The sequence below is a fragment of the Hemicordylus capensis genome, chromosome 16, assembly GCF_027244095.1.
Source record: "Hemicordylus capensis ecotype Gifberg chromosome 16, rHemCap1.1.pri, whole genome shotgun sequence".
Classification (NCBI taxonomy): domain Eukaryota; kingdom Metazoa; phylum Chordata; class Lepidosauria; order Squamata; family Cordylidae; genus Hemicordylus; species Hemicordylus capensis.
Genome location: NC_069672.1, coordinates 1,566,438 through 1,806,995, shown reverse-complemented (window position 1 = coordinate 1,806,995; position 240,558 = coordinate 1,566,438). Strand labels below are relative to the sequence as shown.

Here is a 240,558-nt window from a genome sequence, read left to right as displayed (position 1 = left end):
TGTACTGGGACCGGTGCCTTTTAATTTATTCATAAATGATCTAGAAGCAGGGGTAAGCGGCGATGTGGCCAGATTTGCAGATGATACCAAACTCTTCCAGGTAGTGAAATCCAAAACGGATTGTGAGGAGCTCCAAAAGGATCTCTCCAAACTGGGGGAGTGGGCGACAAAGTGGCAAATGCGGTTCAGTGTTAGCAAGTGTAAAGTGATGCACATTGGGATGAAAAACCCCAACTTCAAGTATATGCTGATGGGAACCGAGCTGTCGGTGACGGACCAGGAGAAGGATTTTGGGTTTGTGGTGGACAACTCGTTGAAAGTGTCCACTCAATGTGCGGCAGCTGTGAAAAAGGCCAATTCCATGCTAGGGATCATTAGAAAGGGGATTGAAAATAAAACGGCTAACATTATAATGCCCCTATACAAAACTATGGTGCAGCCACACTTGGAGTACTGCATACAATTCTGGTCACCACATCTTAAGAAGGACATTGTAGAACTGGAAAAGGTGCAGAAGAGGGCAACCAAGATGATCAGGGGCCTGGAGCACCTTCCTTATGATTCAAGAATACACCATCTGGGGCTTTTTAGTTTGGAAAAGAGGCAAATATGGGGAGACATGGTGTATAACATCATGCATGGAGTGGAGAGGGTGGACAGAGAGAATTTTTTCTCCCTCTCTCACAACACTAGACCCAGGGGTCACTCCATGAAATTGATTGCCAGGAGGTCTAGGACCAACAAACGGAAGTACTTTTTCACACAACGCATGATCCACTTGTGGAACTCTCTGCCACAGGATGTGGTGACAGCCAACAACCTGGATGGCTTTAAGAGGGATTTGGATCACTTCATGGAGGAGAGGTCTATCAATGGCTACTAGTCGGAGGGCTGTGGGCCACCTCCAGCCTCAAAGGCAGGATGCCTCTGAGTACCAGTTGCAGGGGGTAACATGCTGGAAAGGGGGCACGCCCTCAACTCCTGCCTGTGGCTTCCTGCGGCATCTGGTGGGCTGCTGTGCGAAACAGGATGCTGGACTAGATGGGCCTCCTTGGGCCTGATCCAGCTGGGCTGTGCTTATGTTCTTACTGGGCTGCAAGGTTGGGCCAGCTGAGGAGAGAGGACAGGTGTTGTCTGGGGGGGTCAGGATTTAGGAGACTTCTGAGCAGGGGCTTGTGTATCACTCTTCTTCCCCCCACTTCTGCTTCCTCCACTTTGGAAGAGGAAGAGCTGGGAAATGAGATACGAACCCTGAGGAGGGAACAGTCACTCCAGCCGCAGGGGCACCAAGAAAGCTGGCCTGGCTGGGCTGAGAATGCAGGATGCTCATGGGACAAAGGAGGTTCGCAAGCTCCTTTGGGACAGAGGAAGCGGCCATATACCGAGTCTGGTCATTGCCCCATCTAGCTCAATACTGTCAACCCAGACTGGCAGCGGCTTCTCCAGGGTTACAGGCAGGAGTCTCTCTCAGACCGATCCTGGAGATGCTGCCAGGGAGGGAACTGGGAACCTTCTGCAGTCAAGCAGGCAGATGCTCTTCCTCTGAGCTATGGCCCCACGCCCTCAGGGGAGTCTCTTGCAGTGCTCACACATAGCCTCCCATCCAAATGCAAACCAGGACAGACTCTGTTTAGCAAAGAGGACAATTCATGCTTGCTACTGAGCCACCTAATGGCGCAGCGGGGAAATGACTTGACTAGCAAGCCAGAGGTTGCCAGTTCGAATCCCCACTGGTATGTTTCCCAGACTATGGGAAACACCGATATCGGGCAGCAGCCCTAGGAAGATGCTGAAAGGCATCATCGTCTCATACTGCACGGGAGGAGGCAATGGTCAACCCTTCCTGTATTCTACCAAAGACAACCACAGGGCCCTGTGAGTGCCAGGAGTCGACACCGACTCGACGGCACTCTTTACCTTGACCCCAAGACCGGCTTTGCTCCTGGAACAGGGATCTCCTGTGTGGGATGCTGCATTCTCCGTTCCTCAGAGAGCGCCAGGAGAGAGCTACGGACACCAGGGACCCGGCCATCTTCCCCACCCTTCCTGGATCTCCAGCAGCCCCTGGGGCACTGGTGGGGTGGGGGTGGGCAGAAGAGGAGGGAGGAACTGAGTGCGAAAAGAGCTCTCTTAGGAATGTGGCTGCTCCCTGCAAATGGAGCCCACTCAGGGTCTGGCTATTTATATCCTGCCTAATTGCCAGCTCCTTAATGATAGTCTAGCTCTGAGCAGAGCGGGTGGGTCAGCCACCCACGCAGCACTTGAGAAAACAGCAAGTGGCTTGAAAGACGCTCAGTTGCCGCAACAGGTAGGAAGGCCGACACTTTCAGCCCCAGGAAAGGAAGGCAGGCTCAGGCCTTGGGGGATAGGCAGAAAAACTGAGGGGGCTGTTGAGCATGTGCAGAGAGCCTTCCCACCAACATTCAGGGATACAATCAGCCACCTGGGATGAGAGGAAGGCCTTAGGATGGGGCCAGAGCTCATTGGTAGGGCATCTGCTAGCATGCAGAAGGTCCCAGGCTCCATCCCCGACAGCATCTCCAGAGAGGGTTGGGAGAGTCTTCTGCCTGGAACCCGGGAGAACTGCTGCCAGCCAGAGTAGACAATACTGAGCTCAATGGACCAACGGTCTGACTCGGTAGAAGGCAGCTTCCTACGTTCCTTCCGAAATTGTCCGAGCTCCAGAGGAGCGTTTCTCAAACATCTGAGGCACTTTCTCTGAACTAAAGGTCCAAGCAGACACGCCCCTCTTCCTCCGGGAAAGGGAGACTTTTAGAGCAGGCAGCAGCATTGCCCAACCCTCCGAGAAGAAGCCCACTGCCGGCAACTCATCCAGAGACACACACACACAACTGGCAACCCCTTTCCAGGGGGGCTGATTCTTCCGAGTCTCTGCAGCAGGAGTCCAGCAAAACCCACTGCAGAGAGGCGGCGGCAGCAGATGTTCCCCGGGAGAGGCTGAGCAGGGGGCAGCCAGGACAGGCGGGCTCCTTGGGCGACTGCAGGCTCGGAGGGACCCTTGCTTGAGTGCTGGGCTGTTCCTCAGGCAACTCACGGGCCGCTTGCTCCTTCCTCGGCCTGCCCCAGGGCTGTCAAAACGTGCCCCCACCCCACCCGCCGCTGTTTCCTACAGCTGAGGCAGCACAGCCGAATCAAGCACCCGGCCAGCATAAACAACATTTCCCTCCTCTCCGTCCTATTGTACTTTCTGTTCCCAGCCCACTCAAGGATGCTTGCAGAGCCTTCCACGGCCTACCCTGCATTTCTCAGATGACAAACCGTTTAACTGCAAGGGCCTGGCTATTAACCTCTTCCTCCCTGCATACACACAGCTGCCAAAGCAGCTTTCCTGGAAGCCTCTCGGCCCATCCGCAAGTTGGGTTCAAATTCTAGCAAAAGAAACCCAACTCTCGTGTGGCTCTCACCCACCGCCGTGAGGCTCCTTCCGCTGATCTGGGCTGCTTCACTTGCAAACCTCTCCCCTCGGCTCCTGTGCTCTGCACAGCTTCTCGTAGGCTCGGTGAAATGTTGGAGCGGGAAGAGAAGCCACCCATCACCCCAGTGGCGAGGAGGAGACGGGAAAAGCTCAGCCCTGACACCCCAGGGACAGAGTTGATCTGGGAAAAGCCAACGGCTCAAATCCGCTTCAGTTGGGTTTGGTTGCAATGTGCTAATCCAGGAGTGGCCAACCTGGGGTCTCCAAGTGGTGTTGAACGACAACTTCCATCATCCCCAGCCACACTGTGGCTGGGGATGATGGGAGTTGTAGTCCACCATCTGGTGACCCAAGGTTGGCCGCCACTTTAATACACCACCTCAAATGCTTTTTAGACCTTTTTTTTTTTTTAAAATAAAGAAAATATGGTTCTCTCTCTTGTGAGTGGATTCCTGGTTTTATGTTCTTTATGGTTTTAACTTTTGTAAACAGCCCTGGGCAGAATTGAAAAGTGGTACAGAAATACCAAAAAGTAGGGTCAGGGAACATTCGATGCTTACGGAAAATCTTGTTGCTTGTGCCAAAGTGATATTTTGGAAGCAGCATAATGGCCTTGGGGTGAGGGGTGGTCTTGGGTTCAGATCCTGTCTCAGCCATGGACTCACCTGGACATGAGAGGGAGAGACCACCATCCACAGGTAGGTTCCAAGGATCATCATTTTTTCTATATAGCACAATGATTTCAGTGCAGGCCACAGTCCAGCCTGGCCTGGTCAGCTGCGTGGATTTGGCTGGTTAGCAGAGTTGTTGCCTAATCTGGGAGGCATTTCACATCTGCCAGGGCTTGCTATTTTGTGCAGCCACTGATCTCCCTAATCCCCCTAGAAAAGGTGACAGGGTATTGTTTACACAGGAGCTCTGCTCATGATGCTTGGATTTGCCTTCCTAAGCAGCTCAGGCTCAAATCCTGGCTTAAGGGAGGAGGAGGAGGAGGAGGAGGAGGAGGAGGAGGAAACACACGGGAGGAGCGATCAGCCGAAGAAGCACCAGGGTCTGCTCTGGGGTTGGCTCACACCGGCCAGATGTGCTCCCAGCTCTGCACGCGCCTCTGCTCCGCCAGCCCTTTGGCTTAGCCCAATCATTGCTGAAAGTGGAAAAAAGGAATGGACATACACTCGGGTCCCATTCAAAGGCAAACACGGGCCTTTATTCACAATATTCCTTAAATAAATTAGACATATCTATATTTATATTTCAAGAAAGGTGGAATGGAACGAAGAGGGACCCGCCTGACAGAAGACCAAGCAGCACTGGCGGCGTGGGGCTAGCATGACGAAGCTTTTGGTGCTCACGGGCAGCATGGAACGGGAATGAAAGAACGGCACGGCCCGGACAGGCGGGGCCCTGGATGATCCGCACGAACGGCACCTCCAGCTCTGCAGAGAACTCGGGTACGGAGCGGGGAGATGCTGAGAGGTCAAGCCAAATTGGAACAGCCATCGCGAGGACCCCCGTGGTCTTCGTTTAGGCTTGCAGGGCTGCAGAACTTCAGCCCGCCGGCGGCTTGGGGACTACAACTCCCACCATTCCCAGCCAGTGTGGCCAAGAGCCAGGGATGCTGGGAGTTGTAGGCCCACACTTGCAGCACAAGGGGCCCAAGTTGTGAAGGCAACAAGCTTTTCAAAGTGGAGGACAGACGGAGGCAGCGCTTACCGAGGCCCTGGGAGGAATCCACGACTCCTCGGGCGCGCAACGCTCCCCACGCTCTGCCCCAAGCCCAAGAGACCTCCCAGCTGCCGGGGTGGGTGGAGCGGGGGCTCCTAACCAGTGACGGGGGACCAGTCCTCTGAAGAGTTGGGGGGCATCCAAGGCCGCCTCCGGGCCGGCCATCCCTTTGCCCCAAGTGGAGATGTTTCGGGAGGTGTGCAGAGCACGGCGCTCGGCTGGAAGCGGGCCGGGCGTCATTGCTGAGTCAGCGGCTGCAGCTGTGCCTGGCGCTTGGCTTTGGTCTGGAGGTAGCGGCCCTTCCCTTCCTCAAAGCGCCGCCGCTCTTCTTCCGTCTCCACCTGTGGATGCAAGACAGACAGACACTGACGGAGGAGAGCCCAGGGCGAGCGAGCCGGCAAGCAAGTCTCCCCGTCTGAAGCGGGCCTTGGCCACCCAGGCCTCCCCGCCGGGGAAGAGCCGGGGGACCAGGCTGGGGACCAGCCATGCAGAGTAACCCCCTCTGCATTGCGATCCTCCAAGGACGACTTCTCATTCTGCCCCCCCCCCGCCACAACTGCCCTGTGAGGTGGGTTAGGCGGAAAGATGGCAACTTGCCCATGGCCCGTCAGAGAGCTAAGGCCATCAGCATCCACACACACACACACACAGGCCGACTCAGCCCACAGACAACCCAGATGCAACCCAAGGTTGTGAGGATTTCTGTTGAGACAGAGACACCAGGAAGGGGTTCCCCAACCCCATTCACTGGGGCCCCACCTCTCTCTTTAAGGCCCTTGCCTTCCCTTGCCTAAGAACAGTCTTGCTCAAACGGGCCCACCCAGTCCCAGGTTCACTCCCTGGCAGCATCTCCAGATAGGAGAACCTTGGAGAAGCTGCTGCCAGTCAGGGTAGACAACGCTGACCTAGATGGACCGAGGGTCTGACTCGGTGCAAAGCAGCTTCCTGTGTTCTCATCTTACAGCCCTGCCGAGGCCTCTGGGAAGCCCCCAAGCAGGGGAGGAAGGCATGCCCCCTCTCCGGCTAATGCTGCCGCCCCCTGGCAACCATTCTTCCAAGGCATCCAAGGCTGAGTTCGCCCCATCTCCTTTCGGTTCTCCTCAACACTCTAGTGGCGAGGAGGAGGGCTGCTCCTGCAGCTGTGAGCACGGATGGTCCCCTTTGCTAAGCAAGGTCTACCATGGTTTGCATGTGTGAGCCCTGGAAGGTCTTCCCCGTAGGGGAGGGGGCCGCTCGGGGAAGAGCACCTACATGCCTGCCTGCAGAAGCTTCCGAGTCCCCTCCCTGGCGGCATCTCCAGAAAGAGCCAGCAGAGACTCCTGCCTGGAACCATGGAGAGCCGCTGCCAGTCTGGGTAGACAATATTGAGCTCGACGGACCAAGGGTCTGACTCCACAGAAGGCAGCTCCCTATGTTCCAAGCAGTGTTCCCTGCAGCAGGGATTCCCACATGTTGTTGACCACAACTCCCATCAGCCTCAGCTGAAATTGATGCGAGCTGTCGTCAACACCCCCAGGGGATGATGGGAGTTGTAGTCAACGCCACCCGGGAATCCCTGCTCCAGGGGGAACACTGCCGGAATCCCCCTCTTCTGCACGGCCTGGCGATTCCGACACCCCCGCAGAGGCTCTGCAGCCCAGGCAAGGGCAATACGCTGAACGTTCTGTGGTTTTCCCAACCCCAAACACAGGGACGTGTTTCGCACCCGGAACGTGCCACAGCCCAGCCATCGGTCACGTGCACAGATTCAGACCGGCCAGCCGGCCGCTCGGGGGGGCCCAATTGCCGAACAGGCAGGGAGCCCGCTCGGATCATGACCGGCTGATTATGCAACCGCCTGCCGGGCGGAGTCCCCCCCCCCCGGGGAGGACGGCGGCAGTAATGGATAGCGACCTTCCAGGGGGCCTGTATCGATCTGTTGTCAGGGAAGGAAGATCCCGCACCCGGGACAGCAAAACACCGCCCTGGGGGAGGCAACGAAGGTTGCCTGGCTATTCCCAGAACGGAAGAGGAGAGGGGGGGCTGGCTGCGAGCAAAGCAAGGAGGGTTCGAGACACATCCGTCGCCTGCGCCTGAATTCTGCATACTGCCCACAGAAATCGTGAGGTCAGAAGGAGAGAGACGGCGGCCCATCTTCCAAAGCACGAGCTGGACATTTGGCTTGTCTCCAGCCAGTGGAGAAACAGCCTGCAGCCTTCTCTCCCTTCCCCATCCCTTAGGCCAGGGACGTTCTCAACGTTGGGGCCCCAGACGTTCTTGGACTTCAGCTCCCAGAATCCCCAGCCCAGGGGCCTTTGGTTGGGGATTATGGGAGCTGAAGTCCAAGAACATCTAGGGGCCCAACGCTGAGAATCCCTGCCTTAGGCCACTGTGGCAGGGGATGATGGAAGTTGTAGTCCAGCAACATCTGGGGGCCCAAGTTTGAGAACCTTTTGCACTAGATAGACGCAAGAACCGGAGAACGGCCCCGCTGGATCAGGCCCAAGGAAGCTTCTCTAGTCCAGCCTCCTGTTTCACACAGATGCCTCTGAGAAGTCGCACAGCCAGGAGATGAAGGCATGCCCCCTCTCCTGCAACCGGTGTTTGGAGGCCTCTTGCCTCAGAGGCGGCCTATCGCCATCAGGACTAGTAGCCATCGACTTCTGCTTGGACTTGACAAAACAGTTCTCTCCAAGATCAGAGGGAGGTGGCGAAGGCTTGTCCAAGGGAGACCCAACAGTGGAGGCAGGATTTGAACGGGGGGCCTTCACAGATCAGCCTCGGAGCCACCACTCTAGAGCAGCCGCTGCACCCTGCTGAAGAGCTCAGAGTCCAGTCCCTTGGCCCACCAAGGCTCCCTGGTTGGGACTCTAAAATCCTGGGACTCAAACATTTAACTTGCTTCTCAGCAATGATGGCTCAGCGAGGCTTTCCTGTTGCCTGGGAGCACGGCAGGCCACGAAGAGAGCAGAGTGTGCAATGAACAGGGCAAGAGGAATAGCAGGAGAGGGCTGGGCACTGGGCGGGGGGAGGACAGGATCCGGCCCAAGCCAGGCACTTCTCGCATGATCGAGAGCAGCTCTGCTTTGCCAGAGGACTGGGCGGCAAATGGGACGGGCGGCGTTTGCTTTGGCGTCCCCTAGAAGCCAGCCCAGCGAGCAGGGGGTTGACCCTTCCAGAGCGGCGGCCCCCAAGAGAGACACTCCTTCTGGCAGCCGGCCACTCCAAGCATCTGGGCACCCCTCCGCAGGGGGGCCGGGAGGGCAAGACCTGCCAGGGATGCAAGATCCTGCCTCGGTGTGATCCGGAGGCTTGAAGGAGAGGCAGGAAGAGAACTGCCACCAATGCTCGAAGCTCCCTTCGGGCACGTCAGCGGACCCCGGGGTTGTCGATGCCGCTGCCGCGGCTCTCACAGGTCCTTTCAACGGGATTCATCTGGCGACTTGAGGCATGCTCCACTCACTAGGCCTGCCGGAGCTTCCTGGGAACGGACCAGAAGGCAATTCTGAAGTGCTGCTGTCCCTGACAGTCCAAGGCTGACACACCACCACTGCCTCCAGGGCCACCATTCCTGAGCCCCCACTTGCTCCTTGCTCGCCTGCTGCTCCCAGACGCTTTGCTCCGACGCTTCCATGCTGCAGAGACCCAGGGGTCAGGCTCCTTTCACCTGAAGGAGAGACAGCCTATCCCGCAGGCCTCACAGCTGGTCCACCCAAACGGCCATTCTTTCCCAGGAACCTAGGAAGCGGCCTTCTACTGAGTCAGACCCTCGGTCCATCTAGCTCAGCTTTGCCCTACACTGACTGGCAGCAGCTCTCCAAGGTTCCAGGCAGGAGTCTGTCCCGGTTCTACTGGCCAGGGGTTGAACCTGGGACCTTCTGCATGCAAGCAGAGGCTAATTCCACTGAGCGATGGCCCCATCCCCTCGGGGGAATACCTCACAGTGCTCACAGGCTCCCATCCAAGAGCCGACTAAGGCAGGCCCTGCTTAGCAAAGGGAAGAACTCACGCTTGCTGCCACGAGACCAGCTGTCCTCCCCTTTCACCGTTCCATTGAATACAGCTTCCTTTATAGTAAAAATAAAAAGCCCCAAGCTGTACTGACACTGATCTAAAGCAGCACAAATGGCAGCTTCAATGCACGGTCGTGCGGCGGGATTAGCGCCGGTGCCCTTTGAACCAAAGCCTGGGGGCGCAGAATGTGGGCCATGGGTGGGCATGGATCAGCCTGGCGAACCAGCTCTTCAGAAGCCAAACGGTTATTATATTTAGCCCTTTGGAGAGCATCAAAGTGTGCTCCAGATACCTCACAATAAACCGAGAAGCTGCCGCTGGATTGCAAAGAGGGAAGAAACCGGAGCAGCCGAGAGAGAGAGCGCACAAGACAGCTGCAGGTTGCCGTGTTTCCATCGAGCCCGGTGCAGCCGCTGAATCCCCGTGAACACTCACTTTTCCTTAAAGAGGCTTAAAGTCAAAATAAGGAAGCGGGAGGGAGGGGGGAGGGGGTCACATGGTGTTGCAATGCAGGAAAGCAAATGATGTATTGGAAAACGGCGTTCCCTTGCCAAGCAAAACTCTTTCCTCTGGAATCACTTAAGGCAGGGCTTGCTGTCTTGGCTCTCCAGATGGTGCTAGACCACAACTCCCATCATTCCACAGGCCACCGGGGCTCGAGCTGATGAGCGGTGGAGTCCAACAGCACCTGGAGAGAGACCCATAGGAAGCTGCCATATACTGAGTCAGACTCTCGGTCCATCTCGCTCAGTATTGTCTTCACAGACTGGCAGCGGCTTCTCCAAGGTTGCAGGCAGGAGTCTCTCTCAGCCCTCTCTTGGAGATGCTGCCAGGGAGGGAACTTGGGACCCAGATACTCTTCCCCGAGCGGCTCCATCTCCTAAGGGGAATACCTTCCAGTGCTCACGCTCCTAGTCTCCCATTCATATGTAACCAGGGCGGACCCTGCTTAGCTCAGGGGACAAGGCATGCTTGGGACCACAAGATCAGACCTTTGGTCCACCTGGCTCAGCATTGTCTACCTTGACTGGCAGCGGCTTCTCCCAGGTTCCAGGCAGGGGTCCTTCCCAGCCCTACCTGGAGATGCTGCCAGGGATTCAACCTGGGACCTCCTGCATGCAAAACAGATGCTTGTCCACTGAGCTACAGCCTCCTCCTAAAACCAGGACAGGAAAAGCCCACGGAAATGGAGGGGTTCCCAATGGCCATCGGAATGCAGGGGACTTCCGGGCATCCCACGGCTCCTGCTAACTGGGCAAAGAGGCACCTTTTACCGTGGTGATTCTCTTTATTTAGCAGGGGGAGAGTAACTGGCCCTATCCGTCCCCAGCACAGTACTTCCAGTGACTGTTGCTGGTGTGTGTCTTATGTTTCTTTTTAGAATGTGAGCCCTTTGGGGACAGGGAGCCATCTGATTTGTTTGTTATTTCTCCGTGTAAACCACCCTGAGCCATTTTTGGAAGGGCGGTATAGAAATCGAATAAATAAATAAATAAATAAATAAATAAATAAACAAACAAATAAATAAATAATAATAATAATGCCACACAATACACCAGATATCACTGTAGTTGAGAAGAAAGAAAAACAAGTCAAAATAATCGACATAGCAATACCAGGGGATAGCAGAATAGAAGAAAAAGAAATAGAAACAAATCACCAAATACAAAGATCTACCAATTGAAATTGAAAGGCTGTGGCAGAAGAAGACCCAAATAATCCCAGTGGTCATTGGCGCCCTGGGTGCAGTCCCAAAAGACCTTGAAGAGCACCTCAACACCAGAGGGGCCACAGAAATCACCATCAGCCAATTACAAAAAGCAGCTTTACTGGGAACAGCCTATATTCTGCAACGAGATCTATAACAACTGACAATAAAATTCAGCCATCCCAGGTCCTTGGGAAGGACTCGATGTCTGGATAAAACAAACCAGTCAATAACACCTGTCTGACGGTGTAAACAATAAATAATAATAATAATAATAATTTGGTCCCTCTAGCTCCGGATTGTCTCCGCTGCCTGGCTAGGCCTCTCCAAGGCTTCAGGCCGGTGTCTCTCCCAGCCCGACCAGGGCATAAGCCCGGGGCCTTGTGCAGGGGAAGCAGAGGTGTGGGCCACCCAGCTTTCCCTGCCGCCGCCGCCCGGCCTAATTAGCTCTCTCGAACACATTTCCCGAGCTTGCCCAGCGCTCTGCAGGAGTCAAGAGCTCTCTTGTGTGCGAAGAGGCTCAACGCAGCTTCTCCCCCACCAAGGTAATGCGGTGCAGGTGCCAGCATTGCTATGGAAATGGCCAGACAGCTGCAGAGGCTCCGAGAGGCGGCAGAGAGCCAGCCCCGGCGACAAAGGGCCCGCCTGCCGGAGGCTGGCCACGGAACAGGTCCCCGCTGGGAGTCTTTTGTGCGTAGCAGAGCAAAGCGCAGCCCCCAGTCTTAGAAGGACGGCCCTGCTCAGAAGGTTCCCGTGCGTGACCTCTTCCCTCACTCCAGAACAAAAAAGGATCTCATTCGCAAAGCCCTCCCTCCCTGTGTTAAGGCAGCACATTCACTTTTAGGTCAATAGCCCCCTCCGGCTAGGTGGCCTACGGAAAGGTAGCATTTTCTGATCCAGCAGAGGCCGGGGTCCCGACTCCTGGCTTTAGCAGGAGGAATGGGAGCAGATATTGGACGCCCATGGGCAGCGCCTTCAGGAGGAGAGCTGGTCTGGTGGTAGCAAGCTTGAATGGTCCCCTTTGCTAAGCAGGGCCCACCCTGGTTTGCATTTGAATGGGAGACTGTGTGTGCGAGCACTGTAAGATATCCCCCTTAGGATTAGATGGGGCCGCTCTGGGAAGAGCACCTGCCGGCTTGCATGCAGAAGGCTCCAAGTTCCCTCCCTGGCAGCATCTGCGAGATAGGGCTGAGAGAGATTCCTGCCCGCCACCTTGGAGAAGCCGCTGCCAGCCTGGGTAGACAAGACTGAACTAGATGGACCAAGGGTCTGACTCGGTTCCTATATGCCACGGTCTACCTGCCTCCTTTCCTTTCCTCTTTTCTGAGCATGGGACCAATTTTAAATTCAGGGGGGAAAGTAGACCTTGCCTAGCAGAGAGGAAACATCAGGCTAGCCGTCTCCGACTCGGGTGGGGGTCTCTGCAGCCGGACAGAAAACTGCACGTCTCCGAATGCTTTGGCAGAATTTCCCTCCCACGTTCTTTGACAGGTCTGAATGGATCACGCCAATGGCTTTGCTTCCAGGTCAAATCCAAGCTGCTGGTCCTGGGTCCGACGCCTCTCAGGAACCCTCCTAGCTGTATCCCTCCCTGCGTACATTAAGCCAAGCCCGGCTCCAAACCAGGGCAGACCCTGCTCAGCAAAGGGGACAAGAGGGGCCGTCCCACTGGCCCGCTGATTTAAATGTCCAGTGATCTGCATAGTTCTCTGTTTTAGTTCATTGCTTTCATTTCTTTTGTTGTGGCAAGCAGTGTTTTGGAAGAGACACACAAGAGGAGAATAAATAAAAACAAAATACGTGTGAGTCCTGCTGAGGCTGCCACCCCCTTGGAAGAGGAAGGGAGGGAGATGGAAGCCGACTGGATGGAAGCGTCAAGGAACCATCCATGAGCTCGAAGCACATTTGTGTGGGGGGGGGGGGTGGGGGGTGAGAAGAAAAGGAGAGAGAGAGGAGAAAGAACTCCATCATGCCATAGATAGATCTGCTGATACCAGGGAAGAGAAGCGAATGGTTTGTTTAAAAAAAAAAAAAGTGTAAGACCGACAAATGATATAAATAGCATTCTGATGGCAAAATCAAACCAAGCTGACTGAACGCTGTGAAATGCCGGCGCAGAGGAGTGCCCAGGGACCGAGCCAAGCCTAACGTGTATTAATCGAGGAAGGAGGCTCCCACAATGCCCCCCCCTCTCTGGGTGAAGGCAGCTAAAAATAGACCAGGAAGGGGAAGCAGAATTGACAAGCACAGGTAGGAAGAGCCGGGCCCAGCCAGGAAGGGGGTGGGGAGGGTGGGGGGGTGGTGGTGTGGTGGGGGGGGAGGCCCCGCCAGAGCAGCCAGGAGACCTGCTGTCATCCCGACTTTGCCCACGTCTAGCATTTAAAAGGCTGACACGGTGAAGAGGACGGACCGCCTGGCAACCTTTAGAATCCCGGTTCAGGATTGGTCGCGCGCAAGGCAGCCTCGGGGGCAGAGCTCTGCCTTGCCAAGATGAAAGGGGGGGGGTCCCAATCCTGCATACATTGAGCACTCACACTTGCTGGGTCCGCCAAGGCGTGGTGGTGCCTGGAGCTGCCCGCGGCCCCCCCCACCGCCGTCTCCCTGAAAGTCAGCCCTTGAAAGCTTCAAAAGTGCGGGGGGGGGGGAGACTCCTCTTATCTCTTGGTGCTTCCTTCAGGCTTTGCAAGGAGAATAAGGAGAGGCAAAGCTGGGCTTTGGTGCTGCCGGCGGGGGGGCTCATCTCCCTGCTAGGGCCCCAGTGATTTTCTGCCTGGGGTGCCCCCCTCAACTGGCCTCACGAAAGGGCCGCCCCAACACTCACCGATGGCAGGGAGGAGGGGGGTTCAAGCCTGCAGTTGCTGATTCCCCCCCCCCCCCGCACACACACCCATCACCAAACCATTGCGAACTGGTTCTCCCTCCCTCCCACACTGGGCTCTGAACACAGAAGCACCTCCCATGGAAAGCAGCCCTCTGGGGTTCGGGGGGCTGACATTTGCAGGGGAGGACATGTGTGGGTGGGAGGGGTGGGCTAGCCCCCGTTCCCGCCAGTTCGGCCCCAGAAACGCTGCTCGGTTGCGCGTTTGTGGCAGCTTGGCACAAGCGGGTGCGGAAGTCTCCTTGGCCAGGGAAATGGGTTACCAGCGGCGAGAGGCACACAGGAGTCTTTTTGAAAGAGATGGACTCCGTTTAAGAGGCATATTATTTTCCACGAGAGAGAGAAAACACACACACACACACACACACACACCCTTTTGTTCCACTCTTTGCTCTGGCCAAACAGGTACGGCAGGTTTTAAGCACAACCGACCGAACCTGTTTGACCAGAGGTGGAAGAACGGAAGTGCGGGCACACCACGAGCAGCAGCGCTCTCTCTTTCCAATCACCTCCAGCAATCTGGAAAGAGAAAACAAAGCCATCATCTGCCTTCAGCCTAATTTAAACTGCTGCTTCCCCCCCCCGCTGAATTAAGAGGGTAGGATTTTGCCGGACCGAATGCAAAAACAAAACCCAGGGGCGTTGCATAAAAAGCCGAACTGCGTAAGACACACCATCTCTCCTAAGCAAGAGACTCGATTCACGTGGCCTTTTCCGCCCTGGAAGCCGAGAGGGAAAACACAGCCCCGGAGGGCGTCCACGGATGTTTTGTTTAAACCAGGCATTGAGAAGCAGCTGGAAGTCGGAGGCAGGGATCTTGCCTCTGCTGAAATAACACTCCTCACCCACAGCGCAGCCTCTCCCAGGACGCCTCTTAACCTCTGGAGCCACCTAGGAATGCATGCCGAAGGGGAGGGGGGGGGACGACACCCACCAGAACCCTGGAAGCCCCCCCAGATGGAAAGAGCGGCCAGGGCTTACTCACCACCAGCTGCGGGACCGGGAGTGGCCTGCCCTCCTTGCTCAGAGAGACGTAAGTGAAGAAGGCACTGACCGCGCGGTATCGCTCCTGCGACTCGTCCACAAAGGGGTCGGCATCCACAAACACCTCGATCTCCATGGACTTGTTGCTGGTGAAGGTCATGCGGCCAGAAATGGTGATCACGCTGCCTGCAAGACAGGAGGAGGAGGAGCCGCTGAGGAGGGAGGGAGCCTAGAGGGCGCACGGCACGTGGGGTACAGGAGACACGGGGCGGGGGGCGGGCGTGTCTCACTCCTGGGGCCCTGGCCGCTGCGGCAGGGGGTGATGGGAGCGGTGGTCCAACAACAGCGGGGGTGATTGACTGTGGCTGAGATTGACGATGACCCTACTGCCTGGAACATCACCACCACCACCACCACCATCGTCATTATTTATTACATTGATAAACTGCCCCATCCAGAGGCTCTGGGCAGTGTACAACAGCTTTTAAAAGCCATAAAAACACACCACTGGGGGAAAAACAGAGCTAAAAACAATATAAAAACAATTCAAAAACAATTCAAACCATTTAAAATACTTCTAGAAAACAACACGTCCCATTCTGTAAGCTAAGCAAGGCCAGGCCTGGTTAGTACTTAGATGGGAGACCGCCTGGGAATACTGGGTGTTGTAGGCTTGGGGGTGGCGCCGTAGCTGAGTGGCAGAGCCTCGGCTTCCCTTGCAGACGGTCCCAGGTTCACTCCCTGGCAGCATCCACAGGGAGGCCTGGGAGAGACCCCTGAGCCTGGAAGAGAGCTGGTCTGCTGGTAGCCAGCATCACTTGTCCCCTTAGCTAAGCAGGGTCTGCCCTGGTTTGCATCTGGATGGGAGGCTAGAAGTGTGAGCACTGGAAGAGATTCCCCCCCTCAGGGGATGGAGCCGCTCTGGGAAGAGCATCTGAGGTTCCCAGTTCCCTCCCTGGCGGCATCTCCAACGAGATAGGGCTGAGAGAGAGACTCCTGCCTGCAGCCTTGGAGAAGGTGCTGCCAGTCTGGGTAGACAATACTGAGCTAGATGGACCAAGGGTCTGACTCAGTATATGGCAGCTTCATGTCCTGCTTTTGGGGGACAGGGACAGAGTTCCGTGGCAGGATCCCTGCCTGGCATGCGGAAGGTCCAAACATCCCTCCCTGGCAGCATCTCCAGGTGGGGCTGGGAGAGACCCCTGCCTGGACCCTCACAGAGGCACTGCCAGTCAGGGGAGACAGTACTGAGCTCACTGGGCCAAGGGTCTAAGAGCGTCCGACGAGAGCGCCTGAGCTCTCTTTTAGGGCACCTTCCAAGACAAAAGCACTGTGAGCGCTGGAGAAACTCTCTCCCACGACTCGGGTCCTGCTGAGGAATTCCAGGCTGCTGGCTTGCCGGGCTCTGGGGGTCCGCAGCGACCTTAGCCCAGGGCTCCATCACTGCTCCAGAAGGACCGCAGCTCCGCCAGGTCCCAGCCTTGCTGCCCAAGGCTCACTTTAAATCCTAGAGGAGCCAGGCCTTGAACCTGGGCCCTGCCAGGACGTGCAGAGCAAGGGCTCCAGCCCCGTGCTGGGGCAAGATGCGGAAGAAGCCAGAGCGCTGGCAGTCAGCAGACGAAGGAGTTCTCAGAGACTGCGGCTTGCAGCGACTCCAGCCTCGTTGCTGACGCTGCCCTCCCCCCCCCCCCGGCTTCGTCGCATTTGTCTGATTAAGTGAGCCAAGCCGTGGTTTTTCTGCAGTGCTCTGATGTGACACCCCCTTCATTTCTTTAAGTGCACTAGCAAGAGGATCCAGAGCTGGCTCCAAGAGGCCACCAACAGATGCAACGGGAGCACGCCGACGTGAAGTTTGCAGATGCAGAAATGGCTCGCAAGAGAGCATCAGAGGGGGGCTTCTGGGCTGGACCCAGGCGGGCAGCTGCCCACCGACTCTCATTGACACCGTCGCAAGAGGTATTCGGCGGCACTCGGGTGCGCTGCCGATAGCCGCCAAGACCTCACCCCCTCTTCTGCGCCTTTGTCTAACCTTCTAAAGCTATCAAAACCAGTGGCTACCACCAGGAGCAGCTCATTCCATGCCCGGGGGGGGGGGGTTGTTGTTCAGGGAGGAGAGCTGGCCTTGTGGGAGCAAGCGTGACTTGTCCCCTTAGCTAAGCAGGGTCCGCCCTGGTTGCATTTGACTGGGAGACGACATGTGTGAGCACTGTATGGGGCCGCTCTGGAAAGGCCACCGGCCTACGTGCATGCAGGAGGAGCCAAGTTCCCTCCCTGGCAGCATCTCCGAGAGAGGGCTGAGAGAGCCTCCTGCCTTGGAGAAGCCGCTGCCAATCTGGTAGACAAGACTGAGCTAGACAGACCAAGCGTCTGACTCTGTATAAGGCAGCTTCCTACGTTCGTCACCCTTGGGTCCCCAGAGGACGTTGGACCACAACTCCCACCATCCCCAGGGAATGATGGGAATGGTGGTCCAACGCCCTCTGGGGACCCAAGGGTGTGTAGTTTTAAAAACCTCCCCAGACGTCCCAATACCAGCCAGCTGTGAACCTCAGAAGTACACACACACACACGTACGTACATGCTGTTCTCATGACTGGGTAGGACCCAACTGGGGGAGCTGGACGCACTCTCAGTGTTTGGCCACGTGTGTCAAAAGCTAGGTCAGAGGAGGGGGAGGTGGCCATGTGGGGTGGACACAGGCCCGGGTGGACGGATGGCAGCCCCAGCCCCAGCACTTTCCCCCAGGATAGGACCAAGGTAGGAGGAAACGCCTTTGGAATCCCCGCCCGCCTCCCACACAGCCTTTCCTCCCTCCTCCTCCGACCGAGCTTTCGACTCTCACGCGAGCAAAGGGCGGGACGGCACACAGCTCCCCAAACTGAGCAGGACACAGGGACGTGGGTGGGGAGCTGCTATACACAAAGTCAGACCCTTGGCCCATCGAGCCCAGGGCTGTCTACACTGACCGGCAGCAGCTCGTCAGGGTTCCGAGCGGGAGTCTCGCCCAGCCCGACCTGGAGATGTTGCCAGGGACTGAACCGGGGACCTCCGACAGGCAAAACAGATGCCGTGCCCCCGGAGCGACAGGAAAGCCACGCTCTCCGCCCAGACGAGGCTCACCACCGTCACTTGCGCTCAGCCTAAACCAGGCCAGCTGAAGAGGCGAGACACGGCGACGCGCCACACCCAGCCACCCGTGTGCGGAGTGGAAAACCTGCTCCTCGCAAAGGGTCTCGCCCCAGCCCGGTCCGCACCTCCAGGCCCTGCACGTACGCCGGGACCCTGGCCCGAAGCCTCTCACGAGGCAGGGCCGCTTTGCACGGCCCCGTCCGCTGCGCAAGCCCGACACGCGCCCCGCTGCCAAGATCTTGGCAGGCGCTGGCCTTTCCTCGCTGGAGCACCTGTTCCGCCGCTACGCCTCGCCTCCCTTCCCGCCTCCGCCTGGCAGGCTGCAGATGGAGTGCATGTTTCTAAATTATTCAGTCCGGGCCGGGGATTCGTGCTCCTCTTCCCCCTTTCTAGGCGAAGCAGCTTGAAGCTGTGCTGGCTTCACCGCAGACACAACTTAAAGTGCGGTTGTTGTTGGGGGGGGGGGGGCGCGGGGAGGACCAACACAGAGCGGCAGGACCAGCACATGGCGATCAATTAAAACCCAGGCTGGGGGAGGGATGGCAAAGCCAGACGGTTTCTTCCCCACATCTCCGCAGCCGAATAAGAGCACCTAATCAGTTTTGACATTTGGAAGAGAAACAGCAGGTTCTGTCGGCTCAAGTGACACGATTATCTGTAATTTTCAAGCCTCTTTTGTGATGAGAAGGAAGGGAAGCGGATCCCGAAGCCGGGAAAGCAAACACGGCTCAGCCCCCCCCCCCGCCCCGCAATGAAGGTCAACCCCCCACCCCACCCCACCCTCGGTTCTCTGGCATCGGGTTCGAAGGAGAAAGGCAGCTCACACCAGATTCCCCACCCCACAAACGCCCAATTCCGGCTGTTCAGAGGGATCCCTGAGCAGGGCCATCGCAAAGGAGCAGATCCCAACCAGAGGGGGCTGGGGCCATGATGGGCCACAGCAGCCCCATTGCTCCGACTGGGAAGCAGCCCATGTCTCTATGTGAAACAGCCCCGCTTCGAATCGGGGGGGGGGCATTTGGGCACTTCAGGGGGTGCCCAATCCAATTCAGGGCTTCAAGCAGGAGGGTGGGTGGGTGGGGCGCTTTGCTTCAGGCCCCCTCGCTGCCCCTCCAACCCTTACTGGGTAGTTAACCAACTGATTCGGATTTGGCCCAAATGGGACCACAGGCCGAATCGAAGCGGATCCAGCCCATTCAGGTCGCTAAAGCTTCGCTTCGACCCGTCCACTCCCTTCACCGCCCCCCAATCTTACCAGGTGCCTGATGGACCAGACCGGAGGCAGGAGATGGGCTGCAGGCCGCTAATCTTGTTTCGTGCAGCGAGGGAGCCGAGGAGGCTGGAGACTTTAAACAGCTTCCGGCCAGGTTTCCCCTGCACCCCTGGGGCCGCCGTCCGTGCTCCTGAGACTCTCAAAGAGGTTTAAATCTCAAGCTGCTGCTGCTCTCTGGGAGCAAAAGTAAACCTGCTCCTCTCCTGCCCGGTCTGACCAGTAGCGTTGGGGGAGTGGCAGAGGGGAGGCGACGACAGGTCAAAGCAATACCGTCAACGGACCTGAATCGGCCCGATCCACTTTGAATCGGCCCAAGCTGGAAGGCGGGTCAGTTCAGGCCAAATCCGAACGGCTACGGAAGCTTCACAGAGCTGTGATGCGTCTCACTGGATGACCGGCAGCTAAGGGTGGGAATTGACGCCGGAGAGCAGTGCAGGAAGCTGAAGCAGGATGCCAGGCCTCTCTGTGAATCCCACCTGCAAACCATCCGTTCACAACCCTTGGCTCAGCCTGTCACTGACGTGTGGCCTAAAGAGGAGGAAACCCGGCTTTTTAAGGACTTCCCTTGCCTCATCACCCAGAGGTGATGCTTCACAAGAACATAAGGAGAGCCGGCCTTGTGGTAGCAAGCATGGATCGCCCCCTTTGCTAAGCAGGGTCCACCCTGGACTGCATTTGAATGGGAGACTACATGTGTGAGGACTGTGAGAGGTTCCCCTCAGGGGATGGGGCCGTAGCTCAGTGGAAGAGCACCTGCCCGCTTGCATGCAGAAGGTCCCAAGCTCCCTAGAAGGACCATGGGTCTGACTTGGTACAGGGCAGCTTCCTATGTTCCTACAAGAAGAACCCGGCTGGATCAGGCCAAAGCCCATCTAGTCCAGCTTCCTGTTTCTCACAGTGACCCACAAGGTGCCTCTAGGAAGCCCACTGGACCAGGACATGACGGCACGCCCTCTCTCCCCCCTGCATCTGGGATTCGGAGGCATCCTGCCTCTGAGCCTGGAGGTGGCTTACAGCCATCAAGACTAGCAGCCACTGCTTCACTGATGCAGGTGGCCAGACGGCTGGCTATTTTCCAGCATGAGGGGGTTTTCCACTTTCATCCACCCTCTGCAAGGTAGGCGAGGCTGAAAGCCTAAATTTCCATTCAGATTTGTTTAATCCCCCCCCCCCGCCCACACACACTTAATATTTTAATTGTGTCTTTTTCCCATCTTGTGTTTAAATTTTTTGCTGTAAACCGCCTTGGGATTGCTTTAATGGAAGGTGGTATATAAATCTAACAATAAATAAATAAATAAATAAATAAATCAAGGCCAGCAGTGGGACGCAGTAGGGCCACCCAGTGAGGCTGAGAGGGACTTTGGGAGCACAGGAAGCTACCTTCGAGCTCAGTATTGTCTACGCAGACTGGCAGCAGCTCTCCAAAGACTCAGGCAGGCGTCTCTCCCAGCTATACCTGGAGATGCTGCCAGGGAGTGAGCCTGGGTCCTTCTGCATGCCAAGTGGATGCTCTGCCACTACGAGATAGCGATGCACCTGATGAACATATGCAGCTGCCTGTTGAGTCAGACCCTTGATCTTTCTAGCTCAGGACTGTCTACACTGACTGGCAGCAGCTCTCCAAGACTGCAGGCAGGAACCTTTCCCAGCCCTACCGGGAGATGCTGTCAGGGACTGAACCTGGGACCTTCTGCCTGCAAAGCAGATGCTGTCCACCACTGAGCTACAGCCTCATCTGCTTTAAGCTCTGGCCTTCCCAGCCCAAGTCTTTGCCACACTACGCCAGTCCTCAAAAGCTAGATTCGTAGGTTTTCCTCCCTAAAAGTTAGGAAGGTAAAGGTGTACATTGGGTGGTCCATTAACTGAAAGGTGCCCGGAGAAAATGCCAAGGAAGGGACGGACTCTCTCGGCATCCTGATCCTCCCACGGCACGAAGCACTTCACGCTGCCAAAGAGGAGGGAAAACTGGGCTTGCACAAGGAGAGAATCTTTCACATTCTTCCTCTTCTACTTCAGAATCCAGGCAGGTGGGAAGCAAGATCGTGCTGGATGTTTGCCCGGCTGGATGGCTGCTCCTCCCCACCCCTCGGCCCACCCAAGTGCCCGAGACAGAGGAACTCATTACAGTGAAAAACCTGACAGGGAAGGAGGCAAGTCTCAGGGTGCATGTAATTTTAAACTCGGCTGCTGCGAAAGCCGTCCACCCCAGCGAACTGCAGCTGGTGAGCTGTCACTTCGGGTACCAACTCGCCTCCGGAAAAGGACAGACAAGCCGCAATTAGGGCTTACTGTGTGTGGGTGGAGCAAGAGGAGGGGTTTCTTCCCCAAATCCGCCCCCAAGGAAGGCAGGCGCTTTGCACCACTGGGCCAGGGAAACAGCCCCTCTCTGCTCAGGCAGCAGGACAATCAGAAGAGGCTGTCTGCAAAGCTCAGGGAAGCAGTCAGAGGAAACCTCTTTGGGCAGGGCGGATGAAAACAGGATGCTTTAAAACAAAAGAAGATGGGTCTGAAAAGGTTAATCCGTCCCCCACCCCCACCAATGTGTGTCAAACATGGCCTGGCTTAAAATGCAACCTGACCTTCAGAAAGCCACAGGGTAGGACCATTGCTCAAAGGCGGTTGAATCGCCAACATCTCCAAGTAGGGCAGGGAGAGACCTTTGAGCCTGAAATCTTGGAGATCCGCTGCCAGTCAGTGCAGGCAATCTTGAGCTAGATGGACCAAGGGTCCAACTTGGGTGTGGGCAGGTCCTTTCAGGATGGGGCTGTCACATGCATCTTCTTTGCACGCAGAAGGTCCCAGGTTCACTCCTGGGCAGCATCTCCAGGCTGGGAGAGGCTCCTCCCTGAAGCCTTGGAGAGCCGCTGCCAGTCAGGGTCGACAATCCTGCACTAGATGGACCAAGGGCCTGACTCGGTATTGGGCAGCCTCCCATGTTCCTCTTCAAATTGAGCGTAGGACCTTCTCAGGAAAGTGTGGGTGGCTGCTTTTCTTTGCAAAGCAAGAATGGCAAGGAGAAGAGCTTCGTCGGTCACCGAACCGCACGACAGATGCACTCGCATTATGGCTGGATACTAGGGGCCAGTCAGGGGCTGGTCCCACCGGGTCATGGCTCACCCCAAGCACCGCCTTCAACTGAGTCCGGTCCGGGTCCTTTGGCATGCAGAGCACGTGATGGGCCCCTCCTCTCCGGCCTCCTCCCAGGACAGCTCTGTGGTCTACCATCTAGCCCAGCCTTCTCAACCTTGACTGGCAGCAGCTCTCTGGCTGGGCTCTTTCCCAAGGCCGCTACAGGAGATTCTTCTAATACCACTGGTGACCCGCAGAAGACGGCCCCAGGCTCAAGGGCGTGTGCATTCAGTGGAATTTATGACACACATCTCAATCCAAGTCAGGAAAAAATGAAGAGCAGTAGCACCACCACCAAGGAAACCAGAAGTCAGAGAGGCAAAGCCTCAAAGTGACCCTTCTGTGGAGAGAGAGAAAGGAAGCAAGCATACCCCCAAGGGACGGTTGCGTTTCACCTTCTTCAGGAGCAAACAAAATGCTCAACTGATGACCACAACACATAGTCTTTTTGCCCCTAAAGCAGGGGTTGGAACGTCAGAAGAGCTCTGGGATCTGGGGCACCCAGCGACTTCTCCACTTTGGGTCTCCAGATGTTGTGGGGGCTACAGTTCCCACCGTCCCCAGCCGCCCAAGGCAAGGCTGGGAAAGGTCTCCTTGCCTGAAAGCCTGGAGGGCTGGCCACGCTCCGACTCCGTCTAAGAGCAGCAGCTCCGCCTGCTCTTTCCCCCGCAGCTGAGCATTGGCCCTCTCTCTAGTCAAGGCCTTCAGGCTCTTGGCCCGGAAACCAACCTCATGTGATGCACCAAGAGTGCTGCCCAAACTCTGCCCTTTCATGCTTGGGCCAACGACCTGCCTCTCCCTGATCAGGCTTCTTTCCTGAAGGCCTTTTCCCCACGGCTCACCTCATCGAAATTCAGATGGGGGTAGTTCCCAATTTGCAATTGCCTAGTGCAAGCAACAAGCAACTGAAGACCTCCCCCTTAGAAATTAAGATTCCTGCCCCGGGGCGGGAGGCTATAAAAGTCTGGACCCTGGAGCTGAGGGTTGTCATCACATCGCGTTTCCCGTTCAGGGTGGGACCTCCCAAGACTGGTCATTGCTTTTGGGCATTGCTGGACTCTGATCTACAGGTGACTTGGAAACTTTGATCCCTTGAACGTGTGCTTCCTTTTCTAAGCAGCAGGCAAACAGCTGGAGACAAACCTGAGCCACGTAGCTGAGCTCTGGCCGAGCAGGGCTAATGAGCCAGCGTGGTGTTGTGGTTAGAGTGCCGGACTAAGACCGGGGAGACCTGAGTTCAAATCCCCCTTCAGCCATGAGACTAGCTGGGTGACTCTGGGCCAGTCACTTCTCTCTCAGACTAACCTACTTCGCAGGGTTGTTGTCAGGAGAAACTTAAGTATGGAGTACTCCGCTCTGGGCTCCTTGGAGGAAGAGCGGGATGTAAAATGTAAATGTAAATGGGAAATATTGGGAATAAATAATCCCAACATTTTACCCTCATGGCTTGAGGCCAGCCATGATATGGGCAACATGGGCTTGTGTCTTCCAGATATTGCCTCAGTGCAAAAGAAAAAAAGAAAAAAGAGGAGGTTGGCCTAGATGTCCTCGAGGTCATCTCCATAGCTACTTATTCTCCTGAGAAAGAGAGTGTGATAGTGGTTTTTTAAAAATGATGTACAGCTGCAAGACTAGGTCAGGGGAATTTGTAACAGGCCTCTGGTTAGCCTAAACATTGCCAGGAAAAAGCAGACGGCTTGAGCACAAAGAAAGGGGTTTCTAAAAGCACCAGACTCAGGACCTCACTGAACTGCTCCTGACATGCATGGGATTTTTCCACTGCAGTCAGAAACTGTGCACTGAGCTGGAAAAAAAGTCAGTTTCTTGGGAGACCGTTCCTCTCCACTCGGGGGTGAGCAGCTCTGACCCACATTGGCTCCCGTAAAGCCTGGAAAAGCTCACTTAACCCCACCCAGCTTTTAGAAGGAGAGCAGCATGCTCAGAAGACAACGTGATGGCCGGCATGGCCAGGACCGCCGAGATGGCTTTGCACTTTGGTGCGGAACTGCAGCAGACACAGGACCACACCCCCGGGGGTGGGCAGTGTTCTTCCATTCATTCCACTGGAAGGGTCCCAACATAACACGATGCACATTTTTGCCAAGAGTCCCCCAGGAGTCCGTGAACTTCCTGCCCAACTGGTTGGATAAGTGCCACTTCCCCATTCTGAGATGAGTCTTAGGATCCTGTCCCAGTGGCAGCCCCTGAGGTCTGTATTGGGGCCACCTTATTCCAGGGGTTCTTAAACAGGGGTCCCCTTGGGAGAGTTGTAGCCAGGGGCGATGGACGCTGCCGTCCAACCACAGCGGAGGACCCGTGTTGTAGAGCCTCTGCCTTTTCCTGCTGCATTTCAGGGCAAGAGAAGCGCCTGCAAAGCAGCCAGGAGAAACCAAACTGGCCCAGAAGGGCATCCACTCCAAGGGTGCCCAGGCCCCAGGGCAAGCACACACAGCCCTGCCGAGAACAGCCTTGGCCCTTTGAGCCGCGGACGGGCAAATTGACACACAAGCAAGTCAAGCGAGAGAGTCAACGTGGCGCAGACGGAGCGTGGCCCCGACTCCCAGGGCCAGCTCTTTACCTTTCTTAATCTTCTCGTGGAAATTGATGGCATCCACGGATGCCGTGACTATGTTGGTCTTGCAGTGGCGAGCGGCAACAATCCCAGCGACCTCGTCCATCAGCTTCATGGTGACACCTGCAAGACACAAACACGGGGCCGTTATGGGTGGGTGTGTGTGTGTGTGGCTGCCAGACCGCTCTCTGGGGCAAGCGGGCCTAGAGCGGTCAAGGAGGAAGGTCAGAATGAATGGTGCCTTCTCCCACTTCCATCCTCCTCCCCTTCCTTGGGTTGTCTCTTCTCTGTCCAATTTTAGTGCGAGGTCCTCAGTGCAGGGACCGCCTTCTTGCAATGTGCAAAGCAGGGTGGTCCAAATTGGGGGTCCACAGATAATGTTGGGCTTCCCATTCCCACCACCCCAACCCACAGGCCACTGTGGCTGAGGCTGATGGGAGCTGTAGTCCCAACAACAGCTGGAGAACCAAAGTTGGAAACTCCGGGTGTGAAGTGGCTTGCACACTGTGGGTGCTCCATGAATTGATGTCATTTGTTCTTTCAATTTATACACCGCCCTCCCCGAAGAGGCTCAGGGCAGTTTACCCTCAAATAAAAAATGCATAACAATTAAAATCAAACACCATTTAAAAGCAGGTTAAAACTAAAACCAGAGGTTATTAAAAGCCAGGCAAAAAAGATGGGTCTTTAAGGCTCTCCTGAAGACCTCCAAGGAAGATAATCCTCTCTTATCGGGGTGGGGGAGCATGTTCCACAACCTAGGAGCAACAACCCAGAAGGCCCGATCCCAGGTCAAGGAGATGAACTGGTGGCACCCAAAGACAGACCCTTCCTGATGATCTCAATGAGCAGTGGGGATTTTGTAGAGAAAGGCAAACCTCAGGTAACCCTGCCCTAAGCCATTCAGGGCTTTGAAAGTAATCCTCAGCACTTTGTTATTTGCCTGGAAACATTCTCTGCCACAAGATGTGGTGACAGCCAACCACCTGGATGGCTTGAAGAGGGGTTTGGATCACTTCCTGGAGGAGAGGTCTATCATTGGCTACTAGTCGGAGGGCTGTGGGCCACCTCCAGCCTCAAAGGCAGGATGCCTCTGAGTCCCAGTTGCATGGGAGTAAGAGCAGGAGAGAGGGCAGGCCCCTTTCAACTCCTGCCTGTAGGCTTCCAGCGGCATCTGGTGGGCCACTGTGTGAGACAGGATGCTGGACTCTTGGGCCAGATCCAGCAGGGCTGTTCTGATGTTCTTATATTGGCAGCCAGTACAACTCTTTAAGAACAGGCATAATGTGGTCTCTTTGGGACACCCCCATTCAAACTAACAAGTTTTCAAACTACATACAAGGGCAGCCCTACATAGAGTGCATTACGGTAGTCCAACCTGGAGGCTACCAGCTGCTGTACCACTGTTTTCAGTGGTCTGACTCAGTGTACGGCAGCTTCCTATGTTGCTGGTAAAAAGCATTCCTGGCCACAGCCTCCAACAGAGGCACCAGGGTGAGACCCGGTTACAAGAAAACTCCCAGGCTACGAACCTGTTCTCTCTGGAGGAATGTAACCTCACCCAGGGAGTTCTATCCTGTCCTGCAGACTACGGCCCCCAACAATGAGCACCTAGATGCTCTTCTCCATCCCCTGAGGGGAAGAGCTTCCAGTACTGCTCACACATCAAGCCTCCCAGTCAAATGCAAACCAGGGCAGACCCTGCTTAGCTAAGGGGAGACGTCATGCTTGCTAGCCAAGAGGGACCGCAGGGAGAAGCAGGCGCTTGCAAGCAGCCCCCCTCTGGCTCCACCCCGTCCTCACTTCAAACAGTTGGACAAGACAGCTTCACCGAGCCACAAATCCTTCAAAGGAAGTGCAGCCGCTTGTAAAAGGTGCATTAAACGCAATGGAATATTAAGGGCTGGGGGGGGGGTTCTTTTCTCCACCCCTCCCCTCCACCTGGCTTTTTTGCATGGTCTCTGATCAAAGGAAGCCTGCATTCTTCCTCGAGAGGCTTCAACTCCCGCTTTCGGCAAGAGATGAAGGGAGGGAGCCCCCCTCCCCACCACCACCCCTGGCCCCATCCCGGCTGCCAACTGCGGGACCAGACCCACGCTTGAGCAGAGCCAGGGACAGAGGCAAGGAGAGCCTGCATCACTGCAGGGGGGAGGAGACGGCTGGGGAAAGTGGAGGGTCTCTGCCCCAGAGATACTCCACACAAGTCAACAAGGCCTTTTCATCGTTGTCAACAGACTTTCAAGCAGGTGACACGGCCGCCCGGGAAAAGAAACAAGACAAATGGGGGTAGGGAGTACACTTGTTGATTCTGCACTAGAGCTTGGAGCTTGGAACTAGAGGACGGAGAAAGCGAAATGGCAGGAGCTTTCCTTGGACTGCAAGGAGCCAGCTCTCCCCAGCCACCTTTGCATTCTGCCTTGGAGGGAGAGACAACGCAGACGCACGCACGGGAACAAAAATTATATAGGAAGCTGCTTTGTACCGAGTCAGACCCTTGGTCCATCTAGCTCAGTATTGTCTACCCGGACTGGCAGCGGCTTCTTCAAGATTGTAGGCCAGAGTCTTTCCCAGGCCTATCTGGAGATGGTGCCAAGGCATCTTCTGCAGGCAAACATGCAGGTGCTCTTCCCAGAGCGGCCCCATCTAGTCCTAAGGGGAATATCTTCCAGTGCTACACCTGCAGCCTCCCATTCAAATGCAAACTAGGGTGGAGCCTGCTTAGCAAAGGGGACCATTCATGCCTGCTGCCACAAGGCCAGCTCTCTTCACGCTTGCTACAAGGCCAGCTCTCCTCCCTTACTCTTGCACTGCGCTTACACACTCGTGAGTGAGTGCCGGGCTGAATTCAACAGGCCTCGTTTCATTCACAGCATGTCTCGTCAGATTGACAAACCGTGGTCTGAACTATTCCTTCCGATTGCGAACCAGGACCAAAAGGCGGCTTGCAATCTGGGTGTGCAGGGTTCACTCCAGCCCATTGGCCGGCATGCATGCTGCACGAACGGAGGGAGCACGGCCTGGAACGCAGTGCGTGGGGAATGCACAAGCCCAGCACGTGCTTTCCCAAACCAGGGTGCGGAGAAATACTTCCAAAATGGCTAGAGCAGCTTTAGCAGATGACCTTGGAGGAAACAGAAGGGACATAAGCCCTATTAACCCCTGCAGCTCACTTGGCCAAGAGGCACCTTTTTAACACAGTGGGTGATGCTCTTGCTTGAGCAGGGGGAGAGTCACTGGCCCTCTCCACCCCCAGCACAGCATCCCTCCCGTGGCTGTTGCTGGGGTCTTGTGTTTCTTTTTGAGATTGTGAGCCCTTTGGGGACAGAAAGCCGTTTCATTTATTTATAGTTTCTCTGTGTAAACCGCCTGGAGCCATTTTTGGAAGTGTGGTACAGAAATTGAAGGAAGGAGGGAAGACTAGCGAGGAGACAAGGCGAGCAAGAGTCAGGATGAGGCACGGGAGTTGGGTGCTAGTCCTCTTGCCCCATAGTCCCGATGGTTATCAGCTGCCTCCAGCCTCAGAGGCAGGATGCTGGAGAATCCCAGTTGCAGGGGGGCCCCAGCAGGAGAGGGGGCCTGCCCTCATCTCCCGCCTGGGTGGCTTCCCAGAGGCATCTGGTGGGCCACTGGGGGAAAGAGGGTGCTGGGCTAGATGGGCTTCCTTGGGAGGCCTGATCCAGCAGGGCTGTCCTTAGGTTCTTGTCATGCAGCAGAGCAGGTGCTGAAGCCTGGCCTAGACAGGATGGTGGGAGGTCACACGTGTGTGTGTGTGTGTGTGTGTGTGTTTTCCAAAACAAAGCAACTCCTCCCTGCAGTCAGGATGCTGGGAGGAAGCAATGCGCTCAGAGTTTCCATTGCAGGGAGATTAGAAAACAACAAGGTTGGTCATTCAAGAGGACCTGCAAGCCTGGAGTGCAACAGCCCCTTCTTCCTTTTGCTGCCTGCGTAAGCCGGCCTTTCAAAGTAGGACGACAGAATTATTGGGGGGGGGGCTGCCTGCTGCCGCCCCCTCCCCAACACAGCTGCTGGCACCAGGCCCTTCTCCCTGCGTCCGGTGCACATTTGCGGAGCAGCAAACCATCGGCAGGTCCGGCTACCAGCAAGAGGAGATGTCTGCCGAGTGCAGTTTATTATCCAAGACTGCTCTCGGCGTATTCCGTAGAGATCCTCTCCCGCCGCCCCCCTCGCTTGGCCTGAAGCGGGCCACGTTGCCTCCACTGACAGAATAGCTAACTGATACTAAAAATATCCTGGCAAGAACACACTCCCGTGAGCCGAGACTTCCTCCCTAGTTCCTTTGATGCTTTTAAAGCTACGGCGGGGGGGACGGGACAGGACTGGTGCCACCTCCCCCAGGGCAGGGAAGATCGCTTGCCTGTGACATCATAACAGGGGAGGAGAGCTGGCCCTCTTTGCTAAGCAGGGTCTGCCCTGGTTTGCATATAAAAGGGAGACTCCATGTGTGAGCACAGGAAGAGATTCCCCGGAGGGGATGGGGCCACAGCTCAGGGAAGAACACCTGCCTGCTCGCCTGCAGAAGGTGCCGCGCTCCCTCCCTGGCAGCATCTCCAAGACAGGGCTGGGAGAGACTTCTGTATGCAACTTTGGAGACGCCGCTGCCAGTCTGGGTAGGCAATACTGAGCAGGGTGGACCAAGGGCCTGACTCGGTAAAAGGCAGCCTCCCCGGTCACCATGTAGGGGATGGGGCTGTAGCTCAGGGGCAGAGCATCTGCTTGGCATGCAGGAGGTCCCAGTTTTAATCCCTGGCAGCATCTCCAGGGAGGGCTGGGAAAGACTCCTGCCTGAAACCCTGGAGAAGCCGCTGCCGGTCAGTGTGGACAGTCCTGAGCTGGAGGGACCAACCGTCAGCAGAAGGCAGGCTCCCCTGTAACCTACGGCTGGGTGGACTTTTGCCGGGTGCCAGGAGCCCTCATGGGCAGCAAAGGGAGGCATGTCGTCGTCCTCCTCCTAGGATCCCTCCCAAGGGGCAAACTCACCCCCTACGTGCCACTTGACAGGATAGCAATCAGCAGCCCGAAGCAAGCTTTGGGGCAGGGCAGATCCAGGTTGGCTCTCCGCCGGCCCCCTCTATCCCATTATCTCTCACTTCTCTCAAGGTTTACATCCCCTCTGTCTGGGAGACAATTCAAGCTGTCACCCAAAAGAGAAAGGATAATTAGCCAGGCATTTCTTGGTAATTTTGTGTTCCGTATCAGAAGATGAGGTTTGTCATGTTCACGGATGACAACCAAATTGCAGGATATCCATTTGCCAGGCAAGCCGCGCTAGGTTGCTTTAAAAAAAAACAAAAACCGAGAACATGCACGCCACAGGCACGCCGCTCTCTTCCGTTGTTTGTAAAGGGACGCAGGACGACTGCCCCGAGTTCTTTGGTGCTTTGAAACGGAACCCTGAAATAGCAACAGGTTCGGGAGAGCTGGTCTTGTGGTAGCGAGCATGAATTGCCCTCTGCTAAGCAGGGTCCCCTCTGGTTTGCATTTGGATGGGAGACTCCATGTGTGAGCACTGTAAGACGTTCCCCTTAGGGGGATGGGGCCACAGCTCAGGGAAGAGCACCTGCTTGCTCGCCTGCAGAAGGTTCCCAGTTCCCTCCCTGGCAGCATCTCCAAGATAGGGCTGAGAGAGAGACTCCTGCCTGCAACCTTGGAGCAGCCGCTGCCAGTCTGTGTAGCCAATAGTGAGTGAGACTTGTTTGTTTTTTAAAAAAAATTATTTATATTTTAATTGTATTGTTTTCCCCCCCTTGTTGTGCTGGTCATAGACCGTAATAAACTTTGTTGTTGTTGACTAATGGTCTGACTCGGTAGAAGGCAGCTTCCTTTGTTTTGAAGTCACACTCTGGACTTGTTACGGCCAGCAATTCCCGTATTTGCACCAGCACGAGATAATGGAACCCCCGCGAATAATGAGGGCTAGCTGCATTGTTATAAATCATTTCCCCTTCTGTCGGGAGGGGCACCTTTTGGGCTGGAAGGGGCAGATAAATTTTATAAACATCCATCCATCACAAAGTCAGTCAAGATTAAGGCTCTGCTAATGTGGGCTAGCCCAACACACGCGACACAAAAAAGAACCCGGAACAGACAGACATGCCAACCGCCGACCCTTCAGAGACAGCTGGCTCCGGCTGCCCACTCTGCCCACCGGGACCCCTCTGCCTCCAGGACCTTACTGCTGTCGGATTTGTGTAAGAATATGTAACAGGACTGGGCGCTCCTTGTGCGCTCCCTGCATATTCCCACTGCATATTGTTGACTACAACTCCCATATTCCCCAGCAACAGCCACTGCAGCTGGCCACTACACCAGGCAGAATGAGTCACTGTCCAATGGCTCTCCCAGCTAGGGAATTCCGGCTGATGTCTAGCCTGAAACTGCTTCTTCGTCATTTCGCCGCAGGAACAACAGAGGACAAACCCACTTCGGTCCGGCCACCATATCTCCCCTTAGCCTTCTCTTCTCCGGTCTAAGCATCGCCAGCTACTCCCATTGTTGCGCGGGCAACTTGGTTTCTAGGCCACCTCACTAGCCTGGTTGCCCTCCTCTGACCTCATTCCAGTTCATCAACATCCTTCTACAAGGGCCCAGAGCTGGACACAGGGAAAGTCAAGTAGGTTCCCCTTAATGCAGCCGAGGACTGCGTTGGCCTTTTCAGCAGCTGCATCACAATGCTGGCTCATGTTCCACTGGTGGTCCACTAAGACACCAATTAATGGGCTAAAACCGAATTTAATAAACGCACATAAAGGTAAAGTTGCGCCGTCGAGTCAGTGTCAACTCCTGGCGCCCACAGAGCCCTGTGGTTGTCTTGGGTAGAATACAGGAGGGGTTGACCATGGCCTCCTCCTGTGTAGTCTGAGATGATGCCTCTCGGCATCTTCCTACATCGCTGCTGCCCAATATAGGTGCTTCCCATAGTCTGGGAAACATATCAGCAGGGATTTGAACCGGCAAACCTCCGGCTCGCTAGGCAAGTTATTTCCCCTCTGTGTCATTAGGTGGCTCTAATTAACTCACATATCCAAATATTATATTTCTATTGCACTAGGGTGATAACCTTAATATAAACCCATTGTGTAGTTCTCAGAGCTCCCCGCCGCCTCCCGCTTCTTAAAAGGTGTTGGGGCAGGGGAAGACAGCAGCCCAGGAATTACTGCCCAGCTCAACGCTTTGTGCAGCTGCAAAGCAGCCCAGCCCAGCCCGTGATTTCCCAGTTCTGAATCGGTCCCACTCTGCACCACCACCCTAGTCCATACCTAGATGGGCCAATGTTCTGACTGGGTATAAGGCCGTTTCCTACATCCCTAATCAGTGGGGAGCTCTTTTCGGACTGGAGGTATCTGAATGGCTGAAGGGGGCCGAAATCTGAACCCACATCCAATTCTGAATTTAATGTTACTTCTTTACTTATAATACCACTTTGCTCACAAGAATCAAAAGCAGTTCCGACAGTGCGGGCAATGGAGACACTGGGGGGGGGGGAGGGAAGAGCAGAGCAGATCTGCCCTCACCTGCCCCAGAGCTGGTTATGTGGTCGCAAGCATGAATTGTCCCCGTTGCTAGGCAGGGGCTGCCCTGGTTCGCACTTGGATAGGAGACTCTATGCAAGGTATTCCCCCTACAGCTGCCTACTTGCAGGCAGAAGGTCCCAGATTCCCTCCCTGGCAGCATCTCCAAGATCGGGCTGAGTGAGACTCCTGCCTGCAACCTTGGAGGAGCTGCTGCCAGTCCGGGTAGACGATGCTGAGCTAGAGGGACCCGGGCAGCTTCCTATGCTCCGCTCCCAATCCCGGGCCCGGGCTGGAAGGGCTCTTCCACCCGCCTGCCAAGAGGAGCTGTGTCCAAAGGCCTCGAGCGCAAGAGGCCGATCTGCTCCCGGCTCTCCGGGAAGGAGACGTCTCCAAGCGCTCCTTCCCTCTCGCCCAGTGCCCCATTATTGCTAGCCTGTCAGAGACAAATGGAATCCCATTAACCCCGATTTACAGCGGGGGCCCTTAAAAGGCAGCTGCTGCTTCTTCTTTGCCTGCCTGCGATGGCCAATTAATCACACCACTCTGGGGATCGCCGGCCGGCCGGCCGGGCATGCATCACAAGAGCAACGGGGAACTGGTTAGTAACGGCAGGCCCGCCCCGCTCCTGGGGGGAGACCAATGAGATGGAGGCAGACGCAGCACTCCTGCGGTGAGGCTCGTTAATTTAACTAGGATTTCAGCGTCGTCTTCACAGACGGGCAGCGGCTTCTCCCAGGTTGCAGGCAGCAGAGGCGTCTCTAGGGGAAATAGCGCCTAGGGCAAGCACTGAAATTGCGCCCCTGCCCAAACTTCTGACACCCATCTTTCAGATAACTTTGCCATAATATCAGCTGAAAACTACAAGTCTGAAGGTCACATACAAGTCACATATCTGAATATGTGTACAGCGACTTATATTATTATTTTTTTAAAATTACCTGTAGCCCCTTCAGGGGGCTTCCTAAAAGCCAGGGGGGGTCCTACAAAGGTCCCCCCACCGCTGGCCTCTACAGCCTCACAGGGACCATTTGAGCATGTGCAGTGGCAATTTCTTAAAATAATTTTTTTTAAAAAAATGGCCACTGAAAACAAAATGGCTACCGCGCATGCTCAAATGGCCTCTGTGAGGCCTGGCATGGCCTAGGGCCTCACAGAGGCCATTTGAGCATGCATGGTGACCATTTTGTTTTTGGCAGCCATTTTTTTTTTTTTTTAAATTAATTTTGAAAAATGGCACCCCCTTCAAGTGGCGCCCAGGGCACGTGCCCTGCCTGCCCTACCCTAGATACGCCCCTGGCAGGCAGGAGTCTCTCTCAGCTGGATCTTGGAGATGCTGCCAGGGAGGGACCTGGGAACCTTCTCTACACAAGCAGGCAGCTGCTCTTCTGCACAAGCAGGCAGAGGTCTTTTCTCAGCCCTCCCTGAAGATGCTGCCAGGGAAGGAACCCGAGACTTTCTAAATGGAAAGCAGGTGTTCTGCCACTGAACGTAGGAGGCTTCCGATGTGCATTTGCAGGTGCCTTCTGAATCCCTCTAGCTCAGCACTGCCTACCCAGACTGGCAGCAGCGCTTCAGGGCTTCTGGCGTGAGTCTTCCACAGCCCTACCTGGGAATGCTGCCAGGGAGGACAGCTGGTCTTGCATCCTTCTGCATGCAGGCATGAACTGTCCCCTTTGCTAAGCAGGGCCTGCCCTGGTTTGCATTTGAATGGGAGACTCCATGTGTGAGCACTGTGAGATATTTCCCTTTAAGGGATGGGGCTGCTCTGGGAAGAGCGCCTGCCTGCTTGCATGCAGAAGGCCCCAGGTTCCCTCGCTGGAAGCATCTCCAAGATAGGGCTGAGACTCCTGCCTGCAACCTTGGAGAAGCCGCTGCCAGTCTGTGTAGACAATATTGAGCTAGATGGGCCAAAGGTCGGACTCCGTATATGGCAGCTTCCTCTGTTCCTATGAAGAAGCCCTTTCAGTGAGCAGGATGCTACCTGCTGTTGCAAACAAAGCATCTAAGGTGGCACAAGCAGGTTCTTAGCAGGACCATCCCGGCTCCAGCCCTCGCCCCATCCATCAGCAAAGGGCTTCTACTCCATTTCCCCGGCTTGCTTTAAGTGAAGGGCCCTCTCCTCCTCTATCCCTCAAAGAGCATTTTTAATTACACAGGTTTAGATTAACAAGGAGTTTCTTGGTAATGAAGAGTTGCTATAGCAACCAGTGCTTTTCATTAGCGCCGCTGGAGACACCGGCTCACCTGCGTACAAGTGGAGACTTTTACTTTCCGATTACAGAAAACCCTCTTGGGGGCACAGCTGGCTTCACACCTAGCCAGGCTGCCCCGCTGAGAACCTGCTGCCATTGATGGGGCAGAGCTCCCGACGGCAAGGAGATTTGAACCCAGGGCCCAAGCGTCTCTCAGCTGTCCTTCCCTTGTCCCACCTTCTCTGCACCACGGGTCCCAATTCAGCCTCTGCTCCCCAGAGGAGAGCTGGTCCTGTGGGAGCAGGCATGACTTGTCCCCTTAGCTAAGCAGGGTCTGCCCTGGTTTGCATTTGAATGGGAGACTAGAAATGTGAGCACTGCAAGATATTCCCCTCTTAGGGGATGGAGCTGCTCTGGGAAGAGCATCTCGGTTCCAAGTCCCCTCCCTGGCAGCATCTCCAAGAAAGGAATGAGAGAGATTCCTGCCTGCAACCGTGGAGAAGATGCTGCCAGTCTGGGTAGTCAATACTGAGCTAGATGGACCAAGGGTCGGACTCGGTAGAAGGCCGCTTCCTCTGTTCCTGTTTTTGAGGAGAAGAGTTGGTCTTGTGGAAGCCACTGCCAGTCTGGGTAGACAAGACTGAGCTAGATGGACCAAGGGTCTGACTCCGTGTACGGCAGCTTCCTATGGCTTCAAATGCAGAAGCAGGGTGGACCCTGCTTCGCAAAGGGGACAATTTGTACTTGCTACCAGAGCAGCTCTCCAAACCCAAACCAGGCAGGCGGCAGGCCTCCAAGCAGCCCTCCGGCGGTCCAGGGAGAGAGCTCTCCAGCCCTGGTTGACGGAGGGCCTGATGGGGCGGCGGTCGCTCTATTTCCTACTTGGCTGAGGACGGACGGACTCACAGCGGTGGCAGAATCTAGGCCCACTCAGTAAGCCATTTAGGCTCACTCCCTGCCTCTAATGGCTCCTCACACATCTGGGGACCCCGGTGGGATCTTCCCCACATCTTGCGACTCGCGTGCGCTCTTAAAGTCAGAGCAGGGCGGCAGGGCCTCCTTCCAAACAAGCCTCCGGGCTGCTAATCCCTCCGCCCTTGGTGCCGATACGCCTGAGGGGGCTTTGTTTCGCGGGGGCCAGACGGATCCGTGCGCTGCCAAATGCTCCCCGACCGAAGCGACAGGTGCTGGAGATGGTGCAGCTGGGCTGAGAGCGAGGCCCCCGCCGGGCCGCTTCCCTCCTCTGGGAAAGCCACCCACTGCCGCCAACAGCCACGTGGGCGGCAGAGAACTTCGTGGCACGGAGCAAGCGCCCTGTCACTCCGCTGGAACCGAAGCCCAAGGGCTGCCTCTAACTAGCGCCGTATTCAAACGTGCTGACTAGGGAAAGACAGGGGTGTGTGTGTGTGTGTGTTTAGATCGGGGCTGCCACGCTTGGGCCTCCAATGTTGCTGGACCACGATTCCTTTCACCGCCAGCCCCAATGGCCTTCTAGAGGATGGAGTCCAACTGATCACTCCTAGGCAGACATAACCGGCATACTGCGGGGGTTCTCAAACTTGGGTCCCCAGGTGTTGGACTACAACTCCCATCAACCCCGGCTCCTTCAGCTGTTCCTGCTTACTGTGTTCACTGGGCAAAGAGACACTTTTTAAGACTAGAGATTCTTTTTATTGAGCAGGGGGAGAGCAGCCGACCCTGTCCGTCTCCAGCACAGCATCCCTCCAGTGGCTGTTGCTAGTACCTGCCTTCTGCTTCATTTTGGATCGTGAGCCCCACTATGGGGCCAGGGAGCCATTTTATTTTATGTATTTCTATCTATGTAAACCGCTTTGGGAACTTTTGTTGAAAAGCAGTATATCAATACTAGCAGCATAGCAGCAGTAATTGCCAACTTTATTTCTCTGCCAGTTAGGGAATTAGCCCTCCCCCTCCCCCAGCATGCTTGAGTTTGTCCTCACAACAACCCTGCAAGGTAGGCTAAGCAGAAGGAGAGCGAGAGCGCGCTTGCACGCGCCCCTGGACCAGAATCACCCAGCAAGTTTTGTGGCTGAATGGGGATCTGAACTCTGGTTTCCCTGGTGCGAGTCCAACCGTCTAATTACAACAGCACGCTGCACCCCAAGTAAGCCCCCCGGCTTCCGTGCCTAGACCCACTGCCCCTAGATCTGAAACGTGCCCCACCACGAGAAGGCCAAGACCGCTCTGAACCTGCAATCCCCGACACAGAGAGAGGGCTGAGCAAGAGGCAGCCTTGTGGCTGAACAGCCCGATGTGCAGCAGATCTGGGCCGGCGTGGAGGAGGAACAGCATCCAAAGCACCTGGCAGCCACTGAACTGCTCACCCCGTCCAAGAGCGATCCGTTTCCGGCCCAATGCAGCTGGCGCTCTTCCTGTAGCTCAGTGAGAAGACGGACGGCATCCACCGTCTTGGGCTCTTGCTCGGCCCGTCTCTCCCTTCCAGACCCCTCCCAGGCCCTTTCTCTCTGCAACGGCCGACAGCTCTGCCTAGTGGTGCCAGCCACCACTTTGCGAGGACACGAAGGGAGCTCGGCCCTGTCACTGCAGCTGCCAACGAGATGCTCAACTGCCGCTGAAAAAGGCGCCAGTGCCGTTGGAGGCTTTCCGCATCCGTCGACAGATGTTGCCTCTTGCTGGGAAACGGGGGCCATTTGTGCTCTAGTGACAGATCTGCCTAGGCTGGAGGGCGATGGTGAATGCGGACCGGCAGGAATGCCACCACTCCCGCGCAGGGAATGCAGCTGGGAGAACCGCAAGGCAGAAGCATTTGGGGATTTAAAGGGGTTTCCCTTGGCTGCCCGGGGGCCAGCAGCAGCAGCACTGCAATCCAGACCAGGGGAGAGGGGCTGGGGATTCCCGAGATCAGTGGCCTGAACTGGGGAAAGGTGGTGGCTGAAGCAGGACACCGAGAAAGTAGTGCTTTGGTTCACCAGGCTCCGTTAGATCTACGGAACATACAACTGCCGGTTTAGTGATGCCCTTATACAAATCAAGGGTGCAATCACCACACCTGGAATGCCATGTACAGTTCTGGTGGCTGTACCTTAAGGAGGATATTGCAGAGTTGGAAAAGGGCCCCCCAATGATCAGGGGGCTGGAGCGACTCCCCCAGGAGGAAGGACTACAATCTCTGGGCCTTTTTAGTTTAGCCAGGAAGCAGGTAAGGTGGGGGACAGGATAGAGGAGTATTGAGCTCATCAGGAGAGGTTCGTCTGCAGTTGCCACCGGCTCGTCTGGTGGCTACTCAGGGAGAGGCCTTCTCCGCTGTTGCCCCGAGGCTTTGGAACGCGCTCCCCTGCTGAAATCAGAGCCTCCCCATCTCTGGCAACTTTTTCAAAAAGGCAGTCAAGACACATTTGTTCACCCAGGCTTTTAATCAGAAACTGCTTTAATTGTGTTTTTCATATTTTAAGTTTTAAACTGTAATGTTTTAAGCTTTTTATTTGTTGTTCTTATTGTTTTGTTGTAAGCCGCCCCGAGACTTGTGTTCTGGGCGGTATACAAATGTGTTAAATAAAGAAAGGTGTGCGTGGAGAGGATAAAGACGTTTCTCTCTCTCTCCCTCATATAATATTAGAACCCAGGGTCATCTGTTGAAGCTGAATGCTGGGAGATTCTGGAGAGACAAATGTTCTGCCTTATTGACACAACATGTGGTTAAGCTATGGAATTTGCTGTTGCCAGATGTGGTGATGGCCACCCCTCTAGATGGGTTTAAGAGGGGATTAGACACATTCGTGGAGGACCAAGCGCCAAGAACCTAAGAACAGCCCTGCTGTAGGATCAGGCCCAAGGAAGCCCATCTTGTCCAGCCTCCTGATTTGCACAGTGGCCCACCAGATGCCTCTGGGGAGCCCACAAGCAGGAGGTGATGGAGGCAGGCCCTCTCTCCCGCTGTGGCTCCCCTGCAACTGGGATTCAGAGGCATCCACTGATAGACCTGCACTCCATGAATTTATCTAAACCCCTCTTAAAAGGGCAATGGATAAATTCCACAGGGCTATCAACAGCTTTTAGCCTGGACAGAGATATACTTCCATCAGGATCAGTCCCTGGACATCGGGTGCTAAGAAGCACCAAGGGAGGGGGCGGTTTCCCTCCTCCCCCCCCCCGCCCCGGGCAGGCTTCTCAAATGTGCCTGGTTGGCTCCTGTGTGTGGCAGGACGCCAGACTGGACAAGCCTTGGACTGATCCTGCAGGGCTTTTCTTATGTTCTTTAGGTTAAGAAGCCCTGGACTCGTACACAGACTTGACTGACCCAGAGGCTTCACGGCCTTATTTAACGAGGCAAAGAGGTCCCTTTTCAAGGGGCGGCTCCCTTGTCTGTTGCAGGGGAAAAGCAACTGGCCTAGTTCGCCCCGTCAAGCACCACCACCACCCTATGGCTGCCTGTGGCTGGTGCCTTCTTTGTGCTTCTTTTTAAATGGTGAACCCCTTGGGCATAGGGGTCCTGACTGCAGGCCCTCCGGTGGCAAACTCTTGGTGGGGGGGAATCATCCCTGCTAACTGGAGAGGCACCTTTTCAAGAGGCGGTTTCCTTAGAGATTCTGCAGGACAGCAACTGTCCCCATTCAGCCCCAAATAGCACCTCGGGGGGGGGCAGCTCGTGGTGTCTCTCTAGATTGCGACAGGCAACGGGTTCTGCGTTCCTTGTGTTAAATGGACATTCTTGTTGAAAAGCAGCAGATCGGGTTTTTCCAACCACCACCACCAGCACCACCAATAGCAGCAGCTTGCTTGTTGCAGGGGATGAAACTCCAAGGCCCAAGCACGCACATCTAAGGGAATTTGCCAGAGCAGGTCCCAGGCCTTGACCCCAAGGTTTCCAAGTTCAAGTCCTGGAATCCCAGAGATCTCGGGTACTACTGCGAATAGGAACATAGGAAGCTGCCATAACCTGAGTCAGACCTTTGGTGCGCCTAGATCACTATCGTCCACCCAGACTGGCAGCGGCTTCCCCAGAGTTGCAGGCAGGCAGGCAGGCGTCTCTCTCAGCCCTATCCGGAGATGCTGTCAGGGAGGGAACCTGGGACTTCCCACATGCAAACATGCAGATGCTCTTCCCAGAGTGGCTCCACCCACTGAGGGGAATATCTTACAGTACTCACACATCTAGTCTCCCATTCAGATGCAAACCAAGGCAGACCCTGCTTAGCAAAGGGGACAATTCGTGCTTGCTACCACAAGAAACTGCCTTCCAAAACGAGAGCTCCAAACTGTTTACACAGAAAAATAATACATAATATAGAATAAGATGGCTCCCTGTCCCCCAAAGGCCTCACAGTCGGAAAAAACAACAAGAAGGAAGACACTAGCAACAGCCACTGGAGGGGTGCTGTGCCAGGGCTGGAGACGGCCAGTTGCTCTCCCCCCGCATCTTTGCTCCAGTAGCAGGAGATATGGTGGGCATGCAGGACACACAAGACAGAAGTGCAATCTCTGCCCAGCGAGCTCACAGTTCGAGAGCAACAGAACAAGCTTTTAAAAAGAGAGATGCCGGGAGAGGTGGTCTGGTGGTCGCCAGCACGACTTGCCCCCATTGCTAAGCAGGGTCTGCCCTGGTTTGCACATCTGATGGGAGACGGCATGTGTGAGCACATTCCCCTTAGGAGTTGTGGACCTAGCTCCGGGGAAGAACGCCTGCCTGATTGCCCGCAGAAGGTTCCAAGCTCCCTCTCTGGCTTCTCCAGGTGGGGCGGAGAGAGACTCCCGACTGCAGCCTTGGAGAAGACGCTGCCAGTCTGTGAAGACAATACTGAGCCAGAGAGACCAAGGGTCTGACTCAGTATATGGCAGCTTCCTACGGTAAACTGTTGGTGTTGTTTTTAGGGAAGGGTCACATGACAACTTTCAGAATCCAACACTGCAGACATTTTTGGAGGAATATCCAAGGGAGGCGAAACCAAATAGCAAAGAGTGGAGAAAACGGGAGAGCATCCGAACACGACCCCAAAGCCCAATAGGACAGATACAAGACTCACCTCCGTGGACGAATCCATGCATGGTGCAATCAGACGGTCCCACCAGGTGGATCAAGCTGGACTGGCTGAAGCCCACCGTGTAGGGCTCTAGAATGGGGGAAGAAAAGACATACTCTGTAATGGGGGAGGGAGGCTTTACTCCAGGACTGCGCCCCACAACTTGCAGCATTTTGTGGGCCTAAGGCAGCACAGACATCTGTCCTGAAAAGCAGTCACTTTCAAATGGTGTTTTTAAGAATCCTGGGGGTCTACAAGAAGATAAACAGCTGTCGATAAACTCCCCCCGAATAAGGCTTGCTCACTTTTCCCAATCTTTTCCTGAATCAGAGGGCAGAGGAACCAACAAATCCCAGGGCTCTTGGCAGGAAACGGCCACCCTCCTGTGTATGTCCAGGTGGGGGCTGTCAAGAAGTGGGGCAGATCCCACTACGAACCAGACCCAGAGGGATCCTATGTCCAGCTCACAGTGCTGCAAGGGTTTTGGACTGGGGGAGTTCACATCTCAAGCTCGCCGGACCCCAAGTACACCCTGACCACCGATTCTATTAACCCAGCCAACCCGCTCAGAGAACTGGGAAATATCAGGATTTCATCGGCAGGCACTGAACTGCAAGACTTGGACAGAGGCGGTGGGCAGGATGGGGAAGAGCACAGCTCTCAGAGAGAAGCCAAGTGGGCCCAGGTCTGTGCATTGCAGCTCTTCTGCCTGTTCCCCTGTCCATCTTGCTCTCCCCAACCAGCAGAGGTGCACTGGAAAGCTTTAAGTAGGAAGCATCACACGGCTTTGGAATCTGGGCCTTTCCCCAAGACGGGCCCCCATCTGAAGCAGAATGACTGCCTACAGTCCCGAGACAGAAGACCGTCTTATCGCCGCTCCCTGGGTCTTCCTTCCTCCATCCCACACCAACTGTTCAACTCCAATCGGCTCCCTATCAAATGAAGGGCTTCTTCGTCTCCGACTGCTTCTAAAGAGGCCCTTGACACACCTGTTTGCTCAGGGTTTTAATTGAAACTAATTCTAAACGGCGGGATTGTTTTACTCTGGGAAATGGTTTTGATTGCTCCAATTCCACGAACGTGTTCCCGTGGTTTTTATTCTGTCTCTATGTTGGCTTTGGGACTATGTACACCACCAAGAGACACACAGAGCAGGCAGCATATAAATATGACCAACAAACTGTTGATGGGAGGGAACAGCCGCCTTTCAGTTGCCCCCAGAGTTTGGCTCGGTGCCTGCACCTGGTTAGCAGAATGGATCCCTTGCACTTCCAGCCATGTCTCGGAGGCTGGGTGCTGGGCCCCCCTTCCTGGCCCAGGGCCACAACGGACTATAATGAACCATCCCTCTTTGGCCTGACACACACCCACCCAGCGAGTTCCTCCAACGCTTAAGATTTTTTTAAAAACCAAAAAAACCAAGCAGAACTTTTCATATTCTGCCTTCTCTAACCTGGATCCAACCCAACCAGCGTGCCAGGCACGTCTCCACAGTAAGGAGCTTAAACCACTTATTCAGCTTCAACTATTTAAATATTTAGACACAACTTCCCTCCCCTGAGCTCCTGGGATAGGGCGGCCTACAAAATAAATGGCTTTGTGCCAATGCTACCCAGCTGAGCAAAGGGGTACCATCAGGGCCGTAACCCTTAACGCACCTGTCGTGGGCTCTCCAGCTGCCGTTGAACTACAGCTCCCATCATCCCCTGTCTCAATTTCCTATGGCTGGGGATGATGCGAGCTGTAGGTCAGCAACAGCTGGAGGGCCAAGGTTGCCTCCTCTTGAATTAACCTATGGGTCAGTAAGAGACTAAGAACCTTTGAAAGGCAACTCAAAAGGCATTCCTGATTAACTGGGCAACACATTTTTAAAAACGTTAATTATTTTTAATATCGGCACTTGTGGAAACGGCAGATAGCAAGCGCCATTGAGCAGACATGTCCTTCCTTTGCTCCCGCCCAGAAGAGGCATTAACTCCCGAGATGGCAACACACACACCCCATCTAAAAACCACAGCATGCCTTCCCCCCCGTCAAAACAGTATAACCGTATGCCAACACATGCAGATTTCGTCCATTTATTTAGCCGATTTGAACTCACTGGATTCATTGACTATGACGTGGTCAAGGGGGTGGGGCCTGCTTGCCTGCAGAAGGTCTTCTGCCTCACTCCCTGCCAGCGTCTCCAGGTAGGGCTGCAAGAGACGCCTGCCTGGAACCCGGGAGAGCTGCTGCCAATATCGAGGGTGGACAGGAGTAAGCTACAAGGACTCACTGTTCCCTCTAAGGCGCGTGTGTGTGCACATGCTCACACACATTTCCTGAGGTCCGCTCAGTTAATTTTAGCTCCCACTTGGGTTGAATCGGGAAGGCCCCATTCTGAACGCACATGCTGCGCGCACACACTGCCTTGATCCTGCCACCCAGGACAAAACTCATTCCGCACACAGATGAACAAAAGGAGAGAGAACCCTGGAAGGACTGGTGGTCTGGCTGCATATAAAGCTTCGGTACCTAGACCGTCTCTAAACTGAGGATCCTGTACACTGGTGCAAGGCCCCCACCCACCCACCCAACAGCGTTGGTTAGAGAGAAGTCTTACCTTTTCTTTGCCTATCTGTGAAGCGAGGAGAGCAGGAGAGAGAGATAGATAAGCAGAGTGCATTTGTTAGAGCATGACAAAGAGCATCCAAAGAGACAAAGGTCATCTGGACAACCCCACACCCCCAACGGTCAAGGCAACATCTCCCACTAAACTACCACTACCACCACCCTGTGTGCATAGGCGCAGATTTGCGTGCGTGAACACAGACACACAGACACACGACAGCGTGCCTCAGACAGAAGCAAGCAGCAAGGACAGCAGCCCCTAGCTAGGCAAGGAGTTGCTTTGTAAGACTGACTGAAGATCTGGTGTGACCCCTTCAGAAACCTCATTGTTTCTCCTCATTTACTTATGTGCATTTGGACACCACTTGCCTGCCGATAGAACTGCAACATACAATTTAAAGGAGCGGCTTCCAGTTTAACAGACACCATGCAAAGCTGAGAAGGGACAGGAAGGAAAATAAGGAAGCTGGGCACGTGAAGGACCCCTGGGCCAAATATCTGAAGTCAAGGCCTGCATCCCATGAACACACACAAGATTAGATGGCCAGTGCTAGTGAGGCTTTTAATACACACGCAGGGGATTCTGCCAGGCAGGATCAGGCCAGGCTGTGGGTGGCCATGTGCCCCCAAATCCAGTCTTGTGGATGGGTTCCTCATAGGGGCGGCCCTCCCATGAGGCAAGGGGCTGCAGATGCTCCAGGCAGCAAGTTCTTGGTGGGGGGGAGATGCCCCCCTGCCTCTAGTTTATCATATTTACCTGCATCTAAGGCAATTTCCACACACACACACACACACACACACACACACACACCACCACCACCACCACCACCACCACCACCACCACCAGTTCTTTCCTGTTAAATATGGGGGTGGTGGTATCTCAGTTTCAGATTCCTCTTTCTTTTGGGTAAGAAAGAAAAAATAAGAAAAAGAATCACTGGCAGAGTATACAGGTATAAACCTACCTTTTAAGGCATCCTCTTACATGAAGAGTTGCCTTCGATTTGGGTAAATACAGTTAAAAGGCCGGGGGGCGGGGGGAGGAAAAGGAGGGAGTGCCCAGCTGGGGGTGGCAGCATTTGGTCCCTTGCTCAGGTGCACCCAGATCTTGAGCTGCCACGGCTGGGCCTGGAAGGGAGGCCTGGCGCCTGAAACCAGGAGCTGGATGGGAACAGGAGCCGGGGGCTGCTCTGCCTGCCAGCCGGAAGCACAGGGCCAGCGCGGCATCCAGAAGGCCTGGCCAGTCCATAGGCTGGCGACTGCCTGCCAGTGGGTGCCGTGGCAGCCTCACGGCACCAGTGAAGAGCTCAGGGGTCTGAACACACCCCAGGCAAAGCAGCCCCCACTGGCCCCGGCCGTGGAGTTCCTGAAACACCTTTGGCTGCAATGTGTCAATACTGCGAACATGGAGAAGACCACAGCCACTTGGAAAGGGGGCACTGAAATCTCTCGGATGGCTCCTGTGCTATTTACAGACAGGGGAAAGAAAGAGCCACTTGTGCAAAAACCATCAGCCCGGACCCATCCTAAATCCTCTGGCAAAGAACAGCGGCAGCCGTTCTCCAGGAATCTCTTTTTTTGTCAGGTTCTCCGTGAATCCTTATTTTCCGACTCCACAGAGAGACCACAGGAATGAATGGCATTCACACCCACCAGGATTCTCCCGCTTTGGTCCCCAGATGCTGTTGGGCTACAGCTCCTGCCACTGTGGGGGACTGATGGGAGTTGTAGTCCAACCACAGCTGGGCACCCCAGTTTGAGATCCCCGGCAGATGCACAGAGATGTGGTGATGGCCACCAGCTGAAATAGTTTAAAAGGGAGAGATTGCACCAATTCAGAGGACAAACCCATCGGTGGCAACTGGTTGTGGCAACTACAGATGGCCCCCAAGTTCAGAGGAAGGGTGCTGATGAATCCCAGTTGCAGGGGAGCATTAAGAGGAGAGGGGCACACCTTCCTCTCTCAAGGTGTATCAATGGCTACTGGTCTGGGGCTATAGGCCACCTCCAGCCTCAGAGGCAAGATGCCTCCGAATACCAGTTGCAAGGGAGCAACAGCAGGAGAGAAGGCAGGCCCTCCCCTCTTGCCGGTGGGCTTCTCAGAGGCATCTGGTGGGCCACTGTGGGAAACAGGATGCTGGACTAGATGGGCCTGCTTGGGCCTGATCCAGCAGGGCTGTTTCTTAGGCCTGTGGCATAAGAAGCAGCCCTGCTGTTTTATTGTGTGTTATTATCAGTTACTATTTGTGTATATATTTGCTATTTGGATTTCTCTCTCTTAGCTGGCCAATGGCTGTAATAAAAATTGACTGATTGATTTGATGCCTGTGGCCTTCCCAGAGGCATCTAGTCCGCTACTGTGGGAAATGGGATGCTGGCCCCGATACGCCCGCTTTGCTCCGATCCAGCGTGGCTTTTCGGATGCTCCAAGCTCCCTCGCCCTTTGTGGCGAGTCGCCAGGCAACTGCTGCACCAAGTCCATCTGCTCTTCCGTGCTCTGAAAAGGGAGCTAAAATTAAAACGGGGCGGGGTGGGGGGAGGGGAGGGGAGGGAGGCGCTTCCACTCGGAGCGTCAAAAATAGCCGGCAGGTCACCTCTTCCGTGACTCCACCTCGGCGAGACGGCAGGTTCATTGGGTCACCCGCCCTGGCAGTACTCTCGGCTGTAAACACGTTCCTGCCGCACACTGGCGGCCGGCTGTGGAAAGGAAGCCGCCCAGAAGCCTCTCGCCACACTGGGGGAGGGAGGCACGTTCTCGGGCTGCTTGTGCACGGCTGCAGGTGGGCTATAAATACCAGCCTGTGCACAAAAATAGCTGGCTTTGAACCCAACCGCCTTCCCGGTGGTGGGAGGGAAGCATCTCTGGAGGCAGAAGACGGCTCTCGCTGCAGGCAAGTTGTACCGTTCTGGTCTCACCGTTCCCCCCCCCCAAGGCAGACCCTGCGTGTTGCTTGGAACACAGCGAGGCGGCTGACCAAGAGCAGGGAATGGTGGGGAATGGAGCAGAAGCCGCCGCAGGTTTCTCAGCCAGCAATTCCCAGCCAAGGAGGCGAGTGGAACCTTCTCCAGCTCTCAGTGGGCGCCAAGAGCCCCCAGCTTCATGCCCAAGTTGGCACAGTCGCCAGGCAAGCTCTGCGGCCACTGGCACCAACGGCAACGTGGACCCGGCCCCCGCAGTGGCTATCCAAGAACACGGCAGTCATCGCCAGGAGACTCGAGGAGCAGCCAACGCAACATCACAGAGCACAACCGCATCACCTTTTTGGTGATGGAGCCTCCTGGATTCCTGCCTTGGACCTTCGGGTGCTCTTTGGAGCCTGTGTCAACAGAAGAGTGTGATGGGTGGTCAGAGGGAAACCCGGGGAGAAGGGACCGACAGGCCCCTGCGGGAGCGACGCCAGGGAAGCAGGCCTGAAGGAAGGTGCTCAGCCTCCGGTCCCCGACATGATGCATCAACAGATTGCCCGAGGAGAGGCAGGGAGGGAAGGGGGCAGAGAGGAGGCTCGGAGGAGCCACCTTGAGTCACAAGCTTCCACACAGAACCCAGCTCTAACGTTGCCCCCCATTTATGTCCACTTGCCCCTTTGTCCTCACTCTCTTGAGAAAACCACAACAAGGAAATCACGGCGGCCCGCTTGGCGCAGCTGCAGAGGCACAGAGCTTGGGTCGGAGGGCAGCCCACCAGCTCCAAAGCAGACGGAATCGGAGGAGGAGGGAAGCACCACCACCACAGAACGGAAATGCAGGAGCTGTGCAAGGTTGATTTACTGGGCAGGAGGATGAAGTCCCAGTGCGTTTCGGGGTTGGCTACTACTTCTTCAGGAGAAGATCTTCATAGAACAAAATGCAAAGCTTCTCACAGACTGCTCATAAAGTGCTGGCACTTCTATGAAGATTTTCCCCTGGGGAAGAGGGATTTAAGTGCAAGATGTGTTGGGACTGAGTCCGCCCCCCACCTCCAAATAAACCATCCTTGTGCTGTTTCTGCTTTTCCTTTCCGTTCAACGCTGTTGAACTGAAACTCCCATCCTATTACTCTATAAAGACCTAAACAGCTGAGGCCTGGGTATTTGAGAAAATATCTTCTTCGCCATGAGCCCCACCACCCATTGAGATCATCCGGAGGGGTCCGTCTGCATTTGCCACCGGCTCGTCTGGTGCCTACACAGGGACGGGCCTTCTCTGCTGCTTACCCGAGACTCTGGAACGCGCTCCCTGCTGAAATAAGAGCCTCCCCATCTCTGACCACTTTTTAAAAGCCCCGAAAGACACATTAATCCACCTAAGGCTTTTTTTAACTGGACGTGGTTCTAAATTGCTTCAAGGTTTTAATTTGTTTTGTGTTGCTATTTTAATTTGTTTTATGTTGCTGTAAAACTGCCCAGAGACGGAAGTTTGGGGTGGTGTAGAAATATAATAAATAACATTAAAATAAAATCGTCCCCAGCCACAGTAGCTTTTGGGAGTTGGAGGCCAACAGCAGCAACATCTGGGGAGCATTTATCAGCCAGAGCAGAACAGGACTCTACAGATCTGCGAGGGGGGAAGACACACCCAGCCCTCCACTCCCCCAGCGCCTGCCTGTGCTTCCTCCTCACGATTCAAGAAGCCCAAGGCAAATGAGCAGTCAAGTGCGCAGGAACTGTAGGGAGAGCTCCTCACTCTCCCTCGAAACCCACACGATGACAACAGAGAGACTCCCACCCTCTGAGGCCCAGCTGCATGGCTCCTCAGATGGCCCAACACCCCTTTCCCAGTCCAGATCCAGTTGGAAAGAAGGAACGTACTCCTCAGTCCTAAGGACAACCTCCTCAAGGCTCTCCTCTCTGGCGTCCAAAAGCCAACCGAGCCGTGTGACCCACGTTTACTCAGAAGAAAGCCCAGCCGTGCTCAGCAGGGCTTGCTCCCAGATAAGCATGCACAGGATCGAGCCCCAGCCCCTCAGGCGGCCTGCGGTACCTGGGTTGATCACCGGCAGGATGACATCCCCGTTCCTCTCCTTGGTCTCCAGGCGCTCCAGCTTCTGCTCCTCGTAGCGTCTCCGGCCTTCCTCTTCCTGCTCCTTCTGCAGATACTGCCAGGAAACAGAAGGCCAAGCTGCTTAAGACAAGGGCCACAGGCGGCTACCTCGCCAGCTCCATTCGCCCTGGCCCCGTTGCCCTGGAGCGCCTCCAGAGACAAGAGGGCTTTCCTGGACATACTGATGGAGCACAAGCGGGTGTTGCTTTGTGCTAAGAGACTGAGCCACGAATCAGGAATCAAATCTCACTTCTGCCATAACTCATGAGGTGTCCTTGGGCAATCCAATCTCTCTAGGCCTCATCTTTCCCATCAGTAACACGAGCACAGTAATACTCATGTCCTTTACAGCCAGGGTAGGCCACCTTAGATCTCCACCTATGACTGAACTACAAATCCCATCATCCCCAGACGCAAGTGACTGTGACTGGGGTTGATGGGAGCTGCAGTTCGACAACAGCTGGAGAGTCAAGGTGGCCCACCTCTGCCGTACCGGGTGTCAGGATTACCTCAGATTAATACATGTGAAGGACTCCGATCCCTCAAAAAAGGTCAACGCAAACGCTAAGCACGATTGCCTCTTCTCAGGCAAGAGTGGGGAGGCCAAGTCGAGGCTCTCCAGCTGCTGCTGGACTACAACTCCCATCATCCCCAGCCACAAGGGCCTCCCTATGTGCTTTGGGCCACTGAGGCCAAGGATGGTGGGAGTTGCAGCCCCAACAACATCTGGAGACCCCCAAGGCTGAGGAGCTCTTTGTTCAGATGATGATGACCCAGATGATGATGGTCCATGATGACCCAGCTCTTGGCAGAGAGGGAGAACCCAGAGAACTAATTTTTTCTAGGAAAAAGGTAAAGGCATGGCTCTTCACCCAGCCTTCTGAATGAAAGTATTGTTTTTACTGCGGCTGCTTTGTGTTTTCTGTATTATTTTTAAATGGGTTATTAACCACCCCGAGACTTTGGTTTGTGGTGGTATAAAAATCCATTGAACAAACAAACAAACAAACATTTTTAACTAGAGATTATTTTTATATTTATATTATCTGCCCTTTTGTATTTCAATTATGCATTGTTTTAATTATACTGTAAACCGCTTTGAGATTATTTTAATGAAAAGCGGTATATAAATCGAACAAACAAACCCACCCATCCAGTTCCCGGGACAGGAAGAACCATTCATTCTAAAGCAACCAAAGGTGATCAACACACTTCTTCTCCACAACCCCTTTGCTCACAAAAAAACACCCAGCCTTGACCATTTGAAAATGTGAACCATGGAAGCAAAACAAGGGAGTTATGCACAAAATAAGAACAGGTATGCAAGGATGTAAATGGAATAATGTTTTTTGTTGGCAGGATTTTGACTGGCTCCCCCCAAAACAGGAACAGCCCTGCTTTCTGCATGGGCCACACAAGCCATCTGTGTGATCTGGTGCAACTTACCTGAATCGGAGGCACTTCCAACACTTTGTGCACGTTATGGAGAGCGAGAGGCACGTACCACAGAGTAGCCTTGTTGGTCACCCTCTTGACCCCTGTTGGGAGGGAGGGAAAGCCACATTGACAAATGGAAAGGGCCCAGAGATTCCCATCACTGATGAAGCAATAATGCAAGCATCTTCTTTGGAGCATGGTAATAAACAAGGCATCTCAAAGCACGGGGGGGGGGGGGGGGAGCAGCCCACCATGGGAGAAGCCTAGAGATATGAAGGAGCAAAAGAAAGCAAGTCAGGAAAAACCAAAACACAAAACGCTGCCCAATATGGAGAACCTGGAGATTTGGAGGAAAATGGGGGAAAAAGACTCCTCCAGTCACGTGTTCTTTTCCAGGATGAGATATGAAAACATTTGTTCTCAACTCTGGGTCCCCAGATGTTCCCGGAGGACAGCTCCCACTATTTAATCTAAATTTAATTTACTTACTTGATTTGTATCAAAATGGCTCAGGGCGGTTTACAATTAAAACAAACCACTAAAACAGTAAACATTAAACAATTGCAGTAATTAAAACCCCCAAACCGGGTTAAAATTAAAACCGATTTTAAAACCCTGGAAAGCCAGGCCAAACAAATACGTTTTAAGGTATCCCAGCCACAGCGGCAAAACAACATCTGGGGACCCATGTCTGAGAACGCCTGCTCTGTTGAAAAAGGAGAGGAGAAGCAGGAGGAGGAGAGTCTGGCAGGGACTGTTCTGGACACATCCAGGCGGGCTCCTCGTCACCGACCAGGAAGCTTTTCACATTGACTCACAGCTCCTCTGGAATGGAAGGGATGCATTCACATATCGGCTAGATTTACCCCAAAGTCCTTGCGGGGCATCGGGGAGCAGTTCACACACAATTCGGGTTTTTCACTGAGCATTAGAGTGTAGCCTCATTTATATCCGGGGTAAAAAAATCCACTATTTGTGGTGGGTTTTTTGGACTACGGGTTTGAAGCAAAGCCTCCCCGCAAACTCGCGGTGAAACCTGCTGTGTGCAAAAGTCCCAGGAGGCACGTTCCAGAGTGTTGATTCTCTTTATATTTAGCAGAGGAGAACAAGTGGCCCTATCCTGCCTCAGCACGGCATCCCTCCAGGGGCCGTGGTTGGCTTCTACCTTGTGTTTCCTTGGGAGCCCTTCGGCAACAGGGAATCATCTCCTCAAAGTGGTTTACATACAAAAAGGAGGAGGAGATTCTGAGTTTGTACTGAGAAGCTTTGAATTAGTACAAGGGTTAGTAGTACGGATCACCACGTTCTAGACAGATTGCTTAATATGTAATTTGTTCTAGGATCGTGCCAAGTGTCAACATCAAGCTGACAGGTCTGCAGTCATCATTCACATTTTCTTTTTTAGACCAAGACAGCTGCAGAACCGATCTGGGGATAGTGGTGAGGGAGGAACAAGAGATGTGTTGGTGGTGCCACTGGCACTAGCCAATAGGCAACCCCACAGACAGCTTGCAGTAGTTCAGCCTGGACTGCACTGTAATACATGCCGAGTCCATTTTTCTGACCTTGGCCCAGGAAAGAAATTGGTACTTTTGTGTTCAGTGCGGCAAAGACTCCTGCTAACTGGGCAAAGAGACACCCTTTAAAGTGATGATTCTCTTATATTTAGCAGGGGGAGAGCAACTGGCCCTATCCAGCCCCAGCACAGCATCCCTCCAGTGGCTGTTGCTGGTGTCTACCTTCTGTTTCTTTTTAGACTGTGAGCCCTTTGGGGACAGGGAGAGACCATCTTCATTCATGTCTTTTTCTATACAGCCACTTTGAGAACTTTGGTTGGAGAGTGGTATATAAATATCCTTAGTAGCAGATGCCTTCAAAACAGACCCGCATCTTTTGCAGCATTATGTTGGGTCTCATCCTACAAGGCAGAGGGGGCAAGGCTCCCAGTTGCCAGGGGATGGAGTCCCATTGCTCTAACTCTTCCACCCCATTACAAACGGAAGCAGCAAAAGTTATGAAAAATACACAACAGCTGTTTACTTAGGCAAGGAAAGAGTTCCTTTAGCACAGCGTTTGACAAATCCCAGGCACCAGGGAGCCATGGTGCCTAGAAATTTAACCATGGCACCTTGACTAGGATATTCAGAGCTAGAGTGTTTAATACGATCTCTCTTTGTCCCGGGCAGCTCTGTTTCTGTTCAAAGCATGTTACTTGCAAAGGGGGATCAAAGCAAGCTCATTCCCCTCCCCTCCCCATAATGTGCGCCACTACACACAGCAATTGTGTCAAGGGTCCATTCTCTGGCTGCCAGATCCAAAGGGAACTGGCCAAGGCCTGCTTTCGCATCCACAGCTGTGCCGACGACCCTCCTCCAATCACCAAGAGAACGGCAATGTTGTGCGACAATCCTGTCTGATTCCTCCGCTTCAGGGAAAACGTTGCCGGGCTTTGACTCCGACTGGATGTGACAGCCTGCTTTCGGGAATAAGCTCCCCTGCCTTCACCCAGCGGAAAAAGCCGTCCTGACAATCTGGTTGCTGCAGCAACCCCCACGCAAAGGAGAGGGCTCCGGTGCTCCGGCCCAAACGACACACGGCTGGCTAACGGCACGTTTCCCCGGATCAGACCCAGACCGGAAGGCCTAGAGCCCGCTCCCCCAGGCTGCCGCTTCCAGGAGTGCTTAGGGCCACCCTGACTGCAGCCGAGTAGAGTTAACATGGAGGCACTTGGTGTGTGCCAAGTGAACAGCGGCAGCCGCCAAGCGCGGCTGAGGCTGCGTCTGCTGGGAGCCAACAAGCACGGAGGGGGACCAAGGTTGCGGGCGGCAGCAGCCTGGTGACTTTCAAAGGGGGGGGGAGCCAAGGGCAGGGGCGAGGCGGTTTCAGGGAAAGTTGCCCGAGGTGGTCCCAAGAGAGCAGACCGCCTCCTCCCACGTGGAGGCGAAGACTTCCGGGCACGGTGGCCACCGGCTACAGCAGCAGCAGCAGGCCTGCCCACCAGACAGGTAGGAGCTTTTGCGGGATGGATGCTGCAGCCACACTGTGCCTCCCCCCGCCCCACACATGATTGCAGCAGAGGGATCACAAGGAAATCCTGTGTAGCACAGCTCGGGGCATCCTACCCCATCTCCCCTCCAGCACCCCCACCCCAGGGGAAACTGACCGGCTTCCCGTGCCTCTCTGGGCAGGATGCAAAGTGCGAAAGCAAGAAAGCCTCTCGTGGATTGCGGCCAAGGACCCCCTGCTCATGCCCGAGATACTCGAGGGGGCCCTTGCTCAGGAGATCCCTGCCTGCTGAGGTTAGGCAGGCGGTGACCAGCAATTATGCCTTCTCCAGAGGGGGAAGCCAGCCCCCGGCCCCACACATCCACTCTCAGGGCTTCCTGGCACCCAAGAAGAGCCCGGGAGTTTATTTGCTCAAGCCTTTCCATTCCGCTTATCATCACGACTGGCTGGCTGGCTGCATGTTCTCTCGGTGGATTCTGCTTTCTTAGCCTCTCAGTGATCTTTTTGACATTTGCTTGCACAGGGCTTATTCTCTTGGTTCGCTGTCTATTGTACATTCTGCTCTAGAAGGGGCCTCCAGCAAGTTTGATCAAGGTGGGATATAAGGGATTAAACGAAGCATTTCACACGTACACACAAAGCTGTGGGCACACATGTAAGGCATGAACTTAAAACTGGGGACAGTACCTAGGGGAGTTCCCTCTCAGGCCCCCTAGTTTTCCGCAAGGCTCCTCATCATCAGCTTCTAATCCTGACTAAGCAGCACCCCGGCTTTGTTCTGTCTCTCGTCACCCACTTCAACCACTGCCACCCAAGCACGGCTGCTTCCATTTTTCAGTCGGGTTATGATGCCACAAGACGTGTCATCCAGAGGGGCATGCGATTTTCAAGGCAGCCAAGGAAGATGCAAGCTGGTCTTGTGGTAGCAAGCATGACTTGTCCCCTTAGCTAAGCAGGGTCCACCCTGGTTGCATTTGAATGGGAGACTAGAAGTGTGAGCACTGCAATATATTCCCCTGAGGGGATGGAGCCACCGCTCTGGGAAGAGCGTCTAGGTTCCAAGTTCCCTCCCTGGCAGCATCTCCAAGATAGGGCTGAGAGAGACTCCTGCCTGCAACCTTGGAGAAGCTGCTGCCAGTCTGTGAAGACAAGACTGAGCTAGATGGACCAAGGGTCTGACTCAGTATATGGCAGCTCCCTATGTTCACACTGTAAAGGGATCTCTCTCCCAGGATCTCTCCACCTGGTATGCACATTTACGATCGAATTCTACAACAAATGCAGCCAAGCCAGCTCAACTCCAGAACTGGTTTTCAAGGAACACTTTCAGCGCTACTAGATCAAAGGCCCAGCTAAGCCAGCATCTCGTTTCCCCCCACAGTGGCCAACCAGACACCTCCACAACCTGAAGCAACCCTCCCCCATGCCGTGCTGCTGAACCAACTGGCCTTCAGGGGTATACTGCCTGTGAACACGGGAGGATTCACAAAGTCGCCAACAGACCTCTCTTCCTTCTCCACGAAGTGGCCCAACGTAAGCTAGTGAATCGTCACCCCTCCTTGTACCCATGACTAGGACTAACTGGCATCAGAACCACCAGCAGCCAGGTTGCAGGGAAGGTGCAGGACCAAGCAACTCTGCCACTTCTGCAGCATCCCTGGACTGGGTTGGGGTGGGGGGAGAGACTCCCTGGACAGGGGACTCCCCCAATGTCTACCCTGCTGCTCCTGGCACCTGCCTGGCATAGATCTCGCCCTGAAATCTGCGTGCAACCAAAGTGGTGAAAAGGCTAGCTGTGGATCTTAATTCCAGTTTGGGGAAGAGAGAGAGAGAACTGGTCTTGGGACAGCGAGCATGAATTGTCCCCCTTTGTTAAGCAGGGTCCACCTTGCTTTGCAATGGGATGGGAGAGCCCAGGTGAGCCCTGTAAGGTCTGTGCAGGATCTGTGAGCATTGCACATGTGAGCACCCCTTAGGGGATGGGGGCTGCAGCTCAGGGGCAGAACTTCTGCTTCCCAGGCAGAGTCTCCCAGTTGCCCCTGCCTCGGGAGAGCTGTTGCCGGTCAGCGATGCAAGGAAGCCGCCTCGGCATAAAGCCACTTCCTGGGTGGCAAGCCTCTCATCCCAAGAGCCCCATTTCCTTTGGACCGCTCATCCCTGAGCTGCCCACCCCCTTCTGGCCCTGTTGGGGGCTCTTTCCTTGCCTGCCGTCCCTCTACAGCAGTGCAGGCCTGGATTAATCTTTCAAACCAGCTTCAGCGATACCAGGGCCAAGCTTTTCTTCCTTGTTTGGGGGAAAAAAGAAATCCCAGGCAGGGATCCGCAACCAGTGGTGTCTATCACCGAGTGGGATGAACTTTTGGCTCCCTGGGTGATCTGCATATTCGCTTTCAAGGCGGGGTTGCCATGGCAACCCATCTTCATCTTCCCACACACATGGGCAGAGAGCAGGGGACCAGACATCTGGTTTGTCTTGCACCTGCTGCTGCTGGGGGGGGGGGGGGCTTTGTCTTCCAACGGAAAGCTGGCGTTTGCACTGACAGCGTCACAACATCCCGGCGGGGCCCACACGGACAGACCCGGCCCCATCGAGCGGGGAGAGGCTTCCAGGAGGGGCTCGACACAGTGTGGGGTCCTCGGTGCAGGGCAGGGAGCAGGGAAAGGGGCTGCCCCACAGCACCACAAGTGGAGGGTGCCAGGGCCAAGCTGGTAGGCACCAGATCTCCAAGGGCCCTTCTTTCTCCATGGCAGTGAGAGAGATTCCGTGAGCACATCAGCAAGTCCTGTAGGAAGCGGCCTTCTACCGCGTCAGACCCTTGGTCCATCTAGCTCAGTACTGTCTGCCCAGTCCGGCAGCAGCTTCTCCGAGCTAGAACCCGGGAGAAGGCAGCTTCCTATGTCCCCACGACTGTTTTACATGCCTCCCACTTTTCTTTTTCCATTGGAATCCTTTGCAAATACGACTAATATTTATATAAAGCTTTTCGACAGAAGTTCCCAAAGCGGTTTACATAGATAGAAATTTAAAAAAATAATAATAAGATGGCTCCCTGTCCCCAAAGGGCTCACAATCTAAAAAAGAAACATCAGAGAAACACCAGCAACAGCCACTGGAGGGATGCTGTGCTGGGGACGGAGAGGGCCAGTTGCTCTCCCCCTGATCAATAAAGAGAGTCACCACTTTAAAAAGGGGCCTCTTGGCTCTGTTAGCAGGGGACCATAACTAGGGGTTAGGGTCCCCAATAGCCAGCAGTTGTTGTGACTGTGGCTTGAGTAACTCCCCTATTCATTTCACTAGCCAAGGAATCCAACCTAGAGTTTGCTAAAATCACCTTTCTGGTCCGGGTTTGACTCTGCTTACCGTGATCCTTCCTTAAGATCAAGAAACGCATGAGAACCTCTGTTAGAGCAGCTGAGCAATGGAAGCAGCAGGCAAGGTAGATTGTGGCTGAACCTTAAGAGAAGCTTCTTGATGGCTAAAGCAACATCCCTCCCTGGAGGTCTTCAAGCAGAGGCTGGGTGCGCACCCTGTGGAGGATGTGCCAGCTCTGGATTTCTCACATCGAGCAGAGGGTTGGACTAGAGAGTTGGTCTTGTGGTAGCCAGCATGACTTGTCCCCTTAGCTAAGCAGGGTCTGCCCTGGTTGCATATGAATGGGAGACTTGATGTGTGAGCACTGGGAGAGATTCCCCCTCAGGGGATGGAGCCGCTCTGGGAAGAGCGGAAGGTTCCAAGTTCCCTCCCTGGCAGCATCTCCAAGATAGGGCTGGGAGAGATTGTCCTGCCTGCAACCTTGGAGAGGCTGCTGCCAGTCTGTGTAGACAATCCTGAGCTAGATGGACCAAGGGTCTGACTCCGTAGAAGGCAGCTTCTATGAATTCTATGAAATTATGAGATTTCATTTCCTTGAAGAGAAGCCTGGGCAGGAATCTCCCAGCAACAATGAAGGATGGGACTATTGTTGTGTTTGGGACAGAGGGGATGGATCAGATCTGCTGGATCCTGCCAATTTCCATGATGCTGAGCGCACAAATGTTTCTTGCAGACACATTTATTTTACATTTATATCCTGCTCTTCTCTCCGAGGAGCTCAGTGCGGCGTACATGCTTATTTTTATCCTCACAACAACCCTGCAAGGTAGGTTAGGCACATCACACCAAGGTGAGGCCACAACAGCCTACAGCATCTCACATGCTCCTGAAACACGGGTTGAATGCGCCTTAGGGAGCAAGAGGGAGAGAGAAAAGATCTCAGGAAGAAATGGTTAAGCAATGCAGTCACTCTGGGCACATCTTCGCCACCAGCGGAGGTCTCCAGATGGAGCATATTAAGCCACGGAGCATCTTGAGCTGGCTAGCCAGACTGACATCATGCGGATTCCGGCAGCGCTTCCTGCTGGACACACCCCAAGACGTTGACGCAACTATTCGGCAAGGCAAGCCTGTGCTGGGACATCTTAATGGTGAAATGCTCGCTCGTAGCCACTGGCTGGCTACTTTGGGAAGGAAGAAGAGCCCTTTTGGGTCAGACCAAGAGGCCATGTAGGCAACCTCCTATATCCTTAAAGAGGCCACATGAGGGCTGGTGGACAAGGCAGTGGCAGCATTCAAGTCTGCAAGGGAGTCAGCTCTGATAAAGGGATTGGCGTCCTGGCAGCGGGCATGGATTGCCCCTTTGCTAAGTAGGGTCCTCTTTGGTGTGCATTTGGATGGGAGACTACATGTGAGCGCTATCAGACATCCCCCTTTAGGAGACGGGGCCATCGCTCAGTGGCAGAGCCCCTGCTTGGCACGCAGAAGGCCCCACGTTCAACCCTTGACAGAATCTCCAAGACAGGGCGGGGACGGACTCCTGCCTGAAGCCCCGGAGACCCGCTGGCAGTCAGCAGAAGAGTCAATACCGAGCTAGACGGGCCCAGGGTCTGACACGGCAGAAGGCAGCTCCCTCCTGGGGATGGGACCACAGGTCAGTGGTAGAGCATTTACTTGCATGCAGAAGATCTGAGGTTCACTCCCTGGCGGCGTCTCCAAGCAGGGCTGGGAAAGAAGATCCCCAGCTAGTCGACACTGGCCACATGAAACTAGATGGACTGATGGTCTCACTCGGTATCGGGCAGCTTCATCCGCGGCATCCACAGCTCAACAGTGGAGCCCGTGCTTGGGATGCAGGAGGTGTCCTGGAAGGACTGGAAACAGCTCCTGCCTGGAAGCCTAGAGAGCCAGACAGGGCTGACGATCGGCTCAAAGGACCAAAGGCCTGATTCTGCAGAAAGCCGCTTCCTCTGCTGCAGCCCTACAACATCTGGAGACATCAGGTTAGGAGCCCCTTGTTTATTGCATGCCCCAAACCCAGAATCTTTGGAGAGGTACTGCGAGCAGACTGGATCACGTGGGTGATGAAGTAATGGCCTGATGGCGCATCTGCTGAGAATATCACTCCAGCCAGGCCTGAAATGCAGCGTCTAGGCAGCAACTGCTTCCAAACAAACAAACAAAAAAGACACAAGACAGACTTCCTAAGCCAAGGAGTGAGGCTTAAAGCAAGCTGAAAGATGCAGGAGCGGGAGAGGCTTTTGGAGGCAGAGCTGTGAGTGTGGTTAAATCCGCCCCCCCCGCCCCCGGAAACCTTCATTCTGCACAAAATGAGCCAAGCATGTTCTTTATCCACTTCACAGAACATCAGCTTTGGGAAAGAGTTCTGTGTGTGTGTTTAAAAAAAATCGACTTTTTGGCAAGGTCTAGGGAGATGGAGTGCAAAGAAGGGGGGGGAGAGGATAAAGGAAGCAAATAATATTTGAAGAACAGGGAGCTCTGGAAATGAGAAAGAGAGAGGGAGGGAGAGGGAGAGCACACACAAACCAAAGAAAGCTTCTCAACGGCCTTTTTCTTCCCAAGGAAAAGACAGAGATATTGAGATACAGACACCCGCTTCTGTACAATACTTTGCAGCAGTGCTTTGAAAGTGGTCCAAGAAAGCAGCAAGTCGCTTGGAACAAGGAATCCGAGAATATCCTCGCCTCCTCCTCCTCCCTCCAAGGATTCAAGGCTGTCTGTTTGCAAAGGACCCTGCGGCAGCAGCACAATGGCTCCCTGGGGAAGAGTGTCCCACTTTCCTCCTGACCCCAGAGCCAGCAGTTATCCAGAGCCCGAGGACGAGGCAAAACCCACCCCGTCAGGGAAGTACAGTTCCCGCAAGCCGCCGAAAGCTCCCGTTTGGCACAAGTGGCAGGCGGCAGCCATTGTGGGGGAGCTTGGATGCCGCTTCCAAACCACGGGCTCATCCCTTGCAGCGGTGAGATGGGACTATTCCTGCAATGAGGGAAGGGGTTGGGCGTGGAGACCCCCAAGGACCCCCACAACTCTAGCATTCCATGGAAGACTCTACAAGGAGAGCGCAGGGAGGGAGCCAACCCTGCAGTCCTCAAGCATCTCCTGGGGCTGAACGGTCTGTTCATCAGTGTCAGGAGCCACCAGCTCTGCCTAGGCGAGTCAGCAGCTCCAAGGGCTGGGCCCACTGTTCCCTCTAACAGGGATTCCCAGAGGTTGTTGACTACAACCCCCATAATCCCCAGCCAAAGGCCACTGCAGGTCCTGCTCAGGTTGAATCAGGAAGGCCCCATTCTGAACGCACATCGTGCACACACACCCTGCCCTGATACTGCTGCCCAGAACAAAACTCTTTCTGCACAGAGATGGGGGGCGGGGTTTAGAGGGACCACTGAATCACCTCCCTGGGCAGTAAAGGGCTTCCTGGCACTGGAGTGATCCCACCCACCAAGGCCAGCCACTGGCTCTCCTCAACAGGAAGGGCAATCAGGCCTCCCTGTTCAGCTGGAACCCTGACTGGTCCTTGACATGAGCATTGCCTCTTCCTGCTCCCCGCTGAGAAAGGCCTACCGCTCAGCCCTGTCCGTGAACCATCACCCGGCCCTGTTATGCACACATGTCAAGTCTAGAGAGCAAAGCACAACCAAACCGAGGAAGCTGCCTTCGCCTGGGCCAGGCCCTTGGTCCGTCTGGCTCAGTGTTGTCTGCACAGACTGGCAGAGGCTTCTCTAAAGTTCCAGGCAGGAGTCTCTCTCCCAGCCCTACCTGGAGATGCTGCCAGGGGCTGAACCTGGGACCTTCTGCATGCCAAGCAGGGGATCTACGGCCCCATCCCCCAAGAGTCTTAACGCGCTCCCACATATAGTCTCCCATCCAAATGCAAACCCAGGTGGACCCTGCTTAGCAGAAGGAACAATGCATGCTCACTGCCACAGGTCCAGCGCTCCTCCCTACAGACAAGTGGCTGCAGCCATCCACGCCAGACAGGAAGAGTCGACAGAGCCTTTACTGATGCTCCCCCTTCAGTAAAATGCCAGGAAACCAGGCATGCCGGCTCAACGGCTTCACCGGGCAGGGGCTGCGCTGGAGGTGACGGAGAAGAGGTACCTGTAAGGATGTTTTCGGACTCCACGTTGACTTGGACCTCTACGGAGTGCTTGGAGGTGTAGGTGATTTCTGCACTGACGTGGGCTACCTCCCCGATGCACATTGGGGAAAGGAAGTCGGTGCGTTCCACACGAGCCAGCGCACACACACAGTGCTCCTGGGGGGAGGAGGAGGAGGAGAGCCACTGTTAGCCCATGCGACACCCACAGACACCCACACAGACCCCAATGCCTTTGACAGTGCAAGACCCAGGGAACTCAGAACTCAGTACTCTCGACACTGACTGGCAAAACATTACAAACGTGTATATACCGCTGAACCAAAGTTCTCAAGAGTGGTTTACATAGAAAGAAGATGATTTCCTGTCCCAAAATCTGATGACTAACTGGGACTGGATGTTTTGATCACATCACGCCAATGCTTCGTCAGCTGCACTGGCGCCCAGTCCGTTTCTGGGCCCAGTTCAAAGTGCTGCTCTAACCTTGAAAGCCCTAAATGGCTGGGGACCGGGTTACCTGAAAGAGCACCTTGCTCCATATGTCCCAACCCAAACCGTAAGACCTTCTTTGGAGGCCCTCCTCTGGGTGCCCCTGCCAAATGAGGTGAGGTGGGTGGCTACCAAGGAGAGGGCTTTTTCGGTGGTGGCACCCTGTTTATGGAATAGCCTCCCCAGTGAGGTTTGCCTGGCTTCCTAACTTTGTTCTTTTAGACGCCAGGCAAAGACCTTTTTGTTCACCCAGGCCTTTTAAATTTCTGCTTTCAGATTTGACATGATTGTTAACTAATTTTAAGAAGAGTTTTTAAGCTGCTTTGTATTGTATTTTGTATTCTTTTCTTCTTTTTTTGTCTGTTATGATTTAATGTGTTATGTGTTTTTATTGTATGTTTTAATACAATAAAAATCTAATGGCCCACAGACGTACACAGGTACCCGAGGGGAAAAGCTGCCACGGTGAGCAGAGGAAGACAGCCAAGGCATTCACACCACAGGGAGTTTCCCCGTCAACTAGGAAAGCAGCTTTTGGGCAGACCAGACCTCTTTCAACTTCTTCCAAGGACACACCTCACAGGGGAGCAGAGGGAACTTGGCTTTTTCTTCCTAGGTCTCCCCAAATTATCCACCACTGCCACCTACCGGCCATTGAGAAAAATGTGCTTCGGGATGTGGGCACTGGTTCTCCTCTTTCCTGAGTGCGTATTTTTTGCTGGGTGTGTTTTGGATGTGTGCATTTCTGGTTCGGTTTTTTAAAGACCAATTCTGGCCATTCACAGATCTGGGGAAAGGTAGGAGGCACCCACCAAGCGTCTCTCCAGCCAGGGAGGCAAAATCAAAATCTAGAACTCAGCTTGGGGCCCCCACCCTGCCCCCCGCTTCTCTGGACTAACTTCACCAAAACCATGCTTAGACTCTGATTCTCAGTTAAGCAATTTGACCAAGCCCTGGATCATATCCCACTTATCTCGTCAGCAGGATGTTTAAGAAGGGTGGGGAAAATCCACACTTGCTGACTGCAGTGTATGACTGGGCAAAGCATAACAGTGCTTGTACCAGAATACTATTTCCTCCTTTCCTTCCTAAAATGGTCAAGGTTTTAGACGGCCTAATTGCCGATTCAGACATGAAGTATTTCCGGCACTGCTTTGCACGCAGAAGGTCCCAGGTTCAATCTCTGCAGGTCAGCAGGAGAGGTATCTCTGCAGGAGAGGTATCTCTGCAGGAGAGGTATCTCCCTGAAACCTTGGAGAGCTGCTGCCAGTCAGGGTATGCAGAACTGCACAAGAGTGACCAATGGTCTGACTACGGCAGCTTACATAGGGCAGCTTCCAATTCCGTAAACTGGGGGCCAGAGGTTAGGGAGTGCAAACAAATTTCTTATGAAAGCCTCAGCCCTGCTCAGCTGAAAAAATCATAGAAGATTATTTATTTAATTTTATTTATTATTATTTATTATTAAAACTTTTATACCACCCTTCCAAAAAGCTCAGGGAGGTTTACATTATTGATTAGAAGTGGAAGGGACCTTGGAGATTTTCTAGTCCACTCCCTGCTCAGTGCAGGAATCTGCTAGAGCAGGTGACAGCTGCTGGGGGCAGGAGCACAGGAAGCCAGGGTTTCCCAGATGTTGTTGGACTATAACTCCCATCATCCCTAGCCACACCGGCAGAGGTGACTGCAGCTGGGGAAGATGGGAGTTGTAGCCCAACATTATGTGCGGACTCAAGGATGGGAGACCCTGGTCTAAACTGTGGCCACAGGAGGGAGAAGAGCTGGTCTTGAGGTAGCAAGTACAACTTGTTCCCTTTGCTAAAAAGGGTCCACCCTGGTTTGCATTTGGATGGGAGACTACATATGTGAGCACTCTAAGATATTCCCCTTAGGGGATGCAGCCATAGCTCAGGGGAAGAGCGCCTGTCTGCTTGCATGCAGAAGGTTCCAAGTTCCCTCCCCAGCATCTGCTGATACGGGGTGAGAGAGACCCCTGCCTGCAACCTTGGAGAAGCCGCTGCCAGTCTGTGAAGACAATACTGAGCTAGACAGACCAAAGGTCTGACTCAGTATATGGCAGCTTCCTATGTTCCTGTGACACAATCCCGTTTTTTCCTCAGGGGGGTTGCTCAGTTGGACCCTTCTGGAGAAAAGGAGAACATGCATTCCCAGTGGAGGAAAGAGCATCCGCTCTTTCAGGACAAAATAGCACCACACACACACACAGTCAGCACACTGGAAGCTGGGCATTTTGTTGTGGTGTTGACAGTGGGGGAGGAAAAGAGACCCAGCGCCTGCTGGGCTGCTGCTGCCGCCACCCTGCTGCCAGCCAGTGAATCTCTGAAAATGTCTTGGCAGAGTTCTCGGGCTTATGCAAAGTGCCCTGCTGGATGGAGGGCGAGGCACGTACCCCAGACTGAGAGTTGCAGTGGCGGGTACTAATGATTGCGCCCGCCTCCTCGATCATTTTCAGGATGGTGCCCCCGTGGACGTTCCCAGCAATGTTGGCATCATCTGGGCGCATGATCCTAGAGAGAGAGAGAGAGAGAGAGGAAAAGGGGGAAAGGAAGCAGTCAGATCTAGGCCTGGCTAAAGGGAGGAGAGGTGAAGTTTCCACTCCTTGAAGCAGCTCGTTCCTTCAAAGCATGGCCAGCTTTCCCAATGGCTCGTCCCTTCTCCACTAAAAGGTGTTCCAAGCAGGCAGCCAAAGCCAGCACCTGCCTGGCTCTTCTCTCCTCCTCGCTCACTGGGGGCCCTGAGTTGCGTCCTCCCTCCTGAACGATCCGAGGGGGAACATTCCAGGTCCCACCAACAACACAACCAACACCGTTTGTGGACGCATCATCAGGACCAGTCCTTGGTCTTCAGCAACGCTTAGAAGCCGGAGGTTCCAGCGTGCAGCACCTGCCAGATGCCTTTTACATGGATAAGGACCGGAAGAGTTGTTCATCCATGCAGAATGTTGTTTCCAGGATAACCTCACAAAGTCCCATGACCAGCTGCTAAATGTGCTGTTTGTTTTTTCCAACCGTTAGACAACCCTTAACTAGATTTGTCTAATGTCTTGTCCATTTACTGGCTGGAAACCTGAGATATTTGTTTGTTTATTATTATTCATTATTAAACATTTTATACCGCTCTTCCAAGAGGCTCAGATATTGCCTGTCCTTCACGCAGAATGTATGTTAAATGTGTGTTTGTTAAGAAATGGGTAAGGTGAGAGGAGTCCCGTAAGAGATCCTCCCATTCTGTCTGGCTCCTGCCGTGACATTCAAGGAAAGTGTTTGGTAGTAAATATCTGAATGATATTTAGGACTGTGGCAGGGATTTAGTTGGATCAAGCACATTCTTCAGGTCTCTGCGACACCATATTGTTATTACTATACAACAGGGCTACACAATTGTGCGTCTTCCGCAGATGTTGAACTACAACTCCCATCACCCCCGACTACGGGCCACTGTGGCTGGGGATGATGGGAGTTGTAGTCCTACAAGAGCTGGAGAGCCAAAGCTGTGCAGCCCCGCTACAAGGTATTTCCGCCCTGCTTTTCGACCCCATACAATCAGGCCCACAAATCAGCTTGCAAAGAGAACACACAAAAACAAAAAACCCACAATGAAGTAAGTTCAGAATAGAAAGACAGAAGAAAGCAACACCAGCGGCTAAAGACAAATTAAACTGGCATCCCAACGCCCTCTTAAATTTAAAAAAAATAAATGTTGTCACACAACGGCTAAAGGCTAACAAGCAAAGGGCCAAGAGAGCCTCCTAGCGGGGTGGGGGAGGCATTGCACAACCTCGGGGCCACCCTGAAGAAGGCTCCATCCCATGCCACTATCCTCTACACCAGGGATTCTCAACGTTGGGTCCCCAGATGTTATTGGACTTCAACTCCCATAATTCCCAAACAAAGGCCACTGGGGCAGGGGATTATGGGAATTGAAGTCCAATAACATCTGGAGACCCAACGTTGAGAACCCCTGCTCTACACTCCCAGTGGAGGACCATGGACCATGGACTCCAGAGAGGACCTGAGTGCACCGGCAGGTTCATACACGAGATGGTGACCCACGAGGCATTCCAGTCACTGTAAGACGCCTGCCGCAGGGATCATCGAAACAGGGGGTTCCCGACCTTGGGTGCCCAGATGTTGCTGGACTACAACTCCCATCATCCCCAGCTGCCATTGCACACTCTATAGAGGGCACACTCTATAATCCTCTAATGCCTAATTGTGGTTTAGCTTGTTGTCAAAGAGGAAAGGGGATTAGGCCAAGGCAGGCCCAGACAAAGCAGCTGCTCTTCCTCCATTTGGGTCACGGGCTAACCACTTTGCTTGCCCTTGAATTCCCAAGAGCGAGACGGGGAGCAAGAGAGAAGAGAACCCAAGTGGCCAGAGCTGCATATTGGAGAACAGAGCCAGCGTGGTGTACTGGCGAGAGTGCTGTACTAGGACCGGGGAGACCCGAGTTCAGATCCCCCTTCAGCCATGAGACTAGCTGGGTGACTCTGGGCCACTTCTCTTAGCCTAACCTACTTCACAGGGTTGTTGTGAGGAGAAACCTAAGCAGTACACCACTCTGGGCACCTTGGAGGAAGAGCGGGATATAAAATGGAATTAATTAATTATTAATTAAAAAAGAACTGGATGGTGGGTGGGCGGGCGGGGGGGGGAGGATGCCCTGGTTAAAGGATCTCGGGTAACAGGACTGGAGAAGAAGAGGAATCCCTAAGAGCTTGCAGAGCAAGTCAGGGCAGCAAACCCCAAACCAGATGGGCCAGGATTCCAGCTCAGAAATGCGGGGTTGAACATTCTCCACAATGGAAAAAAATAAAAGTATGGAAACTGGGAAACCATCCTGGAAAATGCTACTAATGGATTTTATGGAATGAATTTTTTTTTTAAGAAACGGAATATTGTTCCACGGCACAATAAAGCATGAGGACATTTTCTGGAAAGCGCTCCCGTGCTTTTCATGCCATGGCAACACATTCTGCTCCTAACTAGGCATTGTTCCAATGCATCACCGCAGCACCAATGACAGATGCCAATGCAGCCGAGGCAAAGGTTTAGGCCAGGAGGCAATCTTAGCAATCGTATTAGGCAATCTTGGTCATCTCAAAGTCATAATCAACGTTTTACAAGTTAATTATTGCGCTAGGTTAAGAGTGCTAGGAAGTGCAAGAGAAAGTAAGTGGAGGTACTTTTTCACACAACACATCATCAACTTGTGGAATTCTCTGCCACAAGATGTGATGATGGCCAACAACCTGGGTGGCTTGAAGAGGGGTTTGGATCACTTCCTGGAGGAGAGGTCTATCATCGGCTACTAGTCGGAGGGCTACAGGCCACCTCCAGCCTCAGAGGCAGGATGCCTCTGAGTCCCAGTTGCAAGGGAGTCACAGCAGGAGAGAGGGCAGCACCCTTTCAACTCCTGCCTGTGGCTTCCAGCGGCATCTGGTGGGCCACTGTGTGAAACAGGATGCTGGACTAGATGGGCATTCTTGGGCCTGATCCAGCAGGGCTGTTCTTTAAGGACATAAGAACAGCCCTACTGGATCAGGCCCAAGGCCCATATATGTTCTATACCCAGAGTCTTTGGGCGGTATATTAAACGTTTCAAATAAACAAACAAACAAACAGTAAACAGGAGGGTAATATGGCAATTTACTTTTTCAACTAAATATATAGGTCAAACAACATGCCAGATCAGATCACAATCTATTTAGGGCATCAGGAAAACATGCACAGTGCCATTTTCTGAGAATGTTTTGTGCAAGTGAGAAAAAACTGCATTCCGAAAAATGTTTCCAGTTCAAGCTTTTCTGGGAAACCCACATCTCTGGATTTAACATAAGGCACTTTCTTATGTTCCTAGGATCTGAGCCAGGAGAATATTCTAGATCAGGGATTCTCAACGTTGGGTCCCCAGATGGTATTGGACTTCAACTCCCATAATCCCCAGCCCTAGTGGTCTTTGGTTGGGCATTATGGGAGTTGAAGTCCAATAACATCTGGAGACCCAACATTGAGAATCCCTGTTCTAGTTTACAGCACACCTGCCACCAGTCACAGGAGGACATGAAGACCAGTCACTGTCAAAAATGGCAGAGAGAGTACCAACAGCACTGAAACTTTCCTAGCACCCCCAAAGAAAAGTCAGGCAAACTAGAAAATGCACACAGACTCTTGTGGCTAAAGGTTTCCGTTTTCATCATTCGTTCCAACCTGCGGCAACAGGTCACAAGATTTGGCAGGCCAGGTAGGGACAACCACAGCATGCTGTTAAACCAAGGGCAGCCTGCGTGACCCACAAACATCCTTTCCAGCCCCACCACCAGATCAGATGTTTGGCTAACGTTTGGTGCAGGAAGCCTTTGACAGCAACAGTCTGCCTCTGCATTGGGTCTGCGAACCTTACAACTAAATTCAGTGATAAACACAAACAAGGTTTTAATTCCATGGGATATTGCTCACTTGTGTCTGTTTGTTTGGCATACATACATAAATAAGATGGTGTTCTGGCCCCAAAGGGCTCACGATCTAATCCGTCTCCTGGTTTCAGGACCGCCACCCCTGAAACTCACCCTCCTTACATGCAGGCTTAAAGAGGAATTCTCTCCAGCTAGGGCATATAGCCACCTAACGGCGCAGCGGGAAAATGACTTGACTAGCAAGCCAGAGGTTGCCGGTTCAAATCCCCACTGGTATGTTTCCCAGACTATGGTGGGGAACACATATATCAGGCAGTAGCGATAGAGGAAGATGCTGAAAGGCATCATCTCATACTGTGCAGGAGACGGCAATGGTAAACCCCTCCTGTATTCTACCCAAGATAACCACAGGGCTCTGTGGTCGCCACGAGTCGAAACCGACTCGACGGCACACCTTTACTTTATGGTGTAAGCCAGGGGTGCTCACCCTTGGGTCCCCAGATGATGTTGGACCTTTGGCCACTGCGGCTGGGGATGATGGAAGTTGCGGCCCCAAAACATCTGGGGACGCAAGGGTGAGGACCCCAGGTTTGAGCCACGGATTGGCTACCCGCATCGTTCGTATCTCCCCTTCTAAAACACCCTCTGTGCCACGTTCCTGCATTCACCCGCCTGCATTGACATCCCAGCCCTGTTAATTTCCAATTCACCTGCTCAGAACGGAGGGAAGCAGCAGAGCAGCAAGAGTAGCCGTCCCTAGCACTAGTCCCCCATCACCCAGGAATAAAGTTTGAGGGTTGCCATACTGGAGGAGAAGAGGGGCCATCCGGGTGAGAGAGAGAGAAGAGCGTCCTCGTTCGTGCTGGTGAGCCTCCAATCAATGCAAACTGGTCTTTCCACTTCATCGCTTGCATCGTCATGGCTGACGCCACCCCTCTGGCTTCCCTCGGATGATTTCCTGCCTAGCCCCCATCAAAGAGTCATGCCTGCCACCCGGCCGGCCTCTCTCTCGGATGACTTCCTGTCTGTCAAGATCGGGAGGAGGCGCCCTGGCCAGACAAGGAAGTTCGCGCGGCAGAGAGAGCTTCTGTAGAAACCCCGTTGCCCAACAGAGAGGAGGAAGAGGAAGAGGATAGTCTACGGGTAGAGAAGATGAGCAAGGGCCACTCCAGGACGAAGGATCTCTCTCTCTCAGGTCTGACTCCGTACGACGCAGCTGCCTATATTCCTCGGCCTCGCCACGGAACCAGAGACAAGAGGACAAAAGCACTCCCAACTTGCGTACTATCTGGACATTGCATCCTGGCACTTGGATGTCCATAGCATGGAGAGAGAGAACGTGTGTGTGTGTGTGTGTGTGTGTGTGTGTGTGTGTGTGTGTGAGAGAGAGAGAGAGAGAGAGAGAGAGATAGAGAGAGTGTGTGTGTGTGTGTGTGTGTGTGTGTGTGTGTGTGTGTGTGTAAGGGGGAGAGAGAGAGAGAAAGACAGTCCAGTGTAAAAGTGAGCCTGGGTACAGGGAGCCCTCAAATGCAGGACTGCTCTAAGTGCATGGAACGTAATGAGTTAATAGGGTTTTACAGTACAAGATAAAGGAGGACCAAGTGGGTCTTGTATGCAAAGTTTGCTACTACCAAAAATACAAATTGGCCTTATTAAGAACATAAGAACAGCCCTGCTGGATCAGGCCCAAGGCAGCCCATCTAGCCCAGCCTCCTGCTCCCCACAGTGGCCCACCAGATGCCTCTGGGGAGCAGCCCACAGGCAAGAGGTGTGTGCCTGCCCTCTCTCCTGCTGCTGTGGCTCCCCTGCAACTGGGATTGAGAGGCTTCATGCCTCTGTTATTAAACAATGTCTGAGTGTCCGGCCAGGATCGAGGAGACCCAGGTTCAAATCTCCCCTCCGTCCTGAAACCCACAAGTAGGTGGCCTTGGGCAGGCCACTTGGTCTCACTCTAATCTGAGTGCGCAGAGCTCCCGAACTTGGGTAGGACGTCTCTCTTCTGGTCTTGTGGTGGCAAGCATGAATTGTCCCCTTTGCTAAGCAGGGTCCACCCTGGTTGCATTTGAATGGGAGACTACATGTGGGAGCACTGAGAGATATTCCCCTTTAGAGGATGGGGCTGCTCTGGGAAGAGCACCTGCAGGTTGCATGCAGAACGTTCCAGTTTCCCTCCCTGACATTTCCAAGGTAGGGTTGAGTGAGGTAACCTTGCAGAAGCCGCTGCCAGCCTGTGTAGACAATACTGAGCAACATGGACCAAGGGTCTGACTCAGTATAAGGCAGCTTCCTACATTACAGTACGATCCAGCTTACTATGTACATACACACATATACTCTATTGATTTTATAAACAGGGGAATAAAACGCCACCAAGATGTACACAATAATCCAGACCAAAAATTAAATTATGATGTCCAAAGATCACACAGGCGTTCACTCCCCTGCTATGCGATCAGTAAATCAGAGGGTTCTCGGGGCCAAACACTCACCGGCGGAGACCTGCATTCACCTGCAAGAGTCCCGCTCCTCTCCAGAAGCCGCCCAGATGCCGCCAGAACTTGAACATCCCTGCCTTAAGCACCGCGACTGCTCAGACACAGAAGCTGGTGTCGAAATGAGGCCTGCCCCCCTCACTCAGGGCTACATCACCTCTTAAATGATACCGCTGTCTAGAAATTTAGAAATGCTCCTCACAAACACTAGCACGAGCTCGTATTTAGGGACGAATATTTCTCATGCTATTGACAGAAGACGACGCAGAGGGGGGAAATTCCTCCGAATCCAGACAACAGACTCCGAAAGCAACCCTTAGAGAGACTCAGCCTCACTCTGGGGGGGGAAAGGGAGGGCCGAGGATGTCGAGGCACGGTTCAGGAAAGTGTTTTAACACCCAACTAGCACTTTGCGTGCTGTTCAGTGAAATTAATCTCCTACAACCAACTGTTGAGCAAGGTTACTCGCTTAGAGAGCTGGAGCCACCAACCAATTAAAAATAATAATCACATAATCAGTAGCTTTTTTAGTAGTTCTAGCCAGAAGGTCACTGGTAGCTTCTGCAGTATGTTGGCTCCTGCAAGACCACAACACAAAGAGAGGAAAGTGATGAAGTCCTTTTCCAGAGCAAGGCAACGGGTTCGGTTCAGACACCAAACCATTGCTTTGCCTCCTTAACTGCAGTGCAACCCTGAACGTGAGCCGGTCGTGTGATGCAGCAGCTAAAGAGGCGAATGCAATCTTGGACCCCATTAACAGAAGCATCATGTCCAGATCAAGAGCTGCCATTCCAATCTATTCTGTGCTGGTCAGACCTGCATCCAGATCTGAGCCCCAGCTTCAAAGAGCATAACCCTAGCTTCTTCCATGGCCGCTTCTCCTTCTCTTCACTTCAAAAACCTAGACAACCATTCCTCTCCAAACTCCTGATTCCCCCCACCCCCCGCCAACTCTTCTTCTATGTTCAGGCATTAACTCCCAAGTTGACTCTAATGTTGAACCCCTATGATGGTCTTCCATGTTTTCCTTCTTGTGGGTAAGGCTGGATGATGTTCTCTTTCTCTTGCAGGTATTGTGTGCAATATTCTTCTGTAAACTATTCCTACACTTCCTTGTAAAGGTAAAGTAAAGTGTGCCAACAAGTCAATTTCAACTCCTGGTGCCCACAGAGCCCCGTGGTTTCCTTTTTGGTAGAATCCAGGGGGGGTTTACCATTGCCTCCTCCTGCGCAGTATGAGATGATGCCTTTCAGCCTAGTACCAGCGGGGATTCGAACCGGATTCGAACTGGCAACCTTCTGCTTGTCAGTCAAGCATTTTCCCACTGTGCCATTGCAGTCAGCATTATTTCCCCTTTCTTGCTGGTGAGAAAGCCACTTCCGCTAAACATCATTTCTGCATCTCCACTGGTTTGTTAAGGCAGTTATGATTTTCCTTGGCATTCCAGAGCTTTTCAAGAAGAGGGCAGATGTCTCGTAAGGAGACAACCAGGAATAGGAATAACATGGAAACATAAGATTGCAGATTTAGGATCCATTTACTCCCACCATTCACATGTGACCTAAAGGCTTCATACACCATACTGTGTTCTAAGTGCCATAATTTAAGCTTGCTTATCAAGTCTTGCTTTCCTTGCCAAATTGGTGAATTAGTTCTCAGTCCATTCATGCACTGGGGAGATCTGCTTTTGGTTTTCTGTTCTGTCACTGCCTTTCTATATTCAGTCACTGGTGTATTGTGCGTGGATGAACCACTGTTCATTCACTGTAGTGTGCTAGGGCTTCCTGGGTCTGCATATGCTTCCTTTCTAATCAAGCATGCAGCCACTGGGTACAGCCACTTGTGTCCAGAGATTGATTACCTGGGTGCCTCTCTTTGGATCTATAATTAAGAGGCCATATGCATTACAGCAGACATTTACTGGGTTTCGTGCATGCTCAGTGTCATTAAGAACCGATGCTATCGTTCCGGACAAACGGAAGTGGCTATGCAGGGCAGTACCTCAGTAGCACAAGCCTGACAAGGCTCCCCTTCTCCCTCCAACCCATCTGTTCAGTGCAGCTGCAACAGAATGCAGAAATAACGGAGTTTTAATGCAAAGGCCTTCCAGATATCCTTCTTAGTGGAAGCCATAACAAGCTAACCCGCCTAGTGGTAACTGTGTTCTATGATATGGTTTAAGGAACGCTGCTACCAAATGGCTACCAAATGCTAATGCACCTCTCAGACTTGGATTGCCAGATGCGGACGGACTACCAGCCCCATCATCCTCTCCCACAGTGGTATTCGGCCACTGTGGCAAGGGGTGCTGGGACTCGTCATTCAATTGCATCTGGGGACCCAAGTCTGAGAACCCCTGCCCGAATGAATTCCATCTATCCATTTCAAGCAGATCCACAACCTGTTCCGCAGGTTACACTCCAGTAGGACAGCAGCTATGAAGACTGGTAAGGGAGGTTAGAAATCTGCAGGACCACCTAAGCTAAAGTCTGCCATAAAAAGCCAGAATCGCAGAACTCAAAGATCATCGCAAAATCCGTGGTAAGAGAGATCACCACAAAATCATCAGGTCATGAAAAAGATCACCAGATCAAAAAATCATCGCAAAAGCCCCACAAGAGTTTTTTTTAACACACACACACCACAAAATCTTCTGTACATGGCCAGAGTCAGAGCTGGCATTTATGGCTCCCTCCCCATCGGAGATTCTAACCCCCTACGGTCAAAAGGAGAAACAGATCCATGAAACTGCACTGAGAATTTCTACTTAAGTGCCAGAAAGCAGAGAGGACCTCCTCGGCTAGTCAAGCTCATCTATCTAAGAGCAACCTGCTGCTTGTTAGGCAAGCATTGTTGTAGTAATTTTGTCAAGTGGCCATTGTCTGGCTCCTAAGTTTTTTTGACGGCTACTAAATCCAAATAAAATTTGTCAAGGTGTGTCCTATAGGATGCATAAGTTTGCCACTCGAAGCTTTGTCCATGTACATACGAAAATGTAGCGGGTGAAGTCGCCATTGCGGGACAGAGGTCTGGATGAGGCCTCGACACCCAAGAATGCAGCTCACGGTGAAGGCAGGATACAGAGCCAGGTTCAGCTCTGCTGCTGCTGGAATATTCCGCATCAAGGTGGATTTTGCTACCAAATCAGGTGCCATGCTCCCCTCCTGATGAAGTGGTATGCAAAACCCCAAAAGTGGGGTTGGACTGGGAAATGCTTTTGAAACACATCCGGCAAAATTTAAAAAGCCATCCTTCTAGACTAAAGGCTTTCCAAGTTAAAATGCTGGGGGCGCAAGGAGGTATTAATGACTGCAGTTCCCCATCCAGTGAGTCTGCACAATCAAGAAGAGCAGCTATTCCAGCGAGAGAGCAGCAGGCGGCTTCCTTCCAGAGGCCTCTTAAGTGCCTTCGGTGTAAACCCCACTCCAGGGATTAAGCAGATTAGAATCCTCTACGGATTCTGAGCCAGCAACCTGGCTCAGAAGCCTAATTGTTCTCGCATGCCTCCTGAGAAGGGGAGAAGCCGCCGCCAAGGCTGAGGCCCTTTTGCCAGCTCCAGCTGTCTGCTCCATGGATCGGACTGCAGCTCCTGTACTGATGGGGCACAGCACAGAGATTCTCCGCCCCCAACTCGCCGCCACGGACAACAGTCTGAATCCACTCAAGAGGAAATGTGCCCTTGCAGCCACTGTCCTTGGGCAACCACAGAACAGGAGAGCAATGTGGGATGGAAGCACAGATGGGCCAGGCTAGTGGTACATCATGCCTCCTCCACATGGCAGCAATGCACAGATTAAAAGTTGTGTGTGTGTGCGCGCGCACACACACGCACACCAGAAAAGGCAGACCGGAATTGGACACAGAGGTTTCTCCAACCTGTATCGCAAAGTAACATGTTAGCAAACGTACAGGGCAACACCCATTGCAAAAGCCGTTCGTGCCCCAAGTCATGCTGATAAAACCTGTTTACAATCCATGTAACATTAACTACTGTGGCCTGAAGGTTCAAGCAGTGATGCCAGGAGTGAGGTGGAGCAGGCTAGGTAATTGTTTTACAGTTAAAAATAAATACATGGACTAAAGGTATTTAATTTACTAAATGAAAATATTTCCACTCTTCCTCTCAAAGATTCCCAAGGCAGCAAATATGATTTTTTAAAAACCCAAATAAAACCCACAACAAGATTCAATACAAGCAGATAGTTTGTTAACACAACAGTGCTTAACCAGAAACAAAACAAAAACAAAAACAAGCAAAACGAAGGAGACCAGATCAGCTGAGCATCGAGATCAGTCCAGCCAGAATAAAGCTGTCTCTAGCTGAACCTAAACATTATCATTGGAAGCACCTGGTGAATGGGTTGGCACCACAACCCAGAAGGCCTTGCTCCGCGTTGCTACCCATGGAGCCTCTAGAGGAAAGGCCACTCGGCTTCCAAAGGTCATCTCAGACCACCCAAGACCTCGAGGCCCAGTTCGGGCCCAACTTGGGAGGTCAAAACCAACACTTTGAGTTGTGCCTGGAAACAAAAGGGCAGCAGCCAGTGAAGTGCTTTGCTGGTGGCAAGATGACCTGTGAGCAGCCTTGCTGCTGTATTTTGAGCCAATTAGGATTTCCCATCTTCAAAGTTTCTTCTTCTTCTTTGCAGTGCAAAAAATGCTCCGCAAACATCTGATGAGGACTTTCTCAGGGCCCGTCTGACCGTGGCCAGGACCGTTTCCCCCAAGGACGGCCACAACTGCACACTTGCAGAAGCCAGTTAAAGATGCTGCGAGCCACAGAAGACCCCTGAGCATCCTTAAGACTGGAACTGGGCACTTGGTCCTATGGGGGAAAGGTAACCCCGCCCAGGAGAGGTCAGATCCCGACTCCTTGGTCAACTGCATCCTCCCACCCACCCCTTGGTTTTCGCTGCATTGAGCTTCAGTTTAATGACCCCCCCCCCCCACCAAGTACTTGACAGACTGCTGAGGAGGTCAATTGCCACCCTGCAGACAACGGAGAGGAAAAGCCGGGGAATGTGCTGTCCGTACCCTGGTGACCGGTAACCCCAAGCTTTCTCAGCAGCTCCACGAAACGCAGCAGGGGGTTACTGCTGGACCCAGCTCTGCTTTCGGAAGCTCAGGTGAGCTAACTGAGCAGAGAGGCACCTTTTTAAAAGTGGTGATACTCTTTATTGAGCAGGGGGAGAGCAACTGGCCCTCTCCGTCCCCAGCTCGGCATCCCTCCCGTGGCTGTTGCTGGTGTCTACCTTTAATGTTTCTTTTTAGATTGTGAGCCCTTTGGGGACAGGGAGCCATCTTATTTATTTATATCTATGTGAACCACTTTGGAACTCTGGTTGAGGAGCAATATATTAATATTTGTAGCAGTAGTAGTAGTAGGTGGAGGCAGTGGCCAAGGGCGCCTTTGCACGGATTCGGCTAGTGCGCCAGCTGCGTCCCTTTCTTGAGAAGGCAGATCTGGCCACAGTTACCCACACCTTAGTCATGGCACGGCTGGATTACTGTAGTGTGCTCTGTACAGGGCTGCCCCTGAAGAATATTCGGAAACTGCAGCTGGTGCAAAATGTGGCCGCTAGGATTTTATCTGGAGCTGCCCGATGGGATCACATCACACCCATTTTGAAAGAGCTGCACTGGCAGCCAGTTTGCTTCCGGGTCCAATCCATGTGCTGGTTTTGACCTTTAAAGCCCTTAATGATTTGGGCCCCGGATACCTGAGGTTGCTGTCCACTCGAGGAGGTCATCTGAGGGGGCTCTGCTCCAGGTGCCAGCAAGGAGGGAGGCTCAGTTGTCGTGCATGCGGGGCAGGCAGGGCCTTCTCTGTGGCTGCCCCCAGACTCTGGAATGCTTTCCTGGTGGCTATTCGCTTCTCAGTCTCCAGCACAGTTTTTAGAAAGCGTGTGAAATCTTGGCTTTTTACCCAGGCTTTTATATGACTGTCTCTACTGCTGCTGTTTTGTATTTTGTATGTTCATTTTTGTGCATGTATTTTAAATCTTTTTAGTCAGATCTATGTCTTATAGTCTAGCTTAATATTTTAATTGTAATTTTTATAGTCTTGTTTTAATTTTTCTATGTGACCCACCTTGAGATTGTTTTAATGAAAGGCAGTATACAAATATAAGAATACATTTTTAAAAAATTTAAGAAAACAAACAGAATGGGCCAAAAAAGACCCAGGTGAAAATGCTATAAACCGACTGCAGCCCTTATGGGTTGACTGAAGAACATGGCTGTTGATCAAGAATGCTGTATTAGCCAAGGTCATGAGGACAGGAAAAGGCTCAAGGCTGGAACTGGCAAAGCAATGGGTGCTTTGCACATTCTCAGAGTTCTCACCCATCTGTGATATTACCTGGACAAGCAACCTTGCTCTAATCCCTCTTGGGAAGTCCCGTCCCTGCTCAGAGGCACTCTCCATCTTTATTGCTGCTTGGGTGCTCTGCACATGCTCAGGGGCACTCTCACCCATCTTTTTCTGGGTGCACTGAATATTCTTACTTTAGACACTCTGCAGATGTCCAGGAGCTCTCAATACCTAGGGTGCTCTGCACATGCTCAAGAGACACTCATCCATTTGAACCAAGATGCTCTGATTACAGAGAGGCTGTCTTGTCCATCTCTTTTCACATCTAAAAAGCTCACCACCTCTCCTCTAGGCCTTCGGCTCATCCTGAGTCACTCACTCAGCTCATGCCTAAATGCTCTGTGCTAAGAGGCTCCCTCATCCATCTGCTCATAGCTTGGCACTCTACACATGCTCAGAGGCTCTCTTCATCTCTTTCCATACTGGACACTCTCTCCGACTCTCCTCTGGGCCTTCCATGCATGCTCAGGACACCCTCCCTCTCTTTGGACATACTCAGAGACACCTTCACTTGTCTTTATTACTACCTGGGCCTCCTGCCCATGCTCCCTCTGCACATGCTCAGAGACCTGTTCATCTCCCTGAGCACCTGGGTGCTCTGCACATACTCTCCCTCCTCCTACGTGGGCCTCGCTCTCTCTGCTTCTCCTCTAGGCCCTCTGCACATGCTCAGAGACCCTCCCCGCCTCCCTGAGCAACCGGCTGCTCTGCACATCCTCGGGGGCTCCCCCGCTCCCCGGATCATCATCATCATCAGCAGCAGCAGCAGCAGCAGCCATGCCTGGGCCTCCGCCCGGCACAGGCTACCTCTAGGCCCTCTGCACACGCTCAGAGACCACCCTTGGGCTCCACGACCCCGCGGAGGGGGACGCGCCGCCGCCCTACCTACCTGCTGATCTGGATGGCGGCCGGACCGGGGCAGGCTCCCCCGCCGACGGGACCCCTGAGAGGCTGCATGAGGCAGGCAAGAAGCAGAAAGCGGGAGCAGGAGGAGGAAGCGCCGCGGAGGAGACCGGGCCGATGCTGGACAGCGAGCGGGGGGGGGAGGGAGGCGAGGAGGTGGGGCTTCTGGCTCCGCCTCCGACCGCGATTGGCTCCCGCCTCCCGCCCCGCTCGCCATTGGCCAACCCCCGCCCTGCCGGGAAGAGAGGCCGACCGGCGCCCCCACCCTCCTGCACACGTGACGCCATTTCCGGGCCCCGGCGGGCGGGGGGAGGCAGATTGAGTGGCCCTGGAGGTCGCCTCGCCGCAAGAGCCGGCTTGGCTTGACTGACACGAGAGGGCGCGGCGAGGCCCTGGCCCCGCCCCTCCAGGCCTCCCGTCTCCATGGTGACGGCAGCCTCCGCGTCGGGAAAGGGGCGGGGCGCTCGCGTCAGGGAAGCTGGCGGGGTGACGTCGTGGGTCGGTGGGCGGGGTCGCTGCTGGGCCCGGCACGTGGTGGCTCTGCCCCCACCCCCGCTGCACGCTGGAGGGGGCTCGGCGGCGCTCTGCTCATGCTCAGAGGGGCCCCGCCCGCCCCAATTATCAGGGAGCCCTGAGTTCTTCTCTTCCCTCTAGTCCTTGTGGAAAGGTGAAGTTGTGCCCTCGAGTCGATTTCAACTCCTGGCTTTGCCATTGGCCACGACGAAGCCCCCTCGTTTTCTTTTGGGAGTAGAACACAGAAGGGGTTGGCCATTGCCTCCTCCCGCGCGGGATGAGAGGATGCCTTTCGGCACCTTCCTCTATCGCTGCTGCCCGATAGAGGGGTTCTTCTTCCCATAGTCTGGGAAACACACCCGCGGGGATTCCAGCCGGCGGCAGCCTCTGGCTTGCTGGGCAAGCCATTTCCCGCTGTGCCATGAGGTGGCTGCAGTCCTTAGGACCAAGGGTCCGACTCAGTATATGGCAGCTTCCTATGTTCCTAACTTCACATGCTGAAGGGGAGGAGAGTTGGTCTTGTGGTAGCAAGCAGGAATTGACACCTTTGTTAAGCAGGGTCTGCCCTGGTTTGCATTTGAATGGGAGACTATATCTGAGCACTATAAGATGTTCCCCTTAGGGGATGGGGCCACTCTGGGAAGAGCAGAAGGTTACAATTTCCCTCCCTGGCAGCATCTGCAAGATCGGGCTGAGAGAGATCCTTGCCTGTAGCCTTGGAGAAGCCGCTGCCAGTCTGGGTAGACAGCACTGAGCTAGGTGGGCTTAGGGTCTGACTCGGTAATATGGCAGCTGCCTAGGCTCCTAAATATTCCTCCCCGCCACTCCGAGCCCTTAAACACCACCAGCGCTGCCTCCACGACTCACTGGGAGGGTATATCCTGCGGGTTCCTGGGGGATCCATCCAGGCCAGCCCCAGAGGACTGGCAGCCCAAGTGTAGACAAATCTGAGCTAGATGAACCAAGGGTCTGACTCAGTAAGCAACTTCCTGTGTCCTTTCCTATGATTGACTTCTCCACTTTTAGAATCCTGTGTGGTTCAGGATCAGGAATATAGCTAATTGGCCAATTGGTCAGAGAGCTAGGCTCAAGTCTCCTGGAACCTACGATTCAAAGGGAGTGACTTACTTCAGAGGGTGGTTGTGACAGTGGTTATGATAAAAAGCCACCCTGGAAAAATAAGAGTAGAAAGGATGGTCCAGGAGATGCTGTGAAAAAGTCTTTAAGAATTGACTAAGGGTGATCCCATACACAACCCGTGGGTGGCCAGTTTCTTCAGACTCCAGGCCAATCCTGTGGAGTTGACAGCCCTCCATTTACCCCCTAAGTTCCTTTTCCAGGGAGCCTGTTAGAGGCAGCAAGTCCTGCCTTATTTCTCATAGGAACAGAGGAAGCTGCTGTCTACCGAGTCAGACCATTGGTTCATTGAGCTCAGTATTTACACAGACTGGCAGCGGCTTCTCCAAGGTTGCAGGCAGGAGTCTCTCCCAGCCCTATCTTGGAGATGCTGCCAGGGAGGGAACTGGGAACCCTCTGCTTGCTGGCAGGCAGGTGCTCTTCCCAGAGCGGCCCCACCCCCTAAGGGGAACATCTTGCAGGGCTCACACATGTAGTCTCCCATTCAGATGCAAACCAGGGAGGACCCTGCTTAGCAAAGGGGACAAGTCATGCTTGCTCCCACCAGAGCAGCTCTGCCTCGGCTGCCAGAGATCTGGACAACACAGACTCCATGTCCGGGAGCCCTGTCAACTTCTGCATGTAGTTCCCTACTTCTGAAAGGTGGTGTTCTCAGTAACTCTCTCCTAATCCCACCCCTCCCCTACGCCTGCCAGTCTCACAGATTTTCCTCTGTTTCTGATTTTAAAATTTAATGTTGATGTTACTCTGATAATAGTATTCTTATGTAAACACAGTCAGGGTTAGGGTTGCCCCATGAAAAACTGGGGTAGGGGGGAATTGTGTCTGTTGCGGGAGGAGAGGCCACATGCCTCTGAATCCCAGTGGCAGGGGAGCAACAGCAGGAGAGAGGGGGCAGGCCTCCCCTCTTGCCTGTGGGCTTCCCAGGGGCATCTGGTGGGCCACTGCTGCAGGAAACGCTGGACGCTGGACTAGGCGCTGGACTAGGCGCTGGACTAGATGGCCCTCCTTGAGTCAGATCCAGCAGGGCTGTTCTTCGGAGCAGTAATATCCTGCCTTGACCACTAGGGTGCGGCATTGCAGAGCAGCTGAAGACCTTGGCCTCTCATTCTGGGCACTCCACGTTCTGCAAGATCTTAGGACTTCTTTAGGGGCTTGTTGTTGTGGGCTTGGCTCTCCTTCAGCCATGCCAGACCAGCTTCCCTGGCAGACGGTCCACCACTGTTGATCTTCCCCTGTCTTGCACAGCTGCAAGAGAGCACTGAAGGAGCCCTCCTGCTGCTGCTGCGTCACACACATTCCCGCTGTCCTTTGTTTCCAGTACCCTCTGAGCACACACTGTCCTTATGGTTGTCTCTGGGGTGCACTTTGTCAAACATTTGTCCAGGTGAGTCGCTAGAGTTAACCTTCAGGCCTCAACTTCCTGCCCAGGGGCTCTAGAGGAGGGATTCTTTACTCTGGCCCTCCAGATGTTGTTGGACTACAACTCCCATCTTCCCCAGCCTGGCTGTGAATGGTGGGAGTTGTAGTCCGGCAGCATCTGGAGATCCAGGGCTGAGAGCCCCTGCTCTATAGATCACACCTCTGAGCAGGGAATGGGACCCTCTTGCCTGTAATGACCAGATAAATGCATGCTCATGATCACTCAACACAAAGAGACGCTACAATCATCCCTCCTCTTGTATCTCTGCACGAGTCCCTGTTCTAGTAGTGACGCCTCTCTCCAATCAGGAGGCATGCCCAGAACAGTGACTCACAAAGAAGCACGTGTGTGTTTCTGTGTTTCTTCTGTGGAAGGCTAATTCTTACATGCCAAAATATTCACAGTGAGGAAGCGAAGACGTGAGGCATGCTTAGAATTGAGCAAAAACGCCTGCCGCAGCCGTCAGCAGTTCAGGAAAGGCTGTTCTGCCTGTTACCCCACACTTGCTCTCAAAGACCATCAGGCTTCTGGACCCTCTCCTCCTCCTCCTCCTCCTCCTCCTTCCAGTCACCTATATAAGACTCTTGCATAAGAGGCATGACCCTTTCCATGGCACAAGGGCGTTGCACCTTGGGCCCTCTCATCACCACCTTTTGCCTCTGCCGATAAGAACTGGACAAGTGGGGACAGGACAAGTTTATACGAGCATGCTGGGTACGAAGAAAGTGGGAAGAGAAGTTTTCCTCCCTGTCACAAAATAGGGTCATAGGAAGCTGCCATCTACTGAGTCAGGCCCTTGGTCCATTTAGCTCTGCATCATCTGCACAGGCAGGCAGCAGCTCTCCAGGCTTCCAGGCAAGGACCTTTCTTGTCCAGCCCTGCCCAGAACTGCCAGGGGGCTAACCTGGGACCCTGGTGCCCCCAAAACCTTCCACTAGGAAGTTTGACACATGGGGCTTTGAAAGCCTTTTAACTTGCATCTCCTCCTCCAGAATGGAGGGGCTGCATGTCCACATATCGGCCAGATTTACCCTGAAGTCCCTGCAAGTTATCGGGGAGCAGTTTGCCCACAATTTGGGTTTTCCATTGCATGTTAAGAGTGTAGCCTGATTTATATCTGGGGTTTAAAAACATCCACTATTTGCGTCTGTTTTTTGGGACAGCTACAAGTTCGCTGTAAACTCTCAGAAAAGCCTGCTGTGTGTAAAAGTCCAAGGGGCGACTGCCTTGCCTCACCTCGCCTCATGAAGGGGTGCCTGCCCCTGTCCGTGTGAAGAATGCCACTTTCTAGGGGGCAGCAGCATGCATGGCAAGGCTCTTCCCTCCACGCCCTCCTTGGGGGCTTCCTGTTGAGGCGTTTGGCTGGGCATTGTGGGAAACAAGTCGGATGCCGGAGTGGACAGACGGTTCATCTGACCCAGGCCAGGAGGACTTTCCTTGCATTCTTATGGTGCTGAGAAGATGGCTGGATCCTCCCTTCAACACCTTGTCAAATGTTCAGCTGCCAAGTTTATTGCCCCCACCCCCGAGATCCTCCTCCCCGCAAGCCATGAGTCATCCAGCCTGTGCCAGGTCCTCTCTCCTTGGGGAGACATTTCTCTGCAAATCCCACCCTTGGCTGGGGCCGCAAGCCCACAAAGAGAGTGGAGCAACCGGTCCCACCTGCCTCCCCACCATCCTCTGAAGCCGCAGCAGCCACTCGTGGCCTGACAGACAAGCCTTGGAGGCTTCCCTGAAAGCAAGCAGGCAAGCATGCGCCCTTTCGGGCCGGGGCTGTCTCGGCTTGCAAACCTGCTCGTGCGTGTTCCCTCCGATGAGTCACTGGCAGGAGGTCCGGAGAAGGAAAGACCAGTTCCTCATCCAGCTCGGAACTGCCAAGCTTTCCATCCACTGCGTCTGGGGAGGCGCCGAATGAAACCCAAGGGATGTGGCCGACCCCACACGGAGTGCCCTTGTGGGAGAGGTAAAAGGGCTTCCTTCTGGAGGGACTTGAAAACCTGGGTCTTTGGGCAGAATTGCCCAGTATGATGTCCTCGAGGAACAGCAGCCCTGTTCACACGTTATGTTTGAATCGACACTCATAGGATTGACACTCATAGAATGCACGAGGACGGTTATTCACACGATGTGTTGGTCACAGGCACGGCAGGACACTTCTTCCCTGCATCCTGCATTTCAGGGGGCCTGCACCCAGCTTCACTTTTAACACAAACTCATCCACATCAAAACAGGTGTGTGTGTGTGTACAGACAGGTGAATGCAGGTCCAATATAATATGGCTCCTGTCTGGTTCTGTCTTAGCCAAACCTCTGCTAAATGAGGCATGTTTTCTCCTGAGTTAAATGTGGAGTGGAGGCACTCGTTAATATTAGAGGGCGTTAGGGAATGAACGGCCTGTCCACAGAGGAGTGTACTTGCTAGGCTTCTGCATGAGTAGCTGTCCTGAGCAGCCTCGGGAGGGCTCCTAGCGCACTTATAGAGGGCATGCTTTGGAAAGAGGCCAAGCCACATCAGTGGCAACCACATTCTTTACTGGTCCCGCTCTGTGGTGGGAGCAGTCACGGCATCCCATTCCTCCTCCTCCTCCTCTTTATCCCGTCCTTAGTCCAAGGTGTTGGCAGGCACAAAGCGAAGCACCCTCTGGCCTAGGTGGCCGGTGGGAGCTAGCAGAGATCTCCCCTCTGGTGCTGGTCACCTTTCTGATTTAGTCCGTGAGCCAAGCCCACAAGTTTTGGCCCTTGGTGCCATCTCAGAGGACGAATGCTCATCCTGATTGCATGGCTCAAATTCCCATGGTGCACTGCCAACCCCTGTGAGCCCTAGCAAGCCCCCTGGACATGCTGCCCTCTGGAGCGCCCCCCCCCCCCCGTGAGAAGAGAGAATCTCAGCCCGTGCCCCTTCTCTCACTCCACTGTGACAAGCTGCAGCTGCTTAAGTGCCTCCTTCTGTGCAGCTCTTAAAGGTCGGAGGTGGTCCTCCACGGCGTCAGGTGTCACCTCCTCACACAGATGTCCGTGGGTCATGTCTGCTTGGGAGCCAGCAGGGTCTGGAGCTCCTCCAGAGTCCTCTCCCTGTTCCTGGGAAGCCTGTGCTGAGCGGCAGTCCCAGCTCCCATGTCGAGACGAGACGAGACGAGATGAGAAGGTGTCGGGAAGGTGTCGTTGCACAGCTCTGGTGTGCCTGGAGGGGGAGGCTGGCCTCATGTGGGCTGGGTGCTTCAGCCCTTGTGGTTTGAACTGCCAGAGAAGCCTCTTCTGCGCCTTTCCCCTTCCTTGGGATTCCTCCAAGTCCCTTGCTGGCTGCAGCCTGACCGAAACCGAGAGCCTGCCTCCGCCTGCAGGGCCAGGCAGGCATTCTCGGGCTGCAGGGGTTAGACTTGGTGCTCCGCTTGTTCCCCTTCCAAGTCATGCCAGCCCAGTTTGGGGAGGGATGGAGGTTTCCATCCATCTGTCGGCTCCTCGACACACCCTTGCCTGCATGTCAGGTGAGGAAGTGGCAGAGGACGTGGGAAAAGGTCACGAGAGGGCCCTGGTTCTTCGCCCTGTCTGGGGTGGAGCTTTGTGCCCTGGGTACAGAGCAGAAGCCGAATTCTGCCTGGCAGACGGGAGACCTGGAAAACTGGAGGTGCCAAACCCTAGTAGTGGTGGTGTTGGATTTTATGCCGCTTGTGCCTGCGTGTGGGGAAAGAAAGGCACGGCCATCTGTTCAGCGGAGTCCTGCCTTCAGTTCGGTTTCAGAATTATGGCCAAGGGAAGACTCTTTCAAGCCCCTTGGATGACCTCGCCCACAGACCTCAGTGGGGCACAGAGGGGCGGGCTTCACTCTGGTGGGATCACGTCTGATGTCTCGGAGGAGGGGGGAGTATGCAAGGAATCCCTGAGCAGATATATTTTTAATTTAGGGCCGTTACTCTGTTAAAGCATCGGTGCTTGGTTAATCGCATGAGTTTGGGCCAATGTCTGATATTTGCACAGGGAGGAGAGCTGGCCTTGTGGTAGCAAGCATGAATGGTCCCCTTTTCTGGTCTGTGACTGCAATAAACTGACTACTACTCCCCGGACAATAGAGCCATGAATATCATCACGAGTGACCATATGTGAGCGCTGTAAGATACTCCCCTTGTATAACATCTGCTTTGCATGAAGGAGGTCCCAGGTTCACTCCCCGGCAAAATAACTCATAAAGCCAAGTCGGTGTTGACTCCTGGCACCCACAGAGCCCTGTGGTTGTCTTTGGCAGAATACAGGAGGGGTTGACCATGGCCATTTCCCGTGCAGTATGAGATGACGCCACCTTTCAGCATCTTCCTATATCGCTGCTGCCCGATAGAGGCATTTCCCATAGTCTGGGAAACATACCAGTGGGGATTCAAACCAGCAACCTCTTGCTCCCTAGGCAAGTTATTTCCCCACTGCTCCATTAGTGTGTGGCCTGGCTTATATTGGGGCTAAAACAATCAACTTGTTGAGTTGGTATTTTGCGGCAACTCCAAACACGCAGTAAGACCTCAGAGAAAAGCCACAGTAAAGCCTGCTGTCTGGGAAAGTTCCTGGAATGGGCAGCGAGGACACACCATGCGCAGAAAGCAGAGAGGAGTTTCCCTCCTGCTCATTCTGGAACTCAGTACTGAAACTCAAGGGTCATCCAATGAAAGTGATTTAAGAACATATAAGAACATAAGAGCAGCCCTGCTGGATCAGGCCCAAGAAGGCCCATCTAGTCCAGCATCCTGTTTCGCACAGTGGCCCACCAGATGCCTCTGGGGAGCCCCCAGGCAAGAGGTCTGTGCCTGCCCTCCCTCCTCCTGCTGTTGCTCCCCTGCAACTGGGATTGAGACGCATCCTGCCTCTGAAGCTGGAGATGGCCCACAGCCACCAGACTAGTAGCCCTTGATAGACCTGCCCGCCATGAAGCTGTCTAAGCCCCTTTTAAAGCCATCCAAGCTGGTGGCCATCACCGCATCCCATGCCAAGGAATTCCATAGATTAATTATGCACTGTGTGAAAAAGGACTTCCTCTTCTCGGTCCTAAATTTCCCAACCTTGGTTCTGGTGTGGTGAGAGAGGGAGAGAAATTTCTCTCTGTCCACCCTCTTCACTCCATGCATAATTTTATACACCTCGATCCTCTCTCCCCTTCGCCACCTCTTCTCCAAGGGAAAGCGCCCCAGATGCTGTAGCCTTGCCTCATGAGGGAGGTGCTCCAGGCCCCTGATTTTATTGGCAAGAGAAGATTCAGGGCAGTCCAAATAAAGTCCTTTGCATAATTAATTGATGGTATTTGCCGCTGTGCTATATGGTGATGCCCAGTGGCGTTTGAAGATGATTAGACCACTTCTTGGAGACCAGACCAGACAATGGCTACTTGTTACAATGGCTAAGTAGAACCTCCATGTTCAGAGGCAGTATACCTCTAGTGCTGGGGGCAGCAACACTAGGAGAGGGCTGTGGCTTTCTTGACTTGCTTGGGGGCTTCCTGGTTGGCCACTGTGGGAAGCAGGAGGCTGGTCCAGATGGCTGGGGACGATGGGAGTTGTAGTCCAGCAGGGTGATTTAAATGATTGCCACCAATCCGCAAAAGCCACCAATGGCTCCCAAAATGGCGGTGGCCTGGGCAATGCTGTCTGCACAGGGCCTGGGCGCTCATGTGTGTGCAGCGACAAGGTACCTGGGCCTCCCCTGCTAGAGACCCAGGGCAGAGGAGGGCTGGATCTTGAGCAGCCCCAAACTGGGAAACTGGGGCCAGCACTCTCCCAGGCCCATGGACCAGACCCTCGGAATGGGGCCTGGGAAACCGGGCCAGGAGAGCATGCGTCGTCCGTGCGCGAGCAACACTTCCACGGAAGTGATGCTGGCCTCCCTCTGCGAACGGGAGCCCGGAGAAGCCGCGTCTGCTGCAGCCCGCGGGAGCTCTGTCTCGGCGGCACAGAGTGCAAGGCTGGCCCGGAGCAGCGAGACAAGGACGCACACACCCAGCCACGTGGGCCCGGCCGGGGCAAGGCAGCGCGCCCCTTTCCCACGCTGCTCAGGCCGCCACCTGACACTGGGAGCCTGAGCCCTCCGGTGCTGGAAGCCGCACCCGCTCCTTGGAACCGACGAGTGAAACTGCCGACTCAGTCGCCGCAAGCCGCGTGGGTGGCTGCTGAGCGGCCCGTCTCTCCGGAACAAGCCCGGGCAGCTCTCTGGAGGGCGGCAGACCCAGCCGGGGACTCGCAGCCGGAGACGGGGCAGCCGGGCCGGGGAGAGGGGCGCGCCGGCCTCCTGGGACAGGGTGGGGGCGCCCAGCTCAGGAGGCAGGCTGGGCAGCTGTTCGGGGTGGCAGGACTTGGCGTGCTCCCCGGGCTAAGCAACCCAACCTTGGCTCTGCAGATGCTGTTGGGCTTCAATTCCGATCAACGCCAGCCACAAAGGCCTTCCCGGCCCCACCCTCAAAGTGGGAACCTGAGTCGTCTTCTTCTGCCCCAGTTCTTGCTTCCCCAAAGCTCTGGGGTGGGGAACAGGTTGCAGCCACCCCCGCGACACACACACACACGATTGCAGGGTTGTAGCTATAATTGAGCGGATGGGTTCAAAGAACCCGGGGCCCCCAAACCCTGAGGACCCCCCTGCTCCACCCCTCCCCATTTTCTTCTTTATCTCCCCCACTCCAAGCGGCTGCTGGGGAGAGGGGTGGACAGGGGCCCCCTCTCCCCTAGCGACGCCCCTGCATGGCTCTCCCGATGGCGCACCACTGATGGGGCTTACTGCTACAAGATGCCCTGATACAAAACTATGGTGTGGCCACATTTGGAGTACTGTGTACAGTTCTGGTCACCATAGCCCCCAAAAGGACATTGCAGAACTGGAAAAGGTGCAGAAGAGGGCAACCAAGATGCTCAGGGGCCTGGAACACCTTTCTTACAACACCCAGTTGGGGGAAAAAGGCGACTGAGGGGAGACATGATAGAGGTCTATAAAATCATGCGTGGTGTGGAGAAAGTTGGTGGAGAGAAAATTTCCTCCCCCTCGCATAACACTAGAAGCAGGGGTCATCCCATGAAACTGATTGCCACGAAGTTAAAGACTGACAAGAGGAAGTACTTTTTCATACAACGCACAATTAACCTATGGAATTCTCTGCCACAAGATGTGACAGCCAACAGCCTGGGTGGCTTTCAGAGGGGTTTGGATAAATTCATGCATGACAGGTTTATCAATACCTACTAGTCTGGGGGCAAGATGCCTCCAAAATACCAGTTGCAGGAGAGCAACAGCAGGAGAGAGGGCACGGCTTCATCTCTTGCCTGAGGGCTCCCCATCTGGTGGGCCACTGTGGGAAACGGGAGGCTGGACTGAATGGGCCTTGGGCCTGATCCAGCAGGGCTCTTCTCCTGTTCTTATGAGGTGGCCATTTCCCTGGTGAACTTGGCAAGGGGACAGATACTGATGGAACAGGTGGTGTCTATCAGTGACTTATTAGTCACTATGGCTACGTGGAGCTCCCATGTTCAGGGGCAGAATATCTTTGCATACCAGTTGCTGGCAAGCAACAGCAGGAGGGTCTCTCCTTGGAGGCCTTCCAGAGAAGCCTAAAGACTCCCCTTTTCAACCTGGTGTTTCATAATATCTAATAGGTTTTAAATGGTTTTAAAATGAGTTTTTTTATGATACTTATTTTAACTGCTCTTATTTTATGTTTTAGGGTTTTTTTTAAAAAAAGGATGTGAACCGCCCTGAGCCATTCTGGGATGGACGACAGGGGATGAAGGCATCAGTGGAGCTCATCTGGCTAACCCAGCTGGGTGCCGCTTCATCCGTCCTTCCTTTGGCTCCATACGGATTACAGCTGGGGAGACCCCGGAGGGAAGACCCCCTCCCCAGTTCCCCCCATACAGGGAGTCACATGGCACAATTCATTTCCACCTCGCCTTGTAAGATAAGTGGAAAGGGCCTCCAGGGCTGCTTCCTGCCTTTGCAAATTCCCTCCCGCACACTCGCCTCCCCAAGCCTAAGAACCTCCCTGTCTCGACTAGCATTCCATGGATCAGACCCAGCTTTACGAGTGCGAAACGCGCCAGCCCCAGCCCTGGTTGCAGGGCGGCCCCTCGGCACAACTGCTCAGCTTGCCACGGTCATGTTTCTGTCTTCATCCTCCAAGTCCAGCAGGTCTCTCAGGCTGGCTTGCTAAGTCTTTGAGAAGCACCGAATAGGCAAAGAGGATCTTCTGTGGATCCAGTCACAGTGCTGGAGAAGGGGCAGTTAACCCACCTCCCTGTTCTGTTTTCATAAGAACAGAGGAAGCTGCCTTCAACCGAGTCAGACCCTTGGTCCCTCCAGCTCAGTATTGTCTGCACGGACTGGCAGCAGCTTCTCCTGGGTTGCAGGCAGGCGTCTCTCTCAGCCCTACCTGGAGATGCTGCTGCCAGGGATGGGACCCGGGACCTTCTGCATGCAAAACAGACACGGCACCATGGAGCTATGAATGCTCCTGATCAACAGACGCAGCTGCCTTCTGAGCCAGACCCTTGCTCCATCTAGCTCAGCATTGTCTTCACTCACCGGCAGCGGCTTCTCTGAGGTTCCAGGCAGGAGTCTCTTCCCCAGCCCCACCTGAAGATGCTGCCAGGGAGTGAACCTGGGACCTCCTGCATGCCGAGCGGAAGCTATATTCCCATTGCCGAAGGCAATATCTTGCCGCAGAGACTGCTTACATGTAGTCACCCATCCAAATGCAAACCAGGGCAGACCCTGCTTTCACCCTCTCCCCACTGCCCCCAAAGCTACTATTTGTTCTGTAGCGGAAAACATGCCGATACCATAGGCTACCTGTACATTTCCCACCACAGAGCAAATTGCATCCCGGAGGCCTTTAAAGAGGGCAAACAGTAAAGGGGGTGGTTAAAAACCCTCACCCAGTGCCACAGCTCCAGTCCTTATGGGACCTCCTATATCTTAAACATCTATTCAGGAAACAAGCAGTTTCTTGACCTATCGAGGAGCCACTTTTCGAGGGGCACACACACCACATTTTGCAGAGACCTGCCACTCTCTGTCCAGAACTGATCTGGGAGGAAGCCTGTTCGGAGAGCTTGCAGGGGAAGCCAGCTATGCACAGTGGTGATTGGCTGGTGCTTGCGTATTTTATTTTATTTTATTTTATTTTATTATGTCTTGTATACTGCCTCCTCCAAATACTCTAGGCAGTGAGCAACAACAATACCAATACCAATTTTAAATAATAATAATAATTAAAGGGCAAAAGCCTGGTGAAATATGTAGGTCTTAAGAAAGGTCTTAAAAGCAACTAAGGAATGAATCTGGTGGGGAAGGGTGTTCCAAAGAAGAGGGGCAGCCACAGAGAAGGCCCTGCTATGGGCCCAGGCACCACACACGACCCCAGGGCCCACAACACTGAGGAGGGCCAGCTGAGAAGACTTCACGGGACGGGATACGACCGGCCGAGAGAGGCGATGCCAGAGATATACAGGTGCTAAGCCCATAAGGCTTTGTAGGTGAGAACCAGCACTTTGAATTGGACCCAGAAACGAACAGGCAACCAGTGCAACAACCAGAAAAGAGGGTGCTCATATCATCAGAGCCCCACTTCGCCACCCACCCAGGAGAGTTTTAAAGCCATCTCAGCTAGTGGCCATATCCCCACCTTGTGGCAGAGAATTCCACAAACTAACTGTGTAAGAAAGGACTTTCTTTCTCTTCCCCTTTTTCTTTCTTGCTCTGGCCAGTCAGTTTCATTGGATTCTCCTTGCGCCGTGAGAGAGGGAGCAAAATGTTTCTATGTCTACTTTCTCCACACACCACACATGATTCTATAAACCTTTCCCTGAGGGCCTCTCTCCCCATTCTCCCTCCCTCCCTCCCTCCTCTCTCTGCTTGGGAAATATCTCTGCCATAGCCCTAGGTTTTCAACAAAGGGTAGAAGTGAGAAGAAGTGAACAGCTGGTAATTAAGCAATTGCATCAAGTTTTCCCTGCTCCTTTTATGAACAAGGGTGAAGCATCAAACTGTCACAGGAGAATGATTTGCACAACCAGGTCTGCATGGTATTTCAGGTTTTATTTTCACATTCGGGCATCTACAATTTCTACTACACATGAAGACTTTAGGGTGCCATTTGGTTTAAGGCCTGTCATTTTGAACTCAAGGGATCATCTGGGATTCTTTTGGGGAACAAAATCAAGTTTCTAGCCCTTGTGGCATGAGAGATTGAAATTGGGCAGGCGGGCAGGCCTCCAGATATCAATCGATTTGGAGTTCATGTGTGCAAAGGTGCTGGATGTAGGCTGTTCAGGGTTTAACAGATCATAGCCAGCACTTTGACATTGTTGTGGCTGGGCCGATGGGAATTGTAGTCCAACCACATCCGGGATGGAACCCGAGGTTGGGAAACCCTGCTCACGGCTGCTGACTGGTCGGAAATAATAAGGATAATAAGGAAGCTTTTGATGGGAAGGAGTCTCTGGCTGTGAATCCCACAAGGGCTGATACTTGCCAGTCATCTGACTCCTGTTCCTGCACAGGCAGCACTTTCAAGGTGCCTGCAGGTGGCTGCCTTTGTGGTTTCTTGGCCTGGACTCCTCTCCCTCTGGAAAGGTGGCTGGGGATCCTTTCTTCCCTCCCAAGCCAGCCACGGCTGGCAGCTGGAGCCTTGTGCTCCTTGCCAGAGCCGGAGAGGCTGTGTTTCACACAGGCAGGTTAATCACCTGACAACACAAAAGTGATAGTTTTTGCTGGTGGGAAGGGGACACCCCAGACCCAACAGGCAGAAAGGACATGTGTCTCACATCAGCTCCGGTGAAATAGTGACCTGCAGTTCAGACATTCAGCTGCCAATAATAACAGGAACAGAGGGAGCTGCCTTATACTGAGTCCGGCCCTTGGTCCACCTAGCTCAGTATTGTCTACTACACAGACTGGCAGCAGCTTCTCCAAGGCTGCAGGCAGGAATCTCTCTCGGCCCTGTCCTGAAGATGCCACCAGGTGCCAGGGATGGAACTGGGAGCCTAGATGCTCTTCCCAGAGCAGCTCCATCCCCTGAGGGGAAGATCTTACGGTGGTTCTAGTCTCCCATCCATATGCAACCAGGGCAGAGCCTGCTTAGCTAAGGGACAAGTCCTGCTTGCTACCACCAGACCAGCTCTCCTCTCACCCTCTGCAGCTACTGCAGCAAATTCGCCTCCTTCCCTCCCACCCACCTATACGTGGCCAACAATAAGCTCTGCACCACAAAGGTTCCCATGTGGGGACAAGCCCAGGCAGAGCCCTGCGAGGGAGCCCAGGAGGAGCTGCGGCTGGGGCGTGTTGGGGCAGCGGGTGCAAATCCCAGCTGAATGGGGCTTGCCAAGCACAGAGGCCTTTCATGATCTGCAAGGAGGGCGCTTCCCCCCCCCCCGCCGTCCCTGTCCTCCTCCATCTGGACAAGATCCAAGGAGAAGGGAGGGGTGCCAAGCCAGCAGACTTCCTGACAGGAAAGCCACCTGTTAGCAGACCAGCAGAAGCGAGCGCAGCCGCCCGGCTCAAGCGTCTCCCCTCTGGGCTCAAAGGGAGGCAGCTCAGCCCAGCCACGAACTCAATGCACGGCTTCCGTTCGCCTCCTGAGGAGAACCACACTGGCCTGTCTCGTGGTAGGGATTGCTGAGATACGGATGATGACCTACTTGGAAGAGGAGGGAGGGTCAGATGGCCCAGCCACACGCCATGAGGACACGCTGAGCACACATGTGCTGCTTCCCCCCCCCCACCCGCCCCCTTTTACCTGTGCTGCAAAAAGGAGTTGACTCGAATTCGTGCAGACAGAGGTTGGAATGAAATGAATGTGATTAGGTGAACTCCCCACCGCCCCGCCCCGTGCATCAGGAGGAGGACAGCAGGTGTCCACATCCTTTTCATGAAGGGTTGGCTGGTGGGAGAAGTGACCTCCTCAGGGGCACTGCTAGGCACTTCAGCCATCTGGTAGGGAAATGGAAACTCTCAGTCCTACCTAATAATACAGCACAGGCCTAGAGGTGGAAGTGGAAACAGCGGAGGGCCAGGTTATTGTTATAGTTGCTTTTACATTTATCTCCCGCTCTTCCTCCAAGGAGCCCAGAGCGGTGTACTACATACTTGGGTTTCTCTTTCACAACAACCCTGTGAAGTAGGAAAGGCTGAGAGAGAAGCGGCCCAGAGTCACCCAGCTAGTTTCATGGCTGAATGGGGATTTGAACTCGGGTCTCCCCGGTCCTAGTCCAGCACTCTAACCACTACACCACGCTGGCTCTTGCAGGTGACACCGGGAGCTGAGCTCTCTCCCAGGCTCCATGAAGCTGCTTCCACGGGTGGTGCACTTCCTTTTTGGAAGAAGTCATGGAGGAGGAGGAGGAGGAGGAGGAGGGTGGCTGGTGAGATTTGGAGCTCTGGGCAGTTTGGGGGGCGGGGGCTGTGCCCCATGGGCCCTGCCACCCCCTGGAGTGGACCATCCAAAACTACTGTTAAGGAAGGAGCGTGAGGCACCTAATTTGGTGAATGCACAGTTAAGGGGGCGAGGGGGGTGGGATTGTTCAAAAACAGGTCCCTGGAGGATTAGTCCATCTCTGGCTTTTAGCCATGATGGCTGAATGGATCTTCCATGGGCAGAGGCAGTATACCTGGAAGTGCCAAGTATGGGAAATGACTAAGAGGACTATTGTCTTCATTTTTAAAAAAGCAACAGGATGCAAGTGGGAGACCTGCTGGTTTGGGGCTGCTTCTTTGCCCAAAATCTCTCCCCCCCCCAACACACACTTCCTCTACCCTCCTTCCCATATTTGGCTTTTAAGATACTCAGCCCACCTTCCAAAATAGTTTGAGGGATGTTTCAACCTGGTGTGTAATTAAGCATTCCAAATATTAATAAGAAGGGTTCTGGAGCTCTTCACTGGGCCAGATCTATCCATGCCCCCTGGCACTCACGGCCATCTCCAGAATCTTAGGTGTGGATTGCTGATAGTTCCTCCATGGTAAACAAGAAGCACTCTGCACATACTCAGGAGCTAAGCAGAGGTATAAACTAGGTATAAGTAGGATCCAGAATGCCACTTATGCCATCGTCCTGAGAGCCGAGACAAACCCTTCCTATCCCCCCCCCACTCTCCCATATTGACTGACATGAAGAAAGTTACTCAAAGGAGTCCCACTGAAATTAAAAAGGACGAGTTGGGCAGCACACAGCATCAAGTCTGAAAGCCAGGCCTAAAACCTGCTGTGGACAGGCATGGTGTGGTTTTAAAAATGCAGTTTATAAATGAAGAACTCTCTGGACTGGGAGGAGAGCTGGTCTTGTGGTAGCAAGCATGACTTGTCCCCATAGCTAAGCAGGGTCTGCCCTGGTTGCATATGAATGGGAGACTTGATGTGTGAGCAGCACTGGAAGATCTTCCCCTCAGGGGATGGAGCCGCTCTGGGAAGAGCAGAAGGTTTCAGGTTCATTCCCTGGTGGAATCTCCGAGAGGGCTGAGAGAGATTCCTGCCTGCAACCTTGGAGAAGCTGCTGCCAGTCTGTGAAGACAATACTGTGCTAGATAGACCAATAGTCTGACTCAGTCTATGGCAGTTTCCTATGTTCCTATGTGACTAGAGGCAAGAAAATTTTTGTTGTTGTTAAGTTTTGTTTTTGCTAGAACGTTCCCCATACAGATGGTGTGTTTTAAAACGCAAATTAAATCACTGTTTTAAACCATTTTATTGTGTCTCAAATCTACAAATAGAAACACAAAAGTAAAGTGCCATATGACCTTTGGCTGGAGCCAGGCCAGATCTGTGCAAGTCACAGACCAGAGGAGGGACACAGTCCAACCACCCTTGGGGTTGACTGGTTTGCACTTCTCCAGCCCCACCCCACAAACGCATTATCACAGAGTCCAATGGAAGGGGAGAGGCGATTTCTGGCCAGATCAGGAATCCAGATCACAGAGCTCAGGAAGTGGCCAGAATTCCGGCAGCTGCTCCGATAAGCGTCCTGGACCACAGGGTTTTTTTCCATGCTCCTGAGTTAGAACTGAGGTATGCTTCACTCTTACTTTTAGAGTCTGTAAGGAAGAGGATTGCCCCACCCTCAAGAGGCACCCCCCCTGTGTTTCCGCGCACACCACTTTCCTGGGTGTGCCCTTCTTGACTGGAAGGAGGCGACTCCAGCGACTCCTGCAGAGACACAACAGGCAGCCTCCACGGGAGTGCAGGCCATTTTGCCGTGTGAAGCATCAAGAAAGCGATCCAGACTTGCACCCAGAGGCAGAAGCGCGGTGGAATCGCCTGCCCTCCGTGGAGGCAGGTTCGGAGGCCGGCCTGAGCGGCAAATCATGCAGAGATGTGGCGGACAGCCAGCCTTTCGGCAAGCATGTTCTGGCTCCTAGGAACCTTTCACGGACCTGTCCTCCTCTGCCGGGAAGGCCTGCCGCTCTACCAGGGCCTCCAGAGGGTCGGCTGTGCCACAGGCAGGTGTGCAGAAAGGGGGGGCTCTTCCTGGGGCACCCTCGGGCCCCGCTCCTGGGCCACGTCCTTGGGGCTGCCGCAGCCACAGTCCCAGCTGCGCTCCTCGCTGCCCCGCTGAAGGTGCCCCAGGAGGCTGTGGCAGGAGTCCCAGTTCAGGAGCTTGTACTTGGGCAAGAGGGTGGCCAGGCGCGACAGGCAGGCCCGGTAGCCCTCGCAGTAGCTGCCGGCAGGGTCTGTGGGGGAGAGAGAGAGAGCCTGGGGGTCAGCAGCCAGCTAATGAGGCCCCTCCCGCCACAACAGAGCCAATCCCACACTTTGGCTGAGCATTGCCTCATTATCCCACCAAGGAGAGCAGGCGGGAAGTTGTACCGTGCATGGTGGACTTCAGAACACACATTAAGCAGCTCTCCTTTTGGGCTCAGCACCTCATCCTGTGTCTCATGGGTGGAGAGCGCTGTTCCCTCTAACAGGGAGTTCTAGCTGTTGACTACAACTCCCAGCATCCCCAACGGCAATGGCCTTTGGCTGGGGATTCTGGGAGCAGTAGTCAACAACAGCTGGGGATCCCTGTTCGAGGGAGAGCCCATCCCTTTTGCTAAGCAAGAGATCCACCCAGGTCTGTGTGAAGCTTGTCTGCTGTAAGAGAGCCCCCTTAGGGAATAGGGCCATAGTTCAGTGGCAGAGCAGCCCGTCTGCATGCAGAAGGTCCCGGGTTCCACCCCTGGCGGCATCTCCAGGAAAGACTCCTGCCTGAAACCTGGGAGAAGTGGCTGCCAGTCAGTGTAGACAAGACTGCGCTCGATCCTGAGCCAATCCTCTGACTCCGGAGGCAGCAGCTCTAGTCTGGGTTCCTCTGCCACATGAACTTTCCTCTTCTGCCTTTGTATCCCTTCACTTGTCAAGTCTCAAAAGCTGCGCCACCATTCTCTGGACTCTGGAATACCCATCAGTTTTAAGACTGCCTCTCTCCCACTTTTTATCTAGCAATTTTATCTCTCCCACTTTTTATCTCCAGCCCAGGCTGAAGTGGGCTGTGTGTGAAGCTAGAGCTGCCTGCCTTTTGAGTGAATTCATGTAGTCCTTCAGACTAAACCACCCCGAGAAGCAGCTTGATATAGAGTGGTTGGAGTGTCAGGTTACTGGGCCTCCTTGAAGCATTTGCTGTTGGCTAGCCTACCTCACAGGATTGTTGTGCATATCAGGCAGGGCAAGGAAGAACCGTGTATGCCACTCACTCCGAGCTCTTTAGAGCAAGAGTTCCCAACTTTGGACCCTCAGATATTGTTGGACTACAAATCCCATCACCCCCAGCAGCCAGCCAGCAGCTGCAGCCTCCTCATGTGTCAGACAGAACAAGGTATTTCCCAGCCCTGCTTCCCAAGATCTTGTGAACTGGAGATGCTGCCAGGCAGGGATTGAACCTGGGACTGTCTCTGCTCTGCCATGGCGCTCTGGCCTGTCTCTGGAGCATTTCAGCCCTCCTTCCCATTGGAGGAGACTTCTGCTCCCTTTCTGCCACCCTCTCGCAGGCTCCTCCTTGGTCTAAGACCACAACAGCATTCAGTGGCCAGACACAACTTCCTCCCTCTCTTATGTATTCATTTGTCACACACTTGTAGGCTGCCTGACACAGACATCTCTAGGTGGTGTACAGAGTTTGAAAATGCAGACAAAAACAGAACAATAAAACCGGACAAGTTTACAGGATAACAATGAAAATAGTTTTAAACATTTTAACTAAAAGTCTGAGAGGACAGATGTATATTACGGGTCTTTTTCAAAGCAGCCAGAGAGCAATCCCCAGCCCAGTTCATTCATGCACCCACTGCCCCCCATCCCAGGTGGGATAATGAAGTAATGAGAAACTCAGCAACACACACACACACACACACACACACACACGACATCACTCACCAGGGACGGGGTTGCAGCTGAGAGCCGGGAGCTCCTTGAGAAACTGGACGGTCATCTCCAAGATATCTGCCTTCTCTAGCTTGGAATAGCGAGAATTCTGGAGAGAAGGGGGGGGGAGTTAAAAGCCATAACACAGAAATAAGAGGAAGTCGAGCACATGGCAAAAATCTGCCTGACTGCATTTCAGTCCTCTCCTTACCCCAAGGAGCAAAGTGCACAGTTCTCCCCTCCCACACTTTCTTCTTCTTCACACGAATCCGGTGAGGGATTGAGTGGGGAGTGATGATGACGACTGCTCCAAGATCACGCTGGGAGCTTTAGGGAAACCCTAGGAGATTTGAGCCCAGGGTCTCCCTGTCTTGGTCCAGCACATTGACAACTGTGCCAGGTGGGATTTCTGGTCACTGACTGCAATCGACCACACAGGCTTTATTGAGAGTTAAACACGCCTTTAAGAGGGGGCCATTAAGTCATTTAAAGATGCATTTTCCATATCTGTTAGGGCAGTGGTTGGCTGGGCTTAGAGAGCAAGGCACCTGGGAAAGCTGGAGGCCTGGTCGCCAAGCAGGACTGTGGAGTGGGGGCTTCCATCTAGGGTGTCCTGCAGGCACGCCAGCAGTGGAGAGGGTTCCTGGAGTTGTATGGGGGTGGGGGGCACATGAAGTGTGCCAAGTAGGGGGCAAAGCTCATTATCCCCAAGTGGAGGCGTAGGGGGGACCGGATCCTGAGCAGGGGCCAAGGAGAGTGGACCAGTCAGAGTGGAGCAGGACCCCCCCAGGGCATCTCCATGCAGTCCCCCAACAAGCCATCCCGACTCAGTGCTGAGTCTGCTGCAGACAGATTCATGTAGGGCCAGGCAAACCCGTGGAACCTCCATGTAGGCAAGCAGTCAGCTTCGGAAGACCAGAGCAGAGGAGAGGTGCCGTGTCACCCACCTACCCTGCTTGGGGGGCTTCCAGGAAACCTTTTGCTGGCCAGCAAGGCTGGACTAGGTAGACCCAGCAGCTTGGCTCTGATTCTGCCAGGCTGGGCTTGTTTGAGCTGTGGGAGCCCTGGGACTTGGATGCTCTCTACCTCTGGCAAAGGGTGGCCAGGGGAAGGCACTCTGCACACACCCAGAGGCCACTCTCTCTCTCTCTCTCTCTCATCTTCACGCACTTTGAGCTCGGCGGCAAGCTACTTACATCTTTGCCGATCAGGGGCAGGATGAGGGTCTTGAGCTGGTTGAGGCTGTCATTGATGCGCGCCCGGCGGCGCTTCTCCATCAGAGGCTTGAGGGTCTGCGGGGAACAAGGAGGAGGTCAGTCAGTCCGACGGGCCGGGGGGGGGGGGGGAGAGGGGCGCAGGGGGAGGCGGGCGGGCGGGCGGGCGCTGCTGCCCCCGCGGCTCTCACCTTCCGCAGCTCGGGGGCCCCCGCGGCTTTCTTGGTGGGGCCCATCTCGGGGCAGAAACTCGACGGCGCTTCGGAGCTGCTGCGGGGCGACATGGAGCCAGCCAGGACGAGAGGCGCTGCCTGCCGGGAAGAGCGAAGAGCAGGACTCGGCTCTCCCGGCCCGCCCGGGCTGCTTTTATGCCGCCGCCTACGCGGCCCGCCCCCTCCAGCCAGCGCCTCCCATCGGCTGGCTCGGGCCCCCGCATCGCCAAGAGACGCCTCAGCCCCGCCCGTGCGCCGCGCCGCCTCCCAGGCCATCTGCTCCCGGCCTAGCAGGCTAATCAGACGCCCCCCTCCCCACCCACTTGACCCCCACCCCATGTCCCAGTAGGTGGGGCGGCGGCTCTTCTCTCTCCCGCGCCGCCTGCAAGCTGGCCATTCGTCCGGTCGAGCTGTGCAGTTACCGTGTGCAGCTCTACCGGACGAATGGCCAGCCTGCAAGATGATGCTGGTGGTTCTTATTCTTATTCAGAACATCGACATTTCGCCTTTCAACAACGTTTGACAGCTGACCCCTGTTCTGGTAGCCCCCACCCACCCGAGCATGCTTCTGCCCTCACAGGCAGTCCTGTCTTGGGGGTCTTGGTCACGCTGGAGAGTGACAGGCTGCTGATCTCTGGGTTGGATACATCAAGAGGATGGGAGAAAGGTCACAGGATCCCGAGGATCGTTAAAACCTGTCACTATTTCGTGTTTTCAGAAGAACATGCTCCCGCCTGTGCATGAAAGAGAGCAACTACTTAGACGGCGCATCTATTCCCTCCCAGTCTCTGGGCTGTACCCCGACGTGTTCTCAGGACGCGTGTAAAAAGGGACAACAAGCACAATCTCGGATGCGCCCCAACGCCTGGCTCTCTAGCCAGGCTCAGAAGAACGCCTTGCAGGTTGCAATGCCTCACCTGTGGGACGCTGGAGAAGAGGAAGGGCATCTTTCCCTCCTCCTCCTCGTTTTACTTCTAACCAGCTGAAATAGTTTTTTTGCGAGTCCCGACCTCAAGTGTAAATCAACCTTAGCTAGATTCTGTTTTACTAAATCTGCATTTGAATCACGGGGCGGGGGGCGGGGCGGGCTTTATCCAGCTTTATTGGGATTGCAGCCTGCAGCCTGGCCCTCTGCAAGTTTACTCAGAAGTAAGCTCTAACGTTATCCATGGGCGTTATCTCTGGTAACTTCAGAGAAGGTCGCAGCCGAGCACCGTGTAATTCTGGGCGCCTTTACTCGGCAAGTCCCGCAGAGTTCCGCCGGACACACACACTAGTAAGCGTCGTTAGCCGGGCAGCTTTAGGAATGACTCACTTTATCCGGGCTGGGATCATGCGTCTGAGGCTTTGAAAAGTGGACACCCCCGAGATTTATTCCAACGGACAGAATCTGTATCAACTAATCTGGTGGGTGGGGTGTTGTGCTCTTTCTTTCCTTCTTGCCCCCCCCAACTCGCTCCCCAACTCACCCCACCCCCACCCAAGCCAACGGGTCTCTCAGAACATCTGCTTAAATCCTAAAAAAACAGAAGGAATCGGTTTCCCCCACCCGCACCCCGCCCCGCCCTCCGCCTCTTGGACGTTTGTGTCTTTCGGGCCGCCCGAGTGAAGCGCCTTTGAAGACGCGCGTCTGGGGCGCCTCCGGCCGCTCTCCAGGGTGCTGAAGAGGCGCGTGTCAGGGGCCCGCCAGCTCGGCTGCCGGCGGCGGGACCCCACCACAACGCCCCCTTTCCACGCTCAAGGGAGGGGGGCTCGCTCTCTTCCCCCACCGCCCCTCCCCACGGGATTAGGCTGTTAAAACTCTGGCCGCGTCCTTGGCCCGTTGGGGTGGGATTGGGCTCACTCCATCTGCGCCCTCCCCCCAAATTCTCCGCGTGGCTCCAGCCCGTCTTCTTTGTCCCCATCGCGTTCTCCGCTGCTCCGACGTAAAGCATTAGGATCTACCCCCGCCCCCACCGCGAGCAATTTACAGATGGGCACCAAGGTAGACTCGGTTCTCGCCATACCTTCCCGAAGCCGTTGGGACTGGGGGGTGGGGGGAGAGATTATCCTGCTCTGAGCCCCTGAGCCCTCGCTGCTTCCCAAGCCGCGTGTGCTTGGGTGGGGGGCGTGCATGGGGGCTTAAGGACAACAATGCACCTCCTCCCCCAACAATATCACCCCCCCAAACCACCTCCCCTCCCTTTTGCCGCAATGTTAGTTATCTGGGTTGATGGGCTGTGTGGATGTGTGGGTCCCCCTATTTTTTATCGGGAGGGGTGCTAAGCAGCGTTGGTGATTCTAAGAGAGAGGGGCTCTCTGGTCGCCTCCTTCTTCCCGCCCCGTCGAGGACCCAAGACCATTAAATACACTGTCCCGCTCTGGAGAGGTAAGCTTTGGGTCCCAGCCAAAGCGAATGTGTGCAGGATGGAGTCGGGGCGCTTGGTCATAGAAGAATGGAAGGCCTGGGGCAACCTGGGGGGGGGGGGGCGGGGAGACGGACCCTGTGAGCCAAAGCGTAGAAAGGGAAGGATCTCGTCTCCCTGAAGCCCTCCAGAAAGTCAGGTAAGTTGAGCTGAAGGAATCCGCAAGCAGAGGTTTGGGGAGGAAGACGAGAAAGAGTTCAAACTTAACTTTAACCCTGAGGCGTATTGGACTGTGAGGTGTCTGGGGAAACCTCCGACTTCAGAATCCTCCTTAAAATTCACGTTTCGGTGAGCCTTGGGGTCCTCAGCTCGTTGGGTCCCGTCCCGCAAAGACACTTGAGGGGCTCCTTCTTCTGTCTCCATCTTTCTTCCCTTACCCCCTCGATGAATTTTTGACTGTAAGCTTTCTGGGGCCGGGGCTTTGTCGCTACTCTGAAATGCGTTATGCTAGAGATTTGGTGCTAGAGGGGGCCATATTATTAAGCACCGTTCTAAACCAGCCACCCGGTTTAAGGTGGTATACACGGGTCTCCATCTCTCTCCTTGGTTTATCCTCACAGAACACCCCTGTGAGGTAGGCTACGCTGAGAAATAAACGGGTCTCCTCAGTCAGTACTCCTATTATAGAACTCTGCCAAGAAAGGGGGTGGCGGTGAAGAAAACATTTCTATTCTGTTGCTGCAGGATACTATTCCAAATTCTGTTCTGGCGCTGCAGCATTCTCTCGCGGGTCTCCTCAGAAGTAAGGGCCACTCAGTTCAGTGGGCCTTATTCCCGATTTAAGAGTGTTTGCAGCTTTATGCACATCTAAACGGAACATTTGACTTAAACTCATCTGAAACCCATTTAATTCTCAACGTTTCCCCCCAGAACCCTGAGCATATTTATTTTCCAAGAGAGTTGACTAGTCAGTCTTCCGGGGCCGATCGCTTGCCCTCTCGGGGAATTCTCCTTCCCAGCTTCGTCCCTTGGATGAGACCCATGACTGTGGAGCTGGTTTGCAACTGTTTTAGTGCAGACATGCCCTGTACAGATGTGGCTCGGACCCCGGCTAGGGTCTTCCTTCTGGGTCACCGCAGCACCTCTTCAACAAGGGCCCTCCCTATCCAGCCCACGGGCAGCCACCGCGAGTCAGACCAAATCAAAGCGCTCCGCTCTCCGGCAGGTTGGAAAAGGGAGCGAGCGCTTGTCGCACGAGCCAGACCCAGCACGTCTTCAGCACGCGTGGGAAGGCAGACAGGTGGCGGCGGCGGCGGCGGCGGCGGGCCCTCGGCACGTGCCGCTCCCGGGCGCAGCTGGTGGCAAGAGGAGGCGGCGGGCGGCACGCGCCAGGCTTCCCCGGAGGTCCAGCCTTCCCAACCCCCCGCCCCCACCGAGGGCCGGCACGCGTCGGAAGCTGCCTCGGCCGACTGGAACTCGACGGGGCCGGCTCAGGTCAGGCTCGAAGGGAGGGAACTGGGAACCAGAAGCAGCAGCGTCCGGCCGGACTGAGCGGGTGCGGAAAGGCGCAGCAGCGCGTTTCGGTTTGGGTGGACGCGCAGGCCGCGAACGGGGGCTCAGACCTCCTCGAAGGAGTTGAAGGCCTTGCTTGGAACGTTTCTGAAGAATAGTCGATACTGCAAGCAAAGAAAGGGCGGGGGGAATCTCTTGCTTTCATGTCCTCCTTCCTGGCTTCCTTGGGCTGCTGCCCGCTGTTGGAAGCGGGAGACTAGACGAGATGAAGCCGTCCTGGTGTGATCAAACAGTAAAGCAGTTATCTCGTGCTAATGCCAAGTCCATTGTGGCTGGGGATGACGGGAGTTGTAGTCCAATATATGTTTGGGGGGGCGGATCCTTTGTTCTAAGGAAAATTCCTTTTAGACGGATCCATGGAGAAAAGGTCTATCAACAGGGCTCTAAACAGGTGTTTAGCTCTGGAACCTGCATTCTGTGCCTGGGCTTGGCTTGGATGAGTGGGGCGTGCCTGACCCCCCCCCCCCCCCGTCGGTTGACTGGCGGTGTGGGAAAGGGACTCCGGCGCTCCGCACTCATCCAGAGAGACATTCTTAGTACTCCACTGGAAAGCCAAGTCCGGGCACAGAATCATATCAGTCTCTGGTACCTTTGGTGGTTAATCCCCGGTATCTGGTATTCTGCCCCTGACCATGGAGGCTCATTAAGCTATCACGTGACGAGAGACCTTTTCTCCACGAATCCGTCTGAAAGGAAGTTTCCTTCGAACAAAGGGTCCCCCTCCCCCAGGCAGCCTTGGGGCCCCAGATGAGGTTGGACTACAACTCCCATCATTCCCGGCCACAATGGCCTTGGCCTTAGAACGCGATAACGGCTGTGCTGTCTGATCACGCCATGGAGGCTTTATCTAGCCTAATATCTCGCTTCCAACAGCAGAGGAGCCACCAGGAGGATGTGAAAGCAAGAGATTCCCCCCTTTCTTTGTCTACAGTATCAGTTGTTCAGAGCTATACTGCCTCTGGACATGGAGGTTCCATGCACGCATCTACCATGGCGTCTTGCCACTGCCAGATGTCTCCTCCAATTCCTTTTGAATATCCATCATCACCCCCCCCCCCGCCTTGTCCTTCCTTGGCCCGCATTTTTTGTCTGCTTGGCTTTGGACACCCCACCCCCCACCACCTCCGCCTCCCCAACGGTATCTTTTAGCACCCCCCTCCCAAACCTAAGCCACGCGGTGTCTCCCCTGGGGCGGGGGGAGAAAGGTGGGGTCTGATGGGGCAGAAGGGAGGGAGGGGCCCTGTCCTCCAGGGTGCTCAACTGCCACGTCTCGCCCGTGCCAGGCGTCACCCCCCTTTCTCCCCCCCCCTCCGCCCAGCTTGGGGGTGGTCTGGGTTGGGGGAGAGGCCCTGGCTCTCCCGCTTGCTAGGCACATGCCTAGCAGAGATTGGCCAGTTCAAAGGAATCATCGCGTGCCTGGCCCATCTGGGAGAGCGGATCCGACCCTGCCTGTGCCCGGCCCGCCCCCCGCCCTACCCAAGATGTTTGGATCTAACTCCCCCCCCCTTTGTTTCCGCAGCAGCTTCTCTGACTCCCGCCCGGCTAGATTTGGGATCTGACCCCACCCCCACCCCAATTCCAAGGAGAGCAGCCCCCAGAGCCCCCGATTCAAACCGCTGCGGTGGGGCGAGAGCAGAGATTATCCTCGGCTGCCCCTCTCTTTGGGGACGCCCCCGCCCAGGTTCAGCCGCTTCCCAAGCTGAGTCGGAGTCAAGAGGCTTTAATAACCGACAGCGGGAGGGAGGGCGGAGGATCGTGCCCCAACAGCAGCGCCTTCCTCGGATTCGGCAAAAGATTCCTTCACAGCGGCACAATCCTCCCCTCTCTCTCTTAACACACACACACACGCACACACAGTTAGCATTCCTAGCACGCCTGGCGACCCCCACAACCAACCGCACACGTGTCCAGGTCAGGAGAAAGCTGAAGAGGGCCCCTGGTGCCGCCCCCGGCGGCCCCCCGCAGAGTCTCTCTCCTCCTAGGGCTCACACGAGCACCCTCAGCCTCAGTCCACCACCTGGCCTCAGGACGCCTCCGCTTCTTCCATTTACACGTGCCCAAGGCCGCCCCGCCTTCCAGTCCCCCACGCAGCGAAGGCAACCTTCTCCGCAGGCCGGCGAGGAATCAGCTGGGAACTTGCGGGAAGGAAGGAGGCAAGCGGGGGAGGGAGGCGGAGGCAGCCGTGGGGACGGGCTGATCGGCCTCTGGGTTCCTCGGAGGCTGGGACCCTGGCAGGCACCCGTGGGCGTGAAGGAGCAGCTGCCCAACAAGGCAAGCCTCCAGCAGATCATCGGCGTTCTGGTTCCGCGGAGAAGGTGAGCGGAGAAGGTGAGCGGGGCGCAGGTCTGGCTGGGTGGATGTCTTCGCTGTGCATGCATCCATCTCCAGATGTTGGAGTGTACACCCAACAACAAGTAATGTGCGAATGGGACAAACCCGTAGAGTACACTGGCTTGGCAAAAATGACTGCAGGGGCGTAGCAAGGTTGGAGTGGGCCCAGAGACAAGATTTTAAGCATAGTAAAATTTATATATATATATATAGAGAGAGAGAGAGAGACCCCTATGTGCCACCATAGAACATCATCCTAAATTATTTTTTTAAAGGTTTTGTAAATTGTGGACAATGCAAATCATTGAATGGTCCTAGAGAAAGACCTGCTGTTCTGGACGCTCCAGGTCTTCACACTCACATCAATTTTGGAGGATGACTACAACGGAAGGAAGCCCGGGTGGGTGAGCGGCTGGGGGAGTCAGTCATGTGACTTGCCTGGGGGGGAAGGCAGTGGGCCCCCAGACAATGGTCTCCCCTTGCCCTATGATAGTGACACCCCTGCACGACTGGCTGCAGTGTTGAGTGTAGGCTTGGTGGTTTCTGCAGGCTGTTTCTGACCCTCGGCTCCACCTTTGCTTCAGGAGGCTTGCCTAATCCCCTCTCCCCTTTTATCCTCACAACAGCCCTGTGAGGGAGGCTAGGCAGGCCCAAAGCCAACCAGGGAGCGCCATACCCCAGCCAGTGGTGAGCTGGACCTGGTGAGGCAGGAGAGAAGGGGACCGTCCACTACACCACACTCCTCCGTGAGTTAATGCAGGGTTGAACTCACCAGCTGTTGCTGGAGTACCACTTCTTACTACAACTTGCCACAGTGGTAGCAACTGGGGGTGATGGGAGTTGTAGTCCAACAAGAGCAGGAGAGTCTCTGGTCGGCCTCTCCTGAGTGAAGGCATCTGCAGAGCAGAGAGCTTCCCGGATAATCCAAGCCCCCCCCCCCACTTAAATGGGATCTTAAGGACCCTGCTGCTAAGGCAGGAGCAGCAGACCAGGGCTGGTTCCTTCTTAGGGGTGGGGTCACAGGCCAGTGGCAGAGCCCCTGTTTGGCATGCAGAAGGTGCCAGGTCCCCCACCTGGTGGCAGCTCCATTTAGGCAGTGCCATCAATGATCCTGGGACACATTTACGCACACAGGAAGCTTGGAAAGGACCTTTGGTCCAGCCAGCTCCATGTTGTCAACACTGACCGGCAGCAGCTTCTGGGAGTCTCTCCCAGCCCTACCAAATAAGGGAGGAGAGCTGGTCTGGTGGTAGCAAGCATGACGTGTCCCCTTAGCTAAGCAGGGTCTGCCCTGGTTGCATTTGAATGGGAGACTAGAAGTGTGAGCACTGGAAGAAATTCCCCTCAGGGGATGGAGCCGCTCTGGGAAGAGCTGAAGGTTCCCAGTTCCCTCCCTGGCAGCATCTCCAACGAGATAGGGCTGGGAGAGAGACTCCTGCCTGCAACCTTGGAGAAGCCGCTGCCAGTCTGTGAAGAAAATACTGAGCTAGGTGGACCAAGGGTCTGACTCAGTATATGGCAACTTCCTATATTCCCTAAGATCTTTCCTGGCTCTGTACTTGAGATCTTTTTAGGAGAGGAAAGCTGGTCTTGTGGTAGCAAGTGTGCCTTGTCCCCTTAGCTAAGCAGGGTCTGCCCTGGTTGCATATGAATGGGAGACTTGAAGAGCCCCTGGTGGCGCAGTGGTAAAACTGCCGCCCTGTAACCAGAAGGTTACAAGTTCGATCCTGACCAGGGGCTCAAGGTTGACGCAGCCTTCCATCCTTCCGAGGTCGGTAAAATGAGTACCCAGAATGTTGGGGGCAATATGCTAAATCATTGTAAACCGCTTAGAGAGCTCTGGCTATAGAGCGGTATATAAATGTAAGTGCTATTGCTATTGCTATTGCTATTGCTATGTGTGAGCACTGGAAGAGATTCCCCTCAGAGGATGGAGCCGCTCTGGGAAGAGCATCTAGGTTCCAAGTTCCCTCCCTGGCAGCATCTCCAAGACAGGGCTGAGAGAGATCCCTGCCTGCAGCCTCGCAGAAGCTGATACAGAATGCTTTTCTGTGGGCCCCTAAGAATCCCTGCGATCCCATCTGCCTGCAGCCAAGCACACCTCATACAAAGCTGCAAGTTACAAAAAGTGGAGGAAACCAACAACCCACAAACGTTACCAGTTACAGTTATTTGGACATGATTCACATTATAAATGTATTTAAAATGTGTACATCCTTTTATCTTCTCTTTAGAATACTCTCTGAAGAAAGGAAAACCTATGTTTCTGAAAGGCATCTAAGAAGATAAAAGATTGCCTTCTTCCTGGATCAGGCCGTGCCGGATGCATCCAGCCCTGTTACCCAGATGCCACCAAGAAGTTCACAAAGAGGCGTTAAAGGCAATGGCCTCCCTCATCCTGTGGTTTGTGCCCAATGCCAGTTAATTCAAAGGTATACTCTTTCTGGTTCTACTTAGCCATCATGCCTAGGAGCCACTGACAGAGAGCTCCTCTCCCTCCATGAATTTGTCTGAATCCCCTTTCAAAACCATCTAGGTTTTGTGGGTACTATCACACCCTCCTGGCAGCAAAATCTCTAGCACAATCATAGGAACATCAGAAGCTGCCTTTTACTGAGTCAGACCCTTGGTCCACCTAGCTCAGTGTTGTCTTCACAGACTGGCAGCGGCTTCTCCAAGGCTGCAGGCAGGAGTCTCTCTCCCACCCTATCTTGTTGGAGATGCTGCCAGGGAGGGAATTGGGAACCTAGATGCTCTCCACCCCTTAAGGGGAATCTCTTCCAATGCTCACACATCAAGTCTCCCATTCATATGCAACCAGGATGAACCCAGTTCAGCAAAGGGGACAAGTCATGCTTGCTTCCACCAGCCCAGCCCTCCTCTCCTATTCATGTGTTGTCTGGAGAAGGGCTTCCTTTTGCCCATCCTGTTTCTGCTGCCCACCCATTTCATTGAGATGCCCCTCTGTTCCCTAGACCCCCTTCCATTCTGTTCCTCTTCAGCTAAGAAACCCCTTGGAGTTCTTCTTAGCCGAAACCACCAGGCCCTGCAAAACCCAGAGTTTTAGAGAACACCCCTAAATCCTAGAGTCAGAACTTTTGTAGAACAGCTACTAATAATAAATATAAATATTAGTAATAGTAGAAATCCAAACTTGAACATCCCCAAGAGACGGCTGTCCAGCTTCTGCTTGAAGACCTCCAGCAAGGGAGAATCCACCACCCCTCTAGGCAATTTACTCCGTGGTCAAACTGCTCTTCCCGCAGAGGTTCACCAGGAGTGTGGCGCCATCTGTGGCTGCTAAGACAGCCTCAGATTGTGCTTTTTATAAATGGGGAGTCCCGGTACCTGAGTGTGTTATATCTATAACAACAGCAACAACCTTGACAATAAAATTCAGCCATCCCAGGTCCTTGGGAAGGACCCGATGTCTGGATAAAACAAACCCGTCAATCACACCTGTCTGACTGTGTAAATAAATAAATAAATAATAATAATATAATAGCGACCCTGACAGAGAGCAGTTTATTTTCTGTTTCCAGCGTCCAGTTCTCTTCTTGGGAGTGGGGCCGCCTGGCCATCCTTCACTGGATTTAAGGCCTGGGAGAAAAGCCGGCGCTTGGGAGCTTCTCTGAAAGCCAAGCATGTGCTGGGGCTTGTCCAGGGACAGCTGGTTATCTGTCCCCGAAGGACCATTATCGTTTTAATCTCGATGCTGTTACAATGGAGACGCATGCTCGCCCCCTGCCCGCAACTTGCCCCTGACAGCAGGCTGCTGCTGGAACTGACATGAATCTGTGGGATACATGGAAGCGGCACGTGTCACCTCCAGCTCGCTTGTCTAACTGCCGGGTCAAGAGGAGAGCGGCAGTGAGAGAGGCGGCCTGTGTCTGGTGGGTAACGGTAACGCAGCCCGGTTGCAGGCTTCGGGTGAGGTGTGCTTGGCTGCAGGCAGATGGGATCGCCGGGATTCTGAGGGGCCCACAGAAAAGCGGACAGTATCAGCCTGGAGCATAGACAGACCTGCTGTATACCGAGTCAGACCCTTGGTCCATCTAGCTCAGTATTGTCTACACAGACTGGCAGCAGCGACTCCAAAGTTGCAGGCAGGAATCTCTCTCAGCCCTATCTGGAGATGCTGCCAGGGAGGGAACCTAGGACCTTCTGCTCTTCCCAGAGTGGCCCCATTATCCCCTAAGGGAAATATCTTACAGTGTGGACACCTGTAGCCTCCCATTCAAATACAAATCAGGGTGGATCCTGCTTAGCCAAGGGGACAATTCATGCTTGCTGCCACAAGGCCAGTCTCCTCCCTAGAGGTCCTTTCTTTTAATCAAGGATGCTTTCCAGCATACAGACCCCTTTCTGTCTCGCAAAGCGGAATTCCAGATGCTTACAGTGTGCAGAATGAAACATCCTGTGATGCATTAGTCACGGTGACCCTCCAAGCTGGAGCTCCATTCACAGGCCAGGTCATAATCCTTTCCTACCTGGACCGTTGGGGCCACTGGGAAGAAGTGGAAACTAGAGGCAGGTTGCGCTCAGACTGGATAGAAACACTCCAGACCAGAGTCCAGCATGCCTCTCCCTGCTCTAAAACTCCCTGCTATCTCCCATCAGTCTGGGGAGCTGGTTACTGAAGGAGGCTGTTCCTCTCTCTTCTTGGAGATGCTGGAGCTTTAACCAGGAGTCTCTGGGACTCAGCCCAGGGAGTTCCCTAGGGCAGTCTGTGCCCTGGCCTTTTAGGGAACAGGGCTGTGCAATATTGACCGATCTGTCTGGCTGTCATGACCCCATAGGAACACAGGAAGCTGCCATATACTGAGTCAGACCCTTGGTCCATCTAGCTCAGTATGGTCTACACAGACTGGCAGCGGCTTCTCCAAGGTTGCTGGATCCTGGAACCCCACCAAGTGGCGGGTAGAGTGGAGAGTCTGGGAGAGGAGTCAGATCTGGAGGCATCTCAAACCCAGGCAGCCAGTGGCAGCATATCATTAGGGACCCTCGCAATGGAGGAACTGGTCAACATACCCAGTTAATTTGGTAATTAAAGTACCAAATCCAGTCAAAAAGATCTGGTAGACTGTGTGTAAATAGCATAATAATAATGATAGTTAACTTTATTTGTTAGTCACCCCATAACAAATTATTCTCTGGGCAGTTCACAACAACACAACAGTTGTTGGGTTTTTAAAAAAAAACCACACACACACACACACACACACACACACACACACACACAAAACACATTAAACGAGGCAAGCGAATTGCAACATAAAAGAGAGAATACAAAATGCAATACCAAACATTGTAGAAACCTTTTTTAAAAGCCTGAGTGAACAGGGAGGGCTTTTACCTGGTGTCTCAAAGGACAAAGTGACAACGTCAGGTGAGCCTCACTAGGGAGGCAATTCTACATGATTGCACTCATACGGCCCATCCTAACAAGCGGGGGTGGGTGGGGGGGCAGGGCATCAAAAGAGTCAGCTGGTGTCGCTTCTCCCTCTCCCCCCCCGCCTGAGAGCCATGCTGTCTGCAGGATCGCCATTCATCAGGTACAGCTGCATGGCACCTGATGGATTGCCAGCCTGCAGGCAGCACAGGAGAGACAGGAGCCACCCAAGCTGCCTCCTTGGGCACCCCTCTGGTTCCTTAGGATGAGCTGCAACTGAAGCCAGACTAGTCCTAACTGGCTTCAGTCTCATTAGGACCAGTTTATTAATGGGAAGAGCAGTTTGACCATGGAGTAAATTGCCTAGAGGGGTGGTGGATTCTCCCTTGATGGAGGTCTTCAAGCAGAAGCTGGACAACCATCTCTTGGGGATGTTCTAGTTTGGGTTTCTACTATTACTAATATTTCTATTTATTATTAGTAGCTTTTCTACAAAAGTTCTGACTAGGATTCAGGGGTGTTCTCTAAAACTCTGGGTTTTGAGAGACACCCCCACTCCCCAATACTGTTTTTCCATGCAGTGTTCAGCCCCACCTTGTGGCCAGAGGGCATCACGACATCTAAGAACACCCTGCCCAGAAATGCTTTAACATCAAGACTGGTTAAGGCTTGAATTAATCAGTTCAATTAATCTTTATGAACAACTCACCTGAGTTTTAATTGACTAGCGTTTGCATGTGAACAGCCCCTGCCCCCCTGTCATGCTTTAAAACTAAACAACAGTCCAAGAAGAACATGTCCTTGAGTTCAGTGGCCCCACAGACTGCCTTCATCTGCTGATGCCTCTTTTGGGTGAAGGCAGAAGGACGACTCTGTGGCCAGCTGCCACTCCTGCTCCTAATGCAAAAGAAAGACGGAGGGGGGAGGCAGATGCCGGAGATCTGGGGCACCCATGCAAAGACCGCGGCCTGTGCCCCATAGCCTCCCCACCCAACAACACTCCCGGGCGAGCGGCTGCCAGGGGTGGGGGTGGGGAGTTCTTCAGCTGTGACACCCTGTTTGCCCAAACCACTCCCTAAGGAGACCCGCCTGGCCCCTTCGCGGCTAACTTTTAGGGGTCTGGTGAAGAAGACCCTTGTGGTTCTCCTCCCAGGCATTTCCGTGCTCAGTCAGTGGGCTATATGATGTCTGGTTTAAAGGCTAGCATGCGCTTGCTGGTTAACGTTAAATTATGGGGAAGCTCCATTCAGCCGACGATTTGTTGCCCCTTCTCTGCTCTGTCGCCTCACTGCTCTTTTTAGCTGTTGTGGTGGTGAGTCACAATTTTGATCTGTGCTGTGTTGTCCTTTGAGACGCACCATCCTGATATCTTTGGTGGAGGGTGGCACAGACATCTTTTAGAGTGGGGGTAGGCAACTTTCGCTTGCTGGCTGTTGCTGAACTACAGCTCCCATCATCCCCAGCCACTGGGGATGATGGGAGTTGTAGTTCAGCAACAACTGGAGAGCCACAGTTGCCTACCCCGGTTTCAGAGGAAGATGGGGCCATAACTCAGTGGAAGAGCATCTGCTAGGCATGCAGAAGGGTTCCACCTCTGGCAGCATCTCCAGGTAGGCCTGGGAAGGACGCTTGCCTGAAACCTTGGAGAGCTGCTGCCAGTCAGAGTATAGACCAGGGCTGTTCAGTTCCGGCCCCCCTGCAGATGTTGGCCCGCAACTCCCACAATCCCTGGCCATTGGCCACTGTGGCTGGGGATTATGGGAGTTGTAGTCCAAAAACAGCAGGGCGGGGGACTCCGATGAGCCGGCCTGGTATAGACTGAGCTGGAGAGACCGAGGGCCGCCTGACTCATCAGCTTCCAGTGAAGAGGGAAAGCATGCTTCCTCCGAGGAGGCAGAAGGCATTTCCAGAGGGGAGGAGGCAGTGGGACTCTGGGGCCGCCGAAGCAGACGTCTGACCATCTTTGAAGGGCTGTGAGAGTCTCTCCACTGGCTGGGGTGGGGATGGCCGTGGAGCAGCAGCCTCTTTCTCGGAAGGGGCCTCTTCAGCCCCTTCCCCGCCCCCCAAGCCATTCCTCCTGGAAACAAGACCTGAGTATCCGCCTGGCCTCCCGGAGCACGAAAGGAACCCAGCAGGACTCAGGAGCTGCCGGCTGCCTCTTCCGTTCCGCCTGACATTTCAGCCTCCCTGAACTCTGCAGGCTGCCGGGTAATCTTGGACTCCAGCCCTCCCATTTCATCCCAAGTCGCCGTCATCTTCTGGGTCCCCAGGCCAGGCCCAAGAGGGTCTCTCCAGCGTCCGGGCTCAGGCCGAGCCGTGGCAGAGGGAGTACCTGGTGCGTCTTCTCCCAGGCTGGGCTGGAGAACAGCCCGGGGCAGAGGAGGAGGACACCGCTGGAGCCCAGACGGGACGGCTGCTGGCTCCGTGGGGCCTTAGGCCCTCCGACAAGCTCTCCGGCGATGGGCACCGCTTCCAGCCTCATCGCCATTTTCTCGGGGGCCTTGTCTTTGGTCTGCACGGTGGGTTCTCTCTGCACAGACTGCTGGCAGGTAACCAGGCGACTCTGTCCTCCTCTTCATCATCACTCTTTGAAAAGGGCCGCTGTAGTCCAGGTGGGAGGAAACTGCTGGGGGGTTCCAGGGATCAGGCAAACACTCCAGTCCCCCTATTGACCGGGGACAGGCTGTATTTTCTGGCCATTTCCCTGATCAACAGCTGGCCCCTGTTGTGGGTTTGCTCTTGAGGACACCTTGCGGGCACTTTGTTAGGCTGAGTTGCCGACGTGGGGGGAAGAAGAGCTGGTCTTGTGGTAGCAAGCATGACATGCCCCCTTTGCTAAGCAGGGTCTGCCTTGGTTTGCATTTGGATGGGTGAGTGCTATAAGATGTTCCCCTTAGGCGATGGGACCGTAGCCCAGTGGCAGAGCATCTGCTTGGCATGCAGAAGGTCCCCGGTTCATTCCCTGGCAGCATCTCCAGGTAGGGCTGGGAGAGAGACTCCTGCCTGAAGCCTTGGAGAAGCTGCTGCCAGTCAGTGTAGAGACTGAGATAGATGGGTTAAGGGTCTGATTCGGAAGGCAGCTTCCTATGTCACAGCAGTGTGTGAGAGAGAGGGGGAGAGGGAGAGAGAACACTGGGAATTACAGCTGTGTGCCTACTTGACTTTTATCTGCCTTTTCTGTACAAAACTGTGGATAATGGGGCTTTTTGTTCTCCCAGAAAGGAGGAAAAGAGCTGCTGAGTGTAAGGAGAGCTGGTGGGAATTCCCAACCATTTCCCCATAAGAATCCCAAACTAACCAACCAACATCAAGCAAGATAGTGTGGCTGTTATCCACAGAGTTCTTCTGAGCGGTGGGGTGGCTCCCCAGAGACGCTAGCCCTGCACACACCTTCTCTTCCACACCTTGCATTCAGTGCACATACAGCCATCCACTTCCCACCTGCATTTGAGGGGTCCACTTTTGCAATCAAGAGTCTCTCACGCAAAAAGCGGTGCGTGTGGACCGACCCCAGGATGCACATACAACATCACAAGGAAGTTCACACACCACCGCTAGGAGGGCAGAGCGAGCCTCATGCCCAGCTCTGGGCGCTGGACACACTCTCGGTCTTTGATCATGTGCTGCCAGCAAAAACCTAGCTGGGTGGGAGGGAGGAGTCCTCTGTGAGGTCGGAGTTGTGCAGGCAGGATGGTGCGTCCTACTAACTTCCACAGAGCAGGAAGGCCCTCTCTTGCAGACAGTCACTCACTCCCGCACCCGCCTTCTCGCCAGATGTTAGCTGGCACTGAGTTGAAAACCAGGAGTGCACAATGCAGCTTCTGGAGCTGGGCAGGGCGCTTGTGTGAACCCTTTCCAGCCTAAAGAAGACTTGTGTCATCTCAGAATCGTCGAGTTCAACACTGCCCGGAGTCTTCTTGACTAGAGAGGACCAGCGGAGTGATTATGGTTCATGCTCTTCGTCACTCCGATAGGCCCCTTCAACCAGCGCCCAGCTGCTTTCAGTCGTGCTGGGGTGAACAAGCTCTCTTGCGTTGGGGTGCTCTGAACTGGGTATTGACTGTGGCTCCCTCCTTTCTCTGTCAGGTGAACAGTAAGGGCTCCGTGGTGCTCAGCGTGCGCTGCCGTGGCCTGTGGGGTGAATGTGTGTGGGATAAATTTGTCAAGCTCTGGACCTGCGATGTCTTCAGCTCTTACCTCAATCCACATCCTGGTAAGCCTCCCATTTGCCCCTTCAATCAGTAGGGCTTTTGGCTCAGAACCTGGTAGGTGCACATTTTGTCCAATCAAGATAAACAGTGCTGGGAAGGGGAGGTTCAGGAAGGAAAGGGCCGTGGGCCTCTCTGGGAATGACCACCTCATGCTTTTCTCCCTCATTCGTGTGAATTATTGCCATCAATTCCTCCTATAGGGCAGGGAGTCTCAAATGTGGGGTCCCCAGATTTTGGTGAACGACAACTTTATTATTATCTTTTACATTTATATTCTTATTTGGTCGTTGACTGTAAATAAATGAGTTAAGGTCGGTAAAATGAGTACCCAGAATGTTGGGGGGCAATATGCTAAATCACTGTAAACTGCTTAGAGAGCTTCCAGCTATAGAGCGGTATATAAATGTAAGCGCTATTGCTATTGCTATTATGTTACATTTATATTCTGCTCTTCCTCCAAGGAGCCCAGAGCGGTGGGATACAATCTCTAAATGTCTACAGTGTCTAATGGTGGGTCCACAACGGCTAAAGCCTGGCATTGCTGGGAGCTGTCTTCCGATACATCTGGGGACCCAAGTTTGAGAACTCCTTCTGTAGGGGCCGTTTGGAATCCTTGCTATAGGGACAGATTCGGGAACTGGGAAGAGGTGCCTTGGTGTGGCGTCCTGGGTACTGGCCAATCTGTGCTATCCGCCATCAGCTTGTCCTGCAAACTTGCAGAATCGTTATTTTTGCCTTGGAGCTCTGCCCTGGAGATGAAAAGGTACCTGGCAAGCGTGTGTCCAAAGAGGTCCTCTGCTCAGGAAATGTTTGCTGGACTAGGTCTGGGAAGGCTCTACTCAACCATGTAGTTTACTGGTTGGTCCTGGACCAGTCACTCTCTCCTCGCCTAGCCTACCCCACAGGGTTGTTGTGAGAATAAAATGGATGGGGGCAAAGAGACCAAATGTGAGCCCCTTGGAAGAAAGGCAAGATAAAAATATAATAAACAATCACCTTGAGGACAACAGTTGTACAAGATACAGACGCAGTACCATGACTTTCCAGGGGAAGGAGCCCAAGACCAGGTGAAACCAGAGTGGGTTGGCATCAGGTGTGGTGTCCCAGGTGATGGTTTCTGAGCCCAGCGTGTGGTCCCTTGGTAAAAGGAAACCCTCCTCTCCCTTCCTTTTCTAGGCTTATGGCTTGCCACAGTATCCAGGGCCGCAGGAGATAAAAGCCTGCTTTGTTGGAGGTCTGGAAATGGATTCCTTCCCCTAAAGAGATGCATGTAGATATTTCACAAAACTATTCTCTGAGTCCTCTGCCCTATGGCCCTGCATCCTTTCCCGCATTGTGCTACACACACACACCCCATCAGAAGAGAAGAAAAGGGGCTACTGTCCCCCCAATCCGCTCTGTGTGGAATCACCACCACAGGATGTTGTAAGGTCCAAGAGAAGCTTTTTTTTTTAATTAAAACAAAAAGGTTAACCAAATATTATAAACACAAAAGAGTGGAAGTACCCAGAAAAAGATGCGATACAATTTAAAAAGCAATGAGTATAAGAATGTAAAGTTTTAATACAGTCTTTTATGAATTTGTACTTATTTTTGATATGATTAATCAATTTGTAAACCGCCCACTACCGAAGTCTCTAGGTGGCTTGCAGCATAAAACTAAGAATTTAACAGCTAAAACATAGCAAAGCTTTTTCAATGACCTTATTTAATGCTCAATACATGTTAAAAGTTTAAAAGTTTAAAAACATTCAAAAATTTAAAACTTAAAAACTAAACCACAGATTATGCGCTGTGTGAAAAAGTATTTCCTCTTCTCAGTCCTAAACTTTCCAAGCTTCAGTTTCATGGGTTGACCCCTGGTTCTGGAGTGGTGAGAGAGGGAGAGAAATTTCTCGCTGTCCACCCTCTGCACTCCATGCATAATTTTATCGAGATGTGTCTCGAGCGGTTTCCTAAAAGCCAACAGGAGTGGACCAGCTCTAAGCTCAGCATCCGACCTTCCCTCAGAGAAGCAGGTATGACCTCAACCAGGCCGTCTCCAACAATCTCTCCCTGCTTGGCGATAGAAGCCATGTTGGACAAGGGTCAAAACTTTGCATTGTTAGTACTCATTGCGTCTGTATTTCTAACCCAATATGAGGACATACTGACGAACATGGGCCTTGAAAGGTCAGGGAGGGGAAGGCAGCTAGAGGGTGGGGCTAGTCTGCCCCTGAGGTGCTGAGTGACTGCATCGGGGCGACCCTTTCATGAGGCGAGGCGGTCGCCTCAAGAAGCAGGCTATCAGAGCACCTGCAGGGCAGCAAGATGCTCCCTGCCACAGGGATCCTCAGCTGTTCTGACTACAGTGCCCATCATCCACAGCTGCAGTGGCCTTTGGCTGGGGGTGATGGGAGTTGTAGTCAACCATCTCCTGGAGCTTGGCCTGTTGGTCTCTTTCTTCAGCAGCCATCGTTGTCACCAGAGCCTCCCTCATCACAGCAGCCATCACCAGCGCCGGCGCCTTCCTCTGCCTCTTGATGGGATGCCGGCACTTCGGGGGCTGCCAGGAGCCCCCCAGCAAGCGGCGCTGTCTCTGGCTCTCTGTGGGATTCTACCTCTTGGCAGGTACGTCCACTGCTGCCCCTGTCCCTCCTGCTTCAGAAACCAGGTTCACGTGGAGAATTCCTGACCTCAGGCTGAGAGCGATTCCTGACGGTGGCAAATGCAGAAGTGTGGACAAAACACACACAAGCAGCTGTGCACAGAGTTATCGCAACACGCATCCATGTGAGGTTGGCATATGTGGGTTAATCTTTCATTAACTGAAACGTCTTGGCATATTATATTATATTATATTATATTATATTATATTATATTATATTAATTATTATTATTATTTTGATTTCTATACCACCCTTCCAAAAATGGCTCAGGGCGGTTTACACAGAGAAATAACAAACAAATCAGATGGCTCCCTGTCCCCAAAGGGCTCACAATCTAAAAATAAACATAAGACAGACACCAGCAACAGCCACTGGAGGTCCTGTGCTGGGGGTGGATTGGGCCAGTTACTCTCCCCCTGCTAAATACAAGAGAATCACCACATGAAAAAATGTGCCTCTTGGCCCAGTTAGCAGGGGATATGTTGAGAGAGAGAGAGTGTGTATGTGTGTGTGTGTGTATGTGCGTGTATGCACGAACATGCATAAATGTATATGTGATAGAGAGATCTTTACCAACTCTTAGAGGAGCTCACATGTTCTGTGGTTCCATTCCTGTCTGGAAGGAAACAAGTCCAGAGCAGGAACTCAGGCAGAGAAGCAACAAGTAGCCTCCTTTGCAGGCAACGGATTCTGCTGCACTGCTATTTCTAACCCAAAGTGAGGGAATGATCTAACCACACCTAATGAAGGGCATTTCATGCTCCCAGAGGAGGCTGACTAGAAGCGGGTCGATGTGGTGTACTGGCCAAGGGTACGGGGCTAGGAGCAGAGAGACCCAGGCGCAAATCCCTACAGAGCCATGAAGCTCACTGAGTGCCTTGGAGCCAGTCAACCTCTCTTAGCCAAACCTACCTCACAGGTTTGTTATGAGGACACAATAGGGGAGAACTTGTATGCCGCCCTGAGCTCCTTGGAGGAAGCGCTGAAGAGCAATGCAGCTATTGCTGATAGAGCAGATACTCCTACAGAGATGCATCTTCTGTGGATGGGTGCGTTGGGTTCAGAGGAGCCTTTCACTTTGTATTGTCTTTCTTGCTCATCGCATGCTGAGGAATTGAAGCTTAACACGGGGTAGGTGGGTTAGGGGGTATACCCCCGGGTGGGGTGCAGTGGGGAAGGAGAACTCACAGGACTCTTCCTTCCCTTGTAGGCCTTTTGTCCTGTGTCGGAGTAGCCCGATACTGCGTGTACGTGTTCTCCCAGCACCAGTACGAGGTACTGCCCTGGCTTGCTGTCTCTGTTCTGCACCCGCTTTTGTGTCGTTTTGAAACTGTCGTTCCGGTGTTGATGTTTCACAAGCAATATTGGGGGATTGCCTGCAAAGGCTTTGGAGGGCGAGAGACTCGGGCGGCACACAGTCATCCCGGACTGGATGGCTTTGCAGCACGCCGTTCGGGAGGGTCCCCTGCAGACAGCCTCCTTGGGCCGGGGCTGGGCTGGGAGAGGCTGCTGGGATCCTCCCGTCCCTGACAGCGATCTACTCCCTGGGGCAAGGATGGCAGCAGAAGAGGGGAGAGGCCTCGGTGGCACCCTCTTAGCTGGCCCCTTGGTGGAGTCCACGTTTTACATGTCACCGTTGTAGGGTCAAGCAGTGAGATCCATGGCCCGGGAAAGGTGTGCACTGGCCTTGGACTGGGCACATGCACGCCAGTTTCCCATCAGCCCAGCAATTGTGCCTGAGGCCATTAATGTGGACGCATGGGGAGAAAGCAGGCAGGTCTTTCTGTGGCTGCAATGGTGCTTCTCCCAGCTGCTTCCAACAGTGGGGGGGGGGGGAGGTCAGAGTCCATAGCCACAGGCTGCTGCCTGATACCAAGCCAGACCCCTGGTCCATCTAGCTCAGTATTGTCTTCACAGACTGGAAGCCGCTTCAGCGTTTCGGGGGGGAGTCTCTCCCAGCCCTACCTGGAGATGCTGCCAGGGACAGAACCTGGGACCTTCTGCATGCAAAGTGGATGCTCTGCCACTGAACGATGGTCCGGTTCATCGGAAGCACCTGTGCCTTTCATGCAGACTCCGCCCCTGGCATCTCGCGTTAAAAGGCTTTCAGGAGGCAGCTGCAGGACTGGGATGGATCTGTTGACTGGAGAGCCACTGCCGGTCAGAGCAGGCAGACAACATGAGGCTAGATGGACCAAGGCTCTGCTGCCACATATGGGAAGAGTTTCCCAGCTGAGATCCCAGATTTTGTGATCTGGGGGTGGGGAGGGGGTGGGGGGGAGGCTGGAGGAACTGGAGGAGCTGTTGCAGGCTCATGCAAAAATAGCCCAGTGAGAAGCTTGCAAGCAAAGGTCTTGTTACACGTGGAACATAGGAAGCTGCCATACATACTGAGTCAGACCCTTGGTCCATCTGGCTCAGGATTGTCTACACAGACTGGCAGCGGCTTTCCCAAGGTTGCAGGCAGGAGTCTCTCTCTGCCCTGCCTTGGAGATGCTGCCAGGGAGGGAACGGGGAACCTTCAGAAACAGAAGAAGGGCTGACTAAGTTCCTCAGGGGAAGTCCTATGGAAATGAAGTCGCTCCTGAGCAGCACCATTGAGAAACTGAGCCTGGGTGTCAAGCAGGGCCTGTCATATCCCCGAGGGCAGCAGACTCCTGGATGGCCCACCCTGCACGCCTCTGGCCCTCTTGTGCTGACATTTCTCCTTGCGATTGTGGCTGAGAAGGGACAGAACCGGCATCGGTGTGAGCTAGCCCTCCCTCCCCTGGATCTTTCACAAGGAGGCTGGGGCAAGGGCAGGGGGTTCACCTGATGGACCTTGTGAGGCAGATTTTTTGAGGCAGATTTTCTTTTTCAGACTACTAAAATTTTACATTACGATGCTAGGACACTATTATATACAGAGGAATAGTATTTACATTCACAATGTAAATTTAGAATTGCACACAAAAGTACAAAGTTGGCGATAAGGGATATACATACAGAACCAAATAAACATTCACTTAATTGGAGGTGGGACATCAATCGTCTGCTTCCAACATTTGTCCCGTTTTTCTTTTGATAACACATTTGGAGTGGTTCTCTTGAGAGCTAAAGGGGTCTCACTCTGTGCGCTATCCTGATACTTGGTCAGGGGAGGGAGCGGCTGCTCAGTTGCTCTCCACAGCTCTTCAGCACCACCGCTGCAGATGGCCAGAGGGGGGCATTGCAGCCACCAGCTCAGCAGGAGTCAGGTGACTCCGTGGGCCAATGAGGTCCCACCTGGTCCTATAAGCCTCCTGCTGGCCTCTCTTTCTGAGCTACTTGCTTGCGAGATCGCCTGCCCGCTCGCCCCCACCCTGAGTTCCTTGCCTCTCAAGGATTCCTCTGCTTGCCAAATAGACTCTCTCCCATGTGTCTCCTCCTAGGTCTCTCTGCGCATCCCTGGATTCCCGAGCTTTGAGTACGGATACTCCCTGTGGATGGCTGTCGCAGGCAACCTGGCTGCCATCACTGCAGCCATCACTTCATACCACCAAGTTGTACTCAGCAAGGCTCCCGATACAAGCCCAGCCACGGAGCCTGCTGGGAATGGCATCCGGACCACCCACACCTATGTGTGAGGGAGGGGATGTTCTCGCCGTAGTCTGTGGCACTGGAATCAAGGCACCGCTGGCAGATATTAGGGGTTGTTTTATGCATCCGATCTAACAGGTCTTGTGGCTAATTTCATGGGAGGCCTGTGGAAACAAACATAGCATGCTACTTCTTCTGGGCTGGGGCTTGTCCTCACATCCACTGGGACCTTGGAGATGCTCAGAGAAAGCTCATTCTGATGTCAGAAACCAGACTCTGGGCAGCATTAGTGACATGCACACATTTTGGTTGATTACTGCAGGCAAATGTATAGACCCTTGCAATTTAATATACTATTGGAATATATATAGGGGCATAAGAAGCTGCCTCCTACCGAGTCAGACCATTGGGTCATCTAGCTTAGCATTGTCTACTCTGACTGGCAGCAGCTCTCTAAAGTTTGAGGCAGGGGCCTTTCCCAGCCCTACCTGGAGATGCTGCCAGGGATTGATCCTGAGACTTTCTGCATGCCAAGCAGATGCTCTGCCACTGAGCTACGGCCCCTAGGGGTGTGCACGAACCGGTTCGTCGGAGGCCCTTTTACGGGCCTCCGAACCGGTTTGAATGTCTGGCAGTTTGGTATGTATGGGAAACAAACTATGGTATGTTTCCCATAGTCTGGGAGACATCCCAGCGGGGATTCAAACCAGCAACCTCTGGCCATTTCCCAATATTGCCCATTGATCTTAGGACCATCTTCTGGGATGGAACCCAAAGCAAAATGCCACAGACCTGGAGGGAAAGTTCCAAACTGCAGTTCAATGGAAATATAAACAAAACTTTGTATATCCGAAACTTTGTACATGTGTGTGGCAACATATGAGAAATATTAATGATGTAAAAGATTTTGAATCAGTTAAAGGTTACCAAGCTAATCCATTTCAATGATGTTTTCCCGAAGAAAGTTTCTTGGTTTCAAATGTAATCAGCTCAGCTAATAAGAAATAAAAAAGACCGCTCAGATTTTCTTCAGTATTGCTTGATGCATTGCCGTATATATTTGCTCTGGAGTTATTTTCTGCATGTATCCAAACAAACCTCTTTGTTATAATACTGTTTATTCCTGATTATTCATATGTCTTTCCTTGCTGTGTGTTTGTATACTGTGAAATGCAAGTGTTTCAAAACAAAACATGGCAAATATGCAACACAATAAAAATGTTTAGTGTTTCAGTTACGTTCCTAAACATGGCAGACCACATTAGGTTGAAATACTCACAGTTACCATCAGTCATAGAACTGCAGGAGCGTTGTGTTGTATAACCCAGCACCCGCCCTCATTTTAGCCTTGCTTTTGAACATTCTTGTTGTGACCTGAAGTAAGCTGACATTCTATTCAACCATCCAGATTCTGAAGACCTCATAAAATGTCCCCAGAGCAGATCAGACCTGGTTGTGCAGTTTTCCCATGCAAAAAATGAAAGATGGAAAAAGTATTTGCATAGGTTATAATAAATCCCCTTTCTCACACAGTGTTTCTGAAAAGATGGCCTTTTGCACAGGTTTGTCTGGCTCCAGAAGAGAAGTCGAAACACATAATTCAACAGCGGCTGGAACGCACAATATTTAAAAGCAAAAGTACTTTGGGCAGGATCTAGGCGGTTAGTCGTGATTCAGCACCATTGAATGATGACTAACGGAAGTCCCATGCATTTCAGTGGGGCCGAATGGTGAATAGCTTAGCCTGGATCCTGCCTGTTGTGTCACATTGTATTTCCATCCTTGTGTCTGTGCTTTTCTTTTCTGCCAGGGGCGTTGCTGGGGGGACAGGGGGCCGTGTTCCCCACTCAGAGTGAGGGAGATAATGAAGAAAATAGGAAGGGGTGGAGCTGGGGGGCCCTCAGGAGCTGGGCCCCCCTTCTTTGGACCCTTTGGCTCAATTATAGCGACACCCCTGTTTTCTGCATGCAATACTCAAAGCGAGGGCGGCCTCTTCACCTACGAGGTGTGTTTTAAACCAGGTGACAGAGCTGTTAATCAGTAGCGGGGCGGGGGGGAGAGCGAGAACAAGCACTCTGCACATCCTCAGAAGTTACGCGCACTCCAACGCTGAGCCCTAGTCCGCCAGAGCGGAGTCTTCCAAAGCACATTCCTACTAAAGCTTTCAGCGGCGCGGGGCCAGGTGAAAGAGCCGGAGCGCCGCTGCGTCAAGCCAGCCGCTTCCTCGTCTAAACCCGGAGTTAACCCCTTCCCGTCTCCAGCAGCCTCCGAGCTGGGGAGGGGCGGAGCTGGCAAGCTGAGGGAGGGGCGGAAGCTCTGGCCGGTCCCAGGCGGGGGCGGGGGCGGGGGCGGGGGCGGGCCAGTGGATGGAGAGCAGCTGAGCCTCTTTGCCGCGTCTGTCGCCCAGAGCTCGGCAGGCTGCGCAGGCGGAGCAAGGGGGCCCGTCGGGGGAGCCAGGGCCGCCGCTGACGCCGTCGAGGGGCGCAGGATCATGCCGAAGGAGCCGGGCAGAGGCGCGCACCTCCAGCTGCCGCCGCCCAAGTGTCGTCGGGAGAGGCGGAGTTAGAAGAGGCGGAAAGGCACGCGGACAGGCACGCGGACCTCCGCTCCCACCACCTGCCGGCTCTCGGGGGCTCAGGAGGCGCCCGGTCCGCGCTCGAGGGCTGCAGCGGGAGCCCCTCTCCGGAAGGAGGTCAGGCAGGGCGCAGCCGGCGACGAGGCTGGGCCATGGCTCTCCGGTGAAGGCAGGCAGGCGCCGGGCTTCTGTGGTGGTTGCCGCCGCCGTCGTGGTCGCCGTCGGCGGAGATGGCCCTGGAGCGGGCCCTGCAGGCCGCCCGCCAGGGGGACGTGGACTCGCTCAAGGCGCTGCAGGCTGCCGGGCAGCTGCGGCCGGCGGCGCTCCGGGACCCGCTGGGTGCCTCGCCGGCGCACCACGCCGCCCGCGCCGGGAAGCTGAACTGCCTGCGCTACTTGGTGGAGGACGCGGCGCAGGCCGGCAACGGGCGGGCGCGCAACGGGGCCACGCCGGGCCACGACGCCGCCGCCACCGGCAACCTGGCCTGCCTCCAGTGGCTGCTGGTCCAGGGAGGCTGCCGAGTCCAGGTAGGCACCGACTGCAGCGGAGGCGTCCGGCGGCGCCCGGCCCTTTGGAGAGCTTTCGCGCCCTGGGCGCACGGGGAGGGCGCCTTCGCGCCGGGCCCTGGCGGCTCCAAGCGCGGCTTACAACCGGTGGAAGACGTAATCTCTCTCCTGTGCCAACGCTCCGACTCCCAGGGCTTTACTGAGGGAGGGCATGTTTGGATATGTTGTCTGTTCGGGCGGGCAGGCGTGTCTGTCGAATGGCTAGGCTTCACCCCGGGAACAGGAGAAGCCGCGTGGAAACGAGCGTGCCTCTGAGCCCACACAGAGTTCGTTTCCACCGGTCCGCAGTGCGTGAGCGACACGGGGCTAGCTGTCCCGAAAAGGGAGCGGCATTTTGGGGTGAAGCTGGAGGGAGTCGGGCCGTGGGGTTTGTGGGTTTCATGAGGAACCCCCCTACCTCTCCCCGCAAGCCAAGTACTGGGACCTCAGTAACCAGCAAGTCCCCGCTGGTTTAAGGAGGCCCCGCTCGCTTCCACCCAGCTTCCAGCCCCGGCACCTCCGCTTAGATTTCAGTCAGGGAGACCACAAGGGGGACGTCGGGAACTGCCTTCTACTGAGTCACGCCCTTGGTCCGGGCCATCTGGCTTAGTATTGTCTGCACTGACTGGCAGCAACTCTCCAAAGTTTCAGGCAGGAGTTTTCCCCAGCCTGACTTGGAGGTGCTGCCAGTGGCTAATCCTGGAACCTTCTGCATGCCAAGCAGATGCGCTGCCGCCCTATGGTGGTGGTTCTGCCTGCAGCAAAAGGACCTGTGAGAGTTCTGCAGGGTATGCACCAGAGAGCCCTCCCTTTCTGCTGCCTCTCTGGCCTCTGCCTTCTGTCAAAGAGCATTCTGTCCGGACACCTTTGGGCTCAACTTCCCGGAAAAGTTCTGTTTACATTGTCAGTGTCTTCTGTTGTGGGGGGAGAGGAAGGCACTGCCTGTCAGTTGACTGGAGGGACTGACATTTAGGCTGGGCTTTCATGAAGCTCAGTCCTACATCGTCTGAGATGAAAGGGAAGGGGAACTTCTTGGAGCACCGGCTTTGCACACAGAAGGTCCGAGGCCTGTCTGTTTTCGAGAAGGGGTGAGCTGCTTTTTCTTAACGGATCACTCAAAGTGGCTGCAAACTGAGCCAAGAGGCACCTTTTTAAAGTGGTGACTCTCTTGATTTGAGCACTGGGGAGAGCAACTGGCCCTCTCCACCCCCAGCACAGCATCCCTCCAGTGGCTGTTGTTAGCGTCTTATCTTCTTGTTGTTTCTCCTTCTCCTTCTAATTGGGAGCCCTCAGGGAGCCATTTTATTGATTTATATCTATGAAAACTGCTTTGGGAACTTGGGTTGAAAAGTCGTATATAAATATCCGTCAAATTCAGATCAACCTCACAATAACACAGTCGCATACGAAGCAGAAGAACAAGTGGGTCTACATCAGGCCTGCACAACATAAGGCCTGGGGGCAGGATTCGGCCCACAGTGACTATTTTACTGGCCCCCAGGTATCCTGCAGCAACACAGCAGCTGGAAACTGCCTGATAGCTCCATCCTGTGCCTGCTTTCTCAGAAATATGCTCCATGGTGTGCCCAGTGAGGCTTACTCCCATGTAAGCATGCCTAGCATTGCAGCCTGAAAGCAACAACAATTTAGGGAGAGGAGAGGACTTGGCATATGTTTGGGGCTGTCAGGCACTCCAGGGGCCCCACTGATGGAGCAGGGATGGGACCTATTCTCTGGTTACTATCCATGGTTGAAACTAGGGGTCCATTGACAGGGGGAATAGAGCCACAAGCAACAATATCTTTAATTTTAATGTAATAATGTGCTAAAAATTGACTTCGGCCCCTGCACGCCAAGCTGTGGATGGTTCTGGCCCACCAGAGCCTTTGAGTTGTGCAGCCCTGGTCTACATCATTTCAGGAGAGACTCAGAATCTAACCCTAGCTGTCAATATGGGAAGAGTAATCCACGCACAGGGGCAGCACATTCCTGCCCCTCCTCCCACTGCTGCCATTGGAGACGTTCTTGGGGACCAGTCTGGCCTTGGCAAACTTTGGAAGGAGCCCTTCTTCTTCTTCTTCTGCCCTCTTGCCAGAAGCCTGAGGAGAGAGGAGGAGGGAGCGGCTACCACTGGCTTGCCCCACATGCTGCTTTCAAAGCTTGCTGTTTGGGTCTCTGGAGGCGATTGGGCTATATAACTCTCACCACCCTCTGCCCCAGTGGCTGAAGGCACATCAGAAGGCCGTTGGGGCTGATGGGAGCCATAGTTCAGCAACCTCTGGGAACTCCTGAGACAGTGGTCCCTCTAATTTTTTTCCATCTCTGTGTGGAATGAGTTTTGTTCTGGGCAGCCGTATCAAGGCAGGGTGTGTGCATTTAGAATAGGGCCTTCATGATTCAACCTGAGCAGGATCTAAAATGAACTGAGCGGACCTCCAAAAACTTGTGAGCGTGCTCACATGCGAACGCCTTGGAGGGAACAGTGCTCCTGAGCTGGCTTCAGGTGGTGACTATCCTCTCGCACAGCGGATACTCCTCCAGGGGCTGGGGGCCTCCTAGCAGTGGGTGATTCAGTCATTAGGGATATGGGTCTGTGACCCACGTGTAGATGGCACGGTGCCTGCCTGCCTGCCTGCCTGGTGTGAAGGTTGCGGACATCACACTGCATCTAGGTAGGCAGTGCTGGGGAGGAGTCCGCTGTTGTGGTGCACGTTGGCACCAACAATGTTGGGGAATGTAGCCAGGAGGCCCTGGAAGCCCAATTTAGGCTGCTAGGCAGCATATTGTGGTCCGGGACCCCCAGGGGAGTGTTCTCTGAAGTGCTACCTATTCCATGCGCAGGGCCAGCGAGACAGGCGGAGCTGAGGGGTCTCAATGAGTGGGTGGTGGTGCTGGGAGGAGGGTTTTAGATTTGTTAGGCACTGGGATACATTTTGGGGCAAGCAAAGCCTGTACAAAAAGGATGGGCTTCAGTAAATTGATGGAAAGCATTCTCGGGGATAACGTTGTTAAACACATAGAAGAACAGGCCTCGCTGAAGGAGAACCAGCCTGGCTTCTGCAAGGGCAAGTCTTGCCTCACTAACCTTTCGGAGTTCTCTGAGAGTGTCAACAGGCATATGGATCAAGGGGATCCAGTTGACATTGTATACTTGGACTTCCAAAAAGGTTTTGACAAAGTTCATTACCAAAGGCTCTTGAGTCAACTTAGCAGTCATGGGATAAGGGGACAGGTGCATGTGTGAATTGGCAACTGGTTGAAGGAGAGGAAGCCGAGGGTAGGAATAAATGGCCCCCCAGGGATCTGTACTGGGACCAGTGCTCTTTAACTTGATCATCAATGATCTAGAAGTTGGTGTAAGCAGGCAAGTGGCCAAGTTCGCAGATGACACTAAACTATTTAGGGTAGTGAGATCCACAACAGGTTTTGAGGAGCTCCAAAAGGATCTTTCCAGACTGGATGAGTGGGCGACAAAAGGGCAAATGCGTTCAGTGTAAGGAAGTGTAAAGTGATGCATATTGGGGCAAGAAATCCCAACTTCACACAGTCACTGATCGGGTCTGAGCTGTCAGTGACTAACCAGGAGAGATTTTGGGGTCATAGTGGACAGTTCATTGAAAGTTGATTATTTGGTGCGATCATTAGAAGGGGATTGAAAATAAAAATGCTAATATTATAATTCCCTTATACAAATCTATAGTGTGGCTAGATTTGGGGTGCTAGGTACAGTTCTGGTCACCATATCTTGAGGACATTGTAGAACTGGAAAAGGTGCAGAAGAGGGCAACCCAGATGATCAGTGGCCTGGAGCACCTTCCTTATGAGGCGAGGCTACAGCCTCATCTGGGGCTCTTTAGTTTGGAAAAGAGGCGACTAAGGGGAGACATGATAGAAGTGTTTAAAATTATGCGTGGAATAGAGTGTGGGCAGGGGGGAAATTTTCTCCTGCTCTCACAACACTAGAACCAGGGGTCATCCCATGAAACTGAAGGTTGGGAAATTTAGGACCAACAAAGTTGTGCCATTGAGTCGGTGTCGACTCCTGGCATCCACAGAGCCCTGTGGTTGTCTTTGGTAGAATACAGGAGGGGTTTACCATGGCCACCTCCTGTGCAGTGTGAGATGATGCCTTTCAGCATCTTCCTACATTGCTGCTGTCCGATATAGGTGTTTCCCATAGTCTGGGAAACATACTAGCGGGGATTTGAACCATCAGCCTCTTGCTCGCTAGCAAAGTTACTTCCCTGCTGCACCATTAGGTCGTGCAGTGGGGAAGTACCAACAAAAGGAAGAACTTTTTCACTCAGCATATAATTAACCTATGGAACTCTCTGCCACGGGATGTGATGATGGCCACCAGCTTGGATGGCTTTAAAAGGGGCTTAGACGTATTCATGGAGGACAGGCCTATTAAGGGCTACTGGTCTGGTGGCTGTGGGCCATCTCCAGCCTCAGAGGCACGATGCCTCTCAATACCAGTTGCAGGGGAGCAGCAGCAGGATTGCCTGTGGGCTCCACCAGAGACATCTGGTGGAGGCACCCAGCTACAACCCCAGTGGACTGGATGTGGGAAGAGGCGGTGATGTCGCTTGGAGAGCTGGTGTCTTTCCTCCCCTGCAGACTCGGTCGCTCCATTCAGACCCACCCTCTGGCTTGTGCTAGCCCTCTTTGAGAATCGAAAGCATGGCTTGGACTTCCAGGGGATGGGCAGCCCATGGCTTAGAGCTGCTTGTTTTTTCCCCACCTTCCCTCTGATCAGCAGATGATGCAGAGTCCTCTAGGCTTAGGGTCAGGATTTGGTCCAGAGTGCCGATGGTGCAGATTCCTCTAGAAACAAGCCCTGGGTGGGCAGTTTGGACCACCTGCCCAACGGTTGGGCTTCTAAACGGTGGTCTGGTGGCATTTCTGAGATGTCTCTCCTGAGACATCTTGCTAATTAAGACAGCAGGGAACGGTCTGCCATGTGGGTGACCTCTTTGGTTTCTTGCCTTCTACAGCCAGATGGCTGGACCTTCCCCCATTACTCATTTATCAGCTGGGAAGGGCTTTATTCTGCCCAGAGCCTTTGACCTGGAATCCTTGTCTCCTAATCTCTTTTGGGTTGTGGCTACTCAATAGGGAGGAAAGCCCTCTTCACATGTTCAGAGGCACTTTAAAAAATGATTTCAGAATTTCCCAGTGCCGAGACAACATTTAGGTGCTGGCTCGATCCTAGAGAGACTCAGAACTGGTCTTTGTTATCTAAGTAGCAGGTCCCAGATCCTACAAGGTTAGAAGAAATTGCTAGTTAGCGTCTTGATTTTCTGCACTCGTCTTTAAAAAGCAGGTCTCTGGTCCTCAAGGGTTGGCTTGGATGCCTACAGTCCAAACATCTCAGGTGGGCCAGCCTTGGAGAGAGTGACTGATCCAAGGTGAGCTTCCTGGCTGAGTGGGGGAATTCGAACCTGGGTCTCCTCTCAGTCCCAAACAGGCTTCTGAATCTCTCGGATGCAAAGCAATTTGCTCTCCCTTGCCAGACGAAAGCAAGGGTCTATTTCCACCTGCTGGCTTTAGTATATGGTGGGACTGGACGCCCCTTAGATCCTCAATGGACTCTGGATCCATTTATATACTTCCATGAGGCTCCAGAAAAATTATATTGGGGGCGGGGGGCGGGGAAGCAGTAATCAGGGTAGATATTTTCAGGAATTTTATTCTGGCTTACAAGGAAGCAAATGAAATTCAGTGCAGCAGAGATTTTCCATGGCCCACCTGGATGAACCCCACAGAGGCCAGGTTAAGCACCCCTGTGGGGGGGAAGTGAATGTCAGTGGGAAATTGGCCACCTTTGGGTAGCTCTGCAGACCAATCTGCCAAGTGACTAGGCCACTCCGGAAGGTTTCTAGCCCGTCTGCCCACTCATACCTCGCTCAATCATTTGTGGCCTGAATGTCGACAAATTGATTGCACATTTTACCATTTTCCTGCCTGTGGATGGTTCTTATTTGCTGCTGGGGGTGTTGCAAGTGGACATTTAAATGTATTCCTCAGTTCTTTGTAAATGTTGTTGTGTCATTCTGCACAACCTCTTAGTGAAATACCCTGACTCTTCTTGGAATAGTATAGTGAGAGGACCCCGTTTCCTGCACCGCAGTCCTTGCTACGACCTACTGTTTTATGTGCTGCTTTTCAACAAGAACAACAACAAAATTCTCAAAGCAGTTTATACTGAAAAGTAAATGAGATAGTTTGCCAAGACTTCCGAGTGAAGCCTGGTGCTTATGAACTTGAGAGGCACGATGCCTCTCAATGCCAGTTGCAGGGGAGTATCAGCGAGAGAGAAGGCATGCTCAAACCTCTTGCCTGTGGGCTCCCCAGAGGCATCTGGTGGGCCACTGTGTGAAACAGGATGCTGGACTAGATGGGCCTCCTTGGGCCTGATCCAGCAGGGCTGTTCTTCTGTTCTTAACCTAGCCAGGGGCTCTCAACTTTGGCTCCCCAGATGGTGTTGGGCTGCAGCTCCCATCACCCCCTGCCGATTGCGGCTGGGGCTGATGGGAGTTGTAGTCCAACAACATCTGGAGAGCCAAAGCGGATAATCTCTGCCTCAACCAAAGGACACTCCCCCTCTGTTGGTGTTGTGTGACGAAACGCCCCTGATCTGCTTGTGTGTTGCATTCTGCAGGACACGGATAACTCTGGTGCCACCGTCCTGCATCTGGCTGCCCGCTTTGGCCACCACGAAGTGATCGACTGGCTGTTGCGCTTCGGGGGCAGCGACCCGCTGGCAGCCACGGACACGGGCGCGTTGCCTGTTCACTATGCCGCAGCCAAAGGTGATTTCCCTTCTTTGCGACTTCTCGTCGGGCATTGCCCCAGGTAAGAGAGAGGGGTGGGGTGCCTTTCCCCCTCCCTGGCCGACGGCTGGCGTGTCAGCGGCGCTTCTTCCTGCTCGGTGGACGTGGTGCCGTCCTGAGCAAGCGGCTGTTCTGTGACAAGGGGGAGGTCTGCACAAGCTGCGTGCACACCTGAAACATGCGCTCCTCTCCCTGCTTTGTGAGGGGCACAAGGAAAGGCCGTCTTGGGCCTTTAGTGACGGACAGGAATGTCATGGGAGGTTGGCCATATTGAATTGGTTGGCGTGTTGAATTCCCCGGGAGATCCAGAAATGGCCGGGGGGGCCATCTGGAACAGGAAAGTGGAGAGGGACTCTGGTGGGAAGAGGGAAATGCCATTGTACAGGGCGCTTTCTAGATTATACGCTACAACAGGGGTCAAATGCTTTGGCTTGGCAGGGTCGTATTGAAAAACGATCCCCGGAATCTCAAACTCCTGCAACGGGGAAATACAGCTGTTTTTCTGCAACAGACTTGCAACATCGTAGCACTATAACGGAAAGATGAAATCCGAAGGAAGGTGTTGGAAATGCAAACGGCACCTTGTTGTCAGCACAGGGTCTGCTGCGGTGTCACAAAACAGGAAGTACGGAAGCACAGTTAGCAAATCCGTAGTGGCACTATTGTAGGGTTTAATCTGGAAAGCGCCTAGGAGAGCCTAAATGGCCACCCAGTAGTAACTGGGCCTCCTGTGCTTGCTTGGCTGATTCCGTTCACAGGGTGTGGGTGTGAAGGGGTGAGTGTCTCTTGTGTGTCCGTGTGGTACTCTAAGCACGAGTATGCACACAGCAGAATGAGGTCATGGCCCCACCGCTAACGGAGATCAGGCCAGTGGGGCTAGAGACAGGGCCTTTTTGGCTGTGGCCCCTCAGCTTTGGAACACCCTCCCAGAAATCCTTCGCCATGTGCTGTCCCTCATTATTTTTAAGAAACAGCTGAAGGCACACATTTTTAGAGAGGTTTTGCTTTTGTTTGGTAGGTTTTTTTAATTGTTTAAATTTGAACTGATTACTTTTAATTTGCTGTGAACCTCCCAGAGATGGCTCTTTGGGGCGGCGTACAAATATAACAAATTACATTTTCAGTTTTAAGACTTGTTTCAATTGAGGTTTTAGCCTGGTCTTTTAACTCTTAAACATTATTAATTTTCATCCTATATGGTATATTTATTTTATTAGTGTTGTAAGCTGCCCCAAGCAGTCATGCACTGAAGGGACAGGGTATAAATATTTTAAATAAAATAAAAATAGAAGAGTTGGTAGAGGTCCGATTGGGTGGGGTGGGGTGGCTTGCACAGCTTCAGTCTGCAAATCAGGGTGGGCTATCTGTTTGAATGATCCCCCACATGAACAAAACACATCACAGATAGTGTTTTTTTTCCGCAAGCAAAAAACCCATTGCAAGTAGAAATTTAGCACATCAGTGATCAGAAAGACTGTAACCCAGCCTCTAGCCAGCTATGCTAGCTTTCTCATCTTTCAGGGAAGTTCATTATATTATAAATACTTGCATATCACTTTTCCAAAATAAAATGCCCAAGGCAGCTAATTAAAAAGCCATTACAAGGTTAAAAGCTTGCTGAGAAAGGAATTTAACTATTGAAAAATATGCTGCCCCCCCACTTAAGTTTGAAATGGTGCAGCGCAAACGACCCTCTTTGACCTGCGTTCGCTTGCATGGGGAGTCCTAAACCTTTTCTAGTCAATACTTTGTATTTGGAGGCTGAGTGTATGTTTGAAACATGGCTGAAAAGCACGGAGCATGAAGTGGTGATATGCACCTTGCCGTCTCCATGTGGAGGCCACCAGAAGATGCATCTTCAGGTTTGGGGATCTCCATGACCTCTCCATACAGAGGTCGCCATCTCTTGGGTTACGAAGTACTTTTTCACACAGCGCATCATTGATCTATGGAATTCCCGGCCATGGGATGTGGTGATGGCCACCAGCTTGGATGGCTTTAAAAGGGGCTTAGACAGATTCATGGCGGGCAGGTCTATCAAAGGCTACTAGTCTGGTGGCTGTGGGCCATCTCCAGCCTCACAGGCACGATGCCTCTCAATACCAGTTGCAGGGGAGCAACAGCAGCAGGAGAGAGGGCATGCCCTCAGCTCTCGCCTGTGGGCTTCTCAGAGGCATCTGGTGGGCCACTGTGTGAAACAGGATGCTGGACTAGGTGGGCTTCCTTGGGCCTGATCCAGCAGGGCTGTTCTTATGTCCAAATGCTAATCGATCTCAGCAGCTCCTGGCACTTAAGGGCCACCCCAAACATATTGTCATTTAGGAAAGGAAATCTAAAGAGCACCTCCTTCTGTGGTTACAAGATGAATAAATAGCAGACATCTGGCTATCTTTTAAAAGCTGTTGGGCTCCAGCGAGGTGGTGAACCAGGTCAGGAGGGGACTGACCATGGAGAATGGCTGGTGCTGGGTTCAGGTTAGTCTCAGTAGCACCTTGGAGAGCTCCCAGGAAAAAAAGGTCTTGCTCTGGCAGGCATCTGCAGTCAAAAATGGACTACACTTGGGGGTGCTTGGGTAATCTATGGGGGGCGGCAGTGTTTAAGCTGCCGTGGGGGGTGCTGTATAAACCTTTCTGCTGTTTTTGCACAAATGTCTCCCTGCCCCCACTCCCAAAGTTTCTTTCTCTAGATTTCTCTTGCAGGGAAAAGAGCTGGTGTGGGAGGGATTTTGAGCGGAAAGGTGGTGGAAGGAGAAAGGATTAAGCCAGCCCTCCCCGTGCCATTCTCCTGCTCCTAATCACAGCCTCCAGTGCTGTTCTTCAGAGTTCTTTTAATTTTAAAAGGGAAGCTGCTCATGTGTCGTCCATGTAGGGAGGAGAGCTGCTCTGGTGATAGCAAGCAGGACTTGTCCCCTTAGCTAAGCAGGGTCTGCCCTGGTTGCATTTGAAAGGGAGACCAGAAGTGTGAGCACTGCAAGATATTCCCCTTAGTGGGGATGGAGCCGCTCTGGGAAGAGCAGAAGGCCCCAAGTTCCCTCCCTGACAGCATCTCCAGGATAGGTCTGAGAGAGAGATTCCTGCCTACAACCTTGGAGAAGCCGCTGCCAGTCTGTGAAGACAATACTGAGCTAGATAGACCAATAGTCTGACTCAGTCTATGGCAGCTTCCTATGTTTCTACGTAATATCTAGTTTAGATCTGAGGGGTCCAACTAGATGTTGTTCCAGATTGAAAATGGGTATATGCATCTGGGTAGTCCCTTCCACAAAAAGGGCAACTTGTGTCATGATCTCCCCCCCACCCCCCGCCCCTCCACGTCATTGGCTGCTCTCTGGAGTTGCAGACAAGGGTCTCTTTCAATCCTACCTGGAGATGTTGGGGATGAACCCACTTTGGCTGGACCCTGTAGGGTCCCCCCCCCCCCTGTTCCTCTGTGAGTGTTAAACCAGCATCAAACACACAAAAGGTGTCCTCATAAGTGGCTGCAGCTGGGAATGGGAGACACGCTTTTTGATTGTGTGCTTTGCATAACATCTCACAAGCCGGCTTGCATTTCATGGCCTTTTAGAGCCACTGCCTAAACTGTGTGTGTGTTTAAAAAATTGTCAGTTTAGAGAGGAGAGTTGGTCCTTTTGGTAGCAAGCATGAATTGTCCCCTTTGCTAAGCAGGGACCACCCTGGTTTGCATTTGTATGGAAAACTGCATGTGTGGGCCGCATTGTAAGATATTCCCCTTAGGAGATGGGGTTGCTCTGGGAAGAGCATCTGCATGCAGAAAGTTCCCAGTTCCCTCCCTGGCAGAATCTCTGGATAGGGCTGAGAGAGACTCCTGCCTGCAACGTTGGAGAAGTGGCTGCCAGTCTGGGAAGACAATACTGAGCTTGTTGGGCCAATGGTCTGACTTCCTATGTTCCTGTGTACCACTTCATGTGCCCGATGAAGGGAGCTCTAGTTCTTCAGAGGTCCTCAGCCTTGGGTCTACGGATGTTGTTGGACTACAGATCCCATGATCCCTAGCCCCAGTGGCCTAGGCATCACCTGGGGATCCAAGGCTAGGGACCCCTGCCCTGGTTCATGGAAGCGGATGTGTCAATGAACGTGTTAAAACTGCAACAAGACTTCCCTTGCTAACTGAGCAAAGAGGCACCTTTTCAAAGTGGTGCTTCTCTTGATTGAGCAGGGGGAGAGCAACTGTCCCTCTCCGTCCCCAGCACAACATCCCTCCAGTGGCTGTTGCTGGTGTCTATCTTATGCTTTTTTAGATTGTGAGCCCTTTGGGGACAGGGAGTCTGTCTGTCTGTCTGTCTGTGTAAACCACTTTGGGAACTTTGGTTGAAAAGTGTTGTAGAAATATCCGTAGCAGTAGACGACTCTTCCTTGTGTTTGGAGACACGTGTCGATCCCTGTGCTGTTTCCCGGCCCCAGAGGGAAGCAAGATGCTGCGTTAGATCCACTTGGCTTGACTTAGTGGCCTGCTTCCATGGCCAAGCCCGCAAACTGGGCCAAGAGGCACCTTTCGAGAGGGTCGATTCTCCCCTCCTTGGCTGGGACCAGAGGCGTAGCTATAATGGAAGGAGGGAGAGCAGCTATCCCTGGGCCCCTGAGGGAGAGGTGGCCCGACAGCTGAGTGACAGCTTGCTCTTTGCTCTCCCCCCGCCCCACCTCTCTGGAGCAAGTGGGAGGGGTCCCGTCTTCACCCTTTGGCCCTGGGCCCACCCCAGCCTTGCTCTGTCTCTGACTGGCAAAGAGCAGCTCGGCATAGCAACCTTCCAGTGTGTGTTGCCAATAGGAACATAGGAAGCTGCCTTCTACTGAGTCAGACCCTTGGTCCATCTCACTCAGTACTGTCTACCCAGACTGGCAGCGGCTTCTCCAAGGTTGCAGGCAGGAGTCTCTCTCCCAGCCCTGTCTTGGAGATGCTGCCAGGGAGGGCACCTGGGACCTTTGGCCTGCAGATGCTCTTCCTAGAGTGGCCTCATCCCCTGTGGGGTATCTCCTACAGTGCTCACACATGTAGTCACCCATCCAGATGCAAACCAGGATGAGCCCTGCTCAGCAACGGGGACCATTCATGCTTGCTGCCACAAGACCACCTCTCCTCCCTGGTGTGTCTCTTGTGCTTCCTTTTGGATCGTGAGCCCTTTGGGGACAGCATGCATGCGATCAAATTATTTACCTCTCCGTGTACACCGCTTGCAGCGTTCTTGTTGAAAAGCGGCGCATAAGTATTTGCAGCAGGAACATGGTGAGCGACAGCCTGGACAGTGTTCTGCACCGGCCTCCGTGTTGTCGTGGGGTGTCTTCCAGCAAGGCGACCGGAGAGGCGAGTGTGGGGAGCGGGGGGGAGAGATTTGTCCCCGTTTGCTGAACGCCCCCATCTTTTCTCTCGGCCTTATCATGGCGGGAAGTGAACGGCCGGCTCTCTTCTGCGAACAAAGCCAGCTTGAAACCTTGATGGAAATATAGCCGGCCGCTGGCCGTGTCTCAGTGGTGGAGGATTTGCAGGCTGGGCGTTTGGAGAGGGGCGATAACACAGCCCTCTTTGTTCCCTCTGCGGGAGGTTATGTAAATGGGTTTAGCCGCTTCCTGCAAGGGAGGCTGAGCTGCTGTTCAAAGGTGGCTAACGATGGCCACGGCTCAGGACACCGCAGGGGGAGCCCTGGCTGAGTGGCCGAGCTCTTGGCTGGTGGGGTGGTGGAGCATTGACCAGTGACCCCATTGCAGGGCTGGGAACAAGCTGGCCAGCAACCCCAGTGGGTAGGGCAGCAGCATCTCCCAAACTGGGTCCTAGAGCCCCGTAGCAAGTAGCAAATGCGGTCGTTGACTATCCCGAGGATGCCGCTGTATCTCGGCAAGTTGATCCTCTTGGCTGGTTTCCTTCCAAGCGACCTCCTGTGGGGCAGGGATTTCTGCCCTGTCTCTGTGTCACGGGTGGCTAGGTCACTGTATTGGAGAAGGCCGGGTATTCTGGCTGGGGACGAGGAGGGGAGCTGTCGTCCACCCACAGCTGGAGAAGGGCTGCGTTTGCCCACTGCTGCTCTCGATGCACAGAGCAGCTTCCTTTCAGAGGCTGCCTGTGGCTTCCCTGCTTGGGTCACTCGAGTTTTTCCTTTTCACAAGGCAGAATGGAGGAGAGCCGGTCTTGTGGTGGCAAGCATGAATTGTCCTCTTTGCTAAGCAGGATCTGCCTTGGTTTACATTTGAATGGGAGACTACATGTGTGAGCACTGTGAGATATTCCCCTGAGGGGGTGGAGCCACTCTGGGAAGAACATCTAGGTTCCCAGTTCCCTCCCTGGCAGCATCTCCAGATAGGGCTGAGAGAGACTCCTGCCTGCAACCTTGGAGAGGCTGCTGCCGGTCTGGGTAGACAATTCTGAGCTAGACGGACCAAGGGTCTGACTCGGTAAAGGGCAGCTTCCTATGTTCCTAATGAGAAGGTGGATAATTGGTATTCTTTTACAGTCTAAAAGTGAATATTTTGATTGGGGTGTGTGTGTAAAAGGGAAGTGATGCCTTCAATTCTAACTTTTAAAAAAGGTGTCCCAGTCAGTGGCAGTTTCTGAAAACGCCACACATCCAGTCAAATCAAAGCCTCTCTGGCCTGTACTACGACCCGGCTTCAGGTGCGGGGGTATTTTTATGCTTCCCTGCCATCCTTCCCTGCATACAGTGAAGCAGCGTGTCCAGCAAGAGGCTACTGTGATGAGCCCCTTTCCCCAAGATTCTGGTTCTCCACGTGCAGGGAGAAGTGGCTTTGGGGGGATTCAATGCCATCCACTCCTTCCCTACTTGCTGAATGAGCTGCTGTAGGAAAAGCATTATTGGGTGATTCTGCTGGATGGTGGGGCACAATTTCCTAAAAGTAAGGAGTGTGTGTTTGTGTATCAGGATCCCACTCTCTAGAGGGTCACCAATTCTTGCTCCGGTGGAACTGTAGACCCCTGCCCTGGGTCCTTAGGAGATTTGGCTTCCCTCTGGTGTAGCCATCTTCCGTTGCAGTCTGAAGCTTTTTTCTTCCCTAGCATCATGCTTTGAATTCGAATGTGTCCACTGTGTAAGGCTGCTTTAGATCGTGGTGGCTCTTTTAGTCTTGAAGGTTGCCTTTCTGTGGGTGTCCTCAATGAAATCAATAAGAACGAGCAAAAGGTCCTCGTCTCGGATGTTGCAGGGTCTGCCCTGGTTTGCATTTGGATGCTGTAAGATACTCCCTTTAAGGGATGGGGCCGAAGCTCAGTGGAAGAGCATCTGAGTGGAACTGAAAATCGTAGGGGCGGCTGTTGATGGAAGTGCAGGGTGGAAACATCTGTTGGCCTGTAAATCTGAGTGCAGGTCTAGCCATCTTGAATTTAGTCTGTAAGTTCTTTGGGGCAGGTATCCATTTTTGTTCATGTTCCTGGGGTAGGCCACCTTGGCTCTCCTGCTGCTGTTGAACTACAACTCCCATCATCCCCACAATAAATTGTGGCTGGGTATGATGGGAGTTGTAGTTCAACAGCCGCTGGAGAGCCAAGGTGGCTTCACTCCTGCTATAGATTGCAACATATGTTGATGGGGGGTAAGAAGGGAAGTCCCCGCTTTTACTTCTAGAAGAACACTGCTGTGTGGTGGCTGGATGAGGGTAGCGAGAGAGAGAGAGCTCCTTCCGGCTCTCCTCCTGCCTCCCAGATGACTTCTCTGCACACCTGCAGAGAGGCCCCAAACAGTCATTTGGGAGGCAGGAGGGGAACTGGAAGAAGCTCCCGCCGACAGAGAGGAGCAGCAAATCCTTGGCCGCCCACGGGCAGCAGACAGCTTGAGCCGCCCCTGTACATATGGGTGTGCAAAATCTCTCCTGCCTGTATAAAGCAGGTAGCAAAAAAATTCCTTTATTCCTTTTGATGGCCTCCCTGGTCGTGTCAAAGCTCTGCCCGCTGTACCAGCTTCTGGGATGCTGCTGGGTGGGTCTTAGTGCAGTCGCTGTCCATAGCTGCCCGGAGCTTATCCGTGGGACGTGCTGGGTGCAAAATGACCGGGGGGGGGGGCAAATCCTTCCCCTGCGTTGCTTCCCTCAGTGAGGCAGCATTGCCGCTGGGGCTGGCTTCCAGGGTGCCGGGGTTCCTGCTGTATTTTCGGGGGGTGCTGCATTCAGTGAGTTTCCGTTGTGGGGTGGGAGTGCAATTGCCACCAGTCCTGGAAGCCATCCGGCTGAATACTGGGGCTCTGTGCTTTGCAGATTACGGGCCTCTTAATCTCATTTTCCATGATGAGCAGGTGCCATTAACCTATAAATAACCTGGATGGGAAGAAGGAAGCCAAAGTGGTAATTCAGAACCTGCTCACACTTGAACTCCTTGATAGGGAGACTGTCCACAAGGACTGCAAAACAATGTTGGGCGAAGGGTCAGGGATATTCCAGGCTTTCTTCCTGATTGTTCAGCTTTTGTTTTAAATCTTTTTTTAAAGGCGCTAGTCCTCTTCTTTTGTGCAGATAAAAAGGAAAGCATGCAGGCTCAGTTGTATCCTACTGTTCACCAGGTTTTATTTTACAGCCATTAGACTGTAGCAAAACAATAGAAACGGATGAGAAATGCTCAGTACAGAAGTAAAATGATGTGCAAATCCATCAGGCCATAGTAAATGCTAGGACGACCAGTAGTAAACCTACAATAAATAAATCTACAATAAACATAAACAAGAAGTAGATCCTGTGCGGAAGATGTAGTTACTGCTAGCTGCTTACTAAGAGCTGAACCGCATCTTGGGATGAATTATTATTATAAATATTCTGCTTTTCAGCAAGAACAAAAGTTCTCAAAGATGGCTCCCTTTGAGATGGCTCCCAAGAGCCACATCTTCCAAAGGGCTCACAACCTTAAGAGAAAGGCAAGGGAGAGGCCAGCAACAGTCTCTGGAGGGATGCTATGCTGAGGCTGGATAGAGACCGTTGCTCTCCCCCTGCTAAACAGAAGAGACGATGAAGATGAAGAAGACAAATATTTATATACCGCTTTTTGACCAAAGTCCCCAAAGCGGTCTACATAGTAATAAATAAAAGGGCTCCCTTTCCCCCAAAGGGCTCACAGTCTAAAAAAGAAACAGAAGGGAGACCCCAGCAACAGCCACTGGAGGGATGTTGTGCTGGGGATGGAGAGGGCCAGTTGCTCTCCCTGTGCTCCAGAAAGAGCATCACCAATTTGAAAAGGTGCCTCTTTGCTGGGTTAGCAGGGGGTCGCTGCTTTAAAGAGTGCTTCTTTGCTTGGTTAGCGGGCAGCTAAATGGCAATGCAGTGGACCAGGAGCTGCGAGGAGCGTTGAAGGAGTCGTGGGATGCCAGAGAGAATCTCTCCGCTGGGTGTAAAGAGGGAAAAGGAGATCAGACTTCTGCAGCCAAGGGAAACTGAGCCCTGTCTACCTTTCTGCAAATTGGCAACCATGTAAACTGCATGGCGGGGGGCAAACTTGGCCCTCCAGCAGTTGTTGAACTATTAATAATACTACTAATAATAATATTTCTATACCGCCCTTCCAAAATGGCTCAGGGCGTTTTACACAGAGAAATAAACAAATAAGATGGCTCCCTGTCCCCAAAGGGCTCACAGTCTAAAAAGAAACATAAGATACAAACCAGCAACAGTCTCTGGAGGGATGCTGTGCTGGCGGCGGAGAGGGCCAGTTGCTCTCCCCCTGCTCAATCAAGAGAATCACCAGGTTAAAAAGGTGCCTCTTGGCCCAGTTAGCAGGGGTCACAACTCCCATCCCAACAAGATTGGCCAGGTTTGCCCACCTCATGCTCATTGTAACTAGCTGAAGAATCAGACAAGATGCCAATGGGACAGATTTGCCCAAGTGTTTCATACTTGGCGTATTTCCAATATACGCTAGTGGCGGGGAGGGGCAAGGTAGGGGGGCCTTGAGAAGCCACCTCCTCACGATTCGGGTTCAGCCCCTTGGTTGGCTTCTGGGATTCCAGCCGCTGTTCCCACAACCAGGGTGGCTTCCAGAGAGCAAGGCAAAAAGTGCTATAAACTGCAGTGTTTTTGTGTGCCGGATTCAAACCACCGTGGAAATGCGTGGTGAGCTGTTTTTCTGCGACGTTATAGGGCTACAGCGCAGCAACAAGATCCGAAAGGAGGCACTGGGAATGTCTGGAAAGTGCCTCGACGAGCAGAAGCTGGTGTTCTGTTTTGAAACGAAAGCTGAGGTGCTCCAGAAGCGGAATCCTGTCCACTCGTGTGCGTGCTCTTCGTTCTGCATTCAGTAGAGGCGTGCGTGTGCGAAAGGGACACCCAGATCTAGCTTTACTGGTGCCGCTGTGTGCAGGGATCCACGTACGTAGGCTTGGCTCATTAAAGGTACAGTGTGCCGTCAAGTCAATTTCGACTCCTGGCGCCCACAGAGCCCTGTGGTTTTCTGGGGTGGAATACAGGAGGGAGGGCCACTAGCCAGCCGTTATCTGTGGTCTCCGCCAGTCCCCTCCCTTCTCCCAGAAGCTCTGCTGCTGCTTAGGAGAGCAGTGGGTCTTCTGTCATTCCCACTGGGATATGGAGAGGGTGAGAGACAGCAGGAGCCCCCTTTGTGCTGCACAGAAACGATTCCTGCTGTTTCTTTCTTACGTTCTCAGAAATGGCAGAGGAAATCAGATCTCTGGGGAGGGGGTTGTGTGGTGCTGGGTGTCTGTTTGCCAGAGGGCTGGGGGCACTTGCCACTAGAGAGCTGGCAAGGGGATTTGTAGATGCCTGGCTCAGTGTGCAGGATTCATGGTATTACTCTTTTGTGCTTCCATGTGGGCCTCTGCTGGTAATGCTCCTGGTTCTCTCTGTCAGGTGTGATCAGATCATTCCGTTGCACCCAACGCAGCCTTTAATGGAGACTACTAGATGTGTCTCTGCATGAGTCGCTTCTTGAGTGTTGCTTCCATGGGGCAGGGAGGAGAGTGGAGTCAGTTGTCCAGACCCTGCTTTCTTTCTTTTGCGCTCCGCCATCTTTTTGCAAGGATTTCTGGCTTCTGCTTGCCTGAGGGCCAAAGGGCTCTTGGCCATGGCTTTTAGCCGGCTCTTCATCTTGGCTGTTGCAGCCTCTAAAAAGAAAAGAAGTTGTGTGTTCAAAAGATGCCGTCTCCACGTTGTTACATGGGCAAGCCCTTAAAGGCATTGGAAAATCAGCAAGTTGCAGGGGAGTAACAGCAGCAAAGAGGGCATGCCCTCAACTCCTGCCTGTGGCTTCCAGCAGCATCTGGTGGGCCACTGTGTGAAACAGGATGCTGGACAAGATGGACCTTCTTGGGCCTGATCCAGCAGGGCTGTTCTTATGTTCTCCCCCATAAAACTTTGGAGGGCAGAACATAGGAAGCTGCCATACACTGAGTCAGACCCTTGGTCCATCTAGCTCAGTCTTGTCTTCACAAACTGGCAGCAGCTTCTCAGAGGTTGCAGGCAGGAATCTCTCTCTGCCCTATCTTGGAGATGCTGCCAGGGAGGGAACTTGGAACCTTCTGCTCTTCCCAGAGCGGCTCCATCCCCTGAGGGGAATATCTTACCCATGTGCTCACACTTCTAGTCTCCCATTCAAATGCAACCGGGGTGGGCCCTGCTTCCAAGAAACAGAAATGAGGGGAGGAGGGGCCATAGCTTCGTAGTAGAACATCTGCCTTGCAGGCAAAACATCTCTGCTTCTGCCCCTGGCAGCATCTCCAGGTAGGGCTGGGAGAGACTCCCGCCTGAAACCTTGAAGAAGTCGCTGCCAGTCAGTGTGGACAATACTGAGCTAGATGGACCAAGGGTTTGACTCAGTACAAGGCATCTTCCTGTATTCATATGCAGAGTAGAATCCTTTGAGCGATGTTCTTATACATGCGTGCGCACACAAGTAGAGCTTTTTTCGGTGCAAGAATGAAGTAGGTCTTCAACCAGTGGAGATGTTCTCGATTGATTAAGTGCTGTCCAGTCAGTGTCTACTCTTAGGGACCACCTAGATAGATTCTCTCCAGGATGATCTGTCTTCCACTTGGCCTTGAAGGTCTCTCAGTGGTACATTCATGGCTATCATAATCGAGTCAATCCACCTTGCTGCTGGTCATCCTCTTCTTCAATTTCCTTCGACTATCCTCAGCATTATGGACTTCTCAAGGGAGCTGGGTCTTTGCATAATGTGTTCAAGAGCTGGTCTTGTGGTAGCAAGCATGGCTTGTCCACTTAGTTAAGCAGGGTCTGCCCTGGTTGCATATGACTGGGAGACTAGAAGTGTGAGCACTGGAAGAGATTCCCCTTAGGGGATGGAGCCGCTCTGGGAAGAGCATTTAGGCTCCAAGTTCCCTCCCTGGTGGCAGCATCTTTAAGATAGGGCTGAGAGAGATTTCTGTCTGCAACCTTGGAGAAGCCACTGCCAGTCTGTGAAGACAATACTGAGCTAGATAAACCAAGGGTCTGACTCAGTATATGGCAGCTTCCTAGGATCCTATTTCCTAAGTATGATGGTTTGAGCCTGGTCATTTGTGCCTCGAGTGAAAATTCTGGATTGATCTGTTCTAGGATCCATTGGTTTGTTTTTCTGGCTGTCCATGATATCCTCAAAGGTCTTCTCCAGCACCAAAGTTCAAGAGTGTCAATGCTTTTTCTGTCTTCTTCAAAGTCCAACTTCCGCATCCACAGAGTGTCACGGGCTGTTCTTGGGCTACCCAAAAATGCTGTGAATGGCTTACTTGAAGGCTGCTGTTGCATGTGGACACCTGCAGGCAGCAATGCTGCATGAGGTTCCCCTCTTCCCCCTCTCCAGATTAGTCCATACAGGTAAATACAAGTCCGCTAAGTGGATTACCATACAGGAGGCAGGTGGCCTCGGGACGCCTGGCTCCACAGGGCAGCGGGAGGGCTGAAACGCAGCAGGTGGCCGGAGACGCTGGCTTGCTAGCCAAATGAGGACCTCTGTGAAAAGTGCTGTGTGTTGTGCTTACATGTCATGTCACAGAAACAGTCATGTGCTGCCGCAGTTTGCATGGTCTGGCCTGGTTATTAGTGGTGTATCGATCACACCATTATTAGGTGGGGGCGTTTGCCAATATTTCCATCTTTTCTCACCCTTCTTGGATTCTTCACATGATGGGAGATCTTGCAGTGAATGGGTTGACAAGAGAATACTGCCTAGCCAATCCAGTTTGGCTTAATGATTTGGTCTATATACCGTTTTTCGTTAAAATAATCTCAAAGCAGTTTACAGTAGGATTAAAATAATGCATAGTTGAAATACAAAAGTACAGCTCATATAAACATAAAAATCTCATCTCTATTAAAAAATTTAAAACACAAAGCAGCAGCAGCAGCAAAAATAATACTTTCATTTAAAAGCCTGGGTCAAGAGCCACATCTTTACGCTTGCCCTAAAAACCGTCAGGGAGACTGAGGAGTGAATGCCAGTCGCAAGAGCATCCCAAAGCCTGCAGGACATGACTGAGAAGGCCCTGTCCTGTGTGTCTGGCAGCTGAATCTCTCTCACCCTCTGCATATGGAGCAGACCCCCCTTGTCAAGCAGGTAGAAACCTCTGGGAGCAGGTGGTTTTTCAGATCTCCAGGGCCCAAACTGTAAATCTGGCCCTGTGATGACATGAGATAAGTACATGTGTGGATTGGTAACTGGTTGAAGGACAGGAAACAGAGGAGAGGGATCCATGGAGAGAGTGGATGGAAGTAAGAAGTGGGGTCCCCCAGGGATCTGTACTGGGACTTTACTGACTTTTAAATTTATTCATAAATGATCTAGAAGCAGGGCTAAGCAGTGAGGTGGCCAGATTTGCAGATGATACCAAACTCTTCCAGGTAGTGGAATCCGAAACAGATTGTGAGCAGCTCCAAAAGGATCTCTCCAAACTGGGGGAGTGGGCGACAAAATGGCAAATGCAGTTACCAGGGGCGTAGCTATATTTGAGCAAAAGGGTTCAAAGAACACGGGCCCCCAGCTCCACCCCTCCCTATTTTGTTCATTATCTCCCTCACTCTGGGGGTCTGCCACAGAGAGGGATGAAAACAGGCCCCCTCTCCGCTAGCTACCCCCCTGGAAGTTACATCGGAAGCTACCATATACTGAGTCAGACCTTTGGTGGATCTAGCTCAGTATCGTCTGCACAGACTGGCAGCGGCTTCTCCCAGGTTGCAGGCAGGAGTCTCTCTCAGCCCTCTCTTGGAGATGCTGTCAACTTGGAGCCTAGATGCTCTTCGCAGAGCGACTCCATCCCCTAAGAGGGGAAAAATCTTCCAGTGCTCACACTTCTAGTCTCCCATTCATATGCAACCAGGGTGGACCCTGCTTAACTAAGGGGACAAGTCATGCTTGCGACCACAAGACCAGCTCTCTTCTCATCAAGGGTAGAAGTTCAAGGATGTTTTGCTGTGTGCGATTCTTCAGCAGGCTGAAAGCAAGGATTGTATGAAATGCCCAAAGAAGTTGTCACTGCCCAAGCAGAGAGCTCGATCCTGGGAAGCAAGTTAAGTCCCAGATTTTCTGCCTGACAGAGTCCACTGTGGGATCAAACCTCACCCAAGAAGGTGGCGGGGGAGAGAGAAAGCCCCGTAGAGAGCACAGTGTGGGAGATCAGTTTCACCCATGAGCTTTAGTAACTCCCTGCTGCTACTCATGGCTCCCTGCTAACTGAGCAAAGTGGCACCTTCTTAATTCTCGTATATTCAGCAAGAGGAGAGCAACCGGCCCTGTCCAACCCCAGCACAGCATCCTTCCAGTGATGGTTGCTGGTGTCTGCCTGATGCTTTTTAGATAGCGAGTTCTTTGGAGACAGGGAACCATCTTAGGGCAGTTCACAAGATCAGAACTAGGGCAGGAAGAGCTTCCTACCCTCGTTGGGGAGCAGCGCACGCTCCCATTTACGGATCGTCTGTCAGCTAAAACCCAGGCCGGAGATGCCCTCCATCCTCACCGGCTGAGCAGCCACTGGGTCAGTGGACTTTTCCTTCTGTCTCGTTCAGGGAGGAGAGCTGGTCTTGTGGTAGCAGGCATGACTTGTTCCCTTTGCTAAGCAGGGTCTGCCCTGGTTTGCATTTGGATGGGAGACATATGGGGCTGCTCTGGGAAGAGCACCTGCATGCTTGCATGCAGAAGATTCCAAGTTCCCTTCCTGGCATCTGAGAGAGGGCTGAGAGAGATTCCTGCCTGCAACCTTGGAGAAGCCGCTGCCAGTCTGGGTAGACAATCCTGAGCTAGATGGACCAAGGGTCTGACTCAGTATACGGCAGCTTCCCCTCCTACTCAGCTGCTGCTTAGCACATGATCACGGACAGTGCCAAAGGCCTTGGTTTTGATTGTCAAGCGGGAGCAAATTAGGGTAGGGTGCTCTTATTCTGAGCATGTGAACTAATCATGTGAATTAATTCTGGTCTAGCCCTAATTCTGATCAGGTCAATTGCCCTCTTGTTTATTTTTTTTCTGTGCAAAGCAATTTGAGAACATTTTTGTTGAAAAACAGTCTATAAATATTTGTATGAATAATAATATCATTTGGCAGAGTGGAGGGCAGGGGGAGAGCTTCCCCAGGATGCCATGAGCTGTAAATTGGGCCTGTGGACAGTTCAGGTCTGTGGTAGCACCATAATGCAGGCAGCAGAACTGTAGGATACTGGGGCAGAGACCTTAGTATTAAAAACACCAATAGCTGCCAAGATAAACTGACCTCTTTCCTCCATTTTTTTTTTTTTAAAGCCATCAGTCTGGTTATGAATACGATGAATATTTATATACTGCTTTTCAACCAAAGTTCCCTAAGCGGTTTACATAGATATAAATAAATAAAGAGGGCTCCTTGACCCCAGAGGGCTCACAATCTAAAAAGGAAACATAAGATAGACCCCAGCAACAGTCACTGGAGGGATGCTGTGCTGGGGATGGAGAGGGCCGGTTGCTCCCCCACCCTGCTCAATCAAGAGAATCACCACTTTAAAAATAGGTGCCTCTTTGCTCCGCTGGCAGGGGGTGTTTGGGGCATGTTAAATTGGAAGGCAAAGTGGAACAGCAGCTCACCCTTCATTAACTAATATGCAAATATGGCAACCTGCTTAATGTGTGCAGGGTCAACCAGCTTCAGAAGGTGGGTTTTGTTCAAGGTCAGCCTGTGTGCAGCAGCCCTGTCACTCACTTGGGAAACCCCCAGGCAGATCTTCAAGGGCTCCTAGTCGCTTTAAATAGGCTTCTGATTAACCACGGATTAGCCCCAGTCCTGCTTTCTTGTTTTAATGTCCTCCTTTGTGCTGGCTTTGGCCAGGATCTCCTGCCCTCCTTAGTTAAGACACGGCATGAATTATTCACTGCAGGGTAAGAACTCTCTGTTCGCAGCACCTCCCGCAAACGCAGCCGAGGCTGGTCTCCGTTACAGGCCCTTGCAACCCGATCTCCTCTCCGGGTGCCACAGGACAATGGGGCCAGCGGATGGGGAGGGGCCTGTCGCTCTGTGTGTGTGTGTGTGTGTGTTGGCTGTCGAGGAGTCTCTTCTTCTGCCAAAAGAAATCTCATTAAACTGATTTTTAAATTTTTTTTTAAATGGCATTCACTGTGGTTAAGAAACATGACTAATTACATTGTCGAAAGGAATTTCTTTTTCTTCCAAACAACTGATTTTGTTTTGGTGGTGAGGGGTGAATCATCATAGAAACCTAGGAAGCGACCCTTTTACAGTGAGTCATGGCCTTGCTCCGTGGGTCTCAGGATTGTCAACACTGACCGGCAGCAGCTTCTCCAAGATTTCAGGCAGGAATCTCTCCCAGTCCTACTTGGAAATGCTGCCAGGGAGCGAACCTGGGACCCTTCTGCAGGCCAAGCAGACGCTCTGCCCCTGAGCCGTGGCTCCATCACCGAGATGGGGATCAGCTTGGACGAGGAGCAAAATATCGTCTTGCCATGCGCCTATGCAAGGGCATTAAGCTTCTTTCTTTCCATAAGAGCTGAAAATGAATTGAATTGAGTTGAACTTTGGGGCAGAGGGTTGGGCTGTAGCAGCTCAGTAGTAAACAATCTAGCATGCAGAAGGTCCCCGGTTCAATCCCTGGCAGCATCTCTAGGGAGACTCCTGCCTGCGATCTTGGAGAAACTGCTGCCAGTCAGTGTAGAAGAAGAAGATACTGAGCTAGATGGACCATGGGAGGAGAGCTGGTCTTGTGGTTGCAAGCATGCCTTGTCCCCTTAGCTAAGCAGGGTTCACCCTGGTTGCATGTGAATGGGAGACTAGAAGTGTGAGCACTGGAAGAGATTCCCCTTGGGGGATGGAGCCGCTCTGGGAAGAGCAGAAGGTTCCAGGTTCCCTCCCTGGCAGCATCTCCAAGACAGGGCTGAGAGAGACTCCTGCTTGAAACCCCGGAAGGCCACACTCAGTCTGTGTAGACAATCCTGAGCGAGATGGACCCAGGGTCTGACTCGGGACAAAGCAGCTCTGTATGCTCACAGCTCCGTGCATTAATACACCTCTACTGAAGGTGCCGGGTGCAGCCACCATACAGAAGCTGAGCAGGTCTGATCTGCACAGTGTATGGCTAGGAATCCCCTGGGAATTCACCGCTGACCCCTTCTTGAGTTCCATCATGGAGAAAAGATGGGGCAGAAAGAAAATCAGTGCATTTCTCAGCAGAATCCACACCTGGGGGCTCAACTGGAAATGCAATGCCATGGCATTGTAAGATGAAATAACACGTGGTCTTAAAGATCTGATTTGGGGTCTTTTGGATTTCTAATAGCTTCAGCTCACACCCACACACACACACCTGGAATTAATATGCAAACATTGGCTTGTTAAACTGGAGAATCCCCCCTCTTCAGAGGGGTCCCTGTGATGTGGTTCTGCAAGTTCCGTGGTTTTGTGTGCACCCCTTCCTTGGAAGTAGATGCAAAGGAGCAAGTGATTGTGCCATGCGCCTCAATCAGGGGTGACTGGATCATTCATTGTGCATGATACGGCATCTGTGCTTTGTTTTCACCTCTGTGGTTTGTGCCTGGCTGGATCTCATGTTGCTTTTTGATGTGACCGAGTCCTTGATTAAGCTGGTCAGTTTCACTCCAGTGTTTCTTAGCAGAGTGCCCCTTCCAGTTGATATCCGGCATTGACTACTGTCAGGAAAGACATAAATGGAGAGGCTGTCTTGGGCCATCAGTACTGAGGGTGGCCACAAGGGGAGCCCATTCCTCACGCGGAACTGATGCAGCTAAGAATCTCTCTGCAGGAATTTTTTGCAGCTACATAATAAAGTGAATGGAGGTAGCTGGGGGGGGCAGAGGGGGGCAAGAAGTTGCTGCTGCTGCCGCCTCCCTCCACTGAACATCCTTTCCTCCTCCTCCTCCTCCTCCTCCTCCTCCGTGTTTTGGTCTTTAAAAGGAGGAGGGAGACACAGCAGAATGGAGGAGGTTGACAGGGAGATGTTCTTGCTTGCTCCCTTCCTTGGCATTTCCTCTCCCCCTCTGTCGTCCTCCTCCTTTTCAAATCCAGTGCCAGGTGTGTGTGGGGGGGGCATGGGCAAGGATGCTACTGGTGGGGGCCATTGTGTTTGACACCCCGCTTCAGGTGCTCAGAAGCCTTGGGTTGTCCCTGTGGCTTCATGGGATGCTGCCTTCTACTGAGTCAGACCCTTGGTCCATCTAGCTCAGTATTGTCTTCACAGACTGGCAGCGGCTTCTCCAAGGTTGCAGGCAGGAGTCTCTCTGAGCCCGATCTTGGAGATGCTGCCAGGGAGGGAACCGGGAACCTCAGATGCTCTTCCCAGAGGGGCTCCATCCCCTAAAGGGGGAATATCTTACAGTGCTCACACATGCCGTGAAACTTCAAGTCTGCCATTCAGATGCAATCCGGGTGGACCCCACTTTGCAAAGGAGACAATTCATGCTCGCCACTCCAAGGCCAGCTCTTCTCCCCACAAGTTCCTTCCAGTGAACTTCATCAGGTCTCTGCCGTGTTCTCCGTCTCCAGGCTTTGCTTAGGAGCATCGCAAGCGGCCAGCCCGTTGGCCCCCAACGGACTGGCGCCAGCAGCTCTCCCAGGTTTCGGGCAGGAATCTCTCTCAGATGCCGCCAGGAACTCCATCTGGGGCCTTCTGCATTGTGCAAAGCAGATGCTCTGCCCCTGCGCTGTGGCCCCCACCCCTTGGGAGGGAGCTGCTGTCTCTGCAGAGGCCTTTGGTCCATGTCCATCGAGCTCCGACTTGCCTCCCGTGACCTGCAACAGCAGCAGCTCTCCCTGGCTGCAGGCAAGAGTCTTTCCCAGCCCTCCCTGGTGGTGATGCTGCTGCGGCGTGAACCTGGGGCCCTCTGCTTGCAAAGCAGGGCTGTACCACTGAGCTACGGTCCCATCCCCATATAATAGGACAAAGATGATTGTATGGGCCAATCATCCACCTAATGGCGCAGCAGGGAAATGACTTGCCTAGCGAGCCAGAGCTTGCCGGTTCGAATCCCTGCTGGTCTGTTTCCTAGACTATGGGAAACGCCCGTATCGGGAAGCAGCGATATAGGGCGATGCTCAAAGGCATCATCGTCTCAGACTGTGTGGGAGGAGGCCATGGCCAACCCCTCCTGTATTCCACCAAAGACATCCCCAGGGCTCTGTGGGAGCCAGGAGTCAACACCGACTCGAAGGCACAACTTTACTTTATGGGTCAATCTATATCTGTTAGGGTTTTCTTTTTCTTTTCTTTTCTTTTATTTATTATTTATCAGATTTGTACACCGCCCCAAACTTTTGTCTCTGGGCGGTTTACAATCACATAAAACCAGTTAAAAACATATACAAAAACTTAAAAACAATGTAACAGTTTAAAAATAAACCAGAGATTAAAACCCAAAAATATTAGGAAGCAGAGAAAGATGATGAGCTAAGGACAGGAGTTCCCCAGCTGTAGTACTCCAGATGTGGATGAACTACAACTCCCATCACCCCCGGCCACACTAAATTGTAGCTGGGGGTGATGGGGATTGTAGTTCAACGACATGGTCGGGAACCCCTCGGCGAACAGAAGAGCTGTGTTTCCCCAGAAATGGAGCCTCATCCTCTAACGTCTCAGGGCATCCAGCCCACAGCAGTCTTGGGGGAAAGTAGCCAGAGGCTTTTTAGCTGCTGCTCCCCAACTAGAAGTAGCAGTAACAGGGACAGTCCCCTTCCGGAAGCAGGGATATGGATGGCTCTCTCTCCAGGCAGAACCGGCAAGCAGGGCAAGTTTCACTTTTCCCTCTTTCAGTTTGCTGAAAAAAGAGCCCACACGAAGACACTTGGCAGGAGTCCAGACGGTGCCAGTTTTCCTGGCTTCTTCCTCTTTCTGTTGATGCCAAGGCGGGGTGGGAGGTGTTCAGTGTCATCTCTGCTTTTTAGGAACAAGGGGAGGGGAGGGGCCGGGCAGGTGCTGTTGGGGCTGGAGAGGGCTGCCTCCTCCTCGCCCCCTTGCCTAGATGGTGCACACACAGCCTTTACTGAATAGGCCTCTCCTGGGAAGGGAAAGAGGGAGGCAGAGTGCTGGGAGGCAGAGATTGAATTCTACACAATTAAATTGTGTTATGAGGGGTGCCTGTGCTGTGCATTATGTTGGCAGCGGATGGAGGACAGCCTCACATCTCTTTGGATGCACGAACAGAGTGTGTCTCTGGTCTTAACCCAGAAGGGAAAATCTGTGCCCCAGTGACCAAAGGTTTGGGACCACAGTGATAAACCTATTGGCTAGTGGTTGTGCTTCCATTTCATGTGATGCCTTGGGAATGCACCCTCTGGGGGTGACATTCTGGACCCAGTGAATACCGGAAAAACCAAAGCAAGGTTGAGCTGCAGCCATGGGCTGTGCAAGGGGTCTTAATGTGGTACAGCTGCTGGGCACCTCCGGACTTGACTACTGCAATGCGCTCTCTGTGGGGCTGCCTTTGTATGTAGTCCGGAAACTGCAGTTGGTCCAGAATGCGGCAGCCAGGTTGGTCTCTGGGTCATCTTGGAGAGACCTTCTCGCTCCCGTGTTGAAAGAGCTACACTGGCTGCCGATAGGTTTCCGGGCAAAATACAAGGTGCTGGTTATGACCTATAAAGCCCTAATGGCTTAGGCCCTGGGTATTTAAGAGAATGTCTTCTTTACCATGAGCCCCACCGCCCTTTGAGATCATCTGGAGAAGTTAGTCTATGGTTGCCAATGGGTCATCTGATGGTTACTTGGAGACGGGCCTTCTCCGTTGCTGCCCTTGGGCTTTGGAATGTGCTCCCTGTTGAAATAAGAGGGGGGCCCCATCTCTGACAACTTTTAAAAAGGCACTGAAGACATATTTGTTCATCCAGGCTTTTAATTATATTGATAGTTTTAATACTTTTAATGTTGGGTTTTAAATGATTTAAGTGTATGTTTAGATGATTTTAATTGTAAACTGCCTAGATACACAAGTTTTGGGCAGTATAGGAATATGTTAAATAAAAAATAATAAATAATGTTGCAAGAGCTGACAAAGGTCTCACAATGATTTCGTTAGGCCGCGTCAGCATCATTGCAAGGCAGGGCTGAGGTGGCTCACACGAAGCAGCCAGGACCAGCAGCAAGCAGCGTAGAGTTAAAAAGGAGAGGAGGAGAGCTGGTCTTATGGTAGCAAGCATGATGTGTCCCCCCTCTGCTAAGCAGGGTCTCCCTTGGCTTGTATTTTGATGGGACTGTACATGTGAGCTCTGTAAGATATTCCCCTTAGACTCAAGGGCAGAGCTGGTCAACTTGGTTGCTCCAACTGTTTCTGGACAACAACTCCCATAATCCCCTCCACAGTGGCCAAAACCCACAGCTTATTCGAGTTGTAATCCAAGATCTGTAGGAGGGCCAAAGCTGAACAGTTCTGCTCTACAAGCTGGGACTGTAGCTCAGTGGAGGAGCATCTGCTTGGCATGCAGAAAGTCCCCAGTTCAGTCTCTGGGAATATCTCCAGGTAGGGCTAGGCGAGACTCCTGCCTGAAACCTTGGAGAGCCTCTGCCAGTCATAGGAACATAGGAAGCTGCCATCTACTGAGTCAGACCCTTGGTCCATCTAGCTCAGGATTGTCTTCACAGACTGGCAGCGGCTTCTCCAAGGTTGTAGGCAGGAGTCTCTCTCCCAGCCCTATCCTGTTGGAGATGCTGCCAGGGAGGGAACTGGCAACCTTAAGCTCTTCCCAGAGCAGCTCCATCCCCTAAGAGGGGAATCTCTTCCAGTGCTCACACTTCTAGTCTCCCATTCTAATGCAACCAGGGTGGACCCTGCTTAGCTAGGGGGACAAGTCATGCTTGCTACCACAAGACCAGCTCTCCTCTCCAGTCAGTATAGAAGATGGTACTGAGCTAGTTGGACCGTGGTAGGAGAGTTGGTCTTGTGGCAGCAAGCATGACTTGTCCCCTTTGCTAAGCAGGGTCCACCCTGGTTGCATTTGAATGGGAAACCACATGTGTGAGCACTGTAAGGTATTCTGCTCAGGGGATGGGGCCGCTCTGGGAAGAGCACCTGCCTGCTTGCATGCAGAAGGTCCCAGGTCCCCCCCCCCACTGGCAGCACCTCCAAGACAGGGCTGGGAGAGCTTCCTGCCTGCAAACTTGGAGAAGCTGCTGCCAGTCTGGGTTGGCAATCCTGAGCTTGATGGACCAAGGGTCTGACTTGGCATCAGGCAGCAGCTTCCTATGTTCCTGTAATGCAGCAGAGTGGCTGAGAGCTAAAGCAAGGGCTTAATTAAGAAGAGGGTCCTACCAATGGCAGAGAGGGGCTTCACATCTGCCCCCGACCTCCTCCTGCTCTTTGAAGGGGCCAGCCCAAGAGCCCGCAAGTGACGCTAATGGAGAAATGAGCCGCCCTGGTGTGGCTGGTGGCCGTAATTGGCATTATATTAATAGTCGGATGGTGGCCCGGCTGTCGGGGAGTCGTGCTGCTCCTGGGGGCTAGAGGACGTTCCCAGGAGGCCTCTTGGGTTGGCTCTAATCCCGTCCCTAATCGCCAGGCCTCTAAACCTGATCAGGGCCAGGCCCTTCAATCTGGAGGCTTTGTCTTGTTAATTCTTAATCAGCTTGGCTGGTGGCAGTCGATGGGGAGAGGAGGGCTGGTTTCCTTTGGTGCTCTCTGTGTGTGCGCATATGCGCGCGCGCGCTCCGGTCGCTCTAGTAACCAGCAGCAGGCTGCTCATCCCATAAGGGGAGAGCCAGGCAGGTGGGCAGAAACCCTTCCTTCCAGCTCTTCACTGGGCACCTGTGAACACCCACCCCCCAATCAGGATCTCCTGCCCAAACGCACACAGCAAACACGTGTGGGTCCTCCGTTGCGGCGTGTTCAGCTCGGCCAGGGCTGCAGAACTTGGGAGGGCTCCAGCTGTTTCCAGACTAGCCCCTGCCACTGTGGCCAGGAGTCAGGAATGATGGGGCTTGTAGTCCAACATCTGCAGGAGAGTCAGAGTCCTGCATACCTGAGCTAGCCGCCACAGCAGTGGTAAGGCCCCCTTGGCTCTCCAGCTGTTGCAGAACTACAACTCCCACCAGCCCCAGTTGTGGCAGGGGGTGATAGTTGTTGTAGTGGAATAACAGCTCGACAGCCAAGGTGGCCTTGTCGAACAGTAAACCCCTCAAAATCATTTATTTATTTATTTATTTATTTATTTATTTATTTATTTATTTGAAGCATTTATTATACCGCCCACTCCGAAGACTCTGGGCAGTGTACAGAAACATGCAAAGCAAGACAGCCTTAAAATTACATTCTAAATTAAAAACTAAAGCGACAAACAAAAAAGAAAAACCAAATAGGTAAACTACAGGGCAAAAGCCTGGCGAAAAAGAAAAGTCTTCAGTAGAGATTTGGAAATCAATAAGGAAGGAGCTAAACGGATCTGGAGGGGAAGGGAGTTCCAGAGAAGTGGGGCAGCCACCGAAAAGGTCTTTCACGGGTCCTAGCGCCCCGAACCTCCCGGAAATCAGGGACCGACAGAAGGGCCATCTGAGAAGATCTGACCAGATGGATGTAAATTGATGGGAGAGGCGGGTAGACAGAAAGCCAACCAGCACTACAAGCCCTAAACTTCTGTGTTCCTCTGATGTCCCGTCCAGCTACTGACCACACTGTTTCAGAAATGGGACTGGCGGTTGTCTGCAGACCTCTCTTTGCAGAGACAAAAATATTAACCCCCAAACCTTCCTGGCAGGGGGATGGACGTTCCATTCTGTGCCTCCAGCGCCCGGCTTTATCACCGCCTGTTGCAAGAAACCGGTGATGCCTTTATGGCCCTGTCCAAGCTATCTGCAGCCGGGCACAAAGGAGCAGGTCTCGGGCATGCTGATTTACGGCACTGCCGGTGCCCGGACCACAGACATCCCGCTATAAATCTTGCCACTGTTTTGGTCTGTCAGCTGCCTGTGAATTGCAGAGATACGGCTTATCAGGGCCGCTGCAGCTCCGAGGGGCTGGGCCAGCTTCTTGTGAAGGCTGCACAGAAATGCTGGTATGTCCTTGGAAGCCAGAGCTGGCCTTCCCAGAACCTTCTCCCGAGCTTCTTGGTCCACACCAAGGTGCCCAACACCCTTCATGACTGAGGATGAGGATGGACTTGTAGCCCAGCATCATCCGGAGACCCAGCTTTGGGTACCCCTATGTGATGAGTTATTAAGGCAGGCCACATGACCAGAAACTGGGTAGGACAAGCGTGGGTAGCTGTGTGTGCGCTCCCAGATCTCGATCTTTTGTGAGCAAACAGCTAGGTAGGAGGAGAGGGGAGTAATCACGTGTGCAAGAGTGGCTGGGGAGAATGGCTTTTCCTCCTACCTTGTTTAAATGCTGGGTACCAATGGTGCCGTCCTACCTAGGGATCATCGTCTGCCCGAAGCACGGTTGGAGCACATTTTGGAAAATCAGAAAGGGAGCTTTAAGGAAAAGGAGTGCGGGGGTTTCCCAGGGTCAGAGGTGGGCCCCTTGGAGACTTCCTAATAAACTGTTCACAAACTTCCGGGGGGGTGTGTGTGTGAGTAGGCAATGCCCAACTCAGAGTGCCTCTCTCCAGCAGTGTCTCAGCAACAAGGGGGAGGACTGCTGATCTGTCTGGTGGTGGCAGGTCTGGAGTGTCTCCTGTGCTAAGCAGGGTCTGCCGTGGTTTGCATTGGGGTGGGTGGCAATGGGTGAGTGCTGCCAGAGAGTTGCTGGGCGTGCAGAAGGTCCCAGGTTCACTCGCTGGCAGCATCTGCAGGTGGGGCTGGGAAAGACTCCTGCCTGTGACCTTGGAAAGACGCTGCCAGTCACTGCAGCCAGGGCTGAGCTAGAAGGACCAAGGGTCTGGCTTGGGAGAAGGCAGTCTGTTCCTTGATGGACTGACTGATTGATTGAATTTTTATTCTGCCCTTCCTAATTTGGCTCAGGGTGGTTTACAAACAAAACAAAAACAGTTAAAATCAGTCAACAATAAAAACAAAAATTTTAAAATCCCATAAAACCATCAGTTAAAAAACAATTTAAAAACCTTTAAGAAAGCCCATACATTAAAAACCTCTTACAAACCATTTAAAAACCCTGGGAGGCCAGGCCAAACAGAGAAGTCTTCAGGGCTCTCCCTCCCAACTTCTGTGCTGTGCTGCTTAGCTAGCCTTTCCGTGCCACATTCTAGTCCAGCCTCCTGTTTCTCACAGTGGCCCACCGGATGCCTCCCACCGGGGAGCCCACAGCCCGGAGGTGAAGGCATGCTCCCTCTCCTGCTGTTGCTCCCCTGAAAGAGGCATCCCGCCTCTGAGCCTGCAATAGCCCATAGCCATCAAGACTAGTAGCCACTGATGGACGTGTCCTCCAGCAATTTGTCTAGGCGCTGCTTAAAGCCCTGGGTATTTCAGAGAGCGTCGTCTTTGCCATGAGCCCCACTGCCCAGTGAGATCGTCTGGAGAGGTTCGTCTGCAACTGCCACCAACTCCTCTGGGGGCTATACAGGGATGGTCCTTCTCTGTTGCTGCCCCGAGACTCTGGAATGTGCTCCCTGCTGAAAGAAGAGCCGCCCCATCTCTGACTCTTTCCCCCCCCAACCCAAGCTTTTAAACTTGATTGTGGTTTTAAATTGATTTAAGCTTCTCATTTTAAATGTGTTTTATAATGGCACAGCGGGGAAATGCTTGACTAACAAGCAGAAGATTGCTGGTTCAAATCCCCCCTGGTACTATATTGGGCAGCAGCGATCTAGGAAGATGCTGAACAGCATCATCTCACACTGCACGGGAGGAGGCAACGCAAAACCTTTCCTGGATTCTCCCAAAGACAACCACGGGGCTCTGTGGGTGCCAGGAGTCGAAATCGACTTGATGGCACACTTTACCTTTAAACCACCCAGAGGTGCAGGCTTGGGGTGCTCCACAAATTAGTTAATTCATTAAAGAGAGAAAGAGAGAAAGCCACCCAAGCCGGTGGCCATCACTACATCCTAAGGTAGAGAAGTCCGTATATTGATCCTGTGCTGTGTGAAAAAGTACTTCCTTTCGTCAGTCCTACATTTGCTGGTAATCAGATTCATGGGATGACCCCTGATTCTAGTGTTATGTGAGAGGGAGGAGAATTCCTCTCTTCCCAGAGTTAAAAGAAGCTCTAGGCCTCGGATCATCTTGATTGCCACCTTCTGCCCCTTTTAAAGTTCTATAATGCCCTTTTTGAGATAATGGTGACTGGGATGGTACACATTACTCCACACAGAGTCCAAGTCTACTGAAGCGGATGCCATGTTAAAGGGGGTGCTTCAGGAGTCTTCCTCTGGTCCTTGGCCAAGGCATAACCACCCAGCTACCCTTCTGGAATTTTGCCCAGGTGGGGGGAGCTTTTGCAGAGCAAAGGAATGTCCCCCCCCCACACACACACACTGCCTGTTCCAGCATCTGCCACAACAGAGATGCTTCCCTGTGTGCCTGGCAGACGAGGAAGCCACTTCAACGGACAGCTCATTGTGACACGAGCCGCCATGCACTTGCCCTCGATCTTGGAGGAAGCAGATTAGCATCCCCGATGGTCCAGGATGCTGAAATTGGCCGTGAAGGGTTTAGGGTGGGGTCCATTGCCCTGATTAGCAGATAAGAAGCCTCCGTCGGATTATCACTAATGAAACAGATTAAAAAATGCTATAATGCAGAACTGCTGCAGGTTAAACGCCCCACCACCACCACCACTCTGGGGGATTGCATGTGTGTTTTTAGGGAAGGAGCCATCATCACCCAGGGGGATGCAAAGGCCTCCAGTTCAAACCCCTGGTGTTGCCATCTAAGATATTTTGGCTAGCAGAACTGGCAAAGATTTTTGCTTCAGATCCTGGAGGGTGTATAAGTTGTGCAAATGTGAGTCAGCGGACTGATGACTTCTCTCGTTTGGCCTTACTGGAAAAGCGGCTGTTAGTCAAAGGTGACTGTCTGGCCTGTTTTTTTAAAGTCACCAGTTGCTAGCACTCAGGGTGTATCAAATATATGATGGATAATTGGTGGGGCCGCATTATCTCAGGAGATGGAGGTGGCTGCCTCCGATTTCACACATGCCTAAAGCAGCTTCGTATTTTTATGTGTGAAATCTGCAGCAGCCCATCGCTGACTATGATACATTCTCACAGACCATCCATCACACCTAGGACGCTGCCTTGCACTGAGTCAGACCCTTGGTCCATCTAACGCAGTATTGTCTGCACAGACTGGCAGCAGCTTCTCCAGCATTGTAGACAGGAGTCTCTCCCAGCGCTGTCTTGGAGATGCTGCCTGGGAGGCAACTGGGAACCTTCTGCATGCAAGCAGACAGGGGCTCTTCCCAGAGCAGCCCCATCCCTCTCACAATGAGTGCTAGAAACTTGTTCGGTGTTGTTTTTTTAAAGGGAGAGCAACAATTCTCTGCCTTATTCTGTGGTTTCTCTGTGGTCCAGTCAAATCTTGGTGTGTGCACCACCCCAGACAGGACTGTTTTGCTCTTGGTGGTGAAAACGCTCTGGGCGCTTGCTTGCTGCCCACGTTTTGCGGAATGCCCTCCTTGGTTCTGCATCCACCTTCGGAAATTGGATAAAGTCCGTTGCTTTTGCTTCCTGTTCCATTTCCACCGTCTGTCCCGAATCCAGTGGCTGTGGGTTTTTCTCGCACAGGACATGGCCATGAGGGCAGAGATGGTGATGAAGGAACGTGTCTCCAAAAGTTAAACGCCCGCGCGCCATTTCTCAAGTTAGCAGTACACAGGGATGCTCAGCCTTTCCTGGAAACCGGGCTCTCTTTCCTGAAATGGCCTTTCCCTGCGCTCCATACGTTTTGGGTCTGACGATGTTGCTGTTCCTCTGTGATGAGAGAGAAGCACTCTGCACATGCCTAAAGGGGCTCTTCGTCAGGGTTGGGCACTGGCGTAAAGGAAACAGATCCATAAATGAAGCATATGACTAGAACCCCATGGGAAGAGAGGGCTTCCCCCCTGTAGTGGCTGCCCCTTTTTGGAGAAGTGATCCTCTCCTAAGGCTGATTTGAATAAACAAAGCCATCTGTGTGGAAGCAAAGTTGCAGGGGAGTAACGGCGAGTGAGGGGGCACGCCCTCGACTCCTGCCTGTGGCTTCCAGCGGCATCTGGTGGGCCACTGTGCGAAACAGGATGCTGGACTAGATGGGCCTCCTTGGGCCTGATCCAGCAGGGCTGTGCTTATGTTCTTAAAGGGCCACCTGCAGATCCAACAGCCAAGGGGGCTCTTTTCTTTAGAATGCTGCTTGCAGTCAAGGCGGCCCTTGGCCCTGGTTTACCAAATGCAAAAGGGCTTGGTTAGGTGTGGCAGCATGCTGAGCCCTGAGCTCCCAATTGCCATTTTTGCTGTTCACACTGGCTTCCATTGACTGTGCCAAGGCAGCGTGGAGACCCTCAGAATGCTTTACCCGGCCAGGGGTTCCCCAAGAGACGACCTGTGCACTGCTAGCTAATTCCCCATGGATCATGCTGCCCCCTGTGGGGCAGCTGCTTAGAGAGGTTCTGGTTGGAGTCCGGGGTTGGTTGTGCGGCTGCCATTGAACTTGACAGGCTGGGGGGTTCTGTTCTTTACACTGCTGGGGGAGGATTGCTCTGTGCCAGTGACGTCCCTGTTTTCAAGCAAGGGGCACTTGGGCAAAACCCCTTCTGCGGGAGGGAGAGCCATTTCCCACTGTGCTGACCTCCACACACGGCTTGGCTTTCCTCAGTGCTGGGAGGCCCTTGACGAGAGGCGGAACCCTCTTTCAAAGACTCCAGGAGGAAAGCGCTGGGAAGCGACCCACTTCCCCAGCCCTCCTGGGCTTGCCTTGCAAGATGGCTCAGGGGTGCAAGAGGGGCTGAAAGGAGCCTTCCCCTTAAAGGAGCCCCTTGCTGATGGGCAAAATGCCTCTGACAGCAATATCGCCAACGTTTATACACCGCTTTTCAACAAAACTTCCCAAAGCGATTTACATAGAAATAAATGAATAAATGAGATGGCCCCCTGACCCCGAAAGGACTCACAATCTAAAAAAGAAACTTCAGAGACACCCCAGCAACAGCCACTGGAGGGATGCTGTGTTGGGGATGGATAGGGCCAGTTGCTCTCCCCCTGCTAAATACAAGAGAACGGGCACTTTAAAAAGGGGCCTCTTTGCTCAGTTAGCAGGGGACTAAATGGTTGCAGCACTGCATCATGGTGGGAATGGTTATCATCACATGCCAGGGGGATTTTGAGGAGGAGATCTGGTCTTGTGGTAGCAAGTGGTGAGCAACCTTCCCCCTCTGGTGAGCGTGATGCCCGCCCACCCAGGACCACACAGATCTCCTCTCCAGAGGTCTCCTTCTTTCCACTGCTGTTTTTGAGAAGGCAAGGAAGAGCAAGGATCCATGCTGCCAAGAGGAGGAGGGAGAGGCCCCTTCTGGTTCTCCTCCTCTCCGCATGACAGAAGACCTGCTGCTCTCCTGATGCCGGGAAGTATTTGAGGGGAGAGAGAAGAGACTGGTGGGGACTGCAGACAATGCCTGGCTGGCTGGCGAGTGAAGCCTAGACTTGTGGATTCCCGCCACGATCCCATGTTCTTCCAGATATGTGTTGCAGTTTATTGGTTTTGACAGCTGGCCTACTCAGGCAGGCTAAGCTCCTGAAAGATGCCTGCTGACCAAGTCTGTGTTGATTTTATAGACTCCATCATTTACGTGGCTTGTGAAGGGTGCAGGGGCCAGTTACCGGAAAGGTTAATATGCTGGTGACACATTGGCCATTTGTGCTGGAAAGGTCGAGGCATGGGGGAACCAGACAGTGGACAGTGCTTAATGCCCTAAAATGCTTCATCGGAGATAGCAGCAGGGCCCGTTTTAGGTAGGGCTGAACTGAAATGCTGTGCATCCCTCCCACCCTTGTTTTCTTTTTTCTTTTATTCTTTCAAGTTTTCTTTTTTTACATTTTTTTTAAATGCCTTCCCCTTTGTTCTTGCACCCTTCTTGGACACTTTGGAGATATTTCGAATGGTGCTCTAGAGCATGGATTCTCAACGTTGGGTCCCCAGATGTTATTGGACTTCAACTCTCGTAATCCCCAGCCAAAGGCCAGTGGGGCTGGGGATGATGGGAGTTGAAGTCCAGTGACATCTGGGGACCCAACCTTGAGAATCCATGCCCTAGAGAGCATCAGCGTTGCTTCCTAGAGTGCCTACACTGTGTGTGTCTCCATCATGGATCATGTGAGTCTAGACCTGTGGTATCTAAGCTGGTGGTGCCCAAACTCTAGAGAGGAGCTTGAATGCTGATGGAGGCCTCAGGTTGGCCCTCCTGGAGTTGAATATCTTCACAACCTGAAAGGAGGAGACTAAAAGTGGGGTGCAAATTTAGGAGCAAAGACAAAAATGGACCTCATGAAAATCCTGGTCCGGCCTTTGTGTACGACACCTAGATTTCGTTTTAGAGATAACACCACCACCACCACCACAAGAAGTCATAACATTGTACTAAGAGCAGGGGAGGGAATAAAATGAACAGCTGTGTGCTCAGATGAGCTCCGGATGGCGGGGGGGGGGGGGGGATTGACGCCCATCCAGGTGAGGAATATCCATGTAATTGGGATGTATTATCAGCTTCACAGAGAAGTGGGCCAGAGGAAGGATGCTGCAATCTTATAAATGCGGAGGGGGCAGAAGGTAGGAGAATGGTCTAGATTAGGGACAACGGCTGTGGATATGAGGTTTTAGTAATTGGATCTCATGATGATTTAATTACGTCCTAATAACACTCAGTACTGCCCTTGCAGCCACCACAGCCATGGCGAAGGGCCTGCCTAGTATCTATCGGCTCTCGGGTCCCATCACTGTCATCTCCACCTAGAGACCCTGACCCCCAAGTTCCTGCCCATCGGAGCTGTCAGAATCCGGAATCCAGGGCTGTGGCTTCCATGTCCCAGCGATATCAAAATTCTGTGCCAAGAGGACCCAAACTCCATGAGAAAAAAAGCTGGATCCTGCCGCAGGCACAGACTATCCTGGCAAAGGAGATTGATGGGCTTTGTGTTTACTATTTTGCATCTTTGATCCTGGTTTTGCTAGTCAGTGGGACGAGGAGGAAAGATCTCTGTAGTGCCCTGAAACGCCTTCCTGACCCTTAGAAGTCTTTACTCCTGGGGCTTCTGAGATTTCACCAGGATTTCATCTACTCTGCTAAGGACTAGAAACTTGCTGTCATTTTTTAAAACAAAAGCTGAGATTCTTTGGCAGCTGTACTCCTTCTTTGTGCTTCTGTGGCATGCATGCAGCCCTGCTCAACATCTGCATGTGATGCTTTGGGAAATGTGAAGAGTTTGCATTCTTGAGATCCTTTGAAGGCAAAGAACACCCACAGATGCTTAAAGGGAGCCACACTAGTTTTGAAAATCATTTAAGATGAGGGGCAGTTAAAATGTTCAGCCATCCCCAAAGCTAATCCATGCCCTTATTTGTCCATCAAATAAATAAATAAATGCAGCAGCTGGGGGACCGGCATTCATTTCAGCGGTGCATATACAAGGACGCTTTGCAGGGGCACCAGTAACATAAGCAGCGGTTAAATGGCTATGACTCTCGATGGGGCTGCACCTGTTGAAGTTCTGCATGACACAAGCGCAGGTGCTGTGACTGGCAAGGGGAGGGGAGAGGATGTGGGAGGTCTTGGCTGAACTCTGCTCTTGGTCACAGTCTGGCTGCCCTTCAGTGGATTCCTCTCTTTCAGCATCACTTTCTCGCCTTGAAATGATGGAGCACAGCGCTCTTTCACAGGACTGTGCTTGGAGTTGTGTCACGGACATGTTTATGGGCTTCTTAAAGTTTCCATGGGCTGGGCTGGCCCCTCCGATTTCGGAGAAATCACCCCACTGCTTGCTGTGCAGGCACACAATCAATCAATCAAATTTCAAATGGCAAATAGGAGGAGGGCTCGTGAAAGAGGTGGAGGAGGAGGTGGAGGTGGTGGTGGTGGTGGGCACCGTTTGGGATGGGGAGAGACGGGCAAGGAAGGCCTGCCCTTTTTCCAAGGGGCTGACACCCAGCCTCCTTCCTTCTCCGAGTTACAGGGACGATGAATTATTGAAAGTCCTGGCATCTATTTTGATAGCAGAGTGGAGTATGTATTGCATTGGCTTTTTAAAATATTCAGCAGCTATTTTATTGAGTGCCTATTAAACCTGCCCCTGTGACGCCAGAGGCCATGCCTCGACACACGCCGCCCCTCTGGGGCTGACCCCTGGGAGAGTCAGAGCCAGAACCCAAGCCCAAGCCAAGCCGAGGGGGAGAACTCTCCCTTTGTCGTCTTTCCACTCCACAGCTATGGAAATCACTTCCCAAAGAAAGAGAGGCATTCAGCGATCTCTTGGAAATATGCAAGACAGGTGGGGTGAAAAATAACCCTAAACTTTGTAAATGCTCAAATGTACAGCTTCGTATTCACATCCTACAATCACAGACATTTTTCAGGATCATTTCAGAAATACAGCCAACTCCTAGGAAGCCCCCAGGAAAGAGGGGAAGGACTTATGCCCTCTCTCCTGCTGCTGTGGCTTGCCTGCAACTGGGATTTGGTGGCCCACAGCCACCTGACTAGCAGCCACTGATAGCCCTGTCCTCCATGGATTTGTCTGGGCCCCTTTTCAAGCCACCCAGGCTGGTGTCCATCACCACATCCTGTGGCAGAGAATTCCACAGATAATTATGCACTGTGTGAGAAAAGTCCTTCCTTGTGTCAGTCCTTAATTTACTTGAAAGCAGTTTCATGGGATGACCCCTGGCTCTAATGTTGTGAGGGAGAAGAGCCTTCTCCGTATCCACTCTCCGCACCACGCCTAAGACTACATATAATTGTTATAATTTTATAACCATAATTTTAAAAAACCACAATGTTATCAACCTCTTTTATTTCTTGTTTACACAGTCCGACAGGTGTTATTGACTGGTTTGTTTTATCCAGACATTGAGTCCTTCCCAAGGACCTGGGATGGCTGAATTTTGTTATCAATATCGTTGTTGTTATTATTATAGATATCGTCGCAGAATATCGGCTGTTCCCAGTAAGGTTGTTTTTTGTAATTGCCTGATGGTGATTTCTGAGGCCCCTCTGGTGTTGAGGTGCTCTTCAAGGTCTTTTGGAACTGCACCCAGGGCGCCAATTACCACTGGGATGATTTGGGTCTTTTTCTGCCACAGCCTTTCAATTTCAGTTTGTAGATCTTTGTATTTTGTGATTTTTTTTCTATTTCTTTTTCTTCTATTCTGCTATCCCCTGGTATTGCTATGTCGATTATTTTGACTTGTTTTTCTTTCTTCTCGACTACAGTTATATCTGGTGTATTGTGTGGCAGATGTTTGTCTGTTTGTAGTCAGAAGTCCCATAACATTTTTACATCTTCATTTTCTACCACTTTTTCAATTTGATGGTCCCACCAATGTTTGGCTACCGGTAGCTTGTATTTTTTGCAGATGTTCCAGTGTATCATCCCTGCTACCTTGTCATGCCTTTGTTTGTAGTCAGTCTGTGCGATCTTCTTACAACAGCTGATCAGCTGGTCCACTGTTTCATCTGCTTCTTTACAAAGGCGGCACTTGCTGTTTGTTGTTGACTTTTCGACTTTTGCTCTTATTGCATTTGTTCTTAGTGCCTGTTCTTGCGCAGCCAGTATTAAACCCCTCGGTTTCTTTCTTCAAGTTGCCATTCTTCAGCCATTGCCAGGTCTTGCTGATGTCTGATTTTCCACTTATATTGTGCAAATATTGGCCATGCAGGGGCTTATTTTTCCATTTTTCTGCTCGGTTCTTGACTTGTTCTTTCTTGTAGGCCTGCTTTGTTTCATTGGTGTTGAATATTTTCTCATTCTTGACCATCTGAAGTGCATCTTCTTCACTGTCCTTGATATATTCTTCAAGGCCTTATCTATCCTCATCTTATCTATCAAGAAATAAAAAAGTTATAGGCATGTTCGTAATTTCTTATTATAGTCTAGAAAATCATTTTCGAGGTAGTCTAGAGAATTGTTTAGTGAAGATTAATTAGCTTTATTGCTATTGCAGTCTTTTGCTGTCACTCATACTCTCCCCTCTGCAGTAATCAAAAGAGTTCAAGAGCACCAATTAAATATAAAAGGTTTTAAATAATATAATGGAGGAATGGTGGTCTCAACAGTACAATATATGCATGCTCACTCAGAAGTAAGCCCCACTATGTCCAATGGGACTTACTCTCAGGAAAATGAGTGTGGGATTGCAGTTAAGTCACAAAAGGGGAGTGATAAGGTGGGATTTCAGAACATGATTGATCAGGGATGACCAATCTCATGATTGGTCAGAGACAGTTAAAACCTCATCATTGTTTCTTCCTTTGCAAGCTCCACAGAAGTCTTGGAAGAATCTGGGGAGAATTCTGTGGAAGTTCTGTTCAACAAATCGAACGTGTGCTACAATCGAATTTAAACAAGCAAACAAGAAGTTGTGGGGATAGCGGGGAGAACAGGAGACGGACAGACTATCAACTGGCCATGTTCCTCTCCCCAGTGCGGAAGGAAATGAAGGACATGGGTATACAAAAAACCCATGAGCACAGTTCTGCTTGGAAGCGCCGTTTCTATTCCGCTGGTGGTTCAGTGAGGAAAGCCAGAGATTTCCCATCTGGAAGGACCCCTGAATGTTTTAGAACCATAGGAAGCTGCCATATCCTGAGTCAGACCATTGGTCTATCTAGCTCAGTCTTGTCTTCACAGACTAGCAGCGGCTTCTCCAAGGTTGCAGGCAGGAGTCTCTCCCAGCCCCATCTTGGAGATGCTGCCTGGGAGGGAACTTGCAACCTAGATGCTCTTCCCAGAGCGGCCCCATCCCTGAAGGGGAATACCATACAGTGCTCACACATGTAGTCTCCCATCCAAATGCAAACCAGGGCAGACCCTGCTCATTCAAGGGGGCCATTCACGCTTGCTGCCACAAGGCCAGCTCTCTGCCCTCATATGTACGTGTTTATTACTTGGCGATTCGGGATAATTTTGTTGTGTTTGTGTTCAGAACCTTGTCAGTGTCAGTCTCCCTGTCCTGTCTGGCCCCTGAAATGGCGCCCTTGTGTGTGAGTGTTTTTTCACTGCTTAACTGATGGCCAGCCGGCTCTATTCCTGGACGCTCGTATTTCTGGCCTTTCGGGGTCACGGTGTATAAATAGAACAGGTGGCTGGGAAGGGAGGCTGCAGGACTGGAACTGGTGAGCAAAGGCCTTTGGGGGCGTGCCCCTGGCGAGCCCCAGCACCTCTCGTGTCAGGAAGCCAACTGTGTGTGTGTGTGTCCCCTTTGTGTTGTGTTCTTCTGCAGGCAATCGCTTTTCGCCAGCCTGGAAATGTCTCCCTCCGGCAAACGGGTTCCGCTTCCCAGTGTGCTTGTGAGGTACAGCGCCCCCTTGTGGGTCTGTGCAGTCTGGAGCTGCGGTCCATGAAGTCTTTTCTTGCAGAGGAGAAGAGGGGAGAGCTGGTCTGGTGGTAGCGGAGCAAGCATGACTGGTCCCCTTAGCTAAGCAGGGTCTGCCCTGGTTTGCATCTGGATGGGAGGCTAGAAATGTGAGCACTGGAAGATCTTCCCTTCAGGGGATGGAGCCGCTCTGGGAAGAGCATCTACAGGTTCCCAGTTCCCTCCCTGGCAGCAGCATCTCCAAGAGAGGGCTGAGAGAGACTCCTGCCTGCAGCCTTGGAGAAGCCGCTGCCAGTCTGTGTAGACAATACTGAGCTAGATAGACCAATGGTCTGACTCAGTATATGGCAGCTTCCGAAGTTCCTGGTCAGCAGCCACTTTTGATGGTCATTTTGATAAGGAGCTCACAAATAGTGGAACAACCCCCCACCCCCAAATGCATCTAGAGTGGGGCAGCATCACTCAGGGAACTTAGCACCATTTGGTCAAAGGGAGCCTTGGACCATTTGGTCAAGAGCATAGGAAGCTGCTGAGTCAGGGTGTTGGCCCATCACCAAGCTCAGTATTATCTACACTGACTGGCAGCATCTCTCCAAATTCCAGGCAGGACAGAGTCTTTCCCAGCCCTGCCTGGAGATGCTGCCACCAGGGATGGAACCTGGGACCTTCTGCATGCCATGTTGCTTTTGCTACTCTGTCACAGCGGCTGGTGGCCCCGCTGCCTGTGTTTACTCCCTGCCTAATCTGCTTATTTAAAAATGCTGCAAAATTGCAGGGTCCAAAAACAGCCGGTGGAAGGGGATTAGCCTAAGCATGCTTATTAACTTAATGACCCGCTGGGGTGGCCCTGCCCCGGGGAGGGGAGATTTCGGAGCAGAGGGGAGAAGTGGTGGCGCTGAGCAGAGAGGAAGGGGGGTTTCCTCTTCTCAGAACCCCAGGCTGTGTCTTTGTGTGTGTGTGTGTGAGTGTGTGTCTCAATCCATGACAATTGATGCTACAATTGATTTGTTAGTCATGAAGGTGCTGTAGATCTCTGTCGTTGTGTTCGCCCCAGCCTGAGTGGGCCCCTTTGCACTGACTGAGCTACTATTTTCTCTTCTGGGGGGAAGCTGAGCCCTACCGTTGTTGGGCCAATTTCATTGACTTGAACCTGCTTGTGAACCATGTTCTTCCCCACAAATGGGGTTGCAGGCTGCTTCCACCCTTGCTGCCCAGTTTTCCTGCCTGCCTCCCCCCTCCACCTCAGTCTGCTTTGTTCTGGTATCAGAAGCTATGTTGTTGCTATACCCAGTGTCACTGAGTTCCGCAGACTGCTCGGTAATGCACACAACATGATTCCTCCCAACTCCTGCACAACAGTATCCAAGGGGTAGGAGCATGCTTAACTAATAAAAACCACCCAGAGACGTATGTTTTGGGCGGTATATAAATGTGCTAAATGAATGAACCCCCCCCCTCCTCCTTTTGCCTGTTCTCTGCAGCTCGGTCAGTGCCCAAACCAAGAATGGTGCCACACCCCTCTACCTAGCCTGCCAGGAGGGCCACCTGGAAATCATCCAGTACTTGGTCAAGGACTGCGGAGCGGATCCCCACGTACGCGCCAATGATGGGATGACCCCTCTCCACGCAGCCGCCCAGATGGGCCACAACTCCGTCATCGTCTGGCTGGTGAGCGCTGGGGCCCCTGCAGGGCAGGCTCGGCCTGAGGGGGATTGGAACCCGGACCCAGCCAGGCAACCTGGGTGCAACTAGATTCCCTGCCTGTCAGTTACTGACACTTATCTGAATTTAGATTCCAACCTGGTCCTGCGGGGCTTGCTGGACTAGGGGTGTGATTCTCATGCAGTGTGCAAGAGGTCTGGGTTCGAATCCCGGATATGCCCTGCTTGCTGGGTCTGGGTGGAAAACAGAGGCCGGTACTTGACACAGTTTGGGGGCGGTGCCGCACCTTACAGGCTGAGCAGCGCTTTGCATGCAGAGGGACGCGGATTCAGATCTTGACACCTCAAGCAGCAGAGATGAGGAACATTGCAGCCATGTCATTAAAAGGCAAGGCTCCTTAAGTGGGAGGAGAGGTCTGTCAACGGCTACTAGTCGGAGGGCTCTAGGCCACCTCCAGCCTCAGAGGCAGGATGCCTCTCTGAGTACCACTTGCCGGGGAGTAACATCAGGAAAGAGGGCAGCCCCCTTTCAACTCCTGCCTGTGGCTTCCAGCGGCATCTGGTGGGCCACTGTGTGAAACAGGAGGCTGGACTAGATGGGCTTCCTTGGGCCTGATCCAGCAGGGCTGTTCTGATGTTCTAATGATCTTATGTAAGTGGAAATGATTCTAGGAAGCGATTAATTAAGAAGCAGCACTGCTCAGAGAAACAGATACAGAAAATTCTCCAAGTAAGCCTGTCATTTGGAACTGCGGTAGTCAATTTCACCACAGTTTCCAAAGCCGGCAAACAAAATCAGCAAATCGATTATATATTCTGAAGAGTGGGTTTGCACAAAATAAAGTCATACTTTGCAATTACTTACAGATACTGGTTTTTTCATGTTAAAAATGCTGCCACTAAATGCTGAATGCACTACTTTTTACGGCAGAATATGCTGGGCGAAAAGTTTAAATATTGTTTTTCCTGCATTTTTAGAAGAACTCCTGAATATAATCATCATGTTTTAACTGTTATTGTTCTCAACAGTTTTTTAACACTCATGTGGTGTAATGATTAGAGCCCTGGACTAGGACCAGGGAGACCTGAGTTCAAATCCCTGTTCAGCCGTGAAACTCACTGGGTGATTCTGGGCCAGTCACTTATATGTCAGCCTAACTCACCTCACAGAGTTGTTGAGAGGATAATCTCAACCATGCACACTGCTCTGGGCTCCTTGGAGGAAGAGCAGGATATAAATGTAAAAATTAATCAATAAAATAATCAGATCAGTAATTTTAAAATGACATCATGCCCAAGAGAAGCCGAAGATCTTTCTCAGATCCAAATTTACTGTAATTCAGGTTTACTATGTATGCTAATTATTCAATTAAATGAATAAAGTTCGAAGTTGAAATCCTACAGTATGTTGACTTCGCTTTTGGAAGCACATCGACACAAAATTCTATGACATCTATTTACTGGCTTCAGGTTTCCTAGCTGTGTAATCCACACAAAAGTGTTCAACCTGTGCAGCTTTTGCTTGTTTTGTGAAACTAACCAGCTCAGTTGGGGAATCCTGTGCTTTGCACCTCCCCATCGCTCTCTTGGGCACACGGAAGGCCAGACCTGCTTGGCTTCTGCATCAGCCCTGTATCCCTCTATCCTCCATCCCTCTTTCGTTTCCAGACCAGCTTCACTGACATCAGCCTCTCGGAGCAGGACGACGACGGGGCCACTGCCATGCACTTTGCTGCCAGCCGAGGCCACGCCAAGGTGCTCAGCTGGCTGCTCTTGCACGGGGGGGAGATCACCACGGACAACTGGGGCGGAACCCCCTTGCACGACGCGGCGGAAAACGGCGAGCTGGAGGTCAGTCCTCGAAGGGGCCGGCTTGCTGGGTTTCTTCCGGGGAAGCGGTTTTATCTGGAGGAGGCTGGGGGAGTTGGGGAGAGAAAGAGAGGAGAACTAGTCTTGAAGCAGCGAGCATGAATTGCCCTCTTTGCTAAGCAGGGTCTGCCTTGGTTTGCATTTGGATGGGTGACTGCGTGTGAGTGCTGCAAGATATTCCCCTGAGGGGAGGGGGGGCATTGCTCAGTGGAAGACCATCTGCCTGCATGCAGACGGTCCCAGCTTCAGTCACTCCTACCTGTAACCTCAGAGAGCTGCTGCCAGTCTGTGTAGAAAATCCTGAGCTAGATGGGCCGATGGTCTGACTTGGTATAAGGCCGATTCCTATGTTCATATGGTTTGGGGGCAGGGAATTGGACCAAAAGACTTGCAGTTCCATCCAGTCCTGCAGTGGCATTACATTTATCCATGGCTGTTCCCCTTTATAAGCTAGGTCAGATGTTTGTTTATTTGTCTATCTATCTATCTATCTATCTATCTAATTTGTACACCGCCCCAAACTTTAGTCTCTGGGCGGTTAACAATAGCATAAAACGAGTTAAAAACATATGCAAAAAAACTTAAAACAATTTAACAATTTAAAAATAAACCAGAGATTAAAACCCAAAAAATCTAGGAAGCTGAGAAAGATGTTGGACTTCAACTCCCGTAATCCCCTGCTGCCATGGCCATTGGCCAATTGTAGCCCAACTGCGTCTGAAGATCGATGTCTGAGAACTCAGGTGATGGAGAAAAGGTCACCTCAGAGATGCTGGGTTCTTGGATCCTTAGCTGCTCCTGTAGTGGGGTGGATAAACGTCAGATCCAAGCAAATCCGAATCCCTGTTCAGGTTTAGCTGATGCCTTGGCAAGTCTGCTTCACGGTGCACACATGAAGTCTGCAGTAGGGAGCGGGTGAGACTGGCCTACCTTGTCTCGTTGTTGCAAGGATGTGTACTTTGCATTCAGCACCTCGGACAGCACTGCAGAGACCCAGAGCATTGACACAACATGGGTCACCTTACTGGAAGGAGGAAATAATCCAGTCCTGCAGGCCTGCTCAACTTCGGCCCTCCAGCAGATGTTGGCCTACAACTCCCATAAGCCCTGGCTTTTGGCCACTGTGCCTGGGGATTATGGGAGTTGTAGTCCAAAAACAGATTGGAGGGGGGCTAAGTTGAGCAGGCCTGCAGTTCTGCGCGGATGCTTGGCTGGGCCCCCATGTGACGTTTCTCCCAGCCGGGCCCCGGAGCCCACGACCACGTTCTGGCTGAACTGACCCACACGGGCTCCTCCGCCTCAGGCTTTCTCTCTTCGCTTCCCAGTGCTGTCAAATCCTCGTGGTGAACGGAGTGGACTTGGGCATCCGCGACCAGGACGGCTACACGTCTGCCGACCTGGCGGACTACAATGGACATCTGCACTGCGCCAAGTACCTGCACACGGTGGAGAACATGGTGAGGATCGGGACGCTGCGGGGGCCGGCTTGGGGGGCAGTGGGTCAAGAGAAAACATCTGGGAGGGGAGTGTTTGGCGTGCATCTTGTCAGAGCAGGCCAGAGCTGTGAATGGCCATATTTGAATCCCCGTGGATTCATCAGAACACAAGACAGGAGTTCTCCAGCTTGGGTCTCCAGATGTCGTTGGACTACAACTCCCATCATTCCCAGCTGCAGTGGCCAAAGGCCACTGGCTGGGGATGATGGGAGTTGTAGTTTAACGACATCTGGAGACCCAAGCTGGAGAGCCCCTGACACCCTGATGACAATAAAAACAAGAGGATCAAATTATTAAAACAAGTTTTTAGAATTATTAAAAATTAATTCTCGTGATGAAAAGCCCGAGAGAACAGGAGGGTCTTGAGGTTCTTCCTGAAAACCAAAAGAGAAGGAGATGCTCTTATTTCATATTCATATGAGGAATACAATGAAGAAATGAACTTGCTCTCTCACCTGTTGGCTCTGGCAGGGAACGGCTTGCGTTTCCATTTGCGGTCGGGACACCCCCCTTGCTCCCTCTCAGCAAGGGGGCAGGACCCCTCCCACAGCCCCATTTCCCCCGCTGCCCTCCTGCCCCACCTGCAGAGATTCCAACTCTCTTGCCTCCCAATTTAGAGGGGGAAACATCACTTAGTCTCATTAAGGAGACCCGTGGGAGCCCGGCAGCAGCTGCTGCGTAACCCTGGGTAGCCACACTGAATGATTCCAGGAACTCTGCGCGCGCAGAGAGAGTCAGGCTTGCTGCTGCCACTCCGCCCCCCCCGCCCCCCGGGGGACCCATCCAGCCTGTTGTGTGATGCTTTCCTCCTGTGCCCCCAAGGTTGAGCCTCTGGCTTGGGCCGCGCCGGGAGGGGGCAAGAGGCCACCCGCTTCTACGGGACCATGGGCAACGTAAGCTGGGCTTTCTTGGGGGCGGGTGGGGGTGGGGGTGGGAAGGAGCGGTCCTGTCGGGGCCTGTGTGCGACGGTCTCCAGGGTGGGAGCACTGGGAATGGCTTGGGGTGTTTCCAGGGGCCGAGGCTGCGTGATGCAGAATGGCTGGCTGGACTCGGAAGGGGAAAAGTCTGTCGTGCAGGGTAGAGGTGGGATAAACGGAACCAGAGAATGTTAGAGGTGGGAGGGGTCCTAGAGGTCTTCTAGTCCACCCCTCCCCTGCTCAGTGCAGGTATCACCTCCGACTCCCCGAAACCGTCCAGTGAAGGGCAGCCCACTGCTTGATCCTCTCCCTTAGGTGTGGGTGACCGCTCCTGACACAGCCTTTGGCTTAACCCCTTAGTTCCTGGCAGAAACGAGGCCTAAACACCTGCCTGCCACTATATCATGGATCTTCTTCGCTTGCCGTGGACTCCATTTCTTCTCCCTGTTCTTTTACCCCAGTATAACAAAATTTAAATTGTAAGCTCCTTGGGGCAAAGACCCCTTTTGCCCCCCTCCACCCAATGTTACTCAGCAAAGTGACATGTTCATGGATGGCTCTGTATAAAGAATGAATAACAAACAATATAGAGCTTAGAGAGCTCCAGCTATAGAGCGGTATATAAATGTAAGTGCTAATATGGAGATTCCTGAGCTGTAGCAAGCATGACTTGTCCCCTTAGCTAAGCAGTGTCCACCTTGGTTTGCATTTGAATGGGAGACTACATGTGTGAGAACTGGAAGATCTTCCCCTTAGGGGGATGGAGCCCTAGCTCAGTGGAAGAGCTTGCCTGCAGAAGGTCCCAAGTTCCCTCCCTGGCAGCATCTCCAAGATAGAGCTGAGAGAGATTCCTGCCTGCAACCTTGGAGAAGCCGCTGCCAGTGTGTAGACAGTTCTGAGCTAGGTGGACCAAGGGTCGGACTCCGTATATGGCAGCTTTCTATGTTCCTAGTAAGGATTCTGTGGCTTTTTAAAACGGACTGTTGTCAGTGTCATTCCAACAGCCGCTACTTTTCCCAAGCCGCGAGCATTTCCCCCCATGGCAGAGGCAGCCCTTGTCTCCCTCCCCGGCATGGGGCCCCAAGTGGCGGCTGAGAGCCTGCCCTCCTTCATCACGTCCCGGCCTGGGTGCCAAGTTCCTCAGTGCTGTGATGCAGAGAGGCAGAATGGGCCATGGGTGATCGCCCCTGAATAGGTACTTGCCATGCCTGCTTCTGGCGAGGGCAATTGAGGGCAGAGGAGGAAGGAAAGTGAAGGCAACCCATTGCCAGCAAGAGCAGGTATCCTCACTGCTTACACTGGCATGCACAAGGAGAAGAGACCTGGTCTTGCGGTAGCAAGCATGACTTGTCCCCTTAGCTAAGCAGGGTCCGCCCTGGTTGCATATGAATGGGAGACTAGAAGTGTGAGCCCTGCAAGATATTCCCCCCTCGGAGGATGGAGCTGCCACTCTGGGAAGAGCAGAACGGTCCAAGTTCCTTCCCTGGCAGCATCTCCAAGAGAGGGCTGAGAGAGATTCCTGCCTGCAACCTTGGAGAAGCCGCTGCCAGTCTGGGTAGACAATCCTGAGCTAGATGGACCAAGGGTCTGACTCAGTATATGGCAGCTTCCTCTGTTCTGATGCACATGATCTGACCCGGAAGTTTCAATTGGGTTACGGCAGGAGGAGTTCTCAAGCTTGGGTCCCCAGATGCCATTGGCTGGAGGTGAGCTGAGCTGTTGTAGGTTGTAGGGGTGTCCATGCAACTGGCTGGTCCGGTTTGGTTCAAGACTGGGCCAGTTCCGTCCGGCACCCTCTCGAACCCTCCTCCCCGGTTCAGTACAGTCCAGGAGGGTTCACAAACATTTTTTTTTTAAATGTACCCCCTTCGGGGGAGTTGTTGGAGGCAGTGGCAGGGTCTGCGGAGGTTCCCCCTCCCCCTGCCAGCCTCCCTTCATGCCCAAACTGGCCATCCCCTTCCAGCGCAGCAGCCATTTTGGAGGCCGCCGCGCCTGTGCCATTGGCCTTTGTGTGGCCTGGGTCCACAGACTCCTAGAACTGGGGTTGCCCCAAGTGTTACTGAGAGGGTCCATTTTTGCTTTCCATGCAGAAGGTCCCGGTGCCCTCAGGACAAAGAGGGGCAAGTGGAATGTGAGATGATACAGCACTGGGATGGATTTGGGGAGGAGAACTGGCCTTGCATAAATTGTCCCGTTTGCTAACCCCGGTTTGCATTTGAATGGGAGGCTACATGTAAGATGGGATGGGGATGGGGCCACTCTGGGAAGAGCTCCTGCATGCTTGCGTGCAGAAGGCTCCAAGTTTGTTCCCTGGCAGCATCTCCAGGGACTTTGACACATACTGGGAGGCTTTGCTGCAAACTTGAAGTAAAAAACCAACACAAATAGTGGATTTTTTTTAAAACCCCAGATATAAATCAGGCTACACTCTAACGCGCAGTGAAAAACCCAAATTGTGTGTGAACTGCTCCCCGATAACTCGCAAGGACTTTGGGGATCGGGGTACATCAGGTCGAAATGTGAATGCACCCCCGCCATTCCGGAGGGGATGCAGGTTAAAGGACTCTAAAAGCCCTGTGTGAAAAACATCCAGGATAGGGCTGAGAAGAGAGACTCCCGCCTGCAACCTCGGAGAAGCCGCGGCCAGTCTGGGTAGACCATCCTGAGCTAGACGGCCTGAGGGTCTGGTTCTCGATGGACCGAGGGTGGAAGGCGGCTTCCTTGGTTGCTGTTGGGTCTGCCCCGACTTCTCTCTCCCCTCGACTGATGGGCCGCCTGTGTCTTACAGAGCGTAGAGCACCGGGTCCTTTCCCGCGACCCCTCCACCGACCTGGAGTTCAAGCAGCCCGACTCAGGGATGTCGTCACCCAACACGACCATGTCCGCCCCCCAGGCCCACTTTGACCTCGGCTCCCCCAGCAGCACCCTCTCCAACTACGACTCCTGTAACTCCAGCCAGTCCAGCACCGGGGAGAAGAGGAACAGCCAAGGCTGCCGTAAGTAGGGGTGCCCTGTCCCCCGGAATTTAGTGTACCCGCCGGATTTTGGCTCCTCCACCCGGCTGCTAAATTCCACCAATTTCAAATGAAATGCCCAGATTGCCTGGATTCTGCTCTGGATCCGGCCACATGGGAGGGCAGAGGAGGAGGGGGAAGTATACACATCTGTCAGATAAAAAAAATGAAAATTAGAGTGGCAGCTTAATTTGCATAATATGCAAAATAGGCCACCCAGATTCGAGAAGCTTGAATACGGCAACCCTAGCCGTAAGCATCCCTGTGGGGAAGGGGGCTGGCTCCTTCCCCGGTTGCTGATTCCCTGTTGCAAAGTTTCTCTCCGGAGCCGTCTGGGACGCGGAAAGGGTGCCATCTGGTGGCATGGATTTATTGTCAGAGTGTTATGGGTCACCTTTCTCTGCCAGCATCTGCTTGAGGATTTAAAATGGCAACATGTGGAAACCACCATTTAAGACGGGGCTGCACAACTTCAGCTGCTGTTGGACTACAACCCCCATCATCCCCAGCTATAGTGGCCGCCAGTAGTTTTGGTTGATGGGAAACGCAGTCCAACCACTGGAGAGCCGAAGTTGTTCAACCTTAAATGAAAATAAGCACAGTCAACCGATTTAACGGCCCTTGGTGGTTTTTTTTTTTTTTAATTAAAGCCACGTGGCTGCATGATAAACTTTGATACCTAAGTGGAACCTCCCTGTTTGAAGGCAGTATACCTCCAAATGCTGAGGAGCAACAGCAAGGGAGGCCAAGCCTTGCTTGTGGACTCTCTGGAGGCATTTGGTTGACTACAGTGAGAAGCCGGATGCTGGGCTGGGTAGCAGACCTTGGGACTGATCCAGAAAGTCTCTCTTTATTTGGCTTTTAAATCCTCGCTCTCCAAAGCCTGGATCCAGGGTCTTTTTGGGAGCATGCTCTCACGAGGACTCTGCCTGCGTCCTTTAAAATGTGCTGCAGAGGCCTGCCCGATTTCCATTTGGTATGTTTTCAGACATATGGTGCAAAGCCCGCTTTTTATTCTTATTTACAAAGACTTTATTCTTATTTCCAAAATCTCCATTTGAGAGAACAGGCTCTCTGAAAGACACCAGATCCAGGTTTGGTAGATCTGTATATATATAAAAGCCAAATTGTATTGCCCCTGGTAAAGTGAGGCGACCATCTTTACAGGGTCTTGGTCAGATGAGAAAACCCCAGCATCCTCAGTACCACTGTTTAAAGGTCATTTACCTCTAGAAATGGATGTAGCTGACATATCAGCCAAAGCTGACAAAAGCTCCTGGCCACTGCCTCAATCTGAGAAACCAGGGAGAGCTTTGGGTCCAGAAGCACTCCCAAGCTACATACCTAATCTTTCAGGGGGAGTGTAACCCCATCCAGAACAGGCAAATCTAAACCATCTCCCAGGTCTCGACCCCCCACACAGTCAATGCCTCCATCTTATTTGGATTCAACTTCAGTTTGTTATCCCTCATCCAGTCCATTACCGCCACCAAGCAGGCATTTAGGGAAGATACACCATTTCCTGATGAGGTTGACTAACCTCATGATGATTAACCTAAAATCTTCTGATTCTAATAAGTGGTTATAAATGAATCTCATTTTATCTTAACTGCCACAGTACAAAATTTGGCCACTTTAAATGTAATTGCGGTATTATTCCCAGCAAGCAAAAAGGCTGGATTTTGTCTTTCAGATTAACCAGGAAAAGAGGACAGGGATAATTGGCAAGCTTCATGCTTCTTAATCAAACCTACAGTTTAAAAGCACACGTTCTACCGATTCTGCCACACCAGAGTTGTGTGGACACAACCTTTGCTTACAGAGGATTCCCTGATATTTCCCAAATAGTGTTGTGGCGGGTCGGGCATTACATCGGGCCAGAGTAAATGCCCTTCTGTGACTAGGGACTGTTGAGTTTGTAAGAGACACTGCAGGTTTGAGACAGCTGTTAATTCTGTCCAAATTATAACAACTGGGAACAAGACCCAGTTCCTCTTCCACCAATGGATAGAGCACCAAAATCTGTGTGCACAGACCAGGGAGATGCCCAGGGGTGTGTGTGTGTGTTGTGGCAGTGCATGGACTGTTGCAGCCGTCCTAACTTTTCCTTTTCAAGCAGCCCTGCTGCAGATCAGGTGGATGAGCTGTTGCAGACAGAACCCACACATTGCCCCAGACTGGGGTGCTTTCCAAAGTGAGACTGACCTGCTACTCCTCTCTGTCTTGCTCCAGGAGTTTCCGAGACCACGATTACAGACATGCAGACCTACATGGACATGCTGAACCCAGACTTAGCGCCCGGGCACAGCAAAAAAGGCGGCCAAGCATCCCCCCCTCCTCCCCCTGACTTCCCAGCGCCTCCCCCACCCCCCAACACCAAGGTCCCCCCTCCTCCCCCTGGCTACCCGGCACCAAACCCGCCCGAAGTGCAGCACACGGCCGAGATCTACGTCCAGGCAAAGAACAACCTTCGGCACGTGGAGAGTGAGGTGCTGAAGCGAGAGGTAAGGGCCACGAGGTACACAATCCTCCCTGAAGGTCTCTCGGCTTCTCTCCTGATTCTTTGGGTGTGCTTTGCTCAGGTAGGGCTGCTCCGACTTGCCCTAGGTTTTGCTCTAGGTTGAATTCAGTGGCAACTCACTGGTGGTTTTCAGACTGCCTTATGAGCACAGGAAGCTGCCTTATGCTGAGTCAGGCTCCGTGGCCCATCTAGCTCAGAACTGTCCGACTCTGACTGGCAGCATTTCCTCTGGGTTTCAGACAGAGGTGTGTCTTTTCGAGGTCTACCTAAGGATGTTGCCAGGAATTGAATCTGGGACCATCTGCAGTGCAAAGCATGTGCTCCTCTGCCACTGAGCTATGGCTCCTCCTGGGGAACCCTAACGATCTTCAAACCCCCATAGGATCATAGGAAGCTGCCATATACTGAGTCAGACCACCTAGCTCAGTATTGTCTTCACAGACTGGCAGCAGCTTCTCCGAGGTTGCAGGCAGGAGTCTCTCTCCCAGCCCTATCTCGTTGGAGATGCTGCCAGGGAGGGAACTTAGAACCTTCTGCTCTTCCCAGAGCGGCTCTATCCCCTGAGGGAAATTCCTTACAGTGCTCACACTTCTAGTCTCCCATTCAAATGCAACCAAGGCAGACCCTGCTTAGGACAAGTCATGTTTGCTACCACAAGTCCAGCCCTCCTCTCAGGCACTTCAGCGCCTTGGTCCACCCCTGGCCTCTTTCTGCACCATGATACACAGAGATCAGCTGCGGCCATGCAGGGTATGTGCCTCTCAAGTCGTGAGGCGTGAGGGGCCAAGGAGATGACCATTTTAGAGCCATGCATACAGACACAGGCGGGCAGCCCCTTCTCGGCTGTGACTTGGCCTCCTGCCTGTCTGAGGCAGAGGTTCCCAGACCCCAGGTTTTCCGCGCTGGGATTCAGCTGCCCAACTCCGCTGAGGCTGTGGAGGACAATTGGGGTTGGGTCTCTGTCCGCTGGTGAAGCCGGGAGAGAGCCGGAGGCCACAATGGGCCATTTGTTGGGCTTTGCCCCCCGGGCTTCTGATGGCTCTGCTTGTAATTGGGTTAATGGCTTTGTGGGGCTTTGTTCCAAGCCATGCTCCTGACTCAGGAACAACGCAGCCCAGTTTGCAGCCTCAGCAGTCTGGATGCCCCCCGGCCCTCTCCAAGGCTTCAGCCCCAAGCTGGGTCCCTTGCAGGCGGCCAGGGAAGGTGGGTTTCTTTTCAAGCCAGCCCCTTCTGCTCTCTGGGGTCTGGGCTGGGGCAGGGGGAGTTCAGCCCATGAGCTGCAGTCCCCGGATCAAGCCTGGGACTGAGACTGTGTGTCCTGCCCCCCAGAGCTCCCTTCTTGGACACCCCAGGCCAGGCCAGGCTGCAGGAGCTGGTGCTGAACATGGCCGCTCTCTTCCGTGTCTGGGGGGGGGTCTCTGAGACCCAAGCAGAGGCCGTTGGCAGAGCTCAGTAGCTACCTGTTGCCTTCAGACCCCGAGGTTCCCAGATTGAACGACAGAATCTGAGTCTCTCTCCGCCTCCGTTTTCCTCGCCCTGCCCTCGGATCACCTGATTTGCTGCTTGCGGGCCCCCTGGGTTCCTCCTTTTGTGTCTTGGCGCCAGCTTTCCATGCAGATCCAGGCTGAGTGTGTGTTTTTGGTGGTAACCCATTGGGACATCCTCTGCACACGGGCCTGGTCCAAGCAGTTGTTGTTAGGATAGGAGATCTTTCCTGAGCAGTTTGCTGCAAATCAGTTGGCCGATGTACTGTGCAATACAGGATACCTACAGGGCTTTTCAGCCAGGGGTATTGGGACCTCTGGGGGTAGTTTGAAGCTTCATGGGGGGTACACCCCACCTCCCTGACTCACTTGCAAGCTCCACTGCTGGCTCCCCCTCCGGGAGAGGGGGAGAGGAGTGTCAGGCAGCTTTCCTCCCTCCTCTTCGCCACATCGCTGGCTGGCTCGATGCTCCAGCTCCACCCACCCTCCCTGCGACCGGTGGACGGGCTTGGCAGTGAAGGAGATGCTGGCTGATGCTCAGCACTGGCTTTGCTGCCAGTCCTGTTGGGCTGAGGAAGGGGTGGGGTGAGCATGTGGCCCAGCCAGTCCCATGGTGAGGAGAAGGGAGAGGTGGGGTCAGGTCAGGAGTCTGCTCTGGTGCCCTGTCTGACCACGCGAGGCTCCAGAGAACGGGAGAAGAAGGGAAGCCCTCAGCACAGAGGTGGGGTTTTGTTTTGCTTTGCTTGCCTGATTCCAAGGCAGGTCCTCTTAACTTGTGTTCTATTTCCCATCCACTTTGGCAAGAACATCTAAAACTTTGTGGAGAGCAGTAGCTATGCTGAGCCCCACCACCACATCAGCATGAGGACTCACCACGGGGTCCCTTTAAAAACACACACCAAAGACTAGAAACCTGCATGCTTAGCTTCTCCTTCCCCTGGGTGCTTTCATAAATGCCTGGACCTCTTTGGCTCCCCCCAAATTGTGCATTTGATTGACATGGGAGGTGACGGTTCCATCGGGTGAAGCCTCCCCCAGTGGTTGGGAGAGGCTGAGCTGGACATCTTAGCAATGTGGTAGGAAGGCAGAGCTAGGGTTGCCAACCTTTCATGGCCAGAATGAGGGGCACAAGTTTGTGGGGGCTGGCTGGGAGGTCTCTGCAGTGGCAATCAAGAGCCTGAGTCTCATTGACATCTGGGTAACTGAATTATCTGCTGTTGAAGGGATTATATTGAAGGGATATGCTATGGAAGAGATTATATGCTACTGAGGGACACATGCTGCCCCTATAGGGACCAGCATTTCATCCTGCGTCATGAGGCACAGTTGGCAATCCTAGGCAGAGCAGAACGGATCCTCTGCAACACCCCCACAGGCAGGCTGGCGGAGGAGAAAACGTCTCCAGGATGAAATGCTGAATCCGGCTTGACTTGAGGAACGGTGACCAATGCTGAGGGTCCATTGTCGGCAGCAGCTGGATTGTGTGGCAGAGATACCATGGCTGGGAAATAAATCCACGAGTCTCCAGTTTCCCTGCAATGTGACCCCCTCTCCTCCCGCTCCCCCAGCTAGCCAGGCACGGAGCTTAAACCTGCAGCACGCGGAGCCGGGAAGTCCTAAATCGCCCAGCTTGGTAGCTACGAGCAGCTATGCCTGCTGCAGGCGGGCAGAGGAGGAGTGGCTTGCGCACTCAGCAAGGCCATGCTGAAAAGCTGGAATCTGGCTGTGGTGACCCGTGTGACTCTGACGATGCCCTTGTCTAGTGCAAGGATGTCAGAGGGGCTCGGTCAGATGGCGGCCTGTTAGAGGAAGTGCTGATGAGGGCAAGGGCAGTGACGGCAGAGGAGGGAAAAGAAGAGTGCCACCGAGCACTGAAGGAATGCAAATACCTTGCAAGGTGAGCATCACGCCATAATTAACTCAGCTATGTTTGATATGGTGGTTTCAAAGCAAAATTTCAGATTAGTGGATACTCCGCCCAGCTGTCTCAGACGAGAACTTCTCCGGGAAAAAGGTTCACACGTTCATTTGCGAATCGCGGAGAGGTTAGTTTAGGGGTGGCCAATGGGAGGCGCTCCTGCTGCTGTTGGACTACAACTCCCATCACCCCCAGCCGCAAAATGGAAAACTCACCCCACAGCTGGTGACAGTAGCTTTTGCTGAAAGAGTTAAAAGTGGCTTGCAAGGAGTTTTGCTTCCTCTGGAGTGAAGACTCATGCTTCTTTGGTCCTGGCTCCTGTTTGTGATCAAACAAGTAGGAACATAGGAAGCTGCCATATACTGAGTCAGACCCTGGTCTATCTAGCTCAGTGTTGTCTTCACAGACTGGCAGCGGCTTCTCCCAGGTTGCAGGCAGGAGTCTCTCTCAGCCCTATCTTGGAGATGCTGCCAGGGAGGGAAATTGTAACCTTCTGCTCTTCCCGGAGTGGCCCCATTCCCTAAGGGGAACATCTTATAGTGCTCAGATATAGTCTCCCATTCAAATGCAAACCAGGGCTGACCCTGCTTAGCTAAGGGGACAAGTCATGCTTGCTACCACCAGACCAGCTCTCCTCTTTAAAAAAAAGTGAGGCAGGTTTTTGAAACAATACAAAAACCTCCTATTGAAGCAATACAAAAACCTGCCAGAGCCATTTTTCCGGAGGCAAAAACAGGCTGCGTGTAGCTGCCACCAGCAGCGATCTCTCTTTCAGACTGCCTTCAGCTCCCTGAGAAAATGGAGCTATTGTCTGGCTTCAGCCTCAGAGGGAAATTCAGCAGAATCATTTCCCTGCATAATCACCCTACGGACAATGTCTGAATTAACCCAGATAATGATCCCAGCAGTTGGAGGTTCATTAACTATTGAGCAGTGTTCCTTTCAGTGGGCCTTCGGGAGAAATGGAATCCCTCTGAGAGGGGCAGTAGGGAAAAGGCGTGGAAAAGATGGGCGTCCAGATGGGGACCACCTTGTTCCCTGCAGTGAGGGAAGCGGAATTTCCCTGTTGCATTGTTTACCAGGGGGTTGTTAAGCCAATTTGACTCCTCTTTGGGATCTGGTTATCACCTGTGGTCTGCATGAAATGACTCCCTGTAATGTAGATAAGATAAGCAGCTGATGGGGACAGGAAAACCTGCCCTGGACTCCAGGTAGAAAACGGAAATCAAAGATCAGTAATATTACATCATGTAAGAATAAGTTGATATGTCGGCAATGCAATGCACATATTAACTCCAAACTCTCAACAAAAAGACCTTTTATTGTGCAAAACCAGAAAAACGAAAAGTTGGCAAACATAAAGCCATAAGACGTTTCGGTTTGACACACCAGCCTCAGTTATGAGCACAGATGAAAACCCCGGTTTCCCAGCTGTTAAATTCTTTAAACGTTTTAGCACACAGTTCCCTGACAGGCGGAGATATTAATGAGTGGAGAGGGAGGGGGAGAAGGGGGAACACACCTGATTCTTCTCAGAGGCTAATAAACTTCATGGCATCGGCCAATGCCTCCCAGGCATTAATGTTAGGTCTCAGTTTCTCTATAAATAATGCTTCCTTGAATTTCCTTCTTTGTAGGTTCCTTCCAATCTCCCAAATAGATACTTTAATGGGCACCCTTTTGGCCTTCATGCTTAATCCTCGTATGCAATGACCAGGGTTTCTTTCTCTTTGCACAGAGTCTCATATCTGCTAGATGTTCTTTATATCTATCTTTCAATGACCTGCCAGATTCCGCAATCTAGAATGAAGTGCAGCCTAAACATTGGATTTGATATATTGTACCTTTCTTTCCACCGTTTCTTTGCCCCTGTTCACAGATTTCACAGTCTTGTACATCACATCTCCTATCGTACTAGAATTAACTAACAATTGTTTACGTGTCATTGTTGCTATGCAAACCACATTCACCTTAATTCTCTGTCTTTACATCATGTAAGGTTTCCTTTTCAGTATGGAGAGTAAAACTAGATGCTCTTTTAAAGATGGGATTGTGGCTAACATCGTTGGCTGACACCCAGACTATTTCTTATTGAAATTAATAGGGAAAGTTAGTTATGACTAATTTGTACCATTAATTTCAGTGCAGAGTAATTTAGTCTGGCTGTCAGCTCTTGTTTTTAGTAGCCAGATTGGGCCCTCTCTGGATCAGGACCATAGCACAGGAATTTATTTTTTTCACCTTGTGCCTTCTCCACAGTTCATCAGGCCTCTTCGGGGTTCAGGCTCCTGGGCGCTTTCCAGATTAAATGCTACAACAGGGGTGAAATGCTTCGGCTTGGCAGGGTCGTATTGAAAACGATCTCCAGAATTATTATTTATTATTATTTATTTGATTTTTATACTGCCCTTCCAAAATGGCTCAGGGCGGGTTGAGAATCTCAAACTCCTACTACAGGAAAATACAGCAACTTTTTTGCCACGCACATGCAATGCTGTAACACGATAATGCAAAGATAAAACCTGAAAGAAGACATTGGAAAAGTGAGCGGCCCCTTGCTGCCAGCACAGGGACTGCGGTGTCACAACACAGGAAGTACGGAAGCACACTTAGCTGATCCTCAGTGACACGGTTGTAGGGTCTAATCTGAAAAGCGCCCATGAACTGCGTTCCAGGGGAAATTGCTGTGAGTGGAGATGTTGTCTGAAACAAATTCCAAAAGCTGCAGAGTCCTCATACCTGAGACAAGAGCTTCAGACCGAGGAGCAGCGGGCTCTGAGGCCAGGCCTTTATAGGGTCCGGTGTTCTGGAATTGGCCCCTGAACATAAGAACCACCCTGCTGGATCAGGCCCAAGAAGGCCCACCTAGTCCAGCATCCTGTCTCACACAGTAGCCCACCCAATGCCTCTGGGAAGCCCGCAGGCAAGAGACAAAGGCATGCCTTCTCTCCTGCTGTTGCTCCCCTGCAACTGGGATTGAGAGGCATCGTGCCTCGGAGGCTGGAGATGGCCCACAGCCACCAGACTAGTAGCCATTGACAGACCTGTCCTCCATGAATCTGTCTAAGCCCCTTTTCAAGCCATCCAAGCTGGTGGCCGTCACCACATTCCATGGCAAGGAATTCCATAGATTAATTGTGCGCCGTGTGAAAAAGGACTTCCGCTTGTTGGTCCTAAATTTCCCAGCCTTCAGTTTCATGGGCTGACCCCTGGTTCTAGTGTTGGGGGAGAGGGAGAAAAGGAGGGGTCTCCGGAGGGAAGGCACGGAGAGCCCAGGATGATACCAGGAGCACATGGAACTCTATTAGACAACTTGTCTCATTCAGGATTTCCTTCATTGACCGGCCGTGGCTCACCAGGCTTTCAGATGGGGGTCTTTTCCCAGCCGTACCTGCCGGAGATGCTGCCAGGGACTAAAACAGAAACCTTCTGCATGCAGAGCAGATGCTGTGAAATTCAACCACAGCCACTTTCTTTACAGTCTGGAATGTATCCCTTCTGCTTCTGCTCAGAGGACTGACCCCAGAGTTGCAAAGGAGGCTGCTGTTATTTTATTATTAAGATTTCTGACATTTCTATACTGCCCCATACAAAAATGTCCCTGGGCGGTTCACAATCTAAAAACCATGAAAACACTGACACAATCAAAACAATTTAAAAAACACAAAAACAAATAAGAACTCTAAAACCCGAAGCTTTAAAACTATAAACTCAAAGCCTGGCTAAACAGGTATGTTTTCAGGTCCTTCTTAAAAACGTTCAGAGAAGGGGAAATTCTAATTCCGTCAGGAAACACGTTCCAGAGTCCCGGGGCAACTCTAGATAAGGTCCGGTTTTGAGTCGCCACCAATCCAGCCGGTGGCAACTGCCACCGGACCTCCCGTTGGTGGTGAAGCAAACGCACTTTGCCCTGCGGCCTCCCTGCTTTGTCAGGACAGGCTCCTGCCCTTCAGACGGGCCTCCAGGCTGAGCCCCCCAACTGAGCTCCGTCCCCTCTCATCCCTCGAGCTGCAGTGGGCTGCTCCTTCCACCTCAGCCTCACCTGGCTGTCTTTAGTCTTTGCATAAAGCCAGTTTGCACGCCTCTGGGTGCTGCCAAGGCCAAGGGAAGGAGTGTGAACGTGGGTTTCTCATTAGGAAATTGCTCCTAGATGGTGTTCCTTCCTCCCACGCAGCAGGCGGCACGCTTTTCTGCCCCATCTCAGGGTGCCTCCGGATTGGCTAGCATTTGCACCAGTTGCTTCCGACTGACACTCAAGGAGGAGACCCAGTTCCCAGATGTGCCACATCCCGAATTGTGCCCTGGACGGCGTGCCCCTTCTGGGTAGCATATTTATTTATTTATTTATTTGCCGTATTTCTGTCCCACCCCTGCAGCACACTGCTGCTTGGGCAGGATCTTGTGAAAGAGGCAACGCTTCCCCACTGTCTTTTAGGACCGAATGGTGTTGTGAGTTCTTGTGGGTTATTTCCATTGGACCTGCTGCAGCATCAACAATAATCAACAGCCAGAATCCTGATTATTTGGGTGTTTTTTAAAAATTGTATGTAAACCACTTTGAGACCTCACTCTGCAAGGCAGAATACAAATAAATCAAACAAATAATAAATATGCACAAATGCATATTTGCACCAAATGAACCATATCTTTGTTAAAACACATTTTATTATGGCTGTGCAATCCAAGGATGGTGATGATGATTGATGATGATTGATGATTATGAACTGAACTCGATTTCTGTTCTAGGTGGGTTCACTAATAAAACTAATAAAAACAAGTCAAGCCATTAAAAACAATTAATACGAATATCTGGCAACTTAAATGATCATACCTGCTACTAATATGAATATTTATATACTGCTCTTCAACCAAAGAGTGGTAAAAATTAAAGCAATTAAAAACCATGTAAGAGTCACAAAATCCAGTCTTTAAAAAAAAGTGTCTTTGCCCTGAATCCACCATATGTTTGGGGTGTTTCACAAGCAGGCCCCACTTTTCCTGTTACTTGTAAATGAATTTGCAACTTAAGAGGGAGGGGGGGAGTCAGGATTTGGGGGGCCAGCAGCAGCATCCTCTGGGCACCGGCCAGCACCATCCCAGCTCTCAGGATGATCTTTACTTAGGGCTCTGCGAAGAGCAGAGTGAGAGATCCCACTGCAGTGTGATTGGCTGCCGCACCGAGGTGATGTCACTGGTGGGTGAGCTGATAGGTGTAGTTAATTCATTAGAGGGCCCTGTAACCCGAGAGGCCAGCTTGTGTATCACAGGTGTGCAGAGGGCAGGTGTTGGGTGACACTGATGTTTCAGGCAGGCAGGCAGGCAGGCAGGTTTAGTGGGACTTGGTGTCCTCTGCACAGGTAAGCGAAAAATAATATACATTTTTGCTTCTGTTAGCTGCAGTTGGTCAAGGGCTTGGTGGTGGGGGCACTGGGAGGGGATTTCAGTCTGGTGCGTCTTGGGACTAGTGTTAGGAGGCACACCCAGTGTGTGCTTTTCCTGCAGTATCTGGATCCTGTGCATAGAACGGAGACTGGTGTGTGGCTGTTACTGGTGGCGGTGAGATGCTTAACCTGAAAGTACTGGTGGTTGTCTGTAAGTGGGTGCTAAACTGAAGAGGGAATTAGTTCTTTTGTCACTAAAGGAAGGGACCATTTTTGGCACGTGAAATGACTTTAAATGAGTGCACCGTTGGAGTGAAGAGGGTGAACAGGAAAGTCCTGCCTGGCTCAGACCCCACTTCATCCCCTGCCTGCCGTGTTCTTAGGGTGGCTGTTTGTCCTTTCCCTGTTTCTGCTGGGAGAGCGGAGGCTGAAAGATACTGCAGGGCTGTTCTCGGGACTGCACAGTGGCAAGAACATATGCAAAGTCCTGCAAATGCTTGAGAGCGGCTTCATAAAAAAGGAAAGACACTGACTGATCTTGTTAGTGAAAGAGCTGTCCAATGTACAGTGGTGCCAGGCCCCATAATGGCAATGGGTCAGGGCCAGAGTGTGTCCTGAGAAATGGAAGGGGATACCCAAGGCGTGTAGGACAATTGTGCTTTTACCTCTCCCCACCCCCCAACACACACACACACACACACACACACACACACACACACACACCCCTCTACCAACATGCATCAAGCACTGTGATGAAACAGGTGACTCTCAGCTTTCCTGGGATCTACCCTCAATAGAGAGATTGCTCTGATCTCAAATCTAGGAGCACGCCGCTCCTTCGAGGTAGGCTGCCACCAGCTGAAGACTGATCGAAAGCCACTGACCAGGCTCAGACACAGTTCCAACTACCGAGAACTGTCTAGCTTTGGACTTACAGGCACTGTACGGCCAGAGTCCACACAACCCAGCTCTAGACAACAATGTATGATTCTGAAAACCACTCAACAGTAGTGGGTGTCTTTATGAGGCGCTTGGGGAAGAGTTTTGCAAGTAACCCTCCAGAACCTTTCAAACCAGACGGAAGCCACTTCTATGAACTTTATTAAGGGTTGCACACAGAATAAGGAATTGAGGGGAAATAGGTGGAAACTGGGAGTAAAGAAAGGAATGCAGGAATTCAAAAGAAACTACAAAAAGCATTTACTAACTGATTAGCCCTGAGTTTTACCTGAGTCTGTCCGTAGGCAGGTCCTTGGCTGAGCGGGCGTTAAGCTCTGCAGCTTCTCCTGGGGAACACTCATTTGCAGATGGGAAAGGGTGAGCCCTGGCCAGGCCTTTGAAGCCAGGAGGGAGGGGGTGAGCTGGACCGAGGGCCTCACACAGAGGAGTCTAATTTCCTCCCCTCTGGGCGGTGAGAGGCAAAGTGGCCCTGTCTCCTGGGTCAGATAAGGTTAGGGGATTGGTGCAGGGGGGGTCTGTGAGCCAGGGAGTGACCCTCTCGAGAGGAGGGAGCTCTGGGTCTGTCGCAAGGGCTTTCAGCCAGCAATCAGACCTGGACCTGTAGTGTGTATATCGGGTGTGGGTGTGCTTGGGTCATCTTTGAACCCAATCTCATCACCCCACAATGATTCTTTTAGCTGCAAGTGAGACTGTCCCTTTGCATTTTTAATTCATTAATATAAAAATTACCGTCTCGTTCCCGGCGTGTGCGTTCTGTGCCCGCCGCGAGTTCTGTAATTTCATCCGCACCTTCCACGTCCTTTTTGCCATTTTCCCCTTGAAGAAGCCGCCTGTCTCTCAATTAGCCGCCCACAGGAAGAACCCCACAACCCCACAGGGTCCAGCTGGGACTTCTGGCGCCACCTTTGGCTTTCTCACTGGACTTTGTTGGGGTGACTTGGTCTGGCAGTTTTCTCTGCTGTCACAAATAGTGCATTTGGAAGGGAGACTAGAAGTGTGATCACTGGAAGATCTTCCCCTTGGGATGGAGCTGCTCTGGGAAGAGCAGAAGGTCCCAAGTCCCCTGCCTGGCAGCATCTCTAAAAATAGGGTTGGGACAGAGACTCCTGCCTGTAACCTTGGAGAAGCCGCTGCCAGTCTGTGAAGACAATGCTGAGCTAGATAGACCAATGGTCTGGCTCAGTATATGGCAGCTTCCTCTGTTCCTATGCCGGCTGGAAGGCTGAAGCTGCAAAAGCCCCATTTCAGAAACATGAACGCACGACCAAGTTGCACGTCACTGCAGGATGCACATCCCAGGTCACTGAAAGCAAGATGGAGAAGGCAGGCAGAATCCCCACTGGGATATGAGCTTGGAGGTGCCTCTGAGCTAGGCCTGCTGTTTTGGGTCCTGTAAGTATTTACACAGGTGGAGTTTTTGAAAAATAGGACAAGGGGAAAGTACTAGAGTAGGGTGTGTATGGAGCGGGATGGGAAATGGGGGGAGAATGTTCTCCTCTTTGCCCTGTTTCTCTCTTCCTTCTCCCTTCCCCAATGAAACTTTCTTCAAGCCCACAAGACCAATGGAGGGAAGATATAAATACAACAAATACTTATGTACCACTTTTCAACAAAAGTTCCCAAAGCAGTTTACATAGATATATAAATAACTAAATTAAATTAAATGGCTCCCTGTCCCCCTTTAAATGGCTGCCCCCTTTAACCTGAGCGTGGAGGACAATTGTTATAAAACTGCAGAAAGGTTGATTTAGGTGAAAGAAGGAGAGCAAGAAAGTCTGGGGTATAGAATATCGTGCCTGTCTTTCTTTACAGCAGAAGGAGAATGAGTTACCCATCCAGTTACAAAATAGCCGATCCAAAGAAGGCTGATTTATAAAAGCTCATTTGTGTCCTGCTCCGGAGAATCTGCTGCCCACCCCCTGAAATTTCCTGGATATAAACAGCACTCTTGAAGAGGGAGTTTTCCTTTCAGAACCAGGGATAGCCAGGTGGTTTGAACTTTTTAAAATTGTTCTAGGGTGCTTTTTGATTACCTGCATGTGCAAAAATGACAAGAGTAAAACTTTTGGGGGCAAAATGGAACAGAAGTGAATATCCACACATTTTCAGATTAGCCCAAACTTTGCTGCTCTGGTTTTGAATGCAGGTTTTGCATTTTGGCATGTGACCGCTTCCTTCAAAGCTTGCTATCTGAATGTGTTAACATGTTGGCATCATAGGGTGGTTTTAGCAGGCACTGAATGCAAAAGTTTGCATTTATCGGATACTGAATGTCTCGTGTTGAATATGGCCAGATATCCAAATGAAATAGGATAGGGTGTCAAAAACAGGCACCAAATATTTTGCAAATGTTCAGAGCAGTTGTGGAGAGCTTGGCATTTCCAGGTCTGAAGGTTCAACATGAAGGTTTTAGTCTCCTCCTCAGGACCTCCTGTAGAAAGAGAGAATTTTATTTTATTACAGTAAGGCCAACTTTTCTTCCATGATGGAACTCAAGGCAGCCTTAAAGGGGTCCCCAGGTGGTCTCCCATCCAAGCAGTGACCACACCCAGAACTGCTGACCTTCGACAAGAGTCCTGCATCCGGTGTCTTCAGACCATAACTCAGGGCCAAGGAGGAAAGCTGGCTTCCTGTGGCTTGAGAGCTTATGCCATTAGCTCCCCTCCAAAAATAGCGCTTCCCCTGCCCTGACACCCCCTTCCAGCCTCATCAGTTTCCTCCTCAACACACGAGGTTCCACCCTTTTTGAGTGTCAGCCTCAGTGGGGGGGGGGCAACTTTAGAACATCAATGTCTGCACAGCCATAACTTGTATAGCAAATTTATTTGGGCTCAAAATGCAGGATCTCTCATGTCTCACCTGAAAGGCGTATAGCCGCCCAGGCTGTGCCACAGGAGATCTTCTGTGGAAGTTCTCCTGCAGACCCAGAAGTCTGCCAAAGATTTGCTCTTGCAGCTTTCCGGCTTGCTGTCCCCGATCCCCAGGAACTCCAGGGGGCTTCAGGCTGGCCACTGGCAGAGGCCATGTGGGGTTAGGTTGACCTTTGTCTGGCCCAAGGTGGCTGTTCTTACATCTCCTCCTCCTCCTCTTGGGGTGAGACACTGCTTACTGGAGAGCCCACTTCCATAGGAACATAGGGAGCTGCTTCATACTGAGTCTGACCCTTGGTCCCTCTCGTTCAGTATTGTCTACACTGACTGGCAGTGGCTTCTCCACAGTTTTGGGCAGGAGTCTTTCCCAGACCAGAGCCCTACCTGGAGATGCTGCCAGGGATTGAGCCTGGGGCCTTGTGCATGCAAAGCAGATACTCTACCGCTGAGCTGCAGCCCCCACCCCCAAGGTTGGCATGTGTGGGTCTCCCATCCAGGCACTGACCACACCAAAGCCTGCTCAGCTTCAGCAAGGATGCTGCATCGTGTGCCCTCAGACCATGCTCTGGAGCCATATTCAACCGAGGCTGGAAGCCAGGCTCTTCTTGTCGAAAGAGACTTCACCGCCACCCTCCGGGGTTTTCCAGTCTCCTGTGATGCAAACATTAAGCCCTCAGACTGGGGTCTCTTCCAGCCCTGCTTGGCCAAAACGCCCACCTCCCCAGTCTCAATGGCCTGGCCGCCCAGCAACATCTGGGGGACCCAAGTTTGGGAAACCCCTGGCTTAAACGGACTGATGTACCCACAGGAATCCCTCTGAGATCTTCTAGAGAGGGGTGTGTGTGCGTGTGTGTGTGTGTGTGTGCATGCACATCCCCTATTTGCAAATTTGCTGTGAGTGAGTATCTGTCTGGTGGCAAGGTTGCTTTCACAATATAGCCCTGCAAAGATCATTGTCATAAATCACATTATTGCAAGAAATTGCTTCAGCGTCCCTGGCAGGGGGCCGTCCGACACCTGCCTGAAAACCGCCAGGCAAGGGAGGACCCACCACTGCATGTGTCAGGCAGTTCCACTGTCAAACAGCATCAGGAAATTCCTCCGAAGGTCTAGCCTGAACCTGCTTCCGTCTCTTTGCAACCCACCTGTCCTGTAGTGCTGCCCTTGGGAGTAACTACCATATTGCAGACTTTATGCAAGGTTCCCAGGCGATCTCCCATCTAGGCACCGACCCAGCTGAGTCCTGCTCAGCTTCTGCAAGCCAGAGTTTCAGGAGCAGGGGTGGGGGCATAGGAAGCTGCCTTATACGGAGTCAGGCCCTTGGTCCGTCTCGCTCAGTGCTCTGACTGGCAGTGGCTCTCCCAAGGTTTCAGGCAGCAGGGGGTCTTTCCCAGCCCTACCAGCTGCCAGAAATTGAACCCGGGACCTTCTGCATGCAAGAAGGGCTGACCCCATCCCCGAAGCAGGAGATCTTCCAGCGCTCCCATGGAGTCTCCCACCCAAGTGCAAACCAGGGCAGACCCTTCTTAGCAAAGGGCACCATGCATGCCTGCTACTGCCAGCCCAGCTCCCCACTCCCTGCTGCATGGCCGGCTTCTGAGTGCGGCAGGGTGGGTGGAGAATGCCTCCTCCGCCACCTGCTCTCTGAGGACGGGCTGAGGTCCCCTCCCTGCCTCCCTGCCAGCTTTTCTCCTCCTCATCACCATCACCGGGCTAACAAAGCACCTGGGAACAAAGAGGCCTTTCCTCTCTTCCAGGGAAGGGATGTTCCTCTGCTCCGTGTTTGCTGTCCTGCCTGCACACCCTTTGTGGGCTGCGGAGGGAGGCGTGGAGGGGGGCAGGCAAATGCTCCTCTCCTCCGGTTAACGATTAACCTCCCCAGCTAATCAAAGTCTAATTCCCTCCCCCCCCCCCACACACACACTTTAGGCGACACTTCACTTAATACTCGGCACACACCGCTGGAGGGTCTGAAAACCTTTCCAGTGGGAGGAGGGCCAGTGTGGTGGTGTGGTGCAGTGCTTAGAGTGCCTGGCTGTGAGTAGAGGGAACCAGGTTCAAATCCCTGCCTGTGCAGTCATGGAGCTCCTGTGGGCCAGCCTCTGGCTTGCTTGGCCTAAGCCAGCTCCTCGTTTCCTGAGGGTAGAAGAAGGGGGTGTGCAACATGAACTCGGTCCCGAGCTCCGTGCAAGAAAGGTGGAGCGAGAATGTGATGAATGAAAGCAGCAGGGTTTAAATGGAGGACACCCGCCCCATACACACAACCCTTTGGCCCAGGGACATTTGGTTCCCCCCCCCCCCGCCCCCATATCCACTTCTCTAGTCGTGGCTGCTCCACCGTACCTGAGGACACTCAGCTCAGTGGCTCCCAACCTTGGGACATTGTTGGACTCCAACTCCGATTATCCTCCGCCACATTAGCCAAAGGGCATGATGGGAGTTGTAGTCCAGCATGCTCTGGGGACCCAAGCTTGAGAAACCCCCAAGCTCCTTCAATGGCAGACGTGGTGCCCCTGCCCAGCAGGTGGCTTGATTCAGTAGGCAAATCGGGAGAGGAGGATCTGTGGGTATGGGCTTTATTGGCTCGATGGAGCCTCCATTTCCAGAGGCAGTCTTCCTCCTGAATGCCAGCTGCTGGGTGGCGACAGCCTGCCTGTCTCTGGAGGCATCTGGGTGGTGATGGTGAGAAGCTGGGTGCTGGAAGAAATGGACCCAGTGTGGTCTCATGATGGTCTTTTGTGGTGCAGAAGCAGAAATCCATTCTTTAGTTTTCCTCTTCCCCTTGACAAACCATCTCTCTCTCTCTCTCTGTATGTGTGTGTGTTTTTCCTTGTGAGCATCGGAATTGCTTGCCTGGAAATATTCCACTCTTTCTCCAAAGAGCCCAGAGCGGTGTACATGGTTATGTTTATCATCACAACCACTCTGTGAAGCAGGCTAGGCTGAAAGATACCTGACTAGCCCTGAGTCACCCAGGGGATTTGAACTCCAGTCTCTCCGGCCCTAGTCCCACACTCCCAACTGGCAGGCCCTGCCTTCTGCTTGCTGTAGGGTGGAGAATTCATAGCATCAAGCAAGCTCCCTTCTTATCTGTGGCTTGTTGGGGCCAGTGCCAAGTCCAGGAAAGCAACCTTAGGGACGCCCGTGAGAGTCGCAGGGGGATCTGTGCAAACAGATAACAAAATGGCAGTGTGTGATGAGGGGTGGGAAGTAGTTTTCTAATGGGGGTCATGTCCCTTGCAGCCCTTTAGACCCTCAAATACCCCCCCACCCCCCAGAGGAGGCTGCCTGTTGTATCTCTGTGGGATACCCTGCTACGGTGAGCAGTTCTGTCCACTTGGGGTGTCATGAGACATCCGATCACCCCCAGTGCAGAACAGCAGTAGGTTTACCTCAAAGGAGGCTGCCTGGTGTAAAGGTCAAGTGTGCCGTCGAGTCGGTGTCGACTCCTGGCTCCCACAGAGCCCTGTGGTTGTCTTGGGTAGAAGAATAAAGGAGGAGTTGACCATTGCCATCTCCCGCGCAGTATGGGATGATGCCTTTGAGCATCTTCCTGTATTGCTGCTTCCCGATATGGGCGTTTCCCATAGTCTGGGAAACATACCAGCGGGGATTCGAACCGGCAACCTCATGCTTGCTAGGCAAGTCATTTCCCCGCTGCACCAATAGGTGTATCCCTGCTTAAAATAATGGCTAACCTGGGAGGAGAGCTGGTCTCGTGGTAGCAGGCATGACTTGTCCCCTTAGCTAAGCAGGGTCCACCCTGGTTGCATCTGAATGGGAGACTTGATGTGTGAGCACTGCAAGATATTTCCCTCAGGGGATGAAGCTGCTCTGGGAAGAGCAGAAGGTTTCAAGTTCCCTCCCTGGCTTCTCCAAGATAGGGCTGAGAGAGATTCCTGCCTGCAACCTTGGAGAAGCCGCTGCCAGTCTGTGTAGACAATACTGAGCTAGATAGAGCAATGGTCTGACTCAGGATATGGCAGCTTCCTAGGTTCCTAAAATGCTGCTCTGGGTTTGCTCTTTCCAATCAGGTGGCACACCCAGGTTAGCCATTACTTTAGTACTAATGAAAGCAGTTGGCTTCCTTTGCCCTGACACAGTTAGAGTCACTCTTTTGGGGCACGAGGGTGTTGTGGGTATAGTGAACCTCCGATTTAACTGGGAAAACGTGAGCTTCAGCTGCCAGGACACTGGGGTAATGAAATGCGGGGGTGGGGGGGGCTCATCTTTTACTCCTATAGTGTGCATGCTGCCTCTGGCCATGGGGTTTTTCTCATGCAGCTGTTCTTAGCCACTATCAGATGCTTTGGGGACCAGGTCCATCTGCTGCTTCCCGGCCAGGAGCAAACTCCGAAGTTAATTGAGAAGCCAGAGTTTTGCTCCACAATAATGAAATGTGAAATTTGGCCCAGGGTCCAAAAGGAGTCAGAAGAGGGAGACACGCCAGGCTCTTGGCTGCCGTCCTGACACCGTCTGGCCATGGAAAAGTGTTGGCAGCAGGGGCGGGGGGAAAGCTTTAGTCATAAACTGCCTAGAGCTGTGCTTATGTGGCAGTATAGAAATCTGATAAATAATTAAACTCTGAATAGCCTACATGGAGTTATGGAGCCTCCGTGTTCTGAGGCAGTCTATCTCTGAGTCCATACGCCATGTCTGTGGACTTTCCAGAAGCAAGCAGTTGGCCTTTGCTGGGAAAAGGAGGCTTGACTTGATGTACTTTACTCTGATCCGTCCACCTTCAGCCAGGGCGCTTTCCAGACTAAGCCCTGCAACAGAGGCACAACACATCTCTGGCGTAGGCTTCCACCCTTCTTGTGTCGTGACACCACAGTCCCAACGAAAGCGCCAGGGTGCCGTTCATATGTCGGATGCCTTGTTTCGAATTTAATTGCTGCGACTTAGTGCTATGACGTCATTTATCCAGCGTGAAAAAGGTCTTGGTTTTTTGGGTTGTTGGTTTTCACGAGACTGCTCCCCCTTCAGGTTTTACATTTTGAAAGTGATTTGTCTGAAAGGAGCATTTTGCCGCTTTTGAGTGGCTAGTCTGGAAAGTGCCCCAAATTCATAGGAACATCGGAAGCTGCCCTATACTGAGTCAGACCAGTGGTCCATCTAGCTCAGTATTGTCTTCACAGACTGGCAGCGGCTTCTCCAAGGTTGCAGGCAGGAGTCTCTCTCCCAGCCCTATCTCGTTGGAGATGCTGCCAGGGAGGGAACCTGGAGTCTAGATGCTCTTCCCAGAGCGGCTCCATCCCCTGAGGGGGAGTTTCTTCCAGTGCTGACACTTCTAATCTCCCTTTCATATGCAACCAGGGCAGACCCTGCTTAGCTAAGGGGACAAGGCACGCTTGCTACCACAAGACCAGCTTTCATCTCCTAAAAAGATCTCAAGTACAGAGCCAGGAAAGATCTTAGGGAATATAGGAAGCTGCCATATACTGAGTCAGTATATGGTCCACCGTACCATGTAGCTAAGGGGACAAGTCATGCTTGCTACCACCAGGCTGTGTGGAAGACAGTAATCAAGCGGGTGAGGAAACTTTCTATCTCTGCGCTGACACTCAGGGGAGAAATGTCCCCTGCTGGATTTCTGCCTGTTACCAGGCTGTTAATGGCACAGGCATCACAGGAACATAGGGAACCTGCCTTAGAGTGAGGTTCCTCTATTTCAGCATTGCCTACACTGACCGGCAGCCATGCCTCTCCAAGGTTGCAGGCAGGGCTCTCTCCCAGCCCTGCTTGGAAATGCTGCTGCCAGGGAGGGAACCCGGGGAACTTCTGTCTGCAGAACAGGGGGGCTCTCCCACTGAGCTTCTACGGCCCCATCCCCGCTGGAAAAAGAAAGTTGTTAAGGTGCGCTAGTAGTAAGCACAGCAGCAGCAAAATGATCTAGACCTAAGAGGTGTTGTGCATCCGCACGGAAAACCAGCATTGCGGGGGGGGGGCAGAGCGCGGGGCTGTGTACCGAGACGTCCTTGTTCAAATTTTGCTTCTGCCATGAACCCCACTGTGCAATGGCTCTCCTTAGGCTCTCTCTCTCTCTCAACTTCAGCATCATCCACCTGCAGTATATGAACACTGTCCTATGAATACAGAGAATATTTATGTACTGCTTTTCAACAAAGGTTTCTAAAGCAGTTTACACAGATGTATATGAGTGGATGAGATGGTTGCCTGTCCCCAAGGGGCTCACAATCTAAAAAGGAAACACAAGGTAGGCACCAGCAGCTGCCACTAGAGGGGTGCTGTGCTGGGGATGGAGAGGGCCAGTTGCTCTCCCCCGCTAAACAAGGAGAATGGCCTCTCTGTAGGTGCCTCTTTGCTGAGTTAGCTCGCTTACAAAGGTCCTAGCTCACAATGTTGTCGTAAGGGTTACTGAGGCAACGTATGTGAAACCCTTCCCACCAACCCTCTAAAGTGTTACGTAAATATGACTGATCTTAATGATGATTAATTTTTATGTGTTAGCCAGGTAGCAAGCTTCTGAGCGTCACAGAGGAGCGTTTATGTGGCAGGCGATTGCAACACTAGCTGCTGTTGTCCAAAAATGTGTGCGGAGAGAGGCGCCAGGCACGGCAACGTGGGTGCCCCGGCCTTGCCAAAGGGGCCTTTGTTGTAGAGCGCAGGGAAGGATGCAGTTGGGCTCCTGTGGTTGTCACAAAGGGATAAGCTGCCCCTGCTAATCCCTGGGCCCTGGGCCCATTGCCTCGGTTCCTGGGCTTAAACCGCTTCTCGTGGGTTTGAAAGCACAGGGCCACTCTGGATTAGGGCGGGAGGCCGTTGGGTCTCTTTCTCCAGCGGGGTCCCTGGCGTCCTGAGGGTGCCCCTAAGTAGATGGATGCAGAGCGTCACATTTCGGGGGGGGGGGCGTTTCCAAGACTCAAAAGGGCAGAGGCAGCGGGCGGCATGGGGGGAGGTCTCAGTGGGGGCACTTCCCCACTCCCAAGTCCCCCCCCCCACTGAGTGGGTGCTTCCATGAAACCTAGAAGCCTTTTGGCGAATGCTCTGCAAGTGCTGGTCCCCTTTGGTGCTGGTGGTCCCATGCACAGGGGGAGGCAGGCAGCTCTCCGTCGCCCCAGGGCGCCTGCCTGTCCCTTCCCACCAACACCGTCGTCATCGTCGTTATTAGGGGGGTGGTGGTTGCTTTAAAGAAGTGGTGATGAGGCGGATTCAGGGCACAGCTAGTGAAACTGACAACGGTTTTGGCAATCTGCTGTATTTTGTTTGTCGTCTTTAGTGGGAAGGTCTGTGGACCAAATAAACCTTGGAGCAGGCCACACAATCCAGAACGAGGGCAGGAGAAGCCTCCCTGTTCAGCAGCTGTGCCCACTCTCAGTTGGCCCTGGTGAGAATCCTCCAAGCAAGGTCGAGGGAGGAGGGACTCTCATCCGGGCGCTGGCGGGGAGGCATGAGGCACAGGCTTTGCCTCCCCACTCACTCTGGAGCGGAGTCCACAGTCTGGGCTCCCCACGGCTGCCCGCCTCCCGGCCCAGCTCACAGGCGAGCCTTTTCCCCTCCTCCTTCCTTGGGTGTAGAATTCTCACCATGGCCAGTCGAGCACATGTGGCTCTCGAATCGCCCTCGAATGTCCCAAAAGAGACATTTGTAAAATATTTACCATCGTTTCCCCTGCCCCTACGCTGTTCATGCACAGCACACTCTTGAAAATGATCATCAGGAAATTTTATATTTCTTTTATTAAAAAATGTAAACCTTTTCCAGGTTTCAAGAAGCTTTTCACATCCTTTCATAAATATTTGAATGGCCTTTAATCTACTTTCCAAAAATTGAATCCTAGCAGAGAGTTTTTGTAACTGTCGCTCACCAGATCTTCTGAAACTAGTGGGAAAAGCTAGGGATTATATTAGTTTTCCAGGTTTTAGCTATCCTGTTTAATGTTAACATCGATATGTTCAGCAATATCATTCTAGAAGTGAAAATATGGCTGACATTGAAATTAACTAGTTTTGAGTAGCTCTTGAGTAGTACTTTTGAGAACTTGGTCTCGACGTCAGTCAATATTTATTCCCCAAAGCTCTTGAATGGTCTCTTCCACCCCTTGTCAAAAAGGATTTCATTGTTTACCCTCTCACCAAACATCCACAAAGTCACTTTGGGTCATATTACAGTGACGGCAATTTGCATTCTGCAACCTATATTTTCTGGATTTTAACTGGGGTTAAAAATCTACTGGTACTACATCCAACAGATGCTTCATTCAACGATATAAATGCACTAATCTACATAAACTTTGTCACTCCACGTTTGCTAGCTGTCTCCCCAAATCAACCTCCTGCTCACTGAAAACGTTTTCTACCATTTCATTGACAGTCCAGGGAACATTCCTGTCTGTCAAGCAGCAACAGAAGAGCCCTGACGGGCAAAAACTTGGCAGTCTGGCTGAGGCCACATCTTCACTGCAAACCTAGCTCAGTTTGAAATGAATGGCTTTCCCCCCAAACCCCTGAGAATGGTAGCTTTGTGGAGCTATTGAGAATGCTGTAAAGCAGTTCTTGATTTTTCCGTGGTGTTTTCCCAGGGTGGGCCGGAGCTGATTTGAGGCTGGTTTAAAGGGGAAGAAAGCAGGTGCCAAGACAAGAAAGAGAAATGCCAAGCTACGCCATGGTTGTGTACCTCGTGCTGCTGAGATCAGGAGCACAACTGCACAAGGAACTTTAAGTTGGGCTTAAACCAGTTCAGCTCTCATGGCTTCCCTTGATAGATTTTGGGCACCGAAGTGAACCAGCCCGTTTTCCAGGGGCTCAGTGTACCTGGGTGTAAAATGGGCATCGTCGCTTTTACATCCTTTGTTTCCATAAGATTCTGAGCATTGTGCTGCTGTGTCTGTGACCTGCCTGGAGATGGGCCGGGCTCTCACTGACGCTGCAATATAACCAGGGCCTGTCTGCTTGACTTTTCAGCTGACCTCACTCGAGAACAGCCCAGAACTGCGGCGTGTCGACTCCAGCAGAAAATCGAGAAACTTCAACAAGCAGCCCAGCACCGGAGATTATTATAAACACCTGGGCAGCGGGAGCGCCGGAGGGCAAACCGGAAACCACTGCAAGATGGCGCACAGCGAGGAGGTGAGCCCCGTGGGAACACTGCCCCTTTCTGGCTGGCTGCTGTTCCTCCACTCCCAATCAGATGAGTGGCCAGTAGGTGGAGAGAAGTTGCCTGTGCAACCTCCCTGGTCGTTGTGAAGGCCTTTTCCACGTGATGCCCACCAACGACCACATAAGGTGGCCATATTGACCACGTCAGCGCCATATTGCAGGAGGAGAACTGAGCTTGAGTTGAGACAGCCTAGAGCTGAAGCTTGACATGACGTGAACCCCAGCACATTCTTCTTCTGCGAACCAAATACCAGAACCATTCTTCAGATGGGCTGTCTGCATTTTAAAAGGGGAGGGGGGACCCCTTTAGGATGGTATTTATGTGTTTATAGGCTTTTGCAGTCATTTTCCACCTTCTCCCTTCCCTCAAAATCATACATATTACTTAATTAGTTGCAAAACTACTCCTGGGATGATTTGAGGATGAAGATGTGTTGGTGGTGGCATGGGTACTAGCCAATAGATGCCCGCTATAGCTGGCTTTTCCTCCTGGAAACCTATAGAACTATGTTTTTTTCATTGTAGCTCACTCCAGGGCAGAAGAAGGCAACAGCAGTCAGTGATAGGAGAAGGGGAAAGAAGGAGGTAAATGGCCGCCTTCCCCAAGTTGAGAAATGGCCAGCATCATCCAATATGGCCACTTCTTAACTGCCCACTTGAGCTGCACAAGCTCAAGTGAGTCGTGAGCCACGAGTTTATCTCGCACGCTCTTGGCCTCTACAGCTTGCTAGAGGGCCGGCCTCCATGAAACAAGGGATAAGGGTGTCTCCTGATGAAATCTGAGCCTTGAGACTTCTCCAGGACAGGCATCTACTAGGCTGGGGTGACACGAAGGCATTGCTTGGTGATGTATGGTCAACTCCTGGGTTCTGCTCCTCTCTTCCAAGGCTTCCCTTCTGTCCAACGACAGCGTGCAAAATGGAGGCACGGCTGAGAAGAAGCCTTCGGCAGAGGTGCCCCCGCCTCCTCCAGCCCCACCGCTCCCCGAGGGAGTCTGCCCCCCACCGCCACCCCCTCCGCTGCCGGCAGAAAGCCACGCACCATCTACCAGCCAGCGACGGCCCTCTTCCTCCACTGGAAGTAAGTCCCGTTGTGCTTCTTCAGACGAAAAATCTTCCAAACTGCGGGTATGGAGTTTGTGCTGTCTCTGTGCATTGCGCTCCGCAAAGAATTAGGCAGATCCCTGCCTCAAGGCATTCTCAGTCTAAAATCTGCAAAAGAGAAAACAGCATTGAGAGGGGAGGGAGACAGGAATAAACTGAATGAGAATATGCAGTGTTTTCATGGACTCTTGCTTAGCCAAGAATGCCAACCTTGCTGTCTGGATGGAGAGGCGGGATACACAAGTGAGAGGTGATCTTTCTCACGCCCACTTGGCCTTCTCCATTTAGGGCTTAAGAGGCTTCAGCTGACACTTTGGATGGAGACTGAGTGAGGAGGGAGCAGCCTGGTCAGATGTGAGAAGTTGGTTGCCAACTTTGTGTGTTCAGGTGCTAAGTTCTGGAAGGTAGGAAGCGGCCTCCTACTGAGTCAGACCCTTGGGTCCACCTGGCTCATTATTGCCTGCACTGCCAGTCAGAGGTTCTCCAAGGTTTCAGGCAGGAGTCTCTTTCCCAGCCCCACCTGGAGATGCTGCCAGGGAGGGAACCTTTTTATGTACCTAGGAGCTTTTGATTTGATCTAGTAGGGCCTCCTCTGGTTATCTTAACCGGTGATCAGGCTCCTGTGGGAGAAGGCAGTTCTACATCTATCCTGATCCCAATGCACTGGTTCCTAAATGTATTTGATTGATTGATTGATTGATTGATGAAGTGCTGTCAAGTTGGTGTCAACTCTTAGCAACCGCATAGAGAGATCCTCTCCAGGATGACCTGTCTTCAACTTGGCCTTGAAGGTCTCTCCGTGGTGCCTTCATTGCTGTCGTCATGGAGTCCATCCACCTTGCTGCTGGTTGTCCTCTTCTTCTCTTTCCTTCCACCTTTCCCCAGCATTATGGACTAAGTAAAATGTATTTATTTATTTATATATTCCAGTGTGTAATACTCCTTAGAAACCAGCAGCAATGTGTCTGAGCAGAATCAAGCACAATTGCCCCCTAGAAATAGCAGCACGGAGTTCCTCTGGGCCTTTCTGCACGGCAAGCGTCTGTCACTAGCCGCCTGAGCAGGTGTTTACTTTGCCACAACTCTTTCCAGCCCCCCCCCCCTCCTTGCCATCACAAAGTCCACCGGCTTCTGTGCCAGAGCTGCCAACTGGCTGCAATAATTCTTCTAAAAGGGGCAACATAAATTGCTTGACTGTTCCAAGTTCTAGCAAGGTTTCAAGGTGCAGGCATGGCTAGCAGTGAGTCCCCTTTGGGGCTGTTGATGGATGCGTTTGTTGTTTTGGTGGCCGGCAGGCAGGGGTTAGGGTTAGAGTCTCTCTTTCTGTTTACCTTTATCCAAACCCTGGCCAGCTCTGCTTCTGCCTCCCACTTGACCTCAGTGGAAGATCTCTGGCTTCTGCTTCCGGTTGCCCCATGCCTTCTCCCTTTTCCTGAACTCGAACCTTGTGGTGGCTAAATGTCTGCCTTGCCATGAGCTCCGGGAGTTTTTGCATCGCCTTGAATTTCCTCCTGGGGAGACTTTCTCCATTTAGAAGCAATGAAAAGTAAGTCCAGCAGGCTCCTGTATACCATTTCGGGATTATTTCAGACGCGTCTGACTGTACCTATGGAAGTGTGTGTGTGTGTGTGTGTGTGTGTGTGTGTGTGTGTGTGTGTGTGTGTGTGTAACTTCTCTATTATTAAGCCGGTAATCTATGTACTCACTCCAGGGCTTACCTTTCTGCATGAAAAAAAGGAAAGGAAAAATCTCTATTAAGGTAAGGGGTTCTCAAACTTGGGTCCCAAGGAATTGTTGGACTACAACTCTCATGTTCCGCAGCCACAATGGCTGAAGGGAGTTGTAGTCCAAGGCTACATCTGAGGGCCCGAGTTTGAGAACTCCCTGATTACCCAAATTCTCTGAAGAGAAAAGCTGAATTGTCCAACTGCAAGTGTGTTTAGTTTCTCCCATTTTTTTTAACATAATTTATTTTAGTTTTCCTAGCTATGGGGAGGGGCAAGGACCATACATAAATATTATTTCTTGTTTACACAGTCCGACAGGTGTTATTGACTGGTTTGTTTTATTCAGACATCAAGTCCTTCCCAAGGACCTGGGATGCCAGAATTTTATTGTCAGTTGTTATAGATATCGTCGCAGAATATCGGCTGTTCCCAGTAAAGCTGCTTTTTGTAATTGGCTGATGGTGATTTCTGTGGCCCCTCTGGTGTTGAGGGGCTCTTCAAGGTCTTTTGGAACTGCACCCAGGGCGCCAATGACCACTGGGATTATTTGGGTCTTTTTCTGCCACAGCCTTTCAATTTCAATTGGTAGATCTTTGTATTTGGTGATTTGTTTCTATTTCTTTTTCTTCTATTCTGCTATCACCTGGTATTGCTATGTCGATTATTTTGACTTGTTTTTCTTTCTTCTCGACTACAGTTATATCTGGTGTATTGTGTGGCAGATGTTTGTCTGTTTGCAGTCGGAAGTCCCATAATATTTTTACATCTTCATTTTCTATCACTTCTTCAATTTTATGGTCCCACCAATGTTTGGCTACAGGTAGATTGTATTTTTTGCAGATGTTCCAGTGTATCATCCCTGCTACTTTGTCATGCCTTTGTTTGTAGTCAGTCTGTGCGATCTTTTTACAACAGCTGATCAGGTGGTCCACTGTTTCATCTGCTTCTTTACAAAGGCGGCACTTGCTGCTTGTGGTGGATTTTTCGACTTTTGCTCTTATTGCATTTGTTCTTAGTGCCTGTTCTTGTGCAGCCAGTATTAAACCCTCAGTTTCTTTCTTCAAGTTGCCATTCTTAAGCCATTGCCAGGTCTTGGTGATGTCTGATTTTCCACTTATATTGTGCAAATATTGACCATGCACAGGCTTATTTCTCCATGTTTCTGCTCGGTTCTTGACTTGTTCTTTCTTGTAGGCCTGCTTTGTTTCATTGGTGTTGAATAGTTTCTCATTCTTGACCATTTTGAGTGGTGGTGGTGGTGGTGGTGGTGGTGGTGGTGGTGGTGGTGGTGGTTGTTGTTGTTGTTGTTGTTAATAATAATAATAATAATAAGCATGCATGCATGCATACATACATATATACTAATCTGCAACAAGGGTAAATCTTATTCAACTGTTCCTCTGGCTTCTGTGATTCCAGTGGGCATTGTCTGCTGCCGGGCCTATATTTACCACCCTAAGAGCTAGAAACTTGAGTGTGGTTTTGAAAACATGAAAATGGACATTCTTAGGAAGCTGAATAGGTGGCTTTTGGGGTGTGTCGTGGAGAATTGTGGAATGCACAGAGCTTCATGAGCTTTTGGTAGACTGGATGCTCTCTGACTATTTGGGAAGTGGTCCTTGCAAGCCTGCTGGACTACGTTGAATTTTGAAATAGTTAATATTTGCGGGGACAGCTTGTCCATAGCAATGTACAAACGCAGGTTTTTTAAAAATGCCAAAATAATGTGCTCTGACTTGTAAGGAAATGGCACAAGCACATCAGTGTAATGCTTCACAGGTGTGATCTGTCACCCTCCCAAGAACCCTGCAAGTCTGCTCAGTGTTAATATCTCGTGGTGCCGATGTGGAGGTTGAGGCTAGGGAACCGTAGGTTGTCTCCGGGAATCTAATCAGATAAAGAAACTCTTTCAGTTGAGACAGACCATCAGCTGCACAAGTATTTGGAAGGCAAGCCAGCTAATAACATGTTTTGTGGACTTAGTGGTGTGTGCACTCTCAACATGCCCAGAGGGCTTCTTCCTTCCTGTCTACCTGCAGGTCTGTAGGCATGTTCCTACACTGCAGATGTAGTTGAATCTCTCTCACCAGGGACTTCGGGGAGACCATAGCTCTGTGAAGACAAGCTTGAGTTTGCTGCTAACTCAGAGGTGCTCAAGTTTGGGTCCCCAGATGTTTCTGGACTACAACTCCCATCTTCCCCAGTGTAGTCCAGAAACATCTGGGGACCTGCGTTCGAGAACCCCTGCCTGAATTCTCAGCTCCCTCATCAAACTCCAATTCCCAGAAGTCTTTGAGGGAAACCACGACAGTGAAACTAGTATAAAACTGATACCACCTCCTGTCACAGCTGGTAACCACAGAGTCCACCTCACCGGCGGCTTCTAAATACATTTGCGGTCCCCTCCCTTAGCAGAGGCTTCAGCTGCTTAAATATTGATGGAGGCTTAATCCTCCGCCTTTTGTGCTTTGGTGACTGCCGCTGATCACCGCGCCCAACGCTGCCTCTGCATTATTTAGCGTGGAGTAGGGAGCTGCACCAGTGGAAATGCTGCTGTGAGATTTGTCAGAAGGGGATGGCAAGCGTGTATTAAAAGCCTTGATTCTCATGCAAACTGCCTTGCTTTTTGAAGCCAAAGACCCATCTCACTCAGCAGCTCGTGAGGGAAACTCATGAGCAGGGCATGGCATGGATCGCTCTTCCAAATCTAGTGTCCAAAGGTACACTGCTTCTGAAGTGGGAGGTTCCATTCTTAGCTTGAAAGGCAGAATCGATCTGAGGGTCCAGCAGCCAGTTAAATGCTTCTGGGAGGATGCAAGCAGTGCCCTTCCCATTGGCTCCTGGCACCTGCCATTCAGAGAGAGGTATGCTACCCCTGGACAGAGAGGCTCCATCTGGGTACCGTGGCAAACAGCCCATGTGAGCTCTGTAACTCCATGATGGAGCCTTCTGTGTTGGGGCACCAAAGCCATGCAGCTCTGCCTTCATTTCTGGTTGCCCTTTCAGGCAGTAAAAGCAGACCCCCCCGCCCCCGCATTGAGTTTATTGAAGTTGTACATTTCAGTACGCAGAGGCTGCTGCCTCTTATCAATTTCTGAATGTTTGTTGATGTGCATTTAAATTGTGGTGTTTGTGTGTCTAATACTGAGCGTCCTGTGAGTGGTTTTTCTTTCAGAAAGGGGAACAAAAAGGGGAACAGAAGAGCTTCTGAAATACATGCAAAGATGCAGGATTTGTCCAGGTGTTCTCAGCCTTGAGGCCCAGACATTGTTGGATAACACCTCCCATCATGCAGGGGACGATGGGAGTTGCAGTCCCGAATCTAGAGACCCAAGGTTGAGAACCCTTGATTAGTGGGATTTATGTATGCTGTAGGGACCAGGCACCCCTCTGTCTTGTGGCTGCGAATCCTCAGAAGTCCCTGCATTCAACACCCATCCTGACAAAGGGTGTTGCATGCAGAAGTACCTCCGTTAAAGCAGAAGCATTCTGGCGTGCCAGGGCAACTTACTGCAAAGGACTGACTAGTTAATTTAAACCAATAGGTATAGTTCAGCCCCACCCCCCACTTCCTGGTCTTCATTGCTGTCTTAGGCGTGCTGGGTCACACTATAGCCTTCTTCCTCAATGCAACCTGAGCTCTCGTCTCCTTTCCCTCTGGCCAGGCTCCTGTTTCTCGGTCCATTGCCAACTCTGCACCTTTCCTTCAGCCACCGTGCCTCTGGGATCCCTGACTCCTACCTTCACTGCCTCTTGGGACCACTTTCCAAGTCCGCTTTCCAATGCCCAACAAAACCCCTCCTGCCCCTGTGTGACATTTCCATCCCAGCCAAACTGACAAATTCCCCTCCCCTCACAGAAGCCAGACTGCAGATATTCCGACAGCATCATGAACGCTCCAGCTCACCCAACAGCAGCAGAAGCTTCATTGCCACAAGTACAATGCAATATAGATAGTATACATGGTGCTTTATGTTGCCAGGTCAGTAAAAACAGCTCCTTGCCCCTAGGGCCTTACAGTCTACTTTTAGACCTAGATTTTGGGGGGGGGGGTGGAGCAGGGAGACAGGGAAGGAAGATTGACACGTAAGGGTGAAAGGGAATGAATTCAGATGCACATGCACAGTTTCTGACAGGACTAAGGGGCAAGCCAAAGGACTTCACGGAAGGAGGTACAAGAGCTTGCAAAAGAGCAGTAAAGAATCTGAGAGTGTTTGCTCTTCTCTGAGAAGTGTAGATTTTTAAGAACAGAAGAACAGCCCTGCTGGATCAGGCCCAAGGAGGCCCATCCAGTCCAGCATCGTGTCTCCCACAGTGGCTCACCAGATGCCCCTGAGAAGCCCACAGGCAAGAGGGGAGGGCTTGCCCTCTCTCCTGCTGTTGCTCCCCTGCAACTGGGATTGAGAGGCATCCTGCCTCTGAGGCTGGAGGTGGCCTGTAGCCATCAGACTAATAGCCCTTGATAGGCCTGTCTTCCATGAATTTGTCCAAGCTAGTGGCCGTAGGTTTTACTAGTTGGTTCAGAACCGATCCACACACCCGCACTCCAGATCCTAGCCAGGTAAGAGGCGGTCTTGGAAACTGGCTTCCAGATTCAAGATGATGTCTGCACACCACAGATTAAGGCCAACATTCAAACTGGTTTAATAGTTACGGCTTCTCCCGATGCACTCCTGGAACTGCAGTGTTGTGAGGATGCTGGGATGCAGTGCTCGGGTGTGGTGTGTAATCCCAGGATCCCTCCACTGGATTTGCCATGAAGATCAATACGTGAGCACAGAACTGGTTTAAATTTGCTGTGCAGCAAACTTCCTCAAACTTGGCTCCCCAGAGGAAGTCGGACTACAACTCCCATCACCCCCCACCAGTCTAGCCAGAGAATTGAAATGATGGGTGTTGTAGTCCAACACCATCTGGGGACCCAGTTTTGAGAACCCACACTGTATAGACCCACAGCACTCAAGGTGAATGCTGATGCTGTGGGTGTAGCCCTGTCTCCACTTAGTCATAATGTACCTGTGCCAACACACACCCACGCACCTTTTTGTGAACAAGAGAAGCCAATTAAATTGTCATAACACTTCCCCCAGTGGCAATTGAATTGTCACAAGTGACTCAGCAACCACTTCCAATTCAACCCCACCCTCCTCCAATGTGGCTCTTGTCGTCTGCTCCAGCTGATCTATTACGGCGGGAGTGGGTGTTTCCTTGGTGTGTCTTAGTGCAAAATCCTGACACGGGGAACGTGTCCTGGTTAGCTAGCTTTGGGCGAAAAGCAGGGCGATTTCCTGGAAACGGTTCCAGCCTTCTCAGAGGGAAAGCTGAGCGGACAGAAAGACTGTTTGTGGCAACTGGTTCGGTTCGGTTCTTCTAATCAGTGAGGAGCTCCCCAAGGGTGGACTTTAAAAGGCTGGACTTTAATTCTTCCCGGGCAAAGTTTGGGGCAGGAGTGTTTTGGACTTGAACTGATAGTGGTCTCTCTTGGGCTGCCCGAAGTTACTGGGGCACTTGAAGTGGGGCACCCAGTGCGGTCTGGCCCCGGGCCCCTCTTGGGGGCCAGCCCCCTTTCAAAAGCAACCCTTGCAGGCTTTGGAAGTGGCTCAGGGGGCAGGGAGGAGGGACGGTTGCCAATCCCAAAGCTTGCCAGGGTGCGATTGGTCCCCAAGAGCTCTTCTGATGCAGCAGCAGAGGCATCTGGCCGCCTTGCTGGCGCCCCAGGAATCTGCCACCCGAGGCAACTGCCTCAACTTGCCTCATGAAAGGGCTGCCCCGAATCCTTGTTTGTCTACCAGCCTCATGAGCTTTTTCACATGTGGCTTTCAGCTCTCGGAGTATCCGTTGAGCAAAGCCACTTCAAATAAGAATCGTGGCTTATGTTCCCTCATTCATTCATTCATTCACATTTATATCCCGCTCTTCCTCCAAAAAGCCCAGAGTGGTGTACATAGTTATGTTTACCCTCACAACAACCCTGCGAGGTAGGCTAGGCTGAGCAATACGTGACTGGCCCAGAGTCAGCTCAACAGCTGCAAACTCTCCACCCCAGCTTTCTACTCCGAGCAGAATGGTATTTGGGAGCCAGGATCCCTCCAAGCATAATGAGATTCCATTAGAGGGCTCTTTATTATGTAAATGTAATTGCTGGAAGCCACTATGGTTTATCCAGAAAAAACTCACTAAACTACAGAGGTTTTTTTAACCCAGACGAAAATCGGGATAAGCTTGCATTTGGAAAGGAAACCCCAAATTTGTGTGTGAAGTGCTCCCAAATATTTTGCACTGACTTTGGGGGAAATCTGGCCGATGTATGAATGTACACACTCCCTTCCAGGGGAGATTCGAGGTAAAAGTTGTGAAAAACTTCCATGCAATTCAGAATGCAATTCACGCTGCTGACATGCATGCCAATAGCCACTTGAAAATATGCTCAAATCTCTCTTCACCAGCCTCCCTGACTTCAGCAGACATTGTCCATATATTTTCAAACCTATCTTGAGGACTAGCAACATGCTTGTTTTATCACAAAAGCTGATCTTGAGCTAGCAAACTCTCTAAATAATACACAATAGTGGCATAACATCCCTTCCTTGTGCCAAATCACCAAATTCCCACCACCTGATTAGTTTTCTTGTTCTTTTCCCTCACTCACCAAAACATAGACTCTTGAGTTCACACCTTGATTTTTCTGAAGCCTGTCTGAAGAGGACTGCAGTGCTGACTTCCCTTCTTTTTAGAACAGGCTTCTTGGTGTTTTTATCTGCGATTTGTTTCTGGAAGGGCTTTTAAACTTGGTTTTAATTGGGTTCTGTTTTTAGCTGGTTTTTATTAAATTCACATGGTGCTCTCCCTATTTTTATTATTTTTGTGATCCACCCCAAAAAGCAGTCCACTGAAAAGGCAGGATGGAAATATTTTAAACTAGCAGCTGAGGCCTGTCATTGGCCAGGCACCGTCATTTGGTGTACATTACACTTATTGGAAAGTTCAATAAATTGAATAGCTGTCATATAATTTTTTATTCATGTGTTTGCAAAAGGGAAGTAAAAGAGTAGTTTAAAATCTGTAGGATTTCGATTGCAAACATTATTCATTTTATTGAATAATGACCATACTTAGTAAATTTGAATCGTGGTAAATTTGAATCTGAGAAAGATCTTCTGCTTCTCCTGGGCTTGGTGTTGTTTTTGAATTATTGATCTGATCATTGAGCGCTACAAATCTGTTAAGAGCAATAACAGTTAAAATATTATCATTATATTCAGAACTTCTTCAGAATACAGAAAAAAAATATTCAAACCTTTCCCCCAGCATATTGTGGTGTGAAAGGTAGTGCATTCACTACTGCCAACGATCCTAAGTTGCAGGATTGGTCATGCAGAATGTGTGTGTAGGTAATCGGGAAGTATGATATTCAGAATTTCTTCCAAAAAAATTTAAAGCTTTCACTGAGCATATTCCAATATAAAAAGTAGTGCATCCAGCTAATTTAAGCAACATGCAAAATTTGTTCTCTGTAGGGAAGTATCAAGTCATCGGGAAGTTGGACTTTATTTCGCAGAAACAAATTATTCAAAATATTTAATAGATGGATAACCTACTGTTTTAAAGAACAACAACTATGAGGGAGCAGAATAAGCAGGATTTCGGTTTTGTCCTGCTTGCCTCGTCTTGCCCATCAGGGAAGAGAGCAAAGATCCTCCTGGGAGCAAGAGGGACCCCCTCCCCTTCCCCTCTGCAGTCCACACACACAACACACACACACACACACACACACACACACACTCCTGAATAGCACACTGCCCCCCTTTGTTTGTGCTCATATGCTCAGCATTAGCCGGACACGTGAATGCCCATCAAGGCTTTGCTCTCCGGTGGCTGATTACTGCTTCCACCTTGGCAGGCGTTCAACGCCTTGCGCTTATTAGCCCTGAATCCCGGAGGATTTGGGGTCTCAAGCTGGCCCTTAATAGCATGTCGTTCTCCCAAAGTGGGCCATTCATGCCAGCAGCCTTTTGTCTCCAATCCCCCGGCGGGGGGAAGGCTCTCCGGGGCCCACGGGTTCATTTCCCCCTGGCTGGGAGGCCGGCAGCAGCCCCAAAGCGCTAACTGCCACCCCGCTCCTTGCAGTGTCATGGCCTGCTAGGGGAGCCCTGATCCGCATGGCCCAGGATGGATCATGGCCAGGGGAAGAGCCCGGCTGCTGTCCCACGGTGCTGGCGGCCCAGGAGCGCTGGGGCTGTGCTCTCCGCGCCACGCTGAAGCAGGCAAAGCAGGGCAAGTATCTTCTCCGACACGGAGCTGGCCGAAGCGGCTCCTCCGTATCGGTGCGATGCAGCATTGCAACAGCGTTGGCTCTTTAATCTCCTGCTCCGGGCCCAGTGGGCGTGCAAAGGCGTGAGAGGGCGCTCGAGCAAGAAACCCAGAGTGCCGCAGAGATGCGCGCTGTGCAGCGTGTGGAGGGGACCACGTTCTCCCTTCTAGAACAGGATTTTCATTATCCTGGATCAGGGCTATTCCGGCTCACCCTGGGAAGATGGGAGGGGTGAGCACCTGGCCGCCGCGGCCCTGACCTCCCCCTGCTCTGCTTTATCCCGTCTTAACCTCTACCTGTCTGCCTCTGCACACCTGAGGGCCGAATCCTGTCCTGTCGCGCCCGGAAAAGGTGAGGCTGAGCCCTGAGGTGGTTGCCGTCATGGGACTCAGAGCAGGGCAGCCGTGGAGAAGTTGCCCAGAAGGCCTGCTTTGACTCGGGGTCTGGTAAGCTCCGAGCCCCGCTGTGGGGGCCCCTCTGCCCTCTGGTTTTGTTCTTCTTTCTCTTACGTGTGGGTTGTGTTTGTTAGGATGCTGCTGGAGCCACAGCGCTGCTCTTGCGGGGAGGGGAGGGGGTCTTTCTGAGCTCGGCTTTGGTGCGGAGGCAGCGAGGGTCACCAAGGACCCAAGTGGCTCGGTCGTTTTTCTTCTTCTTGCCTCCTGGCGTTGTTCTTGGCGTAGCGATTAGGTCGCCGTTGTGTTTGATATCTCCCGCGTCCTCCACGTGGGGATTACCGTTGGTGCTGCGAGGTTGCCAGTGCTTTTAAGGACAGATTCACCCCCGCATTCTGTGCCGCTTTTCCTGTCTGCGTGGTAGGAAGGGTAATTGGAACCCCCTGGGAAGCCATGTATGTATAAAGCTCTCCTTCCGGCCCGTGGGGAGGGGGTGTCCTTGGGACCTGGAAGGACTTGCCACACATCTCTAGGGGACAGGTCGAGCAAGAAGCAGGAATGCATACGAGCTGAGAACCTTTTAGACTTCCCCGCAGCCTCACCGGGGCAAGCCCTCCCTTGCTGTGGGGCCTGGCCAGGTCAGAGGCAATCGGTTTGGGGTTGACAACCAAGTGATTGCCAAGAGGAGGGTTTGGACCCCAACAGCCGACTGGCTGGCAGCTTTGGCCACGATTCCTCTCTCTAGGGGTGCTGCAGGGATAACTGGAAATCCCCCTCGCGTTGAAGGTGTTCTTAGACATGACAGTCAGCTGTGATAGGGTCTCACACGGTTTCAAACATTTTGTAGTCGCCGTGGAAGGGGTCTGGAATTGGATTGGGACCACAGCACTGGAGGAGGGGGCTTAACCCCTTTTCTCAATGGAAACCCACCCCTGCTGAAGCTGTTATTTGCTCTGCTGGTTAAAATAAGCAGGTACCACATTGTGGCTGCTATTAAACTTTAAAATGAAAAGTGGGGATCTGATGAAAAGGTGGGGGGGGGGAATCTCTGAAAATATATGCAAATTTTGCACTTGAGTCCAGTAGATGGAACATAGGAAGCTGCCATATACCCTTGGTCTATCTAGCTCAGTATTGTCTACACAGACTGGCAGCGGCTTCTCCAAGGTTGCAGGCAGGAATCCAAGGTTGCAGGCAGTCTTTTCTTGGAGATGCTGCCAGGGAGGGAACTGGGAACCTTCTGCTCTTTTTCCAGAGTGGCTCCATCCCCTGAGGGGAAGATCTTACAGTGCACATACTTCTAGTCTGTAAGATATTCCCCTCAGGGGATGGATGCTCAAGGGAGGGGGGAAAGGGAATATAGGGATGGATCTTAGGAACTGCACCCCCCCGAATCTTGCAAAACCAGGAAGGGGGAATCAGAGACTCTTGGTGTACTTCGTAATGGCAACCCTTACAAAACAGCCCCATAAGCTAAGCAAAAGCTCCCTGTATTGTAGACGTGGGAGGTCAGGCTGAGAAAGTGAGTTGCCTAAGATGGGGCTTCTCCGAGATGGGTGCCCATGTGTTGTTGGACTGCAACTTCCGTTGTCTTTGGCCATTGTGGCTGTGGATGATGGGAGTTGTAGTCCAACCACATCTGGGCACCCAAGGTTGGGAACCCCTGGCCTCAGGCCACCCAGTCGGTTTATGGGGAGCTGGGAGTCTTCCTGGGAATGGGGACCCTCTCTGCTTCGCGAACTGCAGCAAAGGTGTGGCTGTTTCTTCGTTTATTTTTAAAGATACAGCCCATTCCTGGCATCTGGTAGCAATAAGGAAACTAACCAAAGCGCAAAAGGTACAATATGTAACAATGACCTCAAAAAAGTTATGTACTGAATGGTCAGAGAGAGAGAGAGAATTGAAATGCGGAATCGGAATTTTATATTTTTGAATGCATCGACTATACCAGTATTACATAATGCCGGTGTTTATGTTTAATTTTAGTTTCTGTCTTTATCCTTTTATGAAGCGAGAACAATAACATTAAGCAGCGAGTTAGACCAGGAGACCTCCTAAAATATCCCCAGGTGGCGCAGCGGGATAATGCTGGACTAACAAGCATGAGGTTGCCGGTTCGAATCCCTGCTGGTACTATATCGGGCAGCAGCAATATAGGAAGGTGCTGAAAGGCATCATCTCATACTGCGCAGGAGGAGGCAATGGTCAGCCCCTCCTGGATTCTACCAAAGACAACCACAGGGCTCTGTGGGCGCCAGGAGTCGAAATCGACTTGACGGCACACTTGACCTTTACCATAGCTCTAAAATACTATGATACTGTGGTTGTCATAGTTGTCATTAAAGTTCTCATAGTTGTCATTATCATCAAGATTATCGTTAACATACTGTCAGTCCTAGAGAGTAGCAGACCTCCCGCAGGACTAGCAACCAGGTAGTAGCAAAATGGATAGATGAGAGGCCGTTCAGAGCAGATTCAAGCTAGGTGTTAGGAAGAACTTCTCCGTGGGAAGAGCTGTTGGACAGCGGAACAGTCTGCCTGACACAGTGGACGGCTGTCCTTCGCTAGGCGTTCCCGGAGACCATCTGTCATGGATGCCATAGTGGATTCATGTACGAAACGGGCCCGGACTCAAAGACCTCTAGGGGCCTTCAGACCCTGCAGTTCTCTGATTCTCTCGTCCGCCTGATACCTGAGGAGCTCTCCAGACTCCAAAGGGCTCACCCAGGTCCTGGAAGGCCGTAGAGAGAGCATGGTTCCTACAAGGTGGGCACCACCACCGGCCCTGAGAATTAACGGATGGCTTCCCTCTGCTGTTCCCCGCCCTCACTTTCCAACGCAGGCACCAAGTCCTTCAACATGATGTCCCCGACCGGTGACAACGCTGAGCTGCTGGCCGAGATCAAGGCAGGGAAGAGCCTGAAGCCGACTCCGCAGAGCAAGGGTTTCACCACGGTTTTCTCCGGCTCTGGCCAGGCGAGCACCAACGTAAGGGATGGAGCGGGCTGGCCCCCTGTGTGGGGGGGTTGCTTCACTAGTGGGATTAACTCTGTGCAATTACCAGCTGAGCATCTGATTGGCTGCTTAGATCAGACAGAGGGAGAGGGAGAGGATCAATGTTGCTCTTTGAGAGGCGAAGCGAGCAGGGGGTGTGGGGGGTGGTGCTTTGCGATTGGGTTGCAACTTGGCTTCTGGGTATGCAAAAACTGGGGAGATTCCTCCTCTGGATCCCAGGGGCTTCTCTGCCCGCCCTGCACTCACACAAAGGCTTGCTGAAGTGGAGGCTTGAACTCCTGCCCAGTTCTTATTGCAGAGGAACGCAGGCCACTGTTAGAAAGCTGGGGTGACCTTTTACTCCTCGCGGGTTTTCTTTGGATGTTAACGTTCATTCCTGGCTCATTGGAACATCGGAAGCTGCCCGATACCAAGTCAGATGCTTGGTCCATCCAGTTCAGTATTGTCTGCTCTGACCGGCAGTGGCTTCTCCAAGGTTTTAGGTGAGAGTCTCTTTCCCAGCCCTACCTGGACACTAACCCCTGCTCACTGAGTAAGGAGACACCTTTTGAAGTGGTGATTCTCTTGTGTTTAGCAGGGAGAGAGCAGCTGGCCCTGTCCAGCCCCAGCACAGCATCCCTCCAGTGGCTGTTGCTGGTAGCTGCCTTATGTCTCATTTTAGAATGTGAGCACTTTGGGGACAGGAGATCATCTTATTTATGTATTATTTCTTTTTCGATGTAAATTGCTTTGTGAACTTTGATTTAAGAGTGGTATATAAATATTCATAGTAGTAGTAAAAGAAGAAGAGGAGGAGGAGGAAGGGAGAGGGAGAGGGGGAGGAAATTAGGGATTGAACCTGGGGCCCGCTGCAAAGCAGATGCTCTTCCACTCACCTACAGCCTCATCCGCAAAGGAAGCATCCATGGGTTTCCCATCAAGGCAATGACCATACCAAGACCTGCTTAGCTTTAGCAAAGTGGCTGTGTCAGTGGCTTAGATCAGGCCAGCACAACCTCAGGCCTGGGTCTACATCTGGCCCACAATGACTGTGGATGGCCCACAGGTAGGACTATCCTGCAGCAACAGCACCCTAAAAAGGCAGACAATCACCCTTGGGGTCAGTTACAGTGACTGATCAGGAACGGGGCCTATTTTTCTGGCCACTACCTCTAGTTAACTGTAGGTCCCTTGACGAAGGGAAAAGATCTACCCGCAACTAATAACGGCGTGCATTAATATATGCAAGAATGAATTTCCATGTAGAAATGTGCTGAAAATTGACCTCCGCCCTCGAATACCATGCCGTGGTTGGTTCCAGCCCACCAGGGCATTTGGGGGGTGTAGCCCTGGCTTAGAACATGCTCCGGGACCCAGATGGTTGTTTCCGTTTGTGTGTAGGTTGCATTAGGTGTGTAACGACATTGCGAGCCACTTTGTGGCTTCTTGAACCAAGCGGCAGCATATAGATATTTTAATAAAATCAAGTCACTATTGGGGACTGTCCTATAGCCTCAGGGAGATGCCATGGAGAGTGCTGGTCAGGCTCTCAGAAGGTTTGGGTCCTGAGGAGAGGGCCTCCCATCAAGGGTAGAGCCCTTGCTGTGTGTGCAAAAGGTTGTAGGTTCCAGTTCCTAGCAAGTGAAGCTAGGAAAGTCCCCACCGGAAACCCTGGATCGCTGCTACTAGTCCGTGTCAACGATACTGAGCTAGATGGACCAAAGGCCTGACTCAGTAGAAATCACGTCATCACAATGTGACCCCACCCCCCAGGGGCGTATCTAGGGTTGGGCAGGCAGGGCACGTGCCCCGGGCGCCACTTGAAGGGGGGCGCCATTTCTTAAAATTAAAAAATTAAAAAAAATGTCCACCAAAAACAAAATGGCCACTCAGCATGCTCAAATGGCCTCTGTGAGGCCCTAGGTCATGCCAGGCCTCGCAGAGACCATTTGAGCAAGTGTGGTGGCCATTTTGTTTTCAGCGGCTATTAAAAAAAAATCTTTTTTTAAATGACTACTGCACATGCTCAAATGGTGCCTGTGAGGCCCTAGAGGCCAGTGGGAGGAGGGGGGAACTTTGCAGACCTCCAAAGCCTTTAGGAAGTCCCCCGAAGGGGCTACGGGTAATTTTTTAAAAAATTAATATAGTATGTCACTGTACACATATTCAGATTGGCACTATGTACAGAGAATCAGGGCTTGTGAATAATGAGCTGAAGTTTATGAGCTAGGATTGTATTCATTTGCTCTTACTTTGCTTCTTGTGATAAGTGAGTTAAATGTGATGTCTTAATAATATGGCTATTAATGGTGAGTTTGTCTTTGAATCAGTGTGAAATCCTTAATATTAAGGCCCACTGGGAGTTTCTTGCTCTCTTTCTCTCATTTTAACTGTCTTTCTGAAAGACTAGAATATATTCCAAGCAGTGACACAGTTTACTCTGCATAGCCTTTAATTATTTTCAGAGTATCTGGGAAAAGTCAAATTCTCCATTGATTTTTAAAACTTATGTAATCGTGATGCTCAATGCATAGCTGAGAATTAGACAGGCACTTCTATTTAGTGTTTCCAAGTACACCTCTGCAGAATATTTGGGTATTTCATGCGCCCCAGCTCATTTTGTAGTTTTGTAATTTGTAGTTTTCCAGCATTTTTTGGTCTGGCTACGTCCACTACTAGTTTTTGATTAATGAGCTTGACTTGTATTTTTCAGCTGATATTATGGTAAAGTTATCTGAAAGATGGATGTCAAGATGTTTGGACAGGGGACACAATTTCAGTGCTTGCCCTAGGCGTTATTTTCCCTAGATACGCCTCTGCCACCCCCCTGCCCAGGACTGTGTTGTTGTGGGGATCTGTGCCCCAGCGTGGCGAGAAGCTTGGGTCAAAATCTAGTCCGTTTGCTTGTTTGGGTACACACAACTCAACAAGTCCCTGCCTTCAAACGGCCCTAGTAACAATCCGGGGTTGAGCAGAGCAAGAGAACTGGGTCCCAGAGAAGCCAGAGGAGAGGGGCTTCAAGTACGCGGTGGGCTTGGGGAGGTGGGCTTCCTGCTGCCCTGACCTCGGCTTCTTTCTCGGCCCAGGTGGAGACCTCCAGCTCCTCCCCGTCTCCCACCAGGACACCGACTCCTCCGTCCACCCCCGAAGCGCCTTCCGCACCCAGGTCTGCCGCCTCACCCGAACCCGTGGTCAACGGCTCCTCACTGCTGCTGGCCTCGTCGGCCCCGGCCAGCCAGGTGGACATTGAGGCCCTGATCCCCACCCACGACGAGCAGGGGAGGCCCATCCCCGAGTGGAAGAGGCAGGTGATGGTCCGGAAACTGCAGATGAAGATCCAGGAAGAGGAGGAGCAGAGGCGCAAAGTAAGCCGGCCAGCGGGGAGAGGGCGGCCAGCATGGTGTGGTGGAGCTTGCCGTGACCTCTGGGTTTGCTGTGAGGAAGTGGCCCTGCTGAAGAGCCTCGGGAACCCGCCCACTGTCTTAAGTTGTGGGCTGCACAGCTGGGGTCCTCCAGCTGTTTTTGGACTACAATTCTGATCACCCCCCTGTCACCGTGGGCAGAAGTTGGGGATGATGGGGGTTGTAGTCCTACATCTGCAGGAGGGCCAGAGTTGCACAGCCCTGGTCTAAGACCCCATAATTCCACTGAAGCCTAGAAGGGAGACGTGGTGGGCAGTCTGGGGGAGTCCGCTGAGGCTCTGGAAACCGGGGGCAGCAGGCCGGGATGGCCCCATTCTGCTTTTTTGGTGAACTGGTTTGTTTTTCCAGGTGGTTGTCTGGGAGCCATAACTCACCTTAATATATGAAGCTGCCCTACCGAGTCAGAACGTTGGTCCGTCCAGCCCTCCGTGGCACACTCTGACTGGTAGCAGCTCTCCGTGGTCTTAAGCAAAGAGAGGTCTTTTCCAGCCCAGGGACTGAGCCTTCTGCATGCAGAGCAGATGCTGTCCCACTGAGCCATGGTCCTGTCGCCCTCCCCGATTAAACCGATTATTTTGAACTCTTGTCTTCTATACAGAGCAGGACGCCTAGCACAGCTAGCTTGGGGGGCTGGATCCTACTTGTAGGCCATTAGTTAATTGTTGCATACATAGATAAGGAAAGACACGGAAGACTGTTTTCCATAGAGAAGGGTAAGTTGGCCCTCCAGGAAGTAACCCCCGCCCCCCCCCGCCCCCGCAGAAGATAAGCCAAAACAAAATAATTTCCAAGTTTTATTAACAGTTGAGGATCTTACGAGACTAGATACATTGACATCCACTTATCCAAACTTCTTTTCCTGTTATTCCACCTGATTGTTCTTTCTGTGTCTTCCTTCTGTCCTTGACTTTTTGTCTACTAAATTATCCTTGAGTTTTTGTTTATTTATTCAGTTTATATACCTATCAGCGGTTTGTTTATTTAGTATATCTGTATACCACCCGCAAACTCACGTCTCTGGGTGGTTTGCAACGAACATAAAGCAAATTAAAACATTAGAACAGCTTAAAACCACCATTCTAGTTTAAAAGCTTGTGTGAATCAATGCATCTTTAGAAAAGCTGCCAGAGATGGGGAGACTTTTCTTTCAGCTGGGACTTTTACGTACAGCAGGCTTGACTGGGAGGCTTGAATGTGAACTCAGAGCTGTCCCATAAATATGACGCAAATAGGCAAAACTTTTTTACCCTGGATATAAATCTGGCTGCACTGTAATGCGCAGTGAGAAAAAATCTGAATTGTGTGTGAACTGCTCCCTGATAACTCGCAGGAACTTTGGGGTAAATCTGACCAATATGTGAGCACACCCCTGTCCCATTCCGGAGGAGGAGATGGGAGTTAAAGGGCTTTAAAAGCCCCATGTGAAAAACTTCCAGGGAGCACATACCAAAGCCTCAGGGCAGCAACAGAGAAGGCCCATCCCTGAGTAGCCACCAGAAGAACTGACAACTGCAGACGAACCTCTCTAGATGATCTCAATGGGTGGCGGGGATCATAATGAAGACGGTGTTCTCTTCAGTACCCTAGACCTAAGACTAGTGCCCTCAAGGTAGTTTATAATCAAGAAAAACAGTCACCATTAAAATCAAATGTACAACAATAATGCAAATTTAAAACACACACACACAAAACCAAGAAACCATCCAGTAAAGCTGAGAAAAACCGATACATACGTTAATGGGAGACCTGAAAGAGCCAGGCTCTGTGGACAGAACTGGTTTCAGATTGAAAAAGCGTTCGATGTCAGGACTGCCTTCTGATTATTGAAATGTTTTAATAATCCGCTCTCTTCACTGGTCAATGGATGAGTTGCAGATTTTTTTCCTATTGCCCAAACCTCAGTATAGGTACTGGAGTTCCTGTGTGAATTTAAATCTCTGCTAGGAAACAGAAAGTAACATCTTTAAACAAAGAAAATGTTTGCTTTCTGTTTCCAATAAGAGTGACACACGGGAAGAAAACAGCCTCCAAAAGATATGCCTGTGTGCACTTCGTTTAATGATTAATGAACTGGTGATACAGATAAACAGCCCAGTCTTATGCATGTTTGCTCAGTAGGAAATGCCAACAAGCGTAGTGGGACTTATTAAGGACATGGCTTTTCGACCACAACAGTTCTCAAAGCGGTTTACATAGCAGAACGAAAACGAATCTCTCTCTTCCAAAGGAGGGAGACACCAGCAACAGCCACTGGAAGGGATGCTGCAGGGGCGTATCTAGGGTGGGGCAGGCAGGGCACGTGCCCCGGGCGCCACTTGAAGGGGGCGCCATTTCTTAAAATTATTTTTTTTTAAAGGCTGCCAAAAACAAAATGGCCACCGCGCATGCTCAAATGGCCTCTGTGAGGCCCTAGGCCATACCAGGCCTCACAGAGGCCATTTGAGCATTCGTGGCCATTCAGCTGCAATTTTTTGAAAAAATAAATTTTAAAAATGGCCACTGCACATGCTTAAATGGTCCCTGTGAGGCCCTAGAGGCCAGCAGGGGGGAGGGGGGACCTTTGCAGACCCCCCAGCCTTTAGGAAGCTCCCCAAAGGGGCTACAGGTTTTATATATATATATATATATATATATATATATATATATATATATATATATATATATGTCACTGTACACATATTCAGATATGTGACTTGTATGTGACCTTCAGACTTGTATTTTTCCACTGATATTATGGTAAAGTTATCTGAAAGATGGGTGTCAGATGTTTGGACAGGGGGCGCAATTTCAATGCTTGCCCTAGGCGCTATTTTCCCTATATACGCCTCTGGGATGCTGTGCTGGTTGGAATGACCTTACATCCCAGCCCTGTACACACTTACTAGGAAGCAGGCCTCATTGAAGTCAACAGCACTTACTTCTGAGTAAGCATACATCAGCTTGAGCTACCCAGCTTGCAGCCTGTTCATGATATAATGTGGCCGGGGCATTTATGTGCAGCAGGTTTTGCCGTGGGTTTACAGGGAGGCTTTTACTGCAAACGCGTAGTTGCCCCCCAGAAAATGGACACAAATCATGGATTTTTTTAACCCCAGATATAAATCGGGCTACACTCTAACGCACAAACCTGAATTGTGTGTGAACTGCTCCCCGATAACTCGCAGGGATTTCGGGGTAAATCTGGCCGATAAGTGAACACACCCACTCCGTTCTGGAGGAGATGTGAGTTAAAGAGCTTTAAAAGCGCCGTGTGAAAAGCTTCCAGGAGTTGACCACTTTTACTTCCCCAGATGTTGATGGACTGCAACCCGCACAGCCTCGGCCACAAGGGCCTCCAGGGGTGATGGAAGTTGCAGTCCTAACATCTGGGGAGCCAAGATGACAATCCCTGCCTTACAGGGTTGGCTTGTAGGCATCACCGCAAGGCAGCACAGGAGGCCCTCTTGATTTGCGGGGGTGCCGTTCTCGCTTATAGGTGCACATACAGAAACCACTAATTTATTTATTTGTCATTTCTCTATGGAAACCGCCCTGAGCCATTTTTGGAAGGGCAGTATAGAAATCGAATAAATAATAATAATAAAAATAAAGAAACCTTACCCTGCTGGTAATCCAGAGGTTAGGTTCCTCACACCAAAAAAAAAAGTGGGGGGGGCAGAAATAAGTGTACAGTATCCTGCTCTCTACTACTACGAGAACTGCTATGAATATTTATATACCGCTCTTCAACAAAATGCTCAAAGTGCTTTACATAGAAAAAATAAATAATGCATAAATAAGATGGTTCCCTGTCCCCAAAGGCCTCACAACCTCCCCAGCAATGCCTCCCCCAGACCTTGGCTGAATTTTGGGCGAATATTCACCAATTTACACACACACACATACAAACTGCCACGCTGTTAAATGGTAGCTGGAAATGACACCGGAAGTCATTTCCAGCCACTCGGGAGCTGTGAATAGGCGGCTTTCATCTATTTTTAATACCACGGATAAAGAAACCAGAAACCAGGTCTCTAAGACTCGTCTGTAGATACATAAAACTGTGGTTGCTGAAACAAGGCCTTCCTGTACTTGTGAAGTGCTTTGCCTTTTCAAAAACCGGCATCCAAGTGCTAATTTTAATGTAATTGTTTGTTTATCAAAACACAGCCCCACACATTTAGACTCGGACTTTCGGCTGACTCTAAAAGTTTGCCTCCCTCAGCCCACTTCCTCTTCGGTTTGCCCCACTGCGCCTGCACCGATCTTCTTCTGTCTTGCGTGAGTGACCTTTCCTCCGCTCAGAATGTTTGTGAATGTTCCGTTTCACTGCAGCAGCAGCCGCTGAATTTAGTACCGAGGGGAACGAGCTTGTAGTCGGGTGATGACAGCAGCCTCCTCACGCCAGGGTTGGCGCTTCTTTCCACACTCTCTTGGGCAGGGGCCGGGGGCATGACTCTGCTGTGACCGTGGCATGCTTGCGAGCTCTCCTTTGCCTTGCTGTGACTCCGTCTGAAATGCATTTAACCTGCAGTATGTGCCAGGCGCCAGCCTGTAGGGCGAAGGTCCGGTTTCCGGTGACCTCCTAGCGTGGCCCTTCCTTGCTACTTTTAAATTGGGTCCATTTGTTTGAATTAAATTTAAGAAAAGACACCCATCTCCCCCCCCCGAAAGTCCCCGCTTAGTTCCTACGGACACAATACTGCAGGGTTAAATGCCTTACATGGTCACTTAGTGGTGTAATGTGTGAACACCTCCCGGCGGCGTCTGCCGTGGGGCCAGTAACGCCCTTGTCTTCCTTCTGCGGTTCTCTTGCACGCCCACGGAGGAAAGCCGTAGGTCTGCCTCTCTCCCCACCCGCACCCTCCTCCTCGCCCTCTCCGCTCTGCCCAGCGCAACACCCTCGGCCGGCCGGGACCGTTCCCATTACACCACGAAGGGACATGTAAGGCCGAAGCGTGTGCCCAAGGAGGACAGTGTTGAGGCCGGTCCTGAGGCGGACCTTTGCCCTCTGTTCTTTTCTCGCCCTGCCATAGCTCCAGTCGGGCGGCTACTACGCCCCGGAAGGCTGGCGCTACTCGCACGCCCACAATGCCATTCTGGGGCCCTTCGGGGAGCTCATGACAGAGGAGGACATCCTCCACCTCGAGAAGCAGATCGAGAACCTGCAAGTCATGCACAAGGTCCAGAAGGTGGAGACGGAGCTGGAGCAGCTGGAGACGGAGCTGCAGCAACTGCTGCCCGTCTCGGCCGCCCTGGCCAAGGAGCACTTCACCCTCAACCCCAAGCGCATGCAGGGGCGGGCCGACGACCTCCCGGCCTGGTGCAGCAAGATCTCCACCCTCCTGAAGAGCATGGCCCTCCTCCTGGCCGCGCTGGGGGGCAAAGCCACCAGCCTGGCCGACATGGTGACCCCTGACGCTCCCGAGCAGGGAGACGCTGCCGCGGAGGCCCCGACCCCTTTCCAAGATGGCGCAGCCCACATCGGCCGCTCCCAGTCCTTCAGCTGCACCCGGGAGGAGGTGGAGAAAGAGATCCTCCAGTGGGGGGTGTCGGTGAAGAACCTCAAGGCCAACTACGAGCTGCACATCCAGTCCCAGCTGCCCGACGCCCCCTCCGGCCGGGTGTACAAAAGGAAGCTGTCTCTGCCCGTGGGAACCGCCTCCCTCACCTTGGGCCGAGAGCCCATCTTGGAAGAAGACTACATCACGGGCCTCGAGCCGTTCGGCACCCTCGGCGAGGATGGCTCCCTCGTCAGCATGGAGGCGCCCATCCAGCTCTCGCATGCCCCACTGCTCTATGGGGAAGCAGGGCCCCTCTTCTCCAGGCAGGGGACTCCTCCTCCTCCTCCTCCTCCTCCTCCTCCTCCGTGCATGGCAGGGGACCACTTCGGGGAGGCCCTGTTCAGCCCCGACCACATGACCCGGACCCTCCCAGTGCAGACGGACCTGAGCTGCGTCCAAGAATACATCGACATGCGGAAGGAGCGGATCGTCTACCTCTTCCTGGAGCACTGGAAGAAGTGGACCTTCACCGAATCGGTCCGGCAGGCGGCCCCCAGGAGGAAGGCGGCTGCCTCCGAGGAGGAGGAGGAGGAGGAGGAGGAGGAGCACAAGCTGTACAGCAGCCTGGAGGACTCCCGGCCCCTGTCCCTGGGCAGGAAACCCAGCGAGGACGACCGGCTGCTGTACTTCATGAAGCAGCGGCAAGTGGTGGGCAGGCTGATCGCCCACTGGCGGAGCATCATCAGCCAGGTGCCCACCCGGCAGATCCGGCGCCTGAGCCGCACCCACATGCTCTACTGGCCGGAGCACTTCCTGCCGCACGTCAGCGGCACCCCGGTGGGGTACGACAGCCTCAGCCTGGACCTCTTCATGCTGGGCTACTTCCAGCTCCTGGAGATGAACATGAGCCGGGAAGAGCGCAAGTTCCGCCACTTGCTCTGCTACGAGATGTTTGACCGCCTGGGCAGCCACAGCTGGGAGCTCATCCGCCAGTTCCACAAGATGGTGATGGAGGAGGTGGAGGCCGGCAAGCGGGACTGGCTGGACGGCTTCGAGGACCTCAAGCAGCAGTTCTTCGGGGACAACCTGGAGCCCGACCAGGCGGAGGCGGAGGCGGAAGTGGCTGCCGAGCCGAGCCGCCCGCCCTCCGCCCTCTCACACCAGGAGTCCTCCCAGACCTTGGCCAGCAGCGCCCCAGAACCCAGCCTGCCTGCCGACGAGCTGGCCCCGATCCCTGCCCCTAAGAGCAGGAAGAACTCCATCCAGCTCATTTCGGAGCTCAGCGAGTTCAGCAACGAAGACATTTGCCGCTATATAGACCGTAGCTTCTCCTTCTGGAAAGAGAAGGAGGCGGAGATGTTTGACATCTGAGGGGGCTCCCTGGGGCGGGGGGAGAGGGCTCCTGCGGTGGGCGTTTCAGGAGACCTGGCCCAGCTCCTGCTTTCAGCTTGGGAATCCGGCCAACCCAGACCCCACCCACCTTCTTGGAAGGCGATCTCGGTGGCTCTCCGAGAGCACAGCGCAACTTTAATCAAGCCGGTGGCGAGGAGGGCGGGTGAGGACCCAGCTGCCCTTCGCGGGGGGGCCTTTTCTGGCCTTCTTGGAGGAAGGCGTGAGACCGGCCCTTTTCTTCGGGCTGGAGAGAAGGCCTGTTTCGGGTTGGAGGAGGGTTGGAGGCTCTCTCTTGGAGGCCTCCAACCCTACGAAGAGTTGAAGCGGCTGGAACTTGGGGTCACCACCTGAGGCTGGTGGATGGCAGGTTCAGGACAGGTGGAAGGAACTCCTTCTTCCCACAACACATCATGGGGTTTGCTGCCGCAGGGTGTGGGGATGCCCACGGCTGGCTTGGGGGTTCTTGGAAGAAGGGGAGGTCTTCCAACAGGAAGGTCTTGTTAACCTCAGGAGCGAGATCTGGCCTCCGTGTTTCTAGAGGCCTGTGAGTAGCAGGACATCAGTTATAATGATGCTGGCGAAGGGAATCTGGGCAGGCGTTGTCTTCACGTGAATGCTTGGAAAGAGAGCGAGATCTTTGGCCCAGTCTCCCAGGACTTTCCTCGCCTCTCTGGAATGAGTTCTTTGGTCCATCCGGGGCTGCCTGGGCTCTGCCTGGCGGTGACTCTCTGAGGTCTCCTCCGATCAAGGCCTTTCCCAGCCTGGCTCCCAGAACCCCTTTTAGCTGCGGGAGGGGCCAGCCCTTCAACCTGGCAGTGGCCCTCCCCGGGTTCCTCGCAGCAAGAAGCAAGATGTGAACCACAGAGAGCAGGGCCCTGCTTGATTTGCTCAGGCTGTTGATCACCTGCCTGGATTCTGAGATGGGACTCCAGGCTGCACCTGTGGCGTTTCCAGGCAGCCTCCCTTCGGGGCAGGAACCAGACTTCAACCTGCTTGGCTTCAGCAAAAGGGCTGCGGCAGATGCTCGCCTCCCCGAGCCCTTGCCCAGCATTGACTGTGGAGGACAGAGAGAGATCCACTCGCTCAGGGTGGGCAGACTGTTGTCGGACTACAACTCCCATCACCCCCCCCAACTGGCTGGGGATGATGGGAGTTGTAGTCCAACAACAGCTGGAGAGGGCCAAGTGTGCCCACCCCTGTTGTAGACAAATGCTGCCGAAGCCTTTTGTGATGACAATTACGGTTATTAGGAGCCTTCACGGGAGTGTTTGGTTACGAGCCTTCCATATAATTTCGAGGAGGGGGCAGTGGTGGGGATGGGGTGGGGTGTTTGGCTCCGGCTGGCTGCTCCTGTGCTGTTTTTTCGAACTCTGTTCCTGGAAATGCCGCCGCGCTTCCATGGAACTTGGCCGGGGCTTCCTAGAGGTGGGCAGCAGCCAGGGGGAACAGGGCGCCCTGGAAGACGGTGTGCCCGCCGCCACGGCGGTGTCTCCTTTGCCGTGCCCAGTGGGATGCTGGGGGCAGTCCAGAGAGGGCACCAGTCCAGAGCCGCGGCCCCTCCATGAGGCAGCGCCTCAGGTGGGGGATCTGGGGGGTGCCGGCCGGGAGCAGCGATCTGACCCTGCAAGGAGTGCGGCAGGGAGAGAGGAGGCTGCCCCCCTCTCCTCCCACGGGGAGGCTGCTGGCCCCCTCCCATCTCTCTTGACCCCTGCCCAGCTTGCAAGGGTCCATTTTGAAAGGGGGCTGCCTCCCCCACAGATGTGGGGCCAGGCAGCATTTGGCTTGCCCCACGCCTCCTTGGCCAGCCCTGGCCTGGCCAACTCCCTGTATGGGCTGGTTGTGTGGCGTTGGCCGTGTGCACCCTCAGTGTGATTCTCAAACTTTGGGTAGGTGAGACGCCCCCCTCCCAATTAAAAAACAGACCTGGAGGGTCACCACTTCACATTGCCTCTGAAAACAAAGCACTATTTAAGTTGGTGCACAATAAGAATGACTTGCCCACGGAGGAGGAGGGTCTCCCCTGCCCCACAGTTCTGCCTGAGTTGCTGATCTGGATGAGTGTCACCAGATGGGCGGTGACTCATGCAGAGACGCAGTGTGCAGCCTCCTCTGGAGGAGGGCCTTCAGCATCTCTGTGTGAGTAGTGATGGAGAGATCCCACCACACCGGATGCAGAGATGGGACAGAATGACCCACCACCCGTGGAGTCTGGTTTTGGACAGAGGCCAGGTTAGAACAGGAAATCAAACAGGGATACATCAGGCAGCTCCTTCGATAGACATGTGCTATGCGTCCCCCGTGGACCTTTAATTGTTTAGAAATTGCAAATAGCTCTGTTCTCTTAGGGGAGGGAGGAATCTGATGGCAATCTCTTGTGTGAGGATCAGCGGAAGCGTGACAAAGCCATGCATTTGTGATACTTTCACTAGTTAGTTTCGTTTCCATGACACACCAGCTGCTTTCCCACCGCACACGGACGTGCCTGAACACACCGTTTCAGAATGACTCGTCTGCGTGCTGAGGAACCAGCTACCAATGTATGTGTGCGTGGTACGGGGTCCCGCGTGCCCAAGCAACAGTCTGTGCATTCTGAGCCCAGCCCGTTTTGGGGGGGTTGCGTGCTGCACTGGCTCCCGGCAGCCAGCCACAACAAATCCCCCTCCCCTTACAGGAGGTTAGCGGAGCGGTGGCTCCGATAACCTTGTTGTTGTGCTCATGTGTCACTGTGGTGCTCGGTGGCACACGAGTAGACCCCCGACCGGGAGGCTTCAAGCAGGGTTCTCTCCAGGATGCCCCTGGTCCCTGCAGCCCCCAGCCATGTGGGCAGCCGATCCGGGCCCCCCCAGCTACGAGCGGCTGCTCATCTGCGGGGAGAGCAGGCTAAGTCCGCTCTCCCCGCAGAACCCCGTCAGGCACTTTGCACGTGCCCGTGTGAAGCGCCTCAATGTGGCTTGCAGGCTTGATGTCTTCGCACGTGTCATCGCAACGCAGTTCATCTGTGGAGGCAGTCGGGGGGGGGTGCTCAGAATGTGAACTAGCCTGCCCAGTTCTTCATCTGGTTAAGTGTGCTGTGATTTCCAAATCCCGGCTGGAGGGATCTCGCTTGCGTGGATTTGTGTGGTTTGTTGTGCCGATCCCCCTTTGCTTCTCCTTTGAACGTTCTTAGCTCAAGTGGGCACCAGAGTGAGGAAGTCGGACGGGCTGTAAAAAAGAAGCGGGGGGGGGGGTGCTAGTGTGCCCATGTGAGTGGTGATGGCTGTTGTTTTCCGTGATGATCAAGTCCAGAAATAAAGTTGTCTGTTGCATGAAAGGGACTGGGTGTCTTTATTATTCGTGGGAGAAGAACTGGGCTCTATGGATAGGCTGCTGACTCTGCGTATTATAGATTCTGTTGGTTTTTATTTATTTATTGTTTCTTTGATTTGTATGCCGCCTGACTCCAAACGCTCTGGGCAGTTCACACAAATTAATACAATGCAGTAGGATTCCTTTTTTCTAGGAAACTAGCACGTCAAAGAGAAGACTGGGATCCGACCCTTTTCTCTGATGTGGTTGTTTTTCAGTGTCTGGGGGCATTTGGGATGAAGAAAGGCTTTGATATAATTCTCTTTCAGGAGTGCTTTTTCTGAAAGCGCATCTCGGTCCTGAATTTTTTGTCCCATCGTTTCAGTTTTGGATCAGTGGGAAAACCTACCTTCCTTCACTTTGCAGCAAAGATCTTTCTGGTAAAGGTGCTTGCGTAGGGGAGAGGAATCTATTCCACCTGCACACAGAGAAACCCTGCGGAGCAGTCTTCTTCACTGTAAGGCCCGCTGGGGGGCAGTGGTAACTCCCTGACTCATGGTTTCTTGGACCTGTGCAGCGCTGCCGCCAAAATGGAATAGTGTGCAAGGTCCCCCCACCCCAGTATCGAGTGGAGAAGGCTGTTCTCACCGTGCACAGCTCTGCTTTGCTCAGTGTCCTTTAAAGGAAACTGAGCCCTCTTAAACCTCTGCACATCTTGGAAGGCGTGCCTGGAAGTGAAGTGTGGCCCTTCCCAGCGCTTCCTCCCTAAAGCAATTAAGCGGGGGCCCTCTCAGTGCTGAGAAAAGGCAAGACCACACAGCTATAGGTTAAGAAAAGGAATGCATGTTTGTTTCATGTCAATGTGAGAGAGGGGGGGGTGTGAGCAAAGGAACTTTTCAGAGTTGGATGGAACAAAATCTGTTATTAATCTGAAATCCACAAAAACATCCTCCAGACTCTGGGTTTGGTCCTGCTGGGTGCTGATGATGCATCACCATTTTTGCCTGGGGTTTCGGGTGCCATCCCCTGCCTTTGCTCCATGCCTCACATAAATTGCAGCAGGAATGGAGGGAAATCCAACACATCCGTTTGGGATGGGGCCAGAGTTGGGGGTCCAATCCAAAACGGATCTGGGAAGCCTAAAATACAGACACACGCAAGCCCACACTTCAGGTTTTCACTGCCACCTATCCTGCTCATCAAGAGCCTCTTCAGAAACGCTGAATGCGGTTATATGCAAAGTTCATGCAAACACAACCCGAAGAGGGAGAGAAATTCTGTTCCTGCTCAATAGATCATCCTATTTGGTATTTGCATAATAGATTCGTTTGCGTTAATATCTCAGTGCCGCTTTTCAGCCAACCAGCCCTGCAAAAGCTCACAAATATTTTAGTTACCATATAAAAGAATTAAAATCAAAAAATGCTTCAGAGCCAATATGTGATCTCAGTAATCCTCACAGCAGTCTTGAAAGGTAGACCAGTAGTATCACCTCAGATTGCAGCCTTGTGGTTGTCTTTGGTAGAATAACCAAAGGAGGGGTTGACCATGGCCTCCTCCCATGCAGTATGAGATGATGATGCCTTTCAGCATCTTCCTATATCGCTGCTGCCCGATAGAGGTGTTTCCCATTGTCTGGGGAACATACCAGCGGGGATTCGAACCAGCAACCTCTGGCTTGCTAGGCAAGTCATTTCCCCACTGCGCCATACATTTGTAGCAGTGGCCAATCTGAGGCTCTCCAGCAGCTGCTGGACTACAACTCCCATCATCCACAGTCATGCAGCTGGGGATGATGGGAGTTGCAGTCCCAAAAACTTCCAGAGAGCCTCCCTAAGCAAGAACGGCCTCTGTTTCTCCCACCCTGCATTTCCACCTGCCTGAATTGGCTGGGCTTGCAAGTTGGCCGGTAGCCTCCCATGACCTCGGATTCCTCTCCCCCTTGATCCTCTCAGCGCTAAATCTCTGGGGAATTTAGGGCCCGACTCCGTGGACTGAGCTCTAAACCCCCCTCGTGCTTGCTGGGCTGTTCGGCCTAAGCCTCTTGCCCTGGTGGGTTTTTCGGGCACCCGGCCAACTCCGCCCCCACAACTGCCTGTTGCAAGGAAGAGGGGGTCATCTGGGGACGCCTGGCTGGCTGGTAGGGTTGTGGGGCCAGATGCTTCCCAGGCTACACCCTCCAACGGGGTCAGGACGGATCGCGGATCTCTGCTTCCACACTCCCCACACTGTGACACTGCGGTCTCGACTTCACATGGCCAATGCCTTGTTGCGAATTTAGAGCAAGGATGTTGTCTATCTGGCGTGGGAAAGCTGCTGGTTTTTTGGGTGGTTAGTTCCCGCGAGGCGGCTCCCCCTGCTCTTTACGCTCCGAATGCCCTCTGCCCGGACGGAGGCATTTGGCGGCTGCTGAGCAGCTCGTCTGAAAGTGCCTCATCCTGCCCTCCAGACATCATTTCTTGCAGTGCTGACACACAGAGAGAAGTGAGGAATCGGGGTGCTTCTGCACTTGTAGACTTCCCCCCCACCACCTCTGCCCCCAGAGCAAGCGGTAGGTCACTTCCGCCATGGCCAATGCCACCACCTCTCTGGCCTTTGGATGCTGTACCCCAGTCCTCGTGGCTCTATGGAGACCTCAGCCATCCCCTCCATCTTTCTACCTCTCTCGTTGTTCAGAGCGGGTGTCATTCCCCCCCCCACACAAGATCCCCCCAGTGGCTTCTCCTTCGTTAACGACTCCACCACTCCCGACCAGAGAAAGCTGCTCTCAACCTGCTACTTTCTGTTCCTGCCCCTTATGCCAAGATCTCCCTCCGAGAACACCTTCGTGGTGCCAACACCCTCTCTGATTGCCTTGAAATCCTTCCTCCAACTCCCACTTATTGTGTTTCTTTACCCCTCATCCCCAACCAAAACAAGGCATAAATGCATTGCTCCACATTCATGCCACGATGCCCTTCTCTTTTTTCTGTTGTCTGCCTTTGCTGTCAACGTGTCCATTGTAAACTCCTGGGGACAGAGCCTCTCTGCTGCCTATGCTGTAAAGCATCATGTATCTTGAAAATGAATAGGAACAGAGGAAGCTGCCATACACTGAGTCAGACCATTGGTCTATCAAGCTCAGCATTGTCTTCACAGACTGGCAGCGGCTTCTCCAAGGTTGCAGGCAGGAGTCTCTCTCAGCCCTCTCTTGGAGATTCCACCAGAGAATGAACTTGGAAACTTCTGCTCTTCCCAGAGCGGCCCCATTATCCCCTGAGGGGAAGATCTTCCAGTGCTCACACTTCTAGTCTCCCTTTCATATGCAACCAGGGCAGACCCTGCTTAGCTAAGGGGACAAGTCATGCTCGCTACATAGGAGCATAGGAAGCTGTTATATATTGAGTCAGACCATAGGTCCGTCTCACTCAATACTGTCTACACTGACTGGCAGCAGCTTCTCCAAGTTTGCACGCAGGAGTCTCTCCCAGCTCTCCCTAGAGATGCTGCCAGAAATTGAACCTGGGGCCTTGTGCATGCAGGCATGCAGATGCTCTTCCACTGAGCTACAGCCCAATCCCCTCAGGGGAATATCTTAGAGTGCTTGCATAGAAACATAGGAAACTGCCATATACTGAGTCAGACCATTGGTCTATCTAGCTCAGTATTGTCTTCACAGACTGGCAGCAGCTTCTCCAAGGTTGCAGGCAGGAGTCTCTTCCAGCCCTGTCTTGGAGATGCTGCCAGGGAGGGAACTTGGGACCTTCTGCTCTTCCCAGAGCGGCGGCTCCATCCCCTGAGGGGGAATATCTTACAGTGCTCACACATCAAGTCTCCCATTCAGATGCAACCAGGGCAGACCCTGCTTAGCTATAGGGACAAGTCATGCTTGCTACCACAAGACCAGCTCTCCTCTCCAAGAGGAGACCAGCTCTCCTTGCATGTAGTCTCCCATCCAAATTCAAGCCAAGGCAGACCCTACTTGGCAAAGGGGACAAATCATGCTGACCATTACAAGTCCAGCCACCTAATGGTGCAGTGGGGAAATGCTTGACTAACAAGCAGAAGGTTGCCCATTCGAATCCCCACTGGAACTATATTGGGCAGCAGCGATATAGGAAGGTGCTGAAAGGCATCATCTCATATTGCACGGGAGGAGGCCATGGTCAACCCCTCCTGTATTCCACCAAAGGAAAACCACAGGGCTCTGCAGTTGCCAGGAGTTGACACCGACTCGACGGCCCTCTTTACCTTTACCTATCACAAGACCAGCTCTCTTAAAATATCCTACCTCTGTGTCCTGTAGGCCAGCCTTTTCAACTGGATGTTATCCCACATATTATAACAGCCACATGGCATTTCTGTAGAGCTGTCTCCCCTTTGGGTGGATTTCATTTTATTTTGTTCAGTCTGCCATGGAAGCTGTCACGGAGGTGTTTAAACCCCAAGATAAATATTTTCATAAACTGATGTTTGAGACTGCTTGTAGGAGAGCTTGCTAGCCTGCTGAAATCGACACGCTAGTCGGTTTCAGAGCCACTGAGGCAGCCTACAGAGTAGTATACTAAAAGCAGCAGCGGATTTCACAAAGAAATGCAGTAAAATAGCAGATGTTCCCGAGCAGCATGCTGCTGATGTCTTTACGGCATAGTGGAGCCTCACTCCTAAGCATGGATGCTCTCCCGTCTGTCTGTTATAGATGTACACCACCACCCTAAACCTCCATCTCTGGGCGGTTTGCAGCAACATAGAACAAAATAAAACAGAAATTAAAACCTTGAAACAATTTAAAGCGGTTTGATGGCTTAAATGCTGGGAAATGGTGGTTCTCCCACGAGGGGGATGAATGCAGTAGTGATATCATATCATCTGATGGGTTGGTTCTCATTAATGAAATCTTCCTGGGAAAGCTGTCGGGTCTAGGAAAGCTCAAGGAAAGGGAAGTTGATCTCCTTCTGTATGGCTGCTGGAACCGACCCGGTGGTTGGCCTCTGCAGATAAGATCTTGCGCAGTGTTTCAGTAGCAGACATATCAAGGGAATTGTAGAGCTGAGTGGAGCCTTCTATTTCTACAACAGAAGACGCTGGGCACAGCAGGATTTTCTGCAGGGCTCTTTCCTGAAGTCCCCTACCCTTCTACAATTTGTTTCGGATTATGATGCAGTATGCTGTAGTGCCCATGTGCAGGAGGTGACTTGTGCATGCACGGAATAGCTTGTCACGTTACCAAAGCCTTTGAGAACTTGGCAGATTCCAGGATGTTGTTCTGATGCAGTTCCGCCCGAGGCAGAACCTCCAGCTCATTGCCAAACTGAAGGAGCCACCAGTAGCCTCTCTGGAGGAGGGCTTCCTGCCTGCTCCAAACATACAATTCCCCCCTCAAGCCTGAGTGGACTTTTCAGTGGGCACATCATGCTTGTCTGCCAAGCCGTGGCACACGTTAAAATCACAACTGATTGCTTTTGGAGACACACAGGAGCCTGTAATCCACTGATACATTATAAGAAAACGGACTCAAGCTTGGGGTTAATCTTTTTTTGCCCAGACACATTTCAAGGTGTCTGTAGGGCAGAGCTCTCAATCTGCAGCTCTCCAGATGTCTTTGGACTACAACTCCCATCATCCCCAGTCACAGTAGCCAGTCGCCAGGGATGAAGGGAATTGAAGGCCAACTTCTGCAAGTGAGGCCTCGGTCTGAGAATCCAGCAGAGGTTTCAGGAGGGAGAAATAAGTCCCCAGTCTGGAAGTTCCTGGAGCTGTGGCAAGGGTACGCAGAATGCAGCTGTCACGTGGTCAACAAATCCCCCAGACCTTGGGCCCAAGTTGATTCATGTAGTCCCTGCTCCTCTGTGACATGAATCCCAAGTCTCTTGCTGATGGAAAAGGCAAGTGCAAATGAAAACACATAAGAACGCACATCACGCAGTCTTAATTTTCTCAAAAAGAGTTCGGCGGCATCATCCAATTCATGCAACGTTTCCAGAACAGCAGCCTGTTAAGCTGGCTGTTTTGCTTAGGGAGCTTGGGAGTGCCCTTCTGAGTGTGGGAAGGGTGGGGCCCAGATGGATCTCCTCAGTGGGGAGGGCATTGCACAGCTTCGGGGCCAACACCATGAAGGCCCTGCCACTTGTACCTCGAAGGGTGATGGTGAGCGAGGTTTTGGGTCATCCTAAGGCAGGGCAGGGCCTTGGAGATGCCCATCACTATTTGTCCCTTTCTGTCATTCTGCAAAAAGTGGCGAGAATTTTACCACGCATCAAGGGCAGATGTGTGGTAAAAGGATCACCTGCACCACCCCATTTCAACCCAGCTTATAAACAGAATCCTGCTCCTGCCACTTCCTGCTCTCCCTTCTAAATGTTCTGGAAATGATTTGATTTCCTGGGCTCCCATCCTCCTTTCTGGACCTGTGGACTTTCCCCGCAAGACCCGAGGTCCAGAGGGACGGCTCCCGGCTGCGTTTCCTCTGGCGCCTCTCTCCCCTTTCTCCCCCACGTCTTCGTCAAGGGGCCTTACTGGACGGTGGCCTTCAATCCCTCTTGTTGTGTTACAGGAGAAAGAGGAGGAAGCTCGCCTGGCGACCATGCCGGCCTGGCGGAGGGATATTTTTCGCAAGAAGATGGAAGAAGAAAGGTGAGCTGGGAAGGGGGCCGAATGACACCCATTCTCTTTTTGTTTCATCAATGTATACTTCGCTGTTCAGAGTAAAAACATTTTCAGCACAGCTTACAAAAGCAAATCTTAAACAACGGTCAGGGGAAAGGCAGATTGCCAAGAAGACGGCAATAGTTAACAGCAGGGTAAAGGGATCAGAGGGACGTGGGGAGCTGCCCTATACCGAGTCAGACCCTTGGTCCATCTCACTCAGTAGTGTCCACACTGACTGGCAGCAGCAGTTCTCTGAGGATTCAGGCAGGAGTCTTTCCCAGCAGCCGCACTTGGAGATGCTGCCAGGGATTGAACCTGGGACCTTCTGCCACTGCCAAGCAGATGCTCCACCTGCTGAGAGATGGCCCCATCCCCTAAGGGGGATATCGTGCAAGACTTCACCCGGGTGGAATCAGGTGGAGATGGCGATTGCCAGCTGGTGCTGCAGAGAGGAACACAGTTGAATGTTTGACTGGGGAGCAGGGGCGTAAACTCTGTGGGGGCAGTGGGGCTCAAGCCCTCCTCCGGATTTCCTGCCTCCGGCTGCCAGGTAGCATCAGCAAGCTTACATGCTCAGGTCCATCATTCAGCTGAACAACCCAGTCAGCCCTGTGTTGTCTTTGTAGCAGCTCAGCAAGTCCTTAGGAGGCACGGAGGCTGCCTCTCTGGCCCTTCCGCTCTATGACTGGAAGCAGTAGCACAAGGAGAAGAGCTAGAGGTGCTCTCTGCATGCAGGTGCTCTTCTTCCCATTATCCCCTCAGGGGAATATCTTGCATGTCTCCCATTGAAATGCAAACCAGGGTGCACCCTGCTTAGCAAAGGGGGACAAGTCGTGCTTGCTACCACAAGGCCTCTCCTCCCATGTGCTCTGTGCCCCCCCCCCCAGAATTGAGAAGTCTTCACCCCTGAAAAAACTGCTGCTGGCTGTCATCCCCCATTTTCACCGCCAGGACGCTTTCCAGACTAGACCCTACAATGGGCTCAGGACGGATCTCGGATCTGTGCTTCCCCACTTCCGGCCTCGTAACCCCGCAGCCCCGACGCGGACAGCAGGGTGCCGTTCACATTTCCAGTGCCGGATTTAATTGCTGCGATACAGAGCAAGGACGTCGTATATCCGGCGTGGAAAAGTTGCTGTTTTTTCGGGTGGTTAGTTGTTGCGAGGCGGCTGCCCCTGCTGATTACGCGAACGGAGGCATTTGGCTGCTGATGAGCAGCTAGCCTGGAAAGTGTCCAGGGAAGAGGGCAGCAAAAGTGGAGGCCCAGCGGCTGGGGGTGGGTGGGGGGCAGAATACATTTACATAGGAAGCTGCCATCTACTGAGTCAGACCCTTGGTCCCTCTGGCTCAGTACTGTCTACCCAGACTGGCAGCGGCTTCTCCCAGGTTGCAGGCAGGAATCTCTCTCCACCCTATCTTGGAGATGCTGCCAGGGAGGGAACTTGGGACCTTCTGCCTGCAAGCCGGCAGGTGCTCTTCACAGAGCGGCCCCATCATCCCCTCAGGTGCATATCTTCCAGTGCTCACATGTAGTCTCCCATTCAGATGCAAACCAGAGCAGACCTTGCTTAGCAAAGGGGACAATTCAGGCTCGTTACCCCAAGACCAGCCACTTAATGGTGCAGCGGGGAAATGACTTGACTAGCAAGCCAGAGGCTGCCGGTTCGAATCCCCGCTGGTATGTTTCCCAGACTATGGGAATCACCGATATCGGGCAGCAGCGATATAGGAAGATGCTGAAAGGCATCATCATCTCAAGCTGCGCGGGAGGAGGCCATGGGAAACCCCTCCTGTATGCTAACAAAGACAACCACAGGGCTCTGTGGTCGCCAGGAGCCGAAACCGACTCGATGGCACACTTTACCTTGACCGCAAGAACAGCTCTAGTTCTTACAGTTGCTGCTGCTGTCTTTTATGTTATTTTTGTATCTATAGTTCATCACGGATGTGTGTCTAGTAGGATTTCAACATGTTTGTGTCTTACTGTAAGTCGCTTGGACTGTTCCTCTTAGAAATGCAACTGACTGTGTTTAGAAATTAGTAACTAACTGGTGGTTTCCCCCCTTCTTTCTTTCTTTTCTTCCACAGAGAGCAAAAACGGTGAGTCTTGGTTTCCGTGAAAATCTAATAATCAGCTCAATGAAATGTTGGTTGGAAATCTGGAAGATGACGTACTGTCTAAAAGTACCACATGATTTCTGCCTGGCAAGTACCTTGATAGAAACCTATGGAACTGCCGTATACTGAGTCAGACTTCTGGTCCATTTAGCCCTGTGTTCCAGACTCTGGCTGGCAGCATCTCTCCAAGACCATCTGCTATCTGATTCTTTAACTGGCAGTGCCAGCTTGTACCTGGAGTTTTCTCCATGCAAAGCAGGTGCTCAGCCAAAACATGTGTTAAGCTCAGCCACTGAGCTATGGCCCTTCCAGCGAGGGCTTATGTCCTCTGGGGGGGGGGGTTATTTACTGCTCAGCTGGATGAAAACACAGCTAAGATATCCGTTTCTGAAAACGAATTGTTTGCCGTACACACTCTGGCACCTGAGATGCTGCTCCAGATATACCAGGGGCTCTGGGAAATGTAAATTTCCCAGTGCTACTGAAATGTATCGGCAGCACTGGGAAAGAGACATTTCCCAGTACCCCTGGCAAAGGGCTCACAGCTGCAGCAAAAAAGGGTGGCAGGGCCTAATTAAAATCCAAGCTGGAGAAGACTTCTCAGGGCCATAACATTTGCTTCATCTAAGAGGCAAGCATTACAGATTGCTAGGAGTCCTATTTCTCGCCCAGGAGTTACAAAACCTTGGGACATCATCATCGTTGTTATTATTATTTTGTTGTTGTTGTTTACACAATCAGACAGGTGTTATTGACTGATTTGTTTTATCCAGACATCGAGTCCTTCCCAAGGACCTGGGATGGCTGAATTTTATTATCAATATAATACTGGGAACAGCCTATATTCTGTGACAAAATCTATAATAATAACAGCAACAGTATTGATGATGATGATGATGATTTATTATAAGAAGCAGGACCAATTAAAAAACCCAGAAAAGGTGACAACACTGTGTGTTCTGCTGCTTGTTGAAATGTAAATTGTATGTTCCTTGGGGCAGGGACCTATCTCCCCTCCTTGTTTATGTCAGTCCGCAAAGCACCATGTACGTTGATTGCATTGTGTTAATCACCACGGCATCCACTGCCACTCAGAGGTGCACCTAGGTAATCTTGGAGCCTGGACCTAAAGGCCTTTGGAGGGCCCCCTCCCCACCTGCAAATTAATTATGCTCCGCCAGGCAACCACACCACCCAGGACAGACCAAAAAGGATTGGGGAGCCCCCAGGGGCTGTGGAGGCCCTGGACTTGGGGGGCGGCTGTGTGTGCTAGTGGATTCCCCACCCGTGCCCCACCTTGGTTCCTGAGTCTTGTTGACCAGCACAGCCCCGCTTTCTTCTTTTGAACAGAAAAGAGGAGGAGAAACTCCGGCGGGAAGAGGAGGAGAAGGAGAAGGAACAGTCGGAAAAGCTAAGGACTCTGGGGTACGATGAATCAAAACTGGCCCCCTGGCAGAGGCAGATCATCCTCAAAAAAGGAGACATCTCCAAGCACTAGGAGGACCTGGACGCTCCCTCCCTTTTAGGTCTCAGACCCTGTGAGTTGCTCAAGAGGAGGAGGGATGCTTGGCCCCCTCCCCGTTTCCGGGCTGGCCTTTCCGCCCAGCAAAGCTGCACATCACTTATCCCTTGACCTCCACCACCACCACCACCCCTCCTCCATTCCTCACGCACCTCTGTCCTGTCCGTTAATTCTGTGCACAAGGTGAGACCAGCTCCACTCCCTGAAGGTGAAGGCTACCATAGCATGCTGTGGCCAAAGTAAACTGAACGCGCTTCCACTGCCCTCGGGCACAAGTACACTTTTCTGCCCTGCAGTGGTGGTGGTGGGTGGGTGGGGGGCTTTAAAAACAGCTCTACACGTTTCTTGAGAAAATTTGGCTGTGTGGGGCATCAGTTGGCTAGCGCCTGTAACGTCACTAAAGGCTTGCTGGAAATAGAAGGGGTGGAGGCGTAAGGGCAGGGTGTGTTTTATGTGGACTTGTGTACACTGAGTTGTGAAATACACCATGGGAGAAGAAGCTATGGTTAAGAGTGTTATGCCTGTCTTCACCCTAAGGCTGAGTCGGAATAGAAAGCTAGCCATGAAGCAACCTCACCAACTTGGAAACCTCATGGCTGGGACAGGATCAACTGCTTCATTGTCCGTCTCTGTGCAATAAAACAATGTATCCATGTTTGACCCTTGCTGCTGTCTTAGCTACCCTGTCCATTCCGACCCTTTCCCCACAGGCCTTAAGCCAGGGCCCCGTGGATGTGATATGAGGCACAAAATTCAGCTTCCTGAGAAACTCTATTGCTTTTGTTCCTTTTCTTAAAAAGGAAGTTTCTAGTCCCTATGGCCAAGAAGACAGCACTTCAAAGCCTCGCTGGAAGCTCAGAACAGTGGGGACTGAATGCCACAGTCAGCTTCAGTAACCTGGGTACCCACTTGTTGGAATTTACTTATTCCTGATTGTGGTGCAATCTGATCCCCCCCCCCCAAAAAAGTGCTGCACCATAAATTGTGCAAGAGGAAAGAGAGAGTCTGCCACCGCTCAATTTCCATAATGTATGGATTCCTGCAGAATCCAGCTTTCCTTGGTGCTGAAATTCAGATTGCCTGGCTGATGATGTGAGTGTTTTTCTTTATTTTAAGGATGGCACACACATTCCAGGTTTAAGGTACATTCAGTGTCATTCTGTGTTTAACTTGGGAGAGGTCCCATTCCCTTCCGTGGGGTTCATACACGCCCAGGATTGCAGCCCTATGCAAGTGGCTAGGAACTTCTTTTGCAAGGTGGCCCAAGCACTTTTCATTCCACATTAAAAGTTCCCTCCCTGCCCTTGCAGAGAAACAGCCTTTCTTCTCCACAGGCTTCCCACTTTCCCTGTCTGGGTCGTTTGCTCCCCACCTGCCCACCACTGAGTAGTTTTAAAGCAGCAGCACACCCTGACTCTTCCGGGATTCTCCAAGGCCGTGTACATATCTCCAGCAGACTATCCTCTCTTCCAGCCTCTTTCCTACTAGATAGAGCCTTGTAGAATAACAGTAACGGTGCCCTTGCCCTGCAGATGTTCCTCTTTATTTTGCAAAACAAAAAAATGAGCATTTTTTCCAGAGAAAAACGCTTCAGTTTTACGAAGAAGACACGAGGATTTGGATGGGTTGAGGCAAAAGGTTCCTTTAGCGGCCATATTGACTGATGTGTCTTTCTCCCTAGAGCAGAGCAGTTCACTGTGGGCTTTCCTGGATATTTTTTTTCTATATGATTTTGTCATGTTCTTCCTAGAAGAAGGTCTCCAGATTTGTTTCTGACCTAGAACACTTCTCTTATCGGCGATTAAAAAATCTAAAGCCCCTCGGAGGTGTTCTCTTTGCTTCTTCCCAGGTTTTCTCTCTCCTTGCTAGAATCAAATTGATTTATTCTGTTTCTTCCAGTAAATTCATTGCACACGTGATCTCTCGACCACCACTGGTGTGATTCTGGCAAAATGTGTTGTGTGCATGGGTGCACGCATGTGTGTTTTGCAACCACATCATAGTTGAGCAATGAGGGTCCAGCCCTAGAGATCTGGGCCCCAAACTAGAGAGAGGCACCCCAAACTAGAGGCAACGTTTAAGACTCTTGGATGCTCATGGGCTTCAGTTAGTTGCTGTTAACTTTCCCCACTGATTTCAAGGGGACTTGAGCATGCTTCACACTGATGCAAGGGCATAAAATCTGGGTGACTTTGGAGTTTGTTTCAGAATTGGGAGGCCAAAAGAATGGTGCAGAAGACACAAAGACATGGAAAAGCCAGGAGATGTGTGTTAGCCAGGAGTTGTTGTGCACATCCACACAGACCAAGTGCTGTTTCAACCAACTGGAGCCCTCGCAACCTGCTGAGTGTGGTGCCCAGTTTGGGAGTAATTTTTTGCCATTTTCAGACATCTAGGAGACCAAAGAATGGCTTTTTAAAAATAAAGAGGATCATCATCATCATCATCTTATTTATTTATTTATTATTGTTCCTTTTAATATTTTTAAATAGAAAATCTATAACATGGCTCTGTGGTGTGGCAAAGTGTCCTAGTGATGAAACAATAGTTGTGACAGTGCTTCAGAGGCTCAAAGCGTTTTCAGTCATCCTCACAACAACCTTGTGAGGGGGGTCAGCTGTACCGCAAAACAGATAGTGTTTGAGTTCATCGCTGCCACCAAGCAGTGAGGGCAGCCGTCCCGGCCCACACCTCCCTCTTCCAGACACTGCACAAATCGCAGAACAAGATGAAGAGTCAAGTATTCCTGAAAACCCGGCCTCTGCCTTCTTCTCCCACGGCAGGGCAGGATAAAACCTAGATACCTATTTAAAATTGACATAAAATGTCTACACGGCTTCTGTACTTAACTAGTATGGGGCTGATCTTGCCCAAGAGGCAGTTGTGGCGTTGCGTAGTGCGGCCACCCGACGTCTAGTACACAAACCGGTTTGTTGGCGTGTCCTCACAACCACCTTGTGAGGTAGACTCACTGCATCCCCCTTGTGAAGGTGGGAAGCTGAGGCCAAGCGGGTTTGCGGCCAAACCTTGAAGTCTGTGTTCAGAGGCTGACTTAATAGGATCATTTGCACAATCATGAGAGTTGGGTAAAATGAGCATTCTTCCCCGGTTCCAGAGCGGTGCGTACTCTCGCTTGGTCAGCGTGTGTGAGCAGAAAAACGAGGTCAGACGGGTGGGCAGGGATCGTCTGCAAGGCTCTGCTGGGTAGGCGGGGTTTTGTCCTGCCTTGTTCAACAGCTGGGTTAGGGTTAGGGTTAGGCTGGCCAGGACGGAACTCTCCGACCCCTGCAAGAACCTCACGGATGACAACAATGGATTATTCATGCCCTGCCGCCTCTCAACACAGGTGGCCAAAGCGGTTTACATAGAGAAATAAAAATAAACAAAGACGCTCACTTCTCCTGTCACCTTCCTTCCTCCTCCCTTCTTTACTCACACACAGTCACAAAAACCAGGCGTGTGTGTCGCTCCCAAACAGATCGTGGGAACTAGCCCAGGGCGTATAATAAATGGCTCAGCGGGGACGAGAGCACCCAGGATGGAGCAGCAGAGC

At 52.5% G+C, this 240,558-nt stretch overlaps 4 protein-coding genes across 9 annotated transcripts; 2 read left to right on the top strand and 2 right to left on the bottom strand.

The window, feature by feature from the left end:
- Positions 1-4,616: 4,616 nt before the first annotated feature.
- ACOT7 (acyl-CoA thioesterase 7) lies at positions 4,617-76,901 on the bottom strand. 2 transcript variants are annotated; one of them, XM_053281302.1, is made up of 10 exons: positions 76,738-76,901; positions 62,958-63,075; positions 60,061-60,217; positions 49,629-49,720; positions 48,123-48,237; positions 43,156-43,170; positions 40,557-40,643; positions 24,837-24,953; positions 14,726-14,910; positions 4,617-5,502 (listed from the first exon to the last, which is right to left on the bottom strand). In XM_053281302.1, the coding sequence occupies exons 1-10, from the start codon at positions 76,803-76,805 to the stop codon at positions 5,398-5,400; spliced, it is 1,059 nt and encodes a 352-aa protein (XP_053137277.1). In that variant the 5' UTR covers positions 76,806-76,901; the 3' UTR covers positions 4,617-5,397. The 2 variants fall into 2 exon arrangements, with proteins under 2 accessions (XP_053137277.1, XP_053137278.1); XM_053281303.1 differs by lacking the exon at positions 43,156-43,170.
- Positions 76,902-93,502: 16,601 nt separating this feature from the next.
- On the bottom strand, positions 93,503-97,707 carry LOC128338693 (transcription factor HES-2-like). Its single transcript, XM_053281458.1, has 4 exons — positions 97,576-97,707; positions 97,367-97,462; positions 96,183-96,279; positions 93,503-94,501 (listed from the first exon to the last, which is right to left on the bottom strand). Exons 1-4 carry the CDS (start codon positions 97,666-97,668, stop codon positions 94,236-94,238), a joined length of 552 nt encoding a protein of 183 aa, XP_053137433.1. The 5' UTR covers positions 97,669-97,707; the 3' UTR covers positions 93,503-94,235.
- A 5,263-nt stretch (positions 97,708-102,970) lies between these two features.
- LOC128338344 (claudin-16-like) lies at positions 102,971-120,984 on the top strand. 5 transcript variants are annotated; one of them, XM_053280602.1, is made up of 6 exons: positions 102,971-103,828; positions 106,079-106,276; positions 113,323-113,449; positions 115,896-116,057; positions 117,306-117,370; positions 119,506-120,984. In XM_053280602.1, exons 2-6 carry the CDS (start codon positions 106,259-106,261, stop codon positions 119,698-119,700), a joined length of 567 nt encoding a protein of 188 aa, XP_053136577.1. In that variant the 5' UTR covers positions 102,971-103,828; positions 106,079-106,258; the 3' UTR covers positions 119,701-120,984. The 5 variants fall into 5 exon arrangements, with proteins under 5 accessions (XP_053136577.1, XP_053136576.1, XP_053136578.1 ...); XM_053280601.1 differs by having other exon boundaries at positions 102,971-103,841; XM_053280603.1 differs by lacking the exon at positions 102,971-103,828 and adding an exon at positions 104,117-104,244.
- Positions 120,985-122,013: 1,029 nt separating this feature from the next.
- Positions 122,014-238,825, top strand: ESPN (espin). Its single transcript, XM_053281490.1, has 14 exons — positions 122,014-122,755; positions 129,438-129,631; positions 166,901-167,087; positions 168,749-168,931; positions 170,275-170,406; positions 174,151-174,358; positions 176,609-176,880; positions 198,435-198,599; positions 199,517-199,709; positions 213,005-213,150; positions 216,243-216,521; positions 233,271-233,350; positions 235,454-235,465; positions 236,834-238,825. Exons 1-14 carry the CDS (start codon positions 122,459-122,461, stop codon positions 236,979-236,981), a joined length of 2,496 nt encoding a protein of 831 aa, XP_053137465.1. The 5' UTR covers positions 122,014-122,458; the 3' UTR covers positions 236,982-238,825.
- The last annotated feature ends 1,733 nt before the right edge of the window (positions 238,826-240,558 follow it).

Bases quoted from the DNA above. Each gene is read 5' to 3' on its own strand.
- ACOT7 (XM_053281302.1), bottom strand. From the start codon at position 76,805: ATGCAGCCTCTCAGGGGTCCCGTCGGCGGGGGAGCCTGCCCCGGTCCG. The intron at 60,218-62,957 runs GTACGTGCCTCG...TCCTCCCCCCAG, and splicing joins ACTGCAACTCTCAGTCTGGG to GAGCACTGTGTGTGTGCGCT. The intron at 49,721-60,060 runs GTACCTCTTCTC...CCCTCCCAACAG, and splicing joins GTCCGAAAACATCCTTACAG to GGGTCAAGAGGGTGACCAAC.
- LOC128338693 (XM_053281458.1), bottom strand. From the start codon at position 97,668: ATGTCGCCCCGCAGCAGCTCCGAAGCGCCGTCGAGTTTCTGCCCCGAG. The intron at 97,463-97,575 runs GTGAGAGCCGCG...TGTTCCCCGCAG, and splicing joins GGGCCCCCGAGCTGCGGAAG to ACCCTCAAGCCTCTGATGGA. The intron at 94,502-96,182 runs GTGAGTGATGTC...TCTCCCCCACAG, and splicing joins CAGCTGCAACCCCGTCCCTG to ACCCTGCCGGCAGCTACTGC.
- LOC128338344 (XM_053280599.1), top strand. From the start codon at position 111,696: ATGGGCACCGCTTCCAGCCTCATCGCCATTTTCTCGGGGGCCTTGTCT. The intron at 111,786-113,322 runs GTAACCAGGCGA...TTTCTCTGTCAG, and splicing joins TCTGCACAGACTGCTGGCAG to GTGAACAGTAAGGGCTCCGT. The intron at 116,058-117,305 runs GTACGTCCACTG...CTTCCCTTGTAG, and splicing joins GGGATTCTACCTCTTGGCAG to GCCTTTTGTCCTGTGTCGGA.
- ESPN (XM_053281490.1), top strand. From the start codon at position 122,459: ATGGCCCTGGAGCGGGCCCTGCAGGCCGCCCGCCAGGGGGACGTGGAC. The intron at 129,632-166,900 runs GTAAGAGAGAGG...TGTTCTCTGCAG, and splicing joins CTCGTCGGGCATTGCCCCAG to CTCGGTCAGTGCCCAAACCA. The intron at 213,151-216,242 runs GTAAGGGATGGA...TTCTCGGCCCAG, and splicing joins CTGGCCAGGCGAGCACCAAC to GTGGAGACCTCCAGCTCCTC.